At 49.7% G+C, this 249,929-nt stretch overlaps 5 protein-coding genes, 1 long non-coding RNA gene and 2 pseudogenes across 19 annotated transcripts; 4 read left to right on the forward strand and 4 right to left on the reverse strand.

The window, feature by feature from the left end:
• Positions 1–10,020: 10,020 nt before the first annotated feature.
• Positions 10,021–38,388, reverse strand: TMEM268 (transmembrane protein 268). Of its 7 annotated transcripts, none has more exons than XM_053921335.2 (10): positions 38,087–38,272; positions 35,133–35,181; positions 33,662–33,846; positions 26,243–26,352; positions 24,304–24,411; positions 23,125–23,274; positions 17,505–17,615; positions 15,455–15,535; positions 14,380–14,568; positions 10,021–11,396 (listed from the first exon to the last, which is right to left on the reverse strand). In XM_053921335.2, exons 3-10 carry the CDS (start codon positions 33,768–33,770, stop codon positions 11,217–11,219), a joined length of 1,038 nt encoding a protein of 345 aa, XP_053777310.1. In that variant the 5' UTR covers positions 33,771–33,846; positions 35,133–35,181; positions 38,087–38,272; the 3' UTR covers positions 10,021–11,216. The 7 variants fall into 7 exon arrangements, with proteins under 7 accessions (XP_053777310.1, XP_053777314.1, XP_053777323.1 ...); XM_053921339.2 differs by having other exon boundaries at positions 33,662–33,849; XM_053921348.2 differs by lacking the exon at positions 35,133–35,181 and adding an exon at positions 37,041–37,173.
• LOC112306487 (UV excision repair protein RAD23 homolog B pseudogene) lies at positions 27,892–30,883 on the forward strand (annotated as a pseudogene).
• A 7,173-nt stretch (positions 38,389–45,561) lies between the features above and the next one.
• Positions 45,562–52,740, reverse strand: ATP6V1G1 (ATPase H+ transporting V1 subunit G1). The gene is made up of 3 exons (XM_024562384.4): positions 52,541–52,740; positions 49,018–49,118; positions 45,562–46,374 (listed from the first exon to the last, which is right to left on the reverse strand). The coding sequence occupies exons 1-3, from the start codon at positions 52,620–52,622 to the stop codon at positions 46,201–46,203; spliced, it is 357 nt and encodes a 118-aa protein (XP_024418152.1). The 5' UTR covers positions 52,623–52,740; the 3' UTR covers positions 45,562–46,200.
• Positions 52,741–56,902: 4,162 nt separating this feature from the next.
• Positions 56,903–57,872, forward strand: LOC112306409 (ribose-phosphate pyrophosphokinase 2 pseudogene; annotated as a pseudogene).
• Positions 57,873–88,692: 30,820 nt separating this feature from the next.
• On the reverse strand, positions 88,693–89,771 carry LOC123479897 (uncharacterized). The gene is made up of 3 exons (XR_006655704.2): positions 89,712–89,771; positions 89,188–89,250; positions 88,693–88,950 (listed from the first exon to the last, which is right to left on the reverse strand). It is a non-coding gene; the product is annotated as an uncharacterized lncRNA (long non-coding RNA).
• A 13,468-nt stretch (positions 89,772–103,239) lies between these two features.
• On the forward strand, positions 103,240–180,173 carry WHRN (whirlin). Of its 5 annotated transcripts, none has more exons than XM_053921355.1 (13): positions 103,240–104,648; positions 127,988–128,206; positions 137,100–137,225; positions 157,876–158,078; positions 158,544–158,654; positions 159,380–159,416; positions 160,603–160,815; positions 161,573–161,782; positions 174,487–174,558; positions 175,833–176,346; positions 178,223–178,404; positions 178,873–178,995; positions 179,283–180,173. In XM_053921355.1, exons 1-13 carry the CDS (start codon positions 104,031–104,033, stop codon positions 179,463–179,465), a joined length of 2,811 nt encoding a protein of 936 aa, XP_053777330.1. In that variant the 5' UTR covers positions 103,240–104,030; the 3' UTR covers positions 179,466–180,173. The 5 variants fall into 5 exon arrangements, with proteins under 5 accessions (XP_053777330.1, XP_053777332.1, XP_024418231.2 ...); XM_053921357.1 differs by having other exon boundaries at positions 178,226–178,404; XM_024562463.3 differs by lacking the exon at positions 158,544–158,654.
• A 3,344-nt stretch (positions 180,174–183,517) lies between these two features.
• On the forward strand, positions 183,518–235,550 carry AKNA (AT-hook transcription factor). Of its 4 annotated transcripts, none has more exons than XM_053921378.2 (22): positions 183,518–183,581; positions 197,987–198,374; positions 201,121–202,187; positions 203,942–204,016; positions 209,262–209,418; positions 210,143–210,297; positions 212,762–212,821; positions 215,053–215,180; positions 215,707–215,914; positions 217,482–217,636; positions 217,738–217,908; positions 218,708–218,954; positions 219,804–219,910; positions 220,649–220,860; positions 222,644–222,803; positions 225,561–225,737; positions 226,843–226,958; positions 227,733–227,879; positions 229,313–229,408; positions 230,955–231,068; positions 231,326–231,518; positions 233,567–235,550. In XM_053921378.2, the coding sequence occupies exons 2-22, from the start codon at positions 198,101–198,103 to the stop codon at positions 233,829–233,831; spliced, it is 4,284 nt and encodes a 1,427-aa protein (XP_053777353.1). In that variant the 5' UTR covers positions 183,518–183,581; positions 197,987–198,100; the 3' UTR covers positions 233,832–235,550. The 4 variants fall into 4 exon arrangements, with proteins under 4 accessions (XP_053777353.1, XP_053777356.1, XP_053777345.1 ...); XM_053921381.2 differs by having other exon boundaries at positions 183,560–183,581; positions 197,990–198,374; XM_053921370.2 differs by lacking the exon at positions 183,518–183,581 and adding an exon at positions 192,254–192,454.
• A 1,541-nt stretch (positions 235,551–237,091) lies between these two features.
• Positions 237,092–240,459, reverse strand: ORM1 (orosomucoid 1). The gene is made up of 6 exons (XM_024562478.3): positions 240,340–240,459; positions 239,830–239,972; positions 239,517–239,587; positions 238,593–238,700; positions 238,349–238,452; positions 237,092–237,242 (listed from the first exon to the last, which is right to left on the reverse strand). The coding sequence occupies exons 1-6, from the start codon at positions 240,448–240,450 to the stop codon at positions 237,156–237,158; spliced, it is 624 nt and encodes a 207-aa protein (XP_024418246.2). The 5' UTR covers positions 240,451–240,459; the 3' UTR covers positions 237,092–237,155.
• Between the last annotated feature and the right edge of the window lie 9,470 nt (positions 240,460–249,929).

Here is a 249,929-nt window from a genome sequence, read left to right on the forward strand (position 1 = left end):
AAAGAACCTGTGTACCCCAGTGTTCATAGCAGCACAATTTACAATAGAGAGGGGACAGTGAGGAGAGGGGATTACAGGAACTACTATAAAGGACACATGGACAAAATCGAGGGGGAGGGTGGAGGTGGGGGAGGGAGGGGGGTTCAGCTGGGGTGGGGTGGAGGGATGGGGAGAAAAGGCACATAACTGTAATGAATAACAATAAAAAAATAAATTAAAAAAAAAAGATTACAAATTTGGCCATAGGAAAGGGGCATGAGAGCAGGAGATGGCCAGAGTCCTGAAAGAGAGAAAGGAGGTTGGGAATAAGATAAGGACACACAACCTTGGACCTTGGATCATCAGAGATGGAAGGATCCTTAGAGAGATGATGCAGCCCAACACCACCTGTTACAGATGGGAGCCTAGGCCCAGAGGCAGGCATGGACTAACCCAAAACCACATAGCAAGTTAGTGCAGAGCCAGGGTTTGAACCAGCAAGGCTGAGCTGCAGCATCATGCTCCCATGGGACCAGGCCCAGCTGGAATAGATGAGAACCAACAAGCTACATGAAGGAATGGGAATGGAAAGAGAATGAGCACTGAGCCAGCAGCTATGTGCACCTGCCATCACAGTGCTCACTTTATGTGCAGTTAACCAGGGTGGTTCCTCCCAGGTGGGCACCGCTATTCCCATATTCCAGATAGGATAGCGAGGCTCAAAGGGTTTACAGAATCAGCCCATGAGCAGGCACCTGGAACACAGCAGATAAACCTGACTTCCAAATGCTTGTCTAGGGACACTACTGCATGCATGTGCTAGGCTCTGCTGCCACAGGTCCCAGCAGAGAGAGATTTTCATTTTCCAGTCAGTCTCACATTCATTTAGGAAACAGCCCTGCCCAGAGAACTGTGTTGCACCTCCAGGTCTGCTGATTCAACAAGATGCTTCTGCAGTAGACCATCAGAGTAGAGGCTCCAAGCTCTTTCTTGGGTAAGAGAACTCTGCACAGAAGAGGAAAGACTGGCCAGAGGTAGGCCTACACAGGTGAGCCTGGGCCTGCTGGCCGCAGGGGGCTGCTGGAGGTGCGGGAGAAGAGAGGGGTGATACCAGGGGAGAGACTGGCTCAGTATGACCCATCGCTGAAATAACAATGGGCTTCTGAGATCGGAGCTGCAGAGCCCCCCACTGCCCTTTCCTCTCCCCTCAGTCCACCAAAACATGGCGTCAAAGATTTTCTGTTGCTGTTGCCCAGCCAGCGAGGGGCCTTCTACTGCCGTTAGCTCCTACAATCCAAGAATGTCCCAACAGCGTCACCCACGGACCTTTGGTAGGTTCCAGGTGTGGCTGTGTGGTGGTTGTCCCTTCTGCTGGGACACCCTCAGATTTCTTTCAGCTTTTGGGGGTGTGGAAGGGGAGGAATTGCCCAAACCTATAACAATATAGCCTAAGACTATATTTATTAGATATTAAAGATCACTGGCTTTAGTGCAACATACCAGCTTGAATTCTGCCTCAGCCATTTACTGGCCTGGGGCACGTCCCTGCACCGCTCTCTCTGAGCTTCAGCATGCTCCTCTGCAAATGAAGATAAGCATAATACACTACCTACTCCTCAGACTGTTGGGACGATAAAATGAAGCCACATGTGTAAGTGCCTGGAATATGGCCCCACACCAGGCAGGCACTCAACAGATGGAAACTGTGTATGTGTACTCGTCAGGACCAGCTAGACTATGCTGACGTGGCAAGTAAAATCCAAGACCTCAACTGCTTAACCCAGTTTGGGGTTATTTCTTCCTCAAGCAAGTGGAATTGTATTAAACCATGATATGAGCGATCCTCAAATGGGATATGACCAAGGCTGTTGACTCATGTGTAATTCAAAGCCATGTCCTTCACTCTTTCAGATCTAAACACAAATCCTCATCAAAATAGTAGGCAAAGGAGATACCCACCACACTCCTCCATCAACGGGGTGTTGAAGACATGTACTCTTGTGAGACCCTGAACATTCTACTAGTTGGCAAGCAGCCCCACCCAGGTCTCGAGGCTGCACAGCTGTGGGAGTGACTCCAGGAGGAAGAGGGAGGTGAACAGGGGCCATGAAGACTGATTCAGAAACTCCCCTAAGGAGGAGAAGACGTCTGAGCCATCCCTGTGCCACCAGCAAGAGTCACTTCAGCTCCTGAGAAAGCCACTGCAGGAGGAGCTGCCTCCAATTAAAGTCCTTGGTTGCATCATAGGACTGTGTCCCTCTTTTCCCCTCCCCCAGCCCTACTTCTGAGATTCCCTTGGATGAGGAGCAATTCGAACCTAGTATCTTATTATTCTAAAATATTTCAGTTACTCCTAGCCAACCTAACAAGTGTGTAGGAGAGGCCAGTTAGCATAACAGGCGGCTATAAATGCTGTAATAAATGCCTAGACTTTGAGGGCGCAATTCTGCTCACCTATTGCATGACTCCATTTGGTGCTCAGGATCGTAGCGAATACTGGGGCGGGTCATGCAAAAACTCTGCAACCAGTAGCCTTAGAGTGATGCTATGTGCATTGTATCCATGCACAAGGCACAGTGCTGATACCCAGAGCTGTTTGCTAGAAGGCACAGCATGCAAACGTGATTAATATGCAGGAGACCCCAACTGCCTTCAACTCCAGCCAGGGAGACAGGCACAGAAGCAGATCACTTCATTGTAACAGAACAACAACTTTGGGAGCAAAAAGATGAGGAGCATTTTGAGACCAACTTGGGAATTCAGGGAAGGCTTTCTGGAAGAGATGGTGCTTGAGTTTTCTGAAGGTTGAAAAGGATTTAGCCAAGCAAAGAGGAGGGGGGATGATACGCAGTGGGGTGGCCACAAAATAGGTAAAGTTGAGAAACAGAGCCACAGCCTGGTGGGATATGAGAATAGTGAACTTCGATGTTTGGAATGACTGAGGTGAACATCTGAGCCAGAGCGTGGCGGGAGGTGAGAGGGCAGAGCAGTGAGAGCTAAGACCCAGGGAAAGGGAGCTGGGCTTTCTCCTGAAGGTACTGGGGAGCCACAGGTGAGTTCTGAGCAACAAAACAGCATTGCCAGGTTTCTGATTTTTGCAATGTGCACATGGTGAGTTAAGAAGACAACTTATCATAACAGCACTTCCTGTTCCTGCGCCCACCTCAGAAAAGAGAGGAATGAGAAAAGAGGATGTCTTGTGCTGTAGTTCTATAGACTAAAGTTGATACCTACAAAGGAAAGTCCATCCTGACTGCAATTGGAAGTGTGAGTAATAATGATAATAATAGCAATGCATAAAATCTGGTATATCGCTTACTCTTTTAAGTGCCTTATAAATATCAACTCACTTAGCATTATACCCCCAAAAGGTTACTACTATTACTACCCTCTTTCAGTTACTATCCTGTATAGTTAATTACTACCCTGTATAGTTAATTCCTATATTAATTCTTATACTAGTTAATTCTTATATTCACAGATGAGGAAACTGAGACAGAGAGTTTAATAATTCTCTTAGTTACCATAATAGTAAGTCACAGAGCTGAGACTTGAACCCAGGAATCCTGACTTCGGAGTCCACATTCTTAACCAACCAGTTCACAATGATGATAGAATGACATTCAGTTGCTCTCTGGGCTCAAAATGGATCATTCATTGCCTGCTCTTGGAAAATGGAGCTAGGCCCTTTAAATCTTTCTCCTTTGGCAGCTGATTACAATACTATGCTTTGTCTGTAGGGGGAGCTAGAGACTATGAAAGAGGAAGGGCTTTCTCTCCTGGCGCTGGTGTGCTCCTCTTAGCAGGCCCATGCATAACACACAGCTTCTCCAGTATCTAGCTTCTGCAGCACATGCAGCTTCTCAAGCATCCAGCTCCTGCAGCGCAGTCAGCTTCTCCAACAACAGGTTTCTGCAGTGGGCACAGCTTTCCTGCACTCAGACCCTGCAGTGCATGGCGATCAGTAGCACTTAGCAGCCAGCAGCTTCTCCTAGTACCCACAGCAAATGAGGGAGTGTCTCCATCTCTCCGTAATAGCTTCCCCTGTCACCCTAGAGGGCCGATGTCTAGAACATTCTGTTGACACATCATCTCGGACTTCTCTGCATCCAGTGAACCACAGCTATGTCCTACCCAACAAGGAACAGCTCTCAGCTGGGGATGGCGTGTGGGGTGCTATTCCTTCAGGGCCTCTATCTCAGCCCTGGGTTTGGTGGCTGCTCCTTATATCTGCTGTTCTGTTGAGTTCTCTTTACTTCTTACTAACCAATCCATTAGTTCATTCTTTATATTAAACTTTCCATATTTATATTACTGTGAATAGTTAATTCTTATATTAAGCTTTCCATACTCACATTACTATGTGGTTTCAGTCTCCTGATTGGACCCTGACTGATACAGACATCCAAGAAGCTGCCTAGGCAATCAAAAGAGACAGCAACACAGGTATGAACTGGGACAACAGCCCAGGGAAGGAGAGTTCTCAGGTAAGGCTGGTCAATTCTGAGAACCACACAGGGGAAGGAGGTTCTAGGATTCTTCTGTGGTGCAGAAAACTGAGACGGGGTTAGTGGTGAGGCCAAGGTGACAACACACAGATCATTTCACCTTGGGCTATCTTAAGCTGGAGGAGCCTATGAGACATCCGGGTGGCCAGATCCAGAAGGTTGAAAATATGTAGCAGAAATGCGTAAAAGAACCATGGCTGGAAGGAAACAAACAGGCTTGCTAGTTATGTGTGGATTGCCAGTTCACTAGGCTGACACACCTCTTCCCCACAGGGAAAGAATCCCCAACAGCATCAGCTGGGTGAAGAGATGTCCACTTTCCTGGTGTTTCACTGTCCAGGGTCCTCTTCTACTTCCCGTTCTCACACTGCATCCCCTGGGCCATCCTCTGACCTCGATTCTTCTTACCTATTCCATGCATTCCTTACCACCTCCCATACCAGGGTCCCACTTCCCTTCCCCAGAAGACCCCATATTCCTTATGTCTTGGAACTATTTCCTGCATAGATGTTGCAGGTGCTTTGCACATAAAAGATGCTCCTTAAATGTCACTTCCTGCTTTCATCATTTAGAAGCCTCTTCACAGATGAGACAGTAAGAGACTCGCATCCCTATGAACTTGTCAAAGGGCTCTGAGCCTCAGAATGACATCTTTTTGGAAGGATTTTCAAATCATTACCATAAAAATGATAATGGAAGCCACAGCTGGATTTTACCTCTGACTGTGGCAAACTATATATCAGACAAACCCTCCTGTGAGAGCAGTTTTTAAAAGCTCTAGTTTGGGGGGATTTTCTTAAATCCATTCAAATGCATCAGAGAGCTACCAATGCAGTTAGGACTCAGGAGGCCAAGACCCTGGAGAGGAAGGAAGTGTAAAGAGGTGAAATGCACACTGAGGCCTTCTGACCCCATCAAGGCCCCTGCCAATTCCCACGCAGGCCTAAGCGACTGAAAAACCGGGCAGAGCTTTTAGCAGACTCATGTCCTAGAGTAACAAAAATTGGAGGTTGACAGCTCACCTTGAAGAAGGAGTCCTGGTCATTAAAAGGGTTTTAACCAGGTTTTCCGCTAAAGTCCCTGAAGGGCTGTAATGTCCAAGTCAGGGCGAACTAGAACTAGACCAGGTCTCACAGGACTAAAACCCAGAGGCAAATCTACCCCAATTCCACTTTTCTCAGAAGCAGAAGTAAATTCTGAAGACATATCCAGAGTCTTATACATCTCTTCATTTAAGAAAAAAATGTCTAGCATCCAATCAAAAATCGCCAGGAATACTAGGAGATAAAAGCAACTGACCAAAAAGCAAAAGAAACAAATCTACAGAAGAGCCAGATATTGGAGTCAGCAGACATGGACTTTAAAATATCGAAGGAAATAGATGGAGATGGATGATTCATTGAGAACTATGAACTATTTTTTAAAGTTAATCAAATTGTATAGGATTAAATACTATGATAGCTGAAATTAAGAACTCAAGTGAAAAGATTAACAGTCAATTCAACACAAATGAGGGCAACAATAATGGACTAGAATGTAAGTCGGTAGAAAATAGTCAGAGTGAATCAGAGGAACCAAAACAATGGAAAACACAGCGTCTTAAAGATATAGTGAAAGGGTCTTACCTCACCTCTCATTAGAGTCCCAGGAGATGAAAGTAAAAGGGGTAGAAGCTTTGATGAAAGGTACTGTGTCACAGATTCAAGATGTGCTATGAACCCCAAGCAGGATAAATGCAAAGAAATCTCTACCTAGGTGCATCAGAACCACTGCTGAAACCTGAAACACAGAGAAAATTTTAAGAAGAGCAACGAAACTCGGAGCTGACTTCCCAAGAGAAACAATGAAAGCCAATGATATCTTCCAAAAGTTGAAAAAGGAAGTAACTGTAGGACCCTGGAATTCTTGACTTACCAAAAATTATCTTTCAAAAATAGAAACGAAGTGGAGACTTTGCAGCAAACAAAACTCAATCTGTCGCCAGAAGATCTATATGGGAAGGAAAATGCTAAAGGTATTTCTAAATAGACTAAATACTAAGGTATAGTATTTGTACAGTATAGTATAGTGTAGTGTAGTGTAGTATTTAGTATAGTATATGCTATGCTAAAGAAACATTCCAAAGGTAGTTCTAGGAGGAGAACGATCCTACATAATTGTATGAAAATGCAAGAAGGAACAAAGAGTAATGAAAAAGTAATACAGAGTAACACAAAGTAAACATTTAAATAAATCTAAATGAACACTGGCTACAAACAATGATGTCTGTTGCGGCTTAAAACATGGAGAGAATTGGGGATGGCTAGGGTGGGGGGAAAATGGAGACAACTGTACTTGAACAACAATAAAAAAATGTAAAAAAAATTAAAATTAAAATTAAAAAAAATAAAATAAAACATGGGGAGAATTGAAACCCGTAACAATAGCACAGCAGGCAGAAAGGTGAATTCGGAAGTCTCGGGATTGTCCAGAAAGTGGTGCAAGAACTCACTTGGCACAGAAAGTCAGGGGTGCATGTTGTATCCAAGGTAACCACTAAAAGAAAAGAATACATTCCTCACAGGCTAATAGAAGAGAAATTACAAAAATAATGCAGAAGGCAGCAAAAAAAAAAGACAGAAAAGAGAACACAGCAAAAGAGGATCAACAGAAAGTAAATAGCAAAATGGAACATATAAGCCCAAATCTATCTAATGTATCAGTAGTACATTACACATAGCAGAGTAAATACTCCAGTTAAAAAAACAGAGACTGAATTTGTTTTAAATCCCATATACCCACAAGATGGGTACCTTAAATATAAGGATACAGGAAGTTGAAAGTAAAAGGATGAACAAACCTATACTATGTGAGCACTATTCAAAAGAAAGCTAATGTGTCAGTAAATTTTAAGGCAAAAATCTAATATAGATAAAGAGAGCTATTTCACAGTTGAAAGGGTCAACCTATCATATTTCTAAGTTTGTATTCAAGTGACAACAGAGCAAAACTTGTCAGAAGTGAGTTATTCATAGCAGCATGATTCATAATAGCCGAATGTAGAAACAACCCGACTGATGAATGGATACACAAAATGTGGTCTAACCGTGCAATGGAATATTATTCAGCCACTAAAAAGGACCAAAGTGCTAGTACTAGTACATGCTCCAGCATGGATAAATCTTGAACTATGTTATGTGAAAAAAGAACAGATAAAGAAAGCCACATACTGTGTGATTCCATTTATATGAAATGTCCAAAATAGGGAAGTCTATAGAGAGAGCAAATGGATTAGTGGTTGTCATGGGTTGGGGAGAGGGAGGGATAGGGGGCAAGGGCAGGTGAAGAAAATGCTCTAGAATTAAATAGTGGCAACGGCTGTGCCATCTTAGATATATACAACAAAATACTGAATCGTATGCTTCAAAATCGTGAATTTCATGGTATGTTAATTACATCATTTTTTTTAACTATGTCATTAAAAAAAACAATTTGTCAGAAGTAAAAGGAGAAGCAAAACCTACCCTCACAGCTGGAGATTTCCCTAGCTTTGTCGCTGAAAGAACAAGCAAACCTACATCAGTAAGGACCTAGATTTGCACGAGACAGGTAAAAGCAGAAGACAGCATGCGGCAGCTGCAGGAGAAAAGCCGTCAATGATGGAGCCCTCACTGTGTGCTTTATACACACCACCCCAACGAACCCACCTATTACCACACACCCCTTCACAGACGAGGAAATGGAGGCATAAGAAGAACAGAGAGGGTAGCCTCTGGCCCAGAGTCACCGGCTCACTCTTAACCTCCCTGCTCTACTGACTGTCTCCCAGTACTGAATTTAAGAAAGATTTGACTAGAATCTTAATTCACATAAACACACCCAAGGGCGCTGGAGTAAGCGAGGTCTGACGCAGCCTGAATAAACATAAACTGTTAATGACCTACTACATCAACGAAAATATACATCAGGCGCCCACAGTAAACAAGACATAGTGAGAGATCTAAGAAAAATAGCAACAATTTATTGAGCTCTTACTCAAGCTTGCAACGCAAAGCTGCAAGCACTTTGCATTTTTGACCCCATTTTATCTCCACCATAACCTGCCGGGTAGGCACTCTAATGTCCATTCCACACAGGATGAGTGAGACCTCACAGTGGGAAGGACGCTGCTACGAAGAGGCAGAGCTTGGGTTGGAATCGCTGTGACTCTATAGAGTCCAAGCGCCCACCTCGGGTCACTGCCCCACCATCAGCGTCACCGTGGCTGTCATGAATGCAGCCTTCAATCTTAGGGTGCACGTTCATTTGCTGAATCTGATCTTCACAGCAACCCTGTGAAGTAAGCAAGAGAGATGGCAGACTTTTCTGAATGAGAAACCTGAGGCGTGTACCTGGTGGGCATAGCTGAATGCCCCTCCCAGCAGGAGAGAGCATCAGAAACGGAAGAGGAAAAAGCAGGAAAAAACACACGAGGGCTCTTTAAGCCTTAAAACGGGAAAACTGCTGTTCTGTCACTTAACACACACACTTTTGTTCTGTTACCACTCTGGCCAGGACTTCATGGTTGGATGGTAACCATGGGCTTCTACCGATCACATTCCCGGCCCACATTGCCTCTGTGGCCGGTGGCAGAGGCCGTAATCACCTCCATGAATAATTCTCATTAAGCAAAGCTGCCCTAAGAGTTGGCTAAAGAGAAATGCCTAACACAGCCATTCCCAAGGGCTGGTCTGCAAACGATTTCTCTTCTCTGGCACAGAGAAAGCGATGGTCAGACTCACCTTTTACAAGGTAAGTCACCCACATCATTACATTTCACGTTCACCGGACCCATTTGCTCATGAAGGAGCGAACTGATACGCAGAGAGGTTAAGTGTCCTCGCCAAGATCACGCTGCTAGGAGGGAGCAGATCTGGGATGAGAATCCAGGCCTCCTGCTAGCTAGGCCAGGGTTCTGTCCAAAGGTGCATCAGGTCTCAGGCACCTCAGTCACGCGGGGCTACAGAATCTTTCTATGCGTGCGTAAAGTCATAAAAGACAGGCAGGCCAAGGGCTATAATGGAGCAGAAAAAACTGGAAGTTCCCATAACTTTGGCTTTGGAAGGGCCATTAAGAGTCATCCGATCTACCCTTTATATACATGGTTAAACTGGGGAGCAGCCAAAGTTACACAGCTAGGAGTGACAGTTCAGGGCCAGAACCCAGGTCTGTGCCAACCTCATCATTCAGCTGAGTTTATTTTTTTAAGAGTTTATTTATTTATTTTGAGACAGAGGGCAAGAATGAGAGAGAAACTTCAATGTGTGGTTGCCTCTCATGCACCCCTAATGGGGACCTGGCCTGCAAGCCAGGCATGTGCCCTGACTGGGAATCGAACCAGCGACCTTTTGGTTCACAGGCCAGTGCTCAATCCACTGAGCCACACCAGCCAGGGCTCAGCTGATTTTAGAGAGCAATTTGCAAAAGCTACGAGGGAGATGACAAAGCAATTAAATACTCTTTAGCAGGACCAGGCTGTACACAAAGATAAGGTGTAGTCTTTTTCCGTGAGGAGTTTATAGTCTAGCTAGAAAAACAGGCATGTGCACAGGAAAACAGAATCAATAAAATAAAACATCAGTAAAGGCAGCAGCTACATCAGGAATTTAAAGGAGGCAGACAGTAGCAGAACTGGCTGTGCTGGAAAGCTTCCTAAGATTGGGATAAGTAAAGCTGGGCTTTGAAGCATGCATAGGAGCCCAACAGATAGAAAGGAATAGTAGGTATGTCAGTCCAGCAAAAGGTTTCAACTTAAACTTTTTATTTTGTGGGAAATGAAGGCAAATTGCAGATGAAGGCCAGATTTTGGGGACTGGGGAGCCAGGCTAGAGCTTTTGGATTTGGGCCTATGGAATCATGGGTCTTCAAATTTATTCAGGAGCAGAGAACCTGGAAGCCTCCTCTGAGCTCTTCACGGAACTCCATGAAGATGACGCTTCACTCCAGTACAATGACAGTGTCAGAAAACATGGCTGTCACTCCGCATCTGCAATACAAAACCACAACCACAACCACGCATGCCCTAGAATGAAAGTCCTCAAGTCAGACAAAATGTGTCTTCTCCAAGTAGTCCCACTGACAGCCATGTGTCATTGGTTTCCTTCCTCTGTCCCCTGGAAGCCTGCATACAAGCAGACAGCAAGCACAGGTACCTCTGTTTTTCCGTAAGAATCGGAGGAGAAAGCTGTAAAAAGAATGTTCTGAGAATTCACTTCATTTTTTCAGACTGGGAAGAGGCAGGCTTGTCATTGCAGAGGCCCAAGGCCAGTCCACACAGGCAGCGTCCTCCCAGGGCCTCCGTTTCCCCGGATGACACAAGGGGTGGGAGGTAGGCGCATCATCTGACACCAGACTGTGGACACGTCTAGTCCAGTCTGGTCATCTTCACATTTGCTGGGCGGTCTGGCAGAGCGGCCCATGCCATCCAAGCCCACAGTTCCAAGCAGCATGGAGAGTAGCTTGTAGCTGGCCCAGCTCGGCAACCATGGCCTCAGAAAAGGACAGGGGTCATCAGGGGATGTCAACAGCCATTTTTGTGCAAGGTCCTGGAGTAAGCATGACACCCCATTGCTGGCATGACTGACACCCTTCAGAGTGCCCCAGATGCTTCTCTCCTCACCTCGTGCTCGCCATAGGCCACCGTGGGCCCCTGAGGCCTCGCTGACTTCTCACCTTCCATCTTGGAGGAAGATGAGCACCTTCGTCCCTATGTCACCTTGCCAGGAACGGGCAGCACCCAGTGCCCAGGATGTAGGCTTCTATGAGTTGGCAGGGGCATGGGACCTTTGGAGAGTCTGTGTGTCGTGTCCCCATGGCCTGAGGGAGCTGGGAGGTCACCAGGAGCCGGATGTAGTAGCCACCAAACACTGCCAGCAGCTGCTGGGCCATTTCCTGGAATAGGCAGGGAAGCAGAGTGAGCTACACAGACAGCAGCTAATGCACATGGGGAAGCCAAGCTGCCCTCACACCCCGGGGCCAGCAGTGATGCTCACTAGGAAGGATGAACCTGGCCAGGCCTCCATCTGGGGCCCTCAGAAGATGCCTGGTCTGGTCTGGAACCCCCGCACTGCAAATGACACTATGGGGCTTCTGCAGCCTGTTTCCTCGTCTCCTAGGGGGTAATCTAACTGCTGATAGGCAATAATAATATGCACAAAAAAATCTATGGAGCCTCAAATTGCTGGAGAATTTAGCATTGATTTATCCCAGCCAATCATGCGGTTTCCAATTTCCAATGTCTGTGAGCTGGTAAAATCCATGAGGTCAAGGAAACACACTTGAAGAAAATCACTAGTAAGTGGGGGTGGGCAGGAATGGAACACCCCCACGATGGCGTGACTCTTCAATCCATACCAGGTACCTGCTGGATTGCTTTAGGCAAGTGCTTATACCACATTAAGAGCTCGCTTATAAATACTGGATTTATCTCAAAAAGACAAATGCGGTATGATTCCACCTATATGAGGTACCTAGAGCAATAAATGCATAGGCAGGAAAAAACAGTGGTTTCCAGGCGATAGCGGGGGAGGAGCTGGTGTTCAATGGGTGTGGCGTTTCGGTTTGGGCAGGTGGAAAAGTTCCAGGGACGGACGGTGGTAACGTGGCACAACAAGGTGACTGTACTTACTGCCCCTGAATCGTACACTTAACGATTAAGGCAGTAAACTTTGCATTATGTATCTTACTGCAATGAGAAAAATTAAACACCCAAAAGGAATTTTGGAATTTTAGAAGTTGGATTTACACATGTTCTTATTAATGCAGCGGGCTCTAAAGGTGCGCTCGCTGGTCTGGCAGCTGGAATTCCAGGGAAAGGCTTCCTGACGTGTGGCGCTGAAGGTCTTCCGTACCATGTACTTGTGTCCAGTGTGAATGTACGAGAGTGGGTGTGGTTTGCAGCAGGCTGTTTATGATGGTAGAGTCAGTGAGTAAGAACAGGTTTTCAAATCAAAAGGCCACGTGGAAATTTCGGCTCAGCCACCCTGTGACAGACCCTGAGCAAGTCACTTCATCTTGCTGGGCCTGTTTCTGCACCAGTAAAAGAGGGGAAATCACAGCACCTCCCTGGTTAGGCTGGGGTGAGGATTAAAGGAGCTAAGGGATAGAAAGCCTAGCACCTAGTGCTCAGTAAATGACATCGATATCATTACCATGATTGTTAGTTTTAAAAGGCAGGAACTCCCACCTAGCTCTGTAGCTTCTGTGTTTCCTACGTACTAGAAAATAGCTACCTTTTGTGCTAGAAAATACTAAAAACTTCAATGAGCCTAACACTTACTAACTCAGCTTGGTCTTCTCGCTCATGTACGCTAAAATCAATAACCTAAGAAACAGAGAGCTGTGACAAATAAAAACTGGCCTACTTAGAATCAGTAGGGTTGGCTTCTGGTCTTGGCTTTGCCACATTCTCCCTTGCTCTGTGAACTTGGGCAAGTCAGTTGACTTCTTTGAAGCTATTTTATCCACCAGAGAAGAAAAAATAATCCCATCCTCAGAAGGTATGCTAAAGAATTTTATGCATAATGAAAAAAAAAAGCTATGAAGCCCTGACTGGTGTGACTCAGTGGATTGAGCACTGGCCTGCAAACCAAAGGGTCACCGGTTCGAGTCCCAGTCAGGGCACAAGCCTGGGTTGCGGACCAGGTCCCCAGCAGGGGGCACTCAAGAGGCAACCACACATCCATGTATCTCTCCCTTTCTTTCTCCCTCTCTTCCCCTTTCTATACAAATGAATAAACGAAATACTTTTTTAAAAGCTGTTAAAATGTGAAAGGTCATTATAAGTATTTCTCCATTCCTCACGGGCGCTGGTTTCCCACTGAAATACAACAGCCTGGCCCATGCCGAGACTTGGGCATTGATTATGTTTTTTCCCTCGCTAAGTGATCAGGGCAGCTACTTTAAAAACATGTGCACACACACTGAGATTTGATATTCATGGCAGGAAATTGTATTACTATTGATTTGAATGAATTTGAAAAAATAGTTTAAAAGACCCATTATATTTAATAGGCTATTTCGCATAAACCCAGACATGCATGCCACAATAAAGTACACGACTTCAGCAATCTTTTGTGTTCTTAAAAAAGAAAAGTCAATGGGATTCAAGGAAAGAGATTAATGTATTTGTCATTTTCTCTTGCAGTAGTTCTACTTGCAGGCCCCCCCCCCTCCCCGACCAGTGCAAAAGGGAACGTCTGGGCTGGTTTGGACATTTAACCCCCAGATCTGTTGGCATTAAAGAAAATGCCATTGCTCTCCTGCACCACATCGTGCCTGAGGTCACCCTCGCTACAGGTCTCCCAGACAGTGGGTCTGTCCTCATAGTGAGAAGCAGGTAGGTGGCACAGGCTACAAACACATCAGATTTCTGGTCTACCGGCATTTGGTCAAACCCAACAGAGAGCTTACTTAGTAGGACCAACAGAACTCTGGGGCTGGAGGAACTAGAATTCAACAGAGATGCATATAAGATTTAAATATCTAACTGCAATTCAAGTAGATGGATGGATTGATAAAATGGTTTAAAAATGACACAAATATTCATCAACATGTTCATGGTTAGGTAGGCAATTACGATCCATCAACACGCAACTAACTACACATCCAGTAGAACTACTAAAAATAATATCCAAGATATTTTTTAAAGGGGGTGTTGGGGAGCCAAGTGAGTAGCAAATGACTCCTATAAACTAGTTTTTAAAGTGCTGGGGTGAAAAGAAAAATATTGAAAACTAGTAAGCTGGGTCTGTATGGTCTTTACCAACTCAATAAAGCCATGTGTCCTCAAATTTACACCTTGAGGCCCCCACTCAGATTCTATGCAAATATCCCATGAAAGGTGACCCCTACCAGCCCAGGTGCGGTTGGTTACCTCTGGCTCCGCCTCAGGAACAAGCTGGTGAAGCTCGGTCTGCATGAGTGGCCTGTCTGTGGGATGAGGGCTGCTGGGCAGGAGAGGAGTGTCCTCCAGCAGGTTCTCAGGCCCCTCTGGCGGTGATGTGGGGCTCACCCCAGTCTCCATGACAACACAGAGCTGGCTCAATCTGCTTCTCAGCAAGGACTGCAAATGACACAGAGAGGGAGTAAGGGAGGTGTCCTAAGTTGGGCGGCATGCGGGAGGCCGAGTCGCTGTCTGAGGTGCAGACCCACAGAGGAGGGACGGGCCTTCTACAGACTCAGACACTGACCTCGGGAGACGGTGGAGCTGAGCCACACTGGAGATATGGGGAAATTCCCTTAAGAGCTTCTAAAGCACTTTTCCTTCCCAGCTCTCATTGGCTCCTCAAAGCGGCCTGGGTCGTGGATATCTTTGTCCGTAAGTTGCAGATGAGCAAACTGAAGCTCAAAGGCCTTGCCCCACACCATAAAGAAGCCACTGGGCCAAGGTCAGGGCTAAACCACAATCCTGATTTCAAGACTGACTACAGGGCCCAGGAAAAAGCTGATCCCAGAGGAGGAGGCCAGGGCTCAGAGACAGGAGGGCCGGGCCCAAACCGGGCATCACCAACCCGCTCTGTGACCGCCCGTCGGTGGTGACAGGACTACTCAGAGCCTCAGTTTCCTCATCTGTGGAGTCAGAGCAAGAGCTCCACGATCTTCCTCATAAATGGCAGGCAGGCATTTTGAACAAGTGAAAGTCATCTAACCACATGGTACTTTCCTCTACCAGCTTCTTTATTATTATTACTATTAATTATTATATATAATAAATAAATATATGCTCACTATAGGAAATGCGGAAAATACCGATAGTTAAAAAGGAGATTGGTTAAAATGCGATTTGTTAAAAAGGCTTAATTCCCCAAGCGAAACAACCACTGATTTGACATTGATGGTCTCCTTCTAAGTAACTTTTCCTTAGACATTTCCCAACATGGAAGTGATGCAATCTATACAATTCGGTCTCCTGGGTTTGTTTGTTTGTTTTTCATTTATGGGTATCTTACCTCTTGGCTAGTCTTCATTTCTCGAACATGTTCAGACAAAAACTGCACACAGTTCTCCAGGTCAAAGTAGACAAACCAGAGCTGGGGAGAAAGGAAGCTATGAGCCCTGAGGCTCAAAGCCAGTCCCTGAGATGGTCATCGACCTCCTGTCTCCTTGCCAGAGGTCCTTCCTTCTGCAGACCCCTGGATTTATTCTGGTCTCTAGTGGAAACATGCCATTCTGCTCTCTCCCAGGGTCCCCGTGCATGAGGAAGTCTCCTTTGCACAGCTGACAGAAAGATGGCTCTGAGGGCATCGTTCGCAGTGGCTGCAGCCCCACCTCCCACACGTCTGTAAGCATCTGACAGACTCCAAACCATCCTGGACATCACAGATCCACCCAGGGCTACCACCTTCATCTTCAGGGACCAGGTGCCCTTCTGTCTGGAATCCAACAGGCAAATGAGTGAACTCTTCAGAGCTGTCCCCTACCAGGTCAGAGGTCATCAACCTGGGTGGCTCTGTGGGGAGGGGAGCAGGGGGAAAAGTCCTCACCTCACCATTACCTCCCCTTCCTCCACAACCTGAACAGCCCCCAGAAAGCCAGATTAAACTTAGCCGGGCCAAAATCTTCTATGTTCACACATTACATCACCTTGTCAGGTCCACATCTGGCATATGTCACCCAAGTTCTGCAAGAAACTGGGAGCCCATGTCTCACACCTCCAGTCGCTGACCACTTCCTCTGGATCCCAGGCCTCCCTCCTCCCAGGGACTGACCCATGGGAGCCAAGGCCACATCCCTCTTGCCAACTAACCCCTCCCATTGTCTCATCCTCAAGGAAACATTTTTTTAATTTCTTTTTTTACTTTTCATTATGAAAGTTTCCAAACAAACAAAAAAGTAGAGCAAACGATGTCACTAACTTCCAGCTGCCCCCATCTGGGGTCAACAGCCACCACCTCATGACTACTCTTGCTTCCTCTCTACCCCCCCCGTCACTCACCCAGACACTTACCACCCCCAACCCCACCCATCTCGATGGTCTTAAAGAAAATCCAAGCTATTGTATCACCTCGTCCCAAAAATACTACTTTGAAACTGAAAGAACCCAATTATTTTAAAAGATGTGTCCATTCACAAGTCATCCACTTGCCAAGTCACAGCTATGTGCCAATCCACAAAGAGGATCCCAGGTCAAACGAGGCTGAGAAGACCCCCAGACCCAAGGACCTCTCAGTCTGTATGTCACACCTGAACTGCCAGCCATCTTATGATGCTATCAAGTTCACCCCTTGCTGTCAGTCAAGCTCCCCTCTCACTCTGCACCACCTCAGGTGTGCTAGGCTCCATAAACCCAGGGATCTGCATGTGTCTGTTCTCTGCTGCAGCCCCAGTACCTAGAACCTGGCACATACTAGGCTCTCAGTAAATATTTGTGGGATGAACGGATGTGCACAAGGAGATTCTTCCCAGGTCCCTGCCACCCGCCCACTGGGCAAGGGGCAGTGGCGGGTGAGAAGGCAGATGCAATGCTGAGAAGCTTTAGCAACCCCACGTGGGGAGCCCAGCCAGGACCAGGAGACCGGGGGCTCATCTAGCTCAGTTGTGTTCCAGACCCACTGTGTGACCTCATACCAGTCAGCTGAGATCTCCCCACTGTCTCTGGGGTAAAGAAATCAACGGAGTCCGGCAGACAATGCCTTTGGGATCTGACCTGCTTCTCCCGGAGCTCTGCATGGGCCCTGCATGGGCCCCTCAGTGCTTGGCACAGAGGAGGCCACATCTGTTTGGTGAGTCAATGCTGAATGAGGAATGAGGCGTGGACAGTCTTTGAGCTTCCCTTCCAGGCCTGCCTCGGAGGTGCTAGACTGCTGGTTACCACCCAGAGAAGAGTCTCCAGGAAGGAACGCTGGAGCAAGGAAGAAGAGAAGGACTGCCTACACCATATCATTAGCAGACTCTGCAAGACATTGGGCAGACTGGGAGAATGTGGGGCCCCCACTCCCCATCAGACCAGCCCAGCCCAAAAGGGGGCCCTCAGGGAAAGGTCACCCTTAGACACAGTACCTGAATCACGCTCTGGCAGCCTTCCACCGTGTCCGTCACCCCCAACAGCACCCGGTGTCCCAGCAGGGCTTCATTGGCAGCCGTCAGCCTTAGGTCTGTGTTGGTGTTGGCCTGTAAGACAAACATCAGCCCTGTGGCCAGTTCTCTATGCTGCCAGGGAGCTCTTGGGTCCTGGAAAGAACATACACTGTCCCACCCTAGACACCATGGGACAATCCTCTTCTTCAAGACACACCCATCCCACTATGAAATCGGACTGTGGAGTTGCTGAGACAATCATTTCCATAGTGGCAGACAGCCCTGGGGTGAAGCCCAGCTCTGCTACTTCTGGCAGTGTGGCTTAGGCAGGCTATGTTCCTTCCCTCGGTCTTGCTGTCTTCAATTGTACAGGAAGGATAAAGAGTATCTCTGCCTCCTAGGAACGTGGGGAGATTTACTGAGTTTGTGCATGTGAAGCACCCAAGCCAGTGCCTGGAACACAGTCAGCTGCCATAGGCATCTGCAGGAGGAGAGGCGATGGAGGGGAGATGGGGGGAGAGAGAAGGTAGGTGAGCAATTATTGTGTAAGTAAAGCACCTACTCTGTCTATAAGGCACCTACTTTCCAAAGTACCTAGCACAGTGCCTGGCCCCTCAGCAAAGGGTTGCACTTTGCAACTCTGTTTCCTTCTTTTCCCACCCAAACCAACATCATTGTAGATTCAGTTGACAAAGTAGATGCTAAGCAGGCTAGGGAGAAGAAGGGTGTCAGGGTCCAAAGTGCTGCTATGGGAAAGAGACAGCCCCCTCCAAGGGCTTTCAGATGCCATTAGAAGGCAGTTCACTCAAGGACAATGGTTTTCTAAACATCAGGACCCCTGTAGGGAGCTTTTGGAAATGTAAGAAGACCCTTTTGATGGTCATAGGGATGGGATGGGCAAACCTGGCACTTAGGGACAAGGGCCAGGGATGTTGAACGCATGCCTGTTAGTGAAGGCCATGTCCCATGAGACACTCCCACACAGGAATTGTCTCCCAGCCAACCTGGACTAAAATGTACACTGAGTGAGAACACAGGTGAAAAATCTACTTATAATTCTCCAATGGGCCAACCTAACTCCATTGAACATGTAAACCTAAAGTGCCTGTTTAAACCTGTTTAAATATAACAGGTTTAAAATACAGTGAATTTTCCAGGAATGCCACTGTTATGAAAATTAAGAGATGATTATATTTTGTTTTGCCTAAAACATCTGCAAGGGCTGTTCACCCTTTCAGAAGCATACATCGCCAGATTTGCAGCCAAGATGGAGGCGTAGGTAGATAGGCTTTGCTTCCTCGCACAACCAAAAGAAGGACAACAACAAATTTAAAAACAAAAACAACCAGAACTGCCAGAAAATCAAACCGTATGGAAGTCCAACAACCAAGGAGTTAAAGAAGAAACAATCATCCAGAATGGTGCACCGAGACAAAGATATATGGCCCAAATGAAAGAACAGATCAAAACTTCAGAAAAAGAACTAGGCTACATGGAGATAGGCAACCTATCAGATGCACAGTTCAGAACACTGGTAATCAGGTCATCAGGATGCTCAGAGAAATGATTGAGTATGAATGCAAAATAGAGGAAGAAGTGAAGGCTATGCAAAGTGAAATAAAGAAAAATATACAGGAAACCAACAGTGAAGGGAAGGAAAGCAGGACTCAAATCAATGATTTGGAACAGAAGAAGGAAATAAATATTCAACTGGAACACAATGAAGAAACAAGATTTCAAAAAAATGAGGAGAGGCTTAAGAACATCCAGGACAACTTGAAACATTCCAACATCTAAATGATAGGGGTGCCAGAAGGAGAAGAGGAAGAGCAAGAAATTGAAAACTTACTTGAAAAAATAATTAAGGAAAAAACCCCCGATCTGGCAAAGGAAATAGACTTTCAGGAATTCCAGGAGGCTCAAGAGAGTCCCCAAAAAATTGGACCCAAAGAGAAACACACCAAGGCACATCATAATTAAATTACCCAGGATTAAAGATAAGGAGAGAATATTAAAAGCAGCAAGAGAAAAGGAGACAGTTACCTACAAAGGAGTACCCATAAGACTGTCAGCTGATTACTCCAGTGAAACCTTGCAGGCAAGAAAGGGCTGGAAAGAAGTATTCAAAGTAATGAAAGGCAAGGACCTATATCCAAGATGACTCTATCCAGCAAGGCTATCATTTAAAATGGAAGAGTAGATAAAGTGCTTCCCAGATAAGGTAAAGTTAAAGGAGTTCATCATCACCAAGACCTTATTATATGAAATGTTAAAGGGACTTATCTAAGAGAAAGACCAAAACTATGAACAGTAAAATGACAACAAACTCACAACTATCAACAATTGAACATAAAAAACAAAAACAAACTAAGCAAACACCTAGAACAGGAACAGAATCACAGAAATGGAGATTACAAGGAGGGTTATCAGTGCGGAGGGGGAGGGATGAATGGGGGAAAAGGTACAGGGAATTAGAAGCATAATTGGTAGGTACAAAGTAGACAGGGGGAGGTTAAGAACAGTATGGGAAATGGAAAATTCAAAGAACTGATATGTATGACCCATGGACATGAACTAAGGGGGGTGTGGGAATGCTGGTGGGAAGGGGGTGCATGGCAGAGGGGAATAAAGGGGAGAAAAAATGGGACAACTGTAATAGTATAATCAACAAAATATATTTTAAAAAAAGAAGAAGCAGCCTGCATCACCAAGAGTTCAAATCCTGACTCCATCTCTCACTACCTATATAATTTGAGGCAAATTACTATCTCTCTGCCTCCCATCTTCTCATCTCCTCAAATTGGAGATACTAACATTCCCTTACAATAAGGGTTATAATAAGGATGAAATGAGTTCATCCACCTAGAATACTTTGAAGAATAAACACTCAATACATGTCAGGCAATGATATCATTATGATGATGATACTGAATAGAAAACTCATTGTTTTCCACTGCACCATACTGGCCACAAACAAATATCTTTAGGAACTTCCCACATGCCTCAGCAATGTGCTTTATTCTGTAGGGGATGCAAGACAGGAGTGTGCCTGCCTTCACAAACCTTCCCATTTTGAGAAAGACTATAACTGCCCCACACAAGGCGAAAACAAGGCACTGTATGCAAAGCGCTAAGGCTCTGAAGGGTGCTACCTGAGGCAGGTAGGCCACTCGCAGTAAGAATGATAACGGTCTGGAAGGAGAACATGCATGGTCCTGACTGATAAGGGGTCCAAAGAGGAAGAGGTCCTTGAGCTGAGACAAGACCTGAGGAGGCCGCATGACCATGGACTGGTTACTTAACCTCTCTGAGCTTTTTTCTTCCCTGGCCAACAGAGTCAGTAATTGTAAGAGTAACACTTTGTGAGCGTTTACCTTATACCAGGTACGATTATAAGCACTTGCATGTATTAAGTCATTTAATTCTCCCAACAACCTGTGGGGCGGACACTACAAGTATTATCCCATTTTACAGATGAGGAAACTAATGCCCTGGGAGGTCCAGTAATAACTAACCCCAGGTTGCAGAGCTAGCAAATGGCACAGGTATCCTGCCTTTTCATCAGGCTGTTGTTGGGCATAGATACAGATTCCAAAGTCGGGGCACATAGCAGGTGCTCATTAAGTGGTAGTCTTTGCTAGGAAGGAAAGGACCTTGAAGGGGTTCCCTGAATGAGCAAACAGTGGTGACAGGAGTGCCACTGCCTACCTGGGGCCTCCATGCCGCACCTGCATGGGTACAGACGCAAGGTCTTGTTCATCTCTGTGCCCTGTGCCTGGCACATTACCTGGTACTCGCAGGGGCTTCATAGATACCGACTGAACAAGGACAGAAGGGGGGAAAGGAGGCGGCCACAGTAAGAGTTCCCTGAACAGCACTGATTACATCTGCATCCTTGACCCACCTGCCAGGTGCACATATTTCGCTTGCTCCTGCTGAAGCAGAAAATACCTTGCTTTTTCCCCTGTCCCAAGAGAAGTTCCTTGCTGCAGGAACAGCCAGTTCAATTTTTCTTTTTATAGGTGAAGCGCAAAGCCATGAAATCTTCAACAAATCCAAGGCGGCATTATTTTCTCAGCTGTCTCGCAAAAGCCAAACAAACATCTTTCCAGAACGAGCACTAAATGGAACTCATACCCCAAATTCTGGCCACATCTGCCAACACCCAGAGGCCACCCTCTGCTCCTGGGTCACACAAGAGCAGAGTGTTTGCTAAAGATCTCAAAGTCCAGCTCCGTGCCAGGTGCTGGGGAGCTTTCTAAGCACTGGAAAGAGGTGTGGCAGGCAGAATAACGCACCCCCCACTCAAGATCCGAAGTCCTACTCCCCAGGACCTGTGAATAGGTTCCATTACATGGCAAAGGGGAATAAAGGCTGTAGATGGAACGAACATGGTAAATTAGCTGGCCTTAACATAGGGAGCTTGCCCCAGATTATCCAGGCAGACCAGTGTAATCACAAGAGACCTTAAACGCGGGAGGAGGAGGCAGGAAGACTCAAGGTCAAAGATGTGAGAAGGACTCGACCTGCCACGGGTGGCTTTGAAGATGGAGGAAGGAAACAGGAGCCAAGGAATGCAGGTGGCCTCCAGGAGGAGGCAAGGAAACCAGAGTCTCCCCTAGAGGCTCCAGAGAGGATGCAGCAGGCTGTAAGGTAGTTAACTTGTGTTGTTTTAAGTTACCACGTTTATGGCAATCTGCTACAGCACCCAGGAAATACCAAGAGTGCCGGGTATTAATTGAGAACATAGCTTGGAATCTAAGCGTCCTGGCCTTGAATTCCAGCTCTGCTATTTATTACCAGCATGGCCTTGGACTAGTCCTTGGGCCTTTTGGAGCCTTGGGTTCCTCATCTGTAAAATGAGCATGAAAGACTACCCAGCGATTTACTGGAGGGGTTTAATGAGTTAATGTACATAAAGCATTTAACAGATGATCAACCACATATGAAGCGTGCAACAAGTAACAAAAGACCGACAGTAAAGGAGCAGAATACAATTAGTGAACCCCACATAAGCCAGGAGGTATCAATCTCCTATGTGAATGAGATCAGGAATCAGAGGGCTCTGAACCCCTGCTCTGCAACTCACAGTGGGATCAGGCAGAGGAACCTAACTCTCTGACCACCCCACTCACTGCCTCAGAAGGTGCTGCTGGAGTTAAATGAGACAGGGCTGTCAACAGAGTCTGGAGCCAGCACCCACCCACCGCCCTCAACCCTCAGCCCCAGGCTCCTGGCACTCAGTAGCCCCTCCTCGCTCAGAGCCCTCCTGAGCACCCAGGTGTAGAGGTGTGTGGAAGGACTAAGTGATCACACACATGCCACACACATACTGGCTGTTGGTGCCCTCCTCCCACCTCCCATGCTCTCTCAGAACACGGCTTGCTTCCAGAAAAACAACCCACAGGGACTAGACAGGAAAGACAAGATTCAATCACACATGTGATTTAATTTCTTTCAGTCACTGGGCACGTAGGCCAGTGTGAACTCCAAGGTTGGAGCAATCTGTTGAAGCGGGTGAAAGAGAAAACTCTCACTTGGGATCCTCCTGCCCACAGAGCCCTTCTGCAGGGGGCGTGGCTGGGGTCTCGGGACATCTCACCTTCCTCTGGTGCCTCTCGAAGATGAGCATGAGAGTCAGGGTCAGGCTCATCGCAGCCAGGGTCACGAGCAGCACACCCACCCAGTGGTTCCCCGGGGCAAACAGCTGGCTGGTGGAGTAGATGTTGGCCCACACCACCACGTAGAAAACCTGCGAAAAGCCGGGCCAAGGGCAAGGTCAAGAATGCCAGTCCCCAGTCAAGGGGACACCCTTGGACACTTGTGACACCTCCTCAGATTCACAGAGCTCACAGAGCCTGTGGGAATGAGCCCTTGTTCCTGGATCGTAAGTGAAGGTAGAGAGACGGGGTTAGAAGAGTTACTCTGAATCCCTGCTTGCCCTGGTTTTAAATACAACAGAAAAGGGCAGCAGGCTTTGGAGGTAGAGAAATTTGAGTCAGAAACCCCCACTGATCCTTCAACAACTGTGTGGCCAAAACAAGTTACAACGACTCTCTGAGCCTTAGTTTCCTCATCTGTAGAATGGGGATGATACCTACTTCACAGGACTAATATAAGCATTAATGAGATAACATGTTAACAACCCAGCACTTACTAGAAAATTAACAAAAGCCGGCTGCCATCCATTGCCCTTCCTGAGAAGCAGGACATAGGGGTTAGGAGTGCTATCGGACCATTTAGAGAAGCAGCAAGTCACGGTGGTTAGGAGTGGATAAACCAGATTGCCTGGGTCCAAATACTGGCTCTGCCATACATATGTATGCATGTGTGTGTGTGCACGAGTATATACATGTAGGTGTGTGTGTATGTTTATATGTATCTGTATACATGTGTGTACACACACGTGCACGTGATTAGAGCTACAGTGGACCCATCTGTTCAACAAATGGGGAAACCAAGCCCCAGAGAGGAGAAAAGTATTGACCAAGGCGAGGCACTGAGTCCAGAGCCTCGGTGACGGGTCTGCAGACCTCCAATCCCAAGCTCTGCCCTCAGGAATCCCTGCCTCCCGTCCTTTACGTGGGGACCTGGCTATAGCTCTCAGCCATAAATGTCCTCTTATATGAAATGCAGGTGCATGTGCACTGCCCTCTCCCAGGCAGCTGGGCCCCCAGCCCCCAGGCCCCTTACCCACACCGACGGGCTGCAGCCCAGGACGCTGAATTCAGCAGTGCCACAGGGGCTGCAGCGGGCAGCGTGGGCCTGCCTCCCTCCTTACCACAGCAAAGGCCAGCCGCATGGGCCTGGAGTTGTAGATGATGTATCTTCTCACTTGGGGCTCCAAGAGGGCGCTCTCAGCCAAGCTCCTGTACTGCTCAGCAGGGACCTGCTTGGCCACCCAAGAGAAAGGGATCAATCAGCTGCAGAGAACCCCTCCCCACCTCCCTCCTGCCAGCAATCATGTCATTTCCCGTTCACATGACGATCACATGGAAGGAGGATTTGGCTCTCTGTGGGCTGGACCAGAAGGCCGGATGAGGAGCTCAGAGAGCTGACAACAGTCACAGGGTGCGGCTCCCAGCTCAGGGAAGGCCAGGCATCATGGGAGAGGTGGGACAACTCAAGAGGACATCCCACAGAGAGATCCCTGCAGCCCAAGGTTCAGTCCCTCCTGGCAGACCCAGAAGAGCCTTAATGGTGAAAGCCCTGGGTGCAAACCTTGGCCCTGCCACCCATGTGCTGGGTGACCTGGAGAAAGTAACTCCCCTTCTCTGAGCCTCTGCCTCCTCCTCTGTAAAACGAGGATACTAAGAGTACCCACCTTATAGAGGTGGCGTGCCTTTAATAAGATAATACGTATACAGTACTTATACATGCATTATACAGTGAGTATATGTGTGTACATATTATCTGGACATCTTTGGGAGCTCTGGTTCTGCTTTCCACGCCGGTTATGTCTCATTTGGACAGACATGTGTACCTAAGGATAAGGGCATACTGGCGCAGTGCTGGGTCCACAGCGAACGCTAAACACGCAAGCGCTGTTACCGACACTGCAATATCAGGTAAGTAGTAACACAGTCCACGGTACTGAAAACGCGCATCTTCCTGCCCAAACAAAAATGCCACAGTGTAAAAGGCCTGACGAGAGTGGACTGCTTAAGAAATCAAAATTTAACCATGAAAGATTAACAGCAGAACAGCATGTAAACGGTTCGTGGGCTAACAAAACCCTGTCTAAAGATAACTGTTTAAAAACAAATGTTCTTCTAAACAAAGACTGAAAGGAAACGTGGGATGATAAACCAGCTGTTGTGCTGATGTGGGCTTGGTGCTATCGATTTGGAAAGTTTCCCCTTAATGGTGATAGAATGTTGGGTTAAGCAATAATGTAACTCAGCTTAAAGAAGTAAACTCTCAAGCCTGCAGGGGAAAATGAGCTGTGTATCTTCCCCCCATGCCCAGTTCACCCTCCCTGGGGAGAGCAGGGGGAAGAAAACCGCAGAGGTGGGGCCTTAATGACAACAGCAATACAATTTATTGAACATTTACTATGTGCCAGAGACAGGGCAAGAGTTCCTCTGGCATTATTTCACTTAAGCTTCAACAAAAACCTTAGGTAATGGTATTAATATCGCCCTTATCATTATCAGCCAAAGAATGAATCCATATACTCCTTCCTCTCCTGAAATGCCCTTCCTCCTGCCAACCCAGCAAACTCCTGTTTTTCCTCAAGATCCCAGCTCAAGTGTCTGCTCCTCAGTGGAGCTTCCATAAGCACTGCCCGCACCCCAGGCAGGGTGACCATGCTCTCAGTGAAGGTCTTCAATGCCTTACACAGTCCTCTACTGCAGCATTTCTATCACACTGCCTGATCCATCTGGCGTAGGTCCATCTCCCCCACTGGGCTCGGGGAGCTGTGTGAGCCAGGAACTGGGGCCTACTCACCTCTACAGTGTTTCGTGCCCGGCCAAGTGCCTGGCGCAGAGTGGAGAAGGGAGGACAGTTCTAACTCATCTAATACCCGAAACACACCTCGGTTAAGTGAAATAGTGGGGATGGGAGGACAGCTTTATTACATCTTCTTCTCTTGCACACCATAGCAAACATATAGTATTTAATAAGTATTTTGTGAATAACTGGATGAAAGGCAAGATGGATAGGCAGATGGGAGGACAGAAGGAAAACGGTAAGGACTTAATAAAATCAGCGCTCACCTGAATGCCCCAGGTCTGCAGCTGCTCCTCCGCGGCTCCCAGATCGAAGGAGATAGGCGCGCAGGTATTATCGATCCGGAGAACTGTAAGGACCTGGCCATTGTGGAGCTCTGAAAGCAGACAGAAGCTTCATCTGGCTGGGCGGTCACTACTACTTTGATGAGCCCAGAGCCTGCTGGCATCACCTCCTCATGGCAGGGAGGGATAGGTGGCTAATCCCTACAGAAGCAGAACTGGAGTTGACAGCAAAGCCCCCATGAGGCAGAACTGAGGCTGGAGTGTGGAGGCTATTAGGACGCAAAGTAAGACCATGTAAGGAAGAATTCTCCAAAAAGAGAGCTGTCCACACACAGATGGGAGGTAGTGAGCTCCCCATCACAAGGGATATTTAAACAGACAATTAACTACATTGAGGAGATGATATAGCAGACATTCATTCAAGCACTACTCAGCCAAGTAACTCTTGCATTCCCAGTGGACACAGAGTGTAAATAAGGTAACTGACTGTGATAGGCAGAACTACGGACCCCCAAAGATACCACGCCCCACTCCCCAGAACCCGGGCATGTGTTATCATACAGGGCAAAGGAGAATTAAAGTTGCAGATGGACTTAACATTGCTCATCAGCTGGCTGTAAACAGGGAGACCATCCTGGATCATCTGGGTGGGCCCAACATAACTACAAGGATCCTTAAAAGTGGAAGAGGGGGCAAAAGAGTGAGGAGGGATGTGGCTATGGTAGAAAGGCACAGAGAGATGGATCGCCCCTGGCTCTGAGAATGGAGGAAAGGTGCATGAGCCAAGGAGTGTAGGCAGCCTTTAGAAGCTGGAAAAGGAAGGAGATTGTCCCCTGAGCCTCCTGAAGGAATGCAGCCCTGCCGACACCGTGAGGGTTTCCACTCAGTGAGGTCAGAACTGTGAGAGGGTAAGCGTGTGTTTGCAAGCCGCTATGTCAGTGGTAATGTGTTGCAGCAACTATAGAAAACTCATACACTGACTGACTGGTAACCCCTCCCAGTGTGTCTGCAACTCACCCGACATTTTAAAAGCATAAATTGCGAGCTCAAAAAACACACCCCATCAGCGCAGGCCGCCCACAAGAGCTACCAGAACTCTTGCCCTGCAGGCCTGCGATGAGATCAGACTGAGGCTGAGGCCAGCTGGACTGAAAGCTCGGGGCTGGAACTCCCTCCCGTGCAGGGAGGAAGGGTGGCAGCGTGACACGGAACCCTCCTTCAGATCTGAGTGGAGGGGCTGGACAAAAACACAAGCTAGCCAGTCGGGCATTCAATCTGTAACTCCGCCTCTCGCTAACAGGATAACCTTGCAGAAGCAACTAAATCCTGGGCCATCTACTTAGAGGTTGGTCCCTCTAAGTCCCCTGCAGAAGACTTCTCAAATAATGAAAATAAAGTGCTTGGCCCAAAACGGGTGCTGAGTGACCGGTCACGCTTCTTGTGGTAACTTAACAGCAAACACATCACAACTCAAAAGTTACAACCCGGCAACGCTGACTGTTGTACAGCTGACCGACCCTTGAACAACGTGGGGTGAGGAGCACTGACCTCTCTCCTGCCCCTCCCCACACAGCTGAAAATCCAAGTGTAACTTCTGTATCCCTCAGAACTTAAGGTGTCCCTCGGTACCCATGGGGGACTGGTTCCAGGACCCGTCACAGATGCCGAAATCCGCAGATGCTCAAGCCCCGTATGTAAAAGGCACAGATCAGGGCCTCCCGTCAGCCCTCCACACCTGCAGTCTCCCAACCACGGACGGAAAGTGTCCGGGTATTTATTAAGAAAAATCGGCATGTGAAGTGGGTCCACACAGTTCAAACGTGTGTTGTTCAAGGTCAACTGCATTTGTTTTTACCCTCCCACACAGGAAAGGAGTTAAGGTGGCTTCAAAAAATAACATTTGAAAAGATAAAATTAGGTTGATAACCATTATCAGGGAAAAGGAAACAGAGCCTCCGAAAGATGAACACTTGACCTATATTACCAGGGCAGATGAAAGTAAGAAAGGGAAGCAGCGCCCTGACCCATGCATGTGTGGCTCAGTGGATTGGCCGTCATCCCACAAAAGCGAAAGACTGTCGGTTCGACTCCCGGTCAGGGCACATGCCCAGATTGTGAGTTCAGTCCCCGACTGGGGTACATACGAGAGGCTACCGATCAATGTTTCCCTTCCTCTCTTTCTCTCTCCTTTTCCCTCTCTCTAAAAATAAATGAAGAGTGAATAAATAACTTTTTTTTAAAAGAGAAGAAAAGGTGTACACAAAACGCAGGCACTCGCACTGGATGGGGCCGACTCACTCTCCACTCACAGCATCCAATGGGAAGCCCACGTAGGTTTGGACTCCACACGTGGAGGGTGTGAGCCACCCCCAAGCCAGCTCTCTGCATGCTGAGCAAGGGCTTGCCAGAGCAATGCAAAGATTTCGCGGTTCCTTTGTTTGCCTCCAGAACCATGAGTTCCTGGGTTCTTGGCAATAACCTCTTTCATCTGTTCCTGGAAGTGAGATCAGCAAGTCCTCCACTTGGATATACTTGTTTTTACACCTAGATTAGGGGAAAAGATCTGCAAAGCTTCCTGTATGTGTGTGTGTGTGTGTGTGTGTGTGTAGGGGAAGCAATTTCCTACTAAGGAATAAGAACTGGCTTGCCAAAAATCAATGGATTGATGTGTTCAAAGTTCTGAAGGAAAATTATTTCATTCTGTTTCATTCTATTGCTTGTGGATGTGTGTGTGTAAATTGCTTTCCTAATAACAGTAGAAGAAAAAAAAAAGAACCCTTGTTTTTAGGTAGTCAAGTCTCAAATCACGTAAGTAACCAGCCACACTTCTGTTAAGCATCTGCTATGGCCCAACTGTAGCAGTGCCTCAGGTCCCAACCCCCACCCCTGCTCCGGCTCCCACTCCCACACCTGCATCTGTAACTCCAGCATCAACGACAGCACCTTCTGAGCCTGCACCTGCTAGTGTAACAGAACAGGAGAGCCCTGCAGAAAAGCCAGCAGAAACACCACTGGTTGCTAGCCTGGCATCAACCGACAGCAGTACATCAGGAGATTCTTGTCGGACTTTTTGAGGATGCAACCAGTGCGCTTGTGGCAGGTCAGTCTTATGAGAATACGGTAACTGAGATCTTGTCACGAAGCTATGAACTGGAGCAAGTAATTGCAGCCCTGAGAGCCAGTTACAACAACCCTGACAGAGTAGTCGGGTATCTTTTAATGGAATCTCCGGAGACAGAGCACGTCAGGCTGTGGTTGGCCCCCTCCAGCCATGACTGCTGGGGCTCCTCAGTCTTCAGGCGCTGCAGCACGGCGCCCGTGACAGCAACAACTACAGGAACACGTTCCGGAGGACATCCCCTTGAATTTTTATGGAATCAACCTCAGTTTCAACAGATGAGGCAAATCATTCAACAGAATCTTCCCTGCTTCCAGCATTGCTATAGTAGATAGCTCAAGAAAGTTTCTACAGCCCCGGCTGGTGTGGCTCAGTGGATGGAGTGCCAGCCTGTGAACTAAAAGGTCACTGGTTCAATTCCCAGTCAGGGCACATGCCTGGGTTGCGGGCCAGGACTCCAGCTGGGGACATACAAGAGGCAGCCAACCGATGTATCTCTCACACACTGATGTTTCTCCCTCTCTCTCTCTAAAAATAAACACGCAAAATCTTTAAAAAGAAAAAAGAAAGTTACTGCAGCAAATTAGCCAACACCAGGAGCATTGTATACAGATGTTAAGTGAGCCAGTTCAAGAAGCTGGTGGTCAAGGAGGGATGGAGGTGGCAATGGGGGAACTGCAGATGCTGGAGATAGTTGTATGAACTACATTCAACACCTCAGGAAAAAAGCAGCTGCAGAAAGGCATACTTGTGTCTTTGAATCTAAAGTGTGTGTCTTGTTCTGGCCTGGCCGGTGTGGCTCACTTGAGCATCATCGTGTAAGTAAAAGGTTGCGGCTTAGATCCCCAGTCCTGGTGCTGATCCTGGTACAGGGAGGCAACCCATCGGTGTTTCTCTCTCGCATTGTTTCTCTCTCTCCCCCTCTGTCTCGAAAAGCAATGAAAAAAGAATGTCCTCGGGTGAGGGTAGAAAATAAAATAAAGTGTATGTCTTGTAGAAGCATATAGTTGGATCGTGCCCTATCTACCTTTTACCTCAGCTAGCCCAGCTTTAATCTGCACAAGACCTAGGTAAAGGCATTAGGATTTCCTGAAGGACGTGTGATATAAACATATTTTTCTCCAGGGAAGAATGAGAACTTGGCTGCCAATTTTATTCTATAGCAAAACTTTGATGAAGATTGAAAGGGACTTTTTTTTTTTAACCTCACACTTCACAATGAGGCAGGATAGTAAGAAGCTGGGAAAATTCCTGGGCAAGTGGAAGGGGGAAACTGAGAGAGGAAAATTAAACAGGGTCAAGCAGTTTGAGCAACTTACAGCCAGCTGGTGAATCACAAGAAGTTATGTCCCCTAACCAAGGACACTTGAGAGCAAATGGTTTATATCTCTCCTCCCTAACCAGACAATACATAGCTTAAATCTCCCTGGCCTGGGAAATAGAAAACAGAGACCCAATTAAATATCATTTGTGCCAGCTAAACCCAAGGACAGATGAAGGCAGGAGAACAAATAACAAAAACCCCATTAAAGCCAGACAGACTCAAGGTAAAAGTAAAACAGTTTAGCAGACCAAAGAATATTCCCCAAACTCCCCTACGTGCACATTTTAATACATCGGCATATTAAAAATGGACTTGGAAAGCTGATACACACTCTGCTGAAACCCTCCCCTAAGATTTTCACCCACAAAAAAAAAAAAAAAAGCCCTCAGGACAAAGACTCAGCGCAGGCGGGCTCACTCCAGAACACGCCCATGCCCCTTCTCAGGCATGAACTCTTTACTTCCTCCTAAACTCTAAGGGTCGAGAGGAGACTTGCAGCCAGGGAGCAGTGGGCGGTGGCGGCAGCTCCACCTGGGCTTACCCCTTGATCCCCTCCAGGGTCCCCTTTTCTCTGACTTCCAGGTGAGCTAACAGCAGCCTGGCCTTGCTCACCCTTTTCCTATAACTTTTCTAGGGAGCCAAAGCAGAGCACATCCTGGGCTCTCTTCTGCTACTTCTTCTACCCTAAGCCCTTCCTTTGTTTCACTGTCCCCAACCTGAATAAACGAACTCTCAGAATCACCTGGACTCGCATTGTGACATCTTTCCTACACGAAGTGAAGAACCCCACACACTTCAGGTCAGCCGGAGGCAGACCCGCTCCAGGCCAGTGCCTGTCCAGTAACCACACCAGTGCATTACACTAACTTTGCTCACGGGATTGTCTGGAATGACCTGGGCTCATGTCCACAACACTTGGTATAAGGTAGGAGATTGTTGGGGCTGGGGAGGGAGGGGTCTAGGCTCCAGGGCAGCAATAAACACAGTGCATGTCTGCTTCAATTAGCAGATGCTGCACATCCACACGTGTGTACAATGTACAACCAAACCCCAGCTCTTGCAGGTCTTTATTCCTTGCATTAAAAAATAGGAACTTCCTTTAACTGGAACATAATCAACAAAAGAAAAAAGCAAACAAAATACAACCAGAGACATTGAGGGGGGGAACAGTCTAGCAGTGGCCAGGGGGGAGTGGGATGGGGACAGTGGGAAGAGGGGATTGCAGGAACTATTATAAAGGACACATGGAAAAAATCGGGGGGGATGGTGGGGGTGGGGAAGGGAGGTGGGTTCAGCTGGGGTGGGGGGGAGGGGAGGGGAGAAAAGGCATACAACTGTAATTGAATAACAATAAAAAATAAATTTTAAAAAAAAGAAAGAAAAAGAAAACCTCTCCCTTTGGAGGGCTAAGAATGAGGATATTCCATAGAGTGGTCCTTGCTGCAGAGTGGGAAGGCTGCTGGCCCCACGGTCTATAATCTCGGCTCGGGAAATGTGGTAGGCAGAAAAATAGCCCCCTAAAGTCCATGTTTTAACCCCCAGAACCTGTGAATACATTACCTTGCCTGGAAAAGGGACTTGGCATATGAGATTAAGTTAAGGATCTTGCCCTGGCTGGTAAAAAAAAAAAATAGGAACTTCCTAGGTTTCACTCTTTTTATTGTACCAGATCCAGAAATTTAGTGTAATGCCCTGCTTACTATTCCTTTGACTTAACATTGGTTTCGGAAAGAATCTCTGCTACCTGGAATCTGCAGTCTGTGTTTCATGGCAACACTGGATAATGGCTTCACGAAATTGAAAAAAATTTTGGAACATCTACAAACAGAAATGCCAAATTATTGATGGTTATTGTTGCTGCTTCAAATAAGTATAAAATTAATGTCAAGAAAACTCATTCTTTCAGGTTAAATACATGGGGTGGGCAGGAAAGAGGGGAAATTTTTCTTAAAATGAAAATAATTACTGCTATTTCCACATGTCTTGATCATTGAATGTGAGACCCTCCTAACATGATTTGAGAAGCTCTACAAGTATGGGCAGAGATATTTTCCTGTTTATTTGTATATATATATTTTTTTTTTGGTTTGTTTTGGTAGGTGTCTAATTACTGTTTACATCCTTGTTACATTGCAGTAGAAGTTCTAAAACCACCACTGCAACCTTCACGTTTGATGTATCCCTTTGTGAAATTAGCGCTTTGGAGCCAATGGAGCAGTGCAGCCTTCATGCTCCCTCTCTGCCCTCCCCTCCCCTCCGCAGAAACGTGTTTGTCAGCAAGCCGCGAGTTCAAACTGCTGCCTTTTTCAGAACACACAAACTGCCCGATTCAGTTCGAAATGAATGCAAATGTTCCAAAATTGGGCTTCTGATATTTGTAAATGTCTGTTCCTTATTAGATAAGAATGTACGACCATTAAAATCATTAGGATTACACTGCTTTCAAAAAGAGGAGGTGGACAGAACTATATTCCAGCATCTTTTATTGCATTGGAAAGACTGATGAAATCTTTTGGAAGGGTTGGGAGATGTGGCTGGAAAACTACTTTGGAAAATACACAATCAAGATATCTCATGGCTTATTAAAAGAAAAATCTTAAAAATAAATAAATACGATGTCTTTGGATGCCATGTCAAGAATGGCTAGAGGAGGCAAGATGGGGAGGGGAATCTTTCCTTTCCAAAAGAGAAAGGAGAATTTTCCTTTATGCAGCTTTCCTTCAGATAGGAAGCTACAGCAGGAATCCAAGCAGAGCGTGATGGTGGCTTGATCTAAGGAGGTGGTGACAGAGGGGAAAGGTAGAAACGATAGACACTGGCCTGGAAATGAATCCCAAAATGCCCACCCTCATCTAGAGGCACTTCTCTGCCCCTCCACTCCCCTCCCTCTGTACTTGGTGTGTCCAGCTCAGGATCCTGGGAGAAGGGCAGGGAAAGGAACTCAAGCTCATGACCTTACCTTGCCCCCAGCCGGGAGGGTTCCCCACATGCAGGGCACTCCATCCAGGGGAGGAGGTGGGCAAGGGGCCGGCCGCCCTACCGGGGTCCATCTGCGGTTCACAGGCCATAGCAGAGAGCCAGCTGGGAATCTAATTCCCCTTCTCAGGGTTGTGGTTCATTCTGGAACTGCCAGCTCAGCTTCACCTGCTTGACAAAAACAGTGAAGAAATAACTTCAGGCCTGGGAGGGGAGAGCCAACTGGAGTCTCTCCACTGACTTCGGTCTTTCTGGTTATGCAGAGGAACATTCTCAGGAGCAGAAACTAAAACCCTCCCAGACCTTGACTGAGAACCTCCCTTCTGGTCTTGGTCTTCTCCAGCTCAGACACATCCAGGGACGCACAGGGAACCCAGGAGCTGAAGGGGCCCCACTCCTAGGTATGCGAGATTTCTGTTCCTGACTAAAGGAAGACAGCTATACTCATCATGGGCAGACTTGTTTATACAAAGGATCTCCAACAGCTCCCCTGAAGACATTGCAAAATTCAAATGATAAAGAAAATCAGGGTGCTGGGAAAGATTTTTTTTAAAAAACGTAATAACCATGAAGATTAAAAATACCCAGATATTCTGGCAATCAGAGTCCGTAGCAGAGATGGCAAAGGCTTGTGTTGAAGAACATGGGCTCCAGGGTCAGACTAACCAGTCTAAATATCAGTTCTACAACCTACAGTTTATGTAAACTTGGGCAACTGGTTTAACCTCACAGAGCTTCAGCTTCCCTATATTTAAATAATGGGACCTTATTTAAAGGTCCCATTATAATAGGACCTTAATAATGGGACCTTTGCAGTAACCCAGAGGGTTACTGCAAAGAATCAATGGGATAATACATATAAACCAGGGGTCCCCAACCCCGGGGCCATGGACCGGTACTGGTCTGTGGCCTGTTAGGAACCCAGCCGCAAGCAAAGCTGGCCAGAGCCCCACCTTCTGCCCCCTACAGCACCCCCATCCCCATCTTCCACAGTCCATGGTACCAAAAAGGTTGGGGACTGCTGATATGAAGGACAGATAATAGCATGTGGAACAAAGGTCACATGCCATAAATACTATCTCGGGTTGTTGCTGACAGTTGCCATCCTGATCCCAGAAGTTGGTTTTGAGCTTCCAGGAGGTCAAAGCAAAAATGACAATACTGTCAGTTAAATAGTCCCTGCTATCTACAAGGAGGCGTAGAAAAACGAGAGTCAGGAGCAATGCACCCTCTTGGCACTTAGCTCTGAGATACCTTGGGTGTGTTTCCAAAGCCTCAGGAGCCAGGTCAGTGACAGTCCATCGCGCATGACCCTTAGCCACTTAACCAACACAAGCAGAAATGCCTTTGGTGGGTACCTCCTTGATGCCACAGTGGAGTGTCTAGTGCCATGCACTCTGGGTAGAACCTGCACACCTTATCTGTGATGTCTCCACCTGGGGGCTGAGACTCACCCCTCACCGAGGAAAATCATGCCTAAGTCCCTGGGATGACACACGAGCCCTATTAAAAAAAAAAAAAAAATAGTTCACCAGAATCATCTTTTGCTGCCATAGTTCCCGATACTGGTGAAGACAGGAAGTGCCCGGTCAGCACACATGTGTTTGATTCCAAGTGGGCCCAAGGGCTGACCACGACTGCCCAGGTCCCCTAAAAAGGAGAACGTGAATCCCACTCCCTCACCACCTTCCATTTCTCTTGGTTCTTTAAAGAGGACCAGCTAAATAATTTGTGGGACCCAGTGCAAAATGAAAATGTGGGGCTCCTTGTTCAAAAATGATGAGCAAGTTCAAGATGGTGACAGCAGAGGCTTAAACCAAGTGGGGGGACCTAACTAAATGGGTGGCGCTTTGTGACTGAGCAGACCGCGTGCACTTGAGCCGGCCCTGACTTTAAGCTCCAGAAGACCACGTGGGAGTCGCCCACCACCAACCAAGAATATACAGAAATGAGCCTTTCACTAACAGGCATCACACAGCCGCCCTGTATCAGGGTCTGAGGTGACAAGGCGGCAAAATGATAGGAAAAGAGTGAAGACTTCAGTGCCAAAGAGCCTGGACGAGAATCCCCACTCAGCCACTCCCGTGCTCCATGACGTTCCCTGTCAAGGTACTTAACTCCTGAGCCTTGCTGTCCTCATCTGTAAAATGGGTTCAGGGAGGCCCAGCTGGCATAACTGCTGTGGGGAGTAACAGAAGGAAACACAAGCGCGATACCCAGTACCCTGCTTGCCAATCGAGCCCCTTTCCTTCCAGGTTTTTCTCTTTTCACAGGAGAGAAAACTGAGGATCAAAGATGTGAAGAGACCTGCCCAAGGTAGGGTGGCCAGACATGGTGGAGCCAGCAAGGGAGCCCAGGCCATCTGGCTCCCAAGCGCAAGTCCGTGACTCCCATGCCCCTGAGCCACCAGACCCAGGTCTGGGTGTCTCTTACTTAGCCTATTCCCTATGCCACTTAAAAAAAAAAAAAAAAGGTGTTAAGTCCAGAGAGACTGCATTTCCCAGGTGTGATCTAGCAACAAATTCTAGACGGGACCTCAGATGCTGTGCCCTCGGAGGGCAGGGACCACCATCCCCTCACCTAGCCCAAGGCCTGGCCCACAGCAGGTACTCCCAACACTGTTATGCATTTGCCAGTCAGTCATATCACCAGTACTTCCTTCCTCTTATCTTGTACCCCCAATAGGCATGAAAGCAACAACAACCCAAGGATGTTTGCCCTGCACTTGGCAAACCCTGATGCTCTTTCCTGCCCCATCTGATCACCTCCTAGGCCCATCAGGAAAATACAGTCCTTAGATCCATTTTCCACTAAAGGCTGGCTATTTAGAGCAATGGCTAAAAGTAACCTGCACAGTCCTGCACTTCCCACCTGTGTGACCTGGATGGAGCAAGTCCCTTAACTTCTCTTTGCCCCTTCCTCACACGGAAATGGAGATAATAGCGGTAGCTCAGTTGTTGTGGGGCTCCGAGAGTTCATCCAGGTAAATTACTCAAAGCAGGGCTGGGCAAAGAGAAATCACTGAAGGAATATAGCTGCTGCTATTTTTACTCCAGAGCCATTCCCTAAGAAACTTACAGCGCCAGGCGCTGTGCTTTCTCCACTATAAAACCAAAAATAAAATCTTAAGTCCCTTTTTAGACCTCCCTGCTGGGGATCACCATCTGATGGAAAAGATAAACTCAAAGAAAGAGAAGCAAGAAACGAGACAATGACCAAACAAGGCAGTCAGGGGGAGTGGGCAGCACCCTGGGGCAGTGGACAGGCTTGACAAAGGTGGAGGTGAGAGAAGGACTGCCAAGGAGGGGACAGGTACAGGCCAGAGGCCAGGATGGACCTGTCAGGGCAGCCTCTGCACTCACCTTGCAGCCCCTTGTCCACCCGGAGGCTGCAGAGGGCAGGAGGGGTATTGGCAAGCCTGACCAGGGGCACACATTAATCCATGACCTACTGGCACGTCCTGAGCTCAGGACCCGGTCCAGGAATGCACCAGTCCTATGGGGAACGTGGGAGGAGGAGACAGATTATCAAGGTGCAGGCAGGGCCAGGGAATGAGCATAGCCCTCCGGCTCCTGCAACTCACTGGTCATCTACTCCCCAACTTCTCCAAGTCTGGTTAGTTGCCTTTGCTGACTCTGCATTTAACCAGAATGTCCAGTTATCCATCTTTTTTAGATAGGAGGCAAGTCCCTGCAAAGGCAGATGTCCTTAAGTCCTGCTGAAGAAAGGTCTCCATTTCTGCAAACACTGAGTGTCCAGCCTCCCCAGGAACCAGATGACTCACTGAGATTTGGGGAAGAGAGGGTGGGGGGCAGCAGGGGAAGTAGGGGGATGGGAGAGAAAGAAAGATCGCCGTTTTCACTAGTCAGGTTTGGTTTTTGTTAAACTGGGAAGTCCCAACAAGAGGCCCTAAAGGCCGGCCTGTCGAATAAGTTTGGGGGTGAAAAAGCCTTAAGAAACAACGGGTCCAAGCTCTCCATTTTACAGATGAGGAAATTAAGACCCAGAAATGAAAGTGAACTATCCAAGGTCAAGCAGCCAATCTAGGTCAGGACCAGGACGGAACTCCCCTCATTCAAATCAAGATGACCCACTTCGCCTAGCTTTGGCCTTGGTCAGCTATGTCTTGCCACAATCACTCTCATCAACTGCCACCCCGGGGTTCCCCTCACCCCAAATATCAGCCCTACAGGCCACCAGTTCCCAGAAGCCGCCAGAGAGCAGCTCCCACGCGCTAGACGCGAAGGGGCCCAAATGCGTCCGGAAGAAGCTGGACGCACCCCCAGCGCTGGCCCCGGGCCAGGAAGGGGCACCCAGGCGGTCCGCGTCTCGCAGCACCGGGCCGTGCCGCTCAAATCTGGGCTCAGGGCGCAGACACAGGAGCGCGCCCGCGCCCGCGCACACTCACCCGCCCACACCGCAGCCCTTGTCGCCATCGCCCGGGGACGCGGGAGGTGGGGGCGCCACCTCCCCTCCGTGCCACCACCTCCGACGCCGTGGCCTCTGGCACAGCCGCACGCGCCCCGCCCGCCGGCCGCGCGCGCCGCTCTCGCGGGCCCCGCCCCGGGGCCGTCCCCTCGTGGTCACCCTACTCGTAGGAGCCGCCTGCCCGGCTTGCCTCGGGGCCAAGAGAGAAGCTTTCTCCCTGCCGCGAAACCGAGCTGCGAGAGGCCTTTCATCAGCCGGGCTCTCTCCCGGGACTCCAGGAAGCGCCTCCGCGCTTGCCGACCACGTGCACCGCTTCAGGGACTCAGGGGGTGGGGGGTGGGGGGGACCCTCCAGGACAAGTTCCGGCCCTTCTCTGAGCCTCAGTCTGTCCACGTCAGACCAGCGGCTCACCTCTGAAGTCCAGCCCACGCCTAACACAGTCACGGGATCCTATGGATGAAGCAATACTGAGAATCAAATTTCTCAGGAACTTGTTTTTTATAGAAAAATAATAAGTGCACTGTATTATTAGGATCATCGGTTCAGGGACCAGGCCACCTGAGCTCTAAGCCAGGTCTCCACTTTTTAGATCACCTTCGGTAAACTATTTAAAGCCTCTGTGCCTTAGCTTTCTGTAAAAAACAAAACAAAACAAAACAAAAAAGAGATTATACGACTTCATGGGATTGTATAAAGCTTTAATGAGAAATCATCTGTGTTGACAGCTGCCAGACAGTAATAGCTAGCTGCCCACCAGACTGGCTGCCACCCCCAAAGCCACCACCTGGAATTTCAGAGGGATCTACATGGAAAATGCCCCCTCCCCAGGGAAAGCACCAACCTTGTGTATTTTCCATAGAGCACATATGGACAGATGCGCACACGTGTATTCATACAAAAGGGAGCCTATTTTGTTCTGCTGGGCACCCTTTTTCATTCAACAAAGTTCTTTGGTGTTCACCTCACACCAGAACACCCCACTCTGCCTCCTTTTCTTTTGTAAGGGGTGCCTAGGCCTCCATGTATTGTAGGAAGGCTCTCTGTTGCCTTTGCCCCTCCCCGCAGTGGACACGGAGGGGGTTGCCACTCTAGCTCACAGGCCTTGCTGGGATGGTCACAGCCACAGTGCTGCGAACACGCGGCAGCCTGCATTTCCACAGCGGAGTCAGAATGGGGGTGCATGTTAGTTTCAGCAGGTACTGACGAATTGCTGGGGCCTCCGAGACCACAGGACTTAGTGGGTGACATGCTCTGCCAGAGGCACAGGCAGAGTGCTTGGGGGCAGCAATGAGTGACAGGAACTAAGCCCCAGATGCTGCCCAGGTGCCCTTATTGACCAGGCAAGTGAAGCCTGACACTGAGTGCCTGCTAAGTGCCAGGCCTTGTACGGGGCATTCCTGAGCAAGACGCAGCAGATCCCTATTTAGTTTGCCTGTTTTCCCAAAACACAATTTGGGAGAGGGGAAGAAAGAGACTCATGAGATGTCAGAGCTTTACTAACTGCTGAGAAGATATTGAAAGGGACCCATTGATACCTGTGACCCCCTCACCATCTGTCCAAATCCTGCCTCTCCTCCCCGAAGCCTGATATGCTCCTGTTCTTTCTGCCAGGCTAACTTCACTCTGCATTCTCACTGCGTGTCCTGCCTGCATGGGCTTACATGTTGGCACATCAGTCCACTGCACTAGGCAGGCACAGAAGACGTGGGCCTTTGGAACTGGCTGACCAGGCTCCGCCACTTACTGGCACAGGAACTTGCACAGGTCGTTTCACTTCTCTGAGCCTCAATGTCTTCATCTGTGAGAGAAGGAAAAGAATAGCTGCTACACTGACAGTCTGCAAGAATTAAATGAGAGGGCCATGTGCTTAGCAGAAAGTGCTCGGTGAAAGTGAGCTGCTCTTCTTGGGTAGCCAGACATCGTGCCTTTTGCTCCTCTGAACTACAAAACATGGCGAGGCCTGGCAGTGTAGCATGAGGGAGTGTGGGCTCCACGTGGATGCAGAAAGGTAAATAAAATCCAGGAAAAGTTAATACCTACTAAAGTCCGCTGGAAAGCACACTTCAGTAAAGCTATTTCTATGGATTCACAAGGCTGTGTGTGGCGGGCCCAAGCCCCTACCCACCCCCAGTCTACCCTGAACTAATCTTTACCCACTGTCCCCAACACCTAGAAGCCCTAAGCTCCAAGAACACAGAACACCTCTCAGTTCTTCCCCACCCCACGCTCTCTTTCACTTCCAGTTCTCAATGGCTGCCATCCCTCACAATCTAAAAGAGAACCCCAAACTCCATCCCCACCTCATCACCTTACACTCTTAGGTCTGAGCAGAAAGGACACTTCCGGAAGGGTCCTCTCCTGTCCTGGGCCCACGCCAGTCCCCTGTCCTCATTGTTACCCTTGCTTAACCTATGGCCACACCCAGCACATAGTATGGTCATTGTTCAATGTCCCATTTCCCAAAAAGAGAATGAACCTGTGGGCATAGGCCTGTTTCTGCCTGTGCTCACAGCTGTTGCCCAGCACCCTGCCCTCAGTATTTGTTACATGCATCTGAATTAGTGAATAAGTAGCTACGAATGAAATCATCAGGGGCTCAACTACAGATAAATTCAAGTAGTCATGTGCCCCATATACAAGGGTGGTCTCAGAAGATTATAACAGAGGCTAGGTATGTAATGAGCTGTATCATCTAGGTGTGTGTAAGTGCACACTATGATGCTCGCACTACAAATCACCTAATGACACATTTCTCAGAATATATCCCCGTCACTAAGCAATGCGTGACTGTAATCACAAGCCCCAGCCAAAGCCACCCTTACTCAGCAGTTGCACCATCTGTCCTGTTGTGTTTATAAGGGTTACAGACCCGTGTTGGAGGGCCACCTCCCAAATATCTGGCAACCTAGATGAAGTAAGAAGAAATGAAATTCTCCCCAGCCTGGCTGAAACTTCAAGCGTGGCTGCTGATGGGGCAGGGGAGAGCCTCAGAACCTCTGGATGAGTAAGGGAAAAGCAAAGATCAAAAATGAGATCCTCTGTTTTGGAACTGATCTGCCAGTGATGGATTCACCGACTTTTCTAACTCTTACAAACATGTTGCTTGACAGGTTGCCATGGCCAAACCAACTGAACTAAATCCTACAGCGATTCAGGCTGGGAAGTCAGACAGAACTATCTTTAAAATTTTTCCAAAAGCATCCCCCACAGAATGCTCTATGGCTAACTGCTGCATTAAATTGATTCCAAGTCACATCCCACAAGGAGTACCCCACTACAAGACACACACGTAAGAACTTGGGACTAGGCACGCAGCTGTCCTAGTTACGAATGTGCAGGGAGTAAGACGAGTCACGTGCTCTTTGTCAGAACACTGGGTCGAAACCAGAAGAAACACTCTGGATTCCCGTCAGGGAGGCCAACAACCCCCTGAAATGTCAAGGATCGATTTCCACACTATGCGCAGAAAGACGAGAGCCACAGACAGGTACAAAGGGAATAAGATGGGGCAGGGTCCAAAGACGGAGCACTAACATCTGGTTGGGAGAGGAGGGAAGGGCAATTAGAAAGTAATTGGGCTTTTAACTAGAGAGCTAGACTCTCCAGTCTTTTTATCTTTAAAAACCCCATTAAGACAATAGTAGACAAGCCCATGATGCTTTCAGAACAACTAGCCTAGCTTCTCTCCTACTCTTATCTTCAGCTGCTGCCATCTGTTCTAGAATGCTGCAAGTTATTGTCTAACAGAAAAGGGGAGGGGGGGCACTGTCTGTTCCCTGATCCTCCAAACTCACCAATTTCCATCAATCATCCACCCAAACACTGTGAGCTATGGCCTAATTCACATCTGACCCAGGAGCTAGTCAGTCATTTTGAACGTTTTAAAAGCCAGAGAAAATAGATGTTGACGTCATCTGGCAGCTTCCTCTCCCCATCCACTGGCCAAATCTTTCAATGAAGAATATGCCTCTCTTGCTTACTTGTAGGGGAAGGGGTGGGAGTGGGGTGCAAGACTTAAACTGCCTGCCTGTGCAGAAGTTTTTTCCATAATTTCAGCGCCACTGAAATGATGTGAGATCAGCTGACAGAACACTCTTGAGATCTGACAGATTGTGCCTGAAGGAGAGAAAAAATTTAAAAGGGTAAAAAATGTGGGGCGTGCAAGACTCGTCAGAACAGGTCCTTCCCTCCAAACAGCTTTCCTTGACTTCTGCCACCATCACTCAGCGCCCCGCCCACCAAGGTGGGGTGGGGGCGGGGAAAAGCATGGTGGGTTTACTCTTGCAGCCCTCACGCAGATCTGATGGTCTGAATTCCAGCTGTCACTTCCGTGCTCTGAGGCCTTGAACATTCTGTAAGTCCCCTGAGCCTCAGCCTTCCCGTCTGTGGAAGTGGAATCACAGTGCAGGGCTCTTGGAGGTTCCCGTAAAATGACTGCACATGATAGGCCTTCCTCACTAGAAGCATGCAGAGACCCACTGTACAGCCTCTGACAAGTTGCTTCATCTTTCAGAACTTTGAGGGTGTTTTTTCCCCACCCAGAATGTGGAAGTGGTAAATCTTCAGGAAACCTGTATAAGATACTATACACAGGGTCGTACTTATTTATGCTTGTTTCAAAAACTTGAGTAGGTCTAAGCAATGGCACAAAATGGAATGGCCAGTCTGTGTTCGTATTGGGCAATATCCGGGGCACCTTGCTCTCCAGACAACAGGTTCACAGCACATGAAACTGCCGGAGGAGCGATCAGTCTAGCCATGAGGGAGATGAATGATGCCGCTAAGTCTGACTGCCAGTCCAAATCTTGGCTCTAACATGGCACATCCGGTTCTTTAACCTCTCTGACTCATATTCCATAACATAAAAGATGCTGTGAGAATTAGTTAAGACAAATGCAAAAGTTCTTAGAACACCAGCTGGCATGGAGAAAGCTACTGTTAGCAATTGTAGCAGATACTTGTCACTCTCCGATTTCCCAGCCTCCTAAGCAGTTAGGCTGGATCGCATGACCCATGCCAGTCAGCAGGCTGAGAACCAGTTTTGCGTGTCCCTCCGGAGTGAAACGTGTAAGGGCTGGTGCATGTTTGCCAACTTTTTCTTCTCCCGCTTCTGCAATTGTGGACACCCATGGGCTATGGTGGTAGAGCCACAAAGCGGAAGTAATCTGAATCACTGAGTCACCCAACTTGTGGCGAACATTGTAAGAGATAAATCATTGTTACCCAGCCACTGAGATTTCAGCACATATCCTATCCTGACCAGTAACAGCCATTATTGAAGACTCAGAAACTTGTAACCAGGGATGATCAGGCTGAGAAAAGAACAAGCAAATTCTGGAAAATCAGGAAACATTTGCTGAGCGCCTGGAATGTCCCAGGAACTACAGGTGGTACTTTGACAACTGTTGTTGCTGTAGGACAGTAGTTCTCAACTGCGGGTGGTGTGGGACTCCAAGGGACACCTGACAGTATCTACATTTTTTGGGTTGTCGCAACTGAAGTGGTACTTCTGGCACCTAATGGGTGGTGGGCAGGGTCCCTGCTGACCATCCCTGTAAGTTGAGCATACAAAAAGGAACCCTCCCATTGCAGCCCAGGCTCTCTCGCTTCTGAGACAGTCACTGCTACTTGCTTATGTCCCCCACATGTATTCTATATAGAAGTATGGGCAACTGTCATTTTTCTGCTCAATGGTAACAAATCACACTGCTCTGCATGTGTATCTTGGGATTCATTCCCTATCAAACCAACACACCTGCCTGTTTTAGTGGTCAAAGAAACTGATAGATGCTAATTCCTCCTCAGACCACAATGGAAGCGCCTCCTCAAGGGAGCTTTTGGAATATTAGTCTTGGTCCCATTCCCAGAGATTGATTCAGCTGGTCTAGGAGGGGCCCAAGCACCCACCTTTCCCCCTGGGTACAATCAAGGTTGACAGCTATGGAACTAGTCCCATCCCATGTCCTAGATCTCACTCCACCCAGAACACCTTCTTCCAGTCTCCTTATTATCCCCTTCCCCACCAGCATTTAAACATGTTCTCACCTCTCAAGCCACCTCCTCCATCAACCATTCCTGCATCTCTCCCTGCTCCTCCTTCACAGCCAAGTGTTTCTCCACACAACCCACTTTACCTTCAATTCCCTTTTTAAATCATCTGGGTTCCTCTCTTCCCGGTCACCCGACATCTTTTACTGCTCAATTGACCGACTCACACTTTTGAAATACCTCCCTCTGTTGATTCTGAAACTAGCAACATTTGGCTGGTTGGCTGAAAGTCAAGCAGTTATGTAAGTCCAACTCTATTCAACCACCATGCAAATACTGGCAGCAACCAGGTTAAAGACACGGGGTCTAAGCCAGTGAATCCAGTGTTGCCTCTCCGTGACCCTCGAGTTTGGGAAATCTGTAGTTGCAGCAGGCCAAGGCTTGGAGCTGCCACTCTTACCAACACTGAGAGTAAACCCTAACAAACCTGGGTATAGTTGGGGACACGTTAAGATGGAGATGCCTATTAGATATCCAAATCAAATTATAAGTGATTTGAGAACTCTAGAATTCAGGAAAGATAAGTTAAAGATATAAATTTGAGTCTTCACTATAGATGGTATTTAAAACCAGACCATGCAGATGGTCTCTCAGCAAATTAGTGTGAAGTCCAAGAACAAATCCTTGGCGGAGAGAGGAGGAATCAGAGACGTTGCTGCAGAAGCTAAGAAAGTGGTTCAAACAGGAGTAGTCGGTCAAGCCCATCAAGCAGCACTGAAGGCACGGTAGGAAGAGGTTTGGCCCTCTCAATCTGGTTAGTATTGCTGACCTTGACAAGCAGTTTCAGCGGAGGGCATGTACTGATTAGAGTGCCCTGATAGTAAAACAAAGGAAAAGTGCACACAGAAAACTCTTTTGAGGAATTCTCCTAAAAAAGGAACAGTAACTGGAGACAGAAGTGACCTGAGATCAACCAATCCTAAGTCATGTAAAATATGACATTTTTAAAAGGCCATTTAATTCTCTTGCACTGCTTTAGAACAAGCAAGGAAATCACACAATGTTCTCTTTAAACTGTTCCTACCTACCAAAAGTTATTTTGCAGCCAAAGATTTTTGGCTGAGAGGGTTACGGGACATTCAACTCACAAGTGCTGGGGTATTACACGTATCATTTACCCAACCAGGAAAGACATATGCTGGATACCTTGCCCAAGGCTGCCTCGGTCCAGAGTATTCGAGAGAAAAGGCGACTGCTGACTTAGTAGTTGCTTGCTGTTTTTCAAAACAGTTGTTGGGTGAAATCACAATTGATTCTTTCCTTCCTGCAGACCAAAAATGTTTTCTAAGTAGGGTCTGGAATGTGTGTTTAATACATGTGCTGGTTTAATTTCCTCAGGGAGACTGTGCACAGCATCTGAGTCAAAGTAAATCTTGCATTACCGAAAGGGATGAACCAGACGGGAAGAAAACGCATGACAAGGAGTCTTTACTTTTAAATGGTTACCAGTACACCAAGTAATAACACGTAACAGTTCTTAAATTCTATAATCTAGTAATTTTGATTAGGAGACACTAAAAGCAGCTCCAACAATTATACTAGCTTTCATTGCTCTAACCTTAGCCACAAAGGCCTATTTTATGGCTGGTTGCTGCTTTACACAGGTAACAAACAACTACTTACTACTTTTTCATAGATAAAGCCCCTGACCTTCAAGAAAGCTTTAGGGAAAAAAAAAAAAATTTAATCCCTTTCTTTCTTTAAAAAAAAAAAAAAGTGTTTCTTACTATATCTAAGAAAAAAATGTTAGTATTGTCACATATATATGTGTGTTGCTTGAGCTAAAAGGCATAGAAGAAAAAGACATGGTATGGTATACCCATTAAGTTTCTAAGAAATATGAAGTAAAAAGAAATCTTTGGATAAATTCTAAGTTTGTACAAAGAAACTAGATTTGCTGATCTCAAAAAGTAAGAGGACCTACATGTAACATATAGAAATAATTTAATGCCTTCCCACAAGAATGTAACTCAAGCTTTGCAAGCGCTTCTCATTCCATGGAGGTGTCTAAAATGCCAATCCATGGAACAGGTGCTCTTTCTTCTTCTATCCATTTATGCGGTAGTTTTCATGGATTTCTGGCTGGATGTCACAGACAAGGGTCAGCAGGTTATCCAAGACTTCATCCCTGTTCTGCCGGAAGTAGGTCTGGAGGACGGTCATCTTCTCCTGGGTCTCCTTCTCCACTTCAGTGCTGCAACTGCCGTGGGATCCCAGAGCCTGAAGTCGGGAGTAATGACACACAAGGAACATCAGGATGACACTCTGGTTAGCCAGGGACAGTTGGTAAGCAACTTTGGTACTTTCAGTGAAACCTGATCTCATCAACAAACAAACAGTCAGCAGTAGGCAATGGAGCCTCACGATGGAAGAGCCCATGGGAAGTTGGCATTTCCCGAGTTAACGGGAGCAAAAATTGATGCAGTCCCTTGGTGGCCAACCTTAAACCATCAAAAAGTAAACTGCACAGCATTTCCACAGCTAGGAAATTATCCCAGAGAGCGATACATTCACATCTCTCTAGAGCTGAATGTACACCTTAACCAACAACTGGAAGAAACCCGAAGGCCCGAGGACTGAAGACTAGATAAACGGATGACGGCGCAGCTACACTACAGAACACTCGTGGCCATTTAGAGGGATAAGGTAAATGTGTATGTAAGATGGAATGAACTCTAAAATATGCATTTTAAGGGGAAAAGTGCAAGGTACAGAGTGGTATCAGTGTGGTCTGCATATGAGTTTCCTCATGGGGGGTTTTAAAATAAGCTCTTAAAAAATAAGTTCATTATTTTTGTGTTTAACAAAGGCACGAGAGGGGATGCAATTTAGGAAGAATATACAGTTTCACTACTACTGATTAATGTTTTAGCTATTAAGTTCAGCAGTAAATTCACCAGTATTATGAGTACATAACACCTGTTCTTTCAAATATAAATATTCTAGAACACACAGGACACCATTAACGCTGACTGTCCCGGAGAACTACACACCTGAGTGGGACAGAGACTAACTTCTCATCGCTGCCCCATTTAATTGCTTAAATGTTTTACTGTCTTACCCCTTTAGTCTCCATTCACAATTTAACAAACACTGATCGCTAAAGTTTCTTTTACCTTCTACTGTCTTCACAATATAGCTAGTTTTTTTTCTTTTTAATCCTCACCTGACATTTTCTCATTGATTTCAGACAGAAGGGACTGAGCTCACAACCCAGGCTTGTGCCCTGACCAGGAATTGAAACGGCGACCTTTCAGTTCCTGGGCTGAAACTCCAACCAACCAAGACCAGCTGGGGCATGGCTGGCTTTTTACTAACTGATGTACCTACGTTACTAGAACACGACCTATCAGGTTCTTGAAGACATAACGCATTTGTGTCTGACCAGTTATACTGCCTGTTCGCACCTCTCTACCTACGTTAACAAGTATATCCCTTCCTATATGTATTACAAGACAGTTTACAAAGCATTCTCTCACGTGCCACCTATCCCCCATAACCTATGGGGAGGCTATCGCTCCCCTTTCCACAGATGAGGAAATTCAGGCTCAAAGAGGTCAGGGTGGCCATGTTAAAACTCAAACCTAGGGCTCTTTACCTTGTAGTATCACTTTCATTTTATAGGAATACCCTGACGCATTTCATAATGGTTAGCTCAGCTGCTAAGTCATACTTTTTGAAAGTCCACAACCCCTACTTGGAAGGAGGGGAACCCCACCAGCTCTATTCTGTGAGCATAAACTATATGCTAAGGCTCCCTACTCAAAACTGAAGAAGTTACAATAACACGCTGCTGGAAAAACCGAGAGCCGGTGCTTATAGCACGGTATGAGCACTGCCCTCATGGGCAACTGCAGCAGAGACGTAAGAGCAGGATGACGCGGGCGCCCCAACCGGAGTGTTCCTACACCGTTCTGTGGGCAGCCTGCAACTCACAGTACCATTCTGCCCCAGTTTCAGAGTCGGAGGAACATTCTGAGTTTTAATGACACTGCCATCGCCCAATGCAAAGATGAGTGAAACTTCTGCTACCTACAGCTACGAGGGAGGCCTGTGCCCCTGGAACTAGCAGCGGCTGCAGTGTAGAAACTGAGAATGAAGCCCACAAAGTCAAAGGCAGAAGTGAAAACAGCATCCTCAGATTACTATTTAAGCTTCCAGATCAAAATCAAGTTAGCCTTTCATCTGGGGTTTTAATTAACTCCATTTTGTTTAAACCAGTTTGAATTGTTTTTCAGTTACTTATACCCAAGATTCCCGATAAGAGGTTCTTTTCTCTGTGAAAGCCCTTCTCCATCCTTGCCCCTTTCCAGAATTTTCCTTGCCTCCTTTGTACTCCCAGCTATGTGTTTTTATACTATTACGGTACACATCTCAGGCATGGTCATCCAGCCTATGCTACTGGTACATGTCTTTACACTGAAGCGGGGCTCCGTGTGATTTGTGTATCTCTGCCACCACACTCTTCACAGCTGCAGGTTTACACTGATGTGCATCTCGTGACTGAGTCTCCTTGACCACCAGCCTGTAAATTAAGCTCCATGTGGGCAAGGACCATGTCTATTTCTGTTTACAGCTCACCCCGTAGCATCTGGCCCAGGACCTGGCACACGTTAACTGTTCAACAGATATTTGTTAAATGACTGAATAATTGAAGACTAGGACCCAATGTTAGTAAAACATTGATCACCCAAAGAGATTTGGCCTGAGTATCCAAAAAAACCAACAACCAAACTTTTAGAATTCAACCAGGATGAGGATTACTAAACTATGCTGGGTATTTCAAGAGCCTGGAGGGAAGAAGAGAAGAGAAGAGGGAAGCCTCAAGAAGCTAAAGTGGTAATGAAAATAAACGGGGCCCACCGCGGCTTCCTTGGCCTTGAATTCCTTCTCCCTCTGCAGGCGGTACTGCTCAATTTCTGCTTGTGCCTCTTCTTTGGCCTGCTTCAGCCTCCGGTTCTTTCCTGTTTTCAAAAGAAAGCTACATCAGGAAGTGGTTAAAAGACAAGAGGAAGCAGAGACTAAGATGGTAAATTCTAACATAAATTAAAAGAAAAGTTCTAAGATACAGTCCCGAGAGACACGCACAGGAGAGGGAATTCAAAGCTGAGTAGTACAGGTTCCTGCCTCCTACAAGCTTTATTTAACTAGAAAGTGACTGGTTAAAAAAGACTGCCTTCCATAACTACAGACTGTAAAATTGATGGAAAATAACTTTGGAATGTGTCAGAATATTCTTGCAACCTCAATCACGAAGAACCAGTATCAAAAGAGTAACATTAGCCAGCTAAGGAACTCTTCCTCTTCCCAAGAAGTAAACACCTAATCATGTTGATTACAACTGGAGCTTGGCTTAGAAGCTTAGCAAGGAGACTAATATGCTCCCAAGGGACATCAACCTAAACTCTAACTAATGACAAATGATGTAATATTGGAAACTAAAAGCCACGCCTGCGCACAAGGATCTAAGTAATGAAAGTGGTCCTGGGAAGGAATCCTGAATGGACAGGAGTGGACTATACTGTGTAAGACGATACAAGCATCTAAGAGGCGAGGAGACAGAGGTGGGCTGATTTCTAGAGAAGACTATTGTAATACACAGCTGGAAAATTCTCTAGGTTCTATCGAAACCTGTATAAAAACCCATGACCAACCAACAGAAATAATTCTCTGCCCATTAATCAAACTTTTCAGATACCCAAACAGAAGAAAGAAAGGTCCGAGGTGATCAATCTGAGCATTTCTTTAATTCAGAGCAAAAAACATCCTGCATCTGAAACTAAGCTTTACCGTATAACATTGTGGATCAACTGTCCAAATCCCACTCAGCCCATGTGGACGAATTAAATTTAATTTTCTGCCTCCTGATTAAGAATCTTGGACCCTAATGACCTCAGGACGTCAACACTCCATTAGGCAAGTCTGTAACAATCAACAGATCTGTCTCTAAGCAACAAATGTGGGTTCACTTCAGTGCTACTTAGGGCCTGCTGCTGTCCTCGCTCAAACCACCCTGTGCCCCAGGGCTCCCCATGCTGTCCTCCTCATCAGAAATACTCAAACCCTTATTTCAAAGCCAAAGATCTGAACCTTCATGGCCCCCACATTATGCAGTAGCTCCACCTAATTTCACAATACCTCTCTCCTGATCGCTCCCAACTCCCTCGGCTCCCTGAATTAATCCCTCAAGAGATATTACATTCTCTGCCTGTCAGCAAACATCTTCAACGTTCAATTTGGATAGGCTTCCCTGAAAAATATTTGAACAAGAAATTATGTTTCTTTTCAATGTTGTTTTTCAGGGGCCTTACATATGGGAACCAGTGTTAGCTTTCACTCCAATGAAGTAAACTGTAACATATTTTTTTTTTTAAACTACAACTCGAAGCAACGATTTCATGAAAAATTTGGGCTGAAGCATTTTACCACATCATGTATTGCCCCTTCCCAATTCCTAACTGGGCGAGTCAATTATAATTACAGATGAAGAAAGGCAGTAATTTTTTTCAAGTTGTAGTTCTTCCCAATACTTCTATCCCTAGCTATTGGAAATTCTGAGATGTATATTAGCCATAAACTCCTTTAAAATAAATTAATTCAGTGAGGATGTAGCTACTGAGATAAGTGCCTGTAAGAGGTCTGATGGGATAAAGAAAGGTGTAAAACATGACCCATTGCTCCAAGGCACTCAGAATTCTTCCTCCACTTCCCTCAAGTATTCCCATAGGTTTTCCAACAGAAAAAACTTGTTACTGATGAGCCACCACAGGACTAAGTGTCAGAAGTCATTCTGGAAATACTGTATCAAGGGCATGATCAGAAATAGTCTGTGAAGAACACAGAACTTTCCAGTTACCACGGCAAGACTAAAAGGTTTGTTCCCCCCCCGCAGGTCCCTCAAAGAGAGCTTTTCCTATGAAATACAGAGTATCACACAACCCCTAATTGAAAGTACAAGAGCCATGTACTTGGGTGTAAGAGTGTAAGGCTTAGACTGAGAGAAGCACAAAGGAATTACTAATACGAGTATTTCTTAGTATTTTATCCTTGCACAAGAAAGGAGGCCTCCAAACCCTAGCTGTGCTGCTTCCCAGGATATGGTCAAATCCTTTCTCTCTCTGCTTCATGTTTCCCTTCTGTTTATCTATCTCACCAGACGGGAAACTGAACACATAAATTAGACACAGTCCCTGATCTCCAGAAGTTTAGTCGAGTGACACGGGCTATTGCACTGAGATGATAGAAATGAACACCTGGGAAGCACTCCTAGCCTAGTCTGTGGAGACAAGGTCAAGTTCAGGAAGACTCCTTAGAAGATCTTCTGCCTCAATTCTGAGATCTGAAGGAAGATTAGGGGTTAGAGAACAAACAGAGGAAACTGGGGAAAACCTCTTGGAATCAGAGCAAACAGCTATGCAAAGGCTTGCAGGGAACTCAACGAAGGTGTGTTTGAGGAATCTAAGTGGTTGGACAACCCGGAGAGGACCTGTGACATCAGGGAAGACAGCAAGAGGTGGCTCCAAACATGCCTCCACAACCCTACTAAGGAATGTGGGCTTTATTCCGCAGGCACTAAACGTTTGTTGGCTGTAAAGATGGTGGGAAAGTCATATTCACATTTTAGATGGATGACTACCCGCAGTGAGAATGGACTTGAAGAGAGGAAACTTCCTCCACTCATCAATCTAGACTAGATCTACCTGTTACATTCTTTAGTAACCTCGACTTTCTCAATTCTAGCTCTCACCTCATCTGCAAATGGCCTATCCCATACCTGCTTCCTTCACTGGGATTCTAACTACTGTGATGATGGAGACTATACACACATCGGGCAACGCGTTTGGCACCTATTAGCCACATTTAAAAAAAAAAAAACATTTAGGGTCTCAACGAATCAGCCTGCAACGGGAGCCTTAGAGAACTTGATGACCTGGACTAAGATGATGACGGTATAAACGGGGTAGACGTGAACGGATACATAAGCCTTGCTGGCTGACTAAAGGTGGCGAACGACGTGGCAAAGAGGACTCTTGTTTCTAGACTGAGCAACCATGTAGCTGGAGGCTCCCTTCACTGAGACGGAGCACCCAAAAGAGCAAGTGGAGGGGGATGAAGACCATGAATTCCACTTGGACAACCCATTTTACTCGCCTCCCAGACACCTCCCAGCCCACCCATTGCTGTCCACGCCCGATCTATTATTCCACACCGCAACTTCATTCGGCCTGGAAGCCTTCCAGAGCCTCAGACGCAGAGAGCTTCCAGACCCGCAGCTGCCACGATTGCAACCACCCCTCCACCCCGCAGTGTTCCGGGCCTCACCTATCTACCACCTCCCGCGGCCTGGCCGCGTTCCCGGGCCTCCCGCCGCACCCCCAAAACTCACGCTTGCGGGCCTCCGACACCTTCTCCGCGGCCCGCTTCTCGGCCTGCAGCAGCTGCTGGATGCCCTGAGACTGACTCGCCATGGCGGCGGCCGCTCGAAAGCCTAGGCGCGCTGCCTAAAACCCCTCGATGGCCCCACAGGTCAGGAGGCCCAACTATCCGAGATCTGCGCCTGCGCCTTACGCCGGTCACCTCGTGACCTCCGCAGCGCCCGGTCAGCTGACTGTCTTCGGTGTCCCGTGACTAGGCAGAAAGGGGCGGGACGGAGGAGGGAATTGGGTAGCGTCTTGACTGCGCCTGCGCAGATTTTGTCTTCACTTTTTCCGGTCTCACTGCCCAAGCTGTGCTGTCTCTCCCTCACCTGCTTCTGTCATTGTCACCGCCCTGCCACGTCATTGTTACCATAATTCCTTATTTTACAGTATACTCACTTTAAGGTCCAGAGAAGAGGAGGCCAAACCAAATCACTTGACTCTTCTCTGCACACTCCTTTGTTCTCCCCGCTTTCTGGAACTTTCTTTGGGACTCAACTATATTAGGAGACAGATTGGGAATATTCTTGCCAGGCTTTGGGAGGAGTTGGATTGATAATGGAGAGGGAGACGGGCTCAAGTCAGCCACTAATCTGTGATTTGGGGGAGGGCGTTTTACTTTTCTGAACCCGAGTTCAGAACTGTATCCGTAAGTCTAATAGTTCGTGAATGCCCGCTATGATCCTAGGGCACTGTTTGGTAGGTGCAGAGAATACAGCAGGGAGCAAGACAAAGTGGGCGCACTGTTTATGGGCAAAAAAAAAAAAAAAAAAAGATTAAAATGACAAATTGTGATGAGTAATAAAGGAAAAATGCAGGGTACTTTGAGAAGAATTAAGGAGAGAGGGTTGTGGTCCTGCCTGCGAAGGCCTTCCCGAGGAAGTGGAATTTAAAGTGGAATCGGAGAATGAGAAGTTAGCCAGGAAAGAATAGAGTGTGATGGCGGCGGGGTGTGAGGGGGAAACCTAGGGTGATTAGGGAGATAGGGACCAGAATGCGTGGATTGCGGGGTGGCAACCTGGCACAGCGCCACCCCCTACCACGAACAGAGCCAAAGGAAGCCGATGGTTGTTTTACAACATGACAGGCACTGTCCTAAACACTTAACTTACTCCTGATAGCAGATTTGAAGTAGTGTTATTCATCTTAGTAGTGACCAAACTGAAGCTCAGAGAGGCTAAGTAACTTGCCCAAAGTGAGACCCCTATTAAGCGTCAGAATATCTGCATCTAGCCAGGGCTGGAGAATGAAACATCTGACCCATCTTGCTCTTCTGCTAGAATCTTGTGGGCTATGGAAAGGGCCAGATGAACTCTTAGAGTCCTCCAACTGCTGAGAACATAAGATAACGCCAGAACTTTTCTTCATGAAACTATCTCTGCACTCAAGGAGGAGCTGGATTCATGGCTCAGGACGTTTCTATTTGACTGAGGTTGAGGGTGGGGTTGGAAAGGAGGCTAAAATTACAACTCCCATAAAGGGACTAAAGGGGTCCATTTGTCCATGTGCATCAAAGCCCAAAGAGACAGGAGCTTGCAGCAAAGAAAATGAGGGCTTATTTTTAGGAAGTGCCCCTTGCTAGTCACAGGTGAGCTAATGCTCAAAGACCTGGCTCCTTGATGGCTTCCATGGGATGGGTTATATAGGGGAAGAAACGTTAATCATGGGGACTAAGGGAGTTAAGGTTGTGGTCTCTACTGATTGGTCGCTGCTAGGGTAGGAAGTAGTTGACCAGTGCATCTGGTCCTGATGTCAGCCCTGGTGCCACTTCCTTACGACTTTTCTGGTGAAACACAACTTAGGCCACGGTGTTACCTGCAGCTTGACTGAAGCACTGTCTCTGTGGTTAATGGACTGGAGGCTTTGTGCTTAAGATTATCTGATACTGATCAGAACCTCATTGTCCTGAGGGCTTCATGGTTAAGAGAGTGGACGTGCAAGGGAGAAAGAGGCAGATGAGTCAGGGTTCTGCATGAGGCCAGTTTGAATCAAAAAAAGAAAGAAAGGAGAAAAGGTCATATTCAAGAAACGAAGTTTCTACTCGGCTACACTATCTCTTCCTGATACTCATGAGAATCAACACTTGACTGGTCTCTGGGATTTTTAAGTCCAGTCAATGATTTCTTGGGATGATTTATCATCTTTGGTGCTCTAAGAAAACATAATTTATATAATCAATCAATGGAGAGTAATACTGCTATGGCTGGGATGAGGATTAAAAGAGATAATGGTATATAATTTCACTTATATGTGGAATTTAAAGAACAGAATAAATGAACAAATAAAATTGGGACAGACTCATAGACACAGAGAGCAGGCTGGTGGTTGTCAGGGGGGGCGTTTGGGGGGACTGGGTGAAAGAGGTGAAAGAATTAAGAAGTACAGATTGGCAGTTACAAAATAGTCACAGGGATGTAAATTACAGCATAGGGAACATAGTTGATACTATTGTCATAAATGTGATCACTATGCCATACCCCTGGAACTAATATAAAATAATATTGAAAGTAAACTGTAATTGAAAAATAAAAATAAAAAACACCAAAAAAGAAATAACACTAATACCGTAGTATGCAGAAGAAAAATAGAGAGATAATGGTAGCCAAGAAGTGGAAACACCTCAGATGCCCATCAGCTGATACGTGGATGAGTAAAGTGCGGCATATCTGTGCAATGGGATGTTTTTTGGTTGTAAAAACGAATAAGCTACTGATAAGCTACTGCTGCAATATGGAGGGACCTTGGTAACATTATGCTAAGTGAAGAAAGCCAGACACAAAAGACCACATATTGTGCAGTTCCATTGATATGAAATGTCTAGAATAGGCAAGTCTTTAGAGATCCAAAGTACATTATTGGCTAACCAGGGGCTGCAGGGAGAGGGAATGGGGAGTGACTGCTCACTGTTATGGGGTTTCTTCTGGGGATCGAGGAAATGTTCCAGAATTCGTGGTGATGGTTGCACAACCTTAAGACTCTACCTAAAGTACTAAAGTGTATGCTTTAAAGGGGTGGATGGTGCAGTTTGTGAATTATGTCACCATAAAGCTGTTATGAAAAGAGAGAAAGAGAGAGAGAGAGAATGGATGCGAATCCCTTGCACAGTTTCTAGTCTGTGGTAAGTGCCAGGAAATGGAAACTGTTGTTTTTATCTGGCTAGGGGGTAATTGTTTGATTTACAAACCTGGTCCTCCACTTAACAAAAGCCTTCACATCAGGGTTCCGCTAACAGCCAGCTCCCTCAAAGCTTCCAAATATCTTCAAATTCCAGATTGTTTTTTCCTCACAGCATTTCAAAAGTTTATTGTGTAGAGAAAGAAACATTAGGCAATTTGTTCTCGGAAATTTCCAGACTGGTTTGGATTTTGTGATAGTCAGAGTGGGTGTTTGTTGTCAGAGCTCGGGTACACTGCGGAGATGTCCCACAACAAGTAGGAAATGAGGGTGAAGCACTTGGCTTCCAAGGGAAGGCTTGACGTCTTCAGCCAGCTGGCCAGAGCAAAGATTTGCAAAGTCACCAGAAGGGTACAGAGTGGGTCCCAGGCCTTATTCCCCTGATGTGGAAAAGGATTAGCAAGGCTAAGAAAAGAATGTGCCCAATCTGAGGTACAGCTGTGCGGAAACAAGCCCAAATTCAAGAAGAAGGAGCAATAGCTATCTTCAAGGCCCCAGGTCAACAGTGATTCTCAGTGCCTAGGGTAAGGAAATTAAACAGCCTATCATTTACTTGCTGGTGACCTTGAGCAAAGTACTTAACCTCTATGAGCCTTGGGCTCCTCTTGTTAAGAATGGAATTAGTATAAAAGGGTTATTGTGAGGATTAAATTAATTAATACATATACAGTCTCCTGTCTGTAGGGAAGTGGTTCCAGGACCTCCCTTCCCCAACAGATACCAAAATCTGAGGACACTCAAGTCCCTTATGTTAAATGGCATAGTATTTGCATATAACTTACATACATCCACTGATCATCTCTAGATTACTTATACTACCTCATACAGTGAAAATGCTACAATCTCCACTTGAAGCTGGTCATAAGGCTCTCATGTGAGATGTGCCCTCCCTATTCCCAGAGAAAAGGAATATACTTACCTCCAAGACCAAGAAACTCGAAGATGAAACAGAACAAATGATCTTACTAAGTTCCCCATGTTTACTCCACTTAGCTCATAGCCCCTTGGTCCTATTGCATTTCTCCATGACTTTCCACTCTTCATCAAACCTAGCATCAAAAACACTGGGGGCAGCCGTACTTTCCTGCTCCTACAGGGCTGCAGCCTCTAGGGCCACTGCTGCTTCCATCTGGGCCACGTACCCATCAAATCTCAAGATGACCAACATCAAGCTCTTCAGTGGCAGCTTGCACCAGGACCTGTCCCAGCATGTGGTCAAACAGCTGTGCCTTGAAGTGGCCAAGGGGGTCACCAAAAATTTCAACAACCAGGAGAACCAGCATAGAGGTTGGAGAAAGCATGAGAGGGGACAATGTCTACATCATCCATAGTGGCTGTGGACTGATCAACGGCAAACTGATGGAGCTTCCTATTGTGATCAATGCCTGCAAGATTGCGTCATCATCCAAGGTGACCGCAGTGAGTGATCCCATGTTTCCCATATGCCTCCCAAGATAAAAGGCACAAGAGTTGTGCTCCGTTTCTGCGAAACTTGTGGCCAGTATGTTCTCGGTTGCTAGGGCAGATCACATCATCACCATGGACCTGCATGCCTCTCAGATCCAGGGATTCTTTGACATTCCCATGGATAATTTGTATGCAGAGCCGGTGGTCCTGCAGTGGATTTGGGAGAGCATCACGGATTGGAAGAACTGTATCATCATTTCCCCTGACGTGGGTGGAGCCATGTCAATTGTGGACAGACAGAAGGTGAAGTTTGCCTTGATTCACATAGAAAGGAAGATGGCAAGTGAAGTGGACCCGATGGTCCTGGCGGGTGCCATGAAGGACCACCTGGCCATCCTTGTGGATGACATGGCCCACACATGTGGATGACATGGCCCACACATGTGGCACAATCTGCCACACTGCAGACAAGCTGCTCTCAGCTGGAGCCGCCAAAGTTTATCCTTACCCATGGCATCTTCTCTGGGCCAACTATTTCCAGAATAAATAGTGCCTCATCTGAGGTTTGTTGTTGTCACAAACACAATTCCACAAGAGTACAAAATGATTCACTGCTCTAAGATCCAGGTTATTGACATTTCCATGATCTTGGCCGAAGTGATCCACCGAACTGACAGCGGTGAATCCACATCTTACCTGTTCAGCCACAACCCACTCTAAATCCAGGATGGGAGTGTGGAACATGCCTGCTGGCCTCTGACTAGTGTGTTTTTATCTGACTTTTTAGCTTTCGGACTCAGCAATTAGAACACCAAGCATCAGATCTTTGTATCCTCCAAGATCCATTGTTTCCCCTTCTGCTGCTCAAGGCCATTTATTTCCAGTTTGGGGGGAGGGTGGAGGTTAATCCATCTGTGAACTGTCATAAATCAGTTTTGTCATCTTGACTGCTTCTGATAGGTGACTTTTTCCTCTGTCCTGCCAGTATTTTGGGGCCACAACTTACAAGTATATAATTCCATTATGGAAGTTTATAATTTACATATTTCAGGGTTGCCCAAAGTGTCTTAAGGACAAAGACTTCTATGTACATATATAACGATAATGCCTGTGGACATTTGAGTCAAACCCTGTGTAGGACAAGGCCTTTGAAGAAAACCTTAGAAAATCTATAATACTGGGAAATGTTATTTTTATTTTGTTAGCAGCCGGGTTTCAAACAAACCGTTCCAGTTATTGTGGAACAACAACATCAACAACACTTGGGTTTAACCACTGCTTTGGGGGTTCGTTTTCCTATGAGAGTGCCCATGTCACATAGAGCTTACCTTCAATAAATTTGTGTGTTTTTCTCTTGTTAAGTGGTCTTTTCTCACAGAAACCCAGCCAAGAACCTAAGTTGGATAAAGGAAAGATATTTTTCTTCCCCTACATTAGCATTTACTTGCTATTTCAATCTCTACACAAATATGGAGCCAGGATCTGCCTGGGTAACATTTATTTCTCTGCTTTCAGGAACTAAGGAGTATGTCTGGAAAGCCAATCAAGAAAACAAAACATTGCAAATTACTCCTAGAAATTAACTACAAATAAATCTGAATAAAGTCATGAGCAGCGATATTAACAGCAATCCTTTTCAATAATTTATTCGTTCATTTGAAAACGTTTATTGAACACCTGTGTAACGCAGGGGGTCGAGCCCGGGTATCTCAACTGCTCATTCGGATAAACTGAAAAAACGACAAGGAGGACTGAATGGAGCAGACATGGCCTTTATTAGTCACATTACAGGGAGCACCAATGGTGGCAGATTGGCAAAGTAGGACTATACCTTGTTGAGTCCGAGAGTTGTTTTAAGAGATTCCAGACAAAGGGGGCACGTGTCTTGCGTGTGACTCTAAACCACATTACCTCAGTGTGAACGTGCCGAGGGAAAAGGTCAAGAAGCAGTCACATAGGACAAGAACCACTCCCAAAAGGATATAAGGAGGGAATTACAATCCATTTCCAAAGCAGTACATAGCCCTTCTGGCCAGGGGCCCTCCAGCCAGCATCCCATTACAGGGTTTGGAAGAGCTATGTCCATCGTGACCCCACAACCTGGTATGTGCCAACCTTCAGCCAGCTGCAGTTACATTACATACCTTGTCCTCCTGGAGCTAGGCATGAATGGGGAAGACAGCCCAACAGAAATACGCATCAAGGAATACACCCCGTCACACAGATATGACTACTGTACAGGTGGCCTGTCCACTGTGGAAGCACTAGCCACAGGGGGCTATTGAGAAGTTCAAACGTGGCCAGTCCTAATTAAAATGTGTTCTAAGTATAAAATACATCAAATTTCAAAGAATTTATACCCCCACAAAACAGTAAAATAGTTCATTAATCATTTTTTATTGATTACAAGGAGACTTGATAATATTGGGCTAAATAAAATGTCTTATTAAAATTAATTTTATCACTTCACACCCATTACGATGGACACCATAAAAAAAAACCCACAGAAAATAACAAGTGTTGGTGAAAATGAGGAGAAGTAGGAACCCTTGTGCATTGGTGGGAATGTAAAATGAGGCAGCCATATGGAAAACAGAATGGTGGTGTCTCAAAATTTAAAAATAGAATTACTGTATTGTTGTAGGTAGAAATTAGGTTCTTCCACGTGATCACAAGGAAAGTATTCCAAGGACCCACGCACGGGAGATTGTGGGGTGGCAAGATGGTTTATTCATGTGGAAATAGGCACTGCCCCCCGAGTGCCCAACGTCCCATCTCCCTCTGTCCATGGAAAATCTGGGCCAGAAGCAGAGTCAAAGTCCGGAGATTCTGTGCCGTACCAAAGTCCGGTCCAGTCCAGTCTAGCGTCCGGCCTGCTTAGTGCGTGTTTCCAGCTGCAGCCCATTTCAGGTTCCCTCCGGGAGTGCGTGAGTGGAGTTGCATGGCCGTGGGCCACAAGGCTGCCAGGGCCACGCAGCCACGGAGAGAGGACGCATGAACGCAGGGAGCAAATTAGAGTCACCCGGGTTTCTTTGTTCCCCTGGGATTACATTAGTTTGGGCTTGGGATGGACCAGGTGCCTTTTCAAAATGACCAATCAATTTCTGCAGTATCCAAGGGCTTTGGATGGGTTTACAACCGCTAGTTAGATGACAGGCTTTTATGGTCAAACCCACCCCCCCTACACCATAGTAGGGAGGGAAGAGTGTTAATCCCCTTGGCTGAGAAATGCTGTAATCCCCTGGGGCGTGAAGCTGCAGCTTCCTGACTAAGCCAGCAGGTTTGTGCTGCCCCAGTTTACTAAACTCAATGTCTAGTTCCCTTTAGCTTCCTGTCTCAGTATCTAGGCAAACACCAACTACAACAATATGACCCAGGAATTCCATTTCTGGGTATACATCCCAAAAGGACTGAAAGCAGGGTCTTGAAGAAATATTTGTACATTCATGTTCATAGCAACACTATTTACAATAGTTATAAGGTGGAAGCAACCCAGTGTCCATGAATGGATAAACAAACTGTGCAATGGAATATTATCTAGCCTTACAAAGGAATGAAATTACGACACATGCTACAACATGAGTGAACCTCGAGGGCATTATCGATTGAAATAAGTCTGTATGGAAAGACAAGTGCTGTATGATTCCACTTATGTGAAGTACTTAGTAGTCAAAGTCATACAGACAGAAGGTAGAATGGTGGTTGCCAGAAGCTGGGGGAGGGGAGAGGGGAATGGGGAGTTGTTTCATGGGTACACAGTTTCTATTTCATAAGATGAAAATGTTCTGGACATTGGTTGCATAGCAATGTAAATGTACTTAACACTAATGAATTGCACACTTAAAAATGGTTAGAGCGGTAAATGTTATATATATCTTATCGCAATTAAAAATACAAAATAGAGCCCTGGCTGGTGTGGCTCAGTGGATTGAGTGCTGGCCTGCAAACCAAAGGGTCACTGGTTCGATTTCCAGTCAGGGCACATGCCCGGGTTGCAGGCTAGGTCCCCAATGGGGGCGTGTGAGAGGCAACCACACGTTGACGTTTCTCTCCCTCTTTCTCCCTCCCTTCCCCTCTCTAAAAATAAATAAATAAAATCTTTTAAAAAATACAAAATAGAAAAAAATTAATTTCACCTTTTTTTCACTTTTAAGAACTTGTCAATAGGAAATTTTAATATACATATACGGTTCACATTGTATGTCTATTGGTGCAGCTTTCAAGGAAAATAATTTTAACCTCTGAGGATTTTTTGACAAAAAAGAATAATCACATTAAAGCAGATACAGAAAACTTGTTTGCTCAAATTTTAACACTGTTTTACATGTTGTGTTTATGAAACAATTCCTATTATGTTTATAACCTACAATTTCAATTGTTTAAAAGTCATTTGTCAAACAGTTGCTCATCTTGAGGAGGAAATACAGTTCAAAGGTATATATGCAATTATAGAAGTTCTTATTGTACAGGCAGCATGGAAGATGCATTTATTTATTACATTTTACATATTCTAAAAGATATTCAAGTGAAAATAAGCAGCTTCAAACTGGTGGACAAATTTCCAGTGCCTGAGGGATCTGCAAGGATATTTAAATTTTTATTTTTTACTTACAGTTGATAATATATTATGTCAGTTTCAGGTGTGTAATCTCGTGATTAGACATTTATATACCTTACAAAGTTATCACCTCATTAAGTCTAGTGCTCATCTGGCACCATTCATATTTATTGCAATATTACTGACTATGTTCCCTGTGCTGTACTTTATATCCCCATAACTATTTTTATAACTGGCAACTATACCTGTTAATTCTTTTCACCTTTTTCACCCACCCCACCCTCAAGCCCCCCTTCCATTCTGGTGACCATCGGTTTGTCCTCTGTAGCTATGAGTTTGTTTCTGGTGGGTTGTTTTTTTTTAATTTTGGTTTTTAGACTCCACACATAATTGAAATCATATGGTATATGTCTTTCTCTGTCTGACTTATTTGACTTAGCATTGTACCTTCTAGGTCCATCCAGGCTGTCATAAATGGTAAGATTTATTCTTTTTTATGGCCGAGTAATATTCTATTGCATATATGTACCACATCTTTATCCATTTGTCTATCCATGGACCCTTAAGTTGTTTCCATGTCTTCGCTATTTGAAATAATGCTGCAATAAACATATAGATAATATATCTTAAAAAAGGAACCTGATCCAAACTGAGCAAAGAAACCAGTCAAGCTTAAGGTACCTTTACTGGGGAGGGGTTGAGGTCAGGAGGGATGGAGAGATTTTGAGACAGAAAATGACTTGGGCAGGAGCACATAGGCAAAAGAGTGTGAAATGTTCCAGAAAAAACAGTGAGGCTAGAGTGCACAGACAGAGGGGTAGAGGACTCTGAGATGAGGCCAAAGGGGCAGAGAGGGACCAGATCAGGAGCTGCCCGCAGGCCTCCCTAAGGACTTTAACTTTTATCTTAAAAGCAAGGGGAAGCCAGCAGAGGAATGACAGAGATACGTGTGTCTTTTGAAAGGATTGCTCCTGCTGCATCTGTATGTATGTGTGCGAGCTGTTTTTGCTTTTTAAAGAAATGAAGTTTAATATGTACTTAAGTGTCGTGTAATTTTGATACTTTTTTCATAAGATTAATAATGTCCTGCACTTCTGGAAAACAGCAACGGTTCAGAAATCCCCCTAGCCTGTGTTTTCCAAAACCCCCCAGCCTTTTCTGTTTCTAGAAATGACTTACCTGAAAGAACCCCTCTTCCCCAGGTAATTTAGATAAGATTCCCTGCCACCTTCGTTGTCACTACTATCACAGATTTGCAGATGACTCCCTTGTTCACCTGTGCCAAGACCAAATGCAAATGATCCGCCAACTTCCCATTCTTTGTCGAATGAGTGATCAAGAATTGTTTGTCCCCCCAAAATGAGCCAGACACGAAGATAAACACTTTTCCTGTTCAGCTGGCTGAGACTTCCTCTGATTGCAAAACAACGCCCTCTCTACCTCTCCCCACCTGTACCTTGTCTACTCCTCCCTATAGAAGTCTAAGGTAAGGCCACACCCCACCAGACACTTGGATCTTCACATCTGGGTGCCACTGCCTATTGCAACAGCCTGAACAAAATCATCTCCTTAGTTCCCTGTGCATTTTGTCTATGACAGGATCTTCCAGAGAAATACACTCATAAACCAGAACTTCTTGGTTTGGAAACTATGATCTTGGCACTTATGTGCAAGGCAGCAAGGAGGAAATCAATCCAGCTGAACGCACCATTTAATGAGCATCTTCCATGTGCAAAGCACTTTGAGAGGCACTAGATTGTGGGATGAATAAGCCTGCCAGGAATGATATACTATTACCTATTAAGTTATCATCATCACAGCTTTCATTGAGCATTTACAACAACCTTTTGAAAAAGATATCTCCAGAAAGGCAGTATTGTCTCTGTTATCTCAGCCTCAGTTTTCTCTTCTGTAAATTGAAAATAATAGTGCCTACCATGCAGGGATGGGTGTCAACGAGATAATGTACGAAATGTTAGCCTGTTGTTATTATGAACTATACTGGAAACACAGTGTGGTCCCCTTAAGGACTGAGAAGTCATTGTCTACAAGAAGAATGTAGATCACACTCAGTGTCTGCCACGCTCACATCTCACTCATGAGCCAAGTGGCCAGAGGCAGACCCTTACACACAGGTCATCATGCTTTTGCTCCTGTGATCCTGCAGCCCTGGTGTAGCACAAGCTGTCATTGCTGCCACCCAATTCCCTGTGACCTTTTAGTGGGCTCCAGCTCATTTCCAGCTGCCAGGATCTGCATTTCCCAGAAGCGAGGAAGGTGGCTCTTCCCAGGTACTGAATGTGCCTGGGAATTAACATCCCTGAGGAGCAGCGCTTAGCCAATGACACTAGGTAGTTGATGCATAAATACCTCTTTTCTCTTGACTTTGGGTGGGACCATTCTGCGGCACATGTTGTTTGGGGGGGGGGGGGCAACAGAATGTTCTTTTATTGTGGTAAATTATATCTTACCAAACTTGATTTTAAAAATCATGCTTTCAAAGATTAAATGACATAAAATGCTCAGGATATAATCTTATGTAAATAAAGGATACGATACTACTCAGAGATACACCCACAAATAGGTGGATAGGACCGCACTAAGAATTCAAATTAAAAGAACTCAAGTTATGGGTGATGCCTCTTCTTTTACCTCTTTAGTATTTGCCAAATGCTCTAGAAAGCCCTAATAATTCATACATTTACCTGCTCAAGTATAAACTGTCTTTTTTTTGATGACATAATTTTGTTATACATGTTTCTAAATAATTGGTAATCCAACAGAGATTCTTGTCTTCGTGACCCAAAGCTTATAGAGAAACAGCCCAGCAGCACTAAGGGCACTCCGTGGGTTTCCCCTAACAAAACATCTGACGCTACACGATTGTTCTAGAATGCTGAGCCTTATATTTTATGCTGGGTTTTCCCCAGGGATTTAACTCTACTCTTCCACTGTGGTACTGGCTTAATAATGTACCTCTCCTTCCTTGGGTCCCTTTTCACTCCCCTTCCAGTCTGCCCTGCACCTTCCCAATAAAAAACTTGCACTCAAATTCTTGCTTCGGGGTCTGCTTCCTGGAGAACCCACACTACCTACCACCAGGCCGGACTGATTAAACAAGGATGGAGCCTTGATCCAAAACAGAACCCATGCTTGGCCAGAACTCTCATCTGTCCATGACTATGATTGTGCAAAGCAACCAGATTCTTTTTCTCAGGGAGCAAAGAAGGAAGAAACTGAAATAAGAAAAAAAAAAACAAAACAGCAACAGATGAGCTGGGCCTTGGGGATGGTGGCCTGTGGCATCCTGAGGGAGGCTGGTGGTGGCTCTGCCACCTCTACTGTGTGCCTTCCTGGGCATGTACCTGTCTCTGTGCCGTTTTATAACAACTTCCACCACCTCCGTCAATCTAAGCACGATGGTCCTCATACAGCCTGCCAAGTCAGACAGACTCGAGTTCAAATCAGTTCTTTGTGGTCTTCAGCAAATGACTTCACACCTCTGAGACCTGGTTTCCTCATCTCTAGATGGGATGACACCAACCATCTCACAGGTATTTGTGCCAAGCACCTGGCGCACAGTTTATCGTCAATCAGCGTAGCTCTGTCCCTTACCTGAGATCATGTACAGGTACTGGCATCTACAAGTAGTTCTCGTCTTTTGGTCACCATGACGACCCTAGGCAAGCTCGGTAAATCTTCTCTAATGAGACTGCGATATTTTCACATTCCCCTGCTGTGCTTGTCCGCGTCTTGGCTAGATTAAAACTCCCACAGGAGTCACATGTCAGAGTGTGTAGTCTGACCGTTTACAACCCACAGCGTCTACTGTGATGCAGGTGAAAACGATCAAATAAGAAGAGTAAAAAAAGGTTCAATTCCGTCTTCCCTGAGCCCAAAGCTGCACTTATATTTTTGGTGGTTTAGGGAACATCTAGCAGGTGGGAATACGAATGATTATTGGTTGACTTTGGCAAGACGAGTAACCTTTGGTCAGTTGGTGTAATTTCAAGCAAGCTGACCACCATGCAAGCTGCCCGCCTTGCTGCCTATCACGCCACCTTCTCTTCAGGTTTGTAACTCACTTTGACTCCTGAGTACCTGGTCTGGCCAGGTCCTGGGCTAAGCATGAGGGTCTCAGACACGATTCTGGCCCAGGACCCACTCTGAGGAGCTCCCCATCATCACAGTCAGTTTCCGTCTTTGTAAAACGCAGGCATCGGACTGAGTGATTTAAGTCCCTTCTCAATTTGAAATTCTATAATTATTATAAGTGTGAGGTCAGTTCTAAGAGGAAGCCCTGTGGAGAGAGGCTTTACTTAATGATAAAGGATGGGAGATGATAAAAAATATCATGTTTTTTTTGTAAAGAATCCAATGTATTTTCAAAACACTAACCTGGCATTTCTTTCTATGTGTTTAAAAGAACTAGCATGTAACTGGGGACCCTGACATGTGAGGAAGCTGTGTTCACCACAGAGATGCAGAATGTCTGGCCCAGACGTCTACAGTCAGCTATGCTTTAATGCTTGTTTTGAAAATGTGACTTGTTCCCCTGCCACTGGTATATTGGAGAACAATTTGAGCATAATGCTAATTTTTATTTCATCCGCAAGAAACACTAAGTGAAAGCAGAAATCCGCACCCACCTGAACCGACTGCATAATGTTAAATAAAAAACAAGTCTGGACAGAGGCAAGCAGAGACTTTACTTGAAAGGTTTATTTCAAGGAAGGGACACGGAGGAGAGGGAGAATGCTCACACCAGGAGATCTGCAAGCCTCCCAAGGGCTAGGCACAGGGATTTCACTTTCATGGAAAGGAGCGAGTAACCAAGGCCAGAAAGAACCAGATGTGAAAAGAAGGATAAAAGATCGGCCTAATAGGAGTGGCTCAGAGAATGTCAGCCAGCTCAAGGGGGTCCCTAAGGAGGGGCTATATGCAGGCTCAGGTCAAGGCTGGGCCAAAGCTCAATGGCCTGGGGGAAAGGAAAGAATCTTAAACCAAAGTTTCCTTGAGGAGAGTTTTGTTCTGATTGATCAGTGGGACCAAACAATTCAGCTACTCATTTGTGATGCAAAGAATGAAAATTGGAAGGGTTTGTGCCTGGCCTTCTCGTAGTTGACAGGCATCACAAGTCTTATCTAAGTCACAGGAAGAGTATACTGTTTCTGGAACACAGAAGGAATACCGGTTTTCAGGATCACGGAGTCCAGTTAAAGTCATCACAGCCCGTAGGAAGCTGTAAAACGCACACAGGTGTAGGCTTCAGACGTCACCAGCCCCTCAGTTCTCCTCAAGTTATGGGCCACACCTACCCCACCTGGTGCGACAGCTGTCTCTCTGACCTCAGATAACCCTCCTCCCACCCTTCACCACAACTCAGAAGCTGAGACTCCTCCCCCCTGCTTCCCCAAGCAAACGTCCTGTTTTTCTCATGGTAAGGTGCCGTATTTATTGTGGTATGTATGAATTTCTTAGCCATGTAAGACGGTGCTACTATTTTTATTAGGTTCCTATCGAATCTTTAAAACTGTGTCACTGACAAAGTATTTGAGGATCCTGCTCTAAGCCCATTTCCCCACAAGCCCTGTGGTGTTTAATCACACAGTTCTCTGAGGCACAGTGATCTTCAGGAGCACACATGTCGTGTTAGAGCAGAACTCAGTGTACTGGCAACCGGGCACACAGCCAGGACGCGGGTTCCGCTGCATCCTCTGCGGCGCGTTTTCCGAGGTGTCACTCTCCATGGGGCCGTGAGGGTTTTGTGTCCTGCGCAGGGGTGCCCAGCGGAGGTGAGGAACGGGGCTGAGATCTAGCACTGCTCTGCTCACCAAGCCTATGGTGCTGTCTGCCCAGCGGCAGCTCCTGTGCTTAACTGGCACACCAAGGAAGAGAGGAGGAGTTTTAGTTGCACTTGGAATTGGAGTGAGTTCATCGAAGGAACTGCATTGTATCTTAAGCACCAAAACGAGGCTGTACTAACAATCTAAAGCAGTGCTCCCAAACCTCAGAGAAGAAGATGATACTTTTTGGAACCTCGTGGTGGCTCAAGGCCATGGCCAGGAGCTCTGACAGCCCCAGCTCCCCCCGGGGCTGCTCTAAGGGCTCTGGGGACCCATATGTCCCTGCACCTTCAGAGTCCAGGGTGCCACGGGTAGCTTGACCTGCAGTGAAGGTAAAATTAAAGAATGTCACCAAAATAATATCATGGGGTCACTACTCAGTGGGGAAGTTGAGGGTGGGAGGGAGGTATGTGCCCCCTGAAGCACCCACTGGAAGAAATAAAACTCTTCTATAGTAAGGTGACCTCACATCCCAATGTGCCCAGGACAGTCCTGGTCAAGGTGCCATTTTTTTTCCCCAAAAGGGTCCTGCTTGCCTTATGTGTATTCAAAAAAGCTAAGACTACTTTATACATGTTTGGTGAAATAGCCTGTGGTATCATAAGAAATATATACTTGACCTTTGTCCCTGGTTTCTAGCACGGAAATCTTAAAACCCTTGAAATTTCTGAAGTGATGGGGGCATCTTTTGTTATCCAAATTGAGCCCTTTTCAACCTTGCTTAAGTTTATACTGGTAAGGTGACTCTTGGTGGGTCCCTCGATAGCTTCAGGATGAGGACTGGTCTCCAGAGGAAGCAACCACATGATTGCAGGGTTGGAATAGTCAGCCTCACCCCACCTCTGGGGAGGGGAGAGGGGCTGGAGATTGAGTTCAATCACCAGTGGCCAATGATTTACTCAGTCTTGACTGCATGAGGAAATCAACATGAAAACCTCCAAACATGGGAGTTTCGGGAGCTTCTGGATTGACAAAGGCATCTATGTGCAAGGAGGGTGGCTGCCTTCATCTCCATGGGGACACAGGCTCCTGCACCCTGAACCTTTCAGGACCTCAATTAAGTACATCTTCATCTGGCAGCTTATTTGTGTCCTTTATAATAAACAAGAATTGCAAGGTAGCATTTTCTTCAGGTCTGTGAGTCCTTCTAGCAAATTAGGATCTCTGGATAGGTAGCCAAGTCAGACAGAAGTAAGTTGGGGTAGCCTGGGAACCCAGGACTTGTGACTAGAATCTAAAGTGAGGAAAATTTTGTAGGACTGACCCTGGAACCTGTGGAGTGTAGCTCTGGGTAGTTAGTGTCAGAATAAGACTGAAATGATGGACACCGAGTTGGTGTCAGAGAATTCGATACAGTTCTTTCAAGTTCAAATTATGGCCCCTCTAGAAGACCTAAACACCCGGGCAAATAGTTTGGGAAAGATCTGAGCAGCAGGCGCCAGACTGAGCGTGGCCCTTTCCCCTTCACAATGCAGCTGGTGATCCTGGGCCACAAGCCCCACCCACCCCGGCTTCCTCCCCTGAGAGGCATCAGGGCCTCCACGTGGTATACCTTCTTGGGCACCATTCACAGTGAATTCTACGTGGAGGTGTGGACTCTCTAGTCTTTAATTCCTAGAAAATGGAAATTCAAGTTCACATTTGTGGCACTCTCTCTACCTGATCACACTTCACTGTGCCATCTCTTAACGATTTTCTTTTCCCCTGCTTAGGTAGTAGATGAGTTTAGCAAAACAGCTGGTTCAACAGATGTCCAACTGTGCAACAAAGTGCCAGTGCCCTTCCTGCAGACACCCCCATTGGAGCCTGAAGGAGGGAACTGGGGTAGGAGGGACCTCCCTGCCCGAACACTACACTGCCCACAAGGCCAGCCACCTCCACCTCCTTCAGTCTCCTTCTTAAAATTTCTTTAAAAATTTTTTTAGAGAGAGAGAAACATTGATTTGTTGTTTCACCCATCTATGCATTCACCGTTTGCCTCCTGTATGTGCCCTGTCCGGGCATCGAACCCACAACCTAGTGTATACGGACACTGCTGTAACCAACAGAGCTCCACGGCCAGGGCTCAGTCCCCTTCTTATATCTCCTGGGGATGATGTCAATCAACTTCATCTTTTCTCAAGACTTGGGGGACATGCCTGCACTATCAGAGCAAGTGACGTGATTAATGCATATGCCACAGGGCCCTGCTGCCTAGAGGGAGGAGGGCTGAGACTCTGAGGTGGCGAACCAGTCCTCTGTTCGTAAGCACACGTGAGACCCACCCTCACCCACCCCCCGCCGAAGAGGCCTCCTAGAAACCATTAGGTGGGACTTCACCGGGCTCTGGGGTCTTATATTAAACACTGATTTACCCATCCATTCATACATGTATTTGTGTGTTCACTCAACAAATATTTATTGAGCACTTGCCTGGTGTCAGATGCTGGTGTCCAGTCTAATCCAGTAGAAGGGAAGGGAGAAGATATCTTTTTCACCTGGCCCAAGGCCACCATGCACTTCAAGCTTTTCTTCCTTCACCCCCACCTGGAGTGGATCACTGTCTTCACTGAGCCATGCTGGTGGACCAAGTCCAGGCCCTCACTGGAGACCTGAGGCTGTTCACTTGCCTCGCTTAGGAATGAATTTGGCTACAAGTGACAGAAAAGCCATCCTGCAGTGGCTTAAACAAAACAGATACTTATTATCTTACTGGTAAGAAGATGGGGTTCTCGAGGATCCAGGGCCAGTCAGTGGTCCAAAGAGATCACTCAAGAGTCCATTCTCTTCCTACTTTTTGGTTCCTCCTTCCTAAGCTGTTAGTTCTTGTCATTTTTAGATGTGTCAGTTCAACATCACAAGATGGCCGTAGCAGTCAGGCACGGAACCTCAAACCAACCTCCCAAAGAAGAAAGAAGGGGCATAAGCAGAAAGCTTTCTTGTTCTGAGGCTGCCTTTTTTCTAGGGATCAAGGGCCCCAAGCAGACTTGCCCTTAGGTCTCCTTGGCCAGAACTGGGGCCAGAAATACTCACAGAGAGGGAAGGCATTATCAGGGCTGCCTTAAACTTATGGTGACTCATCCTAGGGTGGAGGGAGGGATCTCTGCCTTTACACATCCCAGGGGAGGGAGGGAGGAGAGTGGAGAAAGGCTGTTGGACTCTGAGGCCAACCAACCTTGACCTGCCGGTCAGTTCCTCAATGAATCTGCATCTCCGGTGTCCTCGGTCCTCTTGCAGACATCTCTTCCCTCTCCCACGAGTGACATACTTCCCATAAGGAGCTGGACAGCACTCGGTAAATGTTTCATGAATAAATAAAATGACAACCAAAAAAGAAAATATTGGTATTATGGAGGGTCTGGGGAGGGGAGAGCATTTGGAAGAAATGTGTTTCGTAGACTTAATGAACAAATAGAGACCATAGATCAAAAACTGTTTGCCAGGAGCCCATGACATTAGCATCAGGGGTTCCATGAACCCCTGAAACATTTTGTATAAATGTGTATGTAAATTTGGGGTAAGATGTGTTCTTCATTTATATCGAATCCTGAAAGGTTCTGGAAATCCCAGAAGACTTGGAAACCCCATGTCAAATGGCCTGGGACAACCCTCTCCGATTACCCGCGAGAGCCAGCATCCTACAGTAAGTTGTACCCACCCAGGGCACCTGACTGTCGGGACTTCTCCTTGCATGGGTGTGTTCTGATGCCATGTGTTCTGTTTTTAAGAGGCCAGTCCAAAGGGTGTTATTATTCTGTCTCCCAGCACAGCCTGGAAAGAGTCTCTCATAGTGACTCAGCCTCCCCCTCCCCTGAGCAATGGTCTGTGGGCTCCATCACTCAGTGTTGCCGACACGCTGGCCTGAGTGACAGGTTGTGTGGGTATATGGAATGCTAGGGGCAGGGGCAGAGGAAGGAGCCGAGTGGAGGTAGAGTGGCTACCTAACCATCCATGGTCACCCCACCCTGGGAGAGGGAAAGGAAGTTTACTTACAGATGCTGGAGCCCGGTAAGCTACTTGTTAAATTCCAAGCAGCCTCTGCATAGCTTGAAGCTTGTGTGTAGGGGAACTGAGAGAGGCCTCTGCCCTTCCTCAGTGGGCAGTCCTTCCTTCCTACCAGGGTGGAGAGGGTCTGCCTTGGGAGGCTGAGTGAGCTGGATGGAAGATAGGACCCCACTCTCATAATTCAGAGGGCGCAAGACCAGGACCAGGGCAGTGTTCATTGTTGAGTCTCCCTGGTTTGCACCTTGGCTAAGCCCTGGACTTGCTGTATGATTTTGGGAAACCCATGTGGCCTCTCTGGTTCTTGGTTGGTTTCCTTAAATGGAAAGTTATAGGGTTGCACAACATCAGTGGTTTTTACTGTTGCTCTCGACAGCCTCTGAATGCACAAAGTAACTCTGGGCAGTCCGCAGAGGCAAAGGGTTCCCATGAGGGGCATTGGAGGCCAGGGGGAGAGGCCCCCAGGAAGAGGAGGACCCCGGTCTCTGGATATCTCATACCTATGATTCTCCAACATGGCTGCCCTCTAGAATCAGAGAGCTTTGTGAACAGCAGGATTGTGTATCCTAGGCCTACTGACTCCGAATCTTGCAGGGCATGGGCACAGGAACCTGGGCTTGCAGAAATTTCTCCTGGAAATTCTGAAGCAGCAGGTGTTAGAGATCCAAGATCTGAGCCGACCCAGTGGGCTGCTCACCGCTCTTTTCCTTGCAGCTCCACTACCCACATTGCACATGATAATTTCTGTCTCCACTTCAATGGGAGAGAAAAGCCCTCTGAAGCCAGGAATCTCGGGAAGCAACGGGGTCCAGACCTCAGCAAGTCCTCAGGGGTGGCAGATGGGTTGTTTCCAGCTGCTTCGACAACATTCAGCTCACACGCATCTGTTGCCCTGCATTTCCCATGTCCTCTGAGAGACATCGTTTCCAGAGCCACAAGTCTAACAAGATCTTGAGTGGAAATATCACTGTCATTTAGCTGGTGACAGACACAATACCAAGAACTGTGCACTGAGTATCACTGGAGGAAAACCCTGAGTGGGTTTTTGAATAACTGTGGAATGGCTGACACAGTGAGCAGGAATCCATCCTCAGACTTGGCTTGCACCTCTCAGACTTGCCTTTGGCACTCTTGGTTTCTGAAATTTGCATTCCCTGATGGAGGATGTGCATGCAGAGAGCTGGCAGCTGAGATCAGGGGTGCGGAAGGGAAGGGTTCAGGAGCGGCTGGGTGGTGGTTGCCTAGAAAGGGAAAAAAAAAAGGATGTTGGCTGGAATTGTTTAGTTACAATGACAGAGTCTTAAGTGGTTATTTAAGAAAAGAGAAAATTTTCTAGTGAGATAGAAGAACCAAGAGATATGTCTGATTCAATGTCATAAGGATTCTTTCTCCAGCCTCTGGTTCTGCTTTCCTCTCTGGGGGCTTCAGTCTTGGCCAGGCCCTCCCAGTACAGGAAGTCCCAGGAACCAGCACTGCCACTTCTCTGGCTGACCAAAGCTGAGTTGGGAGGCAGAGAGAATGAGCTTCCCTCTTGTGCCTCTTGAATCTGACTCCAGGCTTTCAGCAAAAGCAGCTCATCTTTCCAGGAAAGGATTATGCATGCAAAGAGGGCCTACACTAGCTTGTTCCGGAACCCTCAGAGAAAACTGAAGAGTTGTCTACACTATTAGAAACCAAGTTTCCTTCTTGGCTTAGTTCATTTTCCCAGCTAACTGAATTCTTGCTTCTACTCTATGCCTTAACATTCATATCATATTCTGACCCAGCCCCTTCCTAGCCCAGAACTCTTCAGTGGCAACCCATGGTCCCCAGGATGATATTTCAGCTCCTTATCCTGAAATTCAGGGGCCTTTATGATCTGGCCCTTACTTGCTTGTACAGCTTTGCTGCTGTCAAATCTCACTCCTTGAATGAGCCTCCCCTTATCACATTATACCATGTACTTTAGACACTCTGAATTATTTGGAATCTCTGAAAATACTGAGCCTCTTCACTGCTTTGGGATCTTTGCCTGTACTCTTGCCTCTTCCTAGAATACCCCCCTTGCTCTACTAGAAAGTAGGCTTTAATGTCACCACTTCCATGAAGCCTTCCCTCATCCCCCAACACCTTTGCCAGGTAGATTAGGATGCCCTCACTCTGCTCTCATGGCTCTCAGTACTTCCCTTGGCCATAGCAACGTTTATACTGTGTTTGGGGCACTTTTTGTTTTTTCAATGTCCCTTCTCCAGTAAACTATGTGATCTCTTAGAGGGCAGAGATTTGGGCTTTTTTTTCCTTTTTTAATACCAATTCCTGGCACAGAGCCTGCCAAGCTGTTGGTATGCAGAAAGTGTTTGTTGGATGGATAAATGGTCGTTCATTACTTTTTAGATTATTTTGAAAAGCAGAATAATAAACCTCAAAAGTCAAACAATATACTGGAGGGAAAAAACCCAACAGTTGTGTATATATGTATGTGATTGAGTTAATATATCTATATTACAAACATCTTTTATAAACCAATAATGAAAATCTTAACCTCCAAAAAACATTAGGCTAAAAACATGAACAAAAAAGGATAAACACAAATAGCCAATAAATATATGAAAAATTGTCAAACAAAGCCTTCCAAATTAAACAATATACCATTCCATGTATCATATCAGTAAACATAAAAAAATGGCAATATTTGGTTTTAAAGAGGTTGTGAGGATAAGGGCACTCCATCCACTGCTGGTGGAATATTCCTGAGCTTGTTTTTACAATGTGTTCTGCAAGTCGTTTAAATGTGCAGGCTCTGCTAACCAACCCTTCCACTTCTAGAGTTCTTATTCCAAGGAGTTAATCAGTAATACGCACACATCTCCACATACAGCTCCCATTAATTCCTCATTATTTTCTGATTTTTCTCCCTGCCTCAAAGAATAGACTGGCATCAGAGTCATAGGAGCCGATGGTATGTTACCACTAACTTAGGGACAAGAGCAGAAAGTCCTCTAGTTTGGTGGCAGTTTGATTGTTGGCTACCAGCCTGTGGGAGCCTTTCTAGGGTTGCTGTGATAAGGTTGGTCATGATTGGTATAGGGTCAGCACATTTATCATCCACTGTGCCAACTGGAAAATGCCCAGCAATTACTAGAAAGACCAGCTTGGGAAGGGAATTCTGGCTTGGCAGCTGGAAAGGGAAAGTATTTATTGAACACCTTCTGTGTGCCAAGAAGTTACTGATACGACCTCATTTTATCTCTTGTTGGGCAGCTGTGATTATAACTCATGGAAGAACTAAGATACAGTGTCATGAAGAAAACTAGGATGTGAACCAGGTATACCTCGCTCCAAAGCCCATGGAAATTTTCACTGGAGCACAGCAGACTATGCTTTGAGAACATAACACTTGGACATGCCATTGGTGTTCAAGCAAAGGAGGCTGATTGAGCACAGCTATTCCGGTCGCTCTTCATTAAATTGTATTGAGTGAAGTAATTATACAACACCCACGTTCAGTAGCCTCGAATCTTTTTCTAGGTGCATAATAATAACCTATCATTCAAATGGGAGGAAAACAATCTAATCCTGAGCAGGACAGAGTGAAACAGGCTACTGCGTGGATTCTCACTCCATGCAATTTCCTGTAAGCAAATTCTCAGTCAGGGTACCTGTATGCACATGTTGTGATAATTGACTGGGGACAGACTGCCCTGTGCTGGCAGCTTGGAAGTTCTTCTGAAATGATTCCTTTTTGCACATTCTGTAAAATAAACACAAGTTCTACTGCATTTGAATTCATGTCAGAGGAAAAACATAATTATTTGGCTGATGCCTCATGCCTCCCCCAGAGCCGCATGCACTGGAATAGAGGAGCCCTGTGACATGTGTGGAGAACCTGGATTGGGATCTGTGACCTGGGTCAAGCAGTAAAGAGGGGGGACCCCCCAAATATCATACTAGTTAGAAATGTCTCACTGGGTCTTTTGTTTGTTTTATTGTTGTTGTTTTGGGGAAATTGGTTCAATTTTCAGTGCTTTAAAAAAATATTTGGATTTGGTTTGTCGGAGGGTCAACAAATACATGAAGTTCACTTGCATTTTGTTTGTTTAGGTTTGCTTTTGCTTGCTTTAAGTTCAAACACCTGCTTTGAAAGTGGGACAAAATCTAAAATTATGCATAGACACAGCAACGTAGCCGAGGGACATGATTTTAACCATTCATAATAAAAATCAAATTATACCACTCACATCAGCTGCCTCATTGTATCCTCTTGGTACTACCCCTGCCTATCACCGTGGTATAGATTGGGAGTTCATTGTTAACAATGGGTAACTGACTTACGGTTGGTCCAATATTTATTCAGTGATTCTCAGTCTTGTGTAAGAAGATGCCTTTGAATACTGGAGTTTGGGACAAGCCACTTGGAAGGATTAAAAGACTTAAAATGATGAGATAAAGGAGGTGATAATTGTGGTAGATGGCTGCCGGAGTGGAAGAACACGTTACAGCATCCTTAAAGGAGGCAGTTATCACACAAATGACCTCCTGGAATGAACCACCCCCTACAACCATGCTCCTGCCAAGTAAGCTTCTTAAGTGCTCTGGCCATGGCCATTAGATATGCCAGCCCTGAGCTGTCCAATACAGTAGCCACTGGCCACATGTGGCTATCAAGCACTTGACCTGTGGCCACCCAGAATTGAGATGTGCTGTAAGTATAAAATACACACAGAATTTTGAAAGTTTAGTATGAAGACAAAAGAATGTAAAATATCTCTATGATCATTTTTCCCATGGGTACATGTTGAAATAACATTAGGGCTACATTGGGTGACATAAAATATGTTACTAAACCTAATTTCATCTGTTTCTTTCTACATATTTTCATACGGTCCCAAAATTTTAAGTTACACATGTAGTTTATATTATATCTCTATTGGACCAAGCTGCTCTGGAAACCAAGTTCTCCCATATTCCAGAAAATATGCAGCACATGATGTTGCCTTTTGCTTCTTACCTCGTAATAGGGCCATGCAAGAGACAAGGCTCCTGAAGATCTTGCATGATTCAAGACGATCCTGCCCAAGGAAAATGGGTACTTTTTATCCCTGCTTAAGAGGCATAGCCACGAATCGGTAGTGCAAACCCGGGTTATAATTCATGCCAGCCCCATTCCAGTTTTCCGTGATACGCTTTTTCAGTGTAGGAGAATCTGCATTATTTCAGATTTTGCATACAGAATGAAAGCTTAATCAACATGTTTTTAATCACAGCATTTGTAGCTCACAAAATGCAGATTTCCTTTAAGTGCGTGCAGGAAGAGGTGTGGCCTGCTGTGCCCTGCGTCACGTGATCGCTCCCTGTTCCACCACGCAGACGGTCTACAGTAGCATCTTTTCTCAGTCCTGACAAAAATGGTTTGCCTAGTGGTCAAAGCTTTGCTCTACATGTAGAGACAGTGCAGAGGCTGAGAAATGCTCAATTCTTCAGGACAGCGGACAGCACAGAGATCCTTCTGCACCCCTAACCTCACGTATTACAGCACCAGTCTTCTGAGCAAGAGCCTAGCACCCCTGTTACTCAGTGACCACCAGATGAGGAAGGGACCTCAGAAGTTGTTGGGGCTGGCCCCACCCCACGCAAGTCTCCTCTGCCTGATTCTCGATAGCAGCCATCTGGCCTCTGCTGACCTTTCTCCTTGTAATAGAAAGCTGCCTCCCACTCCAAGAACCCTGATGGCTGTTTGTTTGTTTGTTTGTTTGTTTATTAATAGCTCTGACTCTGTAAAGTTCATGCTTATATTGAAAAAAGTAGTCAGGTGTTCACTCCACCGTGACCTAAATGAGATCTAGAATTCAGAGACCCCCACTCCTTCCACAAGCACAAATTTGAATGCAGGCTCAGATCTGGTTTTGGCTATGCCTCACAACCTATTTCAGCATCAGTTGCCTCATCTAAAAGCAGGAGGGGGAGTGAGAAGATAGCTAATGAGTTGCTTTGAAGACTGGAGAGAAGAGAAAGGGCTCTCCAGATGCTAAGTGCTACAGGCATGCATGCTCTGTCTGTTTGTCTGATTCAGAGTGCCTGTTTCTTTAAAACAGGCAGGGGCTGCCTTCCCCTTGCCTACCAAGCTCTCATTTTCACAAAGATGCATTGGCAATTACTCAGAGCCCTGAGCTGTCCTAGGCATTTACAAATTGATTTGTTTCCACATTTCTACCTGTAGAAGATAAGCGGCTGAGTAACGATCCGTGGGTGCAGACTGGGAGTCCAGGGTGGGCTTTGTGTCTACAGAAAGAGGTGTGGAATGAGGAGATGACTCAGGATCCCGTGGGAGAACAGAGGTTGTGTGCGTGGTGTCTATGGACCCCAAATATACAGCAAATACGCAGAGAGTGGAACAGGAAGAGCACCTGATTTGGAGTAAAACAGACATGGGTGTAACTCCAGCTCTGCCACTTACCAGCTGCGGTGGCCTTGGAGAAGTCACATTCAGCTCCTTAACTCTCTTTCATCTACAAAATGGGAACAATGATATCTGCTTTGTAGTACAAAGGAATGTTTAAATGTGTAGCATCTAGAGCCAGACTGGGATTTATTAGCTGTATGACCTTTGGAAACTTGTTTTGGAACAGATTTATGGAGGTGTAATGGACATAATGTAAATTACACGTGTTAAAGCGTACAATTGTGTCAGTTCTGATGTATGTAAACATGTGTGAAACCACAACCAAGCTAATGAACACATCTAACACTTCCGAAAGTTTCCTCCTTCCTCTCCCCCTCCCCCCAGTTACCCTGATCCCCAGAAACCCACTGATCTGCTTTCCGTCATACGAGATTAGTTTGTTTTCTTTGTTTAGTTTTGGATAGTTTCTATCACCGTGCCTTCAAGTTCATTAACTTCTTCTGATGTCTAACACGCCATGAATCTCATCTGATGGGTGTTTCAAATCTCTGGCATTATAGCTTTCATCCCTACAACTTCAATTTGGGTGTTTTGTTTTTTAAAATACCCCCCTTATATCTATTTAACGTGTCTACTTTTTTTCCTCTACCTTCTAGAACACAAAGAATAAAGTTATAAAGACTGTTGTAATGCTCTTATCTAGTAATTCTATCATCTAGGTCATATCTGGATCAGGTTTGAATCATTTTCCTCTTTATTTTTGCTGCTTTTGCATGCCTAGTCATTTTTTATTGGATGCCAGACATTGTAAATTTTACCTTGTTATGTGCTGGGCATTGTTGTATTAAACAAATGAATAAATAAATAAATTTGAATAGGAACATTGTACACTTACAACCAGAAATAACAAAATGTATGTCTTTTAAACTTTGTACACATTTAGTCCATCCATTTAAACATTTCATCTGGCTAGGCCATAGTTAAATATATTTACAATATATTTTTGAGCTGTTTTTCTGGGATGCAGTTCAGTTACTTGGAAGCGGTTACTTGGAAGCTTTCATCTAGGTTTTGTCGGGCGTGACCAGCACAGCATTTAGTCTGGTGTTCGTGTTCTCCGCCAATGAGGCAACACCTTCTTGGCCCTTTAAACGATGCACCACCAACTAGGAGAGTTTCCACCCCGGCTGTTGAGAACAGGCACCATTCATTCCCAGTCCTGTGTGAACTCTCAGCATTGCCCCCTCTAACTCTCTCAGGGGGTGTTTTCCCCTGCTCTTGGCAGCTTCCTCACATATGAGCACCTCTCGCTAAACTGAATACCTGTGAGTGACCCTCAGCGGAGCTCCAGAGTTCGCTCTCTGGTCCTCTGCCCTATAAACTCCAGCCACCTTGACGGCCTTGTACTCCCCGTTGTGCATCCTCAGCTCAGGGAATGTGCTGGGCTCTGCCTGGATTCCCCGTGTGCCCTGTGGACTGAGAGCTCTCTCCAGGCAGTGAGCTGAAGCAGGCGTGAGAGAGTCCGCTCATTTGTTTCCCACCTCTCAGGGATTGCTGACCTTTGCGGACTGATACAGTATCTTGAGAGCTATTGTTTGGTTTATTCATTTGTTTCAGCAAGGAGAGTACATCTGATCCCTCTTTCTCCAGTTGGCCAGAAGTAGAAGCCAGGAAAGTTATTTAAGTTCTCTATAACTCAATGTCCTCACCTATACAAGGAGAATAATAATAGCACTCATGTCATAGATTTGTGGCAAGGATTAAATGCATGAACACTTGTATCTAATACACGGTAATCGCTCAATATGTAGAAGCTATCGTTGTTGTTGTTATCATTATTATTATCATCATCCGGGGCTCTGAATGGGTTTCTGGGTCTGTGAAACTCCTGAATTTTCAGTCCCAAGCACAATACCTGACACTTCACTGGATTTTAATATTTGGACCTTTACTAGTCTATCTAAGCCCCTCCCAGCTGACAACCACTCATCCACTTACTTCGGTGCAAGTTAAGAATGACCTTTGAGATCTTTAGTGGCCATAATTTCTATGCCTCAGAGATCTACTTGATATTCTCATTGAACAAATTAGCGTTTGCAGCAAACATATTTCAATCTAGATTTATTATGCTCGCTAAATTAGTGTAACAAGGGTATGCTGAAGAGCGAACCAGAGTCTAATTCATGAGTCTGGAGGTTAGCCTCAGAGTTAGCTAAAGGAATTCAAGGCAAGTAGGAAAGAGTTTATTCCCCTGGCTGGTGTAGCTTAGTGGATAGAGCATGGGCCTCCAAACCAAAGGGTCACCAGTTCAATTTCCACTTAGGGCACATGCCTGGGTTGTGGGCCGGGTCCCCAGTGGGGGCGTGCAAGAGGCCACCACACACATTGATGTTTCCCTCCCTCTCTTTCTCCTTCCCTTCCCCTCTCTCTAAAATAAATAAATAAATAATCTTTAAAAAAAGAAAAGAAAAAGAAAGAGCTTATTTCAACCCTTCTCAGTCTAACCATTTGGGCAAATGGGATACAGAACTCGGCTCTTTAAAAAAAAAAAGAGAGAAATATATTTGGGATAGGCAACTGAAACAAAGGAAATAGTAGCCTTAGCACCTTTCCCCCCAACTCCTGGCCCTCAAACATCTTTCCACGTTGTGGATGTGGCTGGCATCAGATGGGATGTTCATCACACTTCATGGATCAGACATCTGACGGGGTCTTCCTGGAGGCCTGGGAAAAGCCAACTGTTTGAGGCAGGTCACAGTGTGTCACATGAACAGTTGGATGTGCTCCATGGCAGCCTCAGGCAAAGTCCACCCTTCAGTCTTCTTCTAAGATCCCTCCCTTCCCACATTCTCCTGTCATCAGAAGCAGGGTCTGCTCCCCACTGCTCCATCCTGCCCAAGTGGTGCAGAGACTTATTATGACTAAGGGGCTCGTTAATGACCCCAACACTCTCTTAAGAAGCAGGAGCCCACTGGTCTTGCTTTCTCCTATTTAATAAAAGTCATTTTATTGTCATTAAGAACTAAAATTCTTATGCTCCAGTCAGCCATGACAACCTAGTACACTGGCTTCTCATAATTGCACTTGCAGTTCCGTTGGCAAAGTGACATTTGCTTTTTTTTTTTAATCTCTGAAAGCAAGATCATCACAAACAGACTTTTCATAAATACTGATACACTGAAAAGGACTGTCTGTGCCTAAAGGGTGAATGAGAATTGATGGGGTATGAAAGGATCCAAGATGTTCAGGAAGCGTGTCTGCACTTAAACCTAGGGCCCTAATTTGGGGTCTACATTAATCCTTTTGTTCTACAGTTACTAAGAAAAGTTCTGAGATAACCTGTTCTCAGAGGGCTGCCGTGAAATAAGGGATATAAGACAAGACATAAATCATTGGAACTCATGGTAAGAAATGCTCAGGGCTAGAAAGTTGTATCACAAAGGGGTTAAGATTTAGAACTTTGGAGTCAGACCTGGGTTCAGCTACTGGTTTTGACCTTGACTAACTGCATGTCCTGGGAAAGTCATTTTATTTCCCATTGGTTTTCTCTTTTTGTAAAATGGGGGTGAGTGGGCAGTTGTATGAATTAAACAAGATGAAATATGTAAAGTATTTAGTATATTGCTCCAAGTCAGCGCTCAGTCACTGTTAGCTATTATTATTCGTTGTTTTTTCAGTCCAGAAGAGGACAACATCTTAGATAGTTTCCCAGACAGGGTGGCTCCCTGGATAAGAGAGAGGGTGGGGCTTTGGAATCTGCTTCTGCTGCCTGCAGGCCACAGGCTTCAAAGAAAACTCAAAATGGCTCTAGTTCTGTCTGGATGCCTGAGCAGCCTCCACGTGGTGTGTGTAAGCTCTGTGTCTGCTGCTTTTCTTGCCTTATGCTCTTGACAGTCACATTCACCCCTGAAGTTTGAACTCCCACCTGAGATGCTAAGATTTCATGTTTCTAGACAAAGCAACTTGTCCCAAACTAAATGTTCCCCTTTCTGTGGCTGCAAATTCATTTCTGGATGACCTCACCCTCCCAAGGATTAAGGTCAGATACCTTACTGACACCCCAATGCCCCCTCTTTCTCCTTTTCCTTACCCCTACCATCTGCCATCCTGCCCCTTCCCCCATTCTGATCCCATACAATCTATCAAGTCCTGTCAGTTTTTTTTTTTTTTTTTTTCCGGTTGCCTCTTACATGTCCCCAAATGGGGACCTGGCCCTCAACCCAGGCGTGTGTCCCTGGGGAACCATACTGGTGGCGACCTTTTGGTTCACAGGCCGGTGCTCAGTCCACTGAGCCACACCAGCCAGAGCCAAGTCTTGTCAATTTTATCTGCTCCTTCCTGAATCTGTCCACACAGCCACAGCCCTGTGCAGACCATGGTCATCTTTCACCTGACAAGCTGCAGCAGCCTTCCCCTGGCCCCTCTGCTTCTGCCTTGTCCACTGCAGCCCATTTTCTACTCTGCATGAGGATGATGGGCATCCACCAATGGGTCTACCCTGCTGAAAAATCCTCACGGCTCTTTATACAGCCTCCTTCCTACTAACCTCATGTCTAACTTCCCCTCCCTCTGGTCTGATAGAGCCCAATTTTGCTTGGGGTGGCAATGTGCTCAGTTAAAACTTATACTTTCTGGACTCCCCCGAAGCTTTGTGACCAGGCTCTGATCAAGGAGAGGTAAGCAAAAGTCTATGGTGCAGGGCTTATTGGGAAACCGTGGTTTTCCTGATGAAAAGGGATGGATTCAGCTGGTACAAAACACCTTCTTCTTCTTCCCCTTTTCTGTCTGACACACAGGCTGATGCCTGGGAAGAGGAACCATCCTGTCACCAGGGAGGTGAAAGTCATACATTAAGGTTGGTGGAGCTGGAAGCGGAAGGAACCTGTTTTCTTGGTGACTTCCGGGACCAGCCACAGTTACCCAGGACCATCTAGCTCCAGACTTCCTGTTACATGATGAAAATAAATCTCTATTTGGTTAAGTAATTGCATCGTCATTTCTGTTACTGAAGTTGGACTCAGACTTTCCAGATGTTCTCTCCCATCAACCAGAGGAGCAGTTTGCAAACCTCAGTGAGGATCCAAATCACAGGGACACTTGATACAAATTCAGAGTGGGGCCCCAACCCCAACAGATTCTCTCCTTAAGTGGACGTGCAGTGGGGGCCTGTGACTGGTATTGTTTAAAATGACCCCAGGAAAGCAAAAAGTACAAATATAAATAAAGTAAAATTACCCCAAGAGTGCCCTTTACAGGTGTTCCATGTAGAACAATTAGAAAAAACATCAAGTTCTGGAAATTATACTTAGACAATTAAAGAAACACACAAATTCTGGATTTATAAGGAATTTTATAAACTGGCCTCTGCAACTTCTCCAACCTCATCTCTGGCCACTCCCACTTCCTCTGCTTGACCAGAATTAATCATTCAGTGACTTCACTGGTACTGTTCCCATGCCTAAGAAGCCCTTCCAACTTTTCTGGGCCCGGATGCTTCTCAGTACACAAGGTACAACTCAGGCATCACCTCACCTGGGAAGCCTTTCATGAACCCTCAGGCTGTGCTTGTTGTCATTCCCTGAAGAGCTCTTAAAAAGTCCTGTAGGAAGCCCTGGCTGGTGTGGCTCAGTGGATTGAGCACCAGCCTGCAAACCAAAGGATTGCCAGGTCAACTCCCAGTCAGGGCACGTGCCTGGGTGATGGGCCGGGTGCCCTGTTGGGGTTGTGTGAGAGGCAACCAATTGATGTTCCTCTCATGCACGTCGGTGTTTCTCTCCCTCTCTTCCCTCTGGAAGGTGGGGGGAAGGGAAGTGGGAGGGTATGTCTGTGTGGTCAGATTTGCATACTCACTTGCTTCCACTGCTTTGGTTTGAATGGAGCTGGGAAGGTGGGTCAGAAGCCTTTGGGGTCATTTTAAGTGTTCATTTTACTTCAGTTCTCCCTTTAAAATAACTCCCAAAGACTGACATCTGCAGTCAGAGTTGAACGCCTGCCTCAGAAACTCATTCATTTTAGTGGGCTCTTTTCTCCTTTTCACTCTCCAGTTACACTTCAAGAGTTAAAATCAACACGGGGCAAAACAGCAGCAATCAGATAGCCCCCAGTAGAAACAAGAAACATCTAATTAAATCCTTATACAATATTTGCAGGTCTAGCTCTCAAGGGAGGAAAAAACATTGATGAGTTGGATATTTACGGAACTCCTTCGTTCATCAGCCATGCATTCACTCATTTATTCACTCCCTGCTTCTGCACTGACAAGATTTTCTTGGTTACAAGTAAAAGAAACACAACTCAGGCTGTCTTGTCAGAGAAACAAAATTCATTGGCTCATATATCTGGAAAGTCCAAGATATATGACTCTTTAACTCTTGGAAAGTCCAAGAGTTCTGCTGGCTTCCCACACTGGGGACTTAAATTAAATCCCCAAGTGTCTGTCTTCCTTCTTTCCTTCTTCTTTTGTCTTCCTATTTCCCTCGTTTCCTTCCCCTCCCCCACCCCCCGACTTCTACCTCTCACCTTCCTATCTCTCAGTCAGGTTCTATCCTTGTGGCAAATAAAAGAGCCTCCAGCAGCCTTAAACAAACATCCTAGCAGCTTAGCAACCCAGCGAAGAGAGGTTGTCTGCTGCTGGCACCAGCCCAAAAAGTTCCTGGGAGGACTCTGATCTGGCTGGTGTTACATGTCCTTGCCTGAAAGCAATTTCTGAGGCCAGAAATGTGGAATAGTCTGATTAGCTAGGCTGGGGACACATGGCAAGGGTGGAGAATATGAGGGGTCAAGTTCTTCCCTACCTAATCACAGGGAATGTGTACAGGATACTGAAGAGACATAACTGACAGATTTCACCATCCTATTCCCTCCCTCCCTCTTCTTCTCCCTTCTTCCCTCACATTCATTCATGTATCCATCCATCCACCCATCCATCCTTCTATCCATCCATTTATCCATCTAACAAGCATTTATTTAGAGTTTTTTCTATGCTTGGCCCTAGATAGGCACTAAGGTATAGGTTGTCTACCATAGAGCTAAAGGGCAGGATCAGGGCTCTGCACAAAGCTTGGCCCAAAGTAGGTGCCCAGTAGGTAGGTATTTGAATGAATTAATAGATGACCCTGAGTCTTAAGCTTGGGTCACCAGGACAAGACAGCGATGATGCCCCTGATGGAAAATGAGTGTGTGAACAGGAAAGGTGGATCAGGGTGAAAGGGGCTATACTGGGCTGAATGCTTGAGTATCTCATGTTGTGCCCCACAAGTGAATGGTATACCACCTCTCCCCTGGCAGCAGGGGAGCCAGGCACTGCCAGTCTCAGAGACTGGGGACTGAGGCAATTATTCTGAGCCATCAAATGAATATTTTGGAATGAGAGTCAGCAGGGTTGGGGTTTAAACAGTGATATGATACACCAGGCTGCTTTTGGTGGCAGGATGGAGGGACTGGGAGCCCAAGAGCCCACCAGCCAAGGCACTAATAAGCCAGAGACTCCCTTCCTTGGTCCTCTTCCCTTTCTCTCTCTCAGGGGATGCTTCCAGGTGCTCTCTTCTTGGCCACTGTGTCCAACAGCCTTTGGATGGTGTCAGTGGGCATTCTGTGTACCTACCAGTGAAGGGAAATTTCCTGGTGTGGGAGAATGGACTTTGCTCTAAGAACATCCCCCATTGCACTTGCTTCTCAGCATTAAGTAAATATTAGCTCCGGGAAGTCCACTGGCAGAGTGGGGTGGGAGCTCAGAGTCGGTGGAAGGACAGGATTTTTGTGAGCTTTCTCACCTTTTTGTGTATTCATTCATTTGTTCTTTTCTTTTTTTTTTTTTTTTTTTTGACACAGATCTTTTATTAGAAGTTGTTTGAGCTAAACAGAGGATACTCCTGGAAGTAAGATCTCAACAGACTGAGATAAATGCTTCCTGTTCAATTGTTAATTCACTCATAAATCTCTTCCTTCTTTCATTCACTCAGCAAACATTGGTGAGGCAGATTATTCATGCCCCGCCCAGATTCCTTCCACTCTTTCTATGCCCCACACCCCTCCTTAGGTGCATCTTCCCTTCCAACACCCGCACCCACCACCCACCACGGATCTTTCAGGCCTGGGGAATTTATATCCTCCCCTGCACCCCCACCCGCCCCCAGGGTGCCTTTAAGCTGTGACTGTGAAATGCAGGAGTCAGAAAGCTCCAGACCCTTGGCTCCTGGTAGGAAAACTGTGAGGTACAACATACACTCCAGAGTCCCCAGAAGGGTCAGCCTGAAGCTGCTCTCTGACATATTTTGTCTGAAGCCATATCTTTGCCCAGAGGGCTGGGACTGTGGAGAGGCAAGTGAAGCAACTAGAGAGCAGAATTTAAGGGGACACGACTCTCAGACTCATGCATGGACCTCCACACAATTTGCACCCTGGGCGCCTCACTCTGCTCCACCAGCCCTGGCCCTGCTGGCTGGCCCTCCTCCTCTTCCCTATGGGAAACCTGACCCAGGTCGACTGAGTAGGTGCTATGTGCTAGAAACTGGTCTGAGTTCACTACAAGGAATAAGACTTGGTCTCTGGTCTCCGAGAGGTCAGTCTGGTGGAACCCACGTGGTTCTGGGCTCTCTGTCTGCAAATGACCACGCCACCAGTAGGGGTAGCCCTGAGAAGGGAAGAGTTTACCTGAGCGCTCACATGACTGGCCTCAACTGCCTTGTTACTCAAAGCAGTCCAAGGCTGCTTCCTGGAGGAGAGTCACAGCATATGGGAAATTAAAAGCACTATTAAAATAATTGGCTGTGTACGGTGAACTGCTGCAGACATTCATGGATTTGCATACTGTAAAGGCAAAGAAATTTGTTCTTAGTTAACTTGTCTTACAGTACTTGGATTTGAGGTTTAGTGCAAGCCCAGCTGCAGGGGGACTCACTTCGTGTCACCACAATGTCTGCATAGAGTTAGGGCATGAGACCAGGATGCTCTGAAATATCCGTGCAGAGGAGCCATGAAGCCAACAGAGGGATTTCAGTGTTGGAGTAAGTCCCAGGGATCTTGGATAACAGGGCTTGAGACTGTCTTAGAACCAAGTACTGGACATAGGAGGACAATCCAATCAAAGCTGATGGGATGCTCACCAGGAGAAATCTGCTAGAAGCTGGGAGCTGAACTGAAGTTGTGGCGGACTATTTCGTGTGTATTGTCCACAACATTGGATGGCTCTTTGTGGAGGAGGGAGTTACGATCCTGCCCCGTGACTTGCTCTGGATAGGGGGCTCCAGGTGGTGGTACTGCCAGCAAAGGCTTTCATTACAGCCCATGTTCCCCCTTCCCTTGGCCACAAGGCTGACTGCCGGTTCTTAGCCCAGAAACCACCCTTCTCTCTCTTCTACTCTGTAACGCTGGAGCACTGTGGTAATTGGTTCCCTTTGCTTTTGCCATTTGCTATGGATTGAAATGTTTCCTCCCCAAAATTCACATGCAGAAACCCTAAACCCCAATGTGATGATATTTGGAGGTGGAGCCTTTGGGGGGTAATTAAGGTTAGATTAGGCCATGAGGGAGGGTCTCCTTTGAAAAAGAGGAAGAGTCCATCTCTGGCCCTCCCTGCAGTGGGAAGGTACAGCAGGAAGGTGACCCTCACCAAGAACCTGACTCTGCCGACACCCTGGTCTCAGACTTCCAGCCTCCAGAACTGTGAGAAATAAACAGCTGGGGTTTAATCCACCCCATCCATGGTGTCCTGTGATAGCGCAAATGAAGATGCTGCTAGTGGGTGCTGGGGGAGGTTGCAAGGCTGGAGGAGGGGAGAAGGGTCTTTCTCACTCCTGTTGCCACCGCAACAGTCCTAGGACCTGCACTAACAAGCTGGTTCCAGTTTCCAGGTGTTCCAAAACCCCCCACCCCCAGAGTCAGGCTCACTGCACCCCCTGCGAGAGATGCCAGCAGCATCAGCCACTCCCCAGGGTCAGGGCACCAGCACTGAGTGCCCCCCCAAGCAGCTAGGCTCTGACAACCCCAAGCCCTTCCCTTCGCTCCCCCAGACGGAGCAGTGGTCTTTGCTCCCTCTGGACTCTCTGCGTTACCCCACTGTTCCCTTTGACTTGTCAGTCCTCTAGGACTCATTAAAACACTTTTCTGTATTAAGGTCTGTCTATTAAAACACAACAGAATGGATTCCGTTTTCCCAGATGGGCACCCCCCTGGTGGCCTGGAGCCTGGGCTAATGAGGTGGGCAGAGTCTTGGCCAACCCGCAGTGGACACAGGGTCTGAGCAGGCAATAAGCCTTTGTGCTGTGAGTTGCCAAGATTTCTCGGGTCACTCTTTCACGTGGCAGAGTGTAGCCTATCTTGACTATTACAGAAGCCACAGACATGACATTATCCTCCTGCTGGGCTGTTAGGAGAGGATTCTCTCACTCTGCCAATGGACAGAGAGCTGTGCCCAGAGCGGGCTACACACTCCAGCAATTTTACAAATACCCCGAGGTCTGGGCAGATCTCACTGGTTTGAAGTTGGGTAAAGGAGAAAAGCCTGGGGTTTTATTTTTAGTAAATGAAGTTTTATAAATAAACAAGGGAAAGACAAACATCCCTGTAGAAAAATGGCCTCAGGTACATGTGGAAATGTGCTCAATTATACCAGTAACCAAAAAACAAAAATTAGAGTATATTACACCATTGTTATGGATTGAATGGTGCTACACCCATTCCAGAAAAGGGGGTATGTTGAAATCCTAGTCTCCAGTACTTCTGAATGTGATTTTATTTGGAAATAGGGTCATTGCTGGTGTAGTAACTTAAGAAGACGTCATCCTGGAGTAGGATGGGTCCCTAATCCAATAGGACTGGTATCCCTATAATAAGATGGCCGTGTAGAGACAGAGACAGAAGGAGCAAGCCACGTGATGATGCGGCCAGAGGTTGGAGTCATGCAGTGCAAGACAAGGAGCACCAAAGACTGCCAGCACGTCCCGGCGGCTGGAAGAGCAGGAAGGACTTCTGCACAGATTTCGGAGGGGGTGTGGTCCTGCCGACACCTGGATTTTGGACGATGGCCTCCCAGAGCTGTGAGACAATCAATTTCAGTTATTTTCAGCCCCACACAGTTTGCATTTTTTCTAAGAATGGCTCTAGGAAACTAATAAAAACATTCTTTACTTTTCACATCGGAAAAGAACAAATTCCCCAGGGTTTAATAGAATGTTTGTGAGGGGTCGGTAATAGGCAGTCTTATCCACTGCTGATGGATAGTAGGTTGTATTGGCAAAATGTATCAATAACAGCCTTAAGAAAAGAACGTACCTTTTGTCCCAGCAGCTACATTTCTATAGTTTTTTTCTGATAACCGGGAAAGTTAAAAATAATCTGCGTATGATAATAATGGATTGCTTCAGTAAACCAGGACGTACCCCATGCAGTCATTAGGAATGATAACGCCGATCTGTGTCTATTGCTATAGAATGACTGAGGCATTCCAGTGGTTATATACATGTAGCGCGTAGCGGGGGTGACCCTCTCTGTTGTGGGAAAGATAAAGATGTCTACACACATACATATACACAGAAAAATGTTTCCAGGGTTGGATAAAGTACTTGGAAATTGGTAGATACCCAATAAAACATTGACTGAATAAATTAATGAGTAATTAAATTAATAAAAGTTATAAACCAAAATGTTAACATTTGTTTTCTGTAGGTTTCGAAATTATGGGTGAGGTTTTTGAAACATGCATTTTAATTATTTTTTTAATTATATTTATTTTCTAATTTTTATATAATAAGCAGGCATTACGTCTGTAATAAAAAAAAGAAAGAAAAGGTACTTACGTTTCTGCTTCAATTCTGCCATCAGTTTATGTTTTGATCTGGGACTCCACAAACCCCAACTCCCATCCTGCCTCAGTCCGCAGCAGGAAGTGGGGGGCTGGTTCGGTGACCTCCAGGCCCCTCCCCAGTGGCCTGGTGGGGGATGGGAGGATGGAAGGCTCTACAGCAGAAGGGACCCCAGTGAAATGGAAACAGGAACAGAAAGATTCCCCAGGAGCCGGGTGAAAGTGTGTGGGTGAGGGAGCCGCTGGTCCTCAATCCTGCTGAGGCCTCAGAGGCCAGCAGGAGACACAGTCAGAGCTGCCCAACCACCATTAGCTCAGCTGGGCCTGAAGACACATCGGATCTCCATCCTGGTCGGTCAAAAGCTGGCAAAGAAACAAAGCAAACACCAACGCTGAGGGCTATAAAAGCCCAAGGTTTAGTGCAGCCACTTTGGAAAGCAATCCAGCAGTTCTTTGAAGGTTACACACGGAGTTACCCCTTTGCCCAGGAGTTCCGCTCCTAAGAGAGATGAAAACGTGTGTCCACATACAAACCTGCACGTGAGTGTTCAAAGCAGCATTATGCATAATAGTCAAAAGACAGAAGCAACCCAAATATAGATCAACTGGTCCATGGATAAATCAATTGTAGTTCATCCACACAATGGAATATTAGTTACCTATAACAAGGAATAAAGCACCAATATATGCTCTAACACGGAGGAACGTTGAAAACATAATGTTAAGGGAAAGAAGCCAGTCACAAAAGGCCAAATAGTGTATGATTCCATTTATGTGAAATGTGCAAAATAAGCAACTCTCTGGAGACTGAAAGGAGATTGGTGGCTGCCTAGGGCTCCAGGGGATGGTTGGATTGGAGGGTTGATGGTTAAAGTATACGGAGTTTCTTTTTTTGAGGTGATTGAATATATTCTAAAACCGATTGTGGTGATGATTTCACAGTTCTGTGAATATATTTAAAACAATTGAATTGTTAACTTTAAGTGAATTGCATGGTAGATGAACAATAAATACTTCAATAAAGATGTACAAAACTGAAAAAGAATAAAGCCTCTAAGATTGGCTTTTCCCAACCCATGCTTTCAGCTCGTCCTGCAGGCAAGGATGTGAAGATAGCTCCCATTTATTAGGCACATCCTCTGTTCCAACCCCGGGTGTTAACCATGGCGAGGAGCTGGAGGACAAGAGACACGTGGTCCAGGCACTCCTTTCAGCCCAGCCAACAGCTGGTGAACCAACAGACATATGAGTGAAACCATCCTAGATGATCCAGCTGCCAGCCAACCCTCCCACTGGCCGTTCCTACACGAAAGAACCCCGAAGAGATCAGCCAGGCTGGTCCAGACCAGAAGACCTGCCCACCTGACCCACAGAAGTGTGCACTAAGTGAATGCTTGTTGCTGAAGGCACTGAGTTTTGGGGTGGTTTGTTATGCAGCAGAAACTGACACACTTCTGGTAAAAATGTGTCCTGGTTCCTCTCAGGAATATTTTAAGCTATGGAAATGCTGGGTCGTAGACCCGGCTTGTCTTTAAGTCTACTAGATATTGCCAAGTAGTTTTCTGCAGTGGTTCTGCCAATTTACACTCCCTCTGGCCTGGTAGGCAGGTTCCTCCTGCACTCGGGAATGTCAGAGGTTTTCATTTGGGCCTATCTGGTAGGTGCGAAATGGTATCTTGTTGATTCAGTCTGCAATTTCCTGATCGCAAGTCAGGTAGAACATAGTTTCTGAAGTTGGTTGGTTGAGTGGGTTTTCTGCAAAGGAACAACGACCCGTGGTCAGGTTTGCATTTCTCCACCTTCTCAGTGAGGCTGGCTCCCACTCATTCTTTAAGATGAATGAAGCCATTAGGCTTTCACTCCTCAGTGCCCTCTCCAACTCTTGTCACCTGCCTTCTCCTTTAAGAATCAGCTCAGGCACTAAGTCCTCCAGCTAACCTTTCCTGACCTCCAACCCCTGTGTTCCGCGTAATTGTCTCACTTCCCCTTCTGCATCAGGGGCCAGGGGAACTGGGAGCCAGTGCCTGAGCCTCTCCTCCCCATTCTGGGACCCAGCCAATGAGCTCAGTGCTGGGCCCTGGGTGACGCCTTTCTTGATCCTCCTTCCTGAGCAGCTTTCTGAGAGGAGGAGCTAAAAGAGCAAATAGGAATCTGCTTCACTTAGTCTGGCCCCACTGATCTTCACATTTGTTTGCCATCTTTAGGGTTTATAGAGTGCTTCCGTGTTCATTATCTCATTTTGGTTTAACAATAATAAAAGATATTAATAACTAAATTAATCAACAGTATATTTATATGGCATTTATTGAGGAATAACCCTGTGAGGGGCACTGCACTTAGCACATTTCTTGCATTATCTTACTGAATCCTCAGAGCAGCCCCACAGGAAGGTTAGTTCATTTAATAGATGTGGAAAGTGATGCTTTGGAGGTGGCTGAGATGGGATTGAATCCAAGGTCAGTCTAACTCTAAGGCCTGTGTTTTGTTCTTTTTTTTAAAGTATTTATTTATGTATTTATGTATTTATTTTTAGAGAGAGGGGGAGGGAGGGAGAAAGAAAGAAAGGTAAAGAAACATCGATTGTGCCTCTTGAATGTGCCCTGATCAGGGACTGAACCCACAACCCAGGCATGTGCCCTGACTGAGAATCAAATCAGTGACCTTTTGCTTTGAGGGACGATGCCCACCCAACTGAGCCACACCAGTGAGAGCCTCTGTTTTGTTCTTAGTCATGGGCCATACAGCATCTATGACTATGAAACTGAATCCCAGACAAAGGGAAGTCATACCTGGAAATCTTCCCCGGGCCTCACACCGCTCATCCTGCTCAGCCCCGCCCCACTCGTTTAACCTGAGGTTGGTGGGAATTTCCATCCTCAGTTCCCTCACATGGTGAAAAGTGATGCGAGTGAGCCGCTTGCTCTCAGGTCACTTGGGGCTCAGGACCAGAATCCTGAATCTGAATCTTTAGTGGTAGGAGCAATTTGGCCCCTCCACCGTGGCTGCTCGGGTGAGGGTCCATGGACCACAGCACTGGAGTCCCTTGGGAGCCATCTCGGGTCTACAGCTGAGCTCTGCGTTTTAACAGGTGCCCAGGAGATTCCTGTGTGCAGGTGTGAGAGAGAACTGCTGCGTATACTAGGATGCTTGAATTGGAGTCCTGCCTCCACCTGTCTTAGCTGAGGACCCTGAGGGAGACATCATACCTCTTTTCACTTTTTTCCCATCTCTAAAACGGGATGAGTCAAATAATATAACACTTAAAACACAGCAACTTTACATAATTATAATTACCCATGTATATTAGTTTCCTACAGCTGCCATAACAGAGTAGCTTAAAGCGACACAATTTTATTTTCTCAGTCTTGGAGGCCAAAGTTCAATATCAAGGTATTGGCCGTGCTGGTTCTTTCTGGACACCCGGGGAGATAATCCATCACAGGTCTCTCTCCCAGCTTCTGGTGGCTGCTGGCAGCTTAACTCCAATCTCTGCCGCTGTCTTCACATGTCTCTCTGTGTCAAATCTCCCTCTTCTGTCTTCTATAAGGACAAGAGTCATTGGCTTTAAGGGCCACCCTAAATCCAGGTTGACCACAGCTCAGGATCCTCAACTTAATTACATCTGCAAAGACCCTTATCCCAGGTAAGGTCACATTCTGAAGTTCTGGGTAGACATGATATTTTTTGGTGGGGGGAACACTATTCAACCCACTACAGCGTGTTTTGTGTAGGTTGGTTGCAAAATAGTCCCAACTGTTCCTTTCCCTGTATCCATGCACCTTGCAATGTGACTTTGCAGTTCTTCCCATCAAGAGGTAGAGTCTAGGCCCCTCTCTCTTCCCATTGAATCTGACTTGCTTTCCCAACAGAATGTGGGAGAATGGAGTTTCAGTTCTGAGTTTAGGCACCAAGAGTTCTTCTGCTCCCTCTTTTGGATTGCTGCCTCCACATTAAGGGGCAGGCCAAGTTAACCTACAAGAGGATGAGCAACCACACGGAGCAGAGAGGAGGCACTCCAGCTTAGGCCAGCATAGCCAGCCATCCTCCAGCCGATCTGCCTGCGGACCAGAGACACATGTGTGAGCCTGGCCAAGATCAGCCAAACAGGCTCAGATAAGCAGAACCACTCAGCTGCCCAGGAATCAATGTTTCTTACTGTATGCCACAGAAATTTCATGGTTTGTTATGCAGCATCATTGTGGCCATTGATAACTGTTACATATTATCCTATTAATAAAAGTAAAATAGTATAACAGCATGTTTTAATCTAGTGGTTGTAATCTCAATAGAGTATTCAAATCTACCTAGAATGGAAGTTCCATAAGCACAGAACCTTTTTCTGTCTTGTTTTTTACTGCATCCTCAGTTCTTAGAGTAACATGTGGCATTTAGCGTGTATTTAACTTAATAAATGTCTGTTGTATGGATGGATTAAATCTTGGCTCTGCCTCTTATAGGCTTCATCTCCCAGCCTCAGTTTTCTTACCTACTAAATGGGATGATACAGAGACCTGGAAGAGATGACATGAGTGTTAAATGAAGAAGGGAACATAATGTACTTGATACACAGTAAGCTCGCAGTACACAGAAGCAAGTATTATTCAGAATGGGGCCACGGGCCACAGACTTTACAAAGCTAAAACTAAAACTAAAACACACATATGCACAAACTATTTTGCACAGTCCCAGGGACTTCATCAATGTGCTGAAGCCAGAGCCTCAAGTTAAGAGCCTGTACTTTAGAGATATTTATAAATGCCACCTATTTTTTATTATTAGGACAACAATCAACAGCACCTAATAAATGCTCGATCAGAAGGGGCTGCTGAATAAATTAATATGAAAATGGATCATTTATCCCTGAAATTCTTTGGCCAATGACCATCTTGGCCATGGTCAAGCCTTTCTGGCTCATCACCTGTGAGGACAGAGAAATGACCCTGGCTTTTTCTGACGAGCGGTAACAGTGGCACAGAGCCTTCTCCATGTGGCCAGCAGAGGCCGCCACTGTCTCGTTGGGCCTCTCTGTTCAACCTCCTCACAGTTCAGTAAAAACCTGCTCCTTTCCTCCAGCTCCACCATCAGATCCATGTGATTCTGTGATGTAACTGCAATACCCTTCTTGCTACAGTGCCTTTTAATTAGGCATCCAACGGCCCTGGAGATCATACTGCTCCCTTGTAATGGTGTGTTCCAGAAAATTACTGCCATCTGATTATATTAAAGAAGGGCCATTCAACTGATTGGTTAGGCATACTTCAGCGATGCTGCCATGGCATCACGACCACTGTCACCATTATTGGTACTTACAGAGTGAGGAGTGAACGCGTGTTCTTCTGGAAGGTTATTGATGGGATAGGCTAGTTCTCATGGAACGGCCAGAACAGGAGGAGCTGAGAAATCATGCCTAGAATTGCGACACAGGACAGTCACCAATTGAGGTGAAGGAAGAGTAGCTCACAGTAGTTGAGACTGTACTACTACAGGCTGAATTGTGTCCCCCTGAAATTCATATGTTGAATTCTTAATCCTAGTACCTCAGAATGCAACCCCATTTAGAGATAAGGTCTTGAAAGTGGCAATTAACCTAAGAGCTTTAGGGTGCACCCTCATCTAATATGACTTGTATCCTCATAAGAAAAGTTAATTTGTATACAGACATGGATACAAAGACAGGAAAAAAAACCCATGTGAAGACACAGAGAGAAGACGGCCATCTCCAAGCAAAGCAGAGAGGCCTCAGAAGAAATCAGTCCTGCTGAAGGAATCCTTGACCTCAGACTTCCAGCCTTCAGAACTGCGAGAACTTTAATGTCTGTTGTTTAAGCCCCCCAGTCAGTGGTGCTCCGTTACAGCAGCCTGGACAAACTAAGACGCACACTGCACGCCAGATGAGTGCTCGGCACAGAAGATTGTGCTTGATCCTTGCTGTAGTCACTCGCTCAAGGTCTTACTGGCTGGCAAGTGGCAGGACCAGTATTTGAATCCAGGTCCCTCTGACTCTGATGCCTGCCACACATCGCCAAGCTGCCTCGAACTGAGATGAGGGAAAAAGGCAGCCATTGGCCAGCATGAATTTTGAAAATCCCTTCTACTGTAAATAGTCTAGAGTTTGGTACACGGTGGAGGCTCAGACATATTTTTAGCAAGTTCCGGTGTCTATCATACTGTTGAAAGAGTGCCACACTCGCTGAGGACTCTTTAGGGAGTACGAGTGTAAATCTCTGAGAGCTGTGAGAGAGGACGCCTGATGCTCCTCCAGGAAGAATCGGAATCTGCACTGGCACCTGGATGGCTCTGCTGCTTTGAGAATACTGTCTGAACTGCTTAGCCGTGTCTCTCTGTGCCGGGGCTTGCTGCCGCCCACCTCCTCTCCAGCTGAGTCTCTGGCCACGTACCTGCTGGATCCAACAGTGCAGGAACAGCAAGGATGCTGTTCCCTGAACAGTTTGCTCTCCTTCTTGCCTCCATGTCTTTGTTCGTGCTGTTCCTTCTGCCTAGACTGCCCTCCCCGCCTTGTCCACCTGGTGATCCCCTCCTCATCCTCCAAGTGTCGCCCTTCAAATGTCCCCTTTCAGGAAGCTTTTGTGACATCACCTGAGAGAATCAGGGGCTTCCTCCTACGGGCACTTGTTATACTTTCTCCCTCCTCTGTGTGACAGACGCACCCTAAGGTGACCCCCACAATGAGTCACGGCCTTGTTTGATCACCTCCCCTTCAGTTTGGGCAGAACCAGGGACTTGCTTCTAACCAATAGTGTGTGGCAAAGGTGACCCTTAATTAGGTTCCCTTACATGGTGAGGATGATGGGATGGCACTTTTTCAGAAGACTCCATGCTAGCAGACTGCAGAGAGACACTCCCTTGCTGGCTTTGAATCAGAAGCCAGCTGTCACGTGTGGGCCACATCCCATAAAACTGTGAGCAGCCTCCAGGATCAGAGATAGGCCCCCAGCCAACAGCCAGCAAAAAGGCAGGGCCTTCAGTCACTGTGTGGCAAAAGATGAACTCTGCCACCAACTAAATGAGCTTGGAAATAGATCCTTCCCTAGTCAAGCCTTCAAATGAAAACACAGCCCTGCGGACACCTTGATTGCAGCCTTGTGAGACACTGAGCAGAGGAACCAGCTAAATCAGACTAGAAACTGAGGAAATAAATATATGTTAAGCCAGCAGGTTTGTAGTAATTTGTTACACAGCACTGGATAACTAATACACTCTGTTACAACACATAGCCAGTATTATTCTTCATGTGATATTCCAACTAGAAAGGATCCATGAGAATAAAGAATAGAGTTCAGCTCTGCTAGCCCCCTGCACAGTGCCTGGCACATAGTAGGCACTTGATACATGTTTGTTGAATGAATAAATGAATATTATTTTTAAGGTTCCATCTGACTTTAAAAAAAAACCACTCTAATTCTAGGATGTTGAAACTCCATTACGGTTACCTTCATGGAAGGTCAATGAGGATATCAAATTTCCAAGGAATAAAAAAGAATGCAGAGAGCAAGCATTCTTCTGTAACAGTTATAGATCCTTTGACGCAATTTGCCAAGCAGTTGGGCACACTGGGCTCTGTAAATGTAATGACAATGTCTTCTGATTGTCTTTGAAAATGGTCAAAGTCAAAGGCACAATCCCCAAACCTGCTGAAAGGCAGCTAGGACTATTAGCTGCTATTTGAAACCCGGAGGCAAAGAGACATTAAGAGCCTCAAACCAGTCAGAGGGAGAGTCATCAGTCAACCATGGAGCCAGGGACAGAATTCTAAATCTAAATTTGCCCAGAACCCCCAGAAAATACTTCGCACTTCCCTCCTCATCTTCCTTCCCCCTCCTTCCTCTTCATCTTCCCCTCCCCTCCCTCCTCCTCCATCTTAGAAACAAACAGGTAATTCTCAGAGCCAAAAAGCCTGCAGATCACAGCCTCCAAGGGCCTCATTGTACAGGTGAGAAGACTGAGTCTCCAGAGAAAGGATTTGGCCAGCAGGTACAGACGGTCCTGAGAAGAGCACTGTTTTTCAGAATCCCCTGAAAACTAAAGTTAAAAATAAAAACAAAACAAAAACTTCCTGGAGGATCAGTGAGGAAATGAGGCAATCAACCACAAATTCAAGCACCTCACTATTCAAACAAAAAGTATTACAGGGTCTTTCCAGATCAGCAAAGCCAAGGAGTTATTTTCTCAAAGCAATTCTTATAGCAGCCCAGAGCAGCCCTGGTCCCAGGCACCGTGCCAGGTGGTTTGCACACATTACCTTCATTAGCCTCCCAACCATTTTTTTATAACCCTTTTTATAGCTTTTTTTTTTTTATGAATGGAGAAACTGAGGCTCAGAGAGGAGACATGATTCCTCCAAGGTTACATAACCAGGAATTACTTAGCCTAGTCTGTCTGTGTTACTGATCCGGCTGCTGAGACGCCCGAAGGACTGGGGAGTGAGGCTCAGAGGAGGGGATGCGGGCTGGGGAGCCTTGCGTGGAACCCTCACGTCAGAGCTCAGGATGCTCCCATCCTGCCGCCCTTTAGCATATTTGATCCACACAACACAGAAGCCCCTGACTATCGGTTGCAGGAGGGCAGGGAGCATCTTGGTCTGTTCCTGCTGACTCAGAACATCACCTGGCAGAACGAAGGAGGAGCTTAGTAAAGTTCGAATGATGATCGAAGGAGTGAACACAGGCATGGATGAGGCCCCGGTGAACCGTGCTGATATGTGTGCAAGGTTATTTTTGCTGGGGGGCTTCTCTAATCTGAACCAACCTGATGTGTGTATGGAGTGAATGTGCCAGCATAACCAATGTATAATCCCCTGATTAAAGAAGCTCTTCCAAACTTCCTAGCAATCGGATTACAACACAGCAGGCCTGATAAGGTCACTTCCACTGCTCTGCCTTTTTCCAGCCGCCAAATTGGCTCCCTGATATTTATTATGGCAATCGTTATAGTTTGCTATTTCCCCCCAAAGCTGTGTGAGAGAAGTCAGCTTCTATTCCATCTGTCTTCATACAAGATGCAGCAAGAGTGTGTAGTGGGTTAGGAATGTGGGTGGTTAACAGCACAGACTTTGGGGAAACTGCCTCATAGCTCAGACACTGTTTCCTCATCTGTAAAGTGGGGGTAATCATGATATCGGCTTCACAGGATGGTTGGGCGGATTAAAAGAATAGATGCCTGTAAAGTGCTTAGCTCTCTGCAAGCACTCAGTAAATTTCCCTTTACGCTACTCATGAGAGAGAGTGGAACAGGCACCACTGGCTCCCTGTGGGACTTGGACAGGACAGGGACCTTCTCCGGCCCTTGGTTGTCCTATGTATTACACAGAGGGAGAGAGAAGGAACTAAGGATTCGTTCAACAAATAATTACTGAACACACCCTATGTGGTGATCCTGGGGCTGAGCACCAGACACGGAGATAAAGGGGTTCTGGCCCTGTCCTTGAGGACCTCCTGTGTGGGAAGAGCTTTAGCTTTAACCACGATGCCAAGCATCATGGAGTGCCTCGGTACATGCCAGGCCGAGTGATAAGCACTTTGCATACATGAGATCAATCAATATTCGTAATAATGCTGTTGACAATGCCACTGTGCCCATTTTATAGGTAAGGGCACTCTGGCACAAAAGCCCTCCATGATTTACCCAAGGTCGCACAGGTAGCGAATATCAAAGATGGAATTTGAACCTGGAGAGCGACTCTGAGCTCTAACGCCCTTCTGGCACAAACATCCTGTGATTCTCCATGACTAGAGACAGACTGGTGATTACACCGAACCCGAGATAAACACCTGTATCTCCCCTCCTCCTGATGCTTTTGTGCTTTCTCTTTTCTCACATCTCTCTTATCTCCCCGCACTTCCATCAATATTCCCTGCATTATCTACCAAGCATACAGGCGAACATTTCCATTTTCTCTGCTGATACCATCCCCACTGACACTGCAGGGAAGAGACAAGCTGTGGTCCTGGAGAGAGAACTCCAGTTGCTCATCCCCTTCTCTAGGGGCCTCGGAGCTGAGAGACACCTACATCAGAGGGCTTTGAGCCTCCTCCTCCTCTATTAAACCCCTGCTCATTCTCCCTGACACAAAAATGTCAGATTCCCAACCAGGAATCGTTAGTAGGTGGCTACTTTTTAATCTTAGACATTCCCGGCCCAACTTTTGAGAAAATGTGGTCTTCGTACCATTTCCTCTGGACCTTTCAGCATCAGTGAACCAAACATTTGGGAGGCTGCACAGCACAAATCCTAGGGTTCAAATCCTAATTCATTGATGAACTATCTCTGTGACCCTGGGGATCGTTATGTCCTCATGTCTCAGTTTCCTGGCTAGTTTTCCAAGATGGTGATGATGATGATGATGATGGTGATGATGATGGAGGTGGTGGTGGTATTTCTCTTCACAGAATAGTTGGGAGGATCGGGTGAGTTAAAATACAAGTGTTTATAAACAATGTCTGGCACTGAATAAACATATACTTTTTTACATGTCCATGGGAACTACATCTCCAATTAAACTAATCTCTACTGCCTTCTAAGGTTATAGTCCAGACGGTAAGAGGGAAGAGGAGACGCTCCAAATGACTATGGAATAGAAGAAGCCTTTTATAAAAAGCTTTTTTTAAAGCCTTTTATTGCCATAAAAAATAAAAGAATCAACTTTACAACACAGGACATGGTGCTTGGCTGCCTCTGGGAGACAGGAGGTTTAGAAAATCCATTTGACAGCTGAGGAGGGAGGCCTTTTGGGGAGGGTCATTCAACTAGATCGGGGAGGTTCTGAGAGTGGATTAGTGGCTTTCCTCCTGCTATCCAGACTGCAGCCGGGTGTGGTGTCTCTTGATGAAAACAAACACATCATAAACCAACAACAACCAAACATCCAGTTCAACACAGAGCACTTCTGAGTTGAGTACAATTCACTCTTCTTTCTGCCTTTTCAACTGTTCCCGGGTGTTCAGGATTTTCCAGGAACATCCATTGGAGAAGGGCTTGACTTGCTGGAGCTGAGGAACGATAAGGAACTATGAAAAGTGGCTTTGCTGAAGACAGGGAAGGGAAGCCTGCAGCGTACAGGAGAGAATTATATTTTCCTTCTGAAGAGAGCAGTACGCAACCAAGGCCAGGTCTGCTCTTGCACTCTGGGCCCGAAGGAAGCAGGGCAGCCCTCGGGAGCCCAGACGTCTTGGCTTTCCAAGACCTTATTTCTGAACAACAAGCACATCTTCAGACATGAAATAGGATTCCTGAGGTTCGAGCACAGTTACACGCTGCCTCTCATCAAGGGGACACACTGCACACTCATTCGAAGATGGTCATGCAAGATGGATGGAAGAAACCCCAACGAGTTCTTTCACCGTGCTCTTGAACGTGTCTACCCTCCCAAATCGGCCTCTATGAAATTAAACAATAATAGAAAGGCATCCTAGATGGTCTCTGATGTTTGCCAAGGAAAGCATTTTTTTCTCCTAAGACTTGTGTGCAAGGTAGTTTCTCCTACCTAAAGCAAAGTACCTTCTTGCAAGCATTTTTTTTTGCATAGAAATAAAAATGTTGGGAATGGGGATGCTAGCTCCTGGGATGCATTTATCAAGCCAATCACAGTAATTATAATCAGAACACAAACTAAGTGAAAGCTAAGCATGAAATACATTTGCAGTAAACCTGAACTGCATACAATTAAGCCCTGCTGGGTGGTATTTTGAAGTATGCCATTAATATATTTTGGGGGTGTGCAGATTGATTTTTTTTCTTAAATATCTTTTACTGGTTGCATCAAAGGCTTCAACAGCAGTTAAGAAAGGAGGAAGAAGGCTACACATCATTAACTGCTAAATTTGGGGCTCAAATACAGATGTCCAAAGGTAGCTTAATTGGCTAACGCACCTTGTCAAATATGTTCACTGGACATTAATTTGACTAGGTCTGGCTTAGGGAAGTGAAGAAGAGAATTGAGGATTTAGGGGGAATAATATGCCGTCAATTCTTAGTCTCAGGTTTGGGAAAGCGCTATCACTGTTTAAAGTCCTTCTCCGTCCCCCACTGTGTTAAAAGAAAGTCCTTTCCCCTGAGGGGCTTCCCCATTTAGATGTCACCTCTTTGACTGTAAAGTCCTTACCATTTTCTCCTCCCCTAAGCCTGGGCTCTTTCGGACATTATAACACTTATCATACTGGCTTTTAATTTTATTTATTTATGTACGTGGTTGTTCTCCCCTGCTAGACTGTGACCTCCTTGGGGTCAGAGATTACGTCTTTTTAATCAGGGTCTCCAGCATGGAGCACATGACCCAGCAGAGCAGCCCCTCCGTGCTTGGAAAATGTTGAATGAAGAGCAATCAAATGAGTGAACAAATGAGTGGAAGAATGAGGGCTGCATCCTTCTGGGTCTCGCTCTGACCAACGTCTCCCAGTGACACCCCATCTCTCCCTTCCCCAGGCAGACGTCAGATGGTTCTGCAATGACAATCCCAGAATATTTTAAGGGACACTATAGCTTTCTATAGGAGAACGGCTTAAGCAAGGCACTTTGGGTTGGAGATTGGGGGGGGGGGGATGGCACTACTGCTCCCCCCCACCCCTACTGCTAGAAAGTCACCCTTGAGTAAAACCACCGGCTTTCACTGAGATTGTATTTAGGGGAGAGAGATGGGAGGTGAGACACTATATGCCACACCTTGGAGTATCTTGCCATGTTGTGTTGGGATGGGAAGGTGTAGAATATTTATCTCCAACCCATTTCATACATTTTTAAAAAAAATATATTGGAGATAATTGTAGATTTACATGTAGTTGTAAGAAATAATACATAGACATTTCATTACCCTTCACCCAGTTTCCCCCAGTGTTAATAAGATCACAACCAACCCGAACAATGACTTTGATACAATCCTCCCACCTTATTCAGATTTCATCAGTTTTATATGCATGCATTTCCGTGTATGTGCGCGCGCGTCAGCGTTGTGCACATTTGACGTTTCTGAAAACGGTTTTCTTGCCTACCGGAGACTGGAAAGGGGTCCAGTCTGATGTATCCTTGCAGAGGAGTTGGCTCCTACAGGCACCAGTATATACTTGTATATATCTTTTGAACACAGCAGGTGTCCAACAACTGTCCATATAAACACTTGAACTTGTATGTCAACGCGTGCAAAAGGAGAGCGCAACGTTTTAAGGTAGAAAACTGAGCCTGAAACATTCGATATTTTAGAGGCAAAAAGTTGGCTATTTTCCGCCACAATTGTTAATTTAGCTAGCTGGCTAATTGCTTCAAAGAGATCCTGATGCACATGCTTCCATCGCGGAAGAGCCATTTTTGAGGTTCACTCTCGGCTGGAAAAGTGAAGAGGGCTCACAGTACCCCCGGAGCTCCTCCCAACCCTACTCCCTTTTCACCCCTTTTTCCCTGGGGCTGGACTGTTTCACCCCGTCTCCAAGCAACCGCCCAGCGCGAGGTGGGACGTCATTTCCTGAAAAGCCCGCGGGGAAGGGGGGAAAGAGGGAGGGGGAAGGGGGCGGGGCCAAAGCTAGGCTTGCGAAGGCGGCGGCGTCGGAACTCGCTGGAAGATCGGCCCCCAGGAGGCTCAACAGTTCGCAAAGTGTGGGCTCGCGGCCCCAAGGCTACGTCTGTGCCCCGAAGGTGCAGGGGCGCTGGGGTCCCCGGACTGCTGCATCCCGGGACTGCCCTGGACATGCCCCGCACCCCCTACTGGACGCCCGCGATGCTCCACCGGCTGCGGTTTGGGGGGCTCTGCTTCTAGAGCGCCCCCATCCCAACTTATGATTTTGGGGTCCCCCAGCCCTAGAGAAACGGGCGGCCTGGCTGGGGGAGCCCCGGGCGTGGTGTGACGGGGCGGTCAGCTGTGCTGAGCCCCCCACTCCAGCCACCCGTCGTCTCTATGCCCTGCAGAATGTAACTGCTCTCTCCGCGACCTCCCGGCTCCAGCCGCAGTCTCCGCGACCTCCCGGCTCCAGCCGCCAACTCCTTGTCATCCAGGATCCCGTCGCCGTCTCCGCCTCGCCCGGACTCAAGCCGCCGTCTCTGCGCCCCGCGGAATCCAGTTTCACGACCCCCTCCGTCTTCCCGCACCCGAGAGTCTAGCAGCGATCTCTGCGATACCCCCAGGATTCAGTCGCTGTTTCCGCACCCCCAAACCCGAACTCCAGACGCCGTCTTCGTGCCCCCCTCCCCGCCCCCAAACCTAGACTCCAGCCACGATCTCCGCGCTCCGCAGATCCAGCTGTCGCGCCAGTGCCCTCTGGTGCGGCAGCTGCCCCACCGCGCGCCCCGAGTCCTCCTGAGCCTCGGCGGGGAGATGAACGCGCAGCTGGACGGCCTGTCGGTGAGCTCGTCCTCCACCGGCTCTCTGGGTTCGGCGGCCGGGGCGGGCGGCGGAGGGAACACGGGGCTGCGACTACTGTCTGCAAACGTGCGCCAGCTGCACCAGGCGCTGACCGCGCTGCTGAGCGAGCCGGAGCGGGAGCAGTTCACTCACTGCCTGAACGCGTACCACGCGCGCCGCAACGTCTTCGACTTGGTGAGCACCCTGCGCGTGCTGCTGGACAGCCCGGTCAAGCGGCGCCTGCTGCCCATGCTGCGTCTGGTCATCCCGCGCTCGGACCAGCTGCTCTTCGACCAGTACACCGCTGAGGGCCTCTACCTGCCCGCCACCGCCCCCTACAGGCAGCCCTCCTGGGGCGGCCCCGACAGCGCGGGGCCCGGGGAGGTGCGCCTGGTGAGCCTGAGGCGGGCCAAGGCACACGAGGGCTTGGGCTTCAGCATCCGCGGGGGCTCGGAGCATGGCGTGGGCATCTATGTATCGCTGGTGGAGCCAGGCTCTCTGGCTGAGAAGGAAGGGCTGCGAATCGGGGACCAGATTCTGCGTGTCAACGACAAATCCCTGTCCCGGGTGACCCACGCCGAGGCCGTCAAGGTAGGGTCTGGTTTGGGGGATGAGTTCAGGGCGGAGTGGCGCAACAACTCGTGGTGGCAGTAGCTCCATGCTGTGTTTCCGTAGGCAAATCACTTGACCTTTCCGGGCTCCATTTTTCTTAAAAATGTTTCTTTAAAAGAGGAACATCTAGTCTATTGAGCAAATAGATGTGACACCCTCAATGGGATATGGTGATGGACCCTGCTTTCCTTGGGCATAAAGGCTGGTGTGTGGGAGACAGACCTTATCAAATACTCAGCAAATGTGTGATCACAAAGTGTGAAAAAGGTTGTGGATTCTTATGAGCATTAAAAGAGATAAGGTCCCCGCTGGCATATGGTTAGGAATCAGCAGGTGCCTTGTGCTTCTGCTGTTATTCTCATTCTCTAGGCTTTTGTCCCTGAAAGAAAGTTTTGTTCGCTGCTCCTAGTGGCCCGAGGAGGCCATGCTGGTGATCTGCAGAGCTCTGGCCCAACCCTGCTGCTTATGGAGCGGGCTGCATATCCCACGGTGGGTAATTTGTCCTCTCTGAACCTCTCGTTCTCCACTTGGGAAATGGGGCACCAGGACCTGATGAGATTCCCTAACCTTGTTGGAAATGAGGCCCCTGCCTGAATGTCAAAAGCAAACGCCCCCCCCCTCACCTGAGAGTAGCTGTACTTTTTCTGTCAGTTGAGAAAGATAACCTCTAGGGATTTAATCATCCTGTTTAAAGGAATGCCTGTGTTGGCTAATCTCATGCCAAGGGCTTTTGAAAACCAGTTGGAGGATGAGATGAGTAGTGTCGGTCTGTGTGTGGATTCAAGGATTCCTTGCAGTCATTTACCCACATACACACACACACCCCCTTTGTGTGCAAGAAGTGAAGAGTTTGTGGGAAAAGGAACAATGAGATTCTGCTTCTTCGGGGAAAATGCTTCCTAGGGGTTTGGGCTGGCCTATGACCCAGCTTCTCACTGCCCTGCCCCTTGACCCTGCCTCTGGTCCTCCTCAGTGCAGGTGTTTTGAACTCCAACCCAGGGCCTGCTGGCTGCTGGGAAACAGTTAAGCATCCGAAGTCCAGGGCTGCTTCCTGTGTGCTCTGCAGTGACTTGTGGCCAGGTTCATCTTGAGTCTACTTCCTGACTATTCACCTGGGACATGACCGTCTCATCTCTGACCTTGGCTTCCCTTATTTTCTCCCCAACCCATCTGCCCTGACAGGAGGCTCCTGAGGATTTTGGGAACTTATTTATTTGTTGCTTCTGGCAGAAGGCTGATGGGTTTATATTGTTGGGGGTGTGGGTGCAGTGGACAAAGCTCTTTGTGGATTTCTATGCACCTATTCCCCTCTCGGCCTCCTCCCCCCACGTTTATCTTTTTCCTTTAGCTGACATTCCATATATGTGTAAAGAAGTAATCCATTAGCCTTTTGCCCTAAGAGGTCTGGAATTCCCAGGTGATAAATTTATACTTGAAAAATACTTGGCCCACACGGTCACTTATAAACGTGGATTCAATTGTAGTGGCAATTAAAAAAGACCTGGGTAACTTAATTATCACAAGGTGATAGACTTTGAGAAGGCCTCAGGTAACCTGGACATTAAAAACACAGACTCTCCCTTTAATTCACACCCCGGCTCAGCCATGCCTGTAAGCCTGGGGCTGCTTGGCTAAGAGTTTCCGTTCCAGCCCCTTGCATTTCGTTGGTTACCTAGGCTCTGCACCTTCTGCGTTAACCTCCCTGAACTACACCGAGGTGCTGTTGCCCTGACTCACAGCAGCACCAGGCCTTACTTTGTTCATTTACTCTTGTTGCTTCCAGAGTAAAACCTAATCTCTCCATGGCATCGTTTTTAAGCCCCAGAACCAACCCTTGCTGGATATGGAGGGAGAGGTTGACACGAGCAGAAGTGACTTTGGGCGGGGGCCTGTGTGAGCTGAGCAGTCCCTTTGTCCCTGCCACTTTTCCTACGGAGGTGCCTGCTAAGGCAGACTGAGCTGTCTCAGGGGTACCCCTCTTCCTGCCAGTGCAGACACATAACCTGCCTGGAATGGACCCATTTGGACCCTCCGGAAGCAACAGGCAAAATGAGTACTGCTCTGTGTCACCTTAACTCCAGGGAGAGAGGGGGACAGACTTTCCGTGGGTGGAATTTAAAACGAAGGAGGCGGGACCTGTCTCTGTGGCCTCCTGGAGAGCCTCCGCCTTGGCGTTACAGGTTGGGTGGGCAGTTTCAGGGACTGGTGGGTTTTTTTTTTAATATTTTATTTATTTATTTTAGAGAGAGGGGAAGGTCAGGGACTGTTTAGAAGAACACCTGGAGCTGTTGACACATTTCCACAAAATTAAGGGTATTCAGTCCCCTAATGGAAAGCCAAAAGAAGCCTGGCTTCTCTGCTAGGTGCAGACTACCCCTCACCAGGATTTGTACTCCCAGCCCCACTTTAAGCTATAGTGCTGGAGGCCCCGTGTCAGGGGTTTCACGGTGAAGGTACATTGCTAATAATGAACTTCAGGTGTCACTCAGATGTCACCGGTGTTTCTGCTTGTATCTTTTTTATGCTCCAGGACACTGCACTGCATATAGGAGATGTGTTTTCTTCTTCTTCAATTTCATTCTATTTGTTTATAGCCGTCCTTCTGTATCTATGGGGGACTGGGTCTAGGACCTCCTGGCAGATACCAGAATCTGAGGATGCCCAAGTCCCTTGCTTGATCTTAAAGAAAAATTTTTTAAAATTTAAGTATCATTGGTATACAATATTATATTAGGTAGATTAGTTTCATGTATACAATATAGTGTTTCGGTATTTTTATAACCTTACAGTGTGATCACCCCACTAATTCTAGCAATCGCCTAGCAAACTTATTGCAGTATTATTACCTGTATTCCCCCTCACCTTTTGCACCCACTCCCCACCCCTTCCCCTCCGGTAACCATCCCTTTGGTCTCTGTTTCTGTGAGTCTGTTTTCTTATCTTTGGCTTTTGCATCTGAGGATAGGGAGGGCTGACTGCTTGCTTGTTTGTTTGTTTACTTATTTTGCTGCCTCCTCCAGCTTTATTGGGCGTACCTGAAAATAAAAACTGTATGTATTTCAGGTGAACACTGTGATGACTTGATATACCTGTACAGTGTAAAATGATTACCATAATCAAGCTGATGAGCATATCCATCACTTTACACAGTTATTTTTGTGCTAAGAACACTTAGGATGTTCTCTCTTAGCAAATTTCCAGGTATACAATATGGAATTGTTCGCTATTGCATTAGTTAACTGTGCATTAGAACTTAACTTATTTTATAAGCGACAATTTGTACCCTTTGGCCACCATCTCCCCATTTCCCCCACCTCCTGGCTCCTGGCAACCACTACTCTGGTCTCTACTTCCATGATTCGACTTTTTTAAATGCCACGTGTAAGTGAGATTATACAGTATTTGTTTTTCTGTATCTGGCTGATCTAACTTAACATAATGCCCTCCAGGTTTATCCATGTTGTCACAAAGATACAGAATTTCCTTCTTTTTTATGGCCGAATAATATTCCATTACACACACACACACACACACACACGCCACAGCTACTTTGTCCATTCATCTGTCAGTAGACACCTAGGCTGTTTCCATATTTTAGCTATCAAGCTTAGCTATTAGGGAGATGTGTTTTTCATCTTAAAATCTTTATTTTCTCCTGCTGGTAGAAAGAAGTGGGGGGCAGGGGGAAGACTCTCTGAGCTTCCCAAAGGAGAGATTAATTGTGTACGTGTAATAAAAAGAAGATTAAATTGTAGGAATCAAGTTACTTAAGAGTGTATGAGTCAGAGAGGGTCACCTCCTCCCAGTGAACAGAAGAGACTGAACAAAGTGTTTTCCACTTCTCTCTCTGACAAGTCAAACATCCGCTGTTACCCAGGGCAGTTCAGTGAGGATTTTATCCTGTGTCCAGTGAGGCTCCCATCTCTCTCGCAAAGCCTGTTTGCTAAATCAGCAGTGACAGGTCCAGATAAGGCAAGCCAGTTGCTATTTGCAATTATGTTGAAATGTTTGATTTTTGGAAAAAAAAAATCTATCTTGAATGAACAGGAGCCAAACTAATAATAATAAAAAAGGAGACCTTTCAAAGGTTTTCCGCCAAAAATGCTTGACAAATTGGCCAAGGAGTCCAGGGACCAGGGATGCTTCATTGGGCTCTGCTGCCAACTTACTGTGTGACCTTGGGCCAGTCACTGACCCTCTCTGTGGCTGGGGTGGGTGGGCCAGGGGCTGCCCAAGGCCCCTTTCAGCTCAGACAGTCAGTGATTTGCTCCATAAGTGCTACACAGAAGGCATTTAGAATGTCTAATGCAATGTTTTCTTGTTCTTTCGGAATTGCTTTTGTTCCAGGCAGAGTAAAGAAGGTTGGCTAAGTCTTGGGAGATGAGAATTTTGGCACTCTGTGTAGCCTCCTACTAAATCAGGAAATTGATGGGCTACACACTGTACTCATGAGAACTTGACTGCTGTCCCTCGACCCAAGAACACCAACCCCTGGTGCCACTCCAGCGTAAACGAGAAAATGACAATAGGGTCATGGCGTGCACCGTGCTGGGAGCACTCAAATTCAAATTCACTTTCCCGCTTGCTTTCTGAGCCCCTGGTTCTGCAGGTAGCAGGTAGCAGGACAGGAGGTATCCAGGTACCGCTGGGAGGTATGTACGTTTGAGTGTTTCATCTTGATAAAAATTAAACGGCTTCATGACAGTCTCTGCCTCCCCCTGGGTACATCCAAGGAACATTTTAAAATTTGAAACGTTCCAGCAGTTAAACACCGTGGCCCACCCTTTCACTTGGCGTTAGCAAATCCTTCCTTTCGCACAATAACCTGGGAAGAATCAAATCCTTCCTTTTGCACAATAACCTGGGAAGAATCTGTCCATATCAATATGCCATTGGAGTCGGTTTGGCATGTTCTGAATGACGCGTTTGTCGTTTCTCCATTGCACAGGGCTAGCCGAAGCCATTACACATTATTACCTGGTTCTGACTTTGTATCTGTAACGCAGTTCCCCCACTCCCCCCACCCCCACCCCCTTGCCCTTCCTGTATTCCGGCTTGGAAACTGTGGGTAATGCGCTCATGGGTATGCATGGACTTTCCTCTGGCTCTGCACTCTGTCTCGAGTCCTGTGGGTCCTACCAGCAGTGACAGGTTGAAAGCACACTACACACTATTAACAGACCCTTTGCTGAATAGATGTTGGGTGCTGGACCCAGAGTGTGACATCGAGAGGGTCCATTTCTTTCATTTAGTCTTGTCTCTTCGGCTCATGCTGATCCTCGAGGTTGCAGAAAATGTTGGTGTCCATGCAGGACAAAAATCCTTTCCATTGGTTACTTACTATTCAAGTCAAAGAAGCATTTTGTAAGGTGGAAGAGAATGCCTGTATTTTTTTAAGAGTCGATATTTTTTATAGTAGAAGATTCCTGCCTTCTGACTTTTAAGATGGGCATGAGAGGAATATCGAATCACTCCAGCGCTGGCTTCTGGTTTTTCTGTCACCGCTGCCCCCCTCCCGACAAACCCAGCGTTGTTTATTACCTGCCATGGAGTCGTCATTTGGAGGGAGCTGCAGAGATAAGTATGGGCCTTTAACCCCTGACCAATGGGATTTTGTGTGTGTTGTTGCTTCCCACCTCCGCCTGCCTTCCGCCACACAGCACACAGCCTGTACGCACCTGTCAAGAGTGTGCAGCCCCTCGCGTGCCTGTTCACGCTCAGGCGCATGCGCACCTCCTCCGAGTCTTAATACCCGGCTCTGACCTGCAAAGGGCTTTGCACTGAAGCAGGCGTCCATAGGGGTTACACTCCAACTGGCTTTCCAGCAAGGTTCTTTGGTGACCTGGGAGTTCACTGCTCAAGGACCCCTGGCTGATGCCCAGTAAGGACCAGAGACTGATCAGAAGGGATGACATTTAATGGATAGAGGTGGCTGGAGGCTGAAATGCGTATCTTTCAAAATTGATCCATTTTCTTCCTTTATTTCCCTCCCTGCCCCCTCCCCGAGCAAGAAGCACTGAGCCCACTGGTACTTCTAGCACTCCAGGGTTGGGGCCGTGTCTGAGATGCTGGTGTCGATGTTTACTTTTACGGCACAGCAGGCGGAAGGGGTGCAAGGAGCAGCAGTCAGGCCTCAATTTGTTTTCCCTGCACCCTGGTGCCAGCTGCAGGAGGTGGCGCCGCGAGGCCAGCGCACTCGTCTTTGAACTTTGCTTTACTGGGACTCCATTGGGAAAAGTGGAGGCTGATGATAGTGAGGGCCTACTGTGTGCCAGGTGCTTTCTCCCTCCCAGGGGAGGCAGGGAGGTGAGAGAGTCATGCTCACTGGACGTGAAATTGACTAGGCAAGGCTCACCATTGGGATGAGGAGCTAGGTGGTCCTCCCGCCTCACCTCCCTGTGGGAACCCAGCCCTAGCGTTGCATAGCCAGCCTCCTGGAAGACGAGGACAGCCCCCTGCGGAAGGCAGGCAGGCATCACTTTGTGCCTGACATTTCAGGGCCTTTAAGAACCGTTCAAAGGCTTCATTTTACTAAGGGGGAGTCTGATGCCCACACATCAAGGGAAGGTGGCCTGTGTTAGCCCAGCCAGCATCACACAGAGCCATTTGTCCATTCATGCGCTGGGCAGCACTGACCACAGCCGGGCCGGAGGCTGGAGGCTGAGTTGAATGGTACAGACCCCTGACCTAGGGGAGACCTAGGGGAGCCATGCAGGTGATAGTGGGAAAATGGACCCACTCGTGGCCACAGGACATCCACTGTTTTAAGTGCTGTGACATCTGCATGCCTCCACAGGCCCGCCTCCCACTCTACCCTCCCCCTCCCCCGCCCGTCCCCTTATTCTGCTTCAGTTTCTTTCAGTGGGCTTGTCTAGGACAGTTCACAGTGTTTATCGTCTGCCTTCCCCACGACAAGTAAGCTCCGAGAACACAGATATGATCTGCATTGCTCACTGACGTACCCCTGTCCCACTGCAGTGCCTGGCACAGAGTAGGTGCTTTGATAACTAAACGAATATTTGTCAAATGAATGGAATGATCTTGCTCCCACTGCAGTGTGGTGAGTTCAGGATGCCTTCGTTGCTGAGTGTGACATCTGAACAAAGTCTGTGTGTTGCAATGTAGTGGGTGCTGGCTAGGAAGATCGAGGAAAGCTGTAGGATCTATTTTGTGCTTTACCACGAAGCTGGCTGTGTGCCTGTGGGCACATCACATGACATCTCTAAACTCAGTCTTCAGAACTGTGAAATGGGCATAGCCGGCCCCCACCCGCCTCCCTCTGGGGATGGCTATGGCGATCAAATGATGTAATAGATGTAAAAAATGTGGTAAATAGGAAGGAAACTCTCCGCTACTACAGTTGACCCTTGAACAGTGTGGTTTGAACCACGCAGGTCCCTTTATACGTGGATTTTTTTCAGTCGACCCACACGATTCAAACCCGCGTTGTTGAAAGGTCAGCTGGTGGCTGGCAATCCGAGTATGCAGAGGGCCGACTGAAGTGACACTTAGACTTTTGCGTGGCTGCATGGGCATCCGTGTCCCTAACCCCCACGTTGTTCAGGGCCAACTGTATTTTAGTGGAATGCCTTTTAAAAAATAATGTCTGTGGGCCTTTTTCATCCTCTGAGTCCAGTGTTACCCCACGAGACCCCTTTGGCTATTTCATTTGTCACTTTACTCTTAATTTTAAAACCGCATTTCTAGAAGTGGGTTATTTACAAAGCCAGACTGTGCCTGTGATTCCAAAATAGAATCGTTTATGCATTCTGAAGCAATCAATGAACCAGTTTCGGGTGAGGTGTATCTCCTGGCTTTTCAGTTTTAAAAGCAACAACAACAGCAACAATAACACCATTCAGGTTTCAAGAAACCCCAGCATTTTTCAGGTGAAGGCCAAGTTCCTGCTCATCACTTGTGTGTTTAAAAACTGCTTTATTCTCTCCTGAGAATGCACACGTGGGTTTTTTTTTTCTCCTTTTCCAGTCCCAGCCCTCTTGCCTCCTTTGAGACTTTATGTTCCGTCTGCTAAATTGGCCGTGGTTTTGCTTCATCTGGCAGCCGGTCTCGTGGTTGTTTCCTCTGTACCTGAGTTTTTGTGATGTCAGCGTCCTCCCCACTTTGAATGCAAGGCGAACGTCCCAGCCTCCATAAACAAGTCCCTAGATGTGCTCTCTGCCCGATTCTGAAGCTGCAGGCTACAGGGGAGGAATGCAGTGAAGTGGCATCAGAAGGGGTGTTTCCAAAGACCTAGGGGCTGGGGCTTTCACAAATACAGCTTAACTGAGAATGAACAAGACCCCAGGCAAGTCTGACCCACACTGGGGCCTGGGAAGCACTGCTTCCCTTACAACCCACTTGCCTTTCCACGTGTATCCACATGGACCGGACCAGAGCGGCAGACCCACCCTGTCCTCATCCTTAGCTGTTTTGGAGCATGAGTCCAGATGTGCAGGGTCAGCTAACATACTGGAAACTCAAGGGAAGGGAGGTCTGTACTCAAGAAGTTAGAGAAGGCTTCTGGAGAGGGACCTGGGTTCATCTGATGGTGTACTTGGCTGCGACCTTGAGCAGCTCCTTTTGCCTCTCTGTGACTCAGACTCTCCATTCTTGAACTTGCCTTGTGGTACTCACAAATGGTTCTTGTTGCCATTGCACATCCAAAGGTTGAAAACTATGGCCACGGAGGTCCCTGCAAGCACTGTAACAAAAACTGTTATCGACTGCATTCGCTCGGCTTTGCAAGTCTTCTGTTGTGTCTGCTTTGTTGAAAATAAAAGTGCCACTGGAAGAAAATACGGGGATGCAGAGCCCTTGTGACCCATCACAGCGGTTTGAATTGCAGAGTCATTTACTCGATGTAGTTGGTATTCCCATGTAGACAGAGTTTCTTTAAAAATGTCTCCTGTCTGGGTTTTACTGTCTGCATTTTCATTGTACAGCAGTAATCAAGCCCAACCGTGGGATGGAGTTGTGTGTCCCGGCCGCCCTTAAACATGTGAGGAGGCGAGACAGACCCGTGGCCCAGAGGCCAGTGTGTGACACCTTGCCCAGAATCGGCTGCATCCCCAACCTTGTTTCCCAGCATCCTTCCTCTATGGGCTTCCCAGGGGCCCTGATGAGGAGGGTGAGGAGACGGCTGTTTCCAGAACCCATCAAAGCAATGAACACAGGTGGAAGTGGTGACCTGACTACATGGGCATCTGCACCGGAAAAAAGCCCTGTAGGTGATTTGAACCATATCTGACATGGTTCATTGTCAGGGTGGGCTGGGCTTCATTAGAGGTTTCTGATTTAAGAAAAGAAAAGTGGCCCAACTTTCAGAAGTTTCCCTCCCATGTAGGGAGGGAAGCTTCTCCCCTAAGTCCCTGGGGAGGAAGGGTTTTTCTTCTGCATTTCTGTCCTCCTGGCCCTGGATGGAGGGTGTAGTGTCCATTGTTGTGTCTGGACCCAGTGTGACCTTTACCCTTTTCTCTCTCTCTCTCCTTTTGCCTCCCTACCCTTTCTTCTTGGGGCCCCCAAACCTTTCCCAGAGTTCTCCCAACTCTCTGAACACTCTCCCGCTTCCAAAAGTCCTTCCAGTCCTGTGCTGGGAAGGTCAGGAAGTTCCGATGGCCCTCGGATTCTTTCTCACTTACCCCAAGTGTCTACATCTTCACCCCTCTTCTAGCCATATTGTTTCTGAGCAGGATCTGTGCCTGCTTTTGGTGTCTTTATTTTTTTTTTTTCATTTCTATTTTCAACTCTTGTTTAGTGTTAGGAACAATCTTTATTTGCCCTGAAAGTCCTGGCTCATGGATCTCCAACGTGGACATTTCCCAAGTTAGTACCCTTGACCTGCTGCCTGTCCCCATGGTCTCCCTGTTGGGGGTTTGGTGAGGTTAGACCCTCCAGGCTTAGCCTCTCCCCAGCACATCTCACGCCACACTTCCCTCCTCTCTGCCGTCGCTGCTGTGAACTCTAGTGCCCTCCTCACTGGCTGGCTGTCTCCCGTCTAGCTCATCTGCCCACCAGTCCATTCAACACCCTGGAGGCAGGGCTAACCTTCTAAATCTATGTCTGATCAAACCGGGCCCTGCCTGCTTCCTCGCTCTGGAGCTGGGGGCCTGCAGGACAGAGGCTGAGCCCCTTTGCTGCACGTGGCCGGACAAGCAACACACCCTCCTCTGAAACAAGGCTTTATTTCTCTCAACGTGTAGACACCTGCAGCCCAGTGAGGACCGGCCCCAGTGCACCCTCCCAGCAGACCTCATACCTGCAGATGGGGGGAGCTGGCAGCCTTCTCTGCTCCCCCTCAGCTCCCTCAGCGTGATGGTCTGCCTGACACAGATATTACCTATGTCCTTGTATTTTCTTGGGTTGTGCCTTGGACGATAATACCTTTTGTATTGAGGGCTTGCAGTGAGGCAGACACCGTTTTCAGTACTCTCTCTGTATAAACGCGTTTAAACCACGCCACAGCCCTACTGGGTTTGAGGTAGGTACCACTTTTATCGCTTCATGTTGCAAAATTGCAAAGAGTTTGTCCCTTGCCTGTTGTCACAAAAATGGAAAGTGGCAGAAGTTTTGTTGACTTGAGGGAATGTGTCCATCACCCCAACACCAGAGAGAGGCGACATGCCGTGATGCTAGAGCCTGGGCCCTGGAGCCAGACCCTGTGGGTTCGAAACCCTGCTCTGCCGCTTTGCACCTGTGCGGCCTTGAACAAGCCTCTGAACGTCTCTGATTCTCAGATTCCTCTCCCAAAAAATTGTAAAGAGAGTAATAGTCAAATGACAGGCAAGTTATTTAACTTCTCTGCTTAATTTCTCCATCTGTAAAATGAGGATACTCACTTATAATGTGTTAAACCACCGGGCACATCTATTAATCTGAACGTTGGATGATTACCACTCTGTTCAAACCACTGTGTTTGTGTCTGTTTTCCTGCTGGACGATGCTCTTCCTGGTATAAAATGCATACCACACAAGATGCTTACATACGTGTGATGCTCAGCACACTAATAAGTGTGGCCACCAGGGAGGGTCTTTCCTGTGCCACCAGCAGCTCTGCTAGGGCTTCTCGTGAATCCCCCAGGGAGAGGAAGAGGAAACCCAGCGGGGGAAGGGGTGGTGACCAGCCACCAGCACACAGGTGGGCGGTGGCGGGATCTGATTTGAACCCAGGTCTTCCTGCCTGCGAAGCGTGTCCTCACTGCCGCTGTTCTCCACTGCTTCTCTCTGAGAAGCTGGGTGTACCGCCCAGCACGGTGCTGGCCAGAGCCAGAGTTCAGTAAATGTATGTGTCTTCTTTGATTTTTGCCCTTATGGAAACGGTTTTGCAGTCATTTGATGAGCAGAGCTGCAAGGCAACCACACAACCCAGGCCATGGCTGCCCCGCCTTTTCCCGGGAGAGCTCTTTGCATTTTATTGACTACAGTTCAGACGCACAGTGGCACTGGGCACTCTTTCTCTGCCTCCCCCCCAACCCCCGCCGGCTTTTTCCTCTCTTATCTCTCTGATCATGCCCTGACCTTTGTCAGAATGTTATTTTGTATGTTGTCCGTGGAAACTGGCTAAATAGATAACTGTGACCTCAAGTCCACCCCCATTAGGATAGACTCGTACTTACGAAGTCCTGTCACTGAACGGTGGAGTCACTGAATCTGTCCACGTGTGTGCACAGGATGAGAGCAGGGTCTCCAGGGCCTCGTGTGAAAGGCTGGTGGGCGTCAACCCATCCCAGAGCGGGCCAACAGAGGGCCATTGTGTCTGGTTCGTAGGAACCACGAGGGGTAGTGGAGTCAGCCTGGACTTGTAAAACAAAGTCTGTGTACGTGTGTGTGTTTGAATGACTGAGATGTATGCGTTCGATTGAGAAAACTCAGAAACCCCAGAGAAACACAAAGGAAGAAAAACAAAAATCGTTGGTAATCTCCTCCCCCCAGAAATAACCACTATGGGAGGATGTGATTCCTTTCTTTCAAGCCCCCACGTGCCTACGTGTGTGTGTGTGTGTGTGTGTGTTCGTGCTGGGAGTTTTCTCTGCCATTCTGAACCTGGACACGAGCCTGTTCCTTCCACCCAACAGTGTATCACGACTGTTTTCCCACCTTAACAAACGACTCTGGAACATGATTCTTAATGATTGTATAATATGTCATTGCAAAGAGGTACACAATTTATTTAACTAATTTCTTCTTATTGAACTGTTTGTTTTTCATGTCATCCGTGTTGCTGCTTTAAACATCCTTGCACGTAAATCCTCAAGCGTGTCTCTAGTCATTCCTTGGGCTGTCTTTCTGCAGGTGGCCTTGGCCCAGGGGATAGACCGGGTTTTTAAGGCTTTGGTAAGTGTTGCCAAACTGCTCTTGGGGAGGAGTTTTGTTTTTATACCGGCCCTCCTACCGACATTAGCGGTGTATGAGAAACCTCATTTTCCCCCGCCTTGGCAACTTCTTTTTCATTTTTGCCAATCTGATAGACAAAAAAATATCCTATTTTAATTTGTATAATTTAAATAGGGAAGTAGAATTCCTTTGCATGTTTATTGCTGTTATAGCTGTGTATACATACACGTAATGTATAAAATATATAACATCTGTAGCATTGTATATGATAACATCATTATAACATGTATATAATATATGTAAAATCTATAACACATTCATTTATTTTTGGTATATAACTTACTGCCGCCCTATGCCCATTTAATCACAAGAGCTGTGCATTTCCATGTTATCAAATCTGTCCGTTTTTTAAGAGATGGTTGATTCATCCACCTTGAATTACGATTCTTCAGTCTGAGGGTGAGTTAAATTGGAAGCCTGTCCAGCCCCTTGTTCACTGAGGATGCATGGGAAGTGATGAGGGGTGGGAATGTAGGGTCAGTGAGGAGAAACACCCCATCCACGCGTCCACTCATGGCCGAGAAGGTGGTATCGATAGGAACAGATTTTCCTGATGGATGGCTGTGCTACAGACATTGATTCGAGCCAACAAAGCAGTCCATCGCAAAACCATCGGGGCTCATCTTGAATAATTATATTTAAGGCTCCCAGAATCGTGTTAGTTTTTCTCCAAAAAAAGAAAGAAAAGAATAAAGAGACAAAATTTAAAAGAACATTTGTAAAGGAATTTACTTAAATTATAAGAGACTGAAAGGCAAGCTCAGTGGGTAATTGAAGAATTGCATTACAAAGGAATCGATATCTTTCTGGAATTTGCTTTGTCCTCTTCTCCTGAGCTGTTTTGCAAAGGGACGGTGGCTCTGTCACTCTCCTGCGGATTCCTCTCAGCATTACCCCCACGGACAGCATTTTTTCCGCGTTGGTCCTTCGTGGTTTTCCTTTTAGCACAGCCTCGACTCTTGGAGACATTTAGGAGCCAAGATCCTGGGAGGCAGGGGCTTTGCCTGTCCCAGCCTCTGGGATCCTGGAGCTGCCAGCAGCAGAGCAAATGTTTCCTTCTGTGTCTTCACATGGAGCCTTTGGGGAAGGTCAACTCAAAGAAAAGAGAGCAGAGGGAATGAACTTTTGATTTTTTAAAAATCTACTTTATCAGGCCCTAATGAAAGGCGAATTTAAACAGCATTACAGAAAACTGAAAAGGAGATGCTGGTATTCCCACCTGGCCAACGAGTCTTCACTTCTCTGCCACCTCCCCTGGCCTTTACTTAACCCTGTGCCTCTCATTTCCTCAGTGGGCCCATCACGTACTTCTGTGCATACGTTTGTGGTGGTGTTTCATGGGCCTCTGCTGAGCTGCGTTTCAGGGAACGGGCCTTGGACAGGCTCATACAGCTGTGCTGCAGTCCCCCTGCCGCCCGCTGGGGTCCAGCAGCTCAGGGACGTGAGGTGGCCGGAGAGCCGTACTTTGGGATGTATGAACCAAGTTCTTACCACACCACTACCTGTTTGTGTCGACATGCCAGGAGAAGAGAGACTAATGATTTGTGGACTTTTGTTTAATGGGTTGTTTATAAATGACCTGTGCTCTCAGACCAGTTATTAGCAGCAAAGGGTTTCTGGGGAGTGGAGAGTGACAGGCAGAATGCGAAAGCAGAGCTGTTGCCCAGTGTCTGTGAAAAGGATCTCTGCCTCCAACTCCAGTCATTCATCCACTAGGCAATTGTTTTATTGAGCATCTCTTTTGTGATTGGTGTGTTTTAGCACCCTTTTAACACTCAACATAATCTACTTACCAATTGTTAATGCATTTATAATTAACTTATATTTAAGTGGAACTATGAGCTTCCTAGCAACCCAGGCAAAAAGGGAAATGAATATGTTATTAGTTTCTACTATAGAAGTTATTGATACTTCAGGAGAGGTAAAATTCCTCATTGGCATCCAGTGGAAGGCAGTGAATTTCAGGAGGAAGGCTATTTCAATTGCATTTCTTCATTGTCCCTCATTTTATGTGGAATCATCCACGATCTCTTATCTTTCATATTTTTTGGTAAATCTGTGACCAAATCAGAAGGATGACCTGCCTTCTCTGTCCATTGAGAAAGATGTAAATAAAATAATCGCCATATAAGTATATTGAGATGTGTTCTTTCATGGACAGTGAGCAGCACGTGCAAATAGCTCGGAGCACTTGATACTGTAAGAAAGACCAGTGATGGGCAGGAGAGGGGGCTGGCGAGGCAGCATGGCCCGCTGCATAGGCCCGAGATGCGCTGTGAGGAGTTTGCATTTTGTATCAGTAGCCACGGGAGACTTTGGGGCAGGGAAGGGTCAGGGTCCACTTGCATTTTAAGAGGACACCCTGGCTGCCCCGCAGAGACTGATTTGGGAGGCTGTTACAGTTCGTGGTCCCTCTAAAAGGTAATTAACTTAGATAAAACTGTGGTGCAGAGGGAAGGAGCTCTGCAGACAGAGGGCTAATTAGGGCTTTACTTTCTCATGACATTATAAGATGCCCACTGGGGCAGAGAGTCCACATCACCAATTTCCATCTTCCTTCCAAGTGGGGCTGAATGGGGAGGGTTTTTCCAGCCACGGGGCCACCTGTGGCACCAGCTCAGGGTTCAGGAGTCCGTAGGCTCTCCTTTGTGTACAGTCCCATGTTCCCCCTCGGGCCCTCTCCTTGTCCATCTTGTGAGTGCAAGTCTTAGGGTTGGCCTTGCGTCCTCTGAACCCCCTTGAACCGCCGGTGAGGAAGGCACGAGTTTGCAGGGTCCAAGATTCAAATCCAGGCCCTGCTGCTTGTTCGTGACCTTGCATAAGACACTCCACCCTTAGAACCTCTGACCTCACCTGTGCAGCGGGAAGAACAAACCACGCGGTCGTCGCTGTGACGTTGCTGTTACCAATGACGTTAACCTTCGTTTACTGGGCCCTCCTATATGCCAAGCCCCGTGCCAGATGCTTTGTGTACGTTACGGAATCAGTCCTCCTCGTTTTGCCTGCGTGACAACCCCGTAAGGGGAGGCGTTAGTGGCCCCATTTAACAGGTGAGAAAGCTGAGGGCCCAGACGACTTACATAACTTGTCGGAAGTCTCACAGCTGGGAATAGGTGGAACTTTGTTTGGAATGGCTTTCTGGTGAGTATGCCTTCCACTGAAAAACTTTTAGGGGGTCCTCACCCTAAAACACCTTTACATTTTGGTGCTTTGCAGCACTATAGTACCCAGATAAAGTCAGAAGATAGAGCCAAGATTTGCCTAAACTGGGGCTATTTAGGGAGCCTGTGGAAGACAGCTTGTGCAGGGTGTTTACCTGCACCAGAATGACTTTGCATTGGGAAAAGATTATTGGAAAGCCCCCACCCTGTCCCCTCGTCAGCTTCTGTAGGTGGGGGAATTCAGGCCCTCGGTAGGCCTAGATGGCACAGTGCTGCCCCCTGCACATGGTTATAGAAACTACAACAAGGAGAGACATGGTTTCTTATGAAAAAACTCACACTGCCCTGCCTCAGGAATTCCACCTTTCTCTGAACTAGAGAATTAGATGCATGTGTGCTCCAAGATGCAGGCAACAGTGTGTTATCGCGGGATTGTTTGTGCTGGCCAAAAAACCCGAGGAGCAACCTAAATGTCCGACAGTAGGGGCGTGGGAGTTCAGTGGTGGTTCACCTCTGCCAGGGGTCGTGGTGTCATACGGAAAGAGATGAACTTAATGCTGTTGAGCTGGCGAGGAAAGATCCTCGAAATACATTTCTTAGCTGAAAATAAAAAGCGATGAAAATATTAAGTATGAGGTGATTTCTGTAAACATCAGACAACAATAGCTTCATATATGTACATCCACAGAACACATGAGGAAGGGCAAGCACAAAACGTAGCAGCACTTACCTTGGAGGGTGGGTTGGGACTCCCACTCTGCGTTCCCTGTCATAATAATGCCTAACCCTTGTAGCTCGTAAACATTTTATGTATATTGACTGATTTAATCCTCACAAACCACTCTGTGAGATAATGACACTGTTAGCTTGTCTTATGCCTGGGAAACTGAGGCACAGACGGGTTAAGTACTTTGCCTAAGGTTGCGGTTGGCAGGTGGTGGAGCTGGCATGGAAATCCCTGCAGCCCGGCTCCAGAGCTGTGGCTCCTAAGCACTCCCTCTGCTGCTTCTCTCTCCAAATCCATGTGTGTCTGAGGCGAGTATGTTCCCATGAGTGAGGGGATGCTTGGGACGGTGACCTAGGGCTGCCTGAGCCCCGGTCGACTGCACTGCTCTTTCTGTGGCCTCATTTGAACAGATTCCTGGGCGTGGCCTGGCATATAGAAAGCTCAGTAAATCTCTTGTTGAGTGCATTAATGAAGAAATGGATGAGTGGATGAGAAGGAGCAGGGGGAGTTATGGATAAAACAATATGCAATGTGCCTCAAGGAACTTGTGGTCTTAGAGACAGGATGCATGAAAGGGATGCAGAGCCTATAGTGTGGATGGCAACAAAAATATAGAAGTGTACTGGGTACTCTTGGAGAAGGAGAGTCAGTCACAATCTAGGAAGGCTTCCTGGAGGTGGAGGGAGAGGGGCTGAACGTGAGGTGGGGCCGAATATGATATGAGGAAGTGTGGATTAAAGAAAAGGAGGGCATTTACAAAGATGAGGAAAGTTGAGAGACACTAGAGTTGTCTATGTTTTATTTGTGTCTATGTGAATTAGAGGTTTAGAGAACCCCCAGAGCTTGTGCTTGGGGAGAAGGAGCTGGCAGACTCAGAAAAGAAATTCACGTGCATTTAGTACCTACTCTGTGCCAGGTACCAGGGGTGTCCAACCTTTCGGCATCTCTGGGCCACACTGGGAGAAGAAGAGTTGTCTTGGGCCACATATTAAATACACAAACACTAACAAAAACGGATGAGAAAAAAACATTTTAAGTAAATTTACGATTTTGTGTGGGGACACATTCATAGCCATCCTGGGTCTCATGCGGCCTGCTGGCTGTGGGTTGGACACCCCTGACAGCAGTTTACATTATCTTAATTATCCTCACAGCAGTTGCATTAAAATTTTTTTCAGTTATAGCTGACATCCAATATTATATTAGTTTCAGGTGTATAACATAGTGATCAGGTGTTTATATCACTACAGTACGTCTATACCCATTGGCGCCACACATAGTTATGGCAATTTTATTGACTATATTCCCTGTGCTGCACTTTACATCCCCGTGACTGTTTTTATAACTGGCAGTCTGTACTTCTCAATCCCTTTTTGCCCATTTGTACAACTCTCCTCCCATCTGGCAACCATCAGTTTGTTCTCTGTATCTCTGAGGTTTTTTCTGTATTGTTTTTAAAAAAATTTTTTTAGGTTCCACATACAAGTGAAACCAGATGATATTTGTCTTTCTCTGTCTAACATATTTCACTTAGCATAATATCCTCTAGGTCCATCCATGTTGTCGGGAATGGCAAGATTTCATTCTTTTTTTTTAGGACTAAGTAATATTCCACTGTATATATATACCAGTCCTCTTTATCCACTCATCTATGGATGGACTCCTAGGTTGCTTTTTCCATACCCTGGCTATTGGAAATAGTGCACGGCAATTGTGTTTCAGTTGCAGAAATAGGCATAGAGAGGTTAGGGGTTTTGCTCTGTGTCACACGGCCAGTAAACAGCGGAGCCCAAATTGGTGCCCAGTGTGTCTGGACCCAAAGCCCCAGGGAGACCAGGCAGGGTCACGAAGAGCAGGCTTGCATCATCCTTTCCTCCCTTCCCTATCGTCCACCTGGGTCTCCAGACACCTCTGCTTCCTGAAGCTGAGCCTCTCTGTTTCCAAGAAGAGAAAAGCTTGTTCCCTGAGGTCTGTGCCCTGAAATAAGCTGAATGACTCAACATTAGTGTCATTACTCAAGACTCCTCCAGAATGCTTCTCAGGCACATGCCCCTCAGGACAATAGTCTGGTAATCTTGCAACCTTGTGGTCCACTCAGTGCTTGCACTTGGCTGCATGGTTTTGAGCACAGGAGCGTGTGCACATCTGTGTTAACGCACACCTCTAGTCCCCTTACACTGTGGCCCTCTGCAGTCTTTCTTGGTCTCCTGCTAAGCAGAGAATCATGTCAGCCTGGTCTATGATTTTCAGTCAGCTCCGAAGAGCTGAGTGAGGCAGATTTGCCTCTTGAGAGCATTAATCCAAGTAGCAAGTTGTTAAGTTTGAAAACATGCACATACAATTTACGTTTTTGTAATCATAACGCGCTGCCTGCACAGTCATCTGGTGATGGATAGTATCTTAGCCATGCCATCTGCCGGGTCAGATGGAGACTTCTCTGATCTGACTTGGTGGGATGCCCGAAAGTCCCCAGGTCGAGTTTCATCAGTAAACACATGATTAAAAGCACAAGAGCATAGCGCTCTGACGACCGCTCTGCCTGCAGTGAGTTCTTTCTAGAGCTTATGTTTTTTCTTTTTAGCCACAGCTCATTGAATTCTTACATGAGAGGCACTGTGCTAATTGGGTTCCTCTGCCTAAAGAAAGAATGGAATTATGATCTTCATTTTACAGGAGAGAAACAGAAAGGTTTGGTAACTTGCGTGAGGTGGCACAGCTCACTAGCAATGGATTCAGGAGACTGGCTGATTCTGCAGGTTGCCACGGCGGGAGAGGGGCATGGGTGGCAGAAAGTCACCAACATGCACAGGCGGAGCATGCAGGTTGCTCTGAGGTGGATGGTTTACCACCTGTAGACTGCTGCTTACAAAGAGCCGGGCCCCTCAGCATAGTCCCATTGGAAGGGCGTCTCCCCAGCCCTCAGGTCCCTCAAAGGGGCCTCCACTATGCATGATGGTGCTGAGTTGGGGTGTGCATCCTGCCATACCTGACATGCTCCGTCTGCCCTTACCTTCTTGGCCCCTCCCAACTGATGAGGAACCTCAGAGCCCCCAGGTTCAAGACCTGGTTGAAAGACCTTGTAGCAACCCAGCCAGCACAGTTCTGAGTGCTCACTCCTTAAATGAGGGACACTGAGGATGGGCCTGGAGTCTATCCCTGCACGTGCCAGTGCCCTTGACCTCTTTGCTACCGTGACCCGTGACCACCGCGTGTGTCAATAAAGCTTTCCCTTCTAAATGCAGCCACGAACCAGAGACGTTGGAGTTTAACCTGGGGCAGGACCTCCGCAATCAGTGTGTCCAACCTGCTCATTGACATTGGGCAAAACTGAGGCCCAGCGAGAGGAGGCTGTAGCCTTAGGTCACCAAGCAAGCCAGTGGCACAACGGGGACACATGTGAGTTGCTGTATCTCAGCCAGAGCTCTTCCTAGTTGCCCTGCTGCCTAAGGCTGCTTGCTGCAGAGGCTCTCGCTGGTGAGAGCTAGTCCTTCCGAGGAAGGTGCACCTAACTGTGAGTGAGGACCACGTGATCCCCAATGGCTTGTGCCTCTGGGATCAAGGTGGCTGTGGGTGTGGGTGTGGAAAGCGGGTGGAAGGGTTGCCCGAGGAGAAGGCACTAGGCAGCTCTTTTTAGGAAGTATCTCCTCTGTTGAGTGACACCCTTTAAAATAAGCAAGCTGTCATTTGTAAATATGGAGACGAGGGCAATCAGCAGGCACAAGCCGACTCCTAAGACCATCCCTACCTCCTCGCCTCACCGAAGGGCACGCACATCTCTGAGGGGTGGTAGCCCTTCCACAGCCTTCGAAAGGACACTGCACCGAGACTGTGTTCTGAGAGCCTGTCCCAGGAATCTTGTTTCTCTTCAGTTTTACCAGAAAAATAAAGAAGGGGGCAGTGGGTGATGATATTCTTTCTTTCAAGACCCACTGAAGGCCCACATTTATTCCTAACCCTCCAAAGCCAACATCAGAGGTTCCGGAATGGTTGAAGTTGGAGTAACCATCAGATTTTCTGGTTCCATAGGCTTGTGATGGGGAAACAGGTGCAGAGGGGAAGGGACTGTCCCAGAGCTGGCCTCCTGTATCCTTGGCTGTGCCTCTCACAGCTGTACCCTCTCTGTCCTTCCCATTTAGGGTTTCTGGGGTCCCCTTGTGTAAGATACTGGGGCCGGGCAGCTCGTGGTAGACTCGGTGAACCCCTATGCCCTTTCCGGCACCAGCCCTCTGTGGCGTTCTCAACAAAGGCATTAACCTCCTCTCGTTCTCAAGGTTGTTGCCTGCCTATTTATAGAACTGACCAAGAGAATTCCACTATTGCCAGCAATACAGAATACAAATCATGCTCCCCACCCTGGTTTCAGTCTCGTTTTAACTCCCTGGACATAGCTTTCCTACACCTGGTTTCCCTTCTCAGTGTGGACATGCCAGGGAAGAGAGGGGAGTGGGCTCTGCCACTTACTGAGCTCCTACTGTGCGCACAGGCTCTGGACCCCCACCCACCCACATGGTGGTGTTTAATCCACACAACCCTGAGAAGTGTTCTCCTTTCACGTGTGCTGCTTTGAGAGTGGGAGCGGCTGGCCCGAGGACTCGGGACTACCAAGTGGCAGAAGCGACTTAAGTCCAGTTCTCCCTGAATCCACAATCGAAGTTCTTTCCCCTTGCATGCTCTGCTCCCGATTCTAGCACAGCCTTCCCGATCAGTTGCGGAAGGGGACTGCAGGGTGATGCCTGTGGACGTTGGGGTATCTGTTGGGGTCATAGATTTACCTTCTCACCCAGTCAGGTCAACCAGCCTTTTCTGAGGACCTACTGTGTGCCATGGGAAGCCTTGTCTCTCACTGGGCTGTACGTGCCATGAGGACATGCCCACTTGGTTCTCTCCAGGCCTGGCACACAATACGCCTTCAGTCAGCCCTCATTAAAGTGAATCATGGGGCTCGGACTCACAGTCGGTCCAGGTGAGAAGCAGAGAAGAGGCAGGCTAGTGGGAACAGCACTGAGAAGCGGGCAGTGCCCTCGTGGAGGAGGGAGCAGGGGGCAGGGAGACTTCAAGGGCTCGGTGACCTCAGAGGCTGCTGCTGATGCGCCTTGTGGTCTGAGACCCACTTCCCACTTTGCTCCAGAGAAGCCCACCTGGTCTCCAGCTTCCTCCCTCCTGCATCTCAGACTTTAACAGAGATTTTTATCATCCCAGCTGTCTGTCCAGGAGTCCCAGGGAATGCTAAAAGAACACTGTAAATCTTTCCCTGCTCATCTTCTCAGAAAGCTTTTTTAAAAGCAGAATTTTGGAGAGCCGCCATCCTCTCGTTATCCCTCTACTGGGGACTAGCATTCAGCTGTGGCAATGAGGGGCCCGGCACCTCCTCCAGGAGAGGTTCAGATGTCAGGGTGTCCTCTTCGGGTCCAGCCAGGGCTCCCCACTATCCTTGAAAGCTCTGCTCTTGGCCCTATTTGCCTGTCAAGAGTCTGGGGGAGTCAGTAAAGTACGCCCTGGATTCCGGCAAGCGGGGAGGGACCAGAGCACTAAGTCCTCTCCTCCCTCTTTGAGGCATAGTGTTGTTTTCTGAAAGCAATATACTCATTCTGGAACATTTGGAAAATATTGAGAGACAGGAAGAACAAAATAATAATCACCCATAATCCTGCCACGCGGAGAGAAGCAATGCGGGCAGCTTGGCACGCTATTCCTCAGTTTGGTTTTGCTTTTCTTCCCCGTGTGATTTTTCTTCTACCATAACTGAGATCATACTGTAGGGCGTGATTTATATCCTTTTGACCTTACTTAACATTAAAGTAGATCACGTATCCTTGGCATCGCCAGCTCTTTGTAATGATTTTAAAATGCGATTTTAACGGCAGCGTGCATTTTCACGTGTGTAGGGCCTATCGTTTACTCAGATGGTACCCAGTTGCGGGGCGTGTTTGCTGTTAATCATGGTGCTACATGACTTTCTCGGGGGGGGGGGGGGGCGGAAAACGCTTCATTTCAGCTACAGGTGCATGAGAAAGCAATATGGCCAACCTCAGCTTCCACCCAGGGCATAGGGTCTGGCCTTGCCTTCGCCTGTGGTGGTTCTGTCTCCACACTGGAACGTATAGGATAAAGGTGGTACCTACCCTCAAAATTAGTTGCTGTGGGAAAGGAACTCCTTACTAGCTGCGTGGACAGGCAGTTTCCCTCCATTTCTTCCTCTGAATAATGGGATTTCCTTCCCCACAAGATTGGATTCCAGGAGGATTTCAGGAGATAAGGCAGGCCAGGTGCAGAATGTCTGACACATACAAGCTATTTGTAAATGTTAAGCTATTGTTGTTATCCGTATTTTTATCTCTTCACTCTCTTGTCTGGTATTTTATTGGAGTTGCCACGACCACCTGAGATTCTGTGACGCTAGAAGGGCCCCCAGGTTCAGCATACACTTATACTCGCAGCTGAGGTTTATTTCGGTGGAAGGATGCACAACAAAATGAGCGCAGGGACCAGGTGCGTGGGCAAAGGCTGCAGGAGACCAGGCACAAGCCTCCAGCCCTCTCCCTGTGCATCACACAGGATGAGCTTAATTTCCCCAGCATGGAATTGCTGTCCACCACTGATGCTCGCTAGAGACCCAGTGCCATGGGTTTCACTGGGGGCTAGTCACATAGGAACCTTCTGCCTGAGCCCACCTTCCAGATCTCCAGGTAGCCTGAGCACAGGGAGTCCTTGTCAGTGAGGGCACGGTGGGAGCACTCCAAAGGCAAGTTCCCAGATGCCAGCCAAGCCGACCCGCCTAAGGATGCAATCTCGGGCCTGCTCTGTTTGCTCTTTTCTGCACAGATACGCTAAGAAACCGTATTTCTTGTGTTCGGATCACTTCAGGTTAAGGGTGGGACAGATGTTCTCATGTCCATAGGACAACATCGAAGGCTAGAAAGGGGTTTAGGGACTGGGCTTCGCCTCTGTGAATGGGTCCTGAGAAGACGCAAGTTCTGGGTCATGGGAGGTGGTCTCTCACTGCCCGCCTTCCTGCTAACCCTATGTCCCTCTCTCTCTAGGCTCTCAAGGGCTCCAAGAAGCTGGTGCTCTCGGTGTACTCAGCTGGGCGCGTCCCCGGGGGCTACGTCACCAACCACATCTACACCTGGGTGGACCCGCAGGGCCGCAGCATCTCCCCGCCCTCCGGCCTGCCCCAGCTACACGGCAGCGCCCTGAGGCAGCGCGAGGGTGACCGGAGGAGCACCCTGCACCTCCTGCAAGGCGGGGATGAGAAGAAGGTGAGCTGCTCGGCCTTGGCCTTGGAAGGCCAACCTGAGGCAGAGGGCTTGTGAGGCTGGCCCCTGAGACCCTTTCTTCTTGCCAGACCCAGAACAGGGAAGCGTCTTAGAGGCTGGAAGAAGAGGCTTGGTTCTCTCGGGGCTCTCTTCTTTCTTTTTGAGCCATGCAGCCTGAATTACAACGCAGGCTAAGGTGCTGCAGCCAAAGGGTCCAGAGACGGTGATTTAAATAAGATGGGGTATCTCTCCCTGTCATAGCGGAATGGTGGGGGGTGGGGGGCAGTGGAAGCTAGTGGGCAGCTCTGTTCCACACCTTCCTCTGGGACCTGGATTCCCTCCACTACCATCCCCTAGGAAATTGCCCCCTCTTGATGGCTGAAGCTGGGCCACGCCAGACCCTCCTCTGGCCCCTAGAATGGGAAGGGGAAGAGAGAGAGCTCAGCGCTTTTATTTAAACTAGAAATGATTTAACTTCCCAGCAGTCCAGACCCAGGTGCCTAGCCACTCTCAGCTGCCGGGACTTCATGCTCTCTAGGCCTTTGCAGTGCTGGTCTCGGGCTGTAAGGAAGAGAAACAGGTCCTGGTCACCTCCACAGAGTGAGGATTTACTGGCACGGTATGGGCAGTACCAGATTTGAAGCCGAGAAGCTCAGGGTGCAGCCTCCAGAAGAAAGGGCTCTCCTCCCTTTTTCTCTGCATCCTTCCCCCAAGAGTCATATCCCAGGGAAGTGCGTCGGATTGGCTGGCGGGGAGGGCTGGGCACTTTGATTGACAGAACCACCAAGACTGTAGCTGGTGGGGGAGGGGTTGTCGTTCAAAGCACCATGGGATTTTGTAACCTGAAGAAGAGGAGGAGCAGAGGCATCAACAGGTGCCCCCTACAGAGCTGTCCTCTTCCCAGATGTGACCATTCCTTAAAATATTGGGGAAAGGGCTGAGAGATGGTCCCCCTGATTTAGTTTTAAGCTGCAGTCTGGGGGCTATTTGTATTGCGCTCCCTGGTCGCTCCTGGGACCAAGTCATTCCTGCAAACAGCTCTCTGATCTTTTAGGATCTTGGCACTGACAGCCTGGAGGCCACACAGCTCGGAGGTCTGGGGCAAGCACCTTCCCTATGGAGACTTTCTCAGTTTTCCTTTCCTGTCGATAAGACCGTAACATTTATTTAATGTGTTTGTGTTCTTTGTGCTCAAACGTCAATATGCAGGACGAGGCAGAGATGGCAGCAGCTTCTATGCCAGGCGGGGTTAGTGGGGTAGCCAGTTGGTATGCACCCCAGGTCCCCTGGGCTTCTTCAGGGTAGGCAGGGCTGGTGGGGGCTTGTACCCTCAGCCCACCAGTCTTGAGAAAGTAGCAAGGCCTGTAGCAGTGACTCATTTTCAAGGCCGGCCTTCCAGGGCTGGGCAGAGAACTTGCTCTGTCTTTTTCTTGAGCCCTTCCCAAGTGTAGGGCCTGGTCTCAGAGCAGTAATTATTGTGGGTGATGGAGAGCTGGCCAGGTGCTGGGCTCTGTGCTTACAGCATCTTCCTGAACCCTCACGGCCACCCTGCAGGTAGGTGTTCTTATCCACATTGTACAGAGGGTGGATCCGAGACTCAGAGAGCACTTAGCAACTAGGGCCCATTCAGCGAGGCACCCTGTACTTACTAGTGAGCTCCCGGAGTGCCTGATGCTGTTACGGGAGGTGGGAATACAGATATGGACGCAGAAGATGGTGCCCTGCTCTGGGGAAGCTGCCACTGAGTTTGGAGGTCATGGGAGGAATGAGACAACAATCCCAAAATGAGCAGAAGTGAGCAAGGCCATGATAGTGGTGAAGACTGATGGGAGACGTGCGATCAGGAGAGGGGACAGAGAGTGACGGGGAGGGAGGCACTGCTCCGAGGAGATGACTCCTGAGCCAGAACCTGAAGAGGAAGAAAAAGCCACCATGTGCCCCCTGGGGGCTGACAATCCCAGGCGGCAAGGACAGCATGTGCAAAGGCCCTGTGGTGTGAGCAAGCATGGCATCTTCGAGGCTTAGCGAGAAGGACCCTGTCCCTGGAATTGGGTGGATGCGAGGGTTGGGAGGAGGTAAGGTGACCTCTGGGAGTCTTGGGGTGACTTATACAGGGACGCAGAGGGCAGAGGCTGAGGGAATCATGTTCCCGGGAGGACCCACATGCCTCACCAGGCAGGAAGTGCCCTAGACCACAACAGGGAGGCCTTCCCAGATAGCACAGCGCCAGACTGAAGCTTCTGCCCTCCCCACACCACCACGTTCCTCCTCTTGCTGATGCAACATGGAAACCCCCATTTCCCTGTTGAGCAGGGGCACAAGCCCTCACTCGGGCTCCCTGGGCCTGATTCTCTTCTGTCCAGTGGACTGGTCTCATCTTCTAATATTCCAACTAGCTGTGCCAAGACTCCCGGATGGATGTCCCATGCCGGACTTCAAAAATCCTAGCACAGCCCCAGTGGGGACACAGCTCCTAGGGAAATGAGTTTTCAGGGCTATAGTGACAAAAATTGCACATGTGACAAAATTCCCCTGGCACCCCCCTCGGCTGTGCTCCAGAGTTGGCTCTGGTTTTGCAGCCCTTCTGGTGAGATGCTGTTCTCCACACTGAAGGGCGAGAACCGTCGGAAGGCTGAAGGAAGGCACAGAGGGAGGGGAGGAATGCATAGCTCTGTGCGAGTCAGACCTGTCCGCTTGCAAGACACTCACGTCCTCAGAGGAGAAGAGGGCCAGGGTACAGGGTGCTCGTTGCTCCAGCGTCCCATTCTGTGCTAACCCCCTGCCTCTATGGGCCGTAATAAAACCAGGACAGCGTTGCTGTGGGGGGAGGGCGGTAAACGGAGTAGCATCAGTGTGGCAGGGAGGGTAAGACCCTGGAACCAGGCTGACTGGGTTCAAGTCCTTGCTCCGCCGCTTGCCAGCTGTGTGCCCTTGTACAGTTGTATAACCTCTCTGAGATTCGATCCCATCTTCTGTAAAGTGGAGACAATGATAGGGCCAACTCTCCCCACCACTGTGTAAGCTCCGTGGTGGTAAGGATCGTGGTTCTGTGCCCTGGTACACCCATCATGCCTAGATCAGTGCCTGGCAAAGCATAGGCGCTCAGTAAGTATCGAGTGAATGAATGAATTAAAATGGAAACACGTTGCCAACCAGCCAGTACATGGTAGAGGCTCAACATATATTTGCTGGGTTTGAGTCGAAGTCCTGTTTGATAAGACCCTTGGACACACTGTTCTTTGCAGAGTTATAGAGGCTATAACTTGGAGGTTCTCATGAGCCCCTCCTGGGGTTCAGTTAATTGGCTGAACAACTCATAGAACTCAGTTTACTTACTGTTTACCAGTTTGTTATAAGAGGATATGACAATGGAAACAGCTGAACCTCCAGATGGAAGAGATGCACAGGGCAAGGTGTGCAGGGAGGGGCACAGATGGCCACGCCCTCTCCAGGTGAGCTGATCTCCCTGTCCTTTCACATGTTCGCCAACCCAGAAGCTCTCTGAAGCCCACACCATTGGGATGTTTTTGGAGGCATCCTCATGTAGGCATGATCAATGATTAACTCCATTTCCAGCCCCTCTCCCCTCTCTGGAGAGTGGCGGGGCGGGGAGGTAAAAATTCCAAGTTTCTAATCATGGCTTGATCTTCCTGATGACCACCCTCCATGCAGAAGCCACGCAGGAGCCCACATGGAGTCACCTCATTAGCACGAGATGCTCCTGCTGCTCTTATCTCTTAGGAATTCACAAGTGTGTCAGGAGCTCCTTGCGAGGAAGGGGAATGAAGACCAAATATACATATTTCTGGTTACAAATCACAGTATCACACCTGGTTTTAGAACTTTCTGACCATGTGACCTTGAGAGAGTCACTTAACCTTGGGCGAGCCACTTAAGCTTCCCTCTCCTTGATTTGGGGACGGTCATGGCAGCCACATGGGTCTGTTTCAAGGATTAATGATTGTGTGTGAGCACAGAGCACAGCGCCTGGGATGTAGTAATTAATTCCAGTGACAACCATCATTATTGAATGCCAGCTAGGTGCTAGGTAGCTTTTGTATCTTTTTGCTCTAAAATGCTGATTGATGTCATCTCCTGGGGTTGCTCAATTGCTTCCTGGGCAGAATTGGGGTTCTGGGGCAAGGTAGGAAGGGGGTGGCCATGCATGCTCCTTGTAGGTTTTTCATGAGAATTTTGCTGATGGGGAAGCCGAAGGTCAGAGAAGTGGTAGGCTTTGCCCCACGATTGCTGAGGACTACGGGACAGAAGCAGGATTTGATCTCAGGAGTCAGTGTGGTGCCTACTTAAATGCCTGGCCTCTGCTAGCTCTTGGCCCTGTGACCTTGGCCACATCCTTTCATCCCTCCAGCGTCAGTTTTCTCATCCAGAAAATGGGGATGATGATGATGATAATAATAATAATAATAATAATAATAATAAAACATAGGAGTGGAGAGAGGATTAAGCGAGGTAATTAATGCATGTGAAGTGCTGAGCCCAGTGCCTGGGTTTAGGAACCATCGAGTGACCAATTAATTTAGTGAGTTATTATTACTACATTCATATTATTGGTGACAGTGGTATTCTTTGCGCGCACCAGGCTGCCTCTCCTTCGTGCCCTTTCCCATCGGTGAATTTTGTTCCTGACCAAATGCCGGTTGCATTGGCAGCAAGTGATTGAGGCAGATTACTCTGTGGTTGATGGGACTGTTATTACAGTTCTGTGATAAAGACTCCATTTCATTCCCATGTAAAGGATTTATGGGGAGGTGGCAGGGAGGCGGGAGGTGTGTTTCCATCCTTAGTATTCAGAGGGGCTGCCACAAATGGCTTGCTGTCATCTGTGTGTTCTGGGCTCCTCTGGGGCCTTTCCCCGCCCGGAATCTCTGTGTCTAGGAGCTGGAGGGACCTGGTGGGGATGGGGTCAGGGTAGGGGCAAGAATCCACCCCAGGTCTTCCAGTGAGCAGGGCTGGAGTTTGGCTTGTTCCAGGCCCTGAAGGCACAGCACAGAAGAGGGAAGTTGTTCTTCCTGGAAGGGTGGGGGTTCCAGGTGGGACCTGCCTGCTCTGTCCTCAGCCTGCCTCCCTGCTCTGAGTTCCGCCTCAGTCCTCCTGCCGCTGGCTTAAGGCACGCACCCTCTCCCGAAGGCCTGGAACGCAGCCCTCTGTGCTGTTCCCCCTCCCCAGTAGTCTTTCCAAAATCCCAGTCTGGGCCTCTCTCTCCCCTGTTTAAAGCCCAGGCTTCTCGGCCTGGCTCACAGCCCCCCACATAGGCTCATCTTGTCTCTCCCTCGCCTTCCCTGCTGCACTCCCTACAAACAGAATCCTGCCATGACCCCAGGGGTCTGTGCGCTGTCCAGGTTCTGAGCTTTTGCCCTCCCCTTGCCCTGGCTGACCCCCTCTGCCTTCAGGATTCCGAGGTCATATTTCCAGGAGGCTCTGCTCGAGGTCAGACTCCCAGGAATGGGCTCTGAGGCCAAGATCTCCTTGGCAGAGGTTGATAGGAAAGGGCCTGGGTTGAAACAATGACTCCCCAGCAGCGTCCGTCTCCTACTTCCTGGAGCCTGTGAAGATGTCACCTTCCACGGCAAAAGGGACTCTGCGGGTGTGATTGCATTAAGGATCTTTAGGTGAGGAGGTTCTCCTGGGTTATCAGGTGAACCCCATGTGATCACATGTGTCCTTAAAAGAAGAAGGCAGGAGGAGTATCGGAGTCAGAAAGAGGCAATGTGAGACCGGGGATGGGTCGGAATGTATTATACCAGCTGTGGAGCTGGAGGAAGGGCCCGTGAGCCAGAGAAAGCAGGTGGCCTCTAGCAGCTGGGAAGGGGGTTCCCCCCGAGAGCCCCTAGAAGGAATGCAGTCCTGCCAACCCACTATAGACTTCTGACCTCCAGAACTTGAAGATAGTAAATCTGTGTTGTTGGAAGCCCCCAAGTTCGTGGTCGTGTATTATAGCAGCCCTGCGCTGGCCTGGGATCGTGCTGGTAGAGGTGTGAGGGGCACAGGACTGGGCAGAGGGGCGAGTGGGCTGCGATAACCTCACCACAGAGACCTTGGCCAGTCTCATGGGTGGGTGCTCTGGAGCTGGGCGGCCTTGCCGAGTTGTCCTAGATTGAGGCAGGGTCAGGCTTTCTTCCCTCTCCGGTCATTGGATGGGAGCTGCTCTGGGCAGGGGTTGACCTCAGAGTGGCAGGAGGGACTCCGTTGTGAACCCTCAGCAGCCAACACTCCAGCCCTGGGGCTCTTCTGAGGACAGGGACCCAGTTAGAGTCTCCTCTGAATCTGGGCCGGGTACCCACTTGGGTCTCCGTCAGCATTTAGAAGTAACCCAGTGACCGCTCATACCTGTGTGGCCCTTCCCAGCCCATGAAGCAGCCCAGGTTCATTATCTCTGAGAGCAAAACCTCCTCTTTTTTTCCACGTGGTACTTGCACAAGCTTAGCCCAATGGCTTGCCTGGGAAGGCCATGTGGGAGATGACAGCAATAGCCAGTGTTTTCTGAGGGCCTCTGCTGTGCCAGGCACGATTCTAAACGCTCCCAGTACAAGGACCCGTTCATCCCTCGCAACAACCCAGCGTGGTAGGTGTGATTGTTTTCCCCATGAAAAAACTGAGGCCTGGAGAGGTGAAGTGTCACTGCCAAGGCTGAACTTCGATGGTCTGGCTCCAAAGCAGGCCCGTGTAACCACCACACTGTCACCTCCCAGATACACAGACCTGCATGTGGTGAGGGAACGAGGTGGGAGGCCTTGAACCCAGGTCACCTCAAACCTGTCCCATCCCTGTAGCTGGTTCTGTACTGGGCAGACTGGGGCAGATCACGGGGGCTGGCCAGTTAGGTGTTCCCACGTCCGACCTCATGTGTCTGAAGAGCCTGCTCTTTCCAGGAGGACATCTGTCTCTCTCTGACACTTCTGGGTGACAGCCCTCAAGAGTCCCAGACAGCTCTGCGGGCCACACAGGTGCCCTTCTCACTAACGTTCTCTCTGAGGAGCAAACCGGGAGCCTGCTCTGGACTTGCAGGCTGGGGTCACTCGGAGGCAGCACCACCTGGCCGTGTCCCGCTGAGGGGAGGGGGGCCTCCCTGGCATGCGGTGGAGTCTGCAGTCTCAGCAACAAGCCCCACAGAGCCACTGTCTGCTGGGCTGTCTCCCAACAGCAGTCTGCCAGCCGGTCTGTGGCCCTGTGGCCTTGTCTGGTTTTGTCACGTGCAGTCAGTCTGCCGGCCAGTAGGAGCCAGCTGTGGCCATGTGGCCTTGTCTGGGTTTGTCCTGCACAGTAAGGAACCAACGATGGCCAACATATATTGAGATTTGTCGTGGGCTGGAGACAAGCCTACGTTTGTCTCTTAATTGGATCCTCTCCAGTCACCTCATAGGGCAGACACTGTTTTATCCTCACTTTCTGGACCGGGAGGCCGAGGGACAGGAGGTTAGATAAGTTATGTGCCCACGGTTGCACGGCTGGGCCCCCCGCAGGGCATTTTGAACTTGACCACCTCCCTCCTGGCCTCCAGGGTGGTCAGAGAATGAGGTGAGATGATGTATGTACAAGTCTCCCCGCGGTGACTCGTACGGTGGCTGGTGCAGAGCCCTTGGGAACTCTTAGTTGAATGACTTTCCTGAAATAGAAAGGTGCTTGGACACCTTCCCTAACTCTGTGACCTTTGCCCTCCCCTGGTGCCTGCGGGCAACGCCCCCTCCCGTGGGCAGTCACATTTGGCTCTCTTTGGGTCCCTTACGTGTCACTGGGTCTTACCTTGTTTTGGGATGCTTTCTGCCTTTGGGGGATAGGTTTTAGCTGACCTAGCCCCCCCCTCTTTTCTATAAATTCCTCTCTCATATGCAAGGCATGCTTGTACCTGAATATTTCGGAAGGCTTCAAACCTGCCTGCAGTCTCCCCTGCCTATCCCCCCGAGTCTGCGGCTTGCCCCCACCACTCCCCGCTCTGGCTGCAGTGACTCACCTCCACCGTCCTGAGCAGAGCATGCTCCCCTACTGCAGAGCAGTGACACCCGCTGTCCTGTGTCCCTGGGAAGCCCTCCTGCTGCTGCCGCTGCTGCTGCCCCTGCCTTGTGACTCCTGCTCACCTCCACTCCCATCACAGATGTCACTTTCTATAGGAAGCCACCTTGACTACCCCACCCCAACTCAGGGGCATTGCCCCTTCTTTGCATCCACAATGTCCCTGAGCCACCCCACTACGCTCTGATCGCACTGTTTACTGGTCTCGCTACCCCTCTAGATGGAGACCCTCGTGAGCAGGATGTGTCTGGGTCATCTCTGGGTCCCCTGGCCCAGTGCTGGGTCTGGGTGCTCCTTGTGTGTGTAGAATAAGGGCTACTGAAGCAACGCCATTGTGGCCTGTCAAGATGGTTGGCAGAGGTGGAAGACCCCTGGGAAGGCAGAAGACCCCTGGGGTGGAAGATTGTGGTGCCCTGAATCTGGACGCAGCCTTTATCCTAAGGAGGGAGGCTGGGAGATGAGGAATTCCGGGTGGAGATGCCAGAGACTGAGCAGGCCCTTCCTGACTGTGGAGTGTGGTTGAGGGCGTCCAATGAAGGCAGAGAGAGTCCACAGCCCCCGTGGTATGACGTGACTCCTGAAGTGATGAGGAACTCTATGATGAGCATCAGCACATCCCTAGACGTCACCTCCTTTCCTTTTACTGAGCTTCTAACTGCTGCCCAGGAAAGGAGAGGGACATCCCCCTAGGCCACTCAGTGAGTCGGAGGCAGAACTGAGGCTGAAACCGGAATGTTCCAGGGCATCTTGCAGACCTGACTCAGTCAAGGTGCCCTGCAGGGTTGGGGAGTGACTCTGCAGCTTGCTGCTCCCCAAAGCTCATGGCACCTTTCAGCCCCTCCAATGCTGCCTCCTGTCCTTCCTGCAGGTGAACCTGGTGCTGGGGGACGGCCGGTCCTTGGGCCTAACGATCCGCGGGGGAGCAGAGTACAGCCTCGGCATTTACATCACTGGCGTGGACCCAGGTTCTGAGGCAGAGAGCAGCGGGCTCAAGGTGAGAAGCCCCTCTCTCCCATGGGAGGGGATGGGCTCAGGACAGCACTCATGGGCCGAGGGAGGGAGCCATCTGTTCATGGAGCTCTTTGAGGCTGATTTCAGACTTGCAGCAAAGCAGTCAGCACCCACCATAAGGACGGGTCCCAGCGAGGTGCCCTTCCCTGGCTGCAGCCTCTAATTCACAGCTCAGAGAGAGCGGCAGGAGCTGTGCACCTGTCTCCCTCCCATGCCCGGAGTTCTCCCCATTGTCCTCAGTGCAGGATGGCCTCCCATGTAGTGCTGGGCAGCGGGCCAGCCCAGGCTCTTCATGGCTGCTGTTTTGCAAATAGTGCTGCTGGGCTGCAATGGCCCTGACTCGGGAATTTATTACAGTACTTCAGAGAGGGAAGAGGAGAGAAAGCCGCAGGCCACGTTGGGGTTGTCCTGGGGCAGCTTCAGGGCTGGCATTTGATTCAGGGCAACCGGCAATTATTGAAATAGTATTAACTCACATCTTAAAGAGTGATGTGCTTCCAGCATTCGTAATTGACTTCACATTGAACTTCACATTGACTTCCACATATCATCTCATTGAACCTGCATGCTATCCTGTGGGATAGGTCATTATTACCCACATTTTCCAGCTGGGGAAACTGAGGCATAGAGCAGTAAAGCAGACTCACCCAAGGTCACACAGCCCATGGGATGCAGAGCAGGATTTGAGCCCAGGCAGGTGTAATTCCACATGTGGAGCCACGGAACGTAACATGAGATGAGACTGTGTGTTCTTACAAAGGGCCTGAGTGCCCCACCCATGTGGGGGAAGCTGATCGTCTGCACAGATGAGGAGAAAAGGTCACGGCAAATCAGAGTGGTGTTCAGGAGGTCCTTCCGAGCCATGCTGTGGTGCGCGGCTGGAGTGGTGCAGGGACGGGGCGCGTCAGGATCTCTTAGCAAATACGGTGGAGTGGGAGAGCTCTCGGTCTGGAGCCAGGAAGATTGGGTCCAAAGCCCAGCTTGTTGCTTTTGCTTTAATAGCTGTGTGACGTTGGAGAATCCCTTTACTTCTCTGAGCTTCCCTTCCTTTTCCCAGGGAATCCTAAAAAAATAACATGTCTTTCTCAGGATTACTGAAAAGATAAAAGAAGGAATGAACTAACAATAACATTAATAATAAAGGTTAAATTTACTGAGTGTCTAAATTACGGTCTGAATGTTTGTGTCCCCCCACCCACCAAGTTCATATGTATCAACTCCAACCCCCAGTGTGATGGTGTTAGGAGAGAGGGCCTTTGGGAGGTGCTTAGGTCAGGAGGGTGGACCCTCATGAATGGGGTTAGTGCCCGAATGAAAGAGACCCCAGAGAGCTCTCTAGCTCTCTTTCCACTATGTGAGAATATAAGGAGAAGTTGGCAGTCTGCACCCTGGGAGAGAGTTCTCACCAGAACCCGACCATGCTGGCCCCCGACCTTGGACTTCCAGCCTCCTGAAGGGGGAGAAATGAATGTCTGTTGCTTTTTAGCCACCCAGTTACTTTGTTAGGCAGCTGGCACTGACTGACACAGTCCCAAGCTCTTTAAGCCTCCCAACAGCCCTGTGAAATACCTTTGTTTGCCCATTGTATAGGCACAGTGTCTGTGACACAGGGAGTTACAGAACCAGTAAGAGGGAAAGCTGGGGTCCCCAGTCTGGTTCTAGTACTGCACTCATAACCAGGCCAGCCGGGCAGGTGGTGGGTACTCCTCAGAGGTTGGCTGGGCCTAGTTGGTTCTGAAATGACCTGGGTCTGGGCACTTGCTGTGTTCTCAGCTGGTTAAGATGATACCTTGTGGGGACTCCAAGAGGAAACAACCGCCTAGTATTCTCTATGCAGATTGTGTTTAATGAATGTGTTATTTTGGAATAATTTTAGATTTACTGAAATGTTGCAAAGGCGGTTCCCCTTTTTCCTTCATCTAGCTTCCCCTAATGCTAACATCTTACATGAGCAGGGTGCGTTTGTCAAGACTAAGAAGCTGACATAATACTGCTAAGCCGACTACACACGTCATTCGGAGTGCTCAGTTTTCCCAATAATGCCCTTTTTCTGTCCTAGGACACAGTCCGACCCAGCATGCCACATTGCATTTAGCCTGTATGCAGTTTTAATTCCATTTACTTCCCCCCAAAATTACAAAAAAATAAATTGATTGAAGTTAGTTTCAAAACACAGAGTAAAGATTCTTTTTCTTTTTTTAAATGAATGAGAAAATTAGGAAGAAGAAAATTAGGTACAAGAGATGAAGCTGGGGTGAGATTTTCCAGACACTTGCTACGTGGGCTGCAAACCCGGCTACAGGCAGGACCCAGCTGCGGCTCCCAGCGTCCTGGCAGCTGACACAAAGAGTGGAGCAGGGGAGAGACATTTGTCAGGTGAAAACAAACCACCTGTCACCTGTGCTCGAGAAGTCTGGTCACCCCTCTTCCTGGGTTCCTCTGGTCCCTCCTAGAGAGGATGTTGTGGGGTGACATAAGCCGTGTCCTCAGTGCCAGGAGACACATGAATGGGCTCCAAACTTTGCTGGTGATAAATTCATTCTGATTGAATCCATGTTAAGAAAAAGCAGGGAGGTTGTGTTCAAGGAGAGGACATGCTAGGTCCTGGCCCGAGAGGTTTGTGTACATAGCAGAGACGCCCCTGGTCTCTTGCTAAGTGGGAAGCACAGGCTGCAGAATCGCCTCTCTAACAGGACCTCCCCCGTCTGGTGTACATATGTAAAAAACATGTGCGGAGGAACACCTATACTGACCTGTGCCAAGATGTCAGCGGTGGTGCTCTTGACGTGATGCAATTATGGACGATTTTCACTCTTCTTTAAGTTCTTCCGCAGTCTCTGAACAGAGTATTACTTTTATAATCATGGAAACAGCGACAATAAAGCGATTTCCATTTTGAGACAAGGCAGAGGAAATGTATTCCATAGAAGTTTTCCAGCCACTTCAGGTGCTTCTCGGTTGCAGGTTACTGAAGGCTTTATTTGCTCATAAAATGCTCCCTTTGGTTAAGTCCTTTCCGTCTTCAGTGCGCACCACACTAAAGCACTTTCTGTTCCCTGCCAGTATGTTACTTTCCCCTCCAAGCTACCTGGGACAGGCAAACACCTGCCCACACTCACTTGGGCAGCAGGACTGATTAATTCCCTTTATTGCCAATGCATTTGCAGTAGAATTGGGCACATTGAAGTGGAATAAAGGGGCTTGGCTGTGTGGGTGGTGGAGCCAAGAACAGGCTTTATTTGTAAATAGGGCTCCTTGCCGCTGTGCAGAGCTTTCCTGGGGAGAAAGTACTGCCTGCTGCCTGACTTCCAGCGCTTGCTTAGCCCCCAGGGTGAGTCCAGGGCAGGGGCAAGTCAACTGCTAGGAAGGAAAGCTCCTCAGAGGGGGTCAGACACCGCCCAGCATTTCCCCAGGGAGCCGCAGGGTGGAACTTGGAACTCTCCCACCCTCCCAGGAGGGGCTGGCTCCCCCTTCAGCACTGATCTTTAGGCCGCTCTTTTCCTGTGCACATTCCCCTGCAGCTTCAACCTCCACCAAAGAATGGAGTATAAAACCTTGTTCCTTTAAAGACAGCCAAGATTGACTAGCATTTAAAAATAATGATGATGATAGCAGTTGCCCTTTATTAACCAGCTATTACGGATTAAGCCCTGGGCTTAACGCTTTAGATACATTCACTCTTATTCCTCCCCAAACCCCTGCGGTGGGCAGTAATAGTGCCATTGGAGCAGTTGGGGCTCAGAGAGGTGCAGTAACTCACTCAGGGCCAAGGACCCCAGCCCTTCTGGTCCTCCAAAGGCCACGTGCTTTGTTCTGTCACCTCCTTAGTACCCTAATTTTACCAAGTATCAAAAGAAAGGAGAGAGAGGAAATGAAGGACATTTCATCTTGAAAGTCACCAAGCTTCTGAAGCCCAGGATTCATCCCAGATCCTGGCTGGCCCCACAACCTCCACCTCTGAGGTCATCCCCAGCTGGGGGGCCCGTTCTGTTTCTGCCAGTGGTCAGCGGGGTAGATAGCAGGTGCTGGTGATCGGGCACCAGAGCAAGGTGTGTGCTACCCAGCACCTGGCTGTGTGGTCCTCCGCATGCTCTGCACGGAAATTGTGTTGAACAGGAGGATGGGAGCGGGAGACAGAGGCAGCGAAGACTGCCGGTGCCCCAGGGGACGCACCGGCTGAGCCCTGGCGAGAAAAATGGTGACGGCAGACATTCGCTGTGTGACTACTGTAGGCTGGGCACCCTGCTAAGCACTTTTCTTTTAAATCCTCATCCGACAATATGTTTTTTATTGATTTTTTTTTTTTTAGAGAGAGAGAGAGGAACATTGATATGCGAGGAAAACACTGATTGGTTGCCTATCATTTGCACCCCAACCAGGGATTGAACCCGCAGCCTAGGTATGTGCCCTGACCAGGAATCAGGCCCGCAGCCTTTTGGTGTGTGGGATGATGCTTCAACCACCTGAGCCACCTGGCCAGGACAGCTGTTAAATGCTTTTGATATTCCACCTTGACGAATCCTTAAACAGTCCCTGAGTTAGATGCCGTACCATGCCTCACTGAATGATGAGCAAACTGAGGCTCAGAGAGGTTGTTGCTTGTTCAAGGTCACACAGCTAGGAAGTGGCAGAGCTGGGATGGGGATCAGCCCCAGAGCCTCTGGTTAGTCACTGGACCCTGTGACCCTGAACTTGTGTGATAAAAAAACACAAACAGACTGACATGGATGGCCGTTGGCAGCTGGGCACTCAGCCCTCTGTGGTCACAGTGTTTCCACACTCCGCTTTTGGATTTGGGACCTGGAGGAGTCTTCTGGCCGTTCAGAATGTGTTCTCAAGCATGGTGAAGGTGGCGGACGGTACAGCGGCGTGAGGGCAGTGATACTGACAGCGGATGGAAGGAAGTTAGGGCAGAGCAGTCTCTACTTGTATCTCCTGGACAGGCCCAACAATAGTGATCGCCAGCATTTGGGGAGTGCTGCCTCTGTGCCAGCCTGTGTGCTTAGTGAGCGCTGTGCCTGCGCTGAGCCATTTAGCCCTCCCAGCAAGGAGGCACTAGTATTAGCCCCATTTTTGGAGGTGGGCAGTGGAGGCCCAGAGAGGTGAAGTAGCATGTCAAAGGTCATACAGCCAGTCAGAGGAGCTAGGATTGGAACTTGGGCGTGTCCAGGGTTTAGTCACAGAAAGTCCTGCTCCCACCTCTTCCCTCACACCCTCTCCTAATACAGGTGTAATAATTTATAGTGTTAATTCAAACATTTCACCTAACATGTCATATGGTGTGCTTGAGTGTGACATTATGTTACAGAATTACATGCCTATGATTTTGTAATAAAAGATTGTATAGTAAAAAAGAGGCATTATTTGTGCTGGGCCCTGTACACTGGCTTGAAAAATTTATTTCTGGTTTTCAGTATAACCCTGTAAGGTAACTAGCATTAGTTGTCTTTGTAGGTGAGAAAAATGGGAGGGATTTTGCCCAAGGTCACAAGACAAGAAGGAGCTGGCCAGGGTTGCAGGCCTGGCTCTGTCCTGTATCACCCAGTCGACACCCAGTCAACACCCAGTCGAGAAGTTTCCACCATGGAGCCTGCCTTCCAGGCAAAAGGGCGGTCTTGTGCTGCCCCCTGGGATGAAATCAGCCCAAGGCTGTTCTTTCAGGTCCTTGCTGGCATCCCAGCCTGCCCCACAGAGCCTGCCTGGGAGGAATCGTGGCAGGGCAGCCCCTGATTGCTTTGGGGACTTGAAAGTCCCCTGGCTCTTTAAGCAAGAGGTGGGATAATAACTTTCATGTGATCACTGAGCTCCAGCTTAGAGGACAGACTTGCGTCCCATCTAGAGCTTTTCCCTGGGCTGCCTCTCCCAGAGGGACAGTGGCCCCCTTGCCCTCCTGGGGTAGGTCCCCCGAGCCCTGACCCTCAGAGATGGCATATTGCCTCCCTTCCCAGGGACCATGGAGGAGATGTGCTGAGATATATTCCAGGCTCTCTGATAATATTCATAATAACAATTACAATAATAGTAACGTCAGGATAGCCCTGGCCAGTGTACAGGTTCAGTTGGTTGGAGCGTCGTTCCATAACTGAAAGGTCATGGGTTTGATCCCTGGTCCCGGTGCATATGGGAGGTAAGCAATTGGTGTTTCTCACATCTATGCTTCTCTCCCTCCCTTCCTGTCTCTCGAAAAACAATGAAAAAAATGTCCTTGGGTGAGGATCCAAAAACAATAAGAATAATAACATCAGCACACAATGAACTATGCTGTAAAATCCAGTGCCTGGCCGATGACCAGCACCCTCCAAAATGGAAGCTGTAATTGTGTGAGTGGTTTTCATTAGCCATATAAGTGTGGATGCTGGTGGGAGAGAGTGGCTGGTGGAGGTATCCAGGCACCTGGAAAGGCTCAGGTAGCTGATGAGCCCGCCCTGAGAAAGAACAGCTTCCCCGAGGAGCTGGAAGGGGATTTCTTTCCTAAGGAGCCTGGCATGTATTGGGTGGCTGTTTTAACCTCTCTCCCCTGGCTGTGCCACATTCTCCATCCTTCCTATGATACTCTTGTAGCTGGATTTGTGAACTGGCCTCTGAATGGGTGCTTAACTAATTGCAGAAGTTCAAGTTGCTTAGTCCTACTGCCTGGCTTTTAAAGGGGCTCCTACGCAGGCTACTGCCCCAAAGAGAAACACTTAGTTTCTACAGGGGCGCCCATTAGAGGAGGAGCCCGGCTGCAGCTTGGTCTCAGGATCGGGGGAGAGTCCAGGGCGCCTGGGAACTGGCCCTGGGAGGGAGGTGGTCAGAAGGGGCTGGCTGTGGTCTTTCTTCTCCTCCCTCCTTCCCATGCTGAGCAAGGGGCCTGGAGTTGCTGAGCGGTGGCTGACCAGCATGGGAGGGTCATCCACATGTGGTCATCCAATGCCGGCACTTCGAGGATATGCATGGTTTGCTGGTTCTAAGGCCAGCCTGTCCCTCCATTTCATAAGGGTCAGCAGCTTTCAGAGCTTGGGGTGTCCAGCGACCTGGGAGGGGCTTTGCTCTAGAGGTATTAACCTAGGCCCTTTGGAAAACTTTGTTTCTTTTTAGCTTTAATTTTCTCCCACCTCCTAAAGTAATAGGTTCAATACATAAGACACACACACACATACAGAAAGTAAAAGGACCCAGACCATCCCACCTCCTGAACTCAAACTTTATTAGCACCGTTTTTTATACATAATTCACGTCATAAACTTCACCCTTCTCAAGTATACAAAGCAGTGGTTTTTCGTATATATTCCCAAGGTTGTACAACCATCAGCACTATCTCCTTTCAGGATAGTTCATCACCCCCACCGAAAAGGTTCCTGTGCCCAGTAAGAAGTCATTTTCCACTTCTGTCTCTACAGATTTTGGGCACTTGGGGCATTTCACATAGACGGACCACAGTATATGCGGCCTCTGTGTCGGGCCCCTTTCACTCCGCACAGTGTTCAGGCAACTCCCTGTTGTCGCTGAATGACACTCTGTTGTATGGCTCTTCCACTCGTTGTTTATCCGCTCCTGAGCAGACGGCCTTTTGGGTTGCTTGGGCGTTAGCATCCGGAAGTAGCTCCTTCAGTCCTTTCTTCGTACATTTTTACGTGATTGGCGTTACATGCTGTATACTATTTTGTATCCCTCCTTTTTCACTTGCATTTTTCCCAGGTAATTAAAAACTTCTCATAAGTGCCATTTGTGGTAACTGCATGCTATCATTTCATCGTGTGGCTGAGTTATAATTTACCTAACCTTTCCCTTGCAATCAGGTGTTTAGTTCAATTTCAATTGAAATAAGGTTTTAAAAGGAGCAACAAATGAGAGAAACCTCAGAGGATCTTTCCAGTAGAGGTTAAACCGCCTCCAAGCCAATCTGCGGCGGCAGGTGGCTGAGCCCAGTGGGGGACAGGAGTGGCATCCCGAATTGCTAAGAGACATGGACTGGGCTGGGTGGCGTGCAGAAGGTGCTTTTTCCGGGTGGCACAGCAGAGCAGCTGAGGGCCCAGGCCCCCCCTTCTCCAACCCCAACACTGAGGGGCATGTTTCATGTTCCCTGCTCCCCCGCCCCCACATGTTTGCCTTTGGTATTTAACCTTTGTTTTTCTTTTTGCTCTCCACAATATGGGCGTCATATACAATCTGGAGAGCACCGAAAATGAATAAAACGCTTGAAATCAAAATCACCTGGAATTCACCACTCTGTGCCAACTCCTGTGAACATTTTGGCATGTTCCTTCCCGGTCCCTTTAATGGAATTGAAAACCACATAAGATGGGCAATTTTAAGAGCCTCTTTAAAAGCCTGAATTCAAAAGGAAAGCGCCTGTAGATTGTAGAGGACGTAGCAAGTCGCACACTGAAAGAAAACGTGGTGTGGCGGTTTGGGCCGGTGTCCTTCTGGAGCGGTACGCTTCCGTGGAACGTGACATGGATAAGGCCAGTCCAGCAAAGCTGGGACCCGACTGTTTGCTCTCCTCCGCCCTCCATTGACAGGGCTGCTTTAAGGTCCTTCCATGTCAGAAAGACCTTTGCAAAAGTTGAAGGTGCAGAGTGGTGTTTATAGCTCATTTTTCTTTTGAGACAGGAAATACTTTCATGTATACGCACTTATTATATGTGAAGAGAGTTCCTGGGAGAATGCCCGCGAACTGTTGGTGGTTACTTCTGAGTCTCAGTGGGCGCCAGAGACCTCAGGTGGTCTGGAGATGTGTTTTCAAGGGTAGGGGGCTTTATGGAGGCAAGATTTTTGCAGTTATATATACCGTTTTTATTGTTTGACTGTTTCTACTATGTGCTCATACTGGTTTTGTAATTTTAAAAAGGTTTAATTAGAAAACATCATTGTATATCATGAAATATTCTGCAACATTATTTTTTGTGGTTTCACAGTATCACTGTATGGATATACCATACAATATTTGGCCGATCAATTCCTAGACACTTAGGAGGAGGTCCCAGTTATTTTTGTAACTTCTTGTGTTGCACACCCATGGCGATCTTCTCAGGGTTAATTCCTACAAGTTGCAAAGGTGTTTGCACCATTTTGTCAAATGTTTCTTAGCGAGTTGTAGCCAAGTTGCTCTGCAGTCCGCAAAAGTTCCAGACGCCCTGTTAACCCTTTTTCTCCCAGACTGGAGGAGGGAGGAGGCCTTTGGGTGTCCGTTTCTGTTTGGCTGTCCACAAATGTCCATCATGTCTGAGCACCAGCCATGTGGTGGGCAGAATAATGAGCCTCAAAGATGTCTACACCCTAATCCCCAGAACCTGTGAACAAGTTAGGTTATGTGACAAAGGAGAACTAAGATTACAGACGGAATTAAGCTTGCAAATCACCCGACCTTCAGAGGGGGATGATCCTGGATCACCCAAGTAGGTCCAGTGTGATCACAGGGTTCTTGAAAGTGGGGGCAGGGAATCAGAAGAGAGAGCCAGAGAGGGGGCCCTATGAAAAGGACTTGGCCTGAAGATGCTGGCTTTGACGGTAGAGGAGCGTGGCCACCAGCTAAGGAAGGTGTGTGGCCTCTAGAAATGCAGAAGAGGCAAGGAATGCACTGTGCCCCAGAGCTACCTGAAAGGAGCTCCGCTGCTGATGGGGACGTCTTGACCTCAGCCCAGAGAGACATGTGTTGGACATCTGACCTCCGGAACTGTAGGATAGTAAGTTGGTGGTAGTTTGTCACAGTGGCTTTAGGAAACTAATGCAGAACCCGCTGTATCCCCATCACCAAGCAAAGTGCTGGCCCCTTGGAGGTAGTTGGCTCCCACCTGGATAGTCCAGTGTATTTACTGACTCGCCCGGTCTCACAAGACAAAAGCAGATTCAGAATTGCCTCCCGCGTACCACTGTGAACAACAAACCTGCTAAGCTGAGTTTCTGATTTGTTTGTAGTTCGTTTTGTTTTTAAACTGAGAGTTTAGGGTCAAAATATTGTGTTACTTTGGTTATTTCTTTTTCCTCTTCAGTTTGGTTCTGTTATTCATTTGAAGAAGTCCATTTGTTTCTGCCGGCATTCAGTAGGGCTTCCCTTATCTTTATTGATTTAATTTTACTTTTTGAGTAACTAAAACATCACAATTATACAGAAAAGGTATAGTCAGAGTATCACTTCTCCCCCACACCCCTTCTCGTCAGTCCTACCCACTCCTTGCAGGTAACTAAGCAAACTAGTTCTTTTGTTTGTTTGTTTATTCCTGTTCTTTTTGCAAAAACAAGCAGGTACAAGTATACTTCCTCCTTTCTTATACAAAAGGCAGGAAGTATGCCATAGATTCTATTCTGCACTTTAATTTTTACAATTGAATATCCTGGCAGTCACTTCACGTCAGTGCGCAGAAATCTTCGTCCTTCTTTCCCGCTACGTGGCACTCCCCGTGTGGCTCGACCTCCCCTCATTCAGCCGCTCTCCCCTGTGGGCATTTAGGTTGTTTTCCTCGTTTTCCAATTAACTCACCAGACTGCCTGAGTAACTGATGCAGATGTGTTGTCTTACTTGTGGATGTGTATCTTCAGGGCACTTTCTAGAAGTGTGGTTTCTGGGTCAGAGGGTAATACACCCAGTTGGCTCCCAGCTCCGCTCCATGAGTGCTGTTCCGTCCTGATCTCCCACCAGCCGTGCCCACGGCCTGCTGACGGCCACTGCCAAGGTTCCAGTCTGACAGGTGGGAAATAGTGTCTCGAAGTATCTTTATTCTGCAATTTTCTTAATAGGAATGAAGTTGAACATCTTTTCTTAACGTTTAAGGACTGTTCTTTGTGTCTTTTTTGGTAACTTGTTCATGTCTTGTTCATTAGCCTTTTGCTATTAGAATTTGGGATTTTTCCCCTAAAATTTAAGAATTCTTTATCTGTTAGGGCTCCTCAGCTTCTTATCTGTGATTATAAATTACAAATGTTTTCTCTTCCATTATCATTCCCTTTTGCTTATAGAGGTTTTTTTTCTTTTTAGTGCAAATTTTTTTTATTGTTATCTAGTTTAATTATCAATTCTTTCTTTTGGTGAATCTGGATTCTCCTTGGAAAACCTTTCCCTATGCCCAGGATACAGAGAATTTTTTCCTTTTAATTCTTGTAAATACATTTTCCCCCTTTTAGATCTCTGATTTGTTTAGCACTTATTCTTGTGTAGAATATGAGATGCAGATCCAATTTTGTCTCTTTCCAAATGGCTACATAGTTACCCCAGTGCAGCATATTAAAAAGGCCATCTTTGCCACAGTGGCTTGTGATGCCACCTTCCTCAGGCGCTCCATTTCTGTGTATCTGTCCTGGGGTCTATTTCTAGTCTGTTCCTCTGTCTGTCTGTCTGTCTGCTCAGGAGTCCGTGCCACACCGTGGAATCACAGAAATTTTACAGTAGATTTTAGCATCTGGTAGCTCGTCTCACAGCTCTTCTCGATCTGGGTTTTCATAGCCAGTCTGACATTCTGATTTTTTAATTAAAAAACTATCATTTAAAAAATGAATAGATTCATTTTGAGAGCAGTTTTAGGCTAACAGAAAGATTGAGCAGAGAGTACAGAGTTCCCATGTACCTCCTCTACTCCCACCCTTCCCACTTTCAGGGTCCCCTATATGAACATTTTGCATTAATGTGGTATATCTGGTACAATGACAAGCCAATATTGATACATGATTATTAACGAAGTCCATAGTCTACATTAGGTTCTCTCTTGGTGGAGTGCACTCTATGGGTTTTGACAAGTGCATAATGTCATGTGTCCACCATTACAGTTTCATACAGAATAGTTTCACTGCCCTAAACGTCCCCTGTGCTCCACCTGTTCCTACCTCCCTCCTCCCAGAACCCTGGCAACCAGAGGTCGTTTTACTGTCTCCATAGCTGTGCCTTCTCCCGAATGTCGTGTAACTGGAATCATGACTGTGTAGCCTTGCACACTGGCCCCTTTCACCTAATAACAGGCGCTTAAGGCTCCTCCACGCACAGTTTTATTTTTTCACGTGAACTTTTATATCAGCTTATTTAACAAAAGCTTGTTGGTGTTTTTATTGGGGTAATATTACATTTTCAACTAACAGACAACTCTGAATCCTTTTCAAGAACAGGATTTTTTGTTGTTGTTCATTTTTTTCTCCTCGTCGAGTCCATTTTGAGTGTTTAAAGTTTGTATCACATCGGTGCTGCACATTGAAGTTCATTACTGTCTCTTCTATTGCCCCTTCCATTGTGTCTTCTGACTGATCACTGTGTATAAGACGGCTGTAGACTTGAACTTGAGAACGCTGGTGCTTGCAGTTATATGGAGCAGGTGAGAGAGTTGGGTTCCAGGCCAGCTTTGCCCCAATGGACTGACAGGCCTTGGGCCATGATATCTCCCTTCGACTCCTCACCCCTCTTTTTTTTTTCCTTCCAAAATGAGAGGCTGGATAAATGTGCACCATTTTCCAGAGTGTTATTCTAGCCAAAACAAAATTGTGATTTTTGTTTTCACCTCTTTGCCCCCCATTTGATTGAAAAAGTTGAGTGTCCTTTTCCTGCTGCCTTGCACAGAGCCGGGCTACGTGTGCACAGAGCCGGGCTACGCGTGCCCAGCCCCCTGCATGCCCCGGCCGTGGGAAACTAAACCCTCACATGCGTGGAAATGTCTCCTGCCTGTCTGCAGAAACCGGAAGGGGACTGGCTTGCTTCATTTAACCGTTCATTTAACCATTTCTTCACGTGCTCACTGATTCTGTCAGGCGTTTCTTGGGTGCCTCCCACGTGCTGTGCAAGGAGGATGCAGCACATGGGCCCCGGGCTCAATGCTCACAGCCCCGCATGACCTTACGCCATGATGAGGACTGTGGGGTGTGCTTCAGGGTGCTCTGGGGTGAGGCCTGGGAATACCTACCTCGGAAAGGGTGGTCAGAGAAGACCTCTTGGAGGAGGCGTCATTTGAGCTGAGATCTGAAGGTCGAATAGGAGTTATCCAGGTAAGGAATGGAAGGAAAAATCTCTGGGGCAGAGCTACAGCATATGCACAGGCCTTGAGGTTAGAAAGGGCTTCATCCGTTCTAGAGCTGAGCGATGACCAGTGTGGATAGATTGGAAAAAGCTGTGGGAGGGAAGTGTGAGATGCATTCTCATGCTAAGCCCCTCCTAGGCTAGGTGAAGAGCTTAGACGTTGGTGGGGAGTTTTAGGAAGGTATGACAATGTCAGATTTGTAGTCAAATCAATCAAATGGATCCCTTTGCTATACAGGGAGGGCAATTAGTCACGGTTCTCCAGAGAAGCAGAATAGATAGAAATATAAGAAATTTATTGTAGGAGTTAATTCATGTGATTCTAGAGACTGAGAAATCATATTATCTGCCATCTGCAAGCTGGAGAACCAGCAAAGCTATGGTGTAGTTCAGTCCAAATCCAAAAGCCTCAGAACCAGGGGAGCCAATTATAAAAGTTCAAGTCCGAAGGCCCAATAATCAGGGGCCAGTGGTGTGAACCTTAGGGTCCTGAGGCCCGAAAACGAGGAGTGCCGACGTCCAGAGGCAGATGACGAAGGATGTCTCAGCTCCAGCGGAGTGGACTCTCCTTTCCTCTCTGCCTTTTGTTCAGTTCCAGCCCCCAGGGGACTGGATGATGCCTGTCCACATTGGTGAGGGCGACCTTCTTCACTCAGTCCACCAATCTAAATGCTAATATCTTCCAGAGACACCCTCAGAGGTACATCCAGAACTAATGATTTCACAGGTACTGGGCATCCCTGAGTCCAGCCTCAGAGACACATAAAATTAACCATCAGAGGAGGCCATTGGAGGGGCGGTGAGGGTGGAAGCAAGGAGGCCATGATGGTGGTCCTGATGAGAGGCCATGGTGGCTGGGGTCAGAGTGGACTAGTGGAGACAGGGGGGAGTGACTAGATTAGAGATCCTTTGGAGGGGAAGGTAGCATTCGGTGGGCTTGATGGTGGGCCCAGTAGATTTGGGGCTTTGGGTGTTGAGCACTGAGATCGGGGACCCTGGAGGAGCAGAGTTTGGAGGAGGGACAGGAGGAGGCCAGGCCTTGGATCTGAGGCACCCGCTCAGTATGGCAGCAACAAGCCTCATGTGGCGATCGAAGTGCAGCTAATGTGACCACGGAAATGAATTTTTAATTTAATTTAATGTAAATTAAATGTAAATAGCAGTGGGTCCTGTATCAGACAGCACAGATACAGAATGTTCTTTTGACAGAGCTGGTTTAGAGTGACTTTGAGTCATCTGCTCGGGCAGTTGTAGTCTGGGGCTCCGGAGGGCAGCTGGGCTAGATTCCAATCCTACTTTGCTACTTACTTGCTTGCTAGGTGTCCTTGGGGACATGACTGCACCTCTCTGAACTTCTCTACCCTCACCTAGAAAAGAGGACACCACTCCATGCCTTGTGTGGTGCCTGTTAAGTTTAAAGTGAAATTGTACAGGGTCACTGACCTTGGGAGGCACTCAGGGGAGTGGGGAGCTGTTATTCCTCCTGGGCTTGACCTTTGTAATTTCTCTGACGTGTTTACTTGGAAGCTGGAATCTCTGGTGTGAAGAACTCACGATTGGCTTCTCTGCCCTAGCTCTCACCTTGACTTGACCTTGAGCAAGTCATTTCCCTCTCTGGGCCTCAGCTTTCCTTTGATGACGTGGGGTTGGTGCAGGCCTTCATTGAGGGCTGCCCATGTCCCGAAGAGAGAGTAAGCAAGTACCAGTGACCCCCACTGTGTGCTGGTGTCCGCAGGGACCCAAAGGCAGCAGGGAGTCACTGTGGGAGCTGGCGAGCATCGGTGCTGCCATTTCCGCCAGGGCTTTCTGGTTGGGTTCTGCCAGGTGAGGGCGCTAAACCACAGAGGGCTGTGCGAAGGGCTCGCCCAGGCCCTGCTGTTACCCCTTCCTCGCTTAGGGAACCTTCTTAGCTTTTACCTTAATCCTTGAAAAAAAAAAAAAAATAAGGGCAAGATTTACTACCTTCTAAACTGTGGGGAAAAGCGAATGTCTCATTAAAACTGCATTGCTCCCTTGTACGCCCAACCACCCACCAACAAAAAAGGCCCATTGAAGTTTCCTACCTGACGTGCACGACTGTTAAAGATTTATAATTGCAATAAAACTCTTTAATAATATTTGAATTTCCATTGCGTTAATGCTGCGATCAGCGGGGTCCTGATTTGAAGCCATGAAGTCCATTTCAATCAGCCCTGGGGAGGAGGTGGAGGTGGCCCTGAACCTGCCCCCCACAGGCCCAGCTGCGCGCCCTGAGAGGACCGCTCCTGTCACCCACTCAGCCCATGGTGGCGTGGTCTACAGACTTCTCCCCCGCAACCCTCTCCAAACCCCTCCCCACTCCCCCACCTCCCCCGCCCCCGACCTCTGGCGAGGGAGCTCAAGCTGCTGCCATCCTGCAGCAGGTTCTTTCGGCTCATTTGTTTCCAGTTCTCTTCACCAAACATGAATAGAGCGCCTACTGCATGCATGGCAGGAACCCCGAGTTGCTGAGAGGCTGCATAAGAGATGGAGGAAGGATAGGCTGGTTTTTCTGAAGGGGGGGGGCTGATACTGGTCTGATCAGCAGCTTTGCGGGATGGCAGACCGGAGGCCAAATCCCAGCGCTTATCACTTTGCCTCCTGCCCTGGGGTCCTCATCTGTAAAGTGGGGTAACTGTACCTGCCTCCTGGGCGTGGTCAACACGTGTGGATCTGTTGATGCTGAAGGCAGGGCCCAGGAGAAGGCGGGAAAGGTGGGGCAGGGTGGCTTTGAGAGACTCAGGAGGCAGAAGGTTTGGTTGGTGAGTGACTGAGGGGTCACTTCAGGGACACACGTGGTGTTTCAAAAATGCGCTAATATTTATTGAACGCTTTTGGTACTCTAGATATGGTTTTATCTGCTTTATAGGTGGCCCGTTCAATAAATATTGAATCCTTACTGTGTGCCAGGTACTGTTTTAGGTACTGGGGATACAGTGGAGAGTTAACTAACTCCTCTAATCCTGAGTGAGACCTATGAGGTAGGCGCTGATGCGGTCCCCATTTTCCAGAGAAGGTAAATGAGGCACAGAGAGGTTAAGGAAATTACCCAAGGCCACACAGCTAGTACGTGGCAGAGTCTGGGTTTGGACCCAGAGGACAGACTCCTGGGTCTGTGCTCACAACCACACACCGGATGGCCTCTCACTTCTCTGAGTCACGATTGGTGGTCTCATTCCCATGTTTGGAGGGAAGGAAGGCTTAGAGCGGTCACATTAGTTTCCCTGGGTCTCGGGGAGGTGCAGGGTGGGGGGCTCACTCCAAGCCTCCCCAGCACTTTCCGCTGCTCCACGGGCCTCCTCACTGCTCCCACTCTACCGTGGCCCCCGAGCAAGTGGATGCCTGCTTCTTGTGCTCAGCCAGTTTCAGGGGACATCGGTGTCCTGTCCTTGTTGAAGTCCCAACATACTCTCCTCAGAGCGTCCCGCATCTGAGCCTGTCACTCGATGGGCTGTGGATGATGGAGGAGTCTCTCCTCTGCCTTGGAATGAAGGGCATTCCCATGGTCCACCCTCCATCCCTCCATCACTGGTGATAAATAGGATGCCTGGCGACAAATAAAATAAAGCCACCTTTATTCGTTTATCCTTCAGTGTCCTCCCCATCGGTGCCCCGATGGCAGGCTGAGCGTTATTGGACACTCGATCACTCTTTGCACCTGTCTTTCCTTTCTCCAGGGGGTCGTGTCCTGATGAGTTCTGGGCGGTGGGAGTGTTTTCTTGGCTAGTTAGCCCGAGGGACTGGGCTTCCTGGGCCTCGGTCTCCCCACTAGCAGGCCTGGCAGTCGCAGCATCTTTGCCTCTTTACTTTTTGCCTCATTGACCCGCATTGTCCGACTCAACGCTGGCTTCAGTGGGTAAGAAAGCACAACATTTCAGTGAATCAATGCATAGAGCTCTTAATTTTTCGGGGCGGGGGGACAGGGGTCAGGTTAAGATCGTTAAACAAACCACATCCCAGTTCACATCGCACAAACCAAAGGAAAAGGGGAAGCGGATGGAAGTGAGACTGGAGAGAGGAAGGACGATCTTTCTCCTGTCCCTTCACCAGTTTCTGAAGCCTCCTGCGTGCCAGGCATGGGCTGGGAGAAGGGTGGCACAGAGCGGTAGGAAGGATGCAGAAAGCTGGGCTCAGACGCTGGCTCATTGCCCGCTTCCTGCGTGACCAGTGACCTTGAGCAAATCAGTTGGCATCTCAACCTGTCCCCTCCTTTTGGAAGGGAAGTGAATTGCTATTGAAAAGTTATTGAAAGATCCTCTCCCATGGGGTCAGGCTCTGCGCCGAGCAGTCCATCTGATTCTCACAGCCACCCCGGACTGCTGGTGGCGTCACGCCCACTTGACACATGGGAACACTGAGGCTGCAGAGGGCTGCTGGGGGCCCCTGAGGCCGGCCCCATCTAGAGCTGCACTTCTAAAACAGGCCCTGGAGGAAGAAGAAAGACAGGAGAGGGTTGGAAAGAGATGGAGAGGATGGGCTCTCGCACCCCCATTCAGTTGGGGTTTCCCGAGTGTGACTCCTATTTTGTGCCTGTCCCCCCGGGGGGGGGGGGTCACACGTGATCCCTTCCCATGCTGCCTCTCCCAAATCTGTATTTATTTAATAGGCACGAGGGAGAAATGTGACTAGCACAGCAAGCCTGTGATTTCCATACTAATCACAGATACTAATGCTTAGGAGGAGGCAGAAGTAAGTAGTGTGCTGGGTATTCACGGACTGCCTACATGACAGGTGCCAGGCTCAGGGCGAGGGACAATAATGGAAGTTCAGTAACCATGGCATGAAATCAGCCCCTACCCCAAGAACCATTGGCACAGCAGTTACTGACACCTCCACCCCAGCGTTGCCAGATTCAGCTAATAAAAATGCAGGACACCCATTTAAATTTGAGTTCCAGATAAATAGCAAATACTTTTTTTTAGCATACATATGTCCCATAAATTATTTGGGACACTACCCCCACCGTTTTTCCAGTCTCGCTGTGGAGGGCCAGGTAGATGCTTATGGAATTGAATCATCCTTTCCTTTATTCCACTGCCACCCATCCCTTCCCGGGCCTGGACCTGCAGGGCGAGGCTTGCACACCAAAAGCTTCCCTGCCTCTCAGATGCTATTTCCTGTCATTAAACTCTGGGATTAAATCACATGTGGGGGGAAGATTATAGGGGATTCCCTTTGCTCCACAAAAGCCAAAGCTGTCGAGAGGGATACTCAGGAAAACAGAGCACTTCTGCCTACAAAGAGCGTGGCCTGGGATCTGGTTGTGGGGAGCAGCTGGACAGAGGGGACAGGTGGAGCCTCTGCTGCTCAGGAAGGAGGGAAGGCGCAGCTGGTGGCCAGTGGAGAGAGAAGCTGGGAGGGGGTTGCTGTGGGAAGTGGCAAAATCCATGCCTCCGTGCATGAGCACTTCTTGAGCACTTGCTGAGTGCCAAGCCTTTTCCAAGGAGTCCAGCTGGGGCTGCCTAGTTCTCAGGGACCAGTAGTTCTCAGCTAGGGAGCTCCGTGAGGCAGGAGAGAGAATGGTGATATTGTTGGTGGCAGGGGAAGCAGAAGCTGATTTCTGTAGAGAATTGGAGGACAATCCTGGGCCCACACCCCCTTTTTACACGCAAGGAATCTGAGGCACAAAAGCTACTGGGGGTTCCCGTGAGTTCACACAGCATGGAAGTAGTGGCGTCATGATTTGAAACCTGGCCTGATGGTCTTTGAAACCCTTAACCATAGTGCTTTGCTGCCCCCTGGGATGTGGCGGGAGGTTGAAGGTTTTTAAGCAAGGAGGGATGGCGTGAGAGTAAAAAGCCCAGGAAAAATGAACCTGGTGTGAGGCCTGAGGCCAGTTTGGATGTCGAAGGCTGGAGGAGGGACGCTGGCTCAGGGACCCAGGTGTGAGGGCACAGGGACCCAGGGGACCCAGGCTAGGGGGAAGAAGGGTGGAGGGAGGTGAAGATTGGGTGAGACTTCCTGAAGGATCTACTGGGGGGGCGCGACTTGGTCATGGAGGTGGGTGTTCAGACCTGGGCTCAGTGGGCAGGGCTGGGGAGTGCTGGCAGGTCGGGGGCTTTGGACATGCTGGATTTGAAGGGACGCATGCATGTGTCCCCAGGCAGAGCTCCTGACGGCAGTGCAGCAGGAGAAAGCCTTGGGGCCAGCCTGACCTGGGTCTGCATGCTCGCTGTCCTCTCCACTAGCTCTGGGACCACACACTGTTTACTTAACCTCTCTGAGCCTCCGTTTTTTCCCCAGGGAGATGCAGAGCAATGGGACCTACTCTTCAGGATGTTGAGGAGGTTAAATAAGAGAAAATATGTAAAGGGACAGAGCAGGTGCCTAGTGCACAGCATCTGGTAAAAAGCGGTTTGAAATTTGGGGCTTCAGGCTGGTGTATTGGACTGGTCCCCCCTGGGCTGTGGCAGACGTGGTCCTAGAGCTAAGAATGGAGGGGAATGGGTGTCTGATTTCTTATTCATTTGATGGATTTTTGTTGAGTCTCTTATTGAACTCCCCCTGCGAGATGGGCCCTGGGGGTACAGCGTGGAGAGGCTGATGGGGATGGGGCAGTCTGAATTTGTACCCAGTCTCTCCTGGAAACTCCTCAGCTGCAGCAGAGGTGTTAAAGAAAGACAGGAAACTGGAACCCAGGGTTTCAGTTCTCAGCCTCGTCATCACATCTTCCTTTCTCTTCTCTTTCTTCCAAATCCCCATTTCGCTCACCTTTTCTAAATCTGGCTTTGAAAAATGCTGGAAAATCCCCCTGGGGCTGATCATGTGCCATCAGCAGGCTAGGAAGCTAGGGAGAAGGAGAAGCACCCATGAACAACCAATGCTGAGGCTGTCCTTCAGGACCACAGTGGGGGTGACCCTGGGCAGCCCTGCCTGGCATGGACCGCAGCACCCCCACCTACGACAGACCCTCCGAGTTTAAACGAGCAGTAGGTCTTTCATACGCGCCCATCTCCCACTCGTTTCTTCCCAGCAACCTCTATTCTTTATGTTGCAAGTTTATTTTTATTGGAAGGCTAGGGTTTTTTTTTTTTCCATTTTGTATCCTTTCATTAAAAAATGTGTTTTTACATTACAAAATAAAACTCCCTGCTTGTTGTAAGTGTTCAAGCAGTATGTTATTGCTTTAACGGGAGGCTGGTTTTCTCATTTACTGCTTGTTTCCTCGAGTAAATTAAAATGGTGTTTACATCTTAAGGTACTGGTAATGTAAGAATGCATGCTTGAGGTAAAAATCTCAACAATAGAGAAGCATAGAAGGAAATAATGGAAATACGCCTTCACGCCTTTTGCTTCTGCCCTAGTTCCACCCCTACCCTGGCCTCTGGCCTCTGAGATGACTTGTTTTCTGGAAAAGGGGACCCTTGGGGTCTTGGTTGTAGACTCAGTCCTCAAACCATTGCTGGGTTAAGAGGAGGTGGCCCTTTGCAGTGATGGGAGCATGGGCTCAGGGTCAGAACTGGAAGGTTGTCTCTGCCACCAACTTGCTGAGCATCCCTCAGGCATCTGCGTAACCTCTCTGAGCCTCGGTGACCTCTGCAGCAGGCTGGCCAGGAGAACTGGGATCAGGGCTCTGAAGCCCCCGGCACGAATCGGTGTCCTGCAAACACCCCAGATGACTGCTGTCGTGTTGTGGTCTCGGCAGGTTGGGGACCAGATTCTGGAGGTGAACGGGCGGAGCTTTCTCAACATCCTGCACGACGAGGCGGTCAGGCTGCTCAAGTCATCCCAGCACCTCATCCTGACCGTGAAGGATGTCGGGAGGCTGCCCCACGCCTGCACTACCGTGGACGAGACAAAGTGGATTGCCAGTTCCCGGATTGGGGACACCGCCACGAACACAGCAGGGTCAGGTCACACTACCTACTCTGAGTCTCAGGACCCCAGGGCTGTTTGTGGAAGCCACTGTGTCCCCCTCCCATCCCTTCGCCACCTCCTGACCTATCAAGATTGCACCAGTTCCCAGAGCCTGGGGTCGCAGCACCAGGGTTCCTTTCATTTCTGTGCATGACCTTGGGCCTATCCCTTCTCTCCTGGCACCGTTTCCCATGGAAAGCTGAACTGTGTGATCCAACTCTCTTGTTATTTATTTGCCTCTGGCAAGTCATTTATTTTGGGGCCCTTAGTTGCTTTGTCTGAAAAGTGAGTCATAAACCCTGCCCCTCTCCCTGATCTGTGAATGGGAATCTCATAAGTTACCGAGAGGAAAGGGTTTTGGAAGTCTCAAAATGAGACTTAGTTGCTAGATGGCTGAATAGTTGCTAATAATGTGTCACCTTTGGATTCCTTTTTTTTTTTTAATTCTCACCCAAGGATACACTTACTGATTTTAGAGCAAGAGGAAGGGGCACAGGGAGAGAGAGAGAAACATCGATTGGTTGCCTCCCTTATGCACCCTGACCAGGGATGGACCTGGCAACTTTGGTATGTGTCCTGACCAGGGATCGAACCTGCAACCTTTTGGTGTGCAGGGCAACACTTCAAACAACTGAGCCACCCAGCCAGGGCTCACCTTTGGGTTTCTATCGGAAGCCTCATGCTGGGCGGTGCCCCTCCCAGGCCAAGTATACCCCAGAGCATCTCTCTCTTCCTTCTCTCCTTTTTAACCTGCACAGTGTCATAAATGTTTTAAATTAGTTGCCAACATTTTAAAAGATCCCAGCTTTCCCATTTTTTTTTTTTTTAAACTGGATTTCTGGCTGCTTCTTAAAAATCAGGAAATCTGGCACCTCGAGCCCTTTTTTTTTTTTTTTTCATGAAAATGTGCCGAACACCAAGCTGCACCCAAGAGCTGTGTCTCCAGTGCTCCCGTTCACCCTGCTCTCCTCCCGAGGACTGTCCTGACTTCGAGGCCGCGGGTCACCCCTTATTCTCTCCTGTCCTTGTGTTACCTGCCGACCCCTGGAGGGTGGGAAACAACTCAGGAATCTGCCGTGCCCTGTTTTAGAATTGCTGTCCGCGTGGGTTGACTGGGAGGCCGGGAGCCGCCCATCTGTGCAGGGGTTCACATTCCCTTAAGTAGCCCAGTGGAGTAGAGGCCACAGTTCTCTCAAAACTTTGCCCCTCCTGCTGCGTATGTCCCCTTTCCCTGCCCATGCCCATCTGAACTGCGCAGACGTGCAGCTGAACATGCTTGTCTTTCCTGATAGGTTTCCTGGGGATCTCACCACAGAAGGGACAGACAAGGTAGGGTGCTCTCCGTCCACAGGCATCCTTGGCTGCTTCTTGGCCCCCATAGGGGGAGCTCTGGACCTGGTGTGCGTGTGAATGACCCACATAAATGATCTCATTCATTTGGGCAGCCTGCTGACTGCTGACTGTCTGTCCATCTCCCATCCCACACATGTCTATGAGTGCCACCAGGTTGTGGGCACCACCCAACACCATCCCGGTCACTGGGGTTAACTGCAGTGAACGGAACAGATTGGGTTCCTGCCCTCACGGAGGCCACCCCCAGTGAAGGAGACATACATAAAAACAAAACAAACTAAACACATATCCAATCACCAAAGTCGTTCACCGCCATGAAGACAAGGTGCTCAGTGGCATGAGAGAATAACAGATGAGGCGCCTAATTTAGAAAACAGGGCGAAGGCTGTCTGAAGCATGACATGGTGTTTGGGCTGGGAACCAAGTGTTAGACAGAAGTCAGCGAGACCCAAGTCTGGCACTGGAGCCGGAGGGGGCTGTGCCAGAGCCCGGGGGCAGGCCGAGTGTGGGGCTTGTCGGAAGAAGGGAGAGTCTGCGGGAGTGCGGTGAGCCAGGGGGACTCGGGACCAGGATGACAGCAGGTGGGATGGCCAGATCACACAGGGTTTTGTGGGCCACGTAAAAGGCTTGGTTTCTCACCTAAAATGATGGGATGCCCTCAAAGAGCTTACGCAGGGAGCAAAAGGAGAAGATCTGTGATTTTCCAGGATCATTTCAGCAACTGCATGTAGGTCACAGGGAGAGGCTGAGGGGAGACCGATGGCGTCTGAGACACAGCTAATTCTGGGAAAGGCAGGGGCGGGAGGGGGTGCAGTGTGTGTGTGCCCATCTCAGCTATATTTTGGAAATCAACTTACTGTTACCCCCAGCTTACTAAGGGAGATACTCAAACCTAGAGAATAAAATGGGAACCCTAATAAACGTGGCTCCTCTCTGAATGGTCACGAGGATCTGAGGAAATAACACACAGTAAAAGTGCCATGTAAGCCATTAAACACTCGCAACTGCGCGAGGCCACATTCGCTCAGAACGTATGGGGAATGTGGCCCGCAGGGTTGCCGGCAGGGCCGAGACCACAGCAGGGTCTCCTCCCTCGGCCGTCTGGGCACTGGCGTGGCCTGGCCTCTGGGCTGCAGAGCAGCTCTGTCTTCCTGTCTTTCAGCTGGGGTTTTACAAGGGGCCGGCCGGCTCCCAGGTGACTCTGAGCAGCCTGGGGAACCAGACTCGAGTGCTGCTGGAGGAGCAGGCGCGGCACCTGCTGAATGAGCAGGAGCGCGCCACCATGGCCTACTACCTGGAGGAGTACCGCGGCGGCAGCGTCTCCGTGGACGCCCTTGTCATGGCCCTGTTCGAACTTCTCAACACTCACGCCAAGGTGACCTGCACCCCTCCCTGGGCAAGGGACAGGCCGGCGGGGCGCTGGCAGGGCCTGTCTGCAGCTCTCAAGGGCTCTGCATCCCTCCTTGCTCCCCTCTGTCCCTACTTCTTTACCAGGAATCCACAAGGAGTCAGGTCTAAACTGAGCCCTGAGCAAAGACTGGTGACCAAGACAACCCTCTGCCCCTGGGAGCCCACAGAGTCCTGGGGAGACAGTCAATTCAAGTCTTCTGTGATCAGGGCCCTAACTAACACGGTGGCTTTAATGCTGACTGCACACTGAGAATCCTTGGGATTGCTCTTGAAAAGCAGTGCCTGGGCCCCACACTGGCCCAGTTCACTCTGCACGTCTGTGGGTGGGCATAGGCCACCGGCAGTTTTTACAAGCCGCCAGGTGGCTGCCGTGCTACCCCACACAAAGGAAGAAGTGATGGAATCTAGTGGGAGCTGTTACATTTGGGAAGACTTCACAGAGGAAATGCAATGTGGGAAGAAGTGGGGGAAAGGGGCTCCTGGGGTCTCCAGGCAGTTGCAGTCATTCACGCTAAGATGCCAGGCAGGTGGAGTGGATGATGCTGACCCAGCATCCAGGCCAGGGTGTTTGGACTTTCTCCTGAGGGCAGTGGGGAGCCCCTGAGGGTTAAGAAGGGGAGGCCAGTGGTCGAGTTTTCATGCAGGTCATTTGGGGTAGGAGAGGGCTGTCCCAGCTGCTGGTAGGGCTCCCTGCTGAGTGCCCCACTTGTCCCTGCCTCCAGTTCTCGCTGCTCTCTGAAGTGAGAGGCACCATTGCCCCCCAAGACCTGGGCCGCTTCGATCACCTGGTGCTGAAGCGGGAGATTGAGTCAATGAAGGCACGGCAGCCCCCTGGCCCTGGGACCGGTGACACCCACTCCATGGTCTCCTACAGTGACACGGGCTCATCCACAGGCAGCCATGGCACCTCCACCACCGTCAGCTCAGCCAGGGTGAGTGTTCCTGCCCCATCCCTGGCACCATGGCCGGCGGGGAAGTAAAGATACAGTAGGCCCTTCATATCCACGGGTTTCACATCCACGGATTCAACCACCCATGGACTGAAAATAATTCGGAAACATAAACCCTAGAAAGCTCCAAAAAGCAGAACTTGAGTCTGCCGTGCGTCGAGCACTACGCTGAACTCACGTGAATGAAGTGCCACTTGGCGAACTCTGCTGTAGCCAAACGCAAATACAGGTCACATGCAAGTACTAGTCCCTTTCATGTACGGGACTTGAGCACCCGAGGGTTGTGGTACACATGTGAGGTGCTGAAACCAGCCCCCCATGGATGTCGAAGGGTGACTGTACCGGCTTTGGAGTGACACCCATCCGGGTCCAAATCCTAGCACTTCCCAACTGTGTGCCTGCTTTTCTGAGCCTCAGTTTCTTTTTTTTTTTTAATTGTTCTTTTTTTGTGTAATTGTTCTGTTTAATTTCTAGGAAGCTGATGGGTTTTCCTTTGTACTCTTTTTCTGTTCTTTATTTTTTTTTTCCTCTTCTCTCTCTCAGTTTCTTTACCTGTAATAGTTGAGTGCCTGCTGCATACCATGGGCACTAGGAGAAAACAGATGTGGCCCTGGCTGATGGGGCTCACGGTCCGGGGGCTCTGGTTGGGGGAGAAAGGCAAAAATCACAGGCAGTGAGACAAATAGAACCAAGAGTGTTAACCCGTGGGAGGCTGCCATGAGAAGCTGAGCAGTGCGTTCATGGTGGAGGTCCTGGCGATTTGGGTCTTCCCCAAGACATGCCCTCTTGTCCTGGAGCCCCACCCCTAGCCTAGTTTGCCCTACACTCTCCACACCCCCCGAAAAGTATCTGGTCCGTCTCAGCGCATGATTCTGCCCCCTGGATGCTCAGAGGCAAGTTAATCCCAGGAAGTCTTGCAAGGAAGGGGCAGAGGAAATGACCTGCTGGTGGTGATGGGGAAAAAACTGTTATTACCCTCCATGTCAGTGGTGGGGAGGGATGGCTGGGGGGGTCAGGAGATCTGACTGGGCTCCACTCTCCTCTCCTGTCTGGAGGATTCCTCACCACCCTCCTGGAAAGGGAGAGGACAGTTGAGTTTCCTAAGCACTCTTGCTCCCAGACCCCAAAATGGGAGTTCTCACAGGCAGAGTCTCAGTGAGACCTGGTACAGCTGGTTGTCCTGACGGAGAAGCCTCCAAATGTCTCCCATCTTCACCCCACCCCGGGCGCCCTCCGCATGCTCAGCCAGGGCTCCGTCTCTCGGACTCTGAGCTCTTCTGCCACCACAGTGCTTGGGGCTCCTGGAAACCCAGGTCTTTTATGACCAAGTCTTCTGAACGGGGTCCGCCTTCTTCAGGCTCTGCCTTTCACGAGCAGGTATGACCTCAGATAAGTCACCTCTCACGCCTCAGTTTTTACATCTGCCAAATGGGAATGACGACCCCAGCCCACCTTCTGGAAAGTCCCAGGGTTGCCTCAAGGTGAACGACCATCTCCTGAAAGCCGTTCTCCAGGACAAGTGTCATTTCTGCAGAGCAGTGAGGACCCTGGTTTCCTTCACGGAGGCAGTCAGAGGGAAGCAGTGCTGGCTGTAGCAATAGGGCCTCCCCCCCACCGCCCCATCCCTTCATTATCTCTGCCCAAAGCACTCACAGTACAGAGAAAAGAGAATCACGTTTATTTTGCCTCTGCATGTGTGTGCACATGTGTGTTCAAGCATGCATGTGTGTGCAAGCGTGCATGTGTTTGGGGGTTTTGCTGTGCCCACCCCATCCCTAATATTTATTTGATGTATTTTTCTTTTGCCGTTTTGCCTTTTGCCCACCCTCTCTCCCTAGGAACGGCTGCTGTGGCTTATAGACCTGATGGAGGTACCGTCCACTTGGCTGGGTGGGGCTTTCGGAGTCCCTTAGTTGGGGCAGAGGTTGGGGGCTGTGGCCCTTCCCGCCCACCACCCCTTTAGGTCTGTACTCAGCCCCGGAAGGGAGGCAGGGTTCTTCTTGGTACTCACTCACTCTCCCCAGGTTTTCTCAGGTTCTATAATGAGAATGCCCTTCATTCAAATCACAATCCTGCCACTTCCTTGCTGTGTGACTTCAGAGAGTGGTTTCACCTCTCTGAGCTCAGGTTTAGGATCTGTAAAATGAAGACTGTAATTTTTGTGCTGTGCAGCTGTTGAGAGGCCTCTTGGCCTTTCATATATCAGACACTCTGTCTGTCTGGATGTTTTCCTTCCCACTTTATATGGCCTGGCTGTCTCCTATGTGTGCTTTGGCCCTCAGCTCACATGCCACCTCTTCCAAGTAGACCTCCCTGATTTTCTTGGAGAGGGGTGACTTTTAACCCTTGGTTTCTCCAGCCCCCTAGGATTCCCTTTGTCATGGCTCTTATCTTACTATATTCTAATAATCTTTACCAGCCTGTCTAGTTATCCACCTTGATTAACCACAGGCTGTTTGAAGGCAGCAACTATGTCTGCAGTCCCCATTAAATCCCCAGTGTTCAGCACAGAGCCTGGCCCATAATTGGGGCCTCTGTTAATAATAATAGTAGCTGGCATTTGTAGAGAGCATGGCCCTGGGACAATGCTTTCTGATGACACGTTCGTCGAGCCTCGCAGTCACTAGGAGTGCCCAGTACTGCTGTGATCGCCATTCTACAGAGGAGAAAACTGAAGCTCAGAGAGGAGAAGTGGCTTGCTCAAGGTCGCTGAGCCAGTGAGTCAGGACTGGGGTCAGGACTCACCCCAGGCCTGCTGGCCTCTGAGCTGCTGCCCTTAACCCCTGCTGTCAGATTGTGATGCCTCCCCGATGGAGCCTGCCTGCTGCTTGTTAGCATTATCCGTCTGCCTGTCTGTCTGTCTCCTACTTCCCTCCTCCTCTTCCGTCTGTTCTGTCAACAATGCTGACTGTGCGCTTGCTGTGTGCTGTCTCCAGTTCTGGGTGCCGGAATACAGTAGTGAGCAACAAGGAAATCCCTTCCAATATGGAATTAGGGGCATGTGGGACGTAAGTGAGATAAATAACTGAAAGACACAGAGTAAGTGGTAAAAAGTGCTAAGGGGAAAAATAAGCAGGAAGGGGATTTGGGGAGGGGTCGGGTGGTCTGGAAGTGACTCCAGAGTACAGACCGGGAAGAGGAGAGGGCGCTCTCCATGCCTAAGGCTGGGGGAGAGCGCTTCAGAGGGAGCAGCAAGTGCTCCCTGAGGCTGGAGCGAGCCTGGAGTGTGCGAGCAGAGTCCTGGGGGATGTGAGGCTGGAGCTGGGTAAGCGCTGTGAAGGGCAGTGGTAGATGGGGGGCTGGAGACTTTGACTTTGACTTTGACTCTCAGTGAGATGGGAGCCATTGGCAGGTTAGAGCCAGGCTGACCTTGTCTGCCTTAGTTCGAACAAGATGCCTCTGATTGTTGAGAATAGACAAGGGTGGGTTTGTACCACGCCCAGGTTCAGGCCCACGAAAAGCCCAGGGCTTGTGCAGCCTGAGCTGCTAAGAGACGTGAGGATGATGAGCACTGCAGGCACCAGCTCTTCCTGCTGCCTGGTTAGCCCTGGCCTTGGTGTCTCCTGGGCACCACCCCCTTCCACACACACAGCAGGGCTCGGACCAGATGTCTCTTGCTGCCTGTGTGTGGAGCCACGGGACAGAAATGCCTCCTCCCGGAAGTCCTCCTGCAGGAGTACAGGGCACCAGGCCCCATCCTGGGAGTCAGGAGCCCCACACCCTTCCTCTGCTCTGTCCCCACCATGCAGTGTGCCTTCAGGAAAGCCCTTCACCCACTGCTGGCCTCAGTCTCCCCATCTGTATGACCATGGAAGACACCCCGCCAAGCCTCCTCTAACTCAGATTCCTGTCTATTGGGAGCTACTGGGAAGTACTCAAGGGGAAGCAGGGAAAGGAAAGGCAGCTCTAGACCCGCACCACTTCCCTGTGCACCTGGACAAGGGCTGCAGCATTACTCCAGAGCCTGAGCCTGCAAAATACAGTGGGACCCAGTACTTGTCGTTGATTTGTTCCGGAACTCGTGACGAGTGCTGAAACTGATGGGCACCCGACAATGAAGCATTTTCTCTTCCTGGGTGGTGGCATGACTCATACAAGTTCTAGCAAGTGCGACGACTCCCGAGCAAGCACCTTTTTTTCTCATCAAAATGCGATGAGTGCAGGGTCTAATGAGTTCTGAGGCCGACAAGTACCAAGGTGTGACTGTAACATGTGTTCACCACTAAGTGCGTGCCAGGCTCCGGTCTGCAACAATATCATTTATTAGTGAGCTTTGGCTGCAGTGATGCTGAGTAACAAACAACCCCCAAATCTGGATGGACAACAGCCTAGAACATTTCTTATGGCCCAAATCCCTAACCTCGTGGAGCTCATGTGCTCCTCATACCTCCACTAAAATACCTGTCACGTACCAAACAAACAAAAAAATTAGAATGCCAGTCACAGTGCTTCAACCTCTCCCAGAGTTTGTCTCACCCAGTAAGCAGGGAGAGTGGGGTGCAGGCAGGGACCACATCTTCCTTTTGTCTGTATCCCCAGGGCCAGCCCAGGTCCTGGAACAGAGTTGGGGCCCAGGAAATGTGGAGCAGAAACAAATGAAACCACACTCCTGGCCCCTCAGGATTCTCCTCTAACGCTCTGGCCTTCTGAACGTTTGCCTCCCTTGTCATAGGAAAATGTGCTTTGCCTGGCACTCAGACAGGCAAGGTGGCAGGCAGCTGGCTATCAGTGACCCAGATGCCCCAGACAGTTGCCCCAAATGGAACCAGTTTCCATCCTGCCCGAATCCCCTGGATCACACGACACGCTTATCAATTCCAGGTCAAACGTGGCTCCTCCTGCAGCCGTTTTTCCTTCAAACCAGATGCAGCCGATCGATGGAAGTCAGGGGCAGCCCTCCCCCCATCAACAAACTGTGTTTATTTCCCATTTGTCTAATAGAGACTCAGCCCTGGGAGTTTTTGCTGCCTCCAAACAATATCATTCTCCTCCCATAATGAAGTCGGCCAGGATTGCTGAGCACACGAGGGCAGGCCTTGCCTGGCAGTTACAGAATTCTTCGTCTCCTGCATCACAGGCCGTTGACAGAGGGGCTCCAGCGCATGGGCTTGGGAATCCCACTCACGATCTCCTGACTAGTAGTTGGGCAGGTGACTTAAGCTTCGGAGCCTCAGTTTTTGCATCTGTCTCCTGGGCTGCTAAAACCACCTGTCTATGGGTTGTCCTGAAGATTCTGTGAGATCAAGAGTGGACTTGAAGGTGTGGAGTCCATGGAAGTCAATTCTATTGATACTCTAAAGGCTGGCAAAGGGCATTGCAGAGGAAAAGGGGTTGTAGAGGTCAAAGTCAGCCTTGTACCCACAGAGCAGATGCCATTGAGGTTGGGGGTGGCAGCTGGGACTTGCCCCAGCCTTAACTGCGCCCCTTTTTCACCTGGATTTGAGAGGGTTTAAGCTCCAGGCCTCTCCTATGCCCGGAAGGGGCTCCCTGGGCCTGCCTGCAGATGTGGGGGCAGGGCCCCTGCCCCTAAAGGCCTTACTGCCCTTCTCCCCCTGCAGGAAGGTGAAAAGGGGGCCCAGGGGTGGCTGCCAGCCCTTTGCTGCATCAGCCTCCTCCCTGAGAGCCTCTGTGCCCCCCTCCTCATCCAGGCCAAATGGAGGGTGGGGAAGCTCAGGCCTGTGTCAGGCCCTGTGGGGAGCAGGAGGAACCCATCTGTCCACTCACTCTCTCACTCAGCAAGCTTTCATGAGTGCCTCCTCCATGCCAGACTGGCAGCCGTGAGCACAAGCCAGCAGTGCCTGCCCTCCTGAAGCTTAGCACGTCCATTCAGGGAAGCAGCCTCAAATCTAATTGTCTACGAAATTCACACTGATGAGTGGTCGAAGGGCGCTGTGAGAGCATGGGACTGGGGCCCTGACCGACCTGGGGCACTGTGGGGGGATGTCTGCGCTGGGGTCTGGAGTCGCTGGCATCAGCGGGGTAGTGCAGGGGGCCGGCGAGGGCCCTGTACTGTAGGAGGTCGGTGGGGCCCGAGTGCTGGGACTGCAGGGGCGAGGAGTGAGGGTCAGCAGCAGGAGGTGCCAGGGTCTTGGGTTTAATTTGAAACCATTGAGGGTCCTCAGTAACAAAGTGACACGATCCTGTTTGCAGCTTTTAAGATGTGTCTTCTGTGTGTGGAGAGAGCCCAGAGGGGCAGCCGGATGAGGGTGTCCCTGTCTAGGTGCGCAGTGCTTTGTCTGGTGCTCTCTGGGTGTGCAGGTATACTTTTCAGGTGCTGTTCATGTGTGCAGGTATGTTGTCAGGTAGAATAGCTCCGTATCCCCGTCCCAGGAAGCTGCCCAGTGCCCAGATGAGGGCACAGCAAGGCTGGAGTGTCCTTTTCCCCTTGAGGGGAACGGCCCATTGGTGTCTGAAATAAGGAACATTCCTCCCAGCCAGTTCTTTTCAGAGCATCTGCGTCTCTGGGTAGGCACTTGGGGGAGGGGAGTGGGGGCTGGAAGCCCTTTCCTCCAAGCAGAACTGAGTCCACGGGGTGAGGGCCTGTTGGAACACGGGCTGGCCCTGCGGCTCTCGGAGCGGAGCCCCTTCGCTCCCAGTTATAAAATCGCAGTTGGACGGAGCATCGACTCAGGACGGAGGCTCTTCACCTTTTCTGTGCCCGGGACCTCTGGCAGGCTGGCGAAGCCCTGCGACCCCTTCTCAGAATAACAGTTTTGAGTGTTGAAGAATAAAGTATGTATGTAATAGAACCATAAAGAAAACAAATCCTAAGGAAATGACATTTTCAAAATACCAAAACCAATTGTAACAAGCGTGCTTCTTTGTTAGCATGCCCAATAACCGGCCGGCCGGTAAGGGCTGTAACCAGAGGCCGTGACAAGCATAAATGGGCTTTTGTGGCACGGGCCACAGCCAGAATGTGATATGAAAGGTCTGTGACTCCGGTTGGTGTCGGCATCACGGGCGCTGTGGATCTGCTGGGCTGGGTCGCCTCCATTCATGGTGGGAGGAAATGCCACGTTCCAGTTAGAGGTTAATGAAGGTAAAGATGCAGTGTTTTGGCCCAGCCAGGGTCATAGCCCCTGTGTTCCCTTCTGGAGCCCTGGTTTCCAATGGGTGTCCTCAGGGTTCTTCCAGCCCTGCCCTGGAGATTCTGGGTCACACTCTCTGTCCACCGAGTGACATCCTTTTCCAAAGACCATTGTGGTGGGCTGCAGGGCGTCGGGGGGAAGGAGCTGCAAGGGGGCAGAAGGAAGCCCTGTCTACGCTGAACAGGCTCCCGCGGGTCAAGGCAGTGCCCCCCACCTCGGGAGGGGTTCGTGCGCAGGCTTCCCAGGGACTTTTTGGCTTTTGTGGTTTGGTGGTCAACATGGCAGTGGGTGTGGACAAAAAGACCCAGTGCCAGCCCGGCGTCAGGGCAGTTCCCGTGGTCTCGGCCACCCAGTGAGTATGGGTTGCAGTCCTGTGCTCTGGGATTGTTTCCCTCCCAGTCCACTCCTCCGGCCTTCCCCATCAGCTCCAGACTTCCGGCGCACCCCATGCTTGGAGAAGTCAGGAGCAGGATGTGCTGTCGCCCCAGCATGGCCATCGCCCCAGCGTCTGTCCCTGTGACCCTTTAGGGCACACAGACCTGTCCCCTGCACTCCGGGCAGGCCCCCTCCCCCCAGAGACATCAGGACTTTCTGGCTGTACCCTGCTCACACTGCTGTCCTGCCCCGCCCACCTGTCCACCTTTCCTGGGGTGACAAGCTTCTCTCCCCTAGCCCCTGCTCTGGCTGTGCTACCATGCCCTGCCTTTCTTACCTCTCCTTTCTCCCTTTGCTCCCCCTTCTAGGCCTTTTCTCCCAAATCCTCTTCTCTTTTTACTTTTATTCTCACTTCCTCTCTGGGTTCCCTCCTTGTCTCTCCCTGAGTCCTCTGACCTTCCAGAAGCCTTTGTGACTGGTGCCTCAGTTTTTCCATATACAGAAGGGGGAGCCCCACCCAGCCTCGGGCCTCTCCTTGTGCATTTGGGGTAGGGGGTGAGGGAGGGGGGAGCCTGTTGTCCTGACATCAGAGTAAAGCAGCAAGAACAAAGGGCTGAAAATAGCACCTTTATGTAAGAGCCCTGCCATTGTAATGAGGGGAAGGAGGCCTAGAAACCAGAGAATTGGGCTGGAGGGAGCAGAGGGAGGGGGCTAATTCTGCTGAGGTGGCGCCTGGGCCGTGCACACCTGCATTTCCAGGATCAGGAGTCCAGCTGGCAGAGGTTGGCGCAGGTGATCACCGCTCATCACTTCATTTCGTGGTGTCCCCACAGTTCCTTCCAACCAGACTCCTGGGGTATCTGGGTCCTGACTGGGCCCACTCAGACACAAGGAGGTTCTTTTTCTCCGAAAGGGAGTTTTCTGAACCACCACAGACTGGAGAATGAAAGAGATGGGGCAGCAGGCGCTGAGGGCATCCTGGCCCCTGTGGGAAGCAGTCTGGGTAACAGTCAGACCTTAAATGAGGTTCAGCTATCTGTCCCCTCCTTGCTGTGTGACCTTGGATGGGTGACCTTCCCTCTCTGAACCTCAGTCACCTCAGCTGTGGAATGGGTGAAGGATCCCACCAGGTCTCATTCTTCAGCTGGGCTCTGGCCTCAGTGGGTGCAGGAGAAAGGGGGCTCCAAGAAGCTGGGGTGAGGGGTGGCCAGGATGCGTAGGCCAGCTCCTCCATGAGCTCTGACCTTGATCCTCCTCAAAACCTGTTCCTCGAGCGTTTCTGCTGATGCATCCCCCGGGTTCTTAGCCTGCTGTCTGCAGCTATTTCAGATGCACAAGGAACATGGCTCGGGGACTCGGGGCACCTGAGCGTCTGGATTCGGCAGATGGAGTCTGGCAGGGCTGGGCTCCGGCCCGTCTGCCATTTGCTCCACTTCAGGTCTCCCTCCCAGGGCTGGCCGTTTGTCCTGCTCCTCCCTCTCCTTCCCCCCTTCCGTGCCTGCCTCACTCTTGGCTCCAGGATGCCATTAGTAGCAGAAATTGGCTGAGGCCAGGGGCCAGCGATGGCTGTGTTCTCTCCTGGTCCGGAGACAGTCGCTCCCGGGGCCATCTAGTGCCTATAGTATCATGGCTCTAACCAGTTCTGGGGGCAGGTGGGGCTGCATGGACTTTGGGATCACTCTGGCCTGGGTTAGAAAGCTGACCTGCTGTAAAATGGCTGTGTGACCGTGGCAATCACTTCCCTCTCAGAGCTTATGTACGAAAGACATGGGCCAGGGAGAATCAGGGTACCTGTCTCACTCTGAGAATCAAATATGAGATCATGTAAGTGAAATGCCCAGTAGAGCGCATGGCACACAGGCCGTCTGGTTTGTGGTTCTCTGATCTCCTGCCTTCTAACACAAAGTCACGCCCCCTCCCCCGTGTGCTCAGCAAATACATGCTGTGTTGTCAGGCTCTGGGGTCTTCCTTTCCCCCTCTTGTGGGCCCTTTCACAACTGCCAGCCCCATCGGTGATCCTGAGCAAGAGTTTTTGGGCAGCTGTGTGTACATGGAGCTCTGCTTGGTGTTGGGGACACAGTGACCCACTCATCTTTTATCCCCATGAGCTTCCCTCATAAGTCAAGGCTGCCTGACAAATGCTTGTTGACTAAATAAGTGCTGGAAGCTCCTAATGTATCCGAACGAGACAGAATCCCACGTCTTTGGCCCCACCATGCACTGTCACCTGAGTCCCGAGGGTGCCTGCAGGTTGAGTTCCGGGAGCAGGTGACAGTGCTGTGTTGAGCTGTGTGGAGGCCTTTGTCTTTGCTGTAGGCACTTCCCGGGCTCCTGACCCTCTTCGTGTCTCCTGCTGTGATCCGGACTGTGACTGCCAACTCTTGGGAAGTCACTGCATGTCACCGGCCCCGCCGCGCCATTCACGTTCACCGTAGATGGTCCGTGTCGTCCAGGAAACACTGGACTGTTCTGGTGTTGGAATTTGGAGGGGGATATATGGGAGGCTGCCGCTTCCTTTCCATCGAGGTGTTTACGCAGAGCCAGGGTGTGCTTTGCAGCTCCTCGGTTGTGGAAGCACATTTGCAAGGTCTCAGGCTTCTGGTGTGGATAATGCCCACCTTCCCTCGTATACTGCACCAGGCTCCGTTCTGAGGTGTTAATACATCAACCCCGTGAGGGAGGGACTGCTGTTACTCCATTTTACGGGTGAGGAAACTGAGGCACAGAGCAGCTCAGGGACTTGCCCACCATCAGTCAGCTCTAAGTGGCAAAGGCAGGTGTGATCTCAAAGAAGCCGGAACCGGTGTCACTAATTAGAGGGTGAGAGAACAGCGCCATCGCTCCCCCTCTGCCAGGATCCCCAACTGTCCTTGCATCCCTGAGCGTGTCAGCAGCATCTTCCTTTGAGGCACTGTGCAGAAGACGAGTCGGAGGCAGCAGGAGCCTGTCAGGAGGCCGAGGTTTGCGTGTGAGCCTCCGCTTTGTTGGTAAACGGGCCAGTTGTCCCAGAGGCGTCACGGGACCAGATGAGGCACCAGTGAGACTCTGGGAGGGAGAGTCTCAGAACCGCTGGTGGGTTCCCATGACAGGTCTCTGTGATGGTGTGCCCTCTCTCCACCCAGAGTGCTCCAGGCTTCGGGAGGATCCCTGGAGATGGGATCAGTGGATGACACCACGGCCTCTGTCCAAGGAGGTGTGGAGTCAGGAAGCCTCTGTCCCCACCCACTGCCCTCACCCACACTCAAGCCACCACGAAAGCTCTATCGCTGCCACGACAGCCGTAGCCACCTCACTGGGTTCTCTGTCTGCCAGGCCTCCTCCCTGTGGCAGCCAGAGTGATTGATTGATTTCATTTACTCACCAGTCCAGGTGTGGATTCATTAATTTGCTTAATAAATACTTGTCAAGCACTGTCCTGAACACTGAGGACAGAGCAGAGACCAGTAGTTGCAAGTCCTGCCCCTTAGGAGTTTTTTCCCCACTGACAGACAGTAAGCAAATCAATGGTATGACATCAGGTGGTGACGAAGCAGGGCCAGGGGTTAACGTGGTGGGGTGTGTGGAGGAGGGGTGGGGGCCGTTTGAGACAGCGCTGGTCCGGGAAGGCCTTGCTGAGTCAGAACTAAGAGCAGTGTGGGAGTGAGCCAGGTCTTGTGGGCAGGGGGAGCAGTGAGCAGGCAGGACTGTTCTACCCAGTTGGTGGGAGGAGCAGCAGAATGAGTAGAGAGTCTGGAATTCCCTCAAGTAAGAAGGAAAGGCCCTGAGGGGTTATGAGCTTGGGAGGGGCATTATCTGACTTGTGTCTCAAGGATTACATCTCCGCTGCTGGCAAGACCAGTGATCAGTGCAAAGGAGGAAAGTAAAGCAGGGTGGGGCTGGGGTGTGATTGAAGGTGGGTTGTCAGGGTGGACCTCAAGGAGGTGGTTTTTGAGTAAGGTCTTGGCAGAGGGCGGAGCGAATGGAGCATGCTCCGTGGATAGCTGAATGGAAGAATGTTCCATGCAGAGGGAACAGCTAGTGTGGAGTCCCTGACACGCCTGCATTGTTCAAGTGCAGCTTGAAAGGAAGTGAGCAAAGGGGAACTTCTCAGAAGGCAATCTTGACCACATCTCCATGGCAACCTGCTGCCCTCAGGCTCAGCTTCAAGTATCTCCATGCTTGACTCTTGTGGAACTTCTGGAAGATTCTCAAACATCCTCTATCCTTTCTGCTTTATGGATGACCTTTCCTCTGAAACAAGCATCTTTCCCTCCTTTGCCCAGCTTGCCCACAAGACTCAGCTTTCAGCTGTGCTCCCTCCTCCAGGAAGCCTTCCCTGATAACCTCTCCCCAGCTGCATTATATGTCTATGTTTCCTCACTCTGTGCAGCATCCTCTGTGCTTGTTTGTATCAACCCCACTGTCTTTAAACTACTGAAGGCAGGGGTCACGTCTTACCATCTGTGTGTCCCAGGCCCTGTCAGTCTAGATCACTGAGACTGCGCAGGCAGGATTGATCTCTTTACCTGAGACTTGAGCTAGGTGTTGGTCACTGAGGCTTCGCCATCCGAAGCTCTGTGGGGTGGAGAAATGGCTCCCCCGAGCTCTCACGAGAGCCAGTTTAGAGAGGAGTGCTTCTCGGCCTCCCCGGAAAGGCCTAGAGTTGACCTTTCGGCAGCTAAGGGTCACCTGAGAGCACGAGGCCTCTTCTGGTGAATCAGGGAAGGAAGGAGGAAATGGGCATTTTTGCCAAGTAAGGTCCATTTAAACCTTAACCACCCCCCTTCACATTACTGAAACCATTGAAATTGGAAGAGGGAGAGAGAGGGAGAGGGACTGACTCCCCATCCACCTCTCATTTGCATCTGCCATTTGCACACCTTCCTGGTGTGTCTGTGACAGGCAGTGGAGAGAGGGCCCCTGGGGTCTGGAGTTGTGGATGGAGTGCATTGGGCAGCACCCAACTTCAGGAATTCCCAGTCGAGGCCAGAGCCACCCCACAGTATCTCCGGGGAGTTCCAGGGAGGCCTGGAGACAATCAGCAGGTCTCAGAAATTGATTTCAAAATGACCAGCAAGGAAATTGACATGAATTTTAATGCATAAAATAAATTCCAACAGACTGGGGCAAGTCAGGCGTCACGGAAACTACGTGAAGGTGTCATAGGGTCCAGAGGTTTTGGAGTCTGGTTTCTCCCTCTTGGTTTACATTTGCTCACCTTGTTTTCTTCTCCATTTCTAGAACACTCTGGACGTGGAGGAGACCGGCGAGGCTGTCCAGGGCAATATGAACAGTCTCCCGGACGTTTCCCTGGTAAGAGGCTCTCTGCCCGTTTTGCCATCCCTGGCCTGTGTGAGGTGCTGGGGGCTGGCTCCTTGGTGAGAGCCATTGGGAGGAGAGAGGACCCGATGGTGAGCTCTCAGACGCAGTCGCAGGCCCTTGCAGCGCGTCCCTCTGCTCTTTCTAGTGGGGGCCAGGAAGGCTCCTTCTGGCATTTTAGGTGGGGCTGTCAGGCTGCCTTTTTACCCGGTTCATGTTACTTTGGATGTGTCATCCGAACGTTTTCACAGCGAATGCTGAAACACAGGTGCATGGAGAGAACTCCCTGAAGAGGTAACAGTACTGGGCTGGAAATGGAAGCTGAACACGACCTTATGCCCACGTGCATGCACCAGCAGTCCAGGCAGCATTACTTTGTGATTCTGACCCAAATAACTTTCGAGTGGCTTGGGCTCTGGAGCCAGACTACCTGGGTTCAAATACCTCCTCTGCCCCTGGCTCTGAGACATTGGGCAAGTTTCTTAACCTCTCTGGCCTCAGCTTTCGCATCTGTAAAATGGAGATCAGAGGAGTGTAAGGAGTGTACTAACCCACACGTTTGCAGTAAGGGGTGAACTAGTTAACTTAAGTCCAGCGTTTTGGAACAGTGCCTGCGCTGCCGTCAGAGGTATGTGGGTGCTGGGTATCGGCACAGGTGGAGGCAGGGGAATAGTAATGACGGTGTCCGTAGCTGCCACTCACCCAGCACCTGCCGGGTGGGAGGTGCCTTGCTAACCCATGATACACCTTGCTGCTCACATCCCACAACTCTGCTGGCAGGTGCAGTTTTCTCATTGCCCGGGGGTGCACTCGGAGAGGTGCTGTGCCTTGCCCAGGGCCACACAGCACCCCAGCCTCTGTCCACACTCTGTGCCTCTAGTCCAGTCGCACCTCCCATCTCTAGTAGCCAAGATGATCCCCTAAAAAGAAAAGCCAATGAAGTACCTTTTTTGTTTTTTCATTTTCCACATCCCAGCTCTAATTAAGTCTTGTTGCCTGTGACAAGCCCTGGCTGATGCCAAGAACTTCAGTTCCCAAAGGTAACGGTGCCGTCCCCAGGGACGCAGCCAGGATCCTGATGCTTATCAGCTGCCGAGATGCTGGGAGAAGTTTTCCACTCGGTGTTGCATTATTCAAGGCCCTGTGGCCAAGAGCCTATAGAGCTGGGACGGAATTCCAGCCGGCTGGGCCCACTCTGCTGCCAGATCTCCCCTCTCCCGGTCGCCATGGGCTCTGACTCCTTCTATTCCTGTTGGGTCTTTTGGCAGGATGATGTCAAATCCTCAGCTGAGGGGCTGCCTAGCTATAAGCTGCCTCCTCCCCCACCACCTCTGGCCCAGCCGAGGAAGCCGGGAAGCCAGGACCCAAAGCCACTTTCCTCTGCATCTTCCCACTCGGGCATCATCTTCTCAGCTCCGCGGAACCGCAGCCCTCCGGCGGGCACCACCCCAGCCCCAGAGGCCCCCTCAGCACAGGACGCTCCCTCCTCCCCCATCTACGCCTCCGTCTCCCCTGCCAAGCCCGGCGCCAAGAGGCCACTGGATGCCCATCTGGCCCTGGTGAACCAGCACCCCATTGGCCCCTTCCCACGGGTCCAGTCACCCCCACACCTGAAAAGCCCCACCGCAGAGGCCACGGTGGCTGGGGGCTGCCTCCCACCACCCTCCCCCACAGGCCGCCCAGAGCAGACAGGCACAAACCAGCACTTCGTTCTGGTGGAGGTGCACCGGCCGGACAGCGAGCCGGACGTGAACGAAGTGAGAGCGCTGCCCCAGACGCGCAGTGAGTATGCGCAGACACTGGGGGCTGGCTGGGCTCTGGTGCCCACTGTGATCTTGTGGGCGGGGGGCCGTCCCCTCTGGGTTGATTTGCCCATCAATACAGTGAAGGTGGAACAGGTGCTCACCCAGCGGGGGGTCTTCTTGCCCAGGTGTTCCTCCCTCATGGTAAGGGTGGCTGGAGAACAGAGTCCTGAGCCCACACCAAGGGGCTGTGGAGCCAGAGACACGAGCGCAGTCCTGACTCTGCCGTGTCCTAGCTGTGTGACTGTGCGGCAGGCGTTGTGCCTCTCTGAGCTGCTTGACTGTGCTAGAATGGAGGTGACGATGACAGCCCTGCCAAGCTGCGGTGAAGGTTGGGCTCCTCCTCCTGAGCCCCCAGCCCCTGCCACCCTGCCCTCATCCATCCATCTTCTCTATAAGACTGAGCTTGTTGAGGGCGGCGGCAGGGGTGGGGGCTTCTCTGATGTCTGTACCCCAGGCCTTGGCACCATGAAGGTGCTGGAGGAAAGGTGGACCCCTTGGGTTCTCCTGACTTGGGGCTTCAGGGTCAGAATGCAGTGTGGACCTACCAGGAACCCAGGAAGCCAGCCCCAGGTTGCAGCCCCTGAGCTTCCAGAGGAATCCAGCTAAGGAGGTGGAGGGAAGGATAGAACCAGCTTTTCACTCTGAAAGCCTGGGCTCTCTCCAGGCTCTGGGTCTCCTCCTTGCCCAGTTGGGTACATTTTGTTGAATTCTGCTGCCACCTTGTGGCTTAAGTGATACATGGGGCCCTGCTGTGGCTAGGGAAGGTGAGTGCTTGCTGTGTGCCATGCAGAATGCAGGGTCCCTGGGCTCTGTGGGCTTGGTGAGGGAGGGCGGCTAAGGGAGAGCGGGGAGGATGCGGTGAGAAACTCAAGCTATCATGGATGGGTCACTGCTGCCTCTAGACCTGGCACTGAGCTGGGCACACACAATAAGAGCTAACCGTTACACAGCACTGTCTGTGTGCTGGACACTGTTCTAGGGACTTTGCCTGTATCAGCAACTCACCTGATCCCCAGCCCCCACCAACACTCCTGAGAGGCTGGTACTGTTACTGTTGCTATTTTATAGATGGAGAGGCACATAAAGTCATTGTGGAGCCAGGTGGTCTAGCACGAGTCTGTTCCCTTGACTGCTTCACTCTATACATCACATCTGTTAGTCTTTATGGTAACATCGGGTAGGCATGGTTGCTGCAGATTAGAACAGGAACATGAGGCCCCTGGAGGCAACGTAACTCACTCAGGGCTGTACAGCTGGTCAGAGGGAATTCAAATCCAACCGGCTAGACTCCAGAGGGTGTTAACACAGCGTATCAAACTCAGGGACGAGGCCACCGCGTACATAGTGAGAAAGCGTAGGTTGACCAGTGAGCCAAAGGGGCACGTGGTGTCCATACTCAGCTTAGGCCAGTTGGGGTTGAGCCTGGGACAGACCGGGCAGGGAAGAACTTCCTTCTTCCCTTAAGAAGCTAGAAATTTAAATTTTATGTGAAGTCTAATATGAATGTGTTGGTCCACTATTAAAAATTGACAGCATTGTATATGTTTAAAAAACAGACGCATCTATGATGGGCTAGGTTTGCTTTCTGATCTCTGTTTTAATCATTACACTGAGGCAATCAAGGCAGACATCCTGGAAGTGGTGGCCTTGGTGCCAGGCCACATTGGAAGGGCAGGTCTCAGTAGGTGGCAGGGTGGGGAAAGTCTCCCTGCCCTCCAGCTTTCCCCCCACCCCCTTGGTCTTTGCCCAGGGAGTCCCCCTCTTCCAGTCTGCAGCTTTATCACCTCCTCCAGGAAGCCCTCCCTGACCCCAGCTGTATAAATCACCACTCTCCTTCTGTCCCCCACTCCCAGCAGCCTCCACACTCTCACAGCTCTCGGACAGCGGGCAGACTCTCAGCGAGGACAGTGGTGTGGACGCTGGCGAGATAGAGTCCAGCGCCCCTGGCCGAGGCAGACAGATGGCATCCACCAAGAGCAGGAGTAGCAAGGAGCCACCTAGGAACGAGAGGGGCACAGAGGGGGCTACCAAACCGGTAAGTAAGGAAGAGAGTGTCACAGAGGGTGAGGAGAAGGCAGGCCCCAGGTGAAGAACAGTGAGTCCCTGACCAGGGTTCAGCTTGACAAGTGACCACAGATGATGGAGAGGGTCCCTCACTGGAGGGGTGTGGGTGCTGGAAACAACACTCTGGTAGGCTGGAGGCCCTGGGTAAGTCCTGCCTTTGCTGGGCATTGAGGTAGGTCTCAAGAATCTTAAAGCTCAGTTCTGACATGACGTGGTGGCTGAGGCCTGGATCCCTGTCCTAGTGCCACCACCAGGCAGCCTTGGGCTGCCCCTTAACGTCCCAAACCTTGGGGACTTTTGTAGCAATTAAGAGTTGAGGACACCAAGCACTTAGCTTACTGCCCAGCAAAGCGGAGGCTCCCAATGTGACCTAAAGGGGTGCGTGGCTAGGCCTGTCCACCGAGACAGCCTTCGTCACTGCTCTCCTTCGCACCTGCAGCCCGGACTCCTGGAGCCCACATCCACCCTGGTCCGAGTGAAGAAAAGTGCAGCCACCCTGGGCATCGCCATCGAGGGTGGCGCCAATACCCGCCAGCCCCTGCCTAGGATCGTCACAATTCAGGTACTTCCCCAGGGGCCCTGCTCGACGATCTCTTCCTACATCTGGAAGTTTTTCCCCAGCATCCCAGGGGTGTGTCAACCCTGGCAGTGGCCCAACACCCAAAGACAGACCCAGGCTCATAAGACCTTTGCTCTCCCTGAGGCTTAGTTTCCTAATCAGGGCAGTGGACATCTAGACTGTAGCTGCCTGGTTGGCAATGTCAGGCCTGACCCCGTGGGTGGTCAAAGCCAGACCAACCTGGCCTTCAGGTGCCCTACAAGCCTCTGCCCTGTGTCTCACCCCTGCAGCGAGGAGGCTCCGCCCACAACTGTGGGCAGCTCAAGGTGGGCCACGTGATCCTGGAAGTGAATGGGCTGACACTTCGGGGCAAGGAGCATCGGGAAGCTGCGCGCATCATCGCAGAGGCCTTCAAGACCAAGGAGTGTGACTACATCGACTTTCTGGTCACCGAATTCAATGTGATGCTCTAGGAGCCAAGGCCCAAGGGCCTCCCACCGCTGCCCGGCCCCTGGCCCCGGTCCCTCCTCCCTCCTGGCATTGTTAAGCTCTTTGATGGGCCAGAGCTACATGGCCAGGGTAGCAGGAAGACAACCCCCACTCCCTCCTGGCCCACTGGACCAGAACCGGGAGAAGAGAGCCAGGCGGGGCAAACAAAAGGTCAGGTCAGGATCTGGTGCCATGGCCAGTACACAGTGGACACTCACTACAAGTGTGGGTTTCAGGAAGGGGAGAGATGAAGGGGAAGGGCAGAGCACCTGTATCTTGGCACGCCCATCTGCGGTCTGCCAGGGGCTGTGGCTCCGTGTTGACTGGGGCCACTGTGCCCCCTGTCCAGCTATGTATGACCTGGCCTATGCCCAGATGCCTTGGCCTTTGTCTAGAGTGAGGTCACATGAGAATTCATGGACACGGCCCCCAGCCGGGGTGGGGGACATCTTGCCGGGCCTTCAGTGCCACAAATAAGCATCACGCACCCCTCATTTACACCCCCATTCCTCCTAGCCCCCTGTCCTCCATGGTATTTATTATTTATTTCCCTCTCCAAACCCCTGGGGACCCAAGACCCCAGCTTCCCGTTGCACCCCCAGCCTTTCCCAGAGGCCTTGCAGGTGACCAGCGACATCAGTGTATTTATATACAGAGCTTATGACTTTAATTTTTCAATAAAGAGATATGAACAAGGAGGTTAGGGTCCAGTGCGCTGTGTGGCTTGCCTTTGTGGCCGGAGTCTTGGTCGCTCAATGTTGGGGGTGGGGGAATAGGACAGATGGAGGTACCCAGGGCTGCAAACATCACCGCCCTCTGCCCTTGACCCCCACATCATAAGTGCAGGGGCCCTTGAACCACACCCCTGTCGTGGAACACCCTGCCTGAAGGTTATTTACAGATGACACTTTCAGATTAAAAAGCATGGGTATGTCAGGGGGCAGAATGTAGTGTGCTCGGGTGTTTTACAATACAGAGAGGTGGCCTACCTTCTGGCAGGTTCCAGCAACTGACTCAGATGAAGATGTGTATGCAATGGAAGGGCAGTAAAGGAGTGGGGGTCTCTAGGGGGAGGGGAGGAAGCCAAGCAGGGTGGGATTTCAGGTGTTGTCCTGGGAGGGCGGCTGCAGCCTGATCCCACAGGGAACACCTTAGTGTAAATTAGGGCTAGAGCTCTCCTGCTTTCAGTCTTTAGACAAGGCCTGGGGGCGAGGGGAGAGACAGTAAATTCCCAATCACTTCTCATCCTCTACCTCTGCAGGCCACAGGCTATTCCAGGAGCCAAGGGGATTGGGTGTGAGAAGTAAAAATACACAGAGGGCGGGGAGGAGGAGGTGGCAAGAAATGGTTTGCTTTCGAGCCCCCAGTGCCCATGTCCCTCATCCCCAGGGTTACTCTGGGGCAGGAAGAGTTTGAGAAGTCCTGCTTTGTCCAGCCCTGTGTCTAGGGGTCTACCCGAATGGGTTAGGGACAGTTGATTTCACCAGATTCTGCCCTTAGCTGCCCCAGTTCTCTCCCCAGGCCAAGGAGATCACCTGAGACCAGAGCAGCCCATCCCTGCAGGCCCTAGCCCCTCCCCAGTCCTAATAACCCTGCAGGGAAGGAACCTTACCTGGCTACTGGGGAGCTTTGTCAAACCCCAGATCTCCTGGCATCAGACTCTAAATCCAGAAGGGTCAAGGGCAAGTGACTCAACCTTTCTGAGCCAAAGTTCTCCATCTGCAAAATGGGTGTGGTGGGCTGAATAATGACCCCCAAAGGTATTCAGATTCCTGGAACGTGTGAATGTTACCTTATATGGCAAAGAAACATAGCAGATGTGATTCAGGCCTTGAAATGGGAAGGTTACCCTGGATTACCTGGGCGGGCCCAATCTAATCACCCAGAGTCTTTGTGAAAGGGAGGCAGAGGAAGAGTCCACAAAAAGAGAAAGGTGTTGTGATGACGGAAGCAGAGGTTGGAGTGATGCACTTTGCAGGTGAAGGAAGGGGCCAGGAGCCCAGGTGAAAAGGCAACATAAGGGGTTCCCCCTCAGAGGCTGTAGAAGGGACCTGCCCTGCTCACACCTTGACTCTAGCCCCATGAGACTGATTTTGGACTCTGACCTCTCTTTATAAGTGAACAAGTTAGTGTTTTAAGCCGCGAACTGGTGGTAATGTGCTACAGCAGCCACAGGAGACCAATACATGGGGATGCTGCTACTTGCCTCTGATGGAGGTTGGGATGCTGTGGGGACCATGGCACCAGGCCCAGCGTCAGCCCCAGGGAGGTCACTGCAGTCGAGATAATGGTGAACGAAGAGAGGGGCCCTCTGGTCTTACAAGTGCCACACCGTTTGCAGCAGGGGACGGAGAGCCCCCAGCAGCTGCTGCCCATGGCCTAAAGTTTGTATTCTGAAAAAAAGTAAAACAAGAATCAGTTACTAAAACTGTTGCTCCTGAAATTGCTAGGACTGACTCTAGGGCTGTAGAATCTTAAACCTAAAAAATTCCTTTATAAGTGGGCTTAGAAAGGTCAAATGGCTCCCTTAAAGTTGCACTGCTGGTGAGTGGTGGAGGACAAATTTGCACTGAGGGCTACCTGGTCAGCGACATGAAGCCCCAGGACAAGCACATGTCCTGTTGTCTTTTGAAAGGACCCAATACGATGGGCTAAGGCAGCTCCGAATATTGTGGGAGGGAGGGGCCAGAGGTTCACCTAGACACACACACCTGTGGCCCTGACGTCTTTACTCCTGATGCCAGGGCCGGAGCGGGGAGGATTGCCTAGAGAATCTCAGTGTGTTGCTAGAAGACAGAAAGAGGTGAGTTTCGGCCTTGAGCTGGGGCATGCCCAAGCAAGTGCCAATTGGCCTTCAAATCACCTGGAGCCCTCTCTGCTTGGGAGAAAGCAGGGTAGGGGTATGCAGTAGCCCATTGTGGGGAGTACAGGACTGAGAACAACACAGCTCAGAGTCCACAGCTTAGTGTCTAAAACCTGGCATCGTGCTCCACCTCCACCACTCCCTGCTTGTGTAATCCTGGGCGAGTCACTTAACCTGAGCCTCAGTTTTCTCATCTTTAAATAGGGAGCACAGTACTACCCTAACTCATAAATTATTGTAAGGGTTAGCTAAATTTTTCCCCCTGGGACAGAGTAGGCCTTTAGTGAATAGAAGCTGCTGCTATAATTACCATTAGATATGTGTGCAGACAGTCACTGGCAACCTGGGGTGGGGGTGGGGACTGCTGGGAGGAACTGGGCTGCAACACAGCTGGATGCAGGACCTTGGGAAAATCTCCAGGTTTATTTATTTACCCCGTGAAACAGGATGCTTCGAGGAACTCTTTAAATTAGTTCCATTGTTTCATTTCTTACGGTCCTGGTGCCTTGTTTATTTACTTACTCCCTCAGCAACCCTGTGAGGCAGGAGTTACAAATCCCATTTACATGAAGCTCAGTGGCAGAACTCCGGCAAGAGCCTAGGCCAGTTTGACACCTTACACAGCTATCCTTCAAGCTGCGCTTTCAGTGGACAGAGGGTTGTTTCTGTCTCGCGCTCGCTGCGGGACCTTGGGCAAATTCTTTCTCTCCAGGGCTGGGTTTCCCCGCTTGCCTAACGGTGGTTTGGACTACGGGATACTAATGATAATACCAACCCACCTCATAGGAGAGGATCGGTCATAATAACCACTTACAATAGTGCTTGATACATAAGTGCTCATGAAAAGTTATTACAGTATAATCATTACTGTTATGAAGCAGATCGTTTCCATTATGAAAGTCTGATTTCTTTCTCACTGAGACCTTGCACAAATGTCTTAACTCCGGGCTTCAGTCTCGCGTCTGCAGTCCGACGGGTTCCAGGAGGAACACCCTCCCGGATTTGAGATTTTTGGTGGTGGGGCCGCATCTGAGTCCCTGGGGGCGGGCCACAGGCGGCCGCCTCTCAGCGTTTGGTGAAGCTTCCGAAACCCCGCCTCCTGGGGGCCGCACCCCGCCCGTCAGGGGCGGGTCTCGGGGATTTTGCAAAAAGTCACCGCCCCGCCCCGCTCCCGGATTGGAGGCCTTTGTTTGCCGCTCAACTCCAGGAAACCACCCCGCGCGGTGGCTGCCAGCAGGTGAGACACGGGGAGGGGCTCGCGGTGGGTCCGGGGCGGGTTCTGGACCCTCTCTTGGTCTCAGTTTCTCCGTCGGGGGAATGGGGAGGGAAAGAAGGCAGCACCGATGGGCCCCGATCCACAGGGACGGTGCTGCTCTCGATCTCTCCCACGTGGAAATATCACGCGAACGGGAAGGAGACCGATCGCCGCTCTGGGAATGGGAGGGAGTGCTGGACCGGCGATCGGATCCCAGTCCAAACCCCGCCGGCTGCGAGTTTCCGCAGTCAGCACCTTCCGGCCTCAGTCTCCACCTCCGCACATTGGGGGCGTTGGCTCTTTTTCGCTGTCTCCGGCAGGGGCTGGTCGCGGGGGGATGGGAGGGGTCCCGAGGGAATCTGGAGGTGGTCCTTGGCTGGGCCCCGAGTTGTGTTTGGGCTAGAGGTGTGGTTGGGTAGCTGTGGTTACGGGGAGGTGGGACTTCTCTGTCCTGGGATTTGTGTGAGGTTCACTCACCCGGCAACCGCCCGCGCACCCTGACAACTCTGAACTGCGCGCCCTTCTCCCCCGACGCCTAACGCAAGTTTCTTTTCCTCTTTTTGGCGGGAGGAGAGAGGTAGAGCTAGGGGCCAGCATGGGGGGTGGGCAGCTCTGACAGTGGTAGGAACTGGAATGGACTGCAGAAATAAGACCAGCCCTTCTTGGCACAAAGATGGGGGAGACTGTGGCTCAGAAAGGGGGCATGACTTTCCCAAAGGCGCACGGCAAGGCAGGTGCAGAGCTGGCGTCTCCCCAGTGTGTTGGGGCTGGCACAGGCAGAGCCAGAGCCAGCTTTTTGTGCGACCCGGATGAGACTACTTGCTTGGCTTTTGTTGAAAGAAATAACAGGTTGGAGAAGATCATTACCTAGGTTTCAAAAGCTTCTGCTTCTGAGTGAGAAAGTTGGAAAGGAAAGTTGTTGATAACAAACTAGGGCTGTTTTGGAGCTGAGAAGCGAAGCTGAGACAGGTTGCAGTGAAAAGCGACATTGTTCCTGTCCTCTAGAACAGAAGAAAAAGAAATGGCTGAAACTGAAGCATGAAGGACTGAGGTTAGATACATATAGGGACTGCCCAAGAGAATTTTTTCCAGGCTCCTCCTCCCGAGTTGGTGGATTTCGTTTTTTGGCCACTGGTCTTGTTTTATAAAGAAAACAATTTCTGCCCATGCACTTGAGGGGGCCTAAGTCTGGCTTACTTACCCGTGGTGATTTGGAGACTGTTTTAGGTTTATTCCCAGGAACCATCTCATTTCTTCTCCAGGAGGAGAAGGTGCCTATGTGGGGCCTTTGCCTCCCAAAGCCCAGCGGTTTGCATTTGAATCATGTGATTTGGGCTGTTTATTGCGAGGAAATTTCATCAGCTCCCACCAGCCTGCACACTGCGCCAGGGGCGCCGCGGCTGGGGTTTCCAGAGAGCCTGGGAATGGTCCAGGCACTGAAGCTGTCATGCTGAGAGGGTATTTTGAAAACGTGCATGCCAAGGACGTTTCAATTTACCCCCGTGAGGGGGGTGAAGAAAGTATTTTTAAAGCATCCAGCTGAATCACCAGTTGAATTCCATGTCCTTTTTATGCTTCCTCAGTCCTGGGAGGTGTGACAGATCTGGAGACTGGGAGTTAGAAGAGCCTGGTTCATATCCTCAGCTTGGCTTCAGTTCTGAGTGTCTCAGTTTTCCCCACCTGTGAAATGGGCATCAGTGCCACTTTAAGGCTCGAGTGGTGTGGCATCACAGAGAGTTCTGTGCAGCCCACATTCTGAGTCTGGAGATGAGGAAACTGAAGCCCAGAGAAAGGAAGGAATAACGTTAATACTATTGGTAATCATAACTAATGGTTATTGAGTGCTGCATTCTAGCCATTGTGCCAAGGGTGTTACTGCAAGGAGTGGGGTCTGGGAAGGCAGAAGCCCTTGTCTATCTTGTCCCTAGTCATCCTCCTGGTGCCCCGTATAGAACCCTACACATAGTGGGTGTTTAACACATTGTTGATCACCCAGATGACGTCACTTAATGTCACATCGTTGCCATGAGGTGGGTGTGACTGTTGTCCTTGTTTTATAAATGAGAAGCCTGAGTTCAGAGAAGTTAAGTCTGAGGCTGCACAGCTCTTCCTTGGGGTTTGAGGTCCTTTGGGATGTTGCAGGAGTGTGCCATCTGGGGAGAGCTGGCTGCGCACATGTCTTCCCACTGCTGTGCTTGGTGATATGATGTTGGTACTTGACATTGGCCATAATAAGGGTATTTACACTATGAAAATCAGTAAATGCCACAAATCAGGGCTTTTCTTTCTTTAAAAAAAAGAACACAAAACAGTTGCATGTGAAGGGTGTTTGGGGACAGAGGCCAGCCTTGCTCTGCATGGCAGCCAAGAGTTGAGGGTTCCTGGCTGTGCAGGAAGCCCCAGGGGAGCCAGGCCAGAATGCCTGCACCCATTGCAGGTCGCCTGAAGGGTGGGATTTGGGAAGGAACTCTTTATGGATGAGGCTCCCAGTCTACGCAGTGAGTTGTACAGTGGAGCCACCCTCTGACTTGGAAACAGGTTCATAAAGGCCTGAATTCCAGGCCAAAACCTGGAAGTGATGGCACCATCAGGGGTCTTTAAGATGGGAAAGGCATGACCAGAACCATGCTCTGAGATTTGTCCAGCAGCCCGTGCCCAAGCGATGGAGGGTGAGTCGGGGCAGGGTGACTAGGAAGAGGCTGTCGTTGCCCAGGGGGGCCAGGAGGAGGCTCACGAAGCCCTCCTGTGTTTTCTGAGCACCCACTGTGTGCTAAGCAGTGCAAACACTGCGCTGTTACTCCACACGCACGCCCCTGAGGAAAGTGTTACCCTCAGTATGTAGATGAAGATATCCGGGAGGTTCAGAAATATATCTGAGGTCAGAGCTACCAGATCTGTACTTGGGTCTGTACTACCAGATCTGCCTTCCTGCCCCCAGAATCTTTTACAGTGTTAATGTCTTGGGCCCTCCTTCCTTTTAACTACATTCCCATTTTGGCTCTGGTCTTCCTCTCCAAGTGCTAGCCAAGCCCCACCAAGGTTGTGGAGAGAGACCCCCTGCTCCCAGGGCTGGTCCAGCACTGGTCCCTAGATCCTAGCCAGCATTCTATCTCCACTGACCCTACCCTGAGGCTGAACCTATTCTGGGGGAGGGGCCGTGATTAAGGCCAAAGTGGGATGCCCATCTGTTGGTCTTTTGCAACCTTGGAACCACACAGCCAAGGACCAAGGACCAGGAAGGACACCAGTGTCCAGGAGGATGCACTCAGCCTCTCAATATCAGGGATTCATTTGGAGGGTAACAATTTACTTGTGGGTGCTGATCCAATTCTGCCCCTAATGCGCTGTGTGATTTGAAGCAACTTATGTAACTTCTCTGTGCCTTTCCTCATCTGTTAAATGCCTGGTTCTGAGCTTCCAGTCAGACAACGCATGCCGTGCCCTACAATGCTGAGGGACTGAGGCTGGGATTGCTTCCTTTCCCTATTGTGATTTTCACATACTCCTATGTGTTGTGTAACGGCGGTATGTGCAGGAAAGAACACATAGTATCAGAGTTTAAAAAGAGGAAGAGAGAAGGTGTGGGATGTGAGTTACAGAAGGTCAGAGCTGCAAAGGGCCTCACGGGGCCCAGCCGCCAGCTTGCGTAGGCAGAGAGACCGAGGAGGGCGTGCCCAAGGTCCCATCAGAAGGAAGCACTACAGAGGTATGTGGTGGTGGCTTTTGTCATTCAAAATAGTAAATGCTCATTTTACTCTTATTTTTTAGGTCCACTGTTAGTTTTAGAAAAGACACATAAGGAAAAAGAGTAAACTTTTCTCAGTTCTACTGCCTAGTAATAATTATTAAAAACATTTTGGGGCACCTGTCTCTTTTTTCCCTTTTCCCTGCCTTTCCTTCCTCTTTCCTTTCCTCCTTCCATTCTTCCACATTTTACTGCTTTCTTCTTTAATGGACTCAAACTAGATATATTATAACTGGCTTGTTCACTTAACATATCACTTTTTTTACATCGTTTCATATTCTACACTATGACTATCATAGCTGCATAATATTTCTTTGAGTGGAAATATTATAATTTAATTTAGTGATCCCTCATTTTTGGATGTTGCGGTTGTTTCCAGCGTGTTCATCTCCCGCAAGGTTCAGTTGCAAAGTGATTACGATTTACAGTCTGGATTCAGACAGCTTGGTTCAAACCCAGGCCCCCTGCTGTGAAATGGGCATCGTAGTTCCTACCTCCTTGGATTAGAATGAGGGTTAGACAGTGAGTTCCTAATCCATGGAAAGGCCTTTGCATAATAGGTGCTCAACGAAGTTTTGCTGTTAGCAGTGCATTTCTGGCCCATGCACACGTTTTTGTTTGACTCTTCGCAGAACATGAATTTGGGAGTGTGTATGTGGGTCTTTTCCTCCATATGCCACACGCTCCTCTTAGCCCATGTTTCAGCTGGCTGAGAAAGGCCCATTTCCTCCTCTAAGTATTCAGGGTGGGGACACAGTTCCTAGCTGGGTCAGTGACTCCCAGAACTGGTTTGGGGACCACAGGGAGAGGGTCACACGGGGGTAGCAGCATTTCTCTCCACTTGGGAGGGCTGGCTCTCCCTGTTTGTATATCGGACCCAGAACTAGAGCTGTGGCTGATGTGGGGGAAGCTCCAGAGCCAGGAGAATGAAACCCAGCCCTGCAGGGAGCCAGCCATCTGGGCGTTTCACGAAGACAGCCAAAGTCATTTATGTGCGAGCTCTGTGCCAGCCAGGCCCTGGGCCAGGACCTTAGGCACGTGGTCTCATTTACCATCCCAAGGATGCTATAAAGTCAGTATTATCCCCATTTTATAGATAAGGAATCTGGGGTTCAGAGAGGTTAAGCAATTTGCCCAAGACCACACAGCTTTCAAGAGAGACCCTGGAGGTCTCTGACTACCTAAGAAGCCCATGTGCCCCAACCCTTGTGCCCTGTAGCCTCCCATATGCACAGCCTCTGTGGGCAAGTGGAATCAAAGAACACAGGAGATTTAGTGCTGGGTGGTCATTTCTGATCATCTCATTAAGCCCCGAGGGAAGGGAAGGCACTTGTCCAGTGTCACCCAGGCTTGAACTTGGGTCTCTACTTCCCAAGCCAGGCTCCCATCCATCCTCCTTGGTTCACTCCGGAAATCCTCACCTGCCTCCTCTCAGCCCCAGACTCCCTATGGATTTGCACTACGGGAGTAAACTCAGCAGCCTGGGCAGGAAGGAGTGGGTTACCTTAGGTGACCTTAGGGTGTGTGTTCCTTTCTTTCTCAGGAAAATGGGAGAAGTTGGGGGCCCAAGGAGGGGTCAAGAATGAAATAACACAACCTTCCACTCCCAGGGCTCCTGAAGTTGCCTTCCCCTGGTTTTCCCCAGGATGACTGAGACCCCACTGTACCTCCTGGGCCTTAGGACTTTGTGTGACGGAGTGACTGACTGTCTAGGCAGGGCTCATCACATCAGCAAGTACCACCCATCCCGGTCCTGGGCTGTGTCCTGGGCTGCTCCAGAAGGCTTGTACTCCCCTTCCAGTCTGGCTAATGTGCCAGGCACTTAGGGAGGCTCAAGAATGATTGAGGAAGGAGGAGATGGCAGAGTAGGAGGACTGTGGGGGAGTAGGTAAGAAATGGCAGAGTTAGAGCATCTCAACCCAGGAGCTGGAGGGAACAAATGGCCGAGGGCTTGCTGGGCTCCTATGATGAGGACTGATAGGCGTGTGCAGACGCAGCCACAGGCAGGCACGCTTCTGGTGAAAGTACCCAAGCCCTATCAGCGGGGGGCAAAGGGTTTTTTTGTCGTTGTTGTTGGGTGACCAAGAACTAATCTCTTCCCCATCTCTGGGCCCCAGTTGCCTCACCTACACAAGTACAATGGAATCATACTCCTGTCTTGCCCACTTCCCAAAGCTATTCTCCAACATCTTGCGTTACGAAGGATGAGAAAGCACAGTGGAAAACACAAAGGCTCTGCAGCACCACCAGAGCCTCGTTCTAAAGTCAGAACACGGGAATTGCAATTAGGTGGCGATGAGCTCCAGTCCCGACTTTATCAAGCCCAGGTTATTCATTGTCTCCAGAGGCTGCAACAGTGTGAGCACCAAGTGTGGTCATGGAGAGTTGGGTCTTTGTGTGTTTGAATCTCTGCTGGCACTCACCAGCTTTGTGACCCCAGGCAAGTGGCTTGACTTCTCTGGACCTCCGTTTACCCACCTGCCTCAACGGGTTGTTTTGACGGTTACAAGCCAGGGTTGGGCCGCCGGCTAGACTCGGTAGCTGAGCCATCATCCATCACTGCACTTTTGTTGCTGGGCATGGGGATGTAATGGTGAGCGCTTCACAGATCTCCCCATTGTCAGAGATGGACTTTTTTTTTTTTAAGATTTTACTTTATTTTTAGACAGAGGTGAAGGGAGGAAGAGAGAGGGAGAGAAACAGCGATGTGTGACAGAAACGTTGATCAGTTGCCTCTCACACGCCCCCAACCAGGGACCTGGCCCAAAACCCAGGCTTGTGCCTTGACAGGGAATTGAACCAGCAACCTTTTGGTTCATGGGACGATGCCCAACCCACTGAGCCATGCCAGTCAGGGCAACTTAACTTCTAACCCCAAGGAGGGCGGGGAGTGGAAGCACAGCTCATTTGTCGCAGGAACTGCAAGGAGCCCGTGTGGCAGGAGCCACCCAGCCGGGGTGTATAGAGGGAGAAGAGGCTAGAGCAGCGGCCAGGCTACAGGGCGTGTCGTGGTGGTAGCCACCTGGCGTTGATAGCAGTGCTGCTGGGGTTAATGACCAGGGAGGGAGAGTGAGTGAGTGACAGGGTGTCAGGGGAGCCCGCCCTTCACACAATGGCTCACATGGTCACCAGAGCCGGCAGGGAGGGGTTCTCTTGAGGGTTGGCTGTGCTCCATGTCAGGCTAGGAGCTGTGGTTAGAGCTCCACCACCCAGATGTGGATAAAGGCAGGGAAGGGGGCACGAGTGGGGTGGTAACTGGGATGAGGACACCTGGTTCCAGCCTGGCTTTGCCAGATATGCACGGCTGACCTGGGGAAAGTTCATTCATTCATTTACTCATTCATTCACTCACGTTTCCGGCCCCTGGCTCTGCGCTTTGCAGGTATTACCTCATTGGATCTGGGCAGCTGCCCTGTAGGGTGGCTACTCTTATCTTTGTTTACAGAATGGAGAAACCGAGGTGTAGAGAGATGAAGACTCAAAGGTCACAGAGCTAGCAAGAGATTTGAACCCAGGTCTTCATTAACTCTAAGATTCATTTCTCTTTCCACACTGGTGGTTCCCAAACCTGGCTGCTTCTCAGAATTACCTGATGGGGTTTTTGGACATAATCAAGACCAAATTTTTTCTCTTTTCTTTTTATTTCCTGAGCAGGGCCAGAGCTGGAGCCACATACACGTGGTGCTGAGCCAGCCCCCACCCTGGCTCCTGCCTCTCTCCCCCTTGGCCTTGCTCTTTCCAGGGAAAGCCCAGTTGGTTCTCACCTTACCCACTGCACTTGCCCTTCCAGAATGCTCTGCCGCCAGCCCTTCTCATGGCTTACTTCCACCCCCTTTCTTCCTTTCAGTCCCTTGATGGAATGTCACCTTCTCACAGAGACCTTCCTGGCCATCTCCATACCCTCGTCCCCAGCCTGTTACTCTCTGACCCATGGATCCTCTACCATGCACACATCCCGGTCACCTGAGACACTTTAAAGTCTCTGATGCCCAGAAACTGATTCTGTTGGTCTGGGCGAGTCACAGGCATCAGTATTACCAAAAGCAGCCTGGGATGTGGATCATGGCTCCATCCTATCCTCTCCGTCCTGTTCACCTCTCTCTCTCTCTCTCTCTCTCTCTCTCTCTCTCTATCCTCTCTCTCTCTCTCTCTCTCTCTCTCTTTCTGTGTGTGTTTGTTGTCTGTGCCTCTACTAACGGAGCCAGGGCTTGGCCTGTCTTGTGCTCTGCCTTATTTCCAGCACCTTGAAAAGCACCCAGCACACAATATGCTCAGTAAGTACCTGTCAGATGAATGAATGGAAGGAGGCGGCTTGGGGTAAGGCAGTTTGCCCCTTGATGAGCCCTGGGAACAAGAGGGGAAATTCACCTAGTCGGCTAGTTCCCTACCTCCGAACTGCCTAGAAAATCCTACTATAGCTATAGGCCCTGCTCGGGGTAAGGACAGTGGGTGGGATGGCAGGAATCATTGCAGCCTCTCTGGGATGTTGTGCTGCATATTGGCAGATAGGATGGAGAATCAGAGCTGGAAGGGTACCTAGCAAGCATCCAGTCTGAGCTTCCATTGTATAGATGGGCACTGAGGCCTAGTGAGAGAGGGAACCTTGGCGCTATGGAAAAAGCTCCTAGAGTGTTGAAGCTGCTGGAGGCCTCCTTCCAGGCTCTGCATGCTGAGTGACCTTGACCAAGGCTCTGACCTTCTCTGGGCTTTAGTCTCCTTAGTCTATATTTTGGCTGTGATGGTCCCAAGCCCTGACATGGGGAGTTTCCGTGAGTTCTTTCCTGGGCAGAACAGACGGCAGAGGGCCTGCAAGGGGTTAAGCTCCTCCTGCTCACTCTCACTCCGCACTCAGACAAACCCCCTCCTTCTGACAAACACTTGTAGGAAACCAGGCTGGGCGCTTCCTGCCTAGGCAAGGCGGCCTCAGCCGCAGCAGGGGCGGGGAGAGGTGGGGAGCGATGCTTGTCTGTGAGCAGCAGCTTGGGCTGGCAGAGCGGCCTGGAGGCGGGCCAGGGCGCCATGGAGGCAGGGGGCTCCCCAGGTTTGGAACAAAGACCTCACAGGCAGGTCCTCTGAGCTGGGGCCAGCAGGATGGTGAAACCCGAGAGAGGTAAGGGAGTGGAGGAGGGCAGGGAGGCCGCCTTCCCTCTGGACGGGCCAGTCACAGACTCTCTGGGACAGTCCAGGGAGGCTGGACCAGCCCAGCCCAGCCAGGAAGTTGCAGCTGCTGCGACAGCTGTGTGACTTCTCTCCCTGCTGAAGGGAGCCCGGCCCCCACACCCGGGCAAGGGTGGACTTTAGGGGGATTTCCTCAAGCCTCGAGATGCTGGATTCTAGTCCGAGCTCTGACTCTGGTCTCTGTGAACTTGGACAAGCGCTGGTCCCTCTCTGTGGAGTATCCTCATCTGCACAGGGCGAGTCAGTCCCCTGGGCTGCCAAGAGGCCTCAGACATAATGTACGAATGAGGAGCTGGCCAGGAGGCAATAGAGGGTCCCCTTGAGAGAGTGGCCCCTTCTGGCAAGTAAGGGCACGGAGAGGAGCTAAGGATGGTCCAGCAGACCCAACCCAGCTCTTCAGACTGGGGGACTGGAGTTCGCATCAGCCAGCGCGCCTTCCCTCTTTCTCCAGGGCCTCCGCTGCTGCTGGGGAGAGCCGGCGGCTGGAGGGGGTACATGCAGAGTGGGGGGTGCCTGATGCTTCCCCATGGGTGTCATTTCTATGCAGCTGGCAGGAACCCCTTGAGGACAACAGGTCTGTGCCCTGCCAGCTGGTCAGAGACAGAGGCCAAGTTTGGGGCTCGGACCCCAACAGCCCAGCCTTTTTGGAGGAGCGCAGCCACTTGATATAGGGGACCTTCCTTCCCCTTGCTCCTGCCCCACTACCCCCCAAGTGTGATGGACTTGGTTTCAGAGACTCAGGCCCTGGGTTTGAATCAGACCGGGCCGCACTTCCTGGCTGTGAGGTCTTGTGAGAGCCGGCCACCTCTCTTTCGCTCCATTTTGCATCTGGGAGATGTCAGGGTCAGGGGCAGGGCAGGGGGCGGCATCCAGGTCAGCCCTGGCTAGATGGGAAGGAGCTTCAGAAGGCATGGGGAGGTAGAGGCGGGCTGCATGGCTGCGGGTGGCAGAGGAGAACCAGGGAGATGGCGACATAAAGGGAAACACCTCAGGTTGGGAGCGGCTGAGGGGGCAGAGAAGCGTCTGAGTGGGGGTGGCTGACCCCCTTGGGAAATGGAGAGAGAAACCACAAGGGTTTCATACACCCTTGAGAGAACCAGGGGCAGGGGTAGTGGGGGGGAGGGAGAAGGAAGGGGGTAGAGATTGGTGCTTCCTTGTGGGGTTAGTTTCTCCAGGGCTGGCAGGGACCCGGTGCCCAGCAGCTCAGCCCTTGAGGGAACTTCGTGCTAATGGGACTTTCCTGCATTCAGGCCCCAGCTCATGGAGGCTGACCAGAACAAGCCTGCCTTTGGCTGCCATTCAAGGACCTCGGCCCATAGCTTTCCATCAAGTTCTGTTTGTACTTTCAGACCTCTGTGCCTTTGTCTATGCTGTTCCCTCTGCCTAGAATGCCCTTCCTACCTCTTCTTCCCCCAAATCCTCTTTGTCAACTTAATACTTCTTCAGTTACTCCTCTGTACTGTCCCCTGTCCCACCTTCATTTGGAATGCTTTTACTTATTGCTGTACTCATTTCTGAGTCTAGCTTGGCAAACAGTAGGAGGTCATATTTTTTTAAAATTTTATTTATTGATTTTTAGAGAGAAAGAAACATCAATTTGTTGTCCCACTTGTTTATACATTCATTGGTTGATTCTTGCATGTACGCTGGCCAGGGATCGAACCTGCAACGTTGGTGTATTGTGACAATGCTCTAACCAACTGAGCTACTCAGCCAGGGTGGAGGTCATACATTTTTTTAAAAGTTCACTTATAAACGTTAATTTGCTCAATCTATATCTTTGTTACTATGAAATGGGGTCCCAGAAGGGGGTTTAGCAATCCCAAGGCTGCTGCTCTCCAAAGCTGATGACAACCAGGGACCCCAAAGTTAATTTAGCTGCCTCCCAGCCCGCTCTCGCAGGGAGACACCACGTGGCTGTGGCGGGAGCACGTGACATCTTGTCCACCATACGGTGGGGCGCACTAGCCCAGTGGGTCACTGTGCAGCAGCAGCCCCAGGCCAGGAACCTGGTCTCCGACATCCAGCCCGCTTTTCTCTCACAGTAGCCCACTAGCCCGTGTCCTCGTCCAGCCTGAAGTTGGCATGTGGCCGGTGCTCATGTGTGTTGCTGACTGACTGATCCGCTGGCTGGCCTGTCCTGAGCTCCATGGCACTGAGGGCTGGGACTCACATGGGACATGGAGTCCCAACTTGGGAGAGAATCACAGGGAGAGGCTCGCAGGTTTCGGGGCCTGGGGCGCCTGTGCAAAGCTCAGCTAGTGACCGCAGCTGCCTCTGACGCGCGGCCTCCCCTGGTCACAGCGAGATTTCTGAGCTGACTGAGTCATCCCAGGAGACAGGATGTTCCTCTTTGTGCCCCAGAGGCTTCTGTGATTGGGCAGGCTGCTCTGTGGCATGGCTAGAAAAAAGCCCTTTAAAAAGTCAAAAAACCACACTCCTCCCCAGCCCCTTCCTTGGGCAGAGGTTTCAGAAATAGAAGAGCAACAGCTCTCAGCACCCGTTACACCTGCCATAAGAGCAGCAGTGGGAAGGTCTAGTCAGCCTAGAGGGCCGGACTTGCTCAGGGTGCTGGTTCAAATGCAGATTCCTGGGCCCTACCCACAGGACCACCAAGTTTGGCTCTCTTTGGGTCGACCTAGGAGTCTGCATTCTTAGAGGATTCTTTTTAAATATTTTTTTTATTTTTAGAGAGAGGGGAAGGGAAGGAGAAAGAGAGGGAGAGAAACATCAATGTGTGGTTGCTTCTTGTGCACCCCTCACTGGGGACCTGGCCTGAAAGCCAGGCATGTGCCCTGACTGGGAATCGAACCAGCAACCTTTTGGTTCACAGGCAGGCAATCAATCCACTGAGCCACACCAGCCAGGGCCATTCTTAGAGGATTCTTAAAAGCAGTCAACTTTAAGGCCCAGTGGCAGGAATTTCCAGGAGGGGTATAGGCCCCCCAGAGAGTAGGAGAAAAAAGATTAGAATGTCTCTTTAAAATATTTATTTTCTACTGCACCTTTTTTAAAATTTATTTTTGAAATATTTTTTTAATACATGTAGTGTATTGGCATGAGAACACATGTGTATAAGGAATATACAGAGTGGGGCAAAAGTAGGTTTACAGTTGTTCATATGGAAAATAAGTAATACAAGAATAAACCGTTTTACATACTCACAACTGTAAACCTACTTTTGCCTCACCCCATATAGTGGATATGCAAGCAAATACGTCTTTACTGATGCATTGTGTGATTGTAAAAGACTTCCGGGGGAGACCACTGGGCCAAAACAGTTCCAAATCTTCTGTCCCTGAGCAGCTGAGTGATCTTGGCCCAGTTACTCTTCCATGTTGAGCTTCAATTTTCTCATCTGAAAAATAGTTTTCCTGTGACCCACTCACTGTTTGAGAACATACAGGTAAAGCTTCTGGCCCAGGCTGGGAAGAGAAGGGAGAGCATATGTAGTGCGGCCGTCTGGAGGACATTCTCGGGGAGAGAGGGAGATTGAGGCAGGGAGACAGTGAGACCCTGGCGCTCCTGTCCCGAGGAGCAGGGGTGGCAGCCCGAGAGAGAGATGGTCATTCCCTGTCCCGACCCCAGCGCTTGAGAAGGCTGCAGCCTTTCTCAGGCTGCACATTCCCTGGGGAGCTTTCTCTCCAGAAATAGTTGCCTGCTGACTTTTCTCAACTGTACAAAGCAGACTCTCACCAAGACCCAAGTGCTCACGAGGCTGCAGAAACAAACACAGACCTATTTGTCCTGGGAGGCCTGGAGTTATTTATACTCAATTGTTCCCAGTGCATGGTGACCTTTCATCCCAGCCTTGTCCTGGCTGATGTGTGGCTGGGCCTCCGTTTGCCCACCTGTAGAGCGAGGCCTGGAGGCCTTGCCAAGCTCCTTGCTGCTGTCAACCCTGTGTTTCTAAACTTTTATTTGTTGTTCCACTTACTTATGCATTCATTGGTTGATTCTTGTATGTACCTGGACTGGGAATCAAACCTGCAATCTTGGTGTATCGTATTGGGATGATGCTCTTACCAACTGAGCTACCTGGCCAGGGTTCAGCTCTGTGTTTCCAGGACTCTGTGTGGTGCTTGGCACAGAGGTGGTGCCTGAGGAGTGTTAGCCTTACCAGGAGGGCAGGGAAAGGAGTCAAGAGGAGATGAGGAGAGAAAGAAGGAAAAAGAAGGAAAGAAGGCAGGTGGGGAAGAGCCAAGCATACTGACTCCCCATCCTCCACAACCACACTTCTGCTTCATTCTTTCTGAGCAGCCACCGAGGAGCTTCTAAGCCATACCTCCATGTGCTCTCCTGGGTCTGGGGTGCTCTTCAAAGGCCAGAGCAGGACCTGAGAGGCCCTCCTGGCTCTGGCCACCACCTCTCCTTGCCCACACTCTCTGCCTTCACAGGCCCAACCCCCAATACCACAGCCTTCAGGAAACCACTACCAGTCACCCCTCCCGCCTCTCGGCCTTTGTAATCTCCGGCCCCCTGCCTGGAATGCTTTCTTAAAAATTGAGGTGATACATAACAAAAATTTAACCATTTTAAAGCGAACAGTTCAGTGGCTTGTGGTATATTCAGTGTCATGCAACCACCACCTCTCTCTGGTTCCAAAAGGTCTTCATCAGCCCCCCAAAAACCTGTGCCCCTTAAGTAGTCACTCCCCAGGCGCCTGCCCCCCAGCCCCTGATAACCCCCAGGCTGCTTTCTCTCCCATGCATGTACCTGTTCTGGGTGTTTTGTGTCGGGACACACACACTGTACATGACCTTGTGTGCCTGGCATCTTTCACACAGCAGACTGTTTCCAGGTCCCTCCGTACTGCAGTATATGTCGGCGCTTCATTCCTCTTTCTGCTGGTTAGTATAGCATTGTATGTTTATACCACAAATTGTTTTTAATCATCGCTGATGGACGTTTGGGCTGCGTGATGGGCAGAGCTGCCACTAGTGTGTGTGTGCATGTGTTTGACTCAGTACCTGTTTTCAATTATTTTGGGTCCTGGAATGCTCTTTGCACCATCCCCCTACTCCTGATTTGAATTCTTACGGTGGGGGCGGTCGGGGGGTGGACAGGAAAGGTTCCCAGAAGAAGAAGCAGCTTCTAAACAGGGCCTTCCCTGACTTCCTAGGCCTGCATGGGACCCCTGCCCTCCTCCCCGCCCCCAGGCTCTGGCCTGTGCCCGCCGCCCATGCACTGAGCCCGGCACCCAGTAACAATAGCTAGCACGTGTCCCACACCCTCCAGGGTGCTGGCCACTGGGCCCCTTATCCTGTATCTCAGGTCATTTTACACAACTCTTGAGGGAAAGAGGAATTATTATCCCAGCCTGCCCATGGTCACACAGCTTCAAGCGGATGGAGCCAGGAGCTGAACCGAGGCTGACTACTTCCAAGGTGCCTGCTGGTAACGTCTTATTCAGAAGAAAGGGGGGGACTCCAGGACTAATGCCATCCCCTGATTGTGTCCCCAGCAGGCCTCAGGCAGGATGGCTGCTGCTGAGAGGAGCCGGCGGTGACTGAGGCCTGTAGTGGCAGCTCCATCTCCTGAAGATGGGGTGGCCCAGGTGAAGCTCAGACCAGGCCCCATGGCCAGCTCGGGGACGGAGGTCCGCTGGGCCGAGCCCTGCCTGGGGAAGGGACCCCGGCGGCGGCGCTGGGCCTGGGCTGAGGAGGAAAAGGATGCTGTTGGGAGCGTGCCACACAGCTGGGAAGAAGAAGGGCCCCTCCCCACCTCCACCAGCCCCGAGCTCCTCGAGGACTTCCGCCTGGCCCAGCAGCACCTGCAGCCCCTGGAGTGGCACTTGGAGCCACAGCCCGATGGGCACCAGGCTTCCGACTCAGGACAGTCCGCAGAAGAAGGTGAGACTTCCTCTCCCAACCTCACCCTGGAGTCCCCAAACATCCTATCTTCTGGCCAGAGGCCAGGAGTGGGAGGGAATTTCAGAAAAATTTTAAAAATTCTATGAAGTCTATAATTTAAAAATGTTAAAGATTTAAATTACATAGGTAATACTGTTTATTGCAGAAGTATCAGCAAACAGAGGAAAAACGAAAAATGACATATCCAGATAACTCTTCCATAAGTGTACATACAACAGTAATATGACTGTGGAACAGTGTTGTACAAACTATATTGTAACCTGCTTTTTGGTAACTTAATCGACACCGACAATTTCCCAGCTCAGCAGATATTCTTCCACAAGTCACTCCTAATGCCCGACGAGGAATTCCATGGCGTGGACATTCTGAAGTTCGCTGGGCCATTCCCCTCGTGCTGTGCATTTAGGTAGTCTCTAGTTTTTGCTGTTATAAACGACGCAGAGGTGGAGGTCGTTAGCACATCTTTGCACACTCGATTTGATAATAACCTTCGTCACGGAAATTGCCTGGTCCAGGGATTATGCCATTGTTAAGACTTCGTAAAATCCCACTTAGCAATGGGAATGTGGGCATCCCCCGTTTTCTAAAATAACTGTTCCCTGTGCACTGAGACCAACTTAGACTAACTTGCTACTTGGGAAGCCCCTTCTCTCTGGGTCTTGGTCTCCCCATCTGTGAGATGGGAGTCAGGATGCCATTGGGGATGGGAAGAGCTTGATGCGGGGTGCCTGGTGCACTCAGAGTAAGAAAGAAACACCCCGTCTTAGGGTTCTGCGAATCTGCAGGCCTGCCTGGGGGTAGAGGCGCCATTAGGCTGGTAGTGGATTTTTTGTGCCGTGACTCAAAGTTCCTCATGCTGGATCTGCCCAGAGCTAAGAGGAGCCGCTGTGAGCTCTCTCTCAGGGAACGGTGACTGGGGTGCCCTGGGAGAAAAGGGCAGAGGCATCTCTTCCTGAGGTCACATGGTAACCCCTGCTATGATGTAACAGCTGCTGCCATGTCCTGTACCCTTGCTGTGTGCCTGGGGCAGGGCTAGGCAGAGCCTGGGACCTGTCTCCTTCCCTCCTCAACACCCTCTGCCAGGTGGGAGGGACTAGCCTCTGGTCTCAGTAAGGACTGCCAGAGAGGTCTGCTACTTGCCCATGGCCCCCAGTGAAGGATCAGACGGGCCAGGATTGAACCCAGGGCTCCCTGGCTCCAAAGCCCCCTCCCTTCATCTCACTACATGAACCCCAGGAGTAGACACTGACTCGCCTACATGGCTGGGACCTGGGTGTCAGGTCCGGGCCTGCCAGGAACCACTGTGTGGTCTTTGGCCAAGATGCTTAACCTCTCTGGACTCCAAGCATGCGGCTGTAAACAAGAGAGACTTGCTGAAGAAGATTTTAAGGAGTTGGAGGATATAGATTCCAAGGGTAGGGGAGAGAGCATAGGGGAAGAGCAGAGGATGATACACAGGTTAATGACAAAGGTGTGTCTGGCCAGAGCAGAGAGTCTGTGCTTGGCAGTGGGCAGGCTGTGTCTGATAAAGCTTTGGGTCTATCCCAAAGACTTACATAGGATCTAGGACAGAATAGGTGCTCAATAAACATCGACTCCGTGGATGATGGATAGGTGAATGGATGAATGGGTGGGTGGGTAATGGATGGGTGAGTGGCTGGGTGGACAGATGAATGAATAGTTCTTGAGCACCTACTATGTAATAATTACAATGACTACCCATTTTCTGGGAACTTTGCCTACCTTATTGCCCTCCCTCCCTCCCTTTCTTTTCTTTCCATTCAGTTAACAAGTATTGAGTATCCTTATGCTCATGGAACTCAGTCTAGTCGGGGGGGGTGGAATATTAATGATACAATCACATAAGTAAGTGGAAAACTGATGCTGTGATAAGTATTTCAAAATAAAGGTATTCGGTCTTCTGAAAACGTATTAAGGGAGAATCAACCTAGTGAGGGAGGTGCAAGAAGACTTCTTGTCAAGGCTGAGCTAATGTCTGAAGGACAAATAGGAGGCAACTAGGCCAAGGGAGGTAAAAAGGACCCTGGCAGAGGGACTGGCATGTGCAGAGGCCCTGTGGCAGGAGAGGATGTGGTGTGACGAGAGCCGGGAGAGACTGAGGGGGACCCCAGAGAGAGATGGACCAGGAGCGCTAATGGAGGCCGGAGGCAGGGGTCTCAGGACCATATTAAAGGTTCCGCTCTATCCTGGGAACAACAGGAAGATACTGATGAGTGTTCGGATGGTGGGTGAGGGCGAGGATTGAGGAGAGGATTCGGTAGCTACAGCAGTGCTCCCAGGTGAGAGAGGGTGTTGTCTTGGGCAAAGGTGGTGGTGCTGGACTGCAGAGCAGTAGGTGAGTTTGACAGCTATAGGAGGTCATGGTGACAGGATTCTGGGAGTGAGGGGGAGGCAGATGGCAAGGACGCCTCCCAGGTTTCTGGCTCGTACAGCTGGATGGGATGGTATTGCCATTTGCTGGGATGGGGGGATAACCCCCCGTCCACAGGGAGGGGGGATAACCAGGTGTGGGGTTTGAGTGTGGAGGGCCTTTGAGACAACCAGAGGAGGTTAGGGAAGCACTTGGCCACGTGGGCTGGGCCTTACTGGGAATCTTATAGTGGTAAGATGAGGAAATGAGTGCCCAGGGGGGTGCAAAGACTTGGGCAGCATTCCACAGTCAGTCCAGACCCAACATGTGCTGAGCAATTGACTCTCTTTCCAGAGTTTGAAGCAGAGGATGTGGACAGCCCAGAAAGTTCCAACTTGCCTCTCAGCTGGCTCCCCCAGCATGACCCTCCACTGGACATGACCAGAGAGGAGCCAGATGAGGCCCTTGGAGAGCATGAGCCTGGAGAAGCTGGAGAGAGCTCCCCAAGGTTGGGGCACAAGGCTGGTCTCTGCTCCAGGGACAATGGAAACACCAGCCCCACGGCCCTGGGGTGGGGTCGGGCCACAGGCTGGGTGACTTCTGGCAAACAAGCCAGTGGAGACAGACTTCCAGAACATTCTGAGGTCAACCCAACTGTTGACCTCAGCTCTGCAAGGTCCTGGAGCAGTGGGACCGTGAGCCTCGGCCACCCTAGTGACAGCCTTGATTCTCCCTGGGAAGGAGAGATGGATGTCCCCCAGCCCACTGCCCTAGCAGAAGCTCTGCCACACAGCCCCAGTCAGCACCTCCTCAATTCAGACTGCAGAACTGGAGGAAGTGTTGCTCTGGCAACCCCCACGGAATTCCAGGGCTCCTCAGCACCCCCAGCCCAGAGCCTCCAGTGTCCTGAAGACAGATGGAGGAGAGAGACTACCAGCCTCTCCTGCCCTCAGCTGGGGGACCAAGCCTGGAAGCGGACACGGACATCACCTAAGGCTCTCCCTTCCCGATTCACTGGCTCTGTCAGCCCCCCAAATCCTCGGTCTAGGCCTGCCCGGCAGGACAGGCCGCCACCCAGGGAGGGAGCCACTGTGGCTGGCCACTCATCTTCGGATGCCCCCAAGTATGGCCGAGGGCGGCTGAACTACCCGCTCCCTGACTTCTCCAAGGTGGGACCCCGGGTAAGATTCCCCAGACATGAGAGTTACCACCCGCCCAAGGCCAGGAGCCGTAGCAAGCAGCCTCAGGACCCTGGCAGACCACTGATCTTCAAGTCGCCCGCCGAGATTGTGCAGGAGGTGCTGTTGAGCAGTGAAGAAGCCTGCTCAGGAAAGGACCCACCTCCTACCCACCCATTCACAGGGGTACCCCAAGAATTTCAGACGCCTGAACAAGCCACCAAGCTGGTCCATCAGCTCCAGGTAAGCCAGTCTCATTTCTATGAGCATGTCACCAAGGCTCATGCTGGCCTGGGAGGCTTGGAGGCTGGTAAGGATGGGGGGCCTTGGGCCAGGGCAGGATCCCCCTGCTGGTGGAGAGAGGGTAGTACCCCCAGCCATGAAGACCGTCCCAAGCCCTTTGCTCAGAGAGAGAAGTGAGCACACCCATGCTGCAAGGGTATCCGTGTTGGCTTGTTCTGAACTTCTGCTGTGAAGACACTTGAAACATACACAAGAGAGAAAACAGTATAATGAGCCCCCCACCTCCATCACCCACGTTCCCCCCATGTCCCAGCACCCGTATACCCTGGCAACCTTTTCCATCCATGGCTCACCCCTTGCCCCGCCCACCCTACTGGAGTATTTTTAAGCACATTTCAGGCATCAGATCATTTGATTCAAAATATTTTAGTATGCACATCGAAAGATAAGAATTCTGCCTTAAACATAACCACACAACCGTTATCCTACCTAAAGTTGGCACCGATTCCTTCATATTATCCAACATCCAGCCAGTGTTCAGATCTCACCGTGTGTCTTGTAACTGGCTTGTTTGTCTTAGTGGGTTCGAATTTGGATCCTAACATAACTCGTATATGGCATTTGGCCAGTGTGTCTTTCGAGCCCTCCCTTTTTGTCTTTTTTCTTTTTCTCTCCTTCCTTTCTTCCTTTTCAAATTTCTTTCTTCCTTGTAACGTATTTGTTAAGGAACCAGTTCTGTCCTGCGCATGCTAACGATGTCTCTTCCCGTGCCCCTTTGTCCTGCCCATTGTCAGTTTAGAGCTGGAGGGTTTTTCGGGTTGTAATCCTCTGTGTGTTTCCCCTCCAGACCACAAGCACCACACAGGCAGGGAGTTTGAGGTAACAGCACATCCTGGGTGGCCCCCTCGGGAGACAGGGGATGCCTGCTGGCCTCAGCTGTGACGTGAGAGGCTGCCGGTGGCCACTGCCTTGGTCCAGCCCTGCATTTGGGGTGACAGACGGTAGTATCCTCACGCTCTCAGTCCTTCTGCGTTCATTTGATGGGAATTTTCTGTACAGGAAAACTTTCCCCTCATCCACTATATAGTTACCAAGGTCTTGGTCAATGGGAAGGACAGGAGAAATACTTGATTCTGTCCCAATTACCAGTTTTCAGAACTATGCGTCGCTTCCTTCTCATCCTTCAGAGGTAACTGGTGACATTTGTTTTTGCTTTCCTCCCTCATTTTAATGAAACTCTTCAGTTTTGTTTAAGGCAAGTAGTGACTCTGAGAAGACGCCACTGTCGTTTTCAAGTCTTCTGTTTTTCTGCCAAGGGGGCCCTTGATCACTCATTCATTCATCCATTAAAGTGTGCTTATTAAGCACATACTCCTTAAGCAGCAAACAGGGCGGCGGGGAAGACGGATGTGGGCCTTACACACAGAGCCCACGGGGAATCTGGACACTGTAGTTGCTGTCCTCTGCAATGGGGTCATGTGCAGCAGTAGAGCGGTCCCAAGGCCCTGCACTCTGACTCATTGCCGGAGACAGTGGAAGGGCTGGTGGGTGAGGTGTCCCACTGCCTCGAACGCTCCAGAATGTGGCCAGGGGGTGTGCATTACATGTGAGCCCGAAAGGGTCTCTCAGATCCCAACTCTGGAGGTTTTTCACTCTGAGGGACCCAGGAAGCCCTTCCACGGGGTAGGTTCCCTGTGAGGGGCCTCATGGTGAGGAGCCTGGGCAGGTGACCACTTTGCCATCTCTTTCTGCAGGAGGACTACCACAAGCTCCTCACCAAGTATGCTGAGGCTGAGAACACCATCGACCAGCTGCGCCTGGGGGCCAAGGTACCCAGCTGGGGTGGGCTGGAGGTGTGGGCCCTGGCTCCCTGCAGATGACACTTTTTCAAAGTCTATGAGAGGGCCATTACCTCTTGCCTCCTGGCACCTGCCTTGTAGGGATAGTAGAACCCAGTCCTTCTTGTTCTACCACAAGGTCGTTCCGTGACCCAGGCCAGCAGTCTTCAGGCTCAGTGGCCTTTATCATTGATGAGCTTGGACATCCTTGAATCCTAGAATCCAGGTTCCCCAGGGATACCACCAGAAGCTGTCTCCTAGATGAGGTCTAGGTTAAGATCACCTGGGCTTGATTCCTAAATCCATTATAAGTCAGTTGTGTGACCTTAAGGCAGTTACTTGGGCTCTCTGAGCCTCAAGGAGGAAGCACAGAACTTCTTCTTGGTCCCCCCCAACCCCCGCCCGATGGGTGTTTGTTTCCTCCACCTGATCCTTCTGGGATAAAAACTTTATCTTTCTTCTTCCCCACCATTGACCATAGCCTCTCCCCTCATCCCCTGACTGAATGCTGAGTGAGTGACAAGTGTGTGTGTGGCAGGGGAGATGGAGGGAGAAATCCACCCACCCAAACAGAGCTGGCCGCCATCCTGCCCAGCCCCCACTCCAACTTGGGAGGAAGCTCTGAGACCTTCCCCTTTTCTGGTGTGAGGCAGGAAGTGAGACCTGTGGCAGCCCCTGTGGTTTCCTGCCCTCCCACTCCCCCCTCTTGCCCCATCAAGTAGCAGTGGAGGAAGGGGTGGGAGCTGAGGCGCAGAGAGGTAGACCCTCCCTCTCCCTGGCCTCCCCTCATGGGGCACCCCCATGGGCCTGCCCCTGTCACGCCCCAGGACCCCTCCCCTGCCCAGTGCTGCCCTCGGCCATGTAGAGGTGCCTCTCTGAAGTGTGCACAGAGGCAGTATGGTGAGAATGGGGCCCTGTCCTAGGAGCTGTGCTCTGTGTCCCCACACCAGCCTCACACACAGGCAGGCCCCTTCCCACCCCAGCCTCCTTGGACACCTCTGTAAAAGGGTGTTAACCAGCCCTTCCTCCTGGAAGCCAATGGGCTCTACCCAGTATCACAAGCCTCTTTATAGCTCTGAACTGCTGAGCCAGGTTTAGGGGTGGAACGGATGGCGGTGCTGGGAGGACAGTAGAGGGGCTGGGTGAGGCATCCTCTCCCCGGAGACCACGTTCTCATGACTGCAGACCCTTATAAGGTCCTAGGGGAAACAAACTGGTCATCAGGTGCAAGCCCACAGCTCCCTGTCTCACAGATGGGAGAACTGGGACCCCAGGAGGGGCAGAAGCTGCCAAAGGTCACGTTCGGGAGCAGAGGCTCAAAGCATCTCCTCCCTCCCTCCCTTCTGTTCCTCCTCTTGTGAAGGAAATGAGTTGGTACAGACCTGGCCGCTGGTTGAGTTCTTCCTTAGAGATAGGGACTATTAATTGTGATTAATAGTGTTACTAGGAAGGTGCTGGCTGGGTGTCCAGGCGCAGTGCAGGCACGGGCAGGGGTGGGCACAGTGGGAGGACAGCCGTGGTGCCTCCTCTCATGGGCACTCCCCTAGCCCAGTGGGGACTAGGGTCTCCCTTTGTGCGCTCACCTGGGCCTAGCAGGTGACCGAGACCCAATCAGGAGCGAAGGTGGCAGAGGCTAGGAGTGGTCTGGTGCCAGCTCACCCACTCCTACTTCCTGGGGAAAGGACTCCTTGGCCTATGGGTTCTCCTCAAGAGAAGCACAGGTTAGCTGGACCCTTCTAGAAGCGGGACAGTGTGCTCCTGGACCCCCAGTCTCACAGCGCCCTGGGGAGCAGCAGGGCAGGGCTCACCATGCCAGCGTGTTGAGGACACAGCGTCCAGGTGGGGAGGGGAATGGCCAGTCCCACGGGGCCTAGGGCTTCCAGCCAGGCTTCTCATTCTCTCCAGGGCTCTGCAGACTCAAGCCCGAAGGCTCGGGAAACACTGGCAAGGCTTTCTGCTCAAAGCCCTTGTCAAGGAGGTGGGTGTGTTCCTGTTCCTCCAGGCTGAGCTGGCTGGAGTGACCCTCCCTCCCCAGGACCTGCCGAGCCCCTCACTTTGCTCAGAGCCCCCTAGGGAGGGAGCCAGGCTGGGGATGTTGCCTGGATACCCAGAGTAGACAGCCAGCAACAGTGGGGGCCCAGGGAAAACAGACTGGCCTATGCTGAGCAGAGAAAAGGTGCCAGGCCAAGGCCAAGTGCACTGCCAGGGTTACCTCGTTTCATCCTCTTTGCAAGAGGAAACTGAGGCACAGTCGGGTGGAGTGGTTTGCTGTACATCCCACAGCTGGCAATGGATTGCAAGTTGGGTTTTAAACCTAGGTCTGCCTGATTCCAAAGTGGGTGCTCTTCCCCATTCTGGGCAAGCGCAATAACAGACCCTGCCCAGCAGACACATAGGGACCAGGCAGGGTGATGGTGTCATAGTGAGAATAAGAATAGTAATAAGTGATGTTTACTGACCACTGGCCTGAGGAATTTACCATGGGGGAAACAGACATAGGAAGATAAATAATTTGCCCATGATCACTCAATAATTAGGGGCCAGAGCTGGGGTATGAGCCACGCAGTCCGGCCCCAAAGCCCACTGCTAACACCACACCGTCTAGGAGAACCAGGCTCTGGGTTCTGCAGCAGGGGAGGCTGACCAGCAAGTCCCATGGCCTGGCCTGGGAGCATCCCTGGATCTGGACTGGGTGGGGCCAGGAGCCAGGGCTGTCAGGAGTCACTACCTGGCTCTGTTCTCACAGCAGCTTAGGGTCAGAGTTTATGGTGATCTCACACATTTGGTGCCCTGTTGCCACCTCCCTGTACCCTCTGTCCCCCATCTCAGCTGCCTCTCAGTGGCTGGGGCATCTGGGAAGTTGAAGAGACCAGAAATTACCCCAGAAAGAATCAAGGGATGACTTAATCCTAAAAGCATATGTTTGGACAGCTACTAGTTGGTCCAGAAGCCCCTGGTGGAGGTGGGATGTGGTAGGGCTGGGGGGGCAAGAGAGAGGTTTCTATATTCAGAGGGGCTGGGAAACAGTTCCTGTCCGCTCCACTCCTTCCCCCTCCTCACCCCATTCATAAAGCCCATTAGCATTTTAAAGGCTGTGGGAAACCCATCTGTGCAGAGTCAGTTATTTAACCCAATCTTCCCCCGCACTCCCTGGTTCACCGCTCACTGATAACCCTGCTCAGGGAGCTAGTCCAGCTTCTGGGGACAACATGGGACACCCTGGCTTAAAAGGGGTACCCTGGAGCCCCACGGTGGGCCCCAGCTGTGTTCTGGGAGACAGCTCAGTGGCTGCCCACAACCTCCTCAGCTCCCCAATTCAGGGCATCCGCAGAAGCTTATGGCCCCTCTGCTTCAAGCTCTTCTGGCTCCTAAAACAATGGGGCCTGGTACTGAAAGCTGCTTGTTCCTGTGGGCCTGGTCTGAGGCCGGGGGAGGGACAGGTGGGACTGGGAGTGACGTGGATAGCTGGGATCCCCCCAGATTTGGGTCACCCTGGGAGGAGAGGGGTGCTGGTGGGCAGGGCCCCATAGTTGGGTCTGAGCAGATGGCCGAGGGGATTATTAAAATCCAGCTTTGTTCTCTTCAGAGGCTGGGCCTGAAAGAGGAGGAGGCAGCTGGAGGCAGGGTAGGGGTGTGGGGTTTGGGGGGGAGGTGGAGCATGCCCAAGCAATGCAGGACCATTGTCCCTCACTTGGGAGCAGATTTTTCTGCCACAGCCAAGACGTGAAGAGCAGCTTAAGCAGGGAGAGGCTGCCTGCCCTGGGGGCCAGGGTGCTCCCTCCACTAGGCCCACCCTGAGCTGCCCTGTCTTGGCCTTGGGGAATCACCAGGCAGTAAGATAAGCTGCCTGACACCTTGAGGAGCAGGGAGCACTGAGTTACCACAGGGGAGTAGTGTTTCCAGGGACCTGCTTGCAGGGGGTAAGGGTAGACGGGGGTGGGGGGGACGTGGGGGGGCGGGGAGCGGTGATCAGTGGTGAGGAGGATGATGGTGGTGATAGTGAATGTGAGGCTGCTGTTTACTGAACACTCATTCTGTGCACAGAGAGGCTAGTTAAGTCAGCTGCGCTAGGACTCGAAGGTGGACGGGAATCCAGGCTCTGCAGAGCTCCCATGCTGAGCTAGGGGTCAGCAAACTTTTCTCTGCCAAGGAACAGATAGTAAATATTTTTGTCTTTGTGGAACACAGTCTCCATAGTAACAACTCAGCTCTGCAGTTGTAGCAGGACAGCAACAGTGCACAACACCTAAACAAACGAGCGCGCCTGTGCTCCCTGGAACCTCGTTCACAAAGCGGACCGTAGGTTGCCGACCCTGCTCTGAACCACTGAGCGGCACATTGGTCTCTTCTGAGTCTGAGTGTCCTCGGCAGGCCGCCTGACCCCAGACCTCTCACACGCTGGGCTCCTTACCATGTGAACGCATCTTTGATGACGGTGATCCGCCGCACTGAGAGAGTGGCTCGTCTAGTTGTTGGTTTACTCGTTCACTTGAACAGCCTTAGTGGCTGATATTAGCAGTACGATGTTGTTAGGAAGTTTGTATTAGTAAATGTTATTGCAATATAATGATATTTGCTTTATGTAAAATATTATATTGATTACAATATTATGGTTATACTGCATGTTATAATAACTATTATTTTTAAATTATTAACATAAGAAACCCATAGACTTTGGGATCAAAGCCAGGTTATAATCCCAGCCCAAGGGTTTATCAGCTGGAGGTTTTGAGTTAGTGACTTAACTCCTCCGAGTCTCCGTTTTCTCTCCTGTAGAATGGGAATGATGGTCCCTGCTCTGCCTCCCTTTGGGGACGCCCAGAAAGAGAGAATGAGCCCTGGCTGGTGTGGCTCAGTGGATTGAGTGCCAGCCTGCGAACCAAAGGGTTGCTGATTCGATTCCCTGTCTAGGGCATATGCCTGGGTTGTGAGCCAGGTCCCTAGTAGGGGGTGCATGAGAGGCAACCACACACTGATCTTTCTCTTCTTCCCTTTTTCTCTCCCTTCCCCTCTCTAAAAATAAATAAATAAAATCTTTAAAAGAGAGAGAGAGAACAAAATGTCAGCCCTTGGCCCAGTCTTTGGTTCCTACCCAAGGGGGCTTTACAAAAGGTGGCATTTATTATTACAGGCATGTTTGTTGAATGCCTGAGTGACATGTGAGTGAAGGTGAGGCCTTTGGGGTGGGTTTGCCCCAGCCCTGACTTGGCTTTCCCTGTGCCTCTCTCCCTGACAGGTGAACCTCTACTCGGACCCGCCCCAACCCAGCCACAGCATCTGCACAGGGATGGTGCCCCAGGGGACCAAGGTCTTGTCCTTCACCATCCCACAGCCCCATTCTGTGCAGCGGTGGCCGGGGCCCACCGAGGCCTTGCAGGCCTCCGAGGCGTCAGGTGAGTCTTCAAGAGGAGACATGGCGGGAGGGCCCCTTCGGCCTGTGAGTCTGCTCTGGGGGCCCTTGGTTCACCCTGGGCTGGCACTGGCTTTAGGCCAGGGGAGGGAGAGATGTGAGGCCCCTTTCTGGGCCCCTTGACTTGAACAGGCCAAATGGAGATGTGGAAAGTGTCCCGCTTTAAGCCACAGCAGCCTGGGGGATGCCTCTGCCACTTGGCAACTGGCTGATCTTGGACAAGTTGCATGACAAAAAGCGTTGTCACTGTGGAGCCCATAAGGGGGCCAGGCCCTGTGCCCAGCCTTGCCACACATGGTCCCAATTAATCCCCGTGACTGGGTGCCTGCTGATGTTACCCCGTGGCAGTTAGAGAGACCAAGGCCCGGAGAGGTGAGCACAGGCTGAAGGCCCCACCACTACATGGGGTGGGGCTGGGACTGGAAGTCGCCTCATTCTGAGTGTGAGCCCACACTATTGGCTGGGAGCTCGAGGCCTGACTGGACTCCAGCTGTGTGGTCCAGGGCAGACCCAGACCTTGTTCTCTCCTGTGAGTGGGGACAGCACTGCGCAGCCCACTTGCATGGGCCTGTGTGAGGGAGGCGTGATCGTGAGATCATTGAGCTGTGACTTGACGATGGAGGTAATGGCTTTGAGGTGCGGCATCAGCCCCTCAGCCCCAGGAAGCACTGTTCTTGGCTCCAATGTTCAGTGGTTGCGTATTCCAGGGTGGTTGTCAGCTCAAGGAGACCCGAGCCCCTCCTCACCCTTCAGCGCACCCACCCCAGGGTGGCTTCCGGAGAACCCAGGCGTCGCTCAGGACCAGCCCTCAGCAGAGAGGACCCAGGTGCTGGCTTCTCAGGCTAGTCGGTTCCTGGCCAAGGTGAGTGGAACCCCAGCTTTACCAGGGGACATGAGGCACTTGGAGAAAACAGAGCCTCTGCCTGCTAACTTGATCATGTCAAAAACGTGAGCCTCTCCCCTGGTTCCAGCCTCCTCCTCGTCACCCAGTGCTAGGTTTAAGTCCCTTTGTGGCACTGTATCTCATCAAACTCTCTCCTGTTGTGCTTGAGAGTCTCCTGGTTTGCCCCTGGGGCATGCTCTCAGCTCTCAGGATTCTGGAAGGGTAACGGAGCCTCTACTTGACGGAACTTTCCTCTTCAGGATAAATCCCCCACTTCCTTAGTTCATTTCATTGCAGAAGCCAACTCTCAGTCACCTCTCAAAGGGCCTTTATATTTTCATCGAACAGTCTAAATAATGATGAATTGTTTTGTAAGTCTGTTTATAACTACACACTTGGCCTTATTCTAAAAGTGGCTTAGAAAATACATGCATTATAACCGCATCACACAAACGGAAGTGAGCAAGCTGGGGCAGAAAGGAAGTAAGAGTAGAGAAATAAAATAAAATGAACTTAGGGTGAAGTGAGTAAACAAAGTATTCTGTTGGACCCTGAACATTACCAGATTCATGTTTGGCTTTGAGCTTCCTAGTTGTCAATGCAAAAAGGGAAATGGAGTAATTACATACATCACCAAGTTCCAAAAACGAGTTCCTTTAAAGAAATACCAACATTCTTTTCTCTTCTTTCGCTCTTCCTTCCTTCCTTCCTTCCTCTCTTCCTTTTTTCCTTTCTTCCTTTCCTTCCTTTCTTCCTTCCTTTCTTTCCTTCCCTCCTTCCTTTCTTTCTTTTTTTGGTAACAGCTTTATTGAGGTATAATTCACTCATTTAAAGTTAATGGTTCGGTCATTTTTACTATATGCACAATCAACTTTAGAACATTTTCATCATCCAATAAGAAACTCTTTGTCTATTAAGCAGTCACTCCCCATTCCCCTTCCCCCTGGTGGCTGCCCATCCACTTTCTGCCTCTGGGGTTTGCCTGTCCCAGACATTTCGGCCTTTTGTGTCTGGCTTCTTGCACTTGGCGTCATGTTGCAGGCTCATCCCTGTTGTAATGGCATGAACGGCACCACCATTCTGTGTCCTGTCACTGGGGAGATGTTTCTCCTTGTCCTGAGTGTTGTAAAATGAAGCAAAGCCAAGGTCATCACACCGAGCAGGAGCTGGCGCACCAGCTGACCCCTAATGAGCCAGAGTTGGACTGTCTCATACAGGAGCCACTGATCCCGTGGCTATTGAGTGCTTGACCTATTTGCCCGTCCAGCCCGAGGAGCTCTGTAAGTGGAAAACACATGCTGGATGTCAAGGACTCTGTGAAACAAAAAGAATGTAAAATACCTCACGGATAATTTTTTATATGGCTCACATGTTGAAACAATATTTCAGATTTATAAAATTGATTCAACTTAACTCACCTTTCTCCACACTTTTAAGACGATCACTAGAAAAGTTGCAATTAGCTACGAGCCTTCCTTACATTCTTATTTCATGTTATGTAGGTTATATAATTATGTAAATTTCCATGTTACTTTTCAACACTGATTTTGATAGAGCTTTACCAGAAATGATCCCCAAATCATCTTTGCTTTTTGTCTATTACATTTAAAAATAATTGTTGTGAAGGTAATAGATGCACATGTTAAAGACCCTCACACGGTACACGGGTGTACTCAGTGAAAAGTCTTTTCTCCCGCCCTTGCCCTTCTGTTCTGTGCAAAACTGTTCCACACCCCCACACGCGTGCATAGAAATGGTCACATAACTATGCAGTACCTTGACTTTTTTAACGTCCCCAGTTGGAATGTTTCTTTCTGGGTAGGCAATAAATTCATTCTGTTCAAGGTCTGAGGGACATCCCTGTCCTTCTGCTGCTCAGTTCTCCCCAGAAACAATGCATGTTTCAGTTTCTCGCATCTTTCTAGAGACAGCTTATTGTGTAAAAGCAATTGTATTTACATTTTTACTTTTTTATTCTCCACATATTTTATACAGATGGTAGCATACTAGAAACACTGCTTAAAAGTAGGTCTTGGAGGCATTTATACATCAGAACATATACACATGCCTTTCCCTTCTTGCCATCTGCGTACTATTCCACAGACAGGCGTTTAAATGTTCCCCCGACTCCCACCCCACCCAACCCCACTGTGCTGCAGTGAATGTCCTGCCTTAGAGGTCTTCATACACATGAATGTGCTTTGCTGCTGATAAACTCCTGGAGCTTCCCCTTTAATTTTCCCAAGGCTGCCTATGGCTGAGTTCAATGATGAAGTCAATTTCTGGCACGCGCCTCTCCATGCTTGGCAGAAAACCCACATCCCAAGGCGGGACCCAGCTCCCCCAGCCAGAGCGTGTATGTGGGTGAGTGCGGGAGTCCGTAGGATTCATCTTCCAGGATCCCAATTAATGGGGCGTGTTTCCTTCTCTTCCCAACGTCCAGGTGGAGTCCTTTGCGAGCCTGATGCAGGCAGGACAGCTGACGCCCCAGGACCAACTCAAGGTATCGCCCACTTCAGCAGAAGCCCTTAGAGCTGCCAAATAACTGCTGTCTCTCATTGCGGAGTCTCTGAAGCCTCACGTGCTGCAAAACAGACCAGAGAATCCCAGACACAGTGTCTCCTTTTAGAAGAAACAGTCTCTGCTTAGCTTTCCAATGATAATGATCATTATATCACAGTAGTTACCACTTATTAAGCCATGATGGTATGCCAGGCACCGTGACAAGCTTTTTGAGTATATTATTTCACTTTATCCTAACAACCCAGCAAGGCAGTTACAGTCATCACCCCAATTTAACTGGGATGGAACTGAATCCCAGAGAGGTGACTTTAGGCCACACAGCTAATAGGCAGCAGAGCCGGGACCCAGGTCTGTCTGATTCCCAAGTCCAGGGTCATAATCACTGCATGCATGGCTTCCCTACCAATTACCCTGCTCTCAGCAACCAGAAAGAGGCCTTTCCTTTTTTTATTTTCTTTAGTGTGATAGTAATTGCCAGAAAATTGGAAATTGTAGGAGGGGGCAGCAAGTCATAATGGGGAAGACCCCTGATCTAACCATTATTGGCTTACTTCGTTTTGGACTTTGGGATTTCTAGGTAACTCTCGTCCTATGTAAAATTTAGTTTCTGCTGCATCAGCCAGGGCCCCAGAGGAGCAGATGGAGCTCTCAAAGCTGGGAGTGTGGGGTCAGTGAAGGGGCAGTTAGCAGGGGTGTGGCAGCATCAAGGGCCTGACAGGGAACAGGGACACTCAGCGACTAGCACCTGCCGGGAGCCGTTCCTTCCCGGGTCTCTCTCCTCTCCCCCTGTAACCTCTCACAGGTGTCTCCCCATGGGACAGACCCCATGGGAAGCCAGCGGTTAGGGAGCCCTGTTGACGCTTGAGGCACAGAACAGGGTGAGGAGAAAGAGGGCCCAGAGGGACAGATGCAACGCACCTGGTTTGTAGAAAAAATCATGGTACACGTATTTTCCCTCTGTAATTGTATAGATGTCACGTGCATTGTCCAATTACAAACATGTGATATGTATTATATAGCATTGAGTGGGTGATCAAGGACCTTAAAAATGAAAACCATTCATTTTTTCCCCCCTCTATCCTAATTCCTTCATAGTCAGGGAGGTTGGGAGCTGTTGGAAGATCAGGCTTGACTGGGGACTATGGGGACTAGACGCTAGGTTGTCCTTGGCCTCAGTCTGTCATCAGCATAGAGTGAGTGGGATGGGATGATACTAAGCCAGGGATAATGATCCCACCTCCCATAGTTTTAACCATGTGTTAGCTATTAGCACATTTACTGTGCAGGCCAAGTATAACTGTTAGGTCCAAGAGCTCTGGAGCCAGAGGGCTAGGTTCAAATTCTGCTCTATAACTTGCTCACTCACTGTGTGACCATCACCAACTTTGTGCCTGTTTCCTCCTCTTCAAATGAAGATGATAATATACCCATCTTACTAGGGTTATGTTGAAGGTCAAAGGGATAATGTGAAGTGCTTTAGCCCAGAGCCTCAGTGCTCAGTAATGTTACTAATTTTGTCAGTAGTGTGACGGTGATAACGTCATCCATCATGATAGTCTGTTAGGATTTGGGAAAGAGTAAAGTTCCAAGACCCACAGTGTTGCAAATTAATAAAGGCCACCCTGACCAGGTGTCTTGGTTGGAGTGTCATCCTGTACACCGAAAGGTTGCTGGTTCGATCCCCAGTCAGGGCACATACCTAGGTTGCAGGTTTGGTCCTTGGTCAGGGCGCATATAGGATGCATTCAATTGATGTTTCTCTCTTTTTCTCTCCCCCGCCCCTCCCTCTCCCTCTCCCCCTTTCTCTCTCTCGAAAATCAATAAACATACCCTTGGGTGAGGATAAAAAGTAAAAACCCACAGTCTCTCTAGTACTAGGTCCTTATGGGGACACTGTGATCGCATATTTGACACTACAACTGTCACGGAACATTGGGGTTCTTGTCCTTCTACCCAGGATGGGCTGGTGCCCCCTGGAGCTGGTGCCTAGACTCTGCACCCTGCCAGTCTGACAGCAGAGAGCTCAACCAGGGCAGGCGGGCTCCAGAGGGTCCCAATCCCAGCCTCCCAGGGACTCAGGGGCCCTGAGGCCTCCGCAGGCCCAGGCTGAGTGCCATGGCGCTTCCATGGACTGTCTTGGCCCCTGTGTCTACAGGAACGGAATGCACAAGGGCTGGGCACTCAGGTCTTCCTCACCTGGTGTGGTTTCAGGGCTTCCAGCGGCTGAAGGCTGCCCACTCGGCCCTGGAGGAAGAATACCTGAAGGCCTGCAGGGAGCAGCACCTGGCCCAGCAGCCCACTGGCTCTGAGGGGACGCCTGAGAAGTTTGATCCTGGCAGGTACTTGCTAGGGAGGGAGGCCAGGGAGGAGGGATAGTGCCTGCCTGGCCAGTTCCCTCAGTCACCAGCAGGGGCGCACCTCACCCTCATAATTTATACAGTAGGGGATCAGGGAGAATTCCTATCCTGATTAGCCACGTATCCAAATGGGTGAATACTGAAGGCTGAGATTTGTGTCCTTCTGGACTCACTGAAATGAGAAATGACCTTGGAGATAAGAGCTGAAACACCTCATTGGAGGATGGGGAAACTGAGGCCAGAGGGGGAAGGGATTTACTCAAGGTCCCATAGCCTATCAGTGCCAGAGGGGAACAACCAGTGACTAGCACCTGCCTGGAGCCATTCCTTCCTGGGTCTCTCTCTTCTTGCCCTGTGACTCTCACAGGTGCCTCCCACTGAGATCTCTCGATCCTGAAGGAATAGACCCTCTGGGGGCATTCTCTGGGGTCTGCTTGGAAGCCCATCTCCCAGACATACCGATGTGGCTGCCACCCCCAGTTCCCAGTGCTGCTGTTTCCCATTCCAGGGAACTGGAGGCAGAGATATTCCAGCTGGGAATTCGCCTGGAAGAGTTGAAGAACCACATGGAACAGAACCAGCAGGAGCCTGAGCAAGCAGGGTCAGACTCACCTCTGGACAGCCCCCCAGCCACGCCCTTCTCCCACAGGCCAGCTTGCCTGTCCTCTCCCTCGAAACAAGCCCACACGTCGGCTGGCCAGCCCCTCTGCCCAGAGGTACCTCTTTGCCCCATCGTGTTGGTTTGTTTCTTCCTTCATTTCTTCATTAATTGACTTCTTTACTACATATTTATGAAGTATGTGCCATATGCCAGGACCCATGACACATGGAAGGAATTCACTGGGAAACAAACAAAAAAAGTGTGGCTTTTACCCTCATGGAGTTTTCTGTCTGGTTGAACTAATTATGAAGTTACTTAATTATACTTTTGATCAGTGGTATGAAGGAGAATTACAGGGTTCTATGAGAGTAGATTACAGGGTAACACAAATGAACTTGGGGGAGTGAGATAAACTTTCCTTGAGGAAATGATATTTAAATGAGGTCTGAGAGTGAATAGGAATTATTAGGTGCAGAAGAAGCTAACCAATGGGGGAAACAGCCTGTGCGAAGGGCCTGTGGCTAGAGTATGGAAGTGAAGGGGCAGTTGCCTCAAAGATGTGGCTGGAGAGGTGGGCAGGGGCCCAGGATGTAGGGGTTGGTGGGATGCATCAAGCATTTGGTCTTAAACAGCTAGGTTTTTCAACAGGACATGTCATAAGAGGATATGCAGGCAGAACAGAGACGGGGAGGTGGCAGGGCAGACAGAAAGGCGAACGTGGACTTGGGAGAGATTTAGCAGGCACACTGACCGCACTTGAAATGGTGGTGAGAGGGAAGGGAGCCAAGGATGACCTCCAGGCTTCTAGCTTTTGGTACTGGATGGATTTGGAGGTTGTTCACTGAGATGGGAGACCTTGATCAAGGGCCGCACGTGGAAGGGGCTCGGTAGAAATTTTCTCCAGTCCACGTCACAGGCCATGAGGGACCATCATGATCTGTTTTGCAGTAGTGACACAGGTGACTGAGGCAGAGTCTCTGTGCCTTGTTGCCTGTGCTCCCTGCCGCCTGTGCTGCAAAGACTCATCTGGTGGGAGTTAGAGCAGAACAGGCAGCGTGTTAGGTGGGCTGGGGCTGGTGGAGAGCTGGGGGGCTGGGAGAATACCCCTGACCACTGACGTCTTGGGGCCCCGGGTTATAGGGGAAATGCTCTCACAGTGTGCTCTGCCCCAGAGGGTGGGAAAACTCTAGCTGGAATTACCCCGGGTACTAACTGGTAAAAGGCCGAGGGCATGAGGAGCTTCCATGCTCTTTCAGTGAAGGTGTTTTGGGGGGCTGGGTATCTGTACTGGAATTGGGGGGGGTCAGGAGAGATGCTTCTGGAAGGAAATCTAGGGCTGAAATCTCACTCTGCCCCTCGCTTCTGTGTGACTTTGGATAAATCATTTACGCCTCAGTTACATGTCTGTAAAATGGGTGATAATAACCGTATGTGCTGATGGGATTGTTGTGAAGTACAGTGCCTGGCATGTAGTAGGTGCTCAATTAATGGCAGTTAGTATCGAGAATTGTGTGATCCAGCCCCTACATTTTGCACGCACATGAAAAGGTTAGTGGGCTGGGTGAGTCTAACCTACTTTTTACTCTTCGGCACCCAGCATGAGCCTGACAGGAGGCAGGTCCTTAACAAGTGGTGTTTATGTATCTGCTGAATCTCTGCTCTTCCTCCTTTCCTGCCCTCAGCCCCACGCCACCAGCCTTGACCCCTGCACATTGCGAGTGAACAGGGAGGTGAGCCCCGCTGGCAGTGAGGGGGAGGACAGGCCGCAGGAGCTCCCGGCCCGACTCAGGCACAAGGAGCTGCAGGTGCAGCAAGACTTCCATGGGCTCCTGGAGCGGTGAGTGCCCACCAGGAGGGAGCCGGGTGTCTGGCCTGAGGGCTGGATCTTGGCTGTTCCTGCTGGACAGGGTCATGCCCCCTCTGTGTGTCCTTCTGCAGGTACCTCAGTGTGAAGTCCCTCCCAGAAACCATGAGGAGAGAGGAGGAGGAACAGGGCAGCACCCTGGCAGTTGACGGGCCAGCTCCAGCTCCAGGGACAGCAGAGACTGGCAGGCTTTCGTCAAGGCAGCTCCCAGTGCAGGCTGAGAGAAGTCACAGGACCCCCCTCGAGTACGTCCGTGAGCCTCTGCCCCTTGTCCCATCCAACCCCGAAACGACGAGGGCAGTGATTCTTTGTGAGCGAGACACTCTTCACAACTTAGACATGGCTTTCACGACTGTAGCTCAGCGTCTCCGTGTGTGCCATGGATAGCACTTGGAATGACGGGGGGCTGTGTGGGACGTGATTTTCAGGAGGAGAGAAGCAGCCTGAAATAACAGCATTCTCCTTGTCAGTCTCAGACCATCTAAGTGCATCAAGGAGAGGGTCTCAGTGCTATTTTGTCTTTCTTGATCTTCCTTTAAAAAGAGAGAGAGAGAGAGAGGAGGCCTCGGGCCCAGAGCCATTAGCAAGCAACAGGATCTGTCTAGAATACGATAATACTGTTTTTGTGTTTCTTGTGTGTATTTTCAATGTTAGTTTCTTTTTGCAACACAAAACACTGGTCTTCTCTTTATAATAGTGGCACGAAGTCTTTTTGAGTAGACTGGAGTTTATGGAAATGGCTGAAATAGGGAAGATGGTACACAAATTCCCGAAGCCTGGGAAACGAAGCTTTCACTCATGTGTTTCTACACTATTTCCTCTGTGCTGTACTGGGTGGGTTTGATGGGCATCGCATTTTGTGGTTGAGAAAAGTGAAGTTCAGAGAGGGGAAGTGTCTTGCCCAAGGTCACACAGCCAGGAGGTGGCAGGACCAGGATGGGCATCCAGGGGTGTTTGATCAGAGCTTGTGCCCTGGATGCTCAACTCCTAGGACAGGGTTGCCTGGCTCAGGCCAGGGCATGACATCCTCTCCTTCTCTGCCAGGGAGACTGTGGAGCAGATGGTGTCCAGGAAACCAGCAGGCTTCCATGCACCCATGGCCAGAGATGGGCCCCTGCTGGGCCTGGGCAAGGCCGAGGCAGCTCCTCCGGGCCCTAGTAGGCCACCCCACTCACAGGGCGCCAAGCCCACGGGGTCCCACCAGAGCAGCCTGACCAGCCTAGAGGGAAGCGGCATCTCTGAGCGCCTTCCACACAAGTCTCTACGCCAAGCTGGTGGCCAGCATCTGGAGGTAGGTGTCCACACAAGGGAACGGACTCAGAACCTCAGGGAGCTTTCTGCCTCCGGGCCTTTGCTCATGCCATGCCTCCTCAAAATGCCTGCTCCTGTCGCTGCCAGTCACAGTCCTGCCCAACATACAGGGCTTATGTCCAATGCCCCCTCGTTGTCTTAGCTTCGCCCACCCCCGTCCCTCTGCCAACGGCTCTTGTTCCTCCTCTGAGAGAGCGCGTAGCCCTCTGAGCCTGCTTAGCACAGCTGGTGGGGCTCATCCTTGACTCCGTGTCCTGTTTGTGCCACTGGAGCAGTGGTTTTTAGGCTGTTAGGACCACAGATGAAGGAGTCTGCACTAGACCATGAGCTCCTGAGGGCAGGCACCTGGGTGACTCTCTTCGTGCCCTTTGTGCCTTGCATGTGAGATCTGGTATGCAGGAAGTTTGGTGGGTTTCATTTTCCTGATTTGTTGAGCATTTCTGCAGTCAAATAGGGCCATGGTGGCTCAGGCCCAGGCCCAGGCCGGAAGATATGTGGCAATGAGCATCCCCGTCCCATAATGGGACTGCTTTCCCCGCCTTCCATTCCTCAGCTCAGGGAATCTGCAGTATCCCTCCCCAGGGCCCTGGCTCCCACTCCTCAGGGAAGGGGGACTTGTTCAGGGTCCTGTGCGGGTGCGGAGTCGGCTTTCAGCCTGGTGCTCACGCTGGGTGCTGAGCGCCTGGGCCTGGATGTTGGGAGCTGGGCCAGCCTCCCCAGTCCAGTCTGTTAGCTTCTGGAATGTGAGGCCCAGGCCAGGGTTTGGGAAGGTCTTCCTAGTCTGCCTCGGGCACATTCCTCAGACTTAAAGGGACACTGCTTCTTACAGGAGTCCTGGATGGCATCACCCGAGACAGACAGTGGCTTTGTGGGCTCAGAAACCAGCAGAGTGTCGCCCCTCAACCAGACCCCAGAGCATCGGCTCTCCCACATCAGGTATACCCTGGGGAACCCCACCATTGTCCCATCAGTGCCACACACCTGGGACAGCCTGGGAACCGAAGTGGCCTGTAAGCCCAGAACAGGTGGATGGGCTGGGTATTCTCAGAGACCTCACCATCCTCTCAACAATGGTTCCTTCCTTCCCCCATCTTATTGATGGAGGGGAACTGAGGCTCAGAGAGGGAAAGTGACTTGCCCAGCATCACTCAGCCAATTAGCAACAGACCAGAAAGTAAATATTTGTTGAGCAAATAACTATTTGTGAGTAAGTAAGAACTGGGGGGTGGTACCGGGTAAGCAGAAGATGAGGACAAAAGGCCATCAGGGTGGCTGGAACCCCAAAGCAAAAGAGAGGGTGGAGGGGACTTAGGTGAAGGGTGAGGAACGGAGCCACCATGAAGAGTGACGGTCTTCAAGGCCAGGCACAGGCCTCTCAGGAGGCCCACATGGCAACCCAGGGCTGCGTGGGAAGAAAGGGTTAGAAATTCTATTTCTTTGTGGATTTTCTAAGAGCAGAATTGAGCTTTATGATTTTACACACGTTGGTGGACAGGTGTGAAACTGTAGTTTGTAAGGAATGCATGTACCACAGGGGTGCATCCTCAGAAAGACTCCTATCTGGGGTGCACAGTCTTAAAGGCGTAGGTCACTGGTTCAGGGTGTGGAGGCACTCGGAGGCCGTGGCCTTGCTCTGTGTCACCTCACCATGTCCCTCCCTCTGTGACCCACCAGAACCCCAGGGACATTAGCCCAGCCCTTCACTGCTTCTGTGCCCCGGGATGCAGCCTCCCACTGCCGGGCCAGGGGTCTTCCGGTCCCCAGAAGAGCAACTGAGCCAAGAACACCCAGGAGCCGAGCCCAGAGGCACCCCTCCATGCGGGACAGTCCTCTCCAGCAGAGGGCACCCAGCTTCCGCCTGGAGCCAGGGATGGCAGCTGACATGGGTGAGTGGGTGCGCCTGGGCTGGCCAGGACCTGGGGGTGTCCGGGTTGCCTGGATTAGAAAATCAAACCAACCAAAAAACTCGCGTTACTCTTCAGGATACAAAATATACAGGTTCATTGTAGGAAAATTTGAAATTACAGCTAGGGCAGGCAAAAGGGAACAAAAGAAAAAAACGCACTGCAAACTGTCTCCGCGGACGTGTTTGTGCAGAACCTGTGAGAGGTCTTCTGTGCCTCTGTGTGTGTGTGTGTTGATTTACATACACTTAAAATAGAAATGGGGTCATATGATACATTAATGTTCGATAACCTTTTTTCCACTAAACATTGTATCATGAACACTATAAAAACTATCTATCTGTAATTTATTTTTTTACTTTTAAAAATGCATGTGAGCTTTGTATTGAAATAAAATGTACAGCAGAGACCATAAGTTGATGAATTTTCTCAAACTGAACACAGACGCAGAAATGTAACATACTCAGAGCCCCAGAGTCCCCTCAAGCCCCTCCTAGTTGCCCCTGCCCCCCCAAAGGTAACCACTGCTCTGATTTCTAACCCCTCAGATTAGCTTTGCCTCCTTTTAAGGTTTATCGCTTAAATTTTTTTTAATTAAACTTTAATTGGAAGTTTTATTGATGAATGGTAGGTTCACAGGCAGCTGTAAGAAATAATACACTGAGATCCCGTGTGCTGTTCATGCAGCTTCCCCCAGTGATAAAGTCGTGCGAAATCACGGTGCAGTGCCAACCAGACACTGACGTTTGTGGACCCAGTCAGGGTCCTTCCACAGCACAGGACCCTCGAGTGGCCCCGCTAGAGACACACCCCCTTCCCTCCTGCCTCCACCCTCTCCTTAGCTCCCGGAAACCGCTACTCTCTTCTCCGTGTCTATAATTTTATAATTTCTAGAATGTTATTTGTATAAATAGAACCATATAATTTATCACCTTTTGGGATTGGCTTTTTCACTCAGCCTAATTCTCCGGAGGTTTATCTAGATTGTTCCATGTGTTTGTGGTTTGTTTCTTTACCTATTGCTCAGTAGTATTCCGAGGGCTTACTGTTTGTTGGTTTGTTTTTTTAAGACTTTATTTATTTTTAGAGAGAAGGGAAGGGATGGAGAAAGAGGAGGAGAAAAACATCAATGTGTGGTTGCCTCTTGCACACCCTCTGCTGGGAACCTGGCCCACAACCCAGGCATGTGCCCTGACTGGGAATTGAACCGGCAACCCTTTGGTTCACAGGCTGGCGCTCAAGCCATTGAGCTACACCAGCCAGGGCAGGCTCACTGTTTTTAATGCACAGGCCAGATTAGTGGTCTTAACCTCTGGTTGCCCATCCCTTTGGGAGGCTGAGGTTGTGAACGCTGTCCCCCAAAACATGCTCTCAGGCAAAGGTGTGACTGTAACTTCAGAGAGGGTGGAGGCGCCAAAGCCAATTCCAGGACAGCATGGTGAGGCGCGTGACAGAGTCTGGGGGACTCACATGAGGCACAGTGAGCTCTTTGCAGCTGGAGGGTCCTGGGGACTTGGATCTGATGCCAGAAGAGTGGACTGTGAGGGGCGTTCTAACTAGAAACAGCTCAGCAGGCCTAGCACAGCACCCCAGACTCCCAGAAAAAAACACATCTTCTGGTTTTGAGGTTAGTGGGTCATTACCTCATCAGGAGCTTCGTTTGTGACCTCTTCACCCCATCCCCCTCAATCCTCCACCTATACAAGTTCACACATTGAGGGTCTTCTCCACATCAACTCACTTCGGTCTCGTTCTGCCTCCCTAGCTGTCCCTGGCTCACAGTTGGAGGGGCGAAAGCGGATTTCGGAACAGCTCCACCCCAGCACGAGAGCCAGCCCACCCTCCACCCCGGCCCCTACAGCTGCTGTTCCGCCCCATGGACCGACAGAGACCACCCCAGCCCTCCTCACCAGGACAGGACGAGAGTAAGTCAGATGCTTGGTTGTCATAGAGACGAGAGAGTAAGGCTCAAGGAAGGTAGGGGCTTGCTCAGCCTTCACGGTGGGTGGTGGCTATGCTGGGGCCAGCGGATGCAGGCGTCCCGCCTTTCCGGCTATTTCTGTGGGACCTCATGGATCTGGACTAGGGGGACACGTCTCCAGCCAGTGGGAAATGACCTACAGGTTCACCTTTCTGGTGCTGAAACCCCTCTTCCTGCTCCCAACGTTTCCCTTCCCAGGCAGGTCTGCACTCACCAGGGACACGTTTCCTACAGTTTTGCGTTCTTGTATGAACTGAGAAGAGATTGCTTTTCAGTTTTCGTCTTTTCAGTCCAAGCACAATTTCTCTACTAAGAAAGTTGTTCCTTGCTTGGATGAACAGAAATGGGAAAATAGGTTGGCCAACCCTCTTCTCTCTCCTCTAAGTTGCTTTTGGCCAAGGACCAATCACATGCCTTTGTGGGGTTGGGGTGTCTGTTTCAGAATCCCAGGGTGCACTGGGGAGACTGCTTCGCAGTAACCATCTGAAGCCTCCACGGCTGTGTGGTCATGGGGCCGTCTGTTCTGTGGTCTCGGTGTAAAGTCGGGTCCAGCTGCTGGTGTTTGGCTTCCAGGTCCGAGTTTAACAAGTGTACCCTGCAGTCTCCCTGACATCAGCCTAGGAATTAGAGGCTTATTTGCCTGCGATGGTTACTCACTGTCATGGTTAGAGGTTTGGATGGTGGCTCGGCTCAGAGGTGTTCACTGAATATGCGTGAGTGCATAAAGACTCACCTGAGCCCTGGCCAGTGTGGCTCCGTTAGCCAGCTATTTCTATAGCCAGCTGGGTGTCGTCTCGTAAACTGAAAGGTTGCGTGTTCGGTCCCTGGTCAGGGCACAAATCAGTATAAGAGACAACCGATCGGTGTTTCTCTGTTGCACTGATGTTTCTCTCCCTCTCTGTCTCCCTCCCGTCCCTTCTCTCTAATATCAATAAGCATGTGCTGAGGTGAGGATAAAGAAGACTCACCTGAAACAGTAAGGGAGATTTTAAGCAGAGGAGTGGTGTGGTCAGGCTTACGTTGTAGAAGGAGTTCTGGCAGCACAAGGATGAGAATGGAGGCTGGGAGAGCGCTGAGAAGGCTGCCCGGCTAGGAGAGAGGCGATGGGCCGTGGGAGGGAAGGGGGTGCATCTGGGAAGACATTTTTAGGCATTCGGCCCACAGGACTTGGTAGTGGGTTAACTTTAGGGGTATTCAGGGGAGGAGAAGGGTCGAGAATGACTCCGATTTGGGGCTGGCCATACACTTGGAGGCTGACTTGGGGATGGGAGCCCAGCAGAGGGGGAAAGATGATTTTTAAGTGCCAGCTCAGTCCCTAAAGCATTAAGTCAGGAAAATTCAGATCCTGATTTTAAAAAAAGAAGCCAGAGATGGTGACACCCAAGCCGGTGTTCCAAGGCCCAGGCCCTCATTCAGTGGCCTTTGCCCTGGGACAGGAAGCCAGAGCTGCCCCAGGCCCTGCCTTCCAGGGGTTAACTGGTGACAAAGCTCTGGCTCTCCCGCCACCCTCATAGTTTGCCTTGGAAACCCCAACAAGCGTCTCCTTGGGGATTGCCAGGGGAACCGACTGCCCTTGGACACATGCTGCACTGGGGCACAGCTAGAGAGAGGCCTCCCGGTCCCTCTTGTGGACTCATCTGAGAGCTGATGATTGCTGGAGGTGGTGCCCGGGGACACTCACTGATGAGTCCAGGGGTCACCAGGCAAGAGCTAACCCCGAGGGGAGCCCCCAGTCCGGAAGCTGGCCCCAAACAGCAAATGGAGAGTCCGCATCAGCCCAGAGGACAGCAGTGCTGAAGCAGACTCTGACTCTCTGTTGGGGTTGATGGGGGGGTGGGGGCATTTTCTAGGTGGGATTATATGCCACAGTGCCAGTGACACCTTCAGAATGAGACTAGAGATTCAGGGACTGGTTGGAGAAAAATGCAAACAGTATTCATTCCCTAGATGCTAGTAGCTCATTGAGATAATTTCCAATAAGAGGTTGTGCTATGTTTGGGGTTCGCAGGGATTCCGGCAGCCCCTTACTCTGCTCCCTCTTGGAGCCTGCCATCCTGTTCAGTCATGTTCCCAGAGCATCTGGAAGGTGTAGAGGTCTCAGGGGTTGTGTGCTGAGGAGGCCTGCTCCTTGCCTGCTAATGGCTCACTGTCTGGCTGGGGAGGTGGATACGTGAGCATCTCCTGCCAGGAGCGGAGAGAGGGGCTTGAACAACGGGAAGCATTTGGGGGAACCCAGGAGGGAAGGGTGGGAAGAGGCCAGGCCTGAAAGGATAGTTAGGATTTCCATAGACAGAGGTAGAAGAAGGAGGTCAGCCCAGGGGCCGAGGAAGGTCAGAATTCGGGTTTTAAAGGGAAACTTTAGCCAATACCCTCTGTATTCTGTACCCTTGTCTCTATCTTGAGAATTGGTCACTTGTGGCTCAGAAAAGCAACTCAGAGGCCCTGCGTGGTAGGACAGGTGAGCCTCGAAGAAAGTTATGCTTTGTTCACTGAATGTGCAGGGACACGAACTCAGAGAGGTTCACGATGAGTAGCAAGAACAGTGGACACATAGGGACGGTCTAGAAGGAAGTAACAGTGGAGTTGGACCCCAGGCCTCCTAGCAGGGGATGAAGGCTGCCCCATCGGGCAGAACGCCGGGGGTGGCTGCAGCTCCGTTCATGTATGTGTGCTCTCTGTTGCTGTCCCCACCCCACCCCAGCCAGGCCATCCGCGAGCTGCAAGAGGAGGTATCCCGGCTCCAGCTCCGGCTGGAGGACAGCCTGCACCAGCCACCCCAGGATAGCCCCACACGGCCAGCGTCCACACATGACCGCCCTGCCCGGGCGCGGCACTGGCCAGCAGATTCCCCGGCCGCCTGGGGCTCTCACTATGGCAGGTGGGTGACCCCCAAACTCCCACCCTTGGGCCCTGGGGGCAGCCACAGAAGGCAGATGTGGCTGGCCTCTGGCTCCTTTCAGATACGTGAACACAGGCACAGCCACACCGCTCCCTCCCTCCCTCATTCACTTAATCATTCATTCACTCTTATGTTTTTTTTACTGTGTTGTATTTGCTACATAAAAATATTATAAACATGTGTGTTAATAATAAAGTCTGATACAACGAGTACCCCTGACCTCACCACCCTACTGAAGAGCTACAATATTTTCAGGACTCTCACCCTCTCGCTCAGCAGATATTCCTCCAGGATGATAACAAGATCAGCGAACTTGGGATGGATCGCTGGGAGGGCACTAGGTCAAGGGTTTGGGGGACATTGTCTCACTAATCCTTCCAACAGCCCTCTGAAGTTATTGCTCTTATTATCCCTGTTTGACAGATGAGCAAACTGAGGGTCAGAGAGGCCCAGAGCTGTTTCCTGTGATTCTGACCCCTGGGTCTTTAGTTTGGACTTCCCTGCTCTCCTCCCATCATAAGTATTTCTCTGGCTGGCCCCTCACCTATCATCTTTAAAGTCTGCATAAAACCTGCCCTGGCCAGATGGCTGAGTTGGTTGGAGCGTCGTCCTGACACTGAAAGGTTGGGGGTGTGATTCCCAGTCAGGGCACATGCCTAGGTTGCAGGTTCCCTCCCCAGTTAGGGCATGAAGGGCACGTACCGAGGTTGCAGGTTTGATTCCTGGTCAGGGCACATATGGGAGGCAAGCAATGTTTTTCTCTCACATCTGATGTTTCTCTCTCTCTCAAATCAGTAAACATATTTATTTATTTATTTTAAAGATTTTATTTATTTATTTTTAGAGAGAGGGGAGGGAGGGAGAAAGAGAGGCAGAGAAACATCAGTGTGTGGTTGCCTCTCACGTGCCAGCAACCCAGGCATGTGCCCTGACTGGGAATCAAACTGGTGACCCTTTGGTTCACAGCCCATGCTCAATCCACTGAGCTACACCAGCCAGGGCTCAAATCAGTGAACATATTTTAAAAAACGTTAAGCCTGCATAAAACCTCACCCAGTGACATCAGCTCTCACTCTTTTGCTAGTAAATCCACAGAGAGGTTGTCCAGTGAGCCTGGAGGTGCGGAGCAAACTGTCCCCACAGGAAGGCGGCGAGCCAGGTCCTCCTCGGTGCCTCGGGAGGTGCCCCGACTGTCCTGGAGTAAGTGACCATCTCCCAAAACTGATTTCTGGAGGCCACAACCTGGGTGTGTGGGTTCAGTGGTGAAGGACCGCAGCCACAGGCTTAGAAAACACTTGAAGGCTTTGTGTATCTGTTTTAGGCAATTGTGGTGCTCTGAAGCATGATACATGTCCAGTAATAGCTATTGCAACTAAGACACAGACAGGGTCCGGCAGAAGTAAGGCCTCTGTGAGTGTGGTTGGTAGGGTAATAATATGGGTGTTATAATTCATAGTTTTAATTTGAACATTGCACCTAAAATGTCATATGGTGTGCTTGAGTGTGATACTGTTATGTTACAGAATTACATGCTTATGATGTTGTAATAAAAGATTTTGTAATAAAAAAGATGCTACTTGTGCCAGACCCTGTATATCACCTCACTTAATCTTCACTGCAAGATGGGCCATAATATCCATGTTCTGCAGATATAAGGACACCCAAACCCAGAGGTGCAGGGGACTTGCCAAAGGAACACAGCTCTGGAATCAGTGGCCTGGTGGTTCACCTGTCCCCTGCAGTTAAAGGGACAGTTACCAGTGCAGGAAAGAAAGCGCCTGCCTCCCGGGATTGCCATGGGGCGCACGGCCTGGCACCGGCAATATGTCTAGACCAGCGCTGAGCGCAAAGGCGGGGGTCCGGGTGTGCCAGCTGTCTCCACGAAGGAGTGGATCTGGGATTAGATATACGCACTCCCTGAGCTGCACGACCTGCCTGCCCGCCCACTCTGATGCCCCTCTCTTTCCACCCTAGGTCCCGAATCTGAGCCAACCTCCCCCTGGCTGTCCTCTGAGAAGGGCAGGACCACCAGGGACAGCCCACATGCAGCTCGGGACACAACGAGAGGAATGCGCAGTACCGGACGGCCAGACAGGGTCACCTTCCGGGGCCAATATACAGGTGGGCCAGAAGGGAGGGCTGGGCAGGTCCTGTTTCCAAGGTGGTCTTCTCTATCATGAGAAGCCTTTGCCATTTAGCCATTTGAACATTATCATTTCTCTGAGTTCTGTGATATGGAAAACTTCAGGGAGCATGGCCTCTGTGAATCTCGGTGCTTTTTTTCATTCCTTCAGCCAATGGCTTCCGATGCCTCCCCTTTGCCAGGGTCCATGCTTGGTTCAGCACATTCAGCTGGTCAATCATAACGAGGTTTATGAGGTGCCTGCTCTTTGCTGGACATGGGCTACAGGACAAACACAGAATCATTTACTCCTGCCCGACCTTCAGGTCTGCTTCCCCAGGGGGCCCCTCTGTCTTAGGAACCAGGCACCCAGCACATAGTAAAGCTTGAGATGACACCTAGTAGGATGTTAAAGTGCTTAACATTAAAACAAATGTGGAGAAGGCTCCTACTTCCTACTGTCCTGAATCTGGCTATCTAGAGAAGACACAACAAATAAGCATTAACAGTAAGTGTGTAAATTATTACAGTAAGTGAATTATAGACATGGCTCTCACCCACCCCTCACTGGGAGAGAGAGTGGTTAACCTCAGATCCCTACGGCTGAGCCCTGGGCACAAGGCAGGAAACAGGAGACATTTACCCTGCCCCAGTGGGGTAGATGGAGGCCAAGGAGTTAGAAGTGAGAGCGACAGTGAGTCCAGGGGACCCCAGTGCAACACACAGAGTACAGAGTGGGAACCCATAATGGCAGAGGGGGGAAGTGATCAGTGATCAGGCAACATGCAGATCTTCTGGAAGACTCAGGGATGCCCAGGCAGGGGCTGGGGTGAGGGTCTGAGAGTCTGACCAGCTTTCTGATAACACCGAGCGCTCTCTATCTGGCAGGCGCTTGGCCGCCTACCCAGTGGATACGGCCCCGGGCAGTTCTCCCAGCAAACATTCAGAAGCTGTTGTGACTACAGGGTGGGCCTGGAATTAGAGGCACCCACTCCCTGAGCTTCAGGGCCCCGAGCACAAGCCATTCCCATCCTAACCAGCCAGTCACGTCTGGGGGGAGTGGCAGTGCTCTTTGTCCCTGCTTATGTCATCCTCACTCACTTTCAAACCCTAACAGCCAGCCTGGGTGTGTCCATTGCTTCTGCAGGTCGAGAACTGAGCAGGTTGTACCGCAATAGGACCTGAGATGAAATGGGAGAGAGCTTAGCATAAACAGAAAGATCAGTGTGTCTTTATGTACATGTGTATACATTCATACACACATATATTCGATACATACAAATATATCATGTGTGTGAGCGCACAATAGAAAAAGGAGAGAGCGCCTATTCAAACCATTTGGAGGGAGAGGAGAAAGGTCGTGATACGAAGTCCCCTTCAATTCTGCATCCATGTGGAGAGCTGACGTTGAAATTTCTGTGTTCATCCCCAGGCCAGGAGTACCATGTTCTGACCCCCAAGGTTGTCCCAAGAGGCAGTAGCACAGTCTCCTGTCCCCACTGCCAGCCTGTTAGGACCCAGGACACAGGTAAGGGATGGAAGTGGCCAAGGCAGCAAGGCTACAGCTTCTTCTCTCCAGGGAGGGGACAGTCGGGCCAGATGTGAGCCTGCCCTGAGCTTGGAGGCAGGCCAAAGGCACAGACAAGGGAACCAGATTTTTCTGAGATTCTCAGAACCCCCAGGGTGTCCTGTCCTCACACCTGTTGCCCCAGGTGCTGCTGCCTAAAGCCACCCTCCTTGACCTTGACATGGAGAAGCCATGGACGTAATTTAAGAAGTTCTTGAAGGGTCCTACTAGGAAGGTACCCGGCAGCAGGGGGTCTGGCAGCAATGATTGCATCTTCTCTCACCTCCATCCCCTCCACTCCTCGTCCTTTCTCCCAAACCCAGCGGGGAAGAGCAGTGGGGAGAGTGGTGGCCTGAGAATGTGGACAGCCATTTCTAGTCCTGGTTCGGCACTGACTTGCTGTGTGACCTTAGGCAAGTTCCTTAACTTCTCCGAGACTCAGGTTCCACATCCATGATGAGAGGGTTGGAGATGGGTTCCAGGTCCCTTTTAAGCAATGATGATGATACTGATGAAGCTGTCATTTATTAAGCTCCTAATGTATATAGGGCATTATGCTAAGGGTTTTAACAAACACTAAGCCTTACACTTCTGGGAAGTAGGTTTTGCCGCCTTTATTCTTATTCCCATTGTATGAGTAAGGGAGCTATGCTCGAAGAGGTCACGTAACTTGCCCTAGGACATAGAGCTTACAAAGGGTGGAGCCAGAATTTGAACCCAGGTCTTTGTGACTCCAGAGCCCTGGCACTTCGCTATGTCCCTCTGCCTTTGCTGGAGTTCCAATAGTCCTTTCCGTCATTCATTCGTTTGTTCATTCATTCATTCCTATACCTTCCCATACTGGGCCCTGAGCCCTTTCCCCAAGAAACTCTCAGCTAAGCAGAGAGTGGCCCAGTGTAGCCATCAGAGCTGGGATGGGGGAGCACAGGGTGGGCTGGGGAGCATGTAACCAGCCTGGTGTGTGGGTGGGTCTCCCAGAGGGCGTGATGGCTGAGCTGAGGCCTGAAGGACGAGTAGACTAGCCCTGGAACTTACTCAGAGGATTTGCATGGGAGAGAACAAGGCTGCCTACTCTCCTGCTAATGGGCGCTTTTAGGCCTCCCCTGACCCCCCTGTTGCCGGGGATCGTTGTGAGCTGCCCCGACATGGAGAATGGCCGGTCTCACTGGGCTTGGCATCAGATAGAGGAGCACTGCTTCCCAGCCCCGTGACCTTGGCAAACTATTCAACCTCTTGGAGCCTCAGCTTTCCCACCTGTAAAGTGGGGGAGTGATGGTAGTAGCTAGTGAGTGGCTTGTGGGATTTGATAAAATAATGCCTGGAGGACCTGGCTCATAAAATATGGACTCTCACGGTCACAGTTGCCATCGGTATTGTTGTCACCCAGAGGGAGGTAATTTGTCCTCTCTGCATGGTTCCTGAGGGAAGCTCCAGGAGGTCCACGTGGGAGACTCCAGGCCTGATGATTCAGACGTAATCCTCACCTGACATCTTTCTCGTCTTCCAGGTGCTGTCACCAGGGACCCACGAGGACTGTCTCCCACTGATGCCCTGCGATGTCCCCTGTGTAGTGGATTTGGGTCTGCCCCCGAGGGGGAAGGCCCAGACACAGCCACCTCTGGTAGGGGCAAATGCTCAGTCTCTTCCCTCAGCTCTTCTTGATGGGGGTTGGGGCCTGGGTCAGGTTAGCAGGGCGGCTTCTCGTACCGACCAGGGCTGGAGCATACCGGGCAGAGGGTTTGTGACCCAAATCTGGGCACTCCCAGCGTGGTCAGCCCAGTGTCCGGCTCTAACAGGGCAGGGCCTGGGCAGACCCTCTCTTTTCTGCCTGATCTTCCCAAGTAGTCAGACTGTCTCTCTGGTGTCCTTCCGTGACAGGGGCAGAAAAGTCCACCACAGGGAGGAGTGCACCTTCAACTTCCAGCCCCAAGCAGAGAAGAAAACGGGCGGGCTCACTGCCCCGGCCACTCCCTGGACTGTGGTATCTGGCTGCGGCGCCTTCCGTACCAGCCCCTCCTGCTTTTGCCTACGTCTCCTCGGTTCCTGTCATGCCTTACCCACCAGCCACTGTGTAAGAGCCTTCCTCTCCGTGTGAAGTGCTTCGTAGTTGGCGTTCGGGCCTGTCTCAGGCAGCTGAGAACCCAGGCATCGTGTGCTCCCTTGTCTTCTCCCTCATGCATGATGTGCAGGGTGAGGCCAACCCCCGTGGAGTCACTCAGCAGACCCCGAGTGCACTGTGCGTGCCACCCTGAGTGCTCAGGCCTCAGGCAGAGGTGGTGGGGACACCTGTCTATGCTCCGACTCATTGGGCAGGGAAGGTTTCACCTGGAATTTGCTGGCCCGGAATAAACTCCGAGTGCCCACTGTAACCACGGGGCCTCTATTTCTGCAGCCGTTCCGCATCCTTGCAAGCTCAGACCTGTGGACACAACTAACCAGGTTGCTGTCCCCAGGTTTGGATGGGCCATGGGCGAGGAGAGAGGCCCTGGGCTTTAGTGTCCCCACAGACCTGGCCAGCGGTAGCCATGTAATCTTGGGCGGGTTACTTTGTTCCTCTGTGAAAGGCATTGTGGTGAGGGTTAAATGAACTAGTGTATGGACAGTCCATGCTACACACAGGGTGACTGGCAACCACTGTGCTTCTAATGCTGCTGGAACCTGGGCTGATGATGCCCTAAAATTTCACCCCCTGCAGGACTGGGCGTCCTTAGAGGCGGAGGCCTGAGCACCCTTTGAAAGCTGCCTGGGTCTGTGCTGCCACCTGGTGGTCTGCTGCCTTATAGTCCCTGCACCAGAGGCTTCCTTGCTAGGGGGGTCGGTGGGGTTTTGTTTTTGCAGCTTCTGCCCTGGGGAAGTTTTGGGTAACTCTCAGCCAACCTGGTCATCAAATTATCAGAAGGTAGCAGTATGTGGGAACCCAGTAATTACATCTGATAGTCCCCAAAGGGCGTAATTGGTTATTGCTGTTAGGTTCAGGTGATATGTATCACCATCTACTAGGTGCTAATTAGCTCTGAACGTAAATTCAGCACTGGCCCTCCCCAGCTCTCTGACCCTGGGCCTCCGTGGCTGACACAGAACACTTAACGTGTCGAGGCAGCTGACAGAGGTTTTCACCTGAATTTTCCTGTTGGATCTACCCTGGGAGGTGGTGTTAGGTGAGGAGATGGAGCCCTTAAAAGGTAACGCAGCGCGGGCAGGGCTCTGTGGCTGGACAAGGGGAATGACTGAGATTTGGGGTCACCCCCTGCCTCACCTCGCTTCTCTGAGCTTCGCGTTGCTCACTGGTGAAATAAGCCTAATAGAACTGACCCAATAAATGAGATAGTGCTGGTAAAGCACCTCCCTCGGAGCCTGGCACGTGGCTTCCGAGGATGAGGGTCCCGGCTCTGGGCTAGGCACTCTGTTACTGCTTGGGGAACTGCCGGACAGTTTCCGAAGGGCCTGCATCATTTTACAGCAGAGTGTGTGCGTTCCAGTGTCTGCACATCCTGGCCAGCACTCGTTACCGCCTTGGTGACTGTAGCCATCCCCACGGATGTGAAATCCATGAAGCGGCACCTCCTGTCGGTTTGATTTGCATCTCCCTGAGGGCTGATGATGTCGAGCATCTTTTCAGGTGCTTGTTGGCCATCTGTGTATCTTTGGCAAGATGTCTGTTTCCTTTCTCCAGCATTCTGCACTGGCAGGGGGACTCCTCTATATTACCTCTCCGGAGAACAGGGTTTGTTACAGAGCCCGGGGTGATCCTGGTACCCCCCACACCTGGCTCTCAGATTGGAAGCTCCAAGGGGACAGGGTCAGTGTCGTTCATTCTAACCACAGGGCCTAGTTCACAGCCTGTGGTCAAGAAGTATTTGCGAAATGAATGAGTAGATTGAACCAACCATTTTTGAGTACCTGTTCTGGGTCAGGCACTCCGTTTATCTTCCTTCGTCCTGCTAAGACATTCCTCGAAGTAGGTGTTCATCATTCTCATAGAAATGAAGAAACTGAGACCCAGAGAATAGGGGCCAGAGGCCTCACTGGAGCTCAGAACAGCGTCACTTACAAACCTAGCGCTCCTCAGCTGCACCCAATCCTCTCTGTGGTTAACAACACACTTACCTGTCTCCTCAGGTTCTATGCACCTCCAGGAGGACCTACCTCAGCCCCCTCAGCCCGACTAGCTCCTGAGTGGCCCCCCGAAGCCTCCTCTCGGACAGCCGGAGGACACCGGCACTCCATCCCACTGGATCTGGAGGACCTGGAGGAGCTCAACAAGGCCCTGAGCCGAGCCGTCCAGGCCGCCGAGCGCGTCCGCTCCACCGCCAAGCACATGAGCCGCTCCCTGTCGGCCGATCTGCGCCAGGCCCACAGCCTGCGGGGCTCCTGCCTCTTCTGATGGCACTCGGGGCTCAGAGACAGACTGAAGACAGGTGGACAAGCAGCCAGCCTGTTGCTGTCTCCCCTGCAGACCCTCACGAGGAGTTCTCCCTCCAGCACAGGCCCTGCCTGCTCCGTCTCGGTGTTTTCAAATGGAAGGGCCCTGGTCATCAAGAGAAGTAACTTCCCAGGGCACCAGCCCCAGAAGGAAGTGCTGGGACCAAGACCACCTTCTGTCCAGATGCAGTCTCTGAAAGTCTCCTGCACTTGTCCACCTCCAGCTAATAATATGTGCTTTATATATGGAAGGACAGATAGTTTTTAAGTGGGGAGTTTTCCTGGGCTTGGATCCTCCTTAGGACACCTATAAGAAGGGATGGGGCTAGGGTCTCTGGCACAAACCTGTCCACCTGCCTGTGACCCACACTTGGGAATAGGCATCTCTGGAAAGATGTGGCCGGGGACCTTTCCCCTGGTGGCTGATGGTGGGACACTTTGGGACTGTTGGGATATCTGAGGATGCCAGTCCCCAGGATGACTCACTCCCAGCTTCCCTGTGGTTGGGTCCTCCTTTCCCGTGGGTCTGCTGGGATGGAGACACCCCAGGAAGCTATCTGCCACGGACCTTCTCAGTACCTCATCTCCAAACCCCCAGTCCCTCCCGGGGTTCCCTGTGGCCCAGGGCCAGGCCATCTTCTTCTCCCCGACCCCGTAGCAGCATGTACCTCAGCTTTTCTGGAATGTGTGTGCACCAATGATATTTGTATATTTGAGGCATTTAAAAATTCTATTTTCGTTATGAGGGCAAATGAAGAAGAATGAATATTGATCTTTAAAAAAAAAGAAAAAGCAAAAAAAAAAAAAAAAACCCAAACATTCCTAAAATTGCCTGTGTCTCTGATGTGTCTCATTGACTTGTGGTTTCTAAAGTCAGTTTGGTGGGGTGGAAGGTGGATGCAGAGCCTTCCCCCGGGGGACCTGTTGGGTGCACATTCCCAGACTCTTCCTGCCTCCTTCTGGTGGCTTCTGTTTCTCAGCCTTGCCCCCTCTGCCCGTCTCAGAACCATAAACCTCTCCGCTGGAGGGACCTGCACAGAGAGGCCATTTGGCCAAGCCCCTTGTCATTGAGGCCAGAGACACAGAAACCTGGTGGCTACAAAACACAAGACTGGACTCTCTTGCCAGTGCTCCTTCTAGCAACAAACGGTGGCAGCAGCTGTTCTTTGCTGAGCCCCTACCGGATGCTGATCCTTGAGCTAAGTGCTCAGTGTGGTGTACTCCTCGGTGCTCATAACAGCCTTTCAGGTTCCCACTGTGTCCCCCACTTTACTGATGAGACTGGGGTTCCCGTGGGTCACACCCAGATTCACGGTGGTCTGACTCCCAAGTTTATAGTCATCGTTACTGATGTTCCCCTAAACTTCCACAATGCCCACCAACCCCCACCCGTGCCCGTGGCTTTTTTGCCAGTGTGCCGTTAAAGGGCACGTATGAGATCATGGCCACTTAATTTGGAGGTTCGGATTCGCAGACAATAAAAACTCCAAGTCAAAGATGAATAGTTAAGCACTTTATTAAGCGAGGGCAAAGAGAAAAAGCAAGAATCAAGAGCATACATCACCAGGTGGGAAATCACCAACACCTGGTGAACACAGATGCTGGGGAATCCCCAAGACACAGTTCAGGTGCGACTGGGAAAAGTTCTGAGCAAGCGTCCTTCCCTCAGGTGAGATTCCAAAGTCCCACTTTGGGGGCTATGCTTAAATATGTTTTAGAGGAAAGTGGCTACGCGCCAAGAGCTTTGTGTGACCTAGCTAACCAATGGCTGGGAGAAGGGCCAGTTCTCGAAGGACCAGTTAAATATTAAAAGTACTGATCTCCTGGGGAGAAGGGCCAGTTCTCCCTGGGAGACAGCACACCTGTATTTCATTCTTACAATAAAGGTCAAGGCTCAGGTCTAAACAGGGAGGATTCTCAATGTCCCTTCAACCTGTCAGCCAACCTGCCCCACCTGTCTCCTCTCACTTGCTTTGCCCCCATCACCAGGGCCCATTGCTATTTCAGTTTTTCAGCTGCTCCTCAGTAGAGTTGGAAATGGGATCTTGTAGAAAGTGACACTGACATGGAGAGATTCTTCGTAGGTTCTGAGTTTCTGGGTCCACACTCTTCTGGGTGCCAAGAGGCTGTCCCATGGACCTCAGGATGGATGGGGGGAGCCCAAAGTGGGGGCCCAGGGCAGTGGCTCCAGCTTTGAGCAAAGGAAGCTGGAGACTTGGGTCCCTGGAGCCTGGCTCTTTGGAATCAGCGTGTGAGCCTTGGGGCTAGGCAGCAGGCTGCAGGTTAACAGGCCTGTAGCTCTAGGTAGCTTAGGCTGCTCATTGAATTTTCTGAACTGAGCCCCAGTGTTTCTGCACCCTGAGCGGTGCTCCTCCCCCCACGTGCCCATAAATCACAAAGCCCTTGGGCCTGGAGGAAGGCCAGGTTTTCCTACCGGACTCCTGGTCTCAGGGGCTCAGTTCTCTTTCCCTACGTGGGCCTGCCTCCAACGTGGCCCCATCTCCAGGGCTCAGCACACGTTTGCAAGAGGACTGGTTTCTGGAGGCAAACTTCAGTCCTAGGTGTCGTATGCTCCTCATGGGTGTTGGGTGCCAAGAGGCTGCCATGAGAACACTTCATGGAGACACTTAGCACCTCTGACCTAGGTCCCTCGGTCTTCCCTGTTCTGCCCCTGCGCTAGCTCAGGCCCCTACCTCTTAATCAGGTTCAACGGCATCCAAGCCAGTCTTCCTGCCTCCAATCAGGCCACTCCCAGCTCACCTGTCCAGATGGCCAGATGAGGTCTGCAGTGAGGTCCTTCATGCCTGACAACACACACCTGAGTCCTCACTGCCCCTTATCCACCTGAGCCTCCTCTGCCTTGATGTTCCTCAAATGTGCCCTCTCAGGTCCTTGGCTTGCAGCGGGAGCAGCAGGTGTTACCAAGCTCTGAATTTTCCTAGGCTGATTCGGATGCCCCTTCCAGGAAACCTTCCCACATGTCCCCACTGCAGAAGGAACCTTCTCGTGCTGGTCTCCCACACCATATACCGCCCATCCTGACACGTGTGCTGGGAATTAGGGGGGGCTTTTCCAACCAGGGAACAACAGGGTCTTACCTAGTGGGCAACCAGGGCTCAACTCCTGGCCGGCCTCAACATGAATGAATGAGAGAATGAGTGCATGAGCATATATGACAATCTACTTATTCCAAATACAGAAGCTTTATTGATGCCACAGAGGGAAAGAACTGAGGTACAAAGGGTGGGTTGGGGGCTTAGGACAGACCCCCAAAGTCCCCGAGGTCCTAATCCAAAGCTGTGTCTTTCCTGGCCCTCTCGTTTTCCTTCTTCCTTTCCTCCTCGTGCTGTTTCTCCAGGGGCTTACACAGATCCTACCAGGCAGTGGGAAAAGAAGAAGACACCATGATGGGGGAGGGCATGGGGCTCCTGAGGGGAGGGGGGGTCCCCTCTGGACTGCGGCACCAGCCCAACCATGGGGTCAGCCCGGTCTCTGCCACTTCAAGCTAGGTGACCTTGGGCAAGTCATTTCCCTTGGTGGGCCTCAGTTTATTCACCTCTAGAATGGGGGCTCCAGCCCTCAAGAACAGCTGGAATTTACAGGGCACTTGTGACCTGCTAAGCCCTTGTGTTGATCTGGATTTCTCACCACCATTTTGTAGTTGATGCAACTGAGGCTCCTAGTGGCCGTATGGCCTGTCCGAGGCCCCCCAGCCGGAGATGGGGGTTACGGGCTGTAGACCAGGGAACTGACTCCAGGGCCTATGTTCATAAGCCCTTTCCCAAGAGCAAGGGGACTACCTGTGCCACTCGTGGTCCCAGGAGATGACCTCAGGTGGCAAGCCGATGGGGACATTTTTATTTGAATAATGATGAAAGTATGCCATATATATCCAAAAAAGTGTAACCAGCTCATCAGCTCTGGGATTTCAAATATGGTTGCATCTAACAAGACCAAGTAAAGCCTTTCACTTGACACGGGTTTAAAGGAAAGTATTAAGATCGTTTCCTAGGTAATTCTCAGTTAAAGCAAAAACCAGGGTGGGGGAGGTCCTAGACTTGCTGTGTGCAGTGCGGACGGCCCCGGGAACCACCATACCTGCCCCCATTGTGTGATTGAGAAGCCTGGGTGGTGGCAGGCCATTGTGACTATTTATTCCCCATGTGTGTCTCTTTCCCAAGCCCCACCACCGAACCTTAGCCAAGCTGTGCCCCTCCTGCTAGCCTTCTCAATCCTCTCCACCTACTGCATGCGTCTTCCCTGATTTCCCAGAGATGTCCCTCCTAGGCTCTCACCCACCTCTCCCGCCATGGGCCTCTCTGAAGCTCAGCTGTCTCTGCAGTGAGGTGGGCCCTTAAAAGCAGGAGCTTCTGCCTCGCTGTGCAGCTCTGGCTGGCAGCTTTCCCTCTCTGGACCTCTGAGGCTGCCCGAGGCAGGAGCTCCCTCACATGAGCAGAAGACAGTCTCCCTGGCACTCACCTTTTTGTCATCAGTGTATATAACTTCCGACTTGCTTATGCCTCTGCATCTGAGGTCCTCATAGAACTGTTCCATTTGCTCCGGGGTCACCTCTGGCTTGTCAGCTGCAGGAGGGAGCAAGGGGACTGGTGAGAATGTTGGGGGGGTCTGGTGACAGGCCAAGGATAGCTGGAGGTCTGGGGCCCCACCACCAGGAGCGGGTGGTCCTGGGGAAAGCCTGGGTGGGAGTTTAGGCAATGCTTACCATAGAAGGACAGCCCAATTTTCTGCGGGTCTTCTGGGAAAGCAGCAAGCATGAAGGTCCTGTGGTCCTTGGGGATCATCAGGTGGCCATAGTGTCCTTTGCCATCCTCTGGAAGAGAAAGCCTCTGGGTGAGACCATGGGGACAGCACAATGGTCCCTTCCTCACAGGCAAGGAAACCTGGTTGTGCACAGGGCTGCACAGCCAATCCGTGAGGGCCAGGGGTTTATCTGGGCCATGCGTCCATCTGGGCCATGCGTCCCTGCTCCGACTGTGCACCAGGCCTGACACTGAACACTTATGTATGTGGAATCAGAGGAGCCTCACGTGAATGGTGGCTGTGAGGCCTCTGCCCATTTTACAGCTGAGGAAAATGAGGTTCAGAGAGGAGCCTCAGGGCTCCTTGGTGGTGGTGGTTCAATTCCATGGGCACTTGTGTGTTCCTACTATGTGCCCTCACTGCAGGATGGTGGAGACATGGGTGAAGTGACTGCCTGCCCAGCAAACAGGCCGCCAACGTTACTTCCCAGAGGACAGAGAGTGGTTGAAAGGGGGACAGTACTGGCGCTGACCTGGGGGGTGAACCTAATTCTCATGGCAAGTGGCATGACCTCAGAGAAGCTCCCTGACACCTGTGCTTCTCCATCCCTTCATCGGGTCACTGTCCTGTCCTCCTAGGGCTGTTCATGAACATCAGGTGGGTTGATTCATGGAAAACACTTTGAACAGCACCTGGCGCATAGAAAGAGCTCAGAAATGTTGGCCATTCCTACTGATTATTTCAGTGTGCAGGCCCTGGGCCCACAGAGACGTAAGAAGGGGGCCTCTCCCATGTTCTGTCTGCCCAAAGACCCCGTCTCCTCCCTTAGGCCACTCTACCCATCACCTCTCTATTCCACACAGCAGCCCTTCCCCTGAAGCCTCACCGTATTTAAGCAGGGTCCCATTTTCCCGATAGATTGTCAGGTAGCTGGACTCATAGGTGCAGTTGTCTCCACTAATGCCAGACAGAAGAGGGGAGACAAACAGTAAGACAGTCAAGGAGAAGTAGACAGTCTTAGTACTGAGGGGCAAGAGTCAAGTGGCAATTAGAGTCAACCCCCCCCCCCCCCCATTCCATAGATGAGAAGGCTGAGGCCAGGATGAGGGTGGGGCTTGCTCAAGGTCTCCAGGGTGCTAGGAGTAGAAGCCAGAAACTGGGGCTGGGCCTGGGGCTGAGCTGGCCTGTGCAGGTCTTACATGGTTGCGTATTCTCTGAGCCATAGCGTGTCCTCCGTGTGGTTGGGTGTCAAGTAAAAGAAGGATGCCTTGTACTTGCTAACTGACTCCTTATATTCCGGGGAATGGAAAGCCGAAGCGATATAAAACCACTTGCCAGAGATCTGGGAAAAATCCAAGAGCAGGTGATGGAGGCTGGGAGAAGACTTGAGCAGATCTCTCCATTTTGCAAACCGGGAGGATGAGGGCTCCAGAAAGGAGTGGGGCATGCAGGAGTGGGGCATGCAGGAGCTCACTCCATGAATCAGGCATCACCCCACTCCCAGCGGCCCCTCTGAGGGACTTTGCAATGAGGCTTCCAAGTTTGGAGGCAGTGGAATGGAATGACTCTGGAGGCTGACCAGATTTTCACCCCAGGACCCAGGAGAGAAAACGGCAGCATCAGGAGAGGCTGACCATAAGCCAGCAGGGGAAAAGGAAGCCCAGAGAGGGAGACAGCTACCCACAGTGTTCAGGGGCCCAGGCACCCACCTGGTCCAGGGTGGCATTGGTGATAGGCACTGTGTAACTGGTACACGTCAGGCTCTGGGCGTCCAGCAGAGGAAGAAGGCTCGAGACTGCGAGGACCCAAGGCAGTGCCATGCCGGGACAAAGGTGCACCGGAGTTAGGTGGTGCTAGTGGCTGAAGAGTGAGTGACCTTTATAATGAGCTGTGGGCCAGGCCCTGGGAACCCGCTGTGATGCGATCAGGAAGTGCTTGGCAATGTTGTACACAGAACATTCTGTCATGGCCGTCCCAAGCCAAGGTGGATGCCCTGGCCAGCTTGGCTCCATTGGTTGGCCATCCTCCCGCAGAACTAAAGGTTGCCGACTGGATTCCCAGTCAGGGCACATGCCTGGGTTGTGGGCCGGGTCCTCACTTAGGGTAAGTGAGAGAGGCAACCAGTCGATCTTCCTCTCATACACCCATGTTTCTCTCCCTCTCCCTCTCTTTTTCTGAGGGACCCAGCCATAAATCGAATGCTGAAGGCAACCCTGAGCGCTCTCAGGCTAGCGCAGTGTGTGGGGTCACTCGGGTCTGGGAGCAGCGTAGGGGGGTGGGTAGGCCAAACACGGATTCAGTTCCAGTTGAGTGTGGTAACAAGGGTAAAAGAACAGAAGTCCACAAGGGCCCCAACCCAGTCCTGGCGGCAGGGACCTTTCCAAAACAGGGAGGCATTCAGGCAAGCCCATTTTCAGTAAATGTATTAACCTGCCTCATCGCCCACCATGTAAAACAGCAATTATTTCTGTGTTACCTTTACCCCCTGCTATTAGGGAGCTTGCCTCTCTCTTCACCAGTACACCCCCCAGCCCCTGTTGTGGATCAGCTCTGCATGTGGGGGCACTCAGGCAGTACTGCAGGCCAAATCTCTCTCCTTCCAAATAATTCTTACAGGAAGTACTATGGTGTGCTTATAATTTTGTATTCTCATTCGTTTTACATGTTTTGAAAAATTTTTTATTTCCCAGTGTAGTCAGTAGTTGTAATTTTAAAGCATACGTAACCTTTCATTCACTTCCTAGATTATAACTTATGCAGTCATGGCCTCTCTTTATCCCTAGAGCATTCTATTTTATTTTTTCCAGCTTCATTGAGATCTATATGATATATACATCATATGCAATTGTCCACAGCGTTGTAGACTGTGACATTTTCCTCTGATGATAGGTGTCAGGGAGTGACCAGATTGCTTTCTAAAATCATTACACTGTTCCAGAGAAAAAGAAGCATATGTCACGTGTGAGACTTTAGTGTTACTTAAAATAGGTTAAAACTGGAAGCCATTCAAATGTCTGTCAGCAGGAAAACGGAAAAACGAGTGGTAGCGCGTTCACAATGTGACATATTCCTTAGCAACGAAAAGAAATGAAACTACTGGTACATGTAACGATATGAGTGAATCTCATAAACAGTAGACGGAGCAGAAAAAGCCAGACTTGGTAAAGCATAGGCTGTATATTCCATAGGGGTTCCGAACGAGCCACCCCAAGGTGTGCCGTTCAGGAGATTATTTTGAGCTGACAGCAATCAAATCAAGGCCTAGAAGGAAGGAAGAACCTTTGACCGCCCCCCTTGCTGCCTACAAGGATTTAAGAGAGAGGACCTGCTCCAGGAAGGGAGCTACCGCCCTAGGTAGCTACGGTTATCTACGGTGAACTGGAGACCCAAACCAAGAAGAGCAGGGTTTGGTCTTTCTTTTGTCCAGAGTAACTCAGCTCTGGCCTAGCTTGTGGGCCTCTTGAAGCAAAACCACAGACAGTGAGTGTGACATAGTAAGAAACAGACATTTGGTCTCTACCTCCAGTTCCTGGCAGGCTTCTCCTAAAACCCTGGAAATCTTCACCTTGGTAAGTATCTTTTTGTATGCTAATGAGATGACAGGTGTCTGGGGGCTCCTAGATAGCCTCAGGATGGGGGCTGGTTAGGGGGGGACGGGTGGGGGGGGAGCCAACCACGTGATTAGAGGGTTGGTCTTTCAGCCCCATTCCTGCCCTCTGGGGCTGGAGGTCGACTTGATCTCTAATGAGTGGCCAATAATTTAGTCAATCAGGCCTACGTAAGGAAGCTTTCCTAAAAATCCTCAACGACAGGGATTGGAGAGCTTCCGGGTTGGGGCACCTGTGGAGGTGCTGGGCAGGTGCCCCGCTCAGAGAGGGCATGGGAGGCTGTGCCCCTAACACAGGCTTTGCTCTATGCATCTCCTCTATCTGACTGTTCCTGAGTTAGAGCCTTTTATAATAAACCATTAATCTCACAAGTAAGCTATTTTCCCTGAGTTCTGTGAGCTGTCCTTGCAAATTGCCAAACTCAAAGGCAGGTTCCGTCAGAAGCATGGGTGACAACCTGGACTTGGAATTGGCCTCTGTGTGGAAACAGTCTTGCGGGACTGAGCCCTTAACCTGTGTAACCTGGCGTGAACTCCAGTTAGAGTCAGAACGGCTTTGACTTGTAGAACACCCAGCTGACATCTGGAGAGTCCACACTCCCTTGGTGTGCAAGAACGCCCACACCATTGGTGCCAGAGTTCTGTGAGAAGAGAGAAATAAGATTCTCTCTTTGAGAAAAGGGAGTGCCCTCCTCAGAAGGACTGAGTTGTCCTCACCATCCTCACTCTCCGACTGCCCCCCGGGGGATTACATCAGTTCACATTTGTAAACTGCTTGCTCAATGAAACCATTTTGCTTCGAAGTGTCTGCCTATTTATAATAATGATCACCATCAGTTTACTGACAAGCTGGGGTAGGGAGGAAAGAAAGGCAGATTCCTGCGTGCCATAGTTACTTCAGTGATTGCAGGTTATACCTCACTTCTAAAGATATTAGAATGCAAAATTAAAACTATAGTAGGAGCAAGGAAGTAAGCTATTTTCCCCATTAGATTGTGAAGGAGCAGATGGCTCAGCGAGGTAAGGAGGCAGGGCGAAGAGGCGAGGTTTAGATAAATAGGCAAATGAACCCATTTGAGAGGATTCGTTTGCTGAGAAAGCCACTTTATCTATCCTGCATCAGGCCAGGGCTGAGCTCTGAGTCCCAGGACTACTTTGTGGTCTCCCGCCTGAGCAGCCACAAAGAATACGTTGGCAGAGCAAACCGTCCTAATTAGGAACTTTGTGTTTGGTTGAGGAAATACCCGAAAAGAAGATTTGCCCAAGTTCAAATCCTATTTTGTGGTGTTGGGCAACTTAGGTAACCTCTTGGGACTCCAGCTCCCTCATCCGAAGAGCCAGGGTCTGTCCCAGTGGGTTCGCATGGGCACGAGCATATCACGTGAACACAGCCCCTGGTACCCAGTGTGCAAGAAATGCAGCTGCTCTCATTTTCAGTGGCATGGCCATTGGGTTGAACCATATGATGCTATGGATTTTGTAGGTCAAAAAGCGGTTGACTATCATTTTTTTCACACGGTTTACCATACAGTTATGAAACAATAGCCCTGTCCATGTGGCAAGCAGGGAGGGCATATTATCCCCATTTTGCAGGGGAGAAACAGAGGCTCAGAGAAAGAAAGGCAATGACCCGCCCAAGGCCATGTTCAGTCAAGAAGCTGGTGCTGGAATCACCTGCCAGGCTCTGACCTTGTTGCCTGCCCCTCCTTTACTTTCCCAGCACCAGGGGGCTTGTCACTGTGAGATGTGACTGTCCATGGCTGGAACTTGATTCATTGTGGACAGAGCAAACACAGGCTGGTCCGCGCTCTCCCGTGAAGTTGACCAGCCCTGGGAAGTCCACCTTGGCTGTTGCCTGACACTGGGTTGTGTAACTGGGGACTGGAAATTACAGACGCTGCCCAATGGGAAAAGCTGCCTTCTGTCCCCAACAACCTCCTACCTGCCCCTGCTGGGAATGAGCTGGCATTAAGTGGCTAGGTCTTGGGAGGCCCTCCTGGAATTCGGATCAGCTGAGAGTGGCATGTCACAGTTTTAACATAGCCCCTCCCCTCTTTCCTCTCTGGCCCTTCTTCCTGACTCTCCCTTCTCCTCCCATTTCTTCGGAGCCACACAGATGCTGCTGATGGTTCTGGAGCTCTGGCGGTGGCTCAGACCTCTTTCCTATCCTCCCAGTCTAGCCAGCTGCCTCCTGCACAGCTCCGCTCAGAGCCCCCTTGCAGCCCAACGCAACTTGGCCTGCACCCAGACACTGCCTTCCCGTGCAAGCCCGGGGCTTGTCCTGTACCAGCCCAGTACCCCAGGTCTTCCTACACCCTGTAGAACCATTTGAACTACTTACTCTTCCCCACATATGCAGTGATGCCTTTACTACCAGGCCTTGTCAGGTGTGTTCTCTCCCCACAATGGGGTACCCAGATATTTAATTAAACTGCTTAGCATAGGCCTTTTCTTCCCTTTGGATGTGAGTTGAAACATTAGTTCTCTCTGGGTCTCCAGCCTGCCAGCCCACTTAGTAGATCTTGAGACTTGCAACCATCATACTCATATGTGCCAATTCCTTATAATAAATGTCTTCGTACACACACACACTACTGGTTCTGTTTTTCTGGAGACCTTGATTAATACAGTGTCACCTCCTGACTCTCCTCCCCCTGTTGAGATTGCATCAGCTGTGCCCCCTTTGGCTCCCCGAGCTCTCTCACACCTGGCCTCCCACACCTGGCCTCCTAACCCTTACACAAGTTCCAACCCCTCTTTCCACCTACACCTGACTCAGAGCCCCTCAGACTCATGGCCAGATCCATCTCTGTTACTCCAGTGCCCACATGCAGCTCAGCCCAGGGACCGTGCTGCTGATAAATGGTCGTGGAGGAAATGAAGACAAGAGCAATCATTTAACTAGTCTGACTGCCTTCAATGTGCTGTACTCCGTGGCCGCAGCAGGGAAAGGGGTATATGCCCTGACCTCATAGAGCTTTCTATGGGGAAAACTGACATTACTGGGACTTGAACTTTCCCTCTGCAAATCAAGAAGGGTGATCGGATTGAACAGTGGGGCAACTCCTTGAGGTTGACAGACAACACAAAATGGGCCATTCTGTCTATTTCTGATTGTCAGTCAAATAAATGAAAAGAACATTCTTATCGCATTTCTGATTTTTTTCGACAAGGATGGAAAAGCATTTTCCTTATTTAGGAAATAGGGCAAGGCAGTGATGTTTGGGATGTGAGCAGGCACGCAGACCTCCAGGGAGGCTTTCAGATGGCTGGCCCTGCCTTCAGGGTTTGTGATTCTTCAGGTTTGAGAAGGTGCTGAGGGTACGTGTTTAGAACCAGCTCCCAGGTGCTGCTCATTCTGCCAGTCTGAGAACCACTGGTCTAATAATGCTCCCAACAGCGCCATCAACAGTCTTGGGTTTGAATCGCAGCTTTGCCTTGACTTCCCCAGGTGATTTCAGGCACTTGCCTGGGTTCAGCTGCTCTCTCTGCACAATAGGAGGGAGCACCTGAGATGTGGGGGTCTCCAAGCCCTTCCAGACCACGAATCCTGAGCTCTGTGGATGGGACTATGGGAGCCACAGAGCGCAGCCGCTGCCGGTGCTCAGTGCCTGGGGTAGGCGACAGAGTGAGAAGACCCAGCTGCATGTAAACCTATGACCTGGATACTTACAGGTACTTTAAAACATAAAATCCCAGCTATGAACTCTACTGCTTGTGATTCGTTCTTTCTCCTAGCTAAGGGCAGAAAAGTTCTGATTCACCCAGGGTCCCTGAGAAGAAGAAATAAGCTAAGGAACAAGGGTCTGAACCAAGGGTCAGAAGCGATGGGGCCCAGGTCCAGCAGGTATAAGTATGTCCCAAATATTAATGGGGACGTATTTATGCTAAAAATGTAATTACTGTTTATCTGAAATTCAAATTTATCTGGTTGTCCTATGGTTTTGTTTGCTAAATCTGGCTACCTCTACCCCTCAAATTCTCACTCACCTCTTCCAAGGCAGGTGTTGTGGCCTCTCAAAACCCTCACGGACGAGAACTGCCCATATCGAAGCATTATGCACTATCGTCAGAACATGGAAACAACCCAATGTCCATCAGTGGATGAATGAACAAATTGCGGTCTATCCATACAATGGAACGTTATTCAGTCATCAAAAGGAATGAAGTACTCATTCATGCTAACTGAAGGAAGTCAGTCTCAAAAGGTCCTATATTGTATGATACCATTTATATGAAATATTTATGCAGGCAAAACCAGAGACAGAAAGCAGAGTAGTGGTTTTCCAGGGGATTGGTCAAGGGGGAATGGGGTGTGACTGCTTCAAGGTGTGGAGTTCCTTCTTGGTGTGATAAAAACGTTCTGGGGCTAAACAGTGGTGATGGTTGCACAACACTGTGAATGTACTAAATACCATTCATGGTGAGTTTTACGTATGTGTAATTTTACCACACCAAAAATAAATAAAGGAATTGCTCATGTTGAAGTCAATGAACCCCCTCCCTGTATGTTACATCACGGGTCCCCAACCCCTGGCCCTGGACATGCAGTAGTCTAAGGCCTTTTAGGAACCAGGCTGCACAGCAGGAGGTGAGCGGCGGGTGAGCTAGCTGATGCTTCATCTGCATTTACAGCTGCTCCCCATCGCTCGCATAACTGCCTCTCAGATCAGCTGCGGCATTAGCTTCTCACAGGAGTGGGAACCCTACTGAGAACTGCGCAGGCAAGGGATCTAGGTTGCTTGCTCCTTGTGAGCATCTAATGCCTGATGAGCTGAGGTGGAGCTGAGGCAGTGATGCTAGCGCTGGGGAGCAGCTGCAAATACAGGTTATCATTAGCAGAGAGGTTTGACTGTACAGAGACCATAATAAATCAATTGCCTGCAGATTCATATCAAAACCCTATCAGTGAGTGGCCAGTGACAGTTAAGCTGCATCTGGTGGCAGACTTTAAGTCAGAATCTGACACTTATTTTAGTCCACATGTGGCCCACCCATTATTTCATTGACCACTTCTGTCTGCTACGCCTCTTTCCAGCACTGTGCTCTTGTCTCAGTCACAGTTTTGGTAAGCCCACAAGCTAACCCCAGCCAAAATGAGTAAAAAACAAATGTCCCAGAAGAGCTTCTTTGAAAAGAGAAGACCCAATGATGAAACAGAAGACTCTAAGACTGCCAACATAAAGAAAGCCGCACTTAAAAGAAAACACCAAGAGTTCTACTTAAATTACAGGTTCATTGCAACAGGTGATTCACATTCTCCAAGCCTGCTTTGTATAATATGTGCTGACTGGCTCTCCAACAGCCATGAAGCCTTCAAGGCTGCTTTGTCACATGGAGACCAAGCGCCCTGCATTAAAAGATAAGCCTTTGGATTTTTTCAAAACAACGTGAACACGAAGAACAGAAGCAATTACTGAAGGCCACCACTTCATCAAATGTGTCTGCACTAAGAGCATCATTCTTAGTGCCTAACCACTTTGCTAAAGCTAAGAAGCCCCGCCCTGGCTGGTGTGGCTCAGTGGTTGAGTGCCAGCCTGTGAATCAAAGGGTCACCAGCTCAATTCCCAGTCAGGGCACATGCCTGGGTTGGGGGCCAGGTCCCCAGTAGGGGGCATGTGGGAAGCAACCACATGTTAATGTTTCTCTCCCTGTCTTTCTCCCTCTCTTCCCTTCTCTAAAAAATAAATAAAATCTAAAGAAAATAAATAAGTAAAGCTAAGAAGTGCTTTACTACTGGTGAAGAGTTGATCCTACCTGCTGCTAAGGACATTTGTCATAAACTTTTGGGAAAGGCTGCAGTTCAAAAAGTGGCATGTGTTCCTCTTTAAGCTAGCACCTTAAGTAGAACTGATGAGATAGACGGTATTGAAGCACAATTGATAGAGAGGATTAATGAGTCACCGTGATACGAAATCCAGGTTGACGAGTCTGCGGATGTGGATGAGGCAACGATGCTTGTGAACTATATTTTTCAGGAGGACGTGCATGAGGATATGTTATGTGCACTTTTCTTGCCAACCAACGCCACAGCTGCAGAACTATTCAAGTCTTGGAATGATTACATATCAGGAAAACTGAATTGGTCATTTTGTGTCTGTATATGCGCAGACAGAGAGGCTGCTGTGACTGGATGGCTTTCTGGTTTCATAACTCGGGTCAAAGAGGTCCCTTCTGAATTTGAGTCTACACACTGTGTCATCCACAGCGGAGTGCTGGCTAGCCAAGAAACGTCACCTGATCTTAACGTCTTGCAGGATGTGATTAAAATCATCAACCCCATTAAAGTACATGCCCTTAGCTCACGTCTGTTTGCGCAGCTCGTTGAGGAGATGGAGGCAGAGCACACGTGTCCTCTCTCACACACAGAAGTGGGACGGCTTTCTAAAGGGAGATCACTGGCATAAGTTTCTGAGTTACGAGAGCTACTCCAGAGATTTCTTTCAGAAGAACAGTCACCACTGGCAGCACATTTCAGGGACACAGAATGGGTCGCAAAACCTGCTTACTTGTGTGACATATTCAACCTGGTTAATGAACACGATCTGTCACTTCAGGGGAGAATGGCAACTGTGTTCAAGTCAGAAGATAAAGTGGCTGCATCGAAGCCAAACTGGAATCATGGGAGGACGAGTGAACATTGGGATTTTTGACAGATTTCAGAGATTTTGAAAGAGACTGAGCCAGGGCTTTCTTTCTCCCAGCTGGTGCGTGATCACCTGTCTCCGCTTTCAGAGGAGTTTGAGCATAGCTTCCCAGCCACAAAGACCCTGAACTGGGAAGGAATGGATCCATGACCCATTTGTGAACAAGCCAAGTGAATCTACTGTCCATGCTAGAAGAGGACCCGCTGCTTGAGATGGCAGATGACAGTGGCCTTAAATGTATGTTTGGACGACTGCAAATCTGCATATGTTCTGGATTAAGGTCAAGATGGAACACCCTGAGGTGGCCACAAACGCACTGAAAAGCCCGCTTCCACTTCCAACATCCCATCTGTATGAAGCAGGGTTTTCTGCAGCGACAGCAACCAAAATGAGATCACGGAGTAGACTGGACATAGGAACACACTTAGGGTGTCACTGTCTCCCCTCACCCCCAGATGGGACCGTCTAGTGGCCCGAAAACAATCCCAGGACTCCCCCTGATTCAGCATTATGGTGGGTTGTATAATTATTTCCTTATATATTACAATGTAATAATAATAGAAATAAAGTGCAGAACAAATGTAATGTGCTTGAATCATCCTGAAACCATCCCTCCCCCACCTCCCGGTCCCTGTCTTCTGCATAACCGGTCCCTGGTGCCAGAAAGATTGGGGACCGCTGTGTTACAGGGTGAATTGTGTCTCGCAGAAAGACAGGTTGAGGTCCTGACCACATTACCTGTGAGTGGGCCTTACTTGGAAATGGAGTCTTTGCAGGGGTGATCAAGATAAGAAGTCATTAGGGTGGGCCCTCATCCAAAGTGACTGCTGTCCTTATGATGTGAATTTAATTTAATTTAGATGTGAATACAGACACACAGGGAGGCCGTTGCCATCATGTGACCGTGGGTCAGGGACTGAGGTGCTGACCTGAAAGCCACGGGATGCCTGGGGCCACCAGACGCTGGACAGGTAAGAAAACTCCCCCAGAGGTGTCAGAGGGATGGCGGCCCTGCCAACATTTTAATTTCAAACTTCTAGCCTCT

Source organism: Desmodus rotundus, chromosome 1, assembly GCF_022682495.2.
Source record: "Desmodus rotundus isolate HL8 chromosome 1, HLdesRot8A.1, whole genome shotgun sequence".
NCBI lineage: Eukaryota > Metazoa > Chordata > Mammalia > Chiroptera > Phyllostomidae > Desmodus > Desmodus rotundus.

Excerpts from the sequence above, each read along its gene's own strand:
- TMEM268 (XM_045196861.3), bottom strand. The coding sequence starts at position 33,770 with ATGGCCTGTGAACCGCAGATGGACCCCGGTAGGGCGGCCGGCCCCTTG. Across the intron at positions 24,412-26,242 it reads TGCAGACCTGGGGCATTCAG|GTCCCTGCTGAGCAGTACAG; the intron begins GTGAGCGCTGAT and ends GTGGCCAAGCAG. Across the intron at positions 14,569-15,454 it reads AAATGAAGACTAGCCAAGAG|TCCTTGCTGAGAAGCAGATT; the intron begins GTAAGATACCCA and ends TGTCATTTGCAG.
- ATP6V1G1 (XM_024562384.4), bottom strand. The coding sequence starts at position 52,622 with ATGGCGAGTCAGTCTCAGGGCATCCAGCAGCTGCTGCAGGCCGAGAAG. Across the intron at positions 49,119-52,540 it reads GGTGTCGGAGGCCCGCAAGC|GAAAGAACCGGAGGCTGAAG; the intron begins GTGAGTTTTGGG and ends TTTTGAAAACAG. Across the intron at positions 46,375-49,017 it reads TCAAGGCCAAGGAAGCCGCG|GCTCTGGGATCCCACGGCAG; the intron begins GTGGGCCCCGTT and ends TCCCGACTTCAG.
- WHRN (XM_053921355.1), top strand. The coding sequence starts at position 104,031 with ATGAACGCGCAGCTGGACGGCCTGTCGGTGAGCTCGTCCTCCACCGGC. Across the intron at positions 160,816-161,572 it reads TTCTCAACACTCACGCCAAG|TTCTCGCTGCTCTCTGAAGT; the intron begins GTGACCTGCACC and ends CCCTGCCTCCAG. Across the intron at positions 161,783-174,486 it reads CCACCGTCAGCTCAGCCAGG|AACACTCTGGACGTGGAGGA; the intron begins GTGAGTGTTCCT and ends CTCCATTTCTAG.
- AKNA (XM_053921378.2), top strand. The coding sequence starts at position 198,101 with ATGGCCAGCTCGGGGACGGAGGTCCGCTGGGCCGAGCCCTGCCTGGGG. Across the intron at positions 217,909-218,707 it reads AGTCACAGGACCCCCCTCGA|GGAGACTGTGGAGCAGATGG; the intron begins GTACGTCCGTGA and ends CTTCTCTGCCAG. Across the intron at positions 220,861-222,643 it reads AGGGATGGCAGCTGACATGG|CTGTCCCTGGCTCACAGTTG; the intron begins GTGAGTGGGTGC and ends CTGCCTCCCTAG.
- ORM1 (XM_024562478.3), bottom strand. The coding sequence starts at position 240,450 with ATGGCACTGCCTTGGGTCCTCGCAGTCTCGAGCCTTCTTCCTCTGCTG. Across the intron at positions 238,701-239,516 it reads TGGGACCCTGCTTAAATACG|AGGATGGCAAAGGACACTAT; the intron begins GTGAGGCTTCAG and ends TTTCTCTTCCAG. Across the intron at positions 237,243-238,348 it reads TATACACTGATGACAAAAAG|GATCTGTGTAAGCCCCTGGA; the intron begins GTGAGTGCCAGG and ends ACTGCCTGGTAG.